The 255,495-nt window shown below is 32.3% G+C and overlaps 28 protein-coding genes, 2 long non-coding RNA genes, 1 other non-coding gene and 1 pseudogene across 54 annotated transcripts; 20 read left to right on the top strand and 12 right to left on the bottom strand.

Moving 5' to 3' along the window:
* Positions 1–12,230: 12,230 nt before the first annotated feature.
* On the top strand, positions 12,231–17,826 carry LOC100817199 (COP1-interacting protein 7). The gene is made up of 9 exons (XM_003543019.5): positions 12,231–12,547; positions 12,640–12,816; positions 13,394–13,521; positions 13,739–13,791; positions 13,874–13,923; positions 14,041–14,193; positions 14,757–14,992; positions 15,614–17,319; positions 17,423–17,826. The coding sequence occupies exons 1-9, from the start codon at positions 12,483–12,485 to the stop codon at positions 17,612–17,614; spliced, it is 2,760 nt and encodes a 919-aa protein (XP_003543067.1). The 5' UTR covers positions 12,231–12,482; the 3' UTR covers positions 17,615–17,826.
* A 1,617-nt stretch (positions 17,827–19,443) lies between these two features.
* Positions 19,444–23,424, top strand: LOC100790789 (uncharacterized protein At4g04980). The gene is made up of 9 exons (XM_006594543.4): positions 19,444–19,767; positions 20,193–20,372; positions 20,473–20,568; positions 20,660–20,786; positions 20,905–21,841; positions 21,947–22,112; positions 22,226–22,390; positions 22,491–22,643; positions 22,747–23,424. Exons 1-9 carry the CDS (start codon positions 19,702–19,704, stop codon positions 22,945–22,947), a joined length of 2,091 nt encoding a protein of 696 aa, XP_006594606.1. The 5' UTR covers positions 19,444–19,701; the 3' UTR covers positions 22,948–23,424.
* A 1,030-nt stretch (positions 23,425–24,454) lies between these two features.
* LOC106795514 (uncharacterized) lies at positions 24,455–25,497 on the top strand. Its single transcript, XR_001384202.3, has 3 exons — positions 24,455–24,661; positions 24,865–25,028; positions 25,223–25,497. It is a non-coding gene; the product is annotated as an uncharacterized lncRNA (long non-coding RNA).
* A 3,482-nt stretch (positions 25,498–28,979) lies between these two features.
* LOC100790269 (polyphenol oxidase A1, chloroplastic-like) lies at positions 28,980–30,999 on the bottom strand (annotated as a pseudogene).
* Positions 31,000–34,219: 3,220 nt separating this feature from the next.
* Positions 34,220–36,076, bottom strand: LOC100789730 (polyphenol oxidase A1, chloroplastic). The gene has a single exon (XM_003541692.3). It carries the CDS (start codon positions 36,048–36,050, stop codon positions 34,245–34,247), a length of 1,806 nt encoding a protein of 601 aa, XP_003541740.1. The 5' UTR covers positions 36,051–36,076; the 3' UTR covers positions 34,220–34,244.
* An 11,994-nt stretch (positions 36,077–48,070) lies between these two features.
* LOC100816141 (stem-specific protein TSJT1) lies at positions 48,071–49,499 on the top strand. The gene is made up of 4 exons (NM_001404452.1): positions 48,071–48,366; positions 48,503–48,743; positions 48,884–49,004; positions 49,273–49,499. Exons 1-4 carry the CDS (start codon positions 48,158–48,160, stop codon positions 49,455–49,457), a joined length of 756 nt encoding a protein of 251 aa, NP_001391381.1. The 5' UTR covers positions 48,071–48,157; the 3' UTR covers positions 49,458–49,499.
* Positions 49,500–50,721: 1,222 nt separating this feature from the next.
* Positions 50,722–51,894, bottom strand: LOC100500625 (uncharacterized). Its single transcript, NM_001250057.3, has one exon. It carries the CDS (start codon positions 51,787–51,789, stop codon positions 51,139–51,141), a length of 651 nt encoding a protein of 216 aa, NP_001236986.2. The 5' UTR covers positions 51,790–51,894; the 3' UTR covers positions 50,722–51,138.
* Positions 51,895–56,070: 4,176 nt separating this feature from the next.
* Positions 56,071–57,999, bottom strand: LOC778119 (Dof26). The gene has a single exon (NM_001249921.2). The coding sequence runs from the start codon at positions 57,767–57,769 to the stop codon at positions 56,894–56,896; it is 876 nt and encodes a 291-aa protein (NP_001236850.2). The 5' UTR covers positions 57,770–57,999; the 3' UTR covers positions 56,071–56,893.
* Positions 58,000–64,873: 6,874 nt separating this feature from the next.
* On the bottom strand, positions 64,874–71,664 carry LOC100815606 (splicing factor 3B subunit 2). The gene is made up of 18 exons (XM_003543017.5): positions 71,324–71,664; positions 70,663–70,782; positions 70,456–70,581; positions 70,284–70,346; positions 70,052–70,159; positions 69,459–69,536; positions 68,801–68,893; positions 68,603–68,689; positions 67,864–67,965; positions 67,665–67,784; positions 67,455–67,517; positions 66,614–66,759; positions 65,960–66,041; positions 65,818–65,876; positions 65,659–65,704; positions 65,474–65,565; positions 65,311–65,380; positions 64,874–65,224 (listed from the first exon to the last, which is right to left on the bottom strand). Exons 1-18 carry the CDS (start codon positions 71,522–71,524, stop codon positions 65,153–65,155), a joined length of 1,728 nt encoding a protein of 575 aa, XP_003543065.1. The 5' UTR covers positions 71,525–71,664; the 3' UTR covers positions 64,874–65,152.
* Positions 71,665–73,445: 1,781 nt separating this feature from the next.
* On the top strand, positions 73,446–76,541 carry LOC100815073 (probable polyol transporter 4). 2 transcript variants are annotated; one of them, XM_006594542.4, is made up of 2 exons: positions 73,446–74,026; positions 74,884–76,541. In XM_006594542.4, exons 1-2 carry the CDS (start codon positions 73,927–73,929, stop codon positions 76,245–76,247), a joined length of 1,464 nt encoding a protein of 487 aa, XP_006594605.1. In that variant the 5' UTR covers positions 73,446–73,926; the 3' UTR covers positions 76,248–76,541. The 2 variants fall into 2 exon arrangements, with proteins under 2 accessions (XP_006594605.1, XP_003543064.1); XM_003543016.5 differs by having other exon boundaries at positions 73,488–74,022.
* A 1,926-nt stretch (positions 76,542–78,467) lies between these two features.
* LOC100789203 (lactosylceramide 4-alpha-galactosyltransferase) lies at positions 78,468–80,143 on the bottom strand. Its single transcript, XM_003541691.5, has one exon. The coding sequence runs from the start codon at positions 79,999–80,001 to the stop codon at positions 78,724–78,726; it is 1,278 nt and encodes a 425-aa protein (XP_003541739.2). The 5' UTR covers positions 80,002–80,143; the 3' UTR covers positions 78,468–78,723.
* Positions 80,144–87,225: 7,082 nt separating this feature from the next.
* Positions 87,226–90,620, top strand: LOC100306645 (uncharacterized). Of its 2 annotated transcripts, none has more exon segments than NM_001251157.2 (9): positions 87,226–87,262; positions 87,548–87,610; positions 87,921–87,999; positions 88,539–88,592; positions 88,683–88,774; positions 88,858–88,971; positions 89,868–89,935; positions 90,012–90,123; positions 90,301–90,536. In NM_001251157.2, coding segments are annotated over 8 exon segments (669 nt in total). In that variant the 5' UTR covers positions 87,226–87,262; positions 87,548–87,556; the 3' UTR covers positions 90,397–90,536.
* Positions 90,621–93,569: 2,949 nt separating this feature from the next.
* Positions 93,570–102,636, top strand: LOC100814542 (RNA polymerase II C-terminal domain phosphatase-like 1). 6 transcript variants are annotated; one of them, XM_014765812.3, is made up of 18 exons: positions 93,570–94,398; positions 95,186–95,656; positions 96,018–96,228; positions 96,430–96,587; positions 96,683–96,753; positions 96,963–97,065; positions 97,211–97,294; positions 97,384–97,986; positions 98,106–98,169; positions 98,258–98,388; positions 98,506–98,559; positions 99,027–99,123; positions 99,202–99,297; positions 99,379–99,437; positions 99,546–99,635; positions 101,155–101,220; positions 101,345–101,418; positions 101,860–102,636. In XM_014765812.3, exons 1-18 carry the CDS (start codon positions 94,138–94,140, stop codon positions 101,966–101,968), a joined length of 2,802 nt encoding a protein of 933 aa, XP_014621298.1. In that variant the 5' UTR covers positions 93,570–94,137; the 3' UTR covers positions 101,969–102,636. The 6 variants fall into 6 exon arrangements, 5 of the variants coding, with proteins under 5 accessions (XP_014621298.1, XP_040864262.1, XP_014621299.1 ...); XM_014765813.3 differs by adding an exon at positions 101,707–101,762 and having other exon boundaries at positions 93,574–94,398; positions 99,202–99,437; XM_006594541.4 differs by having other exon boundaries at positions 93,575–93,947; positions 94,088–94,398; positions 99,202–99,437.
* Positions 102,637–105,452: 2,816 nt separating this feature from the next.
* Positions 105,453–108,927, top strand: LOC100813474 (uncharacterized). The gene is made up of 3 exons (NM_001254187.3): positions 105,453–105,916; positions 107,883–108,036; positions 108,128–108,927. Exons 1-3 carry the CDS (start codon positions 105,558–105,560, stop codon positions 108,554–108,556), a joined length of 942 nt encoding a protein of 313 aa, NP_001241116.1. The 5' UTR covers positions 105,453–105,557; the 3' UTR covers positions 108,557–108,927.
* On the bottom strand, positions 106,775–117,181 carry LOC100814014 (receptor ser thr protein kinase). 2 transcript variants are annotated; one of them, NM_001254352.1, is made up of 13 exons: positions 116,683–117,181; positions 116,438–116,630; positions 116,230–116,398; positions 114,737–115,014; positions 114,448–114,543; positions 114,221–114,290; positions 112,711–112,908; positions 111,907–112,117; positions 111,557–111,794; positions 111,200–111,353; positions 110,460–110,606; positions 108,304–108,328; positions 106,775–106,809 (listed from the first exon to the last, which is right to left on the bottom strand). In NM_001254352.1, the coding sequence occupies exons 1-13, from the start codon at positions 117,179–117,181 to the stop codon at positions 106,775–106,777; spliced, it is 2,313 nt and encodes a 770-aa protein (NP_001241281.1). The 2 variants fall into 2 exon arrangements, with proteins under 2 accessions (NP_001241281.1, XP_014620696.1); XM_014765210.2 differs by lacking the exons at positions 106,775–106,809; positions 108,304–108,328; positions 114,221–114,290; ... (3 more) ...; positions 116,438–116,630; positions 116,683–117,181 and adding an exon at positions 113,072–113,627 and having other exon boundaries at positions 110,129–110,606; positions 112,711–112,823.
* A 9,487-nt stretch (positions 117,182–126,668) lies between these two features.
* LOC100812938 (mediator of RNA polymerase II transcription subunit 16) lies at positions 126,669–140,556 on the top strand. Its single transcript, XM_003543012.5, has 16 exons — positions 126,669–127,007; positions 128,615–128,683; positions 129,466–129,554; positions 130,712–130,824; positions 131,222–131,323; positions 131,866–131,956; positions 132,828–133,421; positions 134,949–135,567; positions 135,707–135,786; positions 135,962–136,044; positions 136,654–136,890; positions 137,222–137,393; positions 137,956–138,473; positions 138,621–138,797; positions 139,146–139,520; positions 139,928–140,556. Exons 1-16 carry the CDS (start codon positions 126,793–126,795, stop codon positions 140,072–140,074), a joined length of 3,681 nt encoding a protein of 1,226 aa, XP_003543060.2. The 5' UTR covers positions 126,669–126,792; the 3' UTR covers positions 140,075–140,556.
* Positions 140,557–146,261: 5,705 nt separating this feature from the next.
* On the bottom strand, positions 146,262–148,484 carry AHAS3 (acetohydroxy acid synthetase). Its single transcript, NM_001354875.1, has one exon. It carries the CDS (start codon positions 148,418–148,420, stop codon positions 146,483–146,485), a length of 1,938 nt encoding a protein of 645 aa, NP_001341804.1. The 5' UTR covers positions 148,421–148,484; the 3' UTR covers positions 146,262–146,482.
* An 11,964-nt stretch (positions 148,485–160,448) lies between these two features.
* Positions 160,449–162,852, top strand: LOC100811855 (CBS domain-containing protein CBSX5-like). The gene is made up of 2 exons (NM_001317510.2): positions 160,449–160,944; positions 161,725–162,852. Exons 1-2 carry the CDS (start codon positions 160,574–160,576, stop codon positions 162,548–162,550), a joined length of 1,197 nt encoding a protein of 398 aa, NP_001304439.2. The 5' UTR covers positions 160,449–160,573; the 3' UTR covers positions 162,551–162,852.
* A 7,890-nt stretch (positions 162,853–170,742) lies between these two features.
* On the top strand, positions 170,743–174,626 carry LOC100811330 (E3 ubiquitin-protein ligase AIRP2). Of its 4 annotated transcripts, none has more exons than XM_014765811.3 (6): positions 170,984–171,227; positions 171,940–172,214; positions 172,287–172,437; positions 172,523–172,589; positions 172,688–172,922; positions 174,155–174,626. In XM_014765811.3, the coding sequence occupies exons 2-6, from the start codon at positions 172,198–172,200 to the stop codon at positions 174,363–174,365; spliced, it is 681 nt and encodes a 226-aa protein (XP_014621297.1). In that variant the 5' UTR covers positions 170,984–171,227; positions 171,940–172,197; the 3' UTR covers positions 174,366–174,626. The 4 variants fall into 4 exon arrangements, with proteins under 4 accessions (XP_006594602.1, XP_014621296.1, XP_014621297.1 ...); XM_041008346.1 differs by lacking the exon at positions 171,940–172,214 and adding an exon at positions 171,449–171,524 and having other exon boundaries at positions 170,988–171,227; XM_006594539.4 differs by lacking the exons at positions 170,984–171,227; positions 171,940–172,214 and adding an exon at positions 170,743–170,882.
* A 1,866-nt stretch (positions 174,627–176,492) lies between these two features.
* Positions 176,493–178,570, top strand: DES1.1 (sphingolipid delta(4)-desaturase DES1-like). The gene is made up of 2 exons (NM_001363937.1): positions 176,493–176,831; positions 177,568–178,570. Exons 1-2 carry the CDS (start codon positions 176,676–176,678, stop codon positions 178,384–178,386), a joined length of 975 nt encoding a protein of 324 aa, NP_001350866.1. The 5' UTR covers positions 176,493–176,675; the 3' UTR covers positions 178,387–178,570.
* A 221-nt stretch (positions 178,571–178,791) lies between these two features.
* On the bottom strand, positions 178,792–179,229 carry LOC106795513 (uncharacterized). Its single transcript, XR_001384199.3, has 2 exons — positions 179,066–179,229; positions 178,792–178,976 (listed from the first exon to the last, which is right to left on the bottom strand). It is a non-coding gene; the product is annotated as an uncharacterized lncRNA (long non-coding RNA).
* Positions 179,230–179,287: 58 nt separating this feature from the next.
* On the top strand, positions 179,288–179,360 carry TRNAV-UAC (transfer RNA valine (anticodon UAC)). The gene has a single exon. It is a non-coding gene; the product is annotated as a tRNA-Val (tRNA).
* A 5,742-nt stretch (positions 179,361–185,102) lies between these two features.
* Positions 185,103–191,804, top strand: LOC100810258 (allantoinase). Of its 5 annotated transcripts, none has more exons than XM_003543007.5 (17): positions 185,103–185,265; positions 185,579–185,756; positions 186,043–186,136; positions 186,588–186,708; positions 186,891–186,964; positions 187,255–187,331; positions 187,487–187,523; positions 187,596–187,681; positions 188,068–188,127; positions 188,383–188,531; positions 189,094–189,220; positions 189,311–189,466; positions 189,561–189,671; positions 190,351–190,461; positions 190,834–190,932; positions 191,372–191,515; positions 191,608–191,804. In XM_003543007.5, exons 2-16 carry the CDS (start codon positions 185,646–185,648, stop codon positions 191,498–191,500), a joined length of 1,542 nt encoding a protein of 513 aa, XP_003543055.1. In that variant the 5' UTR covers positions 185,103–185,265; positions 185,579–185,645; the 3' UTR covers positions 191,501–191,515; positions 191,608–191,804. The 5 variants fall into 5 exon arrangements, with proteins under 5 accessions (XP_003543055.1, XP_040864270.1, XP_040864269.1 ...); XM_041008336.1 differs by having other exon boundaries at positions 185,131–185,222; positions 191,612–191,804; XM_041008335.1 differs by having other exon boundaries at positions 185,136–185,265; positions 191,612–191,804.
* Positions 191,805–195,562: 3,758 nt separating this feature from the next.
* Positions 195,563–202,353, top strand: LOC100809727 (allantoinase). 3 transcript variants are annotated; one of them, XM_026125095.2, is made up of 16 exons: positions 195,563–195,814; positions 196,063–196,156; positions 196,914–197,034; positions 197,754–197,827; positions 198,154–198,230; positions 198,517–198,553; positions 198,625–198,710; positions 199,124–199,183; positions 199,445–199,590; positions 199,860–199,986; positions 200,077–200,232; positions 200,323–200,433; positions 200,901–201,011; positions 201,588–201,686; positions 201,961–202,104; positions 202,202–202,353. In XM_026125095.2, the coding sequence occupies exons 1-15, from the start codon at positions 195,704–195,706 to the stop codon at positions 202,087–202,089; spliced, it is 1,539 nt and encodes a 512-aa protein (XP_025980880.1). In that variant the 5' UTR covers positions 195,563–195,703; the 3' UTR covers positions 202,090–202,104; positions 202,202–202,353. The 3 variants fall into 3 exon arrangements, with proteins under 3 accessions (XP_025980880.1, XP_025980879.1, XP_003543054.1); XM_026125094.2 differs by having other exon boundaries at positions 202,198–202,353; XM_003543006.5 differs by having other exon boundaries at positions 195,567–195,814; positions 201,961–202,353.
* A 552-nt stretch (positions 202,354–202,905) lies between these two features.
* Positions 202,906–206,394, top strand: LOC100809189 (stem-specific protein TSJT1). The gene is given in 4 exon segments (XM_014765809.3): positions 202,906–204,004; positions 204,007–204,128; positions 205,910–206,150; positions 206,260–206,394. Coding segments are annotated over 4 exon segments (546 nt in total). The 5' UTR covers positions 202,906–203,929; the 3' UTR covers positions 206,368–206,394.
* Positions 206,395–211,595: 5,201 nt separating this feature from the next.
* Positions 211,596–216,948, top strand: LOC100808122 (putative nuclear RNA export factor SDE5). Of its 3 annotated transcripts, none has more exons than XM_006594536.4 (12): positions 211,596–211,693; positions 212,042–212,093; positions 212,234–212,811; positions 213,588–213,613; positions 213,917–213,994; positions 214,666–214,739; positions 214,930–215,171; positions 215,561–215,643; positions 215,776–215,832; positions 216,213–216,280; positions 216,410–216,513; positions 216,623–216,948. In XM_006594536.4, exons 3-12 carry the CDS (start codon positions 212,244–212,246, stop codon positions 216,811–216,813), a joined length of 1,491 nt encoding a protein of 496 aa, XP_006594599.1. In that variant the 5' UTR covers positions 211,596–211,693; positions 212,042–212,093; positions 212,234–212,243; the 3' UTR covers positions 216,814–216,948. The 3 variants fall into 3 exon arrangements, with proteins under 3 accessions (XP_006594599.1, XP_006594598.1, XP_003543051.1); XM_003543003.5 differs by lacking the exon at positions 211,596–211,693 and adding an exon at positions 211,737–211,958; XM_006594535.3 differs by lacking the exon at positions 212,042–212,093 and having other exon boundaries at positions 211,602–211,693.
* Positions 216,949–221,201: 4,253 nt separating this feature from the next.
* On the top strand, positions 221,202–222,600 carry LOC100808646 (metal response element-binding transcription factor PvMTF-1-like). Its single transcript, NM_001363754.1, has 2 exons — positions 221,202–221,557; positions 221,829–222,600. The coding sequence occupies exons 1-2, from the start codon at positions 221,528–221,530 to the stop codon at positions 222,399–222,401; spliced, it is 603 nt and encodes a 200-aa protein (NP_001350683.1). The 5' UTR covers positions 221,202–221,527; the 3' UTR covers positions 222,402–222,600.
* Positions 222,601–224,375: 1,775 nt separating this feature from the next.
* On the bottom strand, positions 224,376–233,249 carry LOC100807592 (putative tRNA (cytidine(32)/guanosine(34)-2'-O)-methyltransferase). 4 transcript variants are annotated; one of them, NM_001370347.1, is made up of 12 exons: positions 232,913–233,249; positions 229,399–229,510; positions 229,227–229,320; positions 229,015–229,064; positions 228,615–228,664; positions 227,645–227,753; positions 227,175–227,235; positions 226,857–226,909; positions 226,398–226,481; positions 225,630–225,693; positions 225,147–225,254; positions 224,376–224,942 (listed from the first exon to the last, which is right to left on the bottom strand). In NM_001370347.1, exons 2-12 carry the CDS (start codon positions 229,423–229,425, stop codon positions 224,701–224,703), a joined length of 942 nt encoding a protein of 313 aa, NP_001357276.1. In that variant the 5' UTR covers positions 229,426–229,510; positions 232,913–233,249; the 3' UTR covers positions 224,376–224,700. The 4 variants fall into 4 exon arrangements, with proteins under 4 accessions (NP_001357276.1, XP_006594595.1, XP_006594596.1 ...); XM_006594532.4 differs by having other exon boundaries at positions 224,503–224,942; positions 229,399–229,483; positions 232,913–233,228; XM_006594533.4 differs by having other exon boundaries at positions 224,503–224,942; positions 229,399–229,470; positions 232,913–233,228.
* Positions 233,250–237,713: 4,464 nt separating this feature from the next.
* Positions 237,714–238,471, top strand: LOC112998763 (uncharacterized). The gene has a single exon (XM_026124950.2). The coding sequence runs from the start codon at positions 237,833–237,835 to the stop codon at positions 238,190–238,192; it is 360 nt and encodes a 119-aa protein (XP_025980735.1). The 5' UTR covers positions 237,714–237,832; the 3' UTR covers positions 238,193–238,471.
* A 1,191-nt stretch (positions 238,472–239,662) lies between these two features.
* LOC100787610 (putative tRNA (cytidine(32)/guanosine(34)-2'-O)-methyltransferase) lies at positions 239,663–243,340 on the bottom strand. Its single transcript, XM_041007943.1, has 9 exons — positions 243,332–243,340; positions 243,121–243,155; positions 242,846–242,954; positions 242,375–242,435; positions 242,054–242,106; positions 241,575–241,676; positions 240,816–240,879; positions 240,335–240,442; positions 239,663–240,135 (listed from the first exon to the last, which is right to left on the bottom strand). Exons 1-9 carry the CDS (start codon positions 243,338–243,340, stop codon positions 239,894–239,896), a joined length of 783 nt encoding a protein of 260 aa, XP_040863877.1. The 3' UTR covers positions 239,663–239,893.
* Positions 243,341–243,439: 99 nt separating this feature from the next.
* On the top strand, positions 243,440–244,703 carry LOC100787070 (pentatricopeptide repeat-containing protein At1g08070, chloroplastic). The gene is made up of 2 exons (XM_003541689.4): positions 243,440–243,446; positions 243,621–244,703. The coding sequence occupies exons 1-2, from the start codon at positions 243,440–243,442 to the stop codon at positions 244,493–244,495; spliced, it is 882 nt and encodes a 293-aa protein (XP_003541737.1). The 3' UTR covers positions 244,496–244,703.
* Positions 244,704–250,405: 5,702 nt separating this feature from the next.
* LOC100807061 (E3 ubiquitin-protein ligase RMA1H1) lies at positions 250,406–252,668 on the bottom strand. Of its 2 annotated transcripts, none has more exons than XM_006594530.4 (2): positions 252,424–252,668; positions 250,406–251,343 (listed from the first exon to the last, which is right to left on the bottom strand). In XM_006594530.4, exon 2 carries the CDS (start codon positions 251,281–251,283, stop codon positions 250,585–250,587), a length of 699 nt encoding a protein of 232 aa, XP_006594593.1. In that variant the 5' UTR covers positions 251,284–251,343; positions 252,424–252,668; the 3' UTR covers positions 250,406–250,584. The 2 variants fall into 2 exon arrangements, with proteins under 2 accessions (XP_006594593.1, XP_003543049.1); XM_003543001.5 differs by having other exon boundaries at positions 252,502–252,668.
* Positions 252,669–255,495: the final 2,827 nt, after the last annotated feature.

The following is a 255,495-nucleotide window of genomic DNA, read 5'->3' as shown; positions in this document are numbered from 1 at the left end:
GCGTGTTGGATACCAAATAAGTAGATTTGGTACTAATATTTTAAGTAGACTATATTAAACTTTTATTGATGGCTGCTGTAATATTTATGAGAAAATTAATAACTTTTTTTAAAATTCCCTTAAACAATTAGAGAAAAAATAACTCTAAAATAAACCAATATAACCATGCACAATGTTAAGATGATTAAATATAACTAGATATAAATGCCGCCCAAAGATGCTGATAAAAGGGTTAAGAAATATAAAAAAAAAACCTATTTTCTCTTAAAAATATCAAAGAGTAATTAATTTCTTACAACTTTGGACGCCTTACTTGTTATTACACTGGCCTGATAATAACATAAATACTACTTTGCATAAATTAATGTTTTCTCTCTCCATGATACTGTAAAATATCGAAGAATTTGGAGAAAATATACATCATCATGAGAATTTTCCATCCTTGGCAAGTGTTGAATTAAGAATAGGTCTCAACTATAAATCTCAAAATGGTATACCTTGACAGAGCTATGTGTTAATTTCGTTTCATCTTTAATTTCTAACTGACACGAAATGGAATATTGAGTGGCAATTGAGCAGTACTACTGCGGTCAAGTATTCATTTGGAATTAAGAAACCACGGTATATATATGACTCGTCAATTGTTTACAAAAAATAAATAAATTGTTGCTTACATTTATTGAAGTTTGAAATTAATTAGAAATACCCTTGGTGTTTAGAGCCTAGTTGGTAGGTGGATTTATCTCACACACCCAACTGGTGTACACACTAAAGACACCTTAAAGTAATTTTATTATCAAGCACAAAAGTTAACGAGCTACAGGAAGAGTTATATTTTGGTAGTTTTAGGGAGCAATTGGGGTTAAGAACTTTGTGGGCTGGCTGAAATTTGTTCGTGCAGATGGATACACCTTGTATTCATTTCGCTGTTTTAATAAGAAATTAGTTTTACTAAGGGAAAAAAAATTTATCAAGCACAAATTGATCCTGGGAATGCATTATTTTTCTCGTCTTGTCTTTTCTTGATGGCTTTTAATTACAATACATGTGAACATACGTAGGGAAGGACCTATACAGGATGATATGGGGACATGCACATACCCCAATCAACATCATATTTTTGTCTTTTTAAGATGATATGGGGACTAATATAATATCAAGTTGTGATTTAAGTTTTATTGTCTTTAATTTATTATACATAAGTATAATCTTGTTCCCATTATACCTGAAATTTCTGGGTTGTTACCGAATATAAACATGATCGATTTCCCCTTTCGATTCATTGATCCTATTGAAAATTTAGTTTAAAGTTTTTAATTTCACTTTACAGAATAAGAGTGAAACAAGGTATGTATGTACATATGAGATTTTCAAAAAGTGCTAAAGAATTTCACAAAAAGTTCTATATATTAATACATAGCTAGGATAGTTGAACACGTGAAGTGCAACGATTTAAGATAAATAAATAAAAGACATCACATTCATACCTACGTAATTATGATATTGAAGTTATTTATTCTTTCGTGGATCGGGAAAGGGGATAAATGGGTTGATAGAGAATCATACTTTTAAAATTTGGTTTATTTATCGTCCTAAGATATAATAATTAAGTAACATTAACTACCTCCACAACTATATATTCCTTATAGTATTTATACTATTTCTATTGTTATATTTATTACACACATGCATTTTAACTGGTTTGACTAATAATTATTAGTCAAATCAATAACCTACTTCCATGATTGAGTCCAGAATTTAGTCAAGTTTAATAACATTACGAAATTATAACTGTTAATTAATTAAAATTTTAAAAATTAAGATTGACTGTGACAGAAGACAAACACACGAATAATAAATAATGAAGTTATAAAAAATCTGAACCATTAATTTGGGACCTTAATGAAAAAATTTAAAACAATCCATATTATATGTTGTCTTAGTTTCCTAAAAAAATGTTGTCTTAAAAAATGTTTTCTTGATATTAATATTACTTATATATAAAAAAATATTTTCAACTAAAATATATGAAATTGGATAGAAATTGAAGACTAATGTATCACACACTTGAATTCAGTTTTGAATTCCTTATAGTTTGAAGCCGGTACATTCACTTTCCCGACAAAGAACAAGGAAAAAGGCATTAGTCAATATAATTTATTTTGAAAGTTGAGTGTTCAAGTCTTGATTCAAGTCATGCACGTTGATTTCTGTTTACATCTTATACTGCATAAATTAAAGAATTTCAATTTGGTAAGTTGATGACATATCTTATACGTCTTTTAAAATTGCTACATTATTTTTCTTGATCTGCTACTCTTTTAATAATATAAACCATTTTGTCTTAATTTTATGTTTATAATTTGATATTCATAAATAAATGTAGATTAATTGCTGTTTGTGACTCTAATATCATTTTGAATTCAATTATACAGTTTTATGTGTTTTCTTTTTCAATTCAACATAGTGCATGTTTTAGAAATTGATTATGGATTTGACATTTAATATCAAAATGAATACGTACTAATTATAATTTTTTCGTTTTTCGCACTATGAACACCATTTTTTTTTTAAGTGCAGAGCATGTTTCCAAATACACTCAATATGTTTCAATTCGTCCTTGTGCTCGTTACGTCTCAGTGAAAATTGATATTTCACTGAGGTATATATTACGATTTTAATTTGGAGCAAACATTGGAAAACAGAAGAAGGGGAGTCTCTTTCAGGCATTGGTTTCAGCTTATAGCTTCTTCATGGACTCGTTCATTCACGCCCCTATTTTGGGTTCTTTTGTCTTTAAATTGGCTCAATGCATGTGACTGTTGAAATTACCTCAATAAGAAGCCACTGTTCAGACCATTTTTTGGTGCTAGCAGAGAAACTACCTACATTTTGAAAGGTTCAAATCAAAGGAACGAACGTTGGGAGCAAGCAAGTCAAAAGAACCATTCCAACCCGCTTTGTTTACTGTTTACGGAATTAAAATGAATAATCCTATGGACCATTTTATTTGCATCCCTTTAGTCCAACATGAAGGACTGCTAATTAAACCAAGTGATTTTATTTACAGCCATTTTGAGTTCATCTATCATATTATGGTTTAATTTGCGACTTTTCTTTTCATGGACTAAGTCATACCTATGACAGAACTTATGCCCAAAACATATTTCTTGCTGGCCTAAATAAAAGCTCTTCGACCCTCTTGGACAAAATAAATTAGAACCGAGCCATAACGGCTCAAATTACAAAATATTTTCTCATTTAAAGAAAAGTTATTTATTTTATTGATCTTTTAAGATAATTTTTAAAAATAAATAGATATTCTTTAAAATTTAAACTATTATCATAAAATTAATATATGAGAAGCTATTGTAGAATTCTTCATTAATTTAGTAAATAAATTAAAAAAAAATATTTTGGATCGATTTTGATCCATAAAATATTAATTAGATGCTCTATTGGATTTGGAAATAAAAAAAATGAATTTTTATTCATTCCTTAAATTATATGATCCATCCAATTTGATCTAATTAAACCATATTTTTAAAATAACTATACTTATGAATTTGTTTGGATTTTATATATTTTTTATGCATGCTTCAATTTTATATAGATAAACATCATAAACTAATTTTAGGGTAATTGGAATTTTTAACCACCTATAATCCCTACAAAATATTTAATTTATGATCCCAAAACATTGTGCTCGAGTAATTTTAGAGTTCACCTATATATCACGTCCAGCAATGAAAATAAATAAATTTCAATAGCTAAATGACTTCTTTTAATTAATAACAATTAACAAGTACATAATTTGGTTCGGATTTGAATTTTCGGTTAATATGCAATTTATAATAAATAAATGAGAATCGCCAATTATCTTGAGCCGTTATTTACAAAAAAGAATGTAATAGAATATTTCAATAAAGTTATTGGTGCTTCAAATTTAAGCTAATGACTTTTTCTATAATTAAATATTATATATATATATATATATATATATATATATATATTATTTTTTTAGTACGAGTTTAGTTTTGTTAATGCACTAATGCTAAAAAAATGTGTACACACATCTAATCTATTTAGTAATTCTTTTCAACTAAAAATTCAAGTTAAATAAAAAAATAAGTAAATATGCATATATGATGAATATCTTAGTAAAATATTGTAGATTTCCTTAAATAATTGATTTTTTTTTTACTGTAATTGAATATTTACAATGTTGATTAATTTAATTTTATTCATATATATTCATATATATTATAAGAAAAATGTTTAAATAATATTTAGTTAAATTAGTTTTTAATGTTTTAGCAGTAATAATTTTAATTTCATATGCCATTTTTAAATAAACATATGCATAAGTTAATATACTCAATTTTTAATTTAATTTTACTTTTCCTGGTGTTTTTAAGACCCTCAATTTTTAAAAATTGATTAATTTAAGAGTTTATTTTTCATATTATCAGTATAATTTTTGTTTACATATTGAAACTTTAAAGGTAAATAAATGTGATTTTAAAATATTTATTGTAAAAATCAATAATCTTACTTTGATGATAATAATGTATTATTATATATAACAGTGTTAATCAATGAACTGTAATTATTATTTTTTAAAATTTAAATAGAGTTGAATGAATCCATTTCACCAGTAAACCATATATGAACCCATGTTTTCTGAAATATGACAAATCCAATATAAATAGAGCATGTGTTTTACTACAGTTCAGATTACAAACATGTCGTTTTTTCTTCTTCCTTGAACCCCAAACAAAACCGAAGTCAGATACAGTATTTGGCACATGTCGAAACAAGCATATCAAAAGTGACACACAAGAAATTCACGATTTAGCTGTTTTGTTATTATTTGCTTTATCTTATTTTTTGTCATTGATACTCATGTTTTTTATGTAATCTGAAATCGAATCAAATTTCTCCTCCCTATGTCTCTGTCTGATTGAGAAATGTAGGGTGCGGCCAAGCTCTATAATTCAATTTGTTTTTAGAGAACCCAAACTGCCCAAATTATACCAAACCCTCTCTCCCTCATTTGCATTAATAAGATTGAGATCAGCCCGTCTCTTCTCCAAAACTGAGAGTTTATTTTTGGTTGAGGACGTAAATCACCTTTTGTGCTAACTGCAAAAATATGTAGACAACCCCAAATCAAATTATCATTGGTTAATTATAGTAAGTAATAATTATTAAAATCATAATTTAAATTATTTTTCAAATTAGTATAAATTAATCACATCTTCCTTATTTTATTTGTTTGTTATTTATTTATTTATCTATTTATTTCTTGTCTTCTTTTTAGATTTTTAGGGTTTTACACAATGTTTTTTCCCTCTCCAACCTTTTGCTAAACTATTATCATTAGATTATTGAAATTAACTTTTTAAAAATTTTAAACCATGTGTTGGGTTGTGTAATACTTAATTTTATTAGTTTATGTGAATGTATGTGTACGAAGGTTTTGATGATGTCAAGATAAAAATAACACAAGTTTTATTTCAAGTACAAATTAAGACCAAAAAAACAAAGATCAAGAAAGAAAACTAAGTGTTAGTCTATTTTTGTTAAAGAGAGTCACTTAGTGATTGCAATCGATTACCAGGTAATTGATTGCAAGCAAAATTATTTTAAAAAGTTTGAAATTTTGAAATTTAAAAATTGAAATTGAAATTTGAAATTTGAAATCTATAATCGATTATCAAAAATTGTTATTGATTACCAGTGAAAAAATTTCAGAAAAACTTTTTGAAAAGACATATTTCTTCCAACCATTTTGAAAAGGCACAATGGACCTATATATATATGTTTGACTTCAAAAATTAAAAGAGAGATTCTAAGAGAACTTAATTGTCAAATGCTCTCTAAAGAACTATTGACCAAACACTTGCAAATCTATTGATAATTCTTATAAGATCTTCAATTTGTATCATCTACTCTATAAGATATAAATCTGTACATCTTAAAAACTCAGTTGTAATCAAGAGACTGTTTGTCTCTTAGCTTGTGAGAATCTCAAACACAAGGATGAGGAATTCTAAATTGTGTTCAAAGTCTGTAAAGGAGATAGTGAAAAATCTCAAGTGGGTTGCTTAAGGTCTGGAAGTGGTCAAACCAGTGAAATCGAGTTTACAATTCTCTCTTCCCTTATCTCATTTATTTTATTGCAACTAATCTTGTCTTGCACGTTTAAAGGAATATTGGTTAATTTAATTACGGCTTATTCTTCTGCATTCTAAGCTTATCATATGTCATTTAAAAGAGGATTAAAATTTGTCAGTGAAAAATTTTTGAAACTTAATTCACCCCCTCTGAAGTTATTGAGACCACTTGTCCAACAATTTAGTTTAAATTTTTATTTAAATCTAGGCTTAAATATATTTTTTGTATCGTATAATTTAGTATTTTTTATTTTATTTTTATTCTTATAATTTTTTTTGTTTTAGTTTTTCTAAAATGTGTTTGTTTTGTTTTAGTCCTTATACTTTAATAAAAAAAACAAAATAAATACAGTTTTGTAAGGATTAAAATGATTTTTTTTACATAAATAAAAAAATACTAAATTATAAAAAAATGTATTTAAGCCTTAAATATATTTTATTTAATTAGTTATACTTAATTTTAATAACTGGGTATTGTTTTGTAGTAAGTTACAGCAGAGAGTACGTACAATAAGACAAAAACAAGGCAACCGATATTTATGTAGAGCAACATTGGAAGTTGGGAATGTCCCATTTAAAATTTTAAAATAACATATTTGTTGTATAAAAAAAAAAATTAAGTAAATTGATTTGATTCAACAGATCGAGTAAGAAATACACCACACAACAAAAGAAGAAGGCTTTGGAGATTTTGATGGCGCTCGAATAATCAAAATAGTGGAAGGAAGAAGACTTTGGAGTCTGATGGTGCTCAAATCATGACTAAATGGAGAAAGATGATCTTGAAGGGATCAAACAAAACTTAACACATACATAAGAAATTGGTTTAGAAGTTGAAAAGAAATCATGTTCTATTGCATTGAAGCTCGACCAGTGTTATATTCCTGACAAATATATCCCATTTCAAAGTAACACAGTGTTGGATACAAGACCGAACTAAAAGCCTGTAAGAAAAGGCACACCCACCCTCTCAGGAAATTAAACTGTTATTGGTTCATCGACGAGAAAAATAAATTTTATCGCATTTAATTCGCCACATAATTAAAAAAAAAATGTGGACTATATTGGGTTTGGAAAACATGGAAAGTTGGGAGACTATCTTAGCCAAAAAAGCAAGGTAAGAAAATGATAGGCTGGACCTAAGAAGACTCAAAAGAGATAAAAACTAAGTAGACTAAAGATTTTATATTGGACGATGTTAGGTTATTTTGATAAATGTATGATATTTTGTCACTTTTGTGTATTCATTTTATTTTATTCCTTCAATTAAATGATGACACTTGTTAATTACTGTAGAATGAATTCGATGTATGTATCATCAAAATTTCGAGTGCCAATGAGACTAGCTAATGGCATCAACATGCTGGCCTCACAGTTGCCTATTGTGGTTTTCCTCGTCCTCTACCTCAAGCAAGTTCATGATCACAGCATCCTAAATCCGTCTTTGCAGCTCCATCCAGTACCTGAACAAATCAAAATCGAACTTATGGCGTTAATCATATTATGTTAAACAATATAAATATATACCAGAAAATTAATTTATATATATCAGTCAAGCTAGTTCTGCGAAAAAGGAGCAAGAAGAATAAGAAATCACTGTACCCATTTAAAGAGTCAAAGGTGACTCCTACAGTGTATTTAGTTTCTTCCAGAGCAGACGTGAACGTTTGGAGCACTTGAGGTGGACAACGTGCGTTGCCCTCAACCTGAAGCTGTGAGGGCTTGATGTCATAAAAGATAGGGACAACCCTTTTCTTGGACTCATGAAGAAGGGCAAGTTCGTGAAGACAGAAGTAGGAATTACAATAACGATTTGTGGGGACAGCAACACCAACCTTGGAGCTATGAATGGCTTTGTTGATATGCTCAAATAGCTTATGGCCAGGTTTCATGTTGATGGTGTCTAAGAAGGGTTTGATTCCCTTGTTCCTAAGATGATCATAGAGCAAAGGAACGAATGCTCCCTGCTGTCAAACTTGTGATAGTTTATGAAAACATCGTACACAGGCTGAGCAATATTACGGCACTGCTTGCCTCTAGGCTGATTCATGATCATTTTTGGTACGTGCATGCGTGTGCGTTAATTTCCTACTCTAAAGTCCAAACTATTTGTGGTTTTTCCTTGTGTGTTGTTTTCAGTCTTAGTGCATGCATGTGTATATATATAAACAAGGGGCAGAACAGTACGTGCATTTTCCTTTGATTAATTAATTCATAAACATTTTTCTCTAGAAGCCATGCATTTTAACGAGGGGAAACACGGTTCCATTGAAACCTTCGCATTTGAATATTCTGCATGTATGCATGCATATCCTAAAAAGTGAAAAGACTTGGTTAGAAATTAGAACATATTTTAAAAACTGAAAATTTGTTAATTAATAGATTTATTTAAATTCAGGAAAAGTGAAAATATGTTTAGATTTATTGTTTAGAACATATTTTACATCTTAATATATGGTGCTTAGTTTAGACTTGTTTTAAGTGTTTTGAAACTTAAACTTATAATTATATGTTGTAGAGAACACTATGAAAAGCATCTACTATTGATGCATATTTCAAAACAAAAGCTATCGAAGCCCATCAATCTCAAACTAGTAATTCATCAACTCTTCTATCAACCACACTTAAGTATATATAATTATATATAAACATGTTATAATTATCCGTCAAATTTTATTAAAATTAAATTAAAAACAAAAGTTAGAAGACAACAAAACTTCACACCATTCTTTCCCTTCTCTCTTTTAGTGAGTGATTTTAGGAAACATAATTGTTTCACTTCTTCATTTTATGAGTGATTTTTGAAACAGACGTACCACATTATTTTCTTTTCTTAATAAAATACCCATAATGAAGAAGCTTAATTCTTGCGATAAACAATTAACTTCCTTGAAAGCTATTTTTATAATTTCCAGCTTTTAAATGGACTCCTTCACGCTCCCGGTTATAGGGGCCCATGCGACAACTTTTTTAGTCCATTATTAAAGTAACATATATAGATCCACAATAATTTAAGTGGATAATTTCGAAAGCCCATTGCAGTTGTTCAATGGGTTGAGTTGAAGTTCGTTGAAATAAATTGCCAGAACGTAATTACAAGTAATGCGATTGGTAAATTTATTCGAAAATAATTCCATGTTTAAATTTCTTTTCTTGTTTTGAAATTACTAAAATCTAACTAAATTATAAAATTATTTTAAGTATATTGTATTAATTATTTTCTCTTAAATATATTTAACATTATTAGTTATATTTTAGAAAAAAATATGAAATTATGAAGAGAAAACTCATTAAATAAAGCTAAAACCCCACACCATCTTACAAATTCTAATAAAAATTAGTTAATAATAAAAAATATGTTTAAAATAAAATCCAGCCGTTAATATATTTCCGTTTAGCTTACTTTTATCTCCAAACAAAACAAAAGGTAAACCAATTTCTTACACGTGCAGACTTATGTTATGTCGTCAAAGTTTTAATTATATATTTTTTAAATAAACTTAAAAAACTTATTTTAATAAGTTACACGAAGAAATTTATTAAAATATTTTAAAAATAATTTATATAGATCATAAATTATTTTCATGAATTTAAATAAATTTTCTATAAACTCTTCTAAATGCCCTTAAAAATCTTAAGCTCTGTTAATTCCTGAGTTAACCATATATGAGACATTTATAGTTTAACTAGAGAATTTTAATTGAAAATATTGATTTATATTCGTTTTTTTTTATAATGAAGAGAACCTCTCCTGACGGTAAGTTTTATTAAATTTTAAAAAGTTACATCTTACATGGGGGCTTTTTTTATTGCCATGGTTTTCTTTCATTTGTCAGTATAATATTCTGGAACCATGTACTTTTGTAATAAGGCAGGCATTTCTAGTTTTCCAATTAAGGGTGATCAATTATTGGAAATAAAGCAAAAATTGCATTTTGCACATGTTCTGATATGAGTATGCAAGTGCATGTTTTAATAACTGATATATCCATATGAAAAAGATTGTTATTAATTTTAAAACCTTATTTTTTTTCTGAAAGAAAATTTAGGAAGGAATAACACTCCATTCAAGAAAAAGAAAAATCTTTGGACTCAAAAAGTAGTTTTATACTTACGTTTATCTTCTCCTAAAATAAGATAAAGAGACAAGTGAATGTTTGAACTTGTGACCTATTAGTTGCGAGATTTTATCTTATTCTACTGGGTCACTTTTTGTGGATTAAATCGATAAGCATAAATAAATAATGTATTTTAAGTGATTTTAATTGTAGTTTTTACATTGAAATGAGTATAGCATGTAAAGATGGGATAATTAATTTTAGTGTTAGAAAAAGGGTAAGTCTTGAAGAAAATATCAACGACATTGTCAAGTTGCATAAGAAATCTTGTCGCCTTGTTTTAGAAGCTGTTGATTGTCAATCGCACAACTCATTGAAACCCCACACATGCATATTGCCTTTTTCCAGCTAAAGTGAGCGATACAGCTGTTCGATAGTTGGCTTCAGATCCAAAACTCTATTTTTATTCAACAAAATCATCTTCTATATTATTCGGGGCTTTACGCTTTTCCATCGAGTAGTACACCAAATAAGGATTTTTTTAAATCAAATAATTCAAAATGTTTAGCTACAAATTTTATACTATAATTTAAACTCGAAGTATTTTGTATTGGATTTGAATTATAATTCGACTTGTTTTTTATGTTATTTGATAATTTAAGACTTCATAATTTTTAAGTTAAATATGAAGTACAAGCTTCCTAAGTTATATATGGAGTATATTTTAGTGACATAATTTTTCTTGAAGAGTTATATATTGATGTAATTTGAGTAAAAATAATTTTGTAAAACATCACTTAAAATATAACTATGCTGTGTTTTTTCCTCCCCTTACATGATATATACTAATACTGTAATATTTTTTTATAGAAAATATTTAAGGTTAATTAGAGGAGACTATTTATATTTTATAATTAAATAAAATCAGCAAGTTATTATAAGAAAATTTTCAATTAATTCAAACTCAAGTTGTGTATTTATTCACAAATGTAAAGTTGTAAACAAGCCAATCATCCTTATTTGATATTGCAATATAATTACATTCATTGTACAGAAGGAGTATGAAATGATTAAGCAGTAATAACTAACACTTAGCACCACTTGTACTGAAAATATTTTAAAAAAAGAAATCTATTTGTTTTTTTCCTCAATAAAAACTTAAAAAAATGTAAAGATTAAATATATGACCAGTTGATCAATTACTACAAAAGACAAACAACTGCTGTCTTCTTGATGATGCATGATGATGTATATATTATCCCCCTCATCACCACCCCAAAAACAGTAATTGTATATTACCCCTCATCCTTTAGTAAGTGTTTAATCAAACATATACATAAACGAGTTTAATTTTTATGTGTTTTTAGTATACAAAATTTTATAATGTGAATGAATAAAAAACAATTACCATTAAGATAGTTTTTTTGAAAATTAACAAACTTACAATGTTATCATATAACAGTATATAACAGTTTGCGATTAAATTACAAAATAAAAATCATTTAAACAGTCAATTGCATGTACTATTTATCTAATTTTCAATGGAATCAGCTGTCCTCTTAAAATCCTAATGAACATAAGGGGAAAAATGCAGTTCAAATTTGAACAAGAACAACCCAATGCCATTATTATTAAATCACACAGTCCTCTAATGAAACATATTCTTTCTCCAACTCGATAATTAATGGGCCTCTTTTGCAAGACCAAACGTGACCCACCAAACAGCGGAGAAAGCTTCCAATAATGTCTTTTATCAAATGATAATCTTTTGGAAACTTACTCACCGATATGTGTCTCAGTTTTTAAAAGCCAAAACCAAAACAAACAAACAAACAAAGTCATGAGCATATAAAAGCAACCAATAATAATAACACTCTTTCAACTGCCGTCATTAACACAAGATCTTAATTACCACCGTCACCTATGTAACATTTTTATATTTTTATTTTTTCTGAGTCTATAGAAGGAGGTGTTAGATAGTAATAGATACGCAGACAAAGCAGAAGGAGTCGCTATTGCATGTGGCCACGGCGTTGAAATCCTATATTATTATTGCCCCACTTCACACTCCATGTGCCATGCTGCATTTCCCTGCTGGCTCGCTAAACCTTTCTCTCACATAACACAAGGAAAATAAAAAAGGAACATATTCACTTCATTTCAGTTACTTCACCACAACATAACACTAACGTTGTTGTTGTCCAAGCATTCTCTTATGCTCTGACAGACACACTGGTTGGTTGACATGGATTCCAATTCCAAGGCCATTTTGGATTATGCTTTGTTTCAACTCACTCCAACCAGAACCAGGTGAGTTACGATCAGAAAAATCAAATTTTTCACTTAGTGGGGTGCTTTTGTTTTGACTCTGTGTGGTTGGTTGATGATGGTTTTCTTTGTAGATGTGAGTTGTTAGTGTTTTGTGGAGGTGTTCATCAGAAAATAGCTTCTGGGTTGTTTGAGCCTTTCGTTTCTCATCTCAAATTCCTCAAAGATGAGATCTCCAAAGGTGGATACTCAATTAAGCTTCTGCCTCCCAACAACGGTGCCTTCTGGTTCACCAGAGCCACGTTTGAGAGGTCATTGCTACTTTTGCTCATTTTGACTTTACCTTTTTGGCCTCTTAATGATTAATTATTCTTCATCTCTTCTTTGATCTCAAGAACTTTCTTGTGTGTATTCTAATCAAATTTAGAGAGCCCGTGAATCAATAGCCTCCATAATTAAAGCCTCTAATGCGCACATATTGTAATGGGAATGGTATCTGAATAAATTTTGAATTTTTTTTTCACACAATTAGTATAAGAGGTACCATTTTCTACTCAAATTACTACCAAGGATATCTCTTCATGGACCTTTGAACCGTAAATGATAACAATTATTTACTACTTAGATTCGTTTGGAGGTTACTTTTTTTTGGTCCCTACTAATAATTATTTCACAGCCCATCAATTTCTTATTAAAGTACATGGCAGTGTCAAATCAGTGGATTGATCAAGAAATTCCATCTCTTGAATGATTATTCATGATTTAGATATGGATTTTCTTTATTTGTATCCCCTGCTGCTCCATCCAGTACCTGCATTCTTTCAATTTAAGATTTATGAAGCTGATTCTGCTCTCTTTTTTTCTTTTGTGGTGGGGGCTATTTTACAGATTTGTGCGCTTTGTCAGCACACCCGCTATTCTGGAGAGGTTTGCTAGCCTTGAAAATGAAATTCTTCAGATCGAAAGTTCTTTTCAAGCTAATGCTCTATCGATGTCCATTGCAACTCCAGATGAAGGTATGGTTAGGATCAAGCTGCAACTTAAACATGTTTTAGGGATATTGCTGTATGAATTGTTTAGTGTTATGTGGTAGAATTAAATTCCAACAACAATACTTATTAAGTCAAACAACCATGAATCAATGAAGTAATATTGTGCATAATATTCCTTCACCCTAATCATGAGTTGCTTGAGTGAAGCTAGTTATTTAACTAAAATTTTATTGTGTATTAGGATCCGTACCACAAGCCAATGGCATCACAAAGAGGTTAAGTGATTCTACAAAGGTATTTAATTTCTGAAAAGAAATGTTAGAATTTCTTAATAATTTCTCAATTTTTCATAATTTACATTTTGTGTTTGCTTCAGTTAAATGATGTACTTGAAGGTGTTGACAATAAAGAAGAGGAAAACTCAAAGTAATTTTCTCTTCCCTCTTCAATGGTTGCTGTTGTTTGTTGATGAAATGTAATCTATTATGTCTCGCTAGTTCATTAGAAACATTTCCTTACACTTTGAATTGCTATAATGTTTAGGGTTTCACTGCATCGTCTGTTAGAGTCTCGAATAGCACTACTCCGGAAGGAGCAAGCAATGGCTTATACACGTGGTCTTGTTGCTGGATTTGAAATTGACAGCATTGATGATCTCATATACTTCGCAAATGCATTTGGAGCAGTCCGTTTAAGGTATGAACCGGAAAGATATAACTAACTAGTTCTTACTTGTAAACTGTAAAATGGAAACTATCGTCAATACTTATGATGTCAATGCTATTTTTCCAGCCTGTTTTTGGAAAGTAAATTTATTATCCTCAAAAGAACTTTCCCTTGCTTTTCCTGACTTAAAATTATTTAACAATTGACCCTACTTTGTAGATCATGAAATTTCACTTGTCTAAGGGGATCCCTCTTTTTGCTATGGAGGTTCAACTACCTTTGGATGTCAGTTCTCTCATTCCTTGTTATTTAAGGATTATTGAGAAAATGAGAACATATTCTTGTGAATTTTTTAGTTTCCTTTAAACTCTGAATTCCATCCTTTATGTCAGACTTACTAATGGACTATGCCATACATCAGTGTATCAGATTAGGGGGAAATTTCTATAAAACAGACCAGCTTTGTTACAATGAGATCTGCTACATAATTTAAAACTAGTATCCTATAGTTGTGGACCGGTGGATCCTGCCTCATTGGCATAAAACATTTAGCTTTCAAATAAATTTTAAGTCTTGATATTTATTGTATGTAGGGAAGCCTGCATTAATTTTAAGGAATTATGGAAGAAAAAGCATGCAGATGATCTTTGGATAAAAGAAGTAGCTGCTATGCAGTCAAGCTTACCACCAGCACTCTCATTGTCTGGATCATCAGGAATTATACTGGCAAATGATATAACCACCCATAATAGCTCTAAGGACAGCATTGCTTCTGGTGACGAAAATGTATCTCTGGAAACATCGAATTCTACTTTAAACAGAAAAGAAGGTATTCTTTTACCCTTTCTTCCTTTTCCTTTACCTAAATTATATCATGTCTTAAGAAAATTATACAAAGCTTTGGCATCCAAATCCAATCTCTGAATTTTAAATTAGATTATCATCATACTCAAACCAAACCCAATAATCAATTATATGCTATTCTATGCTTCTTTTTCTTGCATGTCATCTTTTAGATTTAGTGGGTTCAGCAACTAACATTTTTAGTTTTTCTTTATTTTCATTCTGAAAACTGTGGCTTGACTCATTACCTACAATTTTAGGCTAAATCAACCTGTTAAATGGTTTAAAATTGCTTGAAAAACTCAAATATGTTAATGTCAGGGAAATAGAAATCTAGGAAGAAAAGAGAACAAAAATAAGAAATGATGATAATGGTTTTGTTGAAATCAGAAAGATCTTACAATATGTAAGACTTGCAAAGATTTCTATTTTGTGTTTAGTTAATTTCAAGGAACTAATTTCATTCTGAAGCTTAAACCAGGAATCTGCTCACATAATGATGTCTGTTGGATGTAATAAAGCCATATTAAAGAGAGCGTAGAGATATCAGTTTTTGCTTCTATAAGCCATACGATGTTTATTTAATATCAAGGAATGTCATGTGCAGATGTGAACCTGCCTACACCAGATCAGAAACCTTCACATATGGCAAATGTTCATATGCCAATGCCCTGGCCTTACAATGTACCTCCATATATGTATAATCTTCAAAATCCGCAAATGCCTTCATACCAAGGATATCCTATGACTAATATGCAGTCTGTTCCTCCTTACCTTGTACCAAATATGCAATGGTCTCCTGAACTGGGAGTGAATCAGAAATCATCAGCAACCAAAAGGGATAAATCTCACAAGAAAAGAGCTGAAGAATATGAAGACCAGCAGACTGAGTCAAGTGAACCTGATTCTGGGAGTGAATCTGATTCAGATAAACAGAATCACTCCAGTCATTCTTCGAAGGATGATCTGAAGAGGAAAAAGCACAGAAGAAAGTCATCCGGAACAGTTGTGATTCGTAACATCAACTACATCACTCCAAAAAGGAGAAATGGAAATGAGGATGGAGGCTCTGATGAATCTTTAGAAGATGATGATGTCATCGATGACGAAACCATCAAACAAAAGGTTGGTGTTGCACTTGAATCTTTGCAAAAGGTCCATAAAGGTGAAAAACGTGCTAATGGAAAAAAAGCAGCAGTGCGGCACAATGTAACTAAATCACGTGATGCGACTGCAGAGGATCTCACTGAAAACTTGAGTGATGCCTCTGAAGGAGGAAAGAAAAATGACAACTGGGATGCATTCCAGAACCTTTTGAAGATTGATGAGGGGACCGGAACTGATGGACCAGAAAGGATGCAGTCAATTGATGTCCAGGATGAACATTTTGTGTTGAGAAGCTCGGAAGAAAGAATGCCAAACGGTGCTAGTTCATCTCCTAAATTTGATTTCAAACAAGTTTTGAAGAATCCTAAAGTTCCAAATGACTCCTTTATTGTGACTCGGAGAGATGGAGGAAATGAAGGTGGCTCCAAGCTGGATGAGTATGTAGACAAGTGTGGTCCAGTTACAAAGAGCAGGGAAAATATTGGTGAAGAAATGCTGTTATCACATAGATCAAAAGAACACGGTAATGAACTCAGTGATCCATTATCTACTTTTGCTGCTGACTCATTACAAACAAAGGGCAGAACAGAAGATGATTGGTTTGTTGTTGATAATTTGGAAAAGATGAGGAGCGCTGACCCCTCAATTGTGCCTGCAGTGTTTGATGGTGATTACACTTCATCAGTGAACGGTCATTCCCAATATGAGAAAAGAAGTGAACGAATTCTCATTGACGATTCCTTCATGATACAGGGTCAATTAGTAGATAATGATCGTTCTGACTCACAATGGAAGACGGACTTAAGTATGGTTGCAGATCTATCTGCTGCCAAGAAGCTTGAAAGTGATGCAGCAGCTGCTTCAAATGAGAAGAACCAGGAGCCAAGTGACCTCTTTGTAGTTCTAAAACGGGATTCTGGATTGGACTCTGTTGAGGCCTCACGGACAATGGACTATGAAATCGACTTTTCCTTCTCGGAGACTAATAGAAGATCCTCCATTGATGATTCTCATGAAAAGGTGAATGACAGCCTTCCTGTTAGTCCTGCGAAAACCAAAGTTTCTGGAACAAGAAGTTCTGAAAAAGATGGCAAGTCAAAAGCGCTGCGATGTTCCTCTGGGAAGGGCAAGCCTGAAATCATGTCTAGGGCCAGAAAGCCAGCTCTCCCTAAAAAGCCTGTAGTTCAGAAGAGCAAAAGGGAACAGGTATAGTGATTTGTCAATTCTTCAGTAGCATTGTTATATTTCACATAGCATTTATTATTAATCCTAATTCCTAACTCTTAATGATGTGTATGATGGTAAACAGGAAGATGAGATTAGACAGAAGATGGAAGAATTGCGGAACGAACGTCAGAGGAGAATTGCTGAAAGAACTGCATCCTCTGGTGTTGGTCGTGCCGCGACAAAGAAAGACCAAATTGAAGGTAAAACAGCAAGGATTTCTGCCAAGAGTGACAAGAATAAGGGAATCAGTTCTGTCAAGGTCAGGGGAATTTAGCAAGCCACACAGTAAAGTGTGTTTAAATAACCGTTGATTAAAATGAAATGAATAGTTTTGTTTTCTATATAATCTCAAAATATTTTGTTTTGTTTCACGGTTGTATATCAATAGATTCTTTATCAATTGTAGGTGAAAACTTGTCATAGGTTTTGTTGGATTGTATATCCCGGCATTCTTTGTTCTATGTAATGTATGAAACCTTTTATAAATAGTTTTTGTTTTTCTTCATATAATTGTGAATTTTGTTTTTCAGTTGTGATTCCATTGTCAGTTATGCTACCGCTAGGAAAAATAAAGAGAAACAACAGAAAAATTCAGAACTTCTTTCTGCAATGTTCTGATTTTTTTTCTTGAGTTTAATTTAATATAGAATGTGAATGTAAAATACTTTGCAGACGTTTATTAAGATTTGACTATTTTATCATGTTATTCTAATTATTAATATGATATGCTAACAAGGTAAATTTCTATTGGATATCTATGTTATGCTGAGTGTTCATAAATTAAACTCCTTTTGGTCAAGCTGCAATGTTCAAATCTTTGTCAAGGCTTCGCATTCGCACAAGCCAATGGCCATTGAATAGCCTGCTCCGAATCCCCAAACCAAATACAGTACATGTATTCAAGTATGAAAAGTCGTATTTGTTTTTTTAAAAATAGAAGGTAAATGCTCTAGTATATAAAAGAAGTTTCTACTTTGTCATTTCAAGAATTTTGGTCAATAAAATTGTTAGACAAAAGACGAATTTGATTTTAATTAAAAAAAGATCGTTGCTATGTGGTGCTTACATGTTAAGAAAAATAATCTTGGTTCCTTTCATATGATAGACTCAAAAATAGATTCTCCTCATTCTAGAGTCGGGGCAAACAACCAACATCAATAAAAATTTATATATAATTGGATGGGCAAATTGCTAAGTAATGGAGATTTTTTTTTAATTCAAACCCAATTTCAATTCCTTTTTTTAGGCATTAATAGTGTGTTTGTTTTTTCGTTTTGGCCTCTCAAATGGACGTTGAAGGCAAAGCTAGAAATTCTTGCTTTTCACAAAATGGTGCTTTGGAATGTACTCCAACTGAATGAATGCAACGTGTACACAAACATGCTCTAAGAAACTGGCGTTATTACTTATTTCATAACAAGTTGGAGCAACATAAGAAGCGGGGGAATTTGGTTTGGGAGGAAATTCAGTGTTTGTACCTACCATTCAAAACCTATGTTAAGTAGTTTGTTAAAAGTGGGAACTGAACAAAATTATTGAGTTGATTAAATATAGAAAATCCGAAGAGACATCTCAAAGGGTCGAAGCTGTTTAAAATTGTCTTATTTTTAGCAATGAGCCTGCCCATAATATACTATACACTGTTACAGGAAATTAGTTACAACCCGCCTATATACTATACACTGGTATATTCTGTTTTACTGTTTTAGTTCTCAACACAACTAGTTATATATTTTACTTTCTTTTTTTCTTCCTTTTTCTAATTAATTATTACGCCTCCCTTTTGTGAAAAGTGAGTGGAAAACAAAAGTACTCATCTGGTCTTTGATCATAAAAAAGTAGTCATTTTCCACATAGTATTTCCTGGATTGATAGCTTTATGTATGGTGTTTTTGAATTTGTCACAATTCCTGAACTACCAGTTTCTGTGTTGCGCATTAGTTAGCTATTGCTAATTGTGATGAAGACACAAAGCAATGCATAAACGCCAACAAAAAGCTCTCCATCAAACCCACGACATAGAAGTAGAAAGGTGCCTTTATAAACATTAGAGCTCACATTATTTAATTGTTGCTCCACCATTAGGTCTAACCCCCTAATTGCATGCATGTCTCGCATTTTCTTTCATCATTTCAATTTGAATATTCATTTCTGATTTTTTTTTTATTTCTTACAAAGGTTTGAATTCTCTTGTAAATTATTCTATAGAATTATTTTGTCTTTTAATTATCTTCAATAGGTTTTCATTTTGAGCTGAACATGTCAGCTTGCTTATACGCGCTTTGTGAAGTTGTGGTTCGCACATCATAATGTTTATTTTATTTCAGATTTGCAAGTCAATATAAGCAAACCAATTAAGACATGGCTAATGTCAGATTATGTGGTTTGAAGCCTATGCTCTTTGGACGAAAGTCATGTGTTTCTGAGGTAAGATTCTGACCTTTTTCTTGTTTCAACACGGGGTTGCAATATGAGCAAATACATACAGACTAAATCTTATTAGAACAAACTCAAAATCTGGATATTAGGATTTTAATACTTCTGACAAAGCCATTCCCATATATTTTGTCATTGTATTTTCCATGACATGATATGTTCCTTGCTTCAATTTTGCTTAGCATCGGAATTGTTATGTTGGCATAATACCTTTCATTCATCAAATTTTCTTTTGAAAGGTGTAATAAGTGGAAACACTTAGAGAACCTTCATGAGATAGAATTATAGAAAATTTCATTATCTAACGTTAAAAGGGGTCATTTATTGTACAAAATGTAGGGATTTCAATTTTAGCTATCCGAAATATTATTCAGATTTTGTATATGGGAATCCTTCTCAAAGTTTAATATGTGCAGTCAATGAAAAGCTCTACCACACCCAAGAAGTCTTCTATGGCTCAGAATGAAGGTCCAATTGAGTGGTCATTTGTTGGTGCGGACCAATTGATTTCAATGATGAAGGTCCATAAAAAGATCTTTGTCTTCAGGGACATCATGGACCTTGCTCCTCTGAATAGTTCTGCTTCCTTACATGAGGTACTTTATCTTTATGAATTATGACTTATTTCTATTAAATTGAATAATAAATAAATAAAAGATGACTTTGCCTACCTTTGTTTTTCATGCCATATTGCAGATGGTTATTACAACCTTGGAAGACCTTCAAAGGCTTTACCCGGGTATCATACCAAACGAAAAAGTGTCAGATATCAAGGACAAGTCTATAGATCAGGTTTCAACATGTAGCACATAAAACTATCCTAATTATGATTACAACAGAAATTTGTCTCCTAGAATACTAAATGTAGAAAATTTTCCTCTAGGGTCTTGCCTACTTCTGCCAGGCTTTAAAGTCTCTTGGAGAGTCTGGGATGATGAACAATGATTATATGGAAAAAAACAATTACGAGTCACCATCTTGTAAAAATAACACCAATATGCGGCAACTGGGTATGCTATTATCTCATTTTTCTTATCAAATAGTTAATCAGAAATTCAGAATTTCTGTCAAATATCTCTGTTGAATTTGGTAGAATTTCAGTTAATTGTCATTTTATTTGTTTCGCAGGTGAAACTATGTCGGCCACACTTGATTGTTTGATTAATATTGCTAGCGAAAAGTTTGATATCAGAGAAGATGACCCAAAAATTGGAAAAGTTATGTCCAAGTCCAACTCCTTTTCTGATAGCAGCTATTCTCCTATCACACCAAAATCTGTCCTTCCAGAACCCATGACCCCAAGACATTCTAGTACCACACCACTTCGGTCTCTCAGAATTCAAGCTGTGGCAAAGCTGAACCCAATTGATTTAAAGCGGTTATCTTACCATACGTCACCACCACACATGGAAATCTATAAGTTAGAGAAGGAACCAAGTATAAGCATGGAAATAATAGATCACAAAGCTGAAAATCATGGAAAAAACATTTCACAAGATATAGTTCTTCACTTAGACACAACTAGTGATCATGGGGAAACATATGATAAGCTATCAGTATCTCCCAAACCATTAGAAACACCTACCCTGCAGAAAAAAGCACCAGGGTTGGTATTGTCGCCACCACCACCACCCCTTCCCACAACATACACTGTCCCATTACTACCTCCAATGCCAACACCACCAGTGCTGCAGCCAAATATGGCACTGCTGCCACCACCACCACTGTCTTTGGGCTCAAGTTCAGCACTAGCATCACTGCCTATACCACCAGTGCCTTTGAAAATTGGATTAGCTCCAGCACCTCCACCACCAATGCCACGAGGAAACGGAGCTGCTGCTCCACCACCTCCTCCACCTGGAGCAGGGAGATCCTTGCGGCCTAAGGCAACTACCAAACTGAAAAGGTCAACACAATTAGGCAACCTGTATCGAACCCTCAAGGGAAAATTGGAAGGATCTAGCCTCAAAGGCAAATCATCCGATGGGAGAACCGGTGCAATTGGAGCCGGAAGCACTGGAGGAAAACAAGGAATGGCTGATGCTCTAGCAGAGATGGCAAAAAGGTATACAGTTTAGACAATCCACGGATCCAGACAATACTTTTGGTTAGTTTCCAAGTCTTGGAAACCAAATGTCTCACCACTTTCTGTTGTTATTTTTACTACTAGATCATCTTATTTTCAACAAATAGAAGAAGATGTTCAGAGGTACACAAAACATATCATAGAACTGAGATCTTCTATTACCAATTTCAAGACTAAGGATATGACAGAACTTGTTAAGTTCCATAAAGATGTTGAATCCGTTCTTGAGAATCTAACTGATGAATCACAAGTGAGTTTAGAAACTCCATTTATCTCCAATTTTGAATTAATGCACTACTGTATATATTATATTGATTGCTAGTTCTTTCAAGACCATGATACTAAAGTTCTATTGCTATGTAGGTGCTATCTCGGTTTGAAGGTTTTCCCTCAAAGAAGTTAGACGCTATAAGAATGGCTGCCGCACTTTATCTTAGGTTGGATTCAATACTTTCTGAGCTTCAAAATTGGAATATAGTGACTCCCATGGGTCAGTTCCTTGACAAGGTTGAACGTTATTTCAATAAGGTGATTCAGGATCCTTAGATTTATTATCCCCTCAATGATGCCATTGTTTTTTTTTTTAGTGTGTGTACATTCATTTCTAACTCACAAGACCAACATACAGATAAAAACAGAATTAGATGGTTTGGAGCGAACCAAAGATGAAGAATCCAAGAAATTCAAAGGCCACAACATCGAATTCGACTTCCACATCCTTATAAAAATCAAAGAAGCAATGGTGGATGTTTCCTCCAATTGCATGGAGCTAGCACTAAAGGTTAGAAAACAGTCACAAACCTACCCAATTTACTTTTGATCAAACCACCTTAGGATCATTTTGAATGATTAACTTTATGTTCATTTGCATAAAATCAATGCAGGAAAGGCGCAATGATGCTGCTGCCAGAGGTTCAGGATCAAACATTAGTGATGGAAAAAGAAAAGAATATGCTAAGTTGCTTTGGAGGGCTTTCCAATTGGCATTTCGGGTCTATACATTTGCTGGTGGACATGATGATCGTGCTGACAAGCTGACAAGAGAATTGGCTAAGGAAATAGAGAGTGGCCCCAACCAGCCATGATCTTGCACAAGCTTAATTTCTTGATATGCTTGATACTACAAATCAGCACTTTGTTTTCTCTCTCTTTCTGTTAGGGAGCTCTAAATCATGGTTTGAGCAAAAGCAAAAAAAAAAAAAAAAAACTTTTGCAGAATCGTAGTTTGTGACTTTCTCGGCTACAATACAATTCAAACAATATAGATGACTAAAAATTTGTCATGGTGAGGTTCTTCATCTACATAGTTAAAAAAAATCAGGGTTTTGCTTTTTTCTTTTTTTAAACAAGTCCATATCCATTTGTATATTAAATTATTGTTGGAGAAATGGAGTTATAATAGTATTTTATTGGAGGTAGTCTTGCTTGAAGAGGTTCAAAATCAATTGCGGGAACTCTTGCTACTGGAAGTACGGGGCTAGACTTGGTGCTTCACAGCTCCCTTTAAATTGTTTTTTCCTCTATCTATTGGTGTTTTTAAGTAATGAATTTCTCGTTCTCAATTCGCACATAGTAAATTCTATTCTTTCGGAATTAATTACATTTCTGATTCCTCTAGTTTAGATTATGTGTTAATTTAATTTTTTAAGTTTTTGTTAACTAGCTACCTCTATCTTTAAACTTTACAAATATCCTTCCTTTAATTTTTTTTTCTTACTTAACACCGTCAAATCTTCTTTTTTTTATTAAAAATTATCCAAATTGAATTGATTATTGTATTTCTACTCAGAATTTATTAACCAAAATATAAAATTTACCCAAATTAAAAAATCCCAAAACATTATTTTTGAAGAGCATAAATAATTAAGCTTAAAAAAGAAAATAAATTTAATATAACAATGAAAGTTTTAAAAAATTATTAATTTATATTTAAAAAATAAAGAAAATTACTTATACAAAAAAGAGTATAATAAGATATTAAAGTTCTATTTTTTTTATACTGGGTAGAAGGATAGTGTTTCGAAACCACTAATAACCCAAGCCTGTTACAGTTTGGGCTAGACAATCTATTATGGTAACCAAGCTTCGTCCATTTAGCCCAATTGACTTACAAACTCATTTTTATTTACGATAACCACATAATTGTTTTTGACAGAATGATAATCACACTTAATTTTATATGATATTTATTATTTAAGTTGATGCCATTAGACTAATTTACAAGAGATTTAATATATATATATATATATATATATATATATATATATATATATATCATTGTCTTATAGTTTTAATTAATGTTGTTATTTAACATTAGGATTAAAATAAAAAAAATTAAATCTTTAATTAAGAGATTAAAATAAAATTAAGAACTAAAATAATTTTAAAAAACTCTAATTTATAAGGATCGAAATTTATTTAAACAATTAGCCTATTAAAAACTATTATTAGCTTTCCCACAGTCGACACCACCATTTTTGTACTCAAAAGAGAAAAAGATGGTCAGCTACTGAGGTGCAGTACCAATTAGATTTAATGATTTTGTACGATCGTAGTCTTTCTAACCAAGGCAGTAGTACATGTGTACTACCGAGCTGAATAATTTTCATAATAATTTCAGCTAAATGTTATAGACTATCTATATATGTTGAAGTAGCATCATTCCTTCACTACCAGTACCAACAAGCAACGAGCAGAAGCTAGCTCAATTTTGTTTTGTAGCAGTTCTTACATTTTCTCCTAACTTTGAGAGCATGGGTAACTTCTATTTTCTGGCGGGCTCCCCTTCTGATGCTAATAGTACGTGGGTCATACTCACACACGTTACTCCAACTTTGTACTAATTTTTTTATCAGTTAATTAATGTTAATTGTTAATTTTTCTTTTGTAAGAATGTTAGTAAAAGATTGGAAAATCAACCCTTCTTTTCTTTTCTTTTTTTCTTCTCCCTTAAATTCTTTCTAACTAAGTTATTAAGACAACCTTATAACTTTTACTCACAGCGTTAAATGGGTTTGTTGCCGATGCCAGAAGAATAGAGGCTCCCCATGTTCTCACCGTTAGCAGAAAACGGGGTGTCATATCACCCGTTCTTATCTGGATAAGACCACCAGGAACCATTATCAAGTTTGCCAGCACCCCCATCACTTATTCACTCTAGTATCCGGTATGGTGAGATTAATATATAGATGATAGATTTATATACCTTCTCGGGAATTATATATTTTATATTGCATATTAAGGTAAGGATAAGGATGTGTGTGTGTATATATATACTGTTTTCGTTAGGTGATGATAACGGATGCAGAACTTCTGTTTACAAAAGTTTTGTTTGAAACTGATTGCATTCGCCTTAAGCAGGCCTGGGATCGTTCTATTGGAGGGGATTATAGCTATTTTGGAGGATTAGTTTCTGACTACAGAACGAAATCTCGAAGTTTTGCAGCTTGTAGGCTCTGTCATGTTAAAAGAGGAAGCAATATGGAAGCTGATAGTCTTTTTAAGTTAGCTTATAATTTTGATGTGAGTAATACTGGTTGGAGGAACATCCTCACCAGATTTCTGCTCTCCTTATCTGATGTATTCTTTGTTTCCACGTGATTGGTAGTAATAAATATCAGATTCTCTTAAAAAAAGGATAAGAATGTATAAGTGTTATACGATTTTATTATTATTATTTATTACTAGAATTTACAGGTCATGAAAAAATAATTCTAATGTAGTGATATAAGATTATCTTATATTTACACATAAGAAAATTTTGTTTTCTTAGCATTTGGAAGTAAAAAAAGTGATTGCATTTTGAAATATAATTTTACATTTTGGATTTGACTATTCCAAACACCAAAAGGAGGTGTGAGAAATAACCGGAGATGAGGAAGCAACAACCTAACACGGTTTTTTTACCAATTAGGGATAAAAAAAATTCCAATTTTCTAATTGGGGTATATTTTAAAAAAATTACTTAAAACGGAATAAGATGTAATGTTACAACTTTTAACTCAGAAATCGTAACATCTGTTTCGACTTGTTATTTTTATTTTTTTTTTCTTAACTGAAGTCGTAAAATTTATAATTCAATTCAAATGTTTTTTTATGACTTTAAATTCAAAAATATTTTTATTTTTTATAAACTAAAATTGTAAAATTATTTATGACTTTTTTCGTAAAACCTTTTTTTTTATCTTTTTCTATTTTTTAACAGATTTTTTTTCTATTTGTACCCCTGTTTTTGTTTTGTTAACCTCTTTTTTCTCTTTGTAAATCTATTTTTTCTTTTAATTTATAATTATTTATGGTTGTATTTTTATTTTAAATAAAAAAATTTAAAAATATATTTAAATATATAATAAATAATATTAAGATGACCAAGATAATACTGTGATTCAAATTTACAAAGTTAAAAATAATAATGAATACTAATATCAAGAATGATTAAAATTGTAAAGTAGATTTACAACCTCAATAGATACTACTCCTTCACATGATATATTTTGTCTAGTTTGACTTATATACCATTGCATATTTACTATATACTTAAATATATTATTTAAATTTTTTGTTTAACATAAATATAAAATCGTAAATAATTGTAAATTAAAAGAAAAAATAGATTTACAAAAAGAAAAAAATGGTTAACAAAACAAAAACAGATGTACGAATAGAAAAAAAGAAGTTATTTAAAATAAAAAAGCATGTTTACGACTTCAAAGTCGTAAACCTTTTTAAATAAAAATTTACGACTTAAAACCAAGAAAAAAAATTCATAAATAATTTTAAGACTTCAGTTTAAAAAAGTAAAAATATTTACGACTTTAAAGTCATAAAAAAATAACATTTGAACTGAATTTTACGACTTCAGTCAAAAAAATAAAAAATAACAGTCAATCTGAGTTAGAAGTCGTAAGACCTGTTACGACTTATCAAATTTTGAATAATATTTTTAAAATATACCCCCGATTGAAAATTGAGAAATTTTTTACCCCTAATTGGTAAAAAAGCCACCTAACACCATACCATGGATAGTTGGGCTCTAGTACAAAATAGCAGCCAATCCTGGGTGTTGCTAGGTGCACAAGGTATATTACTTGCGCATCCAATATTAAAATAAAATTTAAAAAATGTTCTTAAGTATTTTCTGTTTCTACAGATTATGTAATTTGTATAACTCATACGGATTGGTTAATCCGTATGAATTATACGGATTATGTAATCCGTATGAATTAATTTATTAATAAATCAAAATTAATTATTATAAAATTTATTATTTAAATTTATATGCGCATTAAATATACATTAAAAAATTTAGTGTTATATATAACAATATTATTTATTTTATAACATAATTGATCTATTATTTTAGTTCGTGGTGCTAATAACGCGAAAGTCACAAGTTCGACTTCTGATTGGGTTATTAATTTGTAAAACATATTTTTGAATTTTTTTTAAAAAAAAACACTTATATGAGTCATACGAACTAATTAAAAAAAAGAATAAGCATTTTTTAATATTTTGCTTTTCAAACTAATTCATATTTTTCATGTTTTATCATTTTTTCCTAACTTTTTTTAATAGTCTCTGCACACTTAAAAACAAAGCAATAAAACACAGTCAATTTAACATTTAACTTAATGAAATAACATAAAGTAATAAAGAATAAAAAGAAATAACAATAAAATGGAATGATTTCAATCACTTTAGCTTCACGTTGTGCACAGATAGGGGACATTTCGTCGGAAACTCTGTACCTATATACAGTATACAAATAACAGAAACAACATCAGAGATTAACATGAAAATCAACACACGGGTAAAAATTTAAAAACGGAACCAAATATTAAACTAAATAACTGATTTGTCAATTTCCAATTGAGTTGTCAAAAGAAGAAATATAGAAGAGACAAACTTATAAACTCCTTGAAACCTCTTGAATAATGACAGCAGGGAATATTATTTTCCTGAGTTGTCAATTTCTAATTGGGGGACATAAAGGGAGGAGGGAATGGCGACAGCAGATATTGATCCGTGAATGGAGAAATTAATGCTAAGGTTTCTTATATCTGAGACTTTTCTAAGGGAAAAAAAGAAGTAATTAAGAGGGTACGTCTGTTTTTAATGCAGAGTTATGCATGAGAGAGCCTTATAGAGTGCAAAGAGTGCAAGTATTTTCTCTTCATACAGGGAACTGCTGCTCAAATTTTCCTTCCTTTTGTTTAAATTTTTTTCCCATTCTTTTAACGTTCAGAAAACGTATTTCCTTATTCAGCTTTTTTTGTAGCATTCTCTTCATTATAGTTGTTGTTAACGTGTTTGAGTATGATATAACATTGATCTCCATTATCTTTTGTTTTCATGCATGAACTTCGAGCATGCTGATTAACCGTTTTTATATTTTTCCTTTGATTGTTCTTTGAACCAAATTGCATAAAATTACTGTTCACCTGAAATGAATGGATCAAAACCTTTTCCGTTTATGGTCAATTGGTCACGTCAAACTAATTAAAAAATTAGTTGAAAGCTAAAAAATGAGCTGGTAACGAGAAATTAGTAGCTGAAAATTAAAAAAGTTAATTTATTAAATTAGAAATATTCAATAAAATTAATTTTTAAAATAGTTGAAAAATATAAAATGACAAGAAAAATAATAAAATAGTAATTTATTTTAAAAAAATTAATAATAAAAATAAATAAATATATTAAGAATAAAAATAAAAAAACATAAAAACTAAAAATTAATGTTTAAAAAAAGATTATTTCAAATAATATTTCAAAAAATACTGAAATTATTAAAAAAAACTTACTTACGAAACAATCAAATAAACCTTTTAGTAGGTAAATGTCTTGTCGAACATAATAAATTTTATATCTTATTTTTTCATTATTAGTTTTTTTTCCTATATATGTATATATATTTGTATTTTATTTTTCTTTATTTTTTAATTAATTATTTGTTTGTATTTATCATAATAAAATTAATTAAGTGTTTACAAACATTAACTAAAACAAGGGAAATATTAGTTTACACCAGCAACACAAATTTACTCAATATAATATTTAAAGTGTTTAAGTTACAGAATTAAAACTGGAAAACAATTTTTTACTCTTGACAAGAATCACAAGAAAAACAACATACTATTTTATTTATCAAGTATTCTCATATATATGATATCGCTGTAAATCAGCATAAGATAGGCTATTCCAATGCAGAAACCACGAATTTATTGTACAGGAACTATACTATCTCCTTCCGAATCACTCGCGTAATCGGAAATGCTTTTATAGGACCATGCATTACCACCATATTATATATCCGTATTACTACCATATATATATAAAAGAAGTTATATAAATAATTTTATTTTAATCTGCAATAAACTCTATCTTGATGTTTCTGATTTTGATGCGACCTTTCCCAAACCTTGGAACCAGCGTCACCATAACACTATCATCATTTTCTGCTCCCAAATCTTGCAACACATCCGTTAGTCCCAGCTTCAAAGAAGTAACGATGTTCTTGTTTTTATGCTTATGCGAGTGAGGCACACTCACAAAACTTCCTGCAAACTCTGAATTATCTGGTTTGATTAGCTTATAATCTTCACCATTAATAATCATATCAAATTTCACAGGTGTGTTCTTCTCAAACTCAATTCCTTCAACCACTAGAATCTCCTCCTTCTTGCTCCTAGACCTCTTTGGCCTCTTCACCATTGTCGTCACAACTGAATCCAACATCAATGGGAACTTCACATTCCTTGAAGTCTCAGCAACATGTGCTACAGTACCAACCTTTTGAACCCTAGACCTTTGCGGTGTGGGCCTAGAGTTTGACCATGGAATGTCTACATCTTGGTAAGCATACCCTAGCTTTCTCTCGTCTAGACAATCCTTAACCTTTACACGCACAAGATTTTTATTCTCATCGTAGAAGAGAAACCCAGATTCTAACCAATCTGAGTCAGTGAAATCTCGCCCACCAAGTGTCTTCTTCCATATGGACCATATCCTATCAAGATTAGAATGGTGAGAATAGAAAATGGGGTCTCTTGCAGCCGAATAGAAAGTACCCATGTCCTCAAAGTTTGGTTGGTTGCTATCACCAGTCCAAAGATGAACAGTGCCATGTGGAACGTTCTCTAAGGAGCCAGCACCAGCACCAAGGCTAAGCTCATCCCCAGCATGGTAAGCATCTCCAAGGAACGACGTGGGAGTCCTTCCATTAGACACAACTTGCCTATACATTATGGTGAGGTTGGTGGAGATATTTCCACCAGCACCAGGATTATCAATATTGAAGTCAAGATCTATGACTGTTGGGGGTTGATGATTGGCACTGCGGAGAGTGTCGTAAAGGGGTGATGTAGGGTTTGCATAAATGGAAGGAATTTGCATGCCTTGAGGAGAATCCCAGTTCCAAAATGGAATGGCAAAGGTTGGGTCATTGATCAAGCTTCCCAAGATCCTTTCATAGAAATAAAGATACCATCGGTGGAAAGGGAAGAAGATCCAAGAGCCGTGCACTTGAAGACCAACATTAGGGAATCCAACTAGCTTATATCCACATCACAATAAGCACAATGAGCGTTCGCTAGTTGGGTGAAATTACGTGGATCATCAGATGGGAGGTTTTTCATGAGGTTTAGGGCTCTTTCGAATTTGGCTACATAGTCATCATTGACCGAATGTGCGGCTGGTCTTACCCTCAAGGGTTGGTTAGAGGGAGGGAACTCAAAATCTATGATATTTGTAGAAGCAGATGGTGGGGGGCAACAATTGGTTGGTTCTGCACCCGCAGGTAGGTTTGGTGAATCGCATGTGGTTATGTCCGGGGATAGTGGTGCAGCAAATGCAAAAGGATTGTTGTTGTTAAGTGTAGAAGCACCACAAAATCCTCCTAAGCCAAATAGAACGCTTCTCCTATGTCCTACAATATGTGGAGGTTCTCCTTCGGAAGGGTTTGGTGTTGGATTGTTTTGGTTTCCACTGCATGTCACTCTTGGAATGTGATGGTGTTTTGGTTTTTTATATTTAGCGGATTGGAACTGTGAAAATGGATGCAAGGAAGAAGGGGGAGTGGTGGAGTAGGGAGAGAAATTGTTGACTGTGGACACGAAAGAGAGATGAGGGATAGATGCCATTTTTTATCTTAAAAATTTAGACCTTCTCAGCCCTTTTTATAATGAACTCGTGATGAAGAACTTTATCTCTTGAAATTGCGTGCGGTTGATAATCCACTAAAACAAATTTCTAACAAGAGCAGAAATAGTATGTCCACATTTAGCTAATCCAAATCCAAATTTGTAGCTGGTAATAGAGAAATTTGGGGCAAGAAATTGATTTTTTTTTTAATGTGAACTAGAAATAAAAAGAATGGAAAGTTTTTCACTACAAGAAATTACCTGTTTTGCGAAACTTGAATTGGAGAGTATGTTTTAATGTGAATTGCAACCGTGAGAAGACTTTTTGCATGCGCATGTAACTCCTTTCATTCTTTACATTGTGTAGATATTCCACCAAAAAAAAACATCTAGATATAATTTATAATAAAAAAATAAGTAAACAATTAATTAATACTAAAGAACTTGTATACATATAATTTTTTACTTTTGACAGTGAGTAAGATCACAATTATGATTTGATTTAAGAGTAGTAGGTAAGAGATTTCCAGTTTAAAAAGTGAAAGACATGCAATTTTTTTTATTTATAAAGGTAGCATATTAGCTAGGAGTTGAATTTATAATTTTTTCTACTTTAATTATTATTTATTACATCAGCTTCCTAACTATGGGAAGACGTACACCTCTCTATTTCCTAATTACAGCTTCCACACTACTGATTTCATGAACTAGCTTTTATGCAAAGAATTTCATGAACTAGCTAGTGTACGCGCGTTCTATCCTTTTTGTGACCAAGCATAGCCTAATCGAATAAAATAACGTATAGTTATAAACACTGACTTATTTAACGAAAGATATCAGGGAGAAAATCAAAGTGAACTTTAGCTAAATTAACCCAAGAAAAATGACAAACATATAGGATACTGAGCGAAGAATATTCAGTGGCAGTAAATAAAATCACTCCATATCTGACGTCCAAAACCAAAAGGGTAACTAACATCTAGCGAAATGTAAGACCCATAATTAATATCTATTGTTAATTTGTGACTGAAACTTAATCTTCAAAAAAATATTGGATGAAAGGTGAAACGTATAATAAGATGTATAGTGAATTCATACTATTTTAGGAAACACAAGGTAATACCCTACAAAGCATTTGGTAAATAAACAAAATATAGTATACGACTTCAAAGACTTTAGAAACGTACAAATGTCTTGATGATAGACAAGGGATAGAGATACTTCGATATATGTCACTTCGAAATCCAGTTTATTCTAACTCTAGTTACAGTTCTCTCTAACTTATCCTAACTTGGGTAGCAGCAGGATGTCGACTTTTCTTTTAAGAAAATAAAAATATATAAACAAGGAATCGCGCTCACCAATATGACTATTTTTTTAGGCTTGTACTCTAGAGACCTTAAAGGCCACATGTCTATTTCTTTAGTTTTTGATCCGGGTATTTTTTTTCCTACACTTCCCATATTATTTTGAAATTTGCACTTTTCATCTTGTTTTTGGAATTTCAAAAACAAGACGGGAAGTGCACGAAGCAATTGCCTTTCTATCTTTTGTCTAGACTTTTTTACTGCTGAATCTTTTATCTAGACTTGTGCTTCTTAAGTTTTTTTTAGGCCTATTTTTTCTTTTTTACAAAAAAAAGTAGAAAGGTGTTTTGACTCATTAAATTCTTGTTTCTTCTCTTATCTTAAGGTTAATGACACATTAAGACTAGTAGAACGTTAGAGTAACTAATTATGTTTGGTTCCGAAGGGTTTTCTTACAGTCAGTTTCTTGGAAAACGCATATTATATATCGGATTAAATAATATTATGTTAATTATTTCAGAATAAACTCAAAAAAATTGCAACTTAATTTTAATTAACATAGACTAATTATAAATAATTTCATAAAATTCTTGATTGTTTGCTCACTTTAATTGTGCCACCCTACGCTGTCAGTTTAATAAACACAATATAGGTTTTATGTTAAACTTTGCAACTAAATCATACAAATTAAAAATTCATAAAACCTCAAAACGTTACTTTACTTAATTATACTTTCACAGGAATTTAAATTTAAATTTCACTTTTAATTATTCTTAATCACTTACTCACATATTATGTGAAGACAAGTCTTAAAATTCTCTCCAACAAGAAAAACTCCGTACTAAAAATTTTGCTTATTTATGAAGAGACATGCATGAATATTATATCCTTCTTAATATAACCCTATATCTTTCTTGAAGTCCTGCCGTCATCTTGCCATTCCGTTGGTATTATTAAGATTGTCCAGCTTCGATGCTACACGGTCTCTATACTCTAATTTTTCTAAGGCAAAAAACCACTTTAGTAGACTTCCCTTAACCTGTATTGTACACTAAACTTTAAACTGTGAATAGAATTTTCAAAACAGATTGTTTCCATAGAGATGCTATTAATTTCCATATGGTATGCTATCTGATGGTGAAAGCCCTCCAGGCTCCAAAGTCCAATGGTTGTGATCATGCATGCATTAGATTACACCACGTAAGAATTTCTCCATAAAAATTCAAGGGGAGTAATTAGCTAACTTTTTTTTTAATCAGCCAATCAAATATTATAAAATTAATGGTACCAGAGGTACGGAAAGGTGAAACGTAAGTGTAACATTATAAGGGTAATTAGCTAACTTAAATCTACGTACCTACCATGCATGAGACGTATTGTAAGATATATATAAACTAAATTTTCTAATATTATATAGAAGTCAGGTTAATTTTTTTTATTTTAAACCAATATAAGTGTAACATTAACTAAAATAATTTATCAGGATTAGTGTGATCGATATTTATTTTATGCCAGCAACAAGCATATATATAGTGCGCATGCGCATTCACGAATTTACTCAATACATGTATTTAAAGTGTTTAAGAAACAAACTTAAAAGTGGTAAACCATTTTTACTCATGGGAAGAATCACAATTAAAAAAAACATTATTTCATTTATCAAGTATTATTGAATCAGCATAGGATAGGCTATAAATTTCAATACAAATTAAGTCACAAATTTATGGTATAGAAAATACATTATATCACCTTGTGAGTTACCCACGTCATTGGAAACTAGGAACCATATATCACCACACAATCACATACATACACACACACATATATATATATATATATATATATATATATATATATATATATATATATATATATATATATATATATATATATATATATATATATATATATATATATATATATATATATATATAATTTTCAATCCGCAAGAAGCTTTATTTTGATGCCTCTGATTTTGACACGCCCTTTACCATACCTTGGAACCAGCGTCACCCTAACACTGTCATCATCTTCGGCTTCCAATTCTTCCAACAAATCCGTAAGTCCCAGCCTCAAACAAGTAATGATGTCCTTGTTTTTGTGCTTATGTGAATGAGGCACACTCACGAAGCTTCCTGCAAATTCTGTATTATCTGGTCGAATTTGCTTATCATCTTCGTCATTAATAAACACATCAAACTTCACAGGTGTGTTTCTCTCAAACTCAATCCCTTCAATCACCAAAACCTCTTCCTCCTCTTCCTTCTCCTTCCTGCTCCTCGACTTGTTTGGCCTTTTAACCATTGTGCTCACAACTGAATCCAACACTAGTGGGAACTTCACATTCCTTGAAGTCTCAGCAGCACGTGCTGCACCAACACCAAAATTTTGTGCTAGTGCAACCTTTTGAACCCTAGACCTTCGCGGTGTGGGCCTAGAGTTTAACCATGGAATGTCTACATCTTGGTAAACATACCCTAGTTTTCTCTCGTCAAGACAATCTTTAACCTTTACTCGCACAAGGTTCTTATTCTCATCGTAGAAGAGAAACCCAGATTCTAACCAATCCGAGTCAGTAAAATCCTTTCTTTTCCCACCAAGCGTTTTCCATATGGACCACATCCTATCAATGTTAGAATGGTGAGAAAAAAAAATCGGGTCTCTAGCAGCCGAATAGAAAGTTCCCATGTCCTCAATGTTAGGTTGGTTGATATCACCGGTCCATAAATGAACAGAGCCATGTGGAACGTTCTCTACGGATCCAAAACCCGGGTCAGGCTCATCTCCAGCACGGTAAGGATTTCCAAGGAACAACGTAGGAGTCTTCCCATTAGACACAACTTGCCTATACATTATGGTGAGGTTGTTGGAAATTTTTCCATTGGAAATAGGATCCTCGAGATTGAAGTCGAGGTCTACAAGTGTTGGGGGTTGATGATTGGCATTGCGAAGAGTGTCATAAAGGGGTGATTTAGGGTCTGCGTAAATGGAAGGAAGTTGCATGCCATCAGGAGCATCCCAGTTCCAAAACGGAAGGGCAAAGGTTGGATCATTGATCAAGCTCCCCAAGATCTTTTCATAGAAATAGAGATACCATCGATGGAAAGGGAAGAAGAGCCAAGAGTTGTGGATTTGGAGATCAAGGTCAGGGAACCCAACTTGGTGATATGCACCATCACAATAAGCACAATGAACATTGGCTTGTTGGGTGAAATTACGTGGATCATCAGAGGGGAGTTTTTTCATGAGGTCAAGGGCTTTTTTGTATTTGGCTAGATATTCATCGTTGACCAAATGTGCCGCTGGTCTTACCCTCAAGGGTTGGTTAGAAGGAGGGAACTTGAAATCTATGATTTTGGAAGATGGGGGGCAACAATTGGTGGGATTTGCACCCGCGGGTGTGTCTGGTGGACCACATGTGTTTAGGTCTGGAGGAGATATTGGAGCTGCAAAGGCAAAAGGGTTGTTGTTAAGAGTAACTGCACCACAAAGCCCTCCTAGGCCAAGTAGAACATTCCTCCTATGTCCTACAATATGTGATAGTTCTCCTTCGGATGGGTTTGGTGTTGGATTGTTTTGGTTTTCACTGCATGTGGTTCTAGGAATGTGATGGCGTTTTGGCTTTCTATTTTTAGTGGATTGGAATTGTGAAATTGGATGCAAGGAAGAAGGGGGAGTGGTGGAGGAGTTGGAAGAGGCATTATTGACTACGGACACGAAGGAAAAAGGACATTTAGATGCCATTTTTTTATGATAAAAGTTTAGGCCTTTTCAGCCTTTCTTATAATGAAGTGGTCATGAACAACTTTCTTTGAGATGACGTGTGGTTTGTGATCCCTAAAGCAAACTTCCACGAGAGCAGAAACAATATGTTGACATTTTAGAATGGGGATTCAAATCGGAGCCTGCTAATTGTTGAATTTAATACCAACGTGTGCAATTTGACCTCTAACGGCTGGCTTGTTGTACTGATATAGTAATATCTGACGGTTATTGTTTACTTCATTGAGATTTCTTTGGCATCTATATATATAAAGTCCAAATATACATATTCAAATCATAATGGTTTACACGCAATTAATGTCGAAGCACGTAATCTTGAAAACTCTCACGAGACTTGGGAGAAAATTAAGTATGCATGCATGAATTTAAGTACTGCATCGGTGAAAAGAATTGAAGTCTTTTGCATGCTGAATGTAGTTTTCTCGAATATTTACAATCATTGTGTTTTAATATTCTACAATTGACCTTTAACATATACTATAACTGTTCTTTTTTTTATTGCTTTCTCTTTTTTGTTACACCGTCTATAATATTGTTTCCCTTAATTATCTCTTTTTTCTTACAACTATTGATTGCTACACTACTAATTAAGGAATGTTTAATGGATATAAAATATTATGATGTTAAGATTTAAAAAAACATCTTTTTTGACGTAATATTATCTCATATATATATATATATCATTGTTAACTCATCAAACTGAAAATTTATGAAATTTATTTATACTTAGATGGATATATTCTTAATTTTTAAATAATTAATAAATTAGATTAAAGATTTAAGAGATGAAAAATTAAAATTAAATTGATATAAAATTAAACTAATTATCCAAAACAAGAGTTAGAAAAACAAACACTTTGTGGATTGTGAAGGTAGATGAATATGTTGGGAATTAATTTTTTAAAATTATTCTTGATATAATGTTAATTATTTTTTTCTTGTTCAATATTATTCCAATTTTATCTATATCTACTCATATATTATAATTTAAGTGAAAGAGTTTAATTTATTCAATTTTTCCCCTAGTCCCATAAAAGAATAAACTAAATAAATTGCATTAAAAATAAAGATGTATAAACAGACTAAATAACATTATTTTATCTTTATATATACATGAATTATTTTGATATCATTTTTCAATTTTTAGAAGATAAGCATTTCACAATACCTAAATCCTAAAACAGATACATGAATATGGATGATCACATCATCATCAACAAAATTAAGCACAATAAAATTATAATTATTTATACAGAAATGAGTGATAAAAGAGGAAAAATTTAACAATTTTTATATGATTTAATCATAAAATATGTCTATGTAATGCCGTTATCAATTATATCTTTGATAATTACGATAATGAAATATATTTTTCTTAAAAAACGTTATCTCTTTAAACTATAATTTTTTTAATATCTCATTATTAATTACGAAATAATTAGATTTTAATTTTTTTAAACATGAATTATTTGAATTAAAAAAAACGAAATAATTATAAGAAAGACCTGAGGTAGTAACACTTTTCCTCCTTTTTTTTTTGGATCAGCGTAACATTTTTCCTTAGTTGCGCCTCTGATGTAAATACGTAGTGAAAATCCAAATTGGCGGATTCAACATCTCGTCACGAATCCAGACTGTCTTTTAGATCTAAAGATTTTTGGAAGAATTTTTTTTTTTTAAATTATTCATATGTGTGTTAACTAGTTAACAATTATATCAAATTTATCATAAATAATAAAAAAACTCAGAAGTTCGACCCCAAAAACTCTTATTTGTATTTAAATTCATGTAAACCTAATTTACAATCAATAGATAAAGAGTTTAAAATAAAAGATATAAAAAGATAAAAGATAGAATAATTTTTTTTAAAAAAAAAGATAAGAGATAAAGATAAAGCAGATAAAATATTTAAGTTAAAAAATGATAAAGATAAAAAGATAAGATAAAAAAAATAAAAAATAAGAGAAATAGAAGATGAAGATAAAAAAGATAAATTCAAAATGTAATAATGTTGAGACCTAGCTTGTTTTATTTGATTAAAATGTATTATTTTATATTTTTCTCTATCAGTTTGGTAAATTTTTTTCCTACTTACATCTGTTAAAATAAAATACTTGTCCCTAATACCTCAGGATGACAAGTCTATCTTTGCAAAGACTCAATAGATAAAATACATAAAATTTTAATTCTAGATGTTTGCTTTAATGCATGGGCATAATACAATCGCTCTATGTCTAGCAATGATTTTATTAAGATATCCCTTCCATTTAGTTCTATTAGAAATTGTCTTCTGTCGAGCGATTAATTCCCAAAATAGATGGATGCAAAACCTTCCTTATTTTTCTAGTAAGGATTATCCTGTATAATACATGAAAGAATGGATAATATGAAAGAAAACACCTATTTGCATTAATAGATATGAAGTGTACAATACTTTTTAGGTATGCCAAATCGTAACTAGGAATTTAACCTCTCATAACCACATGGGACCTTACACTTGAAAAGGGGTAGAGAAATTGATGGAGAAGAATGGATGAAAAAAGGACATAAAAAAAAAATTTCCTACTAGAAATACTTAGGCTATGTATTCATTAGAAAGTTACGAGCCTCCGGAGGTGGTGTGTCTTTTCTCCTTGGCTTAACTCTCTTCTTAGGTGGACTAGGGCTGATGTCAAAAAAATTTCTTATTCATATTTTTTATATTTTTAAGATTTTTTTTGCTTTTAATCTCTTTTTTTCATTTTTGTAAGACATAAATAAATAAATAAAATATAAATTTCTAACATTTAAGTAAAAAATAACTCTAAATCAATATTTTTAATATATTTTTATCATAAAAAATAATTCATATTTAACTCTTATAACTGTGAATGAAACAATATGTTATAGTTGTTAGATCTGTCTAATATTAATGCTAGCTGTCAAAGATGGTTCGGTCCCTGTCCTTCGAAATTCGATGGCTACATCCACTGATGAATTTTGGACTGGAGCAATATGTTACTACTATTTGTTATCTGCGTATTAAATATTAATACTGCCATAAGAGATAATATGGATTTTGGATTGGAGCAATACTGTCATAAGGTTCTTGCCCTTGCCAAATTCGATCGAGGGCCACTTCCACAAATGAATTTTGGATTGGAGCAATTAATCTGCTATTTGTTACTATCTGTGTACTAATATACTGTCATAGGTGGTTCGGTTCTCGGTTCTTTGAATTAATTTTGGATTGGAGCCTCGACGAGACACACATCATGTGAAGGTGGCAATATTATGTGTAGTTTGATGGTACCATCTAGCATCAAATAGCTACTGTGGATGCACAAGGGTCCTATGTTTACAATGCTTGATATCAAACGGAGTATTTTTGGAATATTCTCACGTGGAAAGAGTTTGGTCACTGGATTGACTTTTTTGTTATCTCATAAATGATCGGAATTTAATCGATCGATTTGACTTTGTAATTAAATAAATTATACTTTCAAATTTTTTAGTGAAATCGAAATAAAGACAAATTTGTCTAAATTCATCTCACAAATACTCTACTTAAAATGTATTCATCCTGTGTAAAATCATCATCCTAATTATATATATATATATATAGATATATATATACACACACACTAAAGAGGATTTCTTTCTCCTTTCATTTTTTATCATAGTGAATTTTATATCTTTAGATATTTTTTTATTATTATTTTACAATTGATGGATTTAATTAAATTTCATTGTTAGGCGTACGTTCAAAACTAAAGTTGATATAATTAAACTGTGACGTTCGATTGACGTTAATCCACTAACTTGCATGCATCAATAATTTGACAATCATATTATTTTATTTAGAATGAGAATTTCTGATATGCCTTGCTGCAGGCTCACAAGTTCTGGTTTTGACAGGGGACGTCCATATAAGTACTTGTACTTCTACTTTGTAACCTAAGCTACTGAGAGTTTTTCATTTATTTTATTGATGTTTATGGCTTCTGTTTTTTTGCAGGTTTATGTCTAGTAGTGTTGGCATCCATTAACGTTCCTCTTCACCCAATTTGGGCATGCCTCATACTGGAGTTGGTAGCTGATCTTCAACATATATTTTACTTATCAGAAAAGAAAAAAAAATACTAAAATGGACTCCTTAATTAAGTTAAATCTTTGCTTAGCATATACATGCACTTTAATAAGATCATTTTCTAGACAAATTGAAAGACTATCAATGCTAAGAAATTCCAAAACAATTAGCAGGATTAGGCATCTCTGGTGGTCTGATAATGACCCAATAGTAAACAATTTAAAAGACCCAACAACAGTTTATATTATAAGAGTTGTTTCTTCACTTATATATATATATATTTAATTAGTCATATCTATAGACAATGATCTCGACAATGTGCGATCTCCATCCAACAGTACCTTGTACTGAATTTCTTTGAATCACGTTATCGATCTTATCTTAAATCTCTTTATACATGTATAACCTACTAGTTAACGTATACTATTAGGTAACCTGTTCTGTAGTGGTTTAGGTGTGGCCGTGTGGGTGATCCTCCATCTTTCGTCCAAATCTAGTCGGGTTGAACCCTTAACTCACTGCCATGTCACTTTTTTTATTTTTAAAATCCACTTGCTTGTACTTTAGTTGCAAATCAAATATAAAAGATAATGGCTGTATTAGGCGCCGCTGACATAAAACTTTAGCAAACTGAATCTTTCTGACACGAATCAACTTAAGAAAATAAATTAATTCATTGTGACAGAGATGAGATGTTATATATGATGTTGGACGAAGTACACGTACTAGATAAGATAGGAATATATAAATTATTGCATTAGAGAAACTTAGGTCAATACCTCTTGTAGAGAAAGCTGATAAAATACCAATTATAGCCAGGGGCGGAGCGTGGACGTGACAGGAGGCCGTCATGGCCCCCAAACTTTTTTTGAAAGTGCATATATATGCATATGCTATATTATTTGATAGAATATAAAAAAATTTCAATAAAGAAAAAATATAAGGTTGTTGGGGGCATAGAAGTAGTTTATGGATGGTGGATTACTTTGTAATTGCATGTTTGATCTCATTCAGATAAAAGTATGCTCCGCATTATCTAATGTATATCTATTATATATAGGCCTCATCGTGCAACTGACCTTGAAGGTTATTGGCAGGTTCGTATTTTTCTCACAATACAAGTAGTGCAAAATTAAAGTAATTAATACATCTGTTAATAATTTGTTTATTATTATATAATCTTACGAGTTCTAAAAGTTATTAAAATTTTAGTATATAAAATAATATAATGATTAAGGGTGAATAACTCATTAAAAACATTAAATTATAAGAAAATAAAAAATAAAAATATCTTTTAAAATTATTAACTTGATCCCACGTACCATATATATTATATAAAAATATAAATCACTAAACTCTCTTTTTGTTCATGTATTTGACTATCTTTTAAATTAAATTATAGTCTTCACTCTTCTTAATGTTTCTTTGATTTCATCTGCCTGTCCGGGTCACTTGACAAGGAGGTTCTTTCCAATTTGACATGTTCGTATTATCTATATTTGTGGTTAGCAAATTAATATTGATATTTGGTTTCTATTTTTTTATGAGAAGGTGTGGGATTGAGTAGAATTAATTTACATTTGTTCATAAAGCTTCGCTCTCTATCTTGTTTTTATTTCGCCACATAAAAATAATGTCTGCACCGCATAAATACTATTTTTTGTTTAACCAAAATTACATTTTTGGTCCCCTAGTTTATTTTCAGTTTCGAATTTGGTTCTTCAGTAATTTAATTCACGAATTTGGTCCTTCTATTTTCTAAAACCGTGCAATGTTAGTCCCCCAAATCACAATTGGATGTTGACTAAGTGATATTGACTGCCACATGTCATGTTCTGATTGGTCAATGAGTATTTCATCTTTCATGGAGTTGACATTTAATCAGAACATGACACGTGACAGTTATCATCTAATAAGAACGTGACATGTGACAGTCAACATCACTTGTTAATGGTCAATGTCCAATTATAGCTTGGGGGACCAACATTGTACGATTTTTACAAAATAGGAGGACCAAATCAAATTCATAACAGGGGATCAAATCCAAAACTGAAGATAATCTGGGAAACTAAATTTACAATTTTACCTTTTGTTTACAAAGAATAGCATATTTGTATGTCATATTATTAACATTAATCCATAATGTGTAAATTGATAAAAATTTGAAACAAATAATTTGTTATGGAATATAGTATTTATTTTTATCATTTACTTTGATATTTTTTTTGTTAACTTTGATTTACACGGCAACTTAATTAAATTTTACGTATATAATATAATATTGTATATCTAACTTATTTATTAAATTTTATTTTGATCCCCAAAAATTTAGGTCAAGCTCCGTCACTGCTTGTAGCTTGGACATATGTAAAGAAGCCTTTGTGACTCAAATAAGGAGAATGGATTAGATTGTAAATTTGTAATGAAGTAACTTGATAACAAGTTAGAGGCAAAGGGAGACAGAGAAGAATTATTTATAAATGTGATTTATGAAATGTAATCTATTTTATCTAGTTGCATTCAATAGTATATAATGGTTGACATAACCATTTTTTTAATCATATGATCAAAAGTTTAATTTATATGTATGTCATATTTTTTTATCGATAGGAATAAAGATAGATATTAAAAAATTTAGAATAACTCATATATTTTATTTAACTAATTGAATTAAACTTTTTCAATTAAATATGTGTATAAAAGAACATATGTTAAAAAAAATAACTCATTAAATAAATTTTAGTATCTTAAAAATTAGTATTTGATTCTTGACTAAGAAATATCCTAGTTGACACAAAATTCTTAAAATTCTTGCCTAATAGGAAGAAAAAGAGAGGCTTGATTTGATATGTTTAACTTTTAAGTTATCATAAATGATTTAGGTAGACTTATCTTCCTAATCCATATTTAAAAAATATTTAAACTCATGCATCCTTTTTTTTTTGTTTTACCTATGGATTTTTTGCTGGTGAAAATAATTAATTTAATACTACTTACCATGCATATAGTATTTTTACGTTAAAAGATGGAATAAAAAAAAATTAAATCATAACTTTAGGCCATTCAAAAAACATTTAAGACTATAAATATTTAATAGAAGAACTAATTAATTACTTAACAATAGAACCCTATTTTCTTTTCTTTTTTTGGTGAAATACTTCATTGAAATTTTCCACACGAAAAGTCAAAATACATATCCAAAACACAACTAGATGCACGAAATAACCTTTTTTACGAGACCTGAGGCTGAGAGTAAGCATTAATGTGAAGTGCACCCCGTGAGAAAAGTCTTTTGCATAAACTGAATGTATCTAGTCTCAACATTATTATAACAAAAATTATTTCATACAAGAAATTTATCTCTTTAACGAGACTTAAAGAGTATGTTTCAATGTGAGCCGCACCCGTGAGAAAAGTCTTTTGCATTCATCGATCGAATGTAACTCATTTCAATATGTTTACATTGTGCATTCTACTTAAATTTAAATAAAACAGTAATAATGTACACAAAACATAATAATTAAAATTTCCTAAATGAAAACTCGTTACATATTTTTTGCCTTTAAATCTCAAATTGAAATTCGAATTTACAAAATGGCTATAAAATGTTTTCTTTGATCCATATAATGCCTATTTTTTTCTCAATAGAATCATTAACATCTTCAATAGATAAACTCTTTTAACTTTAGCCCAAAAAAATCTATATTCATTTATAGCCTGAGGAGACGTATAATTCATTTTATATTGTATTTTTCTCGTAATAAGGCCCACAGCATTAGAGAGTAGCACAAGTAAAATTCAAAACTAGGGAAAGACGTGCATAACCGAGGATCTAGAAAATCTAATTCCAAAGTTCTACTATATCTATATGTGTCGGATAATTGTAGGAATTTTTTTTAATAATCTCATCTACTTGGTTTTCTCTCCAATTGAATTTTAATCCTATATGCATTTTTAATATAAATTGTATTTATGATAAATAAAAATAAAATTAATTTGATAAAAATATAAATGAATTTCAAGAAATGTTTACACATTTCAAATATAAGATTAAAAAAAATAATACAATTAAGACAAAATTGAAGTTGGTGGTCCAGCAAACCAAAACTAGCAAGTCATGCCGTAGCGTTTGGTTTGGTATCCTACAGAAGCTTAGCTAACATGGAAATTAAGGTCGGTGGGAAATTTCTCGCATAGCAAATTATAAATGTATCTAAATATTAATAGTCAATTTTCTTAAAAAGTCAAATTTATTTATTTATTTATTTGAAACAAGTAAAATTATATTAAATATCTTAAAAAATATTTATGATTAAATTATAATTCTATCTATGCAAATAAGGAAGAAAATCCACTTCATTATTTTTCTATATAAAATATAAGTTTAGCAAATGTAGCCATTCAATTATATAATCTTATTTTAATTGTTAGGGTGGTTATAACATGTTTAATAATTTGAATATTAATTATTAAATAATATATAAATATGAAAAAAAGTGAATCTCCGCATTTCAAATAATAATTAGAGGTGTATATGGGGTTTGGATCAACTCAATAAGCAATCATCTGCAAGGGAAAAATCTAGGTTGATTTGGACCATCTATTTGGTTTGGATTTTAAAACTGCAAACTTTGTCATATCAAGTGTTGAATTAGGACGTGTGAAATTTGGAGCTACTTTGTATAATTACTAAAATCCAGAGCTGGCACGTATTAAGATGGACGTGGTTAAGGTGGATTCTCGGACTTCATACGTGGGTTTTGAAAGACACCTTTATTAAGAAACATGAGGGGAAACTTGTAAAACAAAGAAATTCAATGTTCCAGTAAATATATGAGTTAGGAGATAAAATAAGTATATGCTTAAATGTAGGCTCGAGTGAGCGATAAAGAGAGATGTGCACAAGCTTGTTACTCTGTGTTTGTGTGTTTGGAATTGTGTTGAGGGTTCGATGGAACCTGGTATTTATAGGAGTGAAGCATAGATAAAGTTAGAGATAAGATAAATTGTAGCTTATAGATAAAAGTTAGAAGATAGTTGTACCTTATAGATAATGTGTGACCTTGAAGATAATTAACTACATGCTAATAGATAAAGGTATTCAAATATATTCAAATATTAATAGGTTAGAGATAATCTGTTGGTTAGGGAGTCCAACTACTAAGGACCGAGTGTTCGTGCTTCTATTACAGGGTTGGCATGGAGGGCTAACACGTGTCTAAAAGTGTCATATAGAATGCCACGTGTATTTTATGGGTTCTGGACGGTACAACTAATATGCTATGTCCTTTTGTGATCAAGCATTGCCTAATGAAAAAGAATGAGAAAAAGATTAAAATAACATAAAGGATCATCGTTTGGACACACTGACTTATACAATGAAACATATCAAGGAGAATAGTGAAGTGACCTTTAGCTAAACACAAGAATAACACTAACAAAAAAAAGATATTGAGTAAAGAAACTCCAGAGTAAATATGAACTCACCATATTTGTGTTAATCACGTTCAAATTAACCAAAAGGGAAAGTGACGTAAAATGAAAGATCCATAATATCTAAAATTTAATTTTCAAACAAATTAAATATTGGATGAAAGATAAAACATATAGGAAGACGTATGTGATATATATAAGTAGATAATAAGTTTCACTTTTTGAATTACTTTTTGAAATTGAATCATGCTCAAACTTAAATTTTAAGCAGTCGCAGTGAATGGAGAAAATCACTAAATTCCAAATCCAATCTCCCAGTCATTTGATTCCATGCTAAACATCAGAATTTTCTAAAGGGTTTTTTCGAAAAGTTTCAAACATGGTTGACGAAATAGGTGGATTTGGCGACTTTTAGTGAATAATAAGGCGTTCACCCGAGCAAACATGTCAAAGTCAATGAGTGTAAGGTGTGAGTAATGAGATTAAGATGTATACCATTAGATATGATGATATTAGAGATGGTAATGGGGTGGGTCGGAAACAAGTTTGACCCTCTTCATCTTCATTCCCACAAAAGACGAGACATATATGTGTATAAAAGAAACGAGTTTAGAATTTCAATACTCATTCCCATACCGTCAGATTTTGTTGAGTTTAGATATACCTATGGGTAATCCATTATACTTTTTTATAATTTTAATTTACTTATATATATATATATATATATATATATATATATTAAATAATTATATATTAAAATTTTAATTATATTTTGATTCAAAACAATATATAAGTACAATAAATAACAAATAAATTAAAGTTAAAAAATTAAGAATTCAATTATGGTAATACAGAGTCCCACAAACGATAGCATTTATTCAAAACATTTCTAGGTGCTTTCCAAGGTTCACTTGCCAACAATTTTTTTAGAGAAACTTATACACTGCCTGAATTAAATTACCAAAATAAAGAAGACATTCTTGAATAGTAGTAAAAAGTAAAAAGAAAAAGAAAGACAGAAGATAGATTAACAAAAGCAACTGATGGATGAGAAGGCCAAAATTTCATCTTTCAGCAATCTTAAACAAAGGAGAAATTATACCCTGTATCTCTTGCAACGACTATCATAATAGCTCCTCCTGAATACACCAGTTAATATTTCAGATATGACTTGCTAGCGGGCCAACATATAGGTCCAAGAGAGATCTATCAGCCTTCTTGGTTCAAGGACTACTGTTAAGAGTGTGGGCCTAATTAGACTAATTGCTTGTTATTTCCGTAGCAGTTGCTTCCTACGCCTCCATTAAGTTGAGTTGCTACCACTAGCAACCGGTTTTCTTTCAAAAAAGTGGGTCAAAGATACAAAAAATAATATAAAAATTGAAAAAAGAAAACAATTAACCGTGTCTATTTTTGTAAGAATTTTCAAAATGTCCCTGCACAAAGTGTTTCCTTTTGTTTTAATGTTATACGGTATCCTACCAAAAACAAAAACAAAAAAATGTTACACAGTAGTACCTATTCGTAACATTAAGTCATTCATTTATTATTATTTTTTAAATCATTCATTTGTAACATTAAATTTTTGTTTTAACGATCATTTCTAAATTAACTATATTTTGTATAGGTTTGTAGTGTATAACTATGCATCTAGAAAGCATTTTTTCAAACATCAATTCTCTCAATTGCTCTTATATTTATTTATTTATTTTACAAAAAAGGTAGAAAAAGGAAAAAAAAAAAGTTATTCAAATCCGGCACGATGTACCAATGGAAGAACACATGCTTGCTTAGAAGTTAGAAGTTGAAAGTAGCATCATTTTCATATCAATATGATAAGAATACTCCCTATGTGTTTTTTTTCTCCCTCGTATTCAATTCCCAACAACCTTGTCTCGTTATGCCTTTCCAAACAATCACTGCCACGTCATCATAGACTGGATTCTGATGCTATCCTATCCTAATTAGTAATTATGTAACAAAACCATTTCTCGTAGTATTACTTTATAAAAATTCTTTTTTTCTTTTTTGGGAAATATTTCATGACTGCAGTGTGCTCTAACTATTCAGCCAAATCGAAGTTACACACAAAAGCGGAGATTATGTGGCCCAGAACATTACTAGATTTATAATATGATAATATACATTTCTGGTGACTCTTTACCACTTAGCACAATATTTTATTCTCCTTCCTAACAAATTAAAAATTAACATTAACTTTTTTTAAAAAATACTATACTTTATCCACGCCCATATAAAAGTTTAAACATTTCAAATCAGTTCCGACGTGCATATTATTATTAAAAACGGCTAGCACGTTAGTTGTTTTTTCATCTTTATCTACTTTTCTTGTTCGGATAGAACTCCCACGTTGATACACGGTTTCTCTCTTCGCATTGCAACTATATATATTAAACATGAACAACTCATTCATCCTATCATATCATTGCACTAAATCTCATTCTTCATCTGCAGCTATTTGGATTACTGATATTGGTGCATTTTTTTTAGAAAGTGTGTACTCTTTTTGGTGACATTGGAAGCTAACTCATAGACAGAGGCAAAGATGTTGGGAATTTTCAAGCAGAAGTTAGTTAATGCACCCAAGGAGCTGAACAGTCCAGCTTCTTTGAATTCATGCACTAAGCCTAAGCTAAGTCATGAAGTCCTGAAGGATTTCATGTCCTGCAATTCCTCCAATGCTTTCTCCATGTGCTTTGGGAGTGATGCTTTGCTAGCCTATTCCCCTTCAAACAAGCCCTCCATTCATCATAGGTATGCTTAATTTAACAAGTACATTCCCTTTTCAAATTCCATGGCAGATTGGTTAATGAATCTATTAATTGTTTGTGAAATGGATTTATGAATTATTGAGTTGTATTGCTAATACAAAAGAAAAAATGTGTCACAGGTTGTTTAGTGGTTTGGATAACATATACTGTGTCTTCCTGGGTGGCCTGCACAACCTTAGCATGCTCAACAAGCAGTATGGGCTATCAAAAGGAACAAATGAGGCCAGGTTTATCATTGAAGCGTATCGAACTCTTCGCGACAGGGGTCCATATCCAGTTGATCAAGTCCTCAAAGAACTTGAAGGCAGTTTCGGATTTGTGATATATGACAACAAGGATGGAACAGTTTTTGTTGCATCTGTAAGTCTCTTTTTTTTATCTCTACAATATTGGAACATGTGTATTGGGAATAGAAAAGGAATGTGTGACTTGACAATGTATAAATGGTGTTATTAATTTTTCTGGGACTGATTACCCATATGTTGTTTGTGTTTGAGCAGGGTTCTAATGGCCATATTGGGCTCTACTGGGGAATTGCAGCGGATGGTTCGGTTACAATTTCTGAAAATCTGGAGCTTATAAAAGCAAGCTGTGCTAAATCATTTGCACCATTTCCTACTGGTATGCAAATTTGATTTCTCTCTACCTTTGCAAAATCAGATTTTGTAATTTAAGTTTGGCAAAATTACAATTAATAAAGGATTCCATTGATAATGTCGCCATCAAATGTTGCAGCATTGATTCTAAACCACCGTTCAGATTACATTTTCTTCATTTCTTGTCATAGTAATACAATTATAAGACATGGACATTGAAAGGGTAACTACATTTCAAAGAGTGACTTGTGTCTAGATTCTAGAATTTAAAGCATAACCGGTTGAAATTGCAGGGTGTATGTTTCATAGTGAGCACGGTCTCATGAACTTTGAACATCCAACACAGAAGATGAAAGCAATGCCTCGGATTGACAGCGAGGGAGTTATGTGCGGGGCCAACTTCAATGTTGACTCTCAGTCAAAGATCCAGGTGATGCCACGTGTTGGAAGTGAAGCTAATTGGGCAACTTGGGGCTAACAAGCTTAGCTGATTTAATCTTAGTCCAACATTTTTTTTCTAAGTGGTTAAAAGAGGAACATAGTGTGATGAGTGTGACTCTTTGCTTTTCTCTTTTGGTTCCATTGTTGTGTACATATTCATGCTTCAAAGTTGAACATGACTATGGTAATTGTATAATATGAATAACAAGTGTTACACAACATTTATTTGTTATTAAATCTTTCCTCCCAAAAGGAAGCAGGGCAGGACAAAATCAAGCACACTTGTTCCATTGAGTGTACACAGCATGGCTCGGTGGTCGGTCAACTTAAATTGTGGCAAATAGATCCTTCTTGAGTATAATACTTCCATTAAAATATTTGCATACAAATAAAAATACGATATATGTGAAAAAGAAAATTCTGTTGGTAACTTTTTATATTTGGTTGTTGGATAGATTAAAAAAAAGCAGCCCATAGATCATATGGCTATATGATGAATTCCTCTTGTCCAACCCGCCAGCATAAAATTAAACATTCCCTCATAAGACCATCCATCCACCCAACCATTTGGAAATATACCACAATGCAAGGACCTATTGGTCCACATTCCATCACAAAATGTTCCAAATAACCCCCATTATGCTGTGATCAGCAAAGACCAAATACTTGTCTAAAACTGGAGATGCTTCACAACACCAGATGCTCCAGATAATCCTGTAAACAATGCTTGATTCAAATATCAGAATTTAAAAAATCAGTTTTGGCTACGCTTTAGTCTATACTCTGCCCACAACACCAGGTCTCATTGTGCCTGCTTTCCTAGCAATCTTTAACCAAAGGTAACATATGTAATTTGGATGTCAGAGTTGCAAGGAAAGTTAAAGTTTAGCAGGTTGCCTTGTAATCATCACTCATCGGTTCTGTTCCGCACTATCTGAAATTGGCTTCACAAATTTACTCAAACTTACTCTTGGGAAGAATCACAATGAAAACAACATTACTGTATTTATCAGGTAAGAATTCTAAAACATTGATGGGGATAGATATCGGGAACTTTCATCAAGAAACCTCAAGGACAACATGACTGAGTAATTGTCATCAGTTTTAAAATAGAACACATGTAACTAATATTATAAACTTAACAATAAAGAATGAAGTGTTATAGTATCACTTATTTTTTTCAGTTTCTTTTCATTAACTGATAACATTATCTTACTCATAATCGATATGAAACTCATGGTAAAAGTAACACAATTAGATATCAACACACAATAATAGAACTTGTGAACCAGCAATACTGATGTGAAATGAACCCTAAGCAGTAAAATTGAATCAAAATGAACCTACATATACTGAACCAACATTATGGAGACCACATGCATATGCTGAATCAACATTACTGAACTAGTAAGTAGTAACATAATCAAATAGCCAATACTGAACATGAACCAAAATCTGCCCTGAACCTAAACCAGAACTAATACAGTAATACTGAACCAATATTAACCAATACTTCAACATATGTTTCTCCAACACAAATAAGATTAGGTACTTGGTGAATTTTGGGACAACTGACCTCACAAGCTTTTAAATTTTTCTTAATATAAAATACAAGCACAATTATAAATTGTCTCCATAATTTAAAAAGCAGTAACAAAATTAACCTATAATACAAGTATTACACCCCACAAATTTATTTATATGCATAAGTATTTCCTTCACTCTGCAAGAAGCCGTGTCTTGATGGCTCTGATTTTGACACGTCCATCCCTGGGAACGAGCGTGACGACAACACTGTCATCATCGTCAGCGCCCAAATCTTCCAACAAATCCGTTAATCCCAGACTCATGGAAGTAACGATCTTTTTGTTATTTGAGTGAGGCAGACTCGCAAAGCTTCCTGCAAACTCGGTGTGATCGGGGCGGATTTCGTTATAATCATCGGCGTTAATGATGACATCGAACTTGGCATGTGTGTTTCCCTCAAACTCGATCCCTTCAATCACGAGAACCTCCTCCTCCTCTTCCTTCTGCTTCTTGCTCCTCGACTTGCTTGGCCTCTTCACCACCGTGCTCACAGCGGAATCCAACACCAGAGGGAACATGGGTGTGGGAGCAGCAGAGGCAAAAGGTATGTTCTTGTTGTTCAGAGACATAACAGCAGCGCCGCAAAATCCTCCTAGGCCAAGTAGAACGTTCCTCCGATGTGGGAGCTTTTCTCCTTCGAGTGTGTTTTCACTGCATGCAATTTTACTAATGTGGTGGCGTATTGGTTTTCTATATTTGGCAGATTGGAATTGTGAAAATGTGGGAGTGGTGGTGGTGATGAGGTTGTGAGAGACAAATGACAACGAAGAGATTAATGCCATTTTTTTATTTAATTTAAAAATTTAGATATTTTCAGACATTTTATTACGAATGAAGAACTCGTTAGGGCCGTCTCAACCTAGGTCTAGAGCCTTTTTTATTTGGGCCACTCCTTGGGTTTTAGTGGCCTGCCTGTCTTTTACGACTTTAGGTTAATTAAAAATCACGAGCTATCTATCTATTAGAGGCGGTCAAAATTCACATGAAAATTAAAAATAATCGTAAAATATTAACATACTTTTTATTTTAAATATATCTCTACTTTATCTCTTTTACATTGACAGCAATATAATTTGAACCAACAATTCCTTAAAAGCTATTCTAAAACCCTCACTATTAGGATAAATGTTAAAAATTAAGTGAAAAGTAATGGTATAATTAAAATAATAATAATAATTAATGTATCTTGAATTTTGAAAAAAAGAAACAAATAGATTTTTTCTCTTCAAAATGTCAATGGTAAATAACATTATAGGAATGAGCATTAGCCATTGCCAGTTGACATAATGAAAATTCAGTGGCCAGTGTTTGTCCAAATGAATCTGTTTGAACATGCCGCTATCGAATATTGATCCATTAACACTGAGCGCTCCTACCCGACTAAAGTAAAGTCTAGGCATTCATGTTTCCTTTAGTGCGTGTTTTGATTTATGTTAGATCATTTAGAATTGCATTGAAATATCATTTAAAGAGATTTTAGGTAAGTGTTAAGGATTCTATAAAATAAAAAAGGTAAATGTTCAAGAATTAATTACAAGTCCAAGATTGATTTTAAATTTAAAAAAGTTTTAAGTAATTTTTTTCATTAGATAAAAGTTTTGTACATAAATAACTTTCACATCAAAATCAGTTTTTAGAATAATTAATTTTACAAAAATTCATCCAAATGCAAACTATAATTAAAGAGCCCAAGATCTTAATCATAAATCCAACTCTAGAATCTCATACTTCCATTCCAATCTGAGACTCAACTCCAATGCCTTTCAATTGAATCTTAACATATTGTTGTTATATAAATATAAATAATGATATACAGTACCAACAATAATTCTATGAAAGTTAACAACCTGACGTGTTGGATTTATATTGGAAGATAACTTCATTCCATATCCTCTCTTGAATGATTGTGTTATCTACTGTTAGACTTGAATCTGCGTACTTTCGTGCTTATCACTTCAGTACTATAAAGCATTGTTATATAAATTTAGGTAGGAGAAAGATACTTGCAGTGTACATTCACTAGAGATAGTGCTGAAAATAATTAATAAAGGTTTATGGAATGTCATAGGACATACAAATAGGACAATACATACATCCAAAAGTTAGATACAGAAGTCCTCCCCTTCTGCGCAGTTTGATTCATCTCTGAATATGTTTTAAGGTTACATCAACATTTTCTAATACTGATTAACGCATAATTCATTGACACTACATATAATTCCTTTGTGTAACATTTTAGTCATCATATTTTACCATATTCCTGTATTATAAGACTCCTCCCTATGTAAAAGTATGAGAGAAAGTCATTTTATACGGTCTTATCTTTACATACACAAATAGATTATTTTTGGATTCAAACCCATGGATCATCAAGATACAACTTTATCATATACGGTCTTTTCTACGCCACTAAATCTATCTTAAAAAAATGATGATTTTGGATTCATTCATCATTGGATCGTCATGAAATTTGAACACCATGTTCTGAATTCATTTCCAAATATTTTCAACGTTGGAAATTACTAAAAAATGTCGAAGCGGAGAGAAATACCCTTTGCATAATAGTTTTTTCTTTTTCCACAGAAATCTAAAACTATCTCAGTAAAACTATGATCTCAGACTCGTTAATCGTTAGACTGTTGTGAAATTTTGATATGTGGTTCAGGATTCATTTACGCACATCTTCACCGTTGGGATTTACAAAATAACGTCTCTGGAGGGAGAAATACTCATTGCACGTAGACAGTGGAATGGAGACTTCAATCACTTCTCCTTCTCTCTAACGTTTGGGTACCCTATCAGAGCAGTCAGAGAAAAAACTTGAGGAATCCTAGGAAACCGCTAGAGATGTCGCTATTGCTGTCACAATACACACATGAGCCCGGTAAGAGATAAGGGATGAGTTTATCACAATTGGAGTTAGAATGAACATGTGTAGGGGTTCTTAAAAGATCAAATGGAGGTTTATTTTGGGATGTTTATTGTATTAAAATTCTTCTTGTATGATTATGTAAAATTGTTTGAAGGGTTTTACTCCCCGGGAATTGAGAAATATTTTTGTATAATTTATTTGTGTTTTGAATAAGATTAGCATAATAAATAGTTATATTGGAATTATGAAATTATGATTGAAATTGTATATAAGTGATAAATTGAATATATGATTAATTGTAAAATAATATATTACTTTGAGATTATAATATTGTTATGGAGATTGAGTATAAGTGCAAAGTTGAATGTGTTAAATTGTGAGATACACATAAATATAAGATGGTTGATTGTGACATAATGAGATGTGAAGTTGTGAACATGAGTTTTAGTTGTGAATAAGTGTGTAGTTAACACTTGATGTGACATTACTTTATTGTGAGCTGTGAATTATACAATAATCCGACCAGTGTTTATCTTGAGAAAAATGCTGATGCGCAGTGTTAAAGGGAAAATGCAGGTTTCCTAGTTAGGAACCAGTATTAAATTGTAGTGCAATGTGTTAAACGTGTTTGAAACACAAGTGTGAGATCGTGAGTATTGTATAATTCATGAGTAGTGTCTGCTTATAATATTATTGTTGAAATCGAGTATAAGTATAAAGTTGAACATATGTTAATTTGTGAGATACATGTAAACCTGTGATGGTGGATTGTGACATTATGAGATGTTAAATTGTGGACATGATATTTAGTTGTGAATAAGTGTGTGTGTTTAACACTTATGTGACAATAATTGTGTTGTGAGCTTTAAATTATACAATAACTCGATCAGTGTTTATATTGAGAAAAATGTTTATGCGCAGTGTTAAAGAGAAAGTGTAGGTTCCTAGTTACTAACCAATGTTAAATTGTAGCGTAATGTGTTAAACGTGTTTAAAACACGAGTGTGAGGTCATGAGTATTGTATAATTCACGAGCAGTGTCTGCTTGCAAAAAATTGTTTTAGGGGTTGGACCTGAATCAAGAAGGTGAGACCCTAACGGATTCTTCGGAGTTTAGGCCTTGGGGGTAAAGACACTCAATTTGAGTGCTCCTTTAAACCTATGTTGATTTCATATGGTTGGAGCATTCTCACAAAACGAAGTGACTCTGACTGGTCACCTTATGATTACACTTAATGAGAGTGACCTGACATACTCATTGTGTGATGTGTCTTGTTATGTACTCGTAGGTGTCCCAGGATGATTTTTCACTGACATGATATCACATTACATGTAAGTTTGAGTCTTAGTATAATTGTTGCATAACGCTTGCTAATTGTTTATTATGAAATTAATGAGTATTATTGCGTCTTGACTCGAGTATGTGATTCATGTGTAATGTGATTAGTGATTGAAAAACGAATTTTAAAAATAAAGTGGTGAAGTGACGTGGGTTGTATTAAGTTGAGTTATGTTATAAATATTTTCATAATTTATTTTGATTAGGTCTTGTTTATTTGTTTTGTTATTTTTTTTTATAACTCACTTCATGTGTACTATTTGTGTTTAGATCTTGTGATGATCTCGAACCTTGTGTTCGTGGGAGCAAATGATTAGGTGGATGACTTTAAAGAATTTCGTGTCAGAGGACGTTGGGACACAGTGTTCTGATAGAATGTGACATTGGAGATGAGTTTTTATTTTAATTGCATGATATTATTTTATTTTATTTTATCTTATTGATTTAACAAAATATTTTTTGTAAACTTTGACGGTCTTGTTTTGAGCCGAATATATTTTTAATAAGTGAGTAAATGTGAACCTTTTATCCACATAAATTTGTTGATCAATATTTTTATATATTTTATTTATTTATATGTATGTCAGGGTAGAAAATATCATAGAGAGCCTAGTGGGAGGCCTAAGGCAATGACCTAATTGCCCTTACCATTGCCACGGCACTGTATAGGTTATACATGATAAGGACACTAATATTATTCTACAAGTTAAATCTGAATTTGATACAGTTACATTTCAAAACCCTGAGGATATCTTCTATTATGTGCAAAAATTCATACCTGAAAGGGTTCTACTATTGGTCCATGGCTATGCAATCATAGAAGAAACGACAAGCATAAACAAACCCTGAAAATACGGTGGGCCAAAGATACACACACTGTTGTATTAAACAGGAACAAATATTAAAGCACCATGTGAAGTATAAGCCCACAGATAAACGATCCGTGAGGAATATAATAGTAACAGAATATCATAACATCAATAAACTACTCTGGAACCAGAATTCCTTATGGCCCAGAAGCAAAGAATGATTCTCAACAAGTGGTGGTGATGAATCTTGGCCAATCAAATCCATGCTATATCATTCCAATTTCCAACACATGCATATATATACATATCCACAAGAATCTTCCATCACATTCTGTCAGTTCAGCTGTGCTGGAGCAGACCCCATGTCTCAATAGTAATCCCCATCACAAGGCACTCAGAAACCATTAAAGAAATACTACAAAACAAACAAAAAAAAATTCCCTATACTTGTGAATAATGCTAAACTACTTGGATACAACATTAATGTAACATTTTATTACAGGAAATTATGATAGAGAGATGAACAGGAAAACTCATTGGGTTACAGTTAATTGGATTTGGACCCCCTTGCTTGAATCTGAAGCTGAAACTAAAATAAGACAGCTCCAAATACTTCTCTTTGCAAGACTTACAAGTGCAGAAAGACCAGTGGATAATATGATATGATCCATCTGCCACTTCCTCTCATGGCTTTGTGATTTGCAGATATCTCCTCAAACCATCAAAGTGTGGCATAATATAGAAATATGATCCATCTGAAAACAATAACACTTACTAATCCCTATGAAACACAAAAACGCCACAATTAATTAATAACTAATCTATAGACATGGGTTACTATTTTCATTTTTTTTCCTTTTCTTTTGTCAGGGTTTGATATCAGAATCATCCCAAGGAACATTTAGATCAGTTGAGACCAAGGAATCAATGTCCTCCCAAGTCCAATAGTTTGACATTTCCAAGCCAGAACTTGTTGCAGCTATCTCCCATGGCTGTGTGTTGGTGCCTCCGCTAGCGTTGGGCATTATGCTGTTGATGGTTGGCTCCTCCGTTATTTTGAACTCTTCACCATAGTTATACACACTGGAGGATCGCAAAGAGGACGATATTGCACATTGGTTTGTGTCAAAGGAGTTTGATGTTGTGAAGGGGAAGAGAAGGCTTTGACTTTGAGGAAAAGGCACAGTTGAACTGAGAAAGATGCCATTACCAATACCAAAGTCTTTGCCTTCTTCTGAGTCTTTGGTACTCATCATCAGATTCTGTTGTGGCAGGCACAAGGATTGGTAGAGAGAGGAAGGTGTGGTTTTGTGATCATCCACTGCAAAAAGAGGAATTGTGATGGGGGTATTCAACTCACCATCCATGTTGGTATTTGAGGTGGTGGTGGTGGTGCTAATAGAATTTGTGGCCGTGGCTGTGTTTGGAGTGGTTGATTTCTTGACTCGCTTATTCTTCCTGCCACCACCAACAGGAACATTGCGTAGAGTTCCACCTTTAGTCCAGTGCCTCTTGCAAGCTCTGCAGTAATGGCGAGGCTGAGACTTGTTGTAGTTGTTGTAGTAACAAAATTTGGTGTTAATAGAGTCACATCTTGGACACTTCAAAGGCTCTGATGGCTGAGTTTGTTGCTGTTGTTTCCTCATAGGAGGAGGCTTTGGGAGCTCCAAGTTTTGAGCCTCCAACAAGGTCTGGTTCCAATCAAGTCCTCTATTAGAAACCTGCTTAGAACTCAAACCCATATCTTAAAAGACACCCCCTTGAAAGTACTAGTAACCAGAAAACAATAGTTTTTTTTCCTTTTTCTATGCAATTTTGATGAGAAAAGGTGGCAATTTGGAAAAAAATTATCCGTTTGATCGAGATGTGAGAAGAGAAATCAATCTGAAGGATAGCAAGAGGATCAGATTGCTGCTTATAGCCCAAACCTTGTGAAGGTCTAAGGAAATTGATGAATGGAAGTGGTTTGATAGAAGGAAAGACCTAGGAAGATGAGAAGTGAGCATGTCTTTTCTCTAATCTGTCTATATCTTAATACCTATTATGGCCTTATCTATCTGTAAAGGATCAATAATTATAACAAGAAGACCATAAAAATTACTTGAAGTAGTGTGTGGTGAAAGAGAGAGAGAGGGTGTGTGTGATTGATTGCTACTTGTTGAGTGGAGGAAAATGAAATCCCATAAAACTTATGCAGACTATGGTAACAGCTTCTATTTTGGTTCTCTCCACACATAAGTATTTTAAAAGGGGAAATGTGGGGAGATGCTTAACCCCTAAGGTGAAGGTGGGTGGGTGGCACGTGGACGGTTTTAGGCCATTGATAGTGCTTTGTGTTATGGCTGTAAAAAGGAACGTAGAAGATGTGCATGATCCTGTGCTATAATAATTTAAGTAGCAAACTTGGCCACCAATACAAACACAAAGTTGGCAAAAAAGAAGGCAAGTACATTAGGGTCATGTTTTTTTCTTAATTTGATTGACATTATAGGAAAGGGAAGAGTGGTAATAGTGGGGCCTAAGATTCTTAGGAAGGTTAAAAACAGTTGGCAACACATGGTTTCTTGTGTGACACAAAGCTGAGAGTGGATGTATGTAGTGGTGGTGTTCTATGAAGTATGAACCTATATATGTCATTTGATTATATGTTGTGAGTTGGGTATATCTATATATTGCATGCACGTGTTGGTCTCGTATCTTTGGCCTATAGGTTTTGTTGATTGAACAATTCATGATATGTTAGCTCGACGCAAATTTTAAAAAATATATAAATAAAGTTTTAGCTTGTGGTTCTCGTATAATTTGTTTTTTTATATAAGAAAACATAGAATTGGTAATTGGTATTACGTTTAATTTTGTTTCAGTAGAGGAGAGTTTGATGCAGTACTTCAGGTGGTATATATACAGTATGCACTTGTTTGTTAGAGAGGATAACCCAAATTCTAGTGATTATTTATTTGGACGAGCAGGTGGCAAGTACTATACGATTTGTTGCTCAGAGTCATCACAACAACCCATGGTCAAATATCAGGTAAAAAAAAAAAACTGAGGCTAATAAGTTGAACCTTTGGAACGTTTAAAACAAGGGAAATGTTGTGGAAATCATTTCATATTAGTTTTTCTATATTAACAAGTTGTTAATAAAATTCATTCAACAAAAACAAGTTGTTAATAAAATTTAAACCTATAATCTTTATCTAAATTCTACAAACCTCAATTAAAGCAATTAATTAATAATATGTTTGACTGAGATTCAGATTGATTTCGCAGAAACTAACAAAAAGTTAATACCCTGTATTCGCCACTATAATTGAGAGGGCGAGCTCATGCTCCGTAGTTTTTACTAGAGACTACTATCACCATAAATTACATTTATTATATAAAAAAAACTAAACAAATAGTTCAAATTTTTGCTAAAATGTGTTCACAGAGAATAAACAGGAAGAAGAACAGAGATATATTTATTGAAATATGTCGTAAAATATTGTATAAACAATTGAATCGTTATAAAGTTTTTTAAATGACTAGTGGAAGGTGTCATATTAATTTGAATGTCTTGACACGAATTCATGTACAATGGGTTGATATCAGCCGACACTTGTGAGCAAAGAATGTGAATTTCAAGCCAATTACACCAAATTTTGAATTTTATCATAATCAACATTATCAAATTCGAAAGTTTAAGGAAAATTTTTATAAAATCGATTCATAAACTCAATTCATAGATTTATAAAAGTCTACTTCATATAAAAATAATAACAAAATATTTATAAATAACATATCAATTAAACATTTTAACAACATAATAAAGTAAGATAGTAAATTATAAATTTTATAATACTTAAATAATCAAGTCTAGTAATGCATCACTACTAGATGATAACTTGCAAATGTTATAGGAGTGATAGAGCATTCTCATTGAGGATTTGATGTTATTAGAGGTGAGAATTTTTTTATTCGTGAACAGCAATGAAGATATGTTGAATACTAAAAAGATAAAAAATAATTTAAAATAAATTATGTTTTCGTCTAATTTTTTTAACTTGCTGACTCTTTGATTCAATGGTAAACTTGACAGTCATGGAGTTTACTTAAAATTTATTGGATTTACTCAAAATCTACTAAAAAAAGAATTTACACATAAATTAATTCACAAAAGATAAGTACACTCATTAATTGAGTTAAGTCAAGTTCGATAATCATGATCACAATTACTAAAGAAAATACTAAAAACAAATGCTAAGAAATTTCGGAAAAAACATGACTAAACGGTTTGATTTTTCTTTCTTTACCCTGATACATAACCCTTTCTTCCGAAATCTCCTCGGTGCTTATTGATGTAAAAAAATGCATTTTTTTTCGACCTTTCATAATTCTGGATAGAATTTATATGAAGTAATAAATATATAAACTAACTAAAGGTACTATTTTGCACATATTTTTTTTTATTATCATTTTACACATGTTTATTTAGTTTGTTTTAATTTCTAATTATTCATATTTGATATCACCTATAAAAGAAACTCAATGCAAATGGATGAAATAAATTTCACGCATGAATAAATGAACAAATAATCACACGGTAATAATGTCTCCCACTTGGTGCTGGTTACAGTCACAAGATTAATTATTATTGTGAATAAGAAAGCAAAAGCCACATGCACATATATAATTAAGCCACGACTAGGGTAAGATATCACAATTAAGTGTGCTTGATTGCATTCACCATGTTCAAAGATGGGTTTTTCAAATCAGTGTCTTAAAGAATCAATAATAAAGAAATGTTAGAAACATATTAAAATTATAATGAAGCACACTAATGATAGTTTTTAGTACAAAATTTTCAAATTGTTACACTTAAGATATTGATTAGTAGTAGTATTTTTTTCTTTAATGGTTAATTTGCAAGGAAACCAATCTTTGTCGGTTGGTTAGGTAAAGGGTCTCGTGTGAAGGAATGCTACATGACAAATCAAAGAATGTTTGTTGGACAAATATGAAAACGACACAGTGAATTAAGTCTATGTTGAACTCACTTAACTCCGGGAAGAGTTAATAATGTCCAACTAAGATGCCACCTAAAGTCCTAAACTACTATTATGTCCGTTGAAATAAAAATAAAAATAAAAAATCGATTAAGGGTCAAAACAAGAGATTCTCATTCTCGTGTTCATGCTTTGGTGGCTCTTAGTGTAACAGGTGGACCCAGCAACCATGTAGTTTTAGTTTCGTAATCGTTTGACTTAATCGTTCAATTTTTCACCCTAACAAATTAACATTTACCTATTGCCTATAAAAAAAATTGTCATTGCTTATCTTAAGAAGACACGTGTTGTAACATCACGGGACAATTGGGCCATCTGATTGAACTATTTGAGCCTTTGATGCTCTTAGGAAAATCGATTGCAACGTTGCGATTGCGATGTTTCTTTATCTTATCGGTTAAGTGACCCAATTTGACATTTTCCATCACTATATATCTATTATTTGAAGAAAATGTAGCTTAATTCTTTGGTAATAATAGTTGTTGTGGAGGTTTTTTTTAGGGACGATGATGGCTTAACTATAAGGGATTTTTTTTAGTCAATTATAAAGGGAAGTGTTATTGTAAGTTTATAAGGATCTATTCCTAGCTTTCGAGTGGGGTTTTGCTACCATGTGACATTTTGCTATTGCGAAAGTTATAAAAGGTGTGTTTTTTTCTCTTTAAAATGATTAGAGAAGAAACAAATAATTGATTTGGAAGATTGCATATTATGGTGTAAATGTTTGTTGAAATAAGTGGAATGTGGACACGAAATTATCCTCTGTAGTATGTGGACAAACATATGCAATTTTTTTTTAGGTTTTTATTACAACACGAAAGTGATATACTGATTGAGTGATTGTCTGATTGATTAAGAGACAATACGTATAACTATGAGACTGCGAAATCTAACGATGGCATTTGAGAATCTGTTTAAATTAAGTATCCTTGTACGTGTAAGAACCAATCTAAATTGTCAAAAGTTGGGAAAATAGACCCCTTGTACTATGCTTTGTATCTGCTATCTGCTTTATTTCATGTTTAAAAAATTAGATCAGCCGATTCAGTTAAAATTCCAGTGAATACCAGTGGGAGTTAGGTTTAGTGAATAGTAATGGAAGTTAGGTTTAATGAATAGTAGTGAAAGCAGTTATAATCTTTCATAATACAGTGAAACAAGATTTGAATTTTTCTTAGAACTTATGTTCACATTTAATGTTTCTGTTGTGATGTATTATTGAAAATCAAATGTTAACCTAAAAAAAATGTCTCATTATACCTTGAATAAAATTGATTTCAAAAGAAGATACTTGTCTAACTAAAAAGAATGGTAAACCAATCAAATATTCAAAGGAAAAGATTATTTAACCTCCTAAACTTCATTTTTTGAAAATAAGGTGTTGCATGTCTCTCTTATCCATTTGCGCAATTACCTTTTTAATAAAATAAGTATAATATATTCATCGCATACTTATATCTAAGAAAATAATATTACTATATAAATATTAATCAACAAGAACACACCAATAAAACTTTATGAGCATATGTTTAACAAGCACACTAAAACAAAAGGGAACCCCAGTATTGGTATCCGCAGTTATTTTTCGTTATTGTAAAATTAATTAAATATTCTTACCTAAATATATAATTGATAATATTAGCTTTGTAATCTGTATTTTTAATTTGTTTTACTCATTATTAATTAAGAAGTGATTCTCGAGTTTTACTATTCCTTTTAATTAGTTTTCATGCATGAGTTGAATGATAGGAATAGCAAGCGACCTAAGTGTAATGATAAATTAAATTTATCATTTGTTTGATAAAGTCCATCTTATAAAAAAAAAAAAGAGAATATATGGTTACTATTTTAAGTATTTCGGTGAGTTACACTAATACTAGTAGAAAATCTCTCTCTCTCTCTTTCCTTCACCTTACTGGCGATGCCTCAACATCATTCCCCACACAACCCTTCACTCCCATGACTACTCAACCCCTTGAGTTAATTTTTAGTGATTTTAATCACTTTTGAGGATGACCTAATCATGACCTGACGCTTCCAATTTAATTTGGCAAACTTGATTTGATTTAGACTAGTCTCAACTCACTATATTAATACTACTACACAATCTTTAACTTTAAATTCTGAAAATGTAAAAAAAAAAATCTTTAAAAAAAAAAGTTCCACATTACAAATTTTAAGTAAACAATAAATAATAATATTGAATTAATAAGATATTGAGTAAAAGTATGGTTAAATAAAATCTAATAATATAAAATTCAATTGAGGAAAAATTTTAAAAAAAAAACAGAAATTAGGCATTTTTCATAAAAGCCGAAGGAATAATTATACTAAAATTCAAAGCACAAGCTGGGCTTGAACAACGTCGTACACACAGTGCTACAAAATCTTCCTACCAAGCATATGTCCTCAGTAAATCTTAGTATCATTTCCTAAACAAGCATAAATCCACAACGCCTTAGGAATTAGTGTTCTGGCACTGGGACTTGACTTCTCCATCAATGTAGCCAAAAATAAAATGCACCACATGAATAAAAAAATTTGACAATGCAGCTTGATATAAAAAAAAAAAAAAAGAGATAAATCAGCAAGATTTTTTTTTGGTTATGTTTAAGAATGGGACAAAAGTAATTTTTAACCGTGAAAATTGTATTAATTATTAATTACAAATTAACCTTGGACTTTGGAGTGTACGTAGAATTGATTGATATATTTAACTTTATTTTATAGTTGAATCTGTAAATTTTGGTGTGAAAGATTGAAAATGAAAAGGATTTATGATCTTATAGAAAATAATACATTGATTTGTTTTTTTTTATTGACAAATGTTAATTGTTAATTTTTATTAACACATGAGGATCAAATTCCTTATTTTTTTTATATTTTTTTTCTTAACCACTCAATTAATCTTATATTCTCTTATATTGACTTGCTTAAATTCAGTATATTGTGCAAAATATAAAATGTTTTTCCCATAACTTACATACTATCATACTTTTTAGAATGACTTTCAAAATTAGGGGCATTTGCTTTCATTTTTTCTCATTTAGAGTGAGTTCAAAATCTCTTCCTAAATCTTTTTTATTGACTAATCAGTTGAAATTGCTCCGAGCATGAATTCTATAAGTCAAAATCAAACCTAAATTGATAGTATTTTTTTGAATTATTTTTAAATTTATACTACCTTTATAATCAGACACATGTTTCCATAAAAATTACACATAATATCAAAAAGACTTACAACACTAACATACCTTACTCAACCAACTAAAATAAACTCCCTTAATAATCAACTGAACTAGATTTCTTTAGTATCGAAGACATTCTTATTATCATATGTGAATAACCAAGACCTATGCCACATCAACTCTATGTATTAAATTAAGTGTACATTGTATAAATATCTAAAACTAATTTCACGTATCATACCACACATTTTAATATAAAATTTGTAACGTTCGACCACTCATAATTATTAATATCAATTAATAAAACTATTAAACCCTACCCTATGACGTTTATGTTATTATGTTCCAACTTCCACCACTCCCCAAATAGACATTATTGTTTATTTACAAAGTTTTGCAAGGAAAAAAGTGTCAATTAAATTAAATGAAAAAGCAAAGCCAACAATTTGAATTTAAACAGATTTTTACATGTTACCAAGAAAGAAAAAAACAGATTTTACCACTCTTGATTCAAAAGTTTTTGTCTTCCAAAAGAAAACAGAAAATATTACCATAAAATGTCATTTAAAGAACAAAAGGAAATGAAAACTACAAATATAGTAGTAAGAATAACTTATTCCTCTAAGTAACATGCATTCATGTCGGCCAGAATCCGTAAAGCCTTGGTAGGATTCATCGTATTGAATTTTCAACTAAAGCTTGACTACCACGTTCTCTGCATGGAGTCTTCATTGTATTATATATAGTCGTATATAATTATATATTCTTATCAATTGAGACCCCTGCTAACAACAAATTCTCAACTCATGGCTCATGGAATGTTAGAACTTGCCCAGTAGAAAAGGGTAGCAGCCCCCCCATCTTCCAGCAAAAGAAACGAACTAGGCGCACCCTAAAACTTGAAGTCTCTCTTCTTTGACTTGCCCTCCTTTTCTTGCATCTTTCTTTTCCTCTTCTTCTCGTTCTGTATCAGATAACAACATTAATTATAAGTCGCATTGGCAAGTTAGCAACTATAATATATGATTTTGAATGGTGAATGTAACACACCTCTGCAACCATGTCACTGAAATCTTCACGCTGACTACGCAACTTCTCTTCTTCCCTTGCTTCTTCGTACCTGTACTCATCCAATAGAGGTAAGAAACCACTGCCTCATAAACCTTACACAACTAACCAACTCTAAAAAATTAGAAAATAAAAAAATTCATACTTCGCGGGCAAAACATTTTCCATGGCTTCCAACTCTTCAGGCTGTAAAGTGACATCTACTTTATCTGTCTTCTGACCTCTAAGCAGATCAACCTGAAAATGCCAAAGCCAGAATGCATGAAACATGCTACTCTTCAAAACAAAACAAATATCATCATCATAACCAACCGCATAAAAAACTCTTACCCTTTTAGCACCTGACTTGTCCTGTGTGCCAGTGCCAACCACATAACTGCAGAGAGGAGGAAAAGAAAACGTGGCAACTCAGCAAACAAACTAAGTGTGCATGGAAAAATAAATATGCTATTCAAATACTATAAAAAAGGAGGTACAAGTATTGCATACGTGTGAGTGGTTCCAAGCAAAGTTCCAGGAGCAATTTTTTCTTCCTTCTCTTCGAGTACCTACATAGAAAACAACAAACAGTAATTACATAACAAGTCAAATCAGAAGTCAAGGATGAAAAACAGCAATTAAAAAGACTCACTTGATAAAGAGGCCTCTCAGGCTCCTTCCTCTGTTGCTTCCGGAGGTCAATAACATCAGGTGTTTCCACTCCAGTGGGAGTGCTGAGGTGAAAATGCATAGGAAAAGGGTTAAGAGATGAGATGATAAGAAATTTACACTCAAAGATCTGTTAACTATTCTATCCATGAGATTAGTTCATTTTGAGTGCTAAATGTTCCTTACAGTTATACATATATTTACTCTCAAACAATCATTAATTGTAATAGTAGTAATAAACAAGCAGAAAAACAGAAATGCTAAATGTTCAAATGAAATTCTACGAAACCATTTTACTAATTCTGAACCATCAATTGATTGTTTTCCTTTTTCCTTTTGTTAAATGTTTAAAAGTAGAGCATGTTAGGTTGTGATCAAATGTTAGGGGCAAAAAAAATATTTTAAGTTTTCTTAATAAGATTTTTGATTATGTGCTTTAGTTAACAACAGTTAACACAATAAGCTAATCCAAAGACATCTAATCATGCCACATCATTAGTAAAGGATTCTCACAAGTTAATACCTAAATGAATAATAGCAATACTGATCACAAAAAATGTTAGTTACTCTTATCAACCTGAGCCACTTTAAAACACCTATGCTACCCATCATAATAGTAAACAAAAAATGTTAATACCTTGACAGACTATCAACAGACTGAATACCAGCTTCAAGTTCCTCCTCCTCCATTTCTTCTTCTTCTTCCTCCTCCTCCTCCTCCTCTTCCTCTTCCTCTTCCTCTTCCAAGTCTCCCCAATGCTTGGTCTTATCAACTGGCTCTTCCTGCATCATGAGAACATTAAGTAAAATGTCAAGATGGAATACCACAATGAATTTAATAACCATTTTTTAGTTGATATATTATCACAATCCTATGTACAACTTATTATTTTTATTTCTTGCCCAAAGAAAGATTGCACTCAATCAATGACAGGACTGTTTCTTATGAGTTAAAGTGAGAAATAATGTTTTTTCCCAATCACTAGGAAGGAACCATTAGTGTGTTTTCACCAAGCAGCTGAAGCCTTGTGAATTCTTGGTTCATGACATAGTAATATGCTTATCTGAACCTCTGACCATTTGATTCAGAGTTTAATCCTAGTTGTTTTAATTCTTATAAATAAAAGTCAAATTTCAGCAAAGAGTAGGGTGCGTTCATGCATTATTCAAGCTTCAAACCTAAAAGACTCTTAGGTGGGGCATGTTAGATGAAAACCACTCATGACCTTTAAAACAGCATAACTTTTGGGATTGTGAGTTCATGATAAAAGGAATGGTGATAAGCACTATATTGAGTTTTGGACATGCAAGATGACCATACATGCATTTATTTTTTCCCACTTCTCTCGTTTTCATCTATAAAATGTTTGTCCTATCAAAACACAGGATAAAAACACCAAAACAAAATTTCACATGCAAGGAAACAAGAAGGAATTCCATAAGCTTTAAGGCAATTCAACTCCGGCCTTAAACCAAACCTCATAGTTAGGCTGATCTTGTTGTTGAACACCAAAAACATCTCCATACAGTGGACGCCCATACTGTTCACATGAAGAATTGAAGACAAGTAAACAACATGTCAGTGAGATAAAAGAATGGGGGACTCTTCACTGAAAAAGAAGAATTAAGGAACCTATCAATTTAAAAAAAATGATAAAAAAACAGTGAATATGTAAAAAAATATATACTTCATCAACAGGAGGCTTGCCCCATCCACCAGGATGATAACCAAAGCTAGCTCCAGGGGGGATAGGAGCATTCAGTCCAGGGATTTTCAGATGAGGATATGATGGTGGAGGACCATATCTCTGAAAAAATCATATTTAATGGGGTCAAAAGGCCAGTAACAGAATATGAAAAATGCAACAGAAGACGCTATAATATTACCTGCATATTAATAAGCCAAGGAGGAGGAGAACCTTCAGGCATACCAAGAGCTTCTTTCAATTCATGTGATAACATGCCAGGTTTCATCTCCCTCAACTTCACCTGTGCACCAACCAATGACATCATATAAAAAAATAAGATCCTTTTCAGTCAAAAGATATGCTTAAATAAAATCTAATAACAAAATTAAAACTGGTGAGTAGGCAAGGAACTTTGACACTCGAAACAGAACAATGTACACCTCTATTAAAAGGACAAAGAAAGAAATTTAAACTCTTAGACTGGAACTTCAAATTGAATACCTATAGAAGTTCAAATTCAAACCCCAAAAAAATAATAACATCCTGACAAACAAAATATTGCAAATGAAAGGACGGAAATACATTTATAACATATTTCAAACAATACATACCACTTAATAACTTTATTTAGCTTCTTCCATCAATCATAAAATTTTCATTTTTTCCACGAGTGGAGATGGTACATAGAAATTCCTAACCTAAATATAATTACACACGCTATATTCCAGTCAACTCATTCATTTCATCAACTACCTATTGCTCCACATTAAAGAACCACTCCCTACTAAAATAACAAGAATGAGATTCTAATAGGGTCCGCGTCATAAACTAATACAAGAAAATTAAAATGAAAAATGTTGCAACAGAAAAATAAGCACAACAAAAACAAAAGTTATAGTAGTTCAAATCTCCCTACATTACTGTAGCGCGGGTAATACCTCAAACTCTTTTCCTTCATGATACAGGTCTCCAAGAGAGGTCAGTTTAGGCTTTGTTTGGTATTTAAAGAATGCATCATGAAGAACCTGGCAACCAATAAAAAGAACTAAGGATGAGAATAGTTCTGAAACTAGAGTAAACAAAAACCAAGCAAGCAATGCAAATGGTGCAAAACCAAAGGCAAACACAAATGAAACCTGATAATCTATATCCATTTTCCCCATTTTTGGTTGCATGCGCTCCCTTTGCTTTTGTTTCAGCTTCTTACTATCCTCTTTCTCAATATAAGCCTGCATGAGACAACATATGACAATTAAAAAACAGCGACTACAGCAATGATTTAGGTAAATTAATTAAAAGACACACACATGTAAAGAGCACAGAAAACTTCTAATATATATAAATATATTAAGTTGTTGGGAAGAGAAAATTAAACAGAGGATGTGAAACGAAAGCTGTATCTAGTACCAGCCACACTCACAAGGCTATCCCATTAACATCCTCAATATTATAGATCAATACCACACAATATGTTGATTTTAAGACAGACCACCAACACTTTAGAGTAATGCAAACTTCTTATTAAAATGAAAAACCATCCATCGATCAAAATATAAATAACAAAATTCTAAAACTTAAAAGCGCTTCTTCCAGAATCAGAAGCTCATAATCTAACATCAGGAAGAAAAAAAAAGTAACAGCTTATAATAGTGCATAGAAATGCAGCTTCAAGGTCACAAATAGCACATATCACAGAATATTTAATTTATTTTTGTAGGAAGTCACTCCAAATTAAAATCATAACGCATGCAAACAGATTATTTCTTGAAAAACATACGCAAAAGATCATATTACCTGTCTGATTTTCTCAATTCCAGTGGCAGCAATGAAATCAGGAAGCTGAAAGGGTGGTTTCTCTATACCTCGTTTACCCTGCCAAGAAAAGATAATAATTGATGAGATATAAGTACTTTATGTGGACATACACTATGTAATTGGGCTAAGTAATATCAATCATAAAAAATTGAAGATAAGACGAATTCAGCCCGAGCATTAAGCACAATGGAAAGGCATCTGAAAATTCAAAGCAGAACTATTAGCATCTTTGTCATAAATAAATGCCCATTAAAATTATGCAAATATGTCATATGATTATTCATTATAGATCCCCATTATTTAACATAATGCAAGCTCCATATTCCCATTCAATCTAACAGATAATAAAAGAGAAATGACTCAAGGTTGCCCATTGCCAAACACCTACAAGTCCAGGGTTGGTGATTGCCTCAGCAGCTCCCCTGCAAGCACCACATACATACAGATAAGAGAAACCTTATCAACGTTATCTTCCTCACCCTATCACTACATCCCTCATGCAGGCTACAACTATCAGACATACTTGCATCACATCTTGAACCCATAACTATCAATTTAGAATGCAGATTTACCTGTAAAAATTTTCTCTTCTGACACCAATGCCTAGGTACAGGTACAGTATTCCGATAAGACTTCAAGAACACCAGCAACTTTGGGTCTGATGCAGTAGCATCCCACACCTTAAAAATGAAAAAGAAACCATTATATAACATTTGCATATTAATGGCCATGAGACCAAACTAATAGTGGGAGGGGAATGCCCAACAATTGAAATCTAAGCATGCTACACAAAAAATATCCTACCTCAACAACATCTGGCCTCAAGCAAATTTGTTTCAGTTCAGCAATTTTCATCCTCCGTTGAAGCTGAACAAAAAAAAAATAAACTTTTTTTAGAATAATTATCAAAGGGAAGACAAGTAAAAAATGAATAAACAGAAGAAAATGTGTATAATCATGTTACAAATTACTACACCTTTTTCTTCTTGTTTGAGATGCCTTTCTCTTTTTGCTCATTATCGTTTTCTTCCTCTTCAGAATCAGAATTAGCCTTCTTATTAGTTGCTGCATTTTCTTCTGAACCATCCTTCTTATCAGTATCCTAGTTGTATAATAACAAACTTTCAGTCAAAATATACAAAGAAGATGTAATGATAAGAAGACAATTGAGACATAAGATTACCTCCAAAGCAGTGGCATCAGTGAAAGTAAATTTCTCAAAGATTTTTCTAAACTCTTCATCCATGCCTTCAACTAACTCTGCCTTCTCCGGTACGTACTCAATTTCAATTTGTTCAACAAGCTGCAATTGAAGAAAATTAACAACAAAATTTGTGCACTAATGACTATATTTCAAATATCATCCAGAAAAATTCAATCTATGATTAAAAGGAAACAATGATCTGCTGCAAGACATGATCTAATCACCTATAAACCTTCCAAAACACTCAACAATGAGACTCAATGCAATAATTACAGTAATTGGTCCAGTTTAAGAACTTCAACCGAAAAAAGTAAATTTGCAACGGAAGAATAACTAGTCCGAATACACAGATCATTCTCCAATCTTTTCCCTCCAATTCCCTTTCACCAAGCAAAGCCCTAGAGATTCTCTCACTCTCAACCAAAGGCCCTGAAACGCAACGAGCTCTATTCAAGTACGAAAACCCTAGTTTCACGTCAATATTGTTTGAACTAACATTCAGAATCAATTTCCTATGAATCTATCTTTCCCGGCGATTAAGCTATTATCGATTACAAACTTCCAATGGAGTAGGAACAATAACCAACGCAGCAAAGCCTATGAAAGTATCAAAGTAATTAAAAAATAGATGGAAGAGAACCTGTTTTGAATCGTTGTTCTCTTTCGCATCGTCACTCTCTTCGGAAGAGTTAGGAACCGGGGCCTCAGATGCCTTGTTGTTCTTCTTCTGCTTCCGGCGGCGGCGGCGGCGGTCGTTCTCCCGCGATTTCTTGCCCGTGGCGGTGGAATCGTTGGAGCTGGCAACGACGCCGTTCTGGTAGGGAATCGTTTCAGCGGCCATCGTTGAAGGTTTCTGCGGAATGAGAAATTCGATTAACTACAAGAGTGTTCAGTGTGAGAGATAAGAATCAAGAGTGAAGAAGATGATGAAGAAATGCAGAAGCTGAGGAAGATGGGTAAGTAAATAACTAGGCACCCAAACAGTCCTCCAACTTGCGCACGTGCAACGGTGTGAGATATTTTGGGCCCTTAGGCTTTTGGTTGGGCTATAACGCCGTCTAAGAAGATGAAGATGTGAAGGAGAACGCCTTGCTATTCTCACCCCGCTTTTCTTTCTTCCCATCCCATTCTTTGTTTGATAATTCTGCATTACGAAAATATCACAGACGGAAATGCTAACAGAATACAAACAAAAACACGTTTTACATTATTAAATTTTTGTATATAATTATTGTCTATTTTATCCAAAAAAATATTAGCATTCTATGACTAAATTAAGATACTTGATAGCATTAAATAAGATCATAAGAAAAAGAAAATTGAATGAAGAAAAAAAAAGATAAAAAGAGAAGAAAAATCTAAGTCCCAAAGTCAAAAATATTAATCCATAGTTAAAAAATATTAATTAACCAGGTCATCAAGTTGGTTCGGATTGAAAAAACATAAATCTAATAAATAAACCAAATATATACGGTTTAGTTTATATTCAAAAATAAAATAATCAAACAAATTCAAATAATTTTAATTTATTCTGTTTGAAATATCAAGTTCATGGAGTCAATTTTTTTTTACCGTGAGAATTAAACATCATCACAAATCTTATTTAATTAATTGAGTTAAACTCTATTAATGTTTATGGAGTCAATTTAATTTTACAAACACCCTTACTATATCAAAAGAAATAAAAGAATATTATTGAAATGATTAAATATTCATAATCTGTATTCTTTAAATTTAATTTAAATTTCATGTTTTATTAAACTTTGAATTTTCGTGAAGTTTTAATTATAATAATATATTCATTAAATTCTTGACAAATTATTCGTTATTTTTGTCAGTATATATTGAGATTATTAATTTCTGTTAAATAAACAATTTTCGATTTTCTAATTTTTTTTAAAACAAAACATGTATAGAAGTATTTAAATATTTTATATTTTTTAACTAATAATCAAATTGATTTAATTAATATTTTACATAATAGAATATTTGGAAATTAGTTTTGAAATCAAATTTTATTAACTTTAAAATATTTTTTATATTTTCTAAATTAAAATTTTAAAATATATTCATTACCTGAAATAAAAAAATATTACTGAGATGAGAAAATAATATAGGCAAATAAATTTGATATTTTAAAATACTTATATTTGTATTCTTTATATTTAATTTATAAACCAAAAATTGTAGTTAAGTTTTGAAATTTAATCACAAAAATATATTTATTAAATAAATTTTATATTATTTATGGAATTATTTTTAATATATATTAAAATTATTGAATTTTGTTTAAATATCTTTTAATCTTCTAAAAAAATATCATTGTTTAGATATTGCAAGTATATTTTACGAGATGTAAATTCCACTTGAATCTAAAAAATACTATTGAGTATTGATATATTTTTATAATTATTAAATATTTTATATCTTTTTAATTAATATGATTTTTTTATTAAAGCCGATTCAATAGTGCATTAAAAAATATTGTGTAAACTGTAGAAAAAAAATAGTGTAAAACAATTGATGCTTTGGTATAGCAAAAAGTGACTAAAGGGCCCATAGGCAAAGGGGGTTATAAAAGGGAAAACACTATGAATCTGTTATTCCAGAAATACCCTCGCCGACGGTGGAAGCCTCTTTTCCAAACCGGTGACACAGCTCAGCACCACGATGGTCTAAATTGGAGTTCAACACGCGCTAAAGGACGTGTTTCCACGCGCTACGGCAATCTCCCTCCGTACTGTACGATGACGTGTCGTCAATTGAGAGGCGAGGCTCCTGAGAAAAGCACGAACAGCAACGACAGAACCTGAGACATTTTTTTTTCCTCACCCTCAAAATACGTTTCTTTGAGTCCAAAGCGCGCACTGTGGAAATTCTTAACACATCGTTTGGCCAAAACCGAAATTAACAAAAACTCATTTTTCCAATGGAGTGCCAGTTTTTCCTTCCTCCTTAAAATTGTTCCTTCCCCCATTCAATCCCTTTCTGCATTTCAGATCTAAGACCATAATTGGGTTCCTCGCTCTCTAAAGAACAAGGGACTCCAATTTGGGTACTGTACTAGTTTATAAAGATTTCATTTTTATTATAAAATATTTAAGGGTGGGGGCTAGAGAAGGAGAGGAATGGGGTTAGTTGGGGTCCAAGAAAACGGGAACGGTAATGGAGATGGAATCTCTGAGATTCCGTTGGGGACTAAAACAAAATACATTAAGATGACCTCTGATCCAGTTGAGGAAGATGAAGAAGTTCTGCAGAGCAGAAAGTACGAGACCAAAAAATATATCTTTGCATGTGCCGTTTTTGCTTCTCTCAATTCCGTGCTTCTCGGCTATGGTAGGTAATTCTATTTCTTTTTTCTTCGTTTTTATGCAATTGGGTGGGTTCCTTTAAATATTTTATTAATTTTGGTTTTGGTTTTGGTTTTGGTTTTGGTTTTAATTTTGATCTGCTGGTAAATTCCCCAATATGTTTGTCAATAAAAAAATTAAAAATAAAGTAGATGAGGTGTTGTCTTTTGCGGGACTTGATACCTTGTTTTTAGGACTTTGGTAAGATAATTAAGTTTATAACGATCGTATATAGTGATGCATGTAAAATCCAGGGCCGTTTGTGTAATTTGCAACAGCGGTTTTGTGTTTTGGGGAGAATCTTTTCCCAGGGCCTAGATGCCAAGTCTTATATCAGATAGGTGCTTTGCTCGAGTATGTAGGCAATTTTACTGTCAGACACTCACTAGCAATTGAACATGCAAACCTTAAATCCTCTCCAATAGTCTAACTATTGAACGAGAACGTATTGTTTGTGTCTTGTTTGTGGTCATGTTCTATTAATTTATTTATAATATTGACTACATAAACACCACAGTGTGTATTTATTTAGAATTACAATTTAGTAGGAATACATCGAGCTTTTAAAGGATTTTTCACTATTATGTAATCATATGTTGTCATATAATAAAAATCATTAACTTTTCTAATAATTACTACTTTAAACAGAAATGCTAATAATAGTAAAATGTGTGTCAGAGAATGTGTTGGTAGCATTCATCTGACTTTAAAAGTCATGTCTAAGTTAATTTGTAAGTAGTCGACAGTGTAAAAGTTTTTTTCACTATATATCAAAATTAAACTCATTTTTTTATGCTATTAATAGGGATCAAAACTAAGACCCTAGTTGGTTGTCTTTGGTTTGCAGATGTGGGTGTTATGAGTGGAGCAATTATATTCATTCAGGAGGATCTGAAGATAACTGAGGTTCAGCAAGAAGTACTAGTTGGAATTTTGAGCATAATATCCCTGTTGGGTAGTTTAGCTGGTGGAAAGACATCTGACGCGATTGGCCGAAAATGGACAATTGGTTTGGCAGCAGTTATCTTCCAAACAGGTGGAGCTGTTATGGCTCTTGCTCCATCCTTCAAAGTGTTGATGATAGGCAGACTCATGGCTGGGGTGGGTATAGGTTTTGGTGTCATGATTGCACCCGTCTATATTGCCGAAATTTCTCCTGCCATTGCTAGGGGATCTCTTACCTCTTTCCCTGAGATATTTATAAATTTTGGAATCCTTCTCGGCTACATATCAAACTATGCATTTTCGAGGCTTCCAGCGCATATAAATTGGAGGATAATGCTTGGTGTGGGACTTATCCCTTCACTTGTTATTGCTATTGCACTGTTTGTCATACCTGAATCCCCAAGATGGCTAGTGGTGCAGAACAGGATTGAAGAAGCTAGAGCAGTGTTGTTAAAGATAAATGAGAGTGAGAAGGAGGCCGAAGAAAAGTTGCAAGAGATTCAGGCAGCTGCAGGGTCAGCTAATGCTGGCAAGTATGAACCGAAAGCTGTCTGGAAAGAAATATTGTGCCCTACTCCTCCAGTTAGAAGAATGCTTATAACCGGTTGTGGAATTCAGTGTTTCCAGCAGATTACAGGCATAGATACAACTGTATACTATAGTCCCACAATTTTCAAGAATGCTGGGATCACTGGCAACTCTGAGCTTCTTGCAGCAACAGTTGCTGTTGGGTTCACCAAAACTCTGTTCATCTTGATAGCCATATTTCTCATTGACAAATTGGGGAGAAAACCTTTGCTTTACGCGAGCACAATTGGGATGACAGTATGTTTATTTAGCCTGAGCTTGTCTCTAGCTATTCTGAGTCATGCAAAAGTTGGGATCGCATTAGCAATTCTTGCAGTGTGTGGAAATGTTGCTTCGTTCTCGGTGGGACTCGGCCCCATATGCTGGGTTTTGTCATCCGAGATATTTCCTTTGAGACTTAGAGCTCAAGCATCAGCTCTTGGAGCGGTGGGAAGTAGGGTGAGCAGTGGTGCAATCTCCATGTCGTTCCTCTCAGTCTCTCGCGCTATCACCGTGGCAGGAACATTCTTTGTTTTTGGCGTTGTTTCATGTTGTGCTGTTGCCTTTGTTCATTATTGTGTTCCAGAGACGAGAGGGAAGACTTTGGAGGAAATTGAAGTACTCTTTAAAGACGAGGATGATTTGCAAGAGAGTGAGGTGGAAATGGGAGATGTAGAGTGTCTGATGCAGAAGTCATGAGTTGGTGGCACACCAAATGTTTAAAACTAAATTCCCAGATATTTCCAATCTAGTATCATACTGGTTTGGTTCTTTGTAATAGCGGGCATTTCTGCTCTTACATCATAAAGGATTTGTTCTGCGTGGAGAGGGACATGGTTTATACTTTATAGTATTTCCTAACATCAAGCCACCAGCACCAATGTAAGGCTTTAGTATATCTTAATGTTTATATGTATTCCATTATTTTTTACAGTCTGTTGAAGATGAGTTGATATAGCATTGTTTAATGTAGCCATAATCGGAATTCTATTGTCTCTTTCGCGTCACGTGCTTTTTGTGTCTCCATTTACAATTTTATATTGTAGGAGTGAGTGATTGTTTGGGGCGTAGCCTCCCCCCCCCCCCCATTCCATTTAATTTATTTAATGCGATTCTTTCGTTTTTTTATTTCTATATTGAATGTCATATATTCAAAGAATTTTGTTACTGAAATTTGAATGTCATAGCCGTTTTTTAAGATTAGCAATAATGAATATCTTGTAAATTTGAATCCTATGTTGCTTGGCGAAACGCTTCTGCCTTCCATTGCATTTTCCTATATCAACAGGCTCCTCACATTAAAAAGAAAAAAAAAAAAAACAGAGAATCCTCCTGAGTGTGGACGAAATACAAGCCATTTTGTTTAGGACAGGAGACTCCTTCTTTGGTTTGACCCGTTAAGAAACTATTTTATCTTTTTTACTTAAGCTCAATTATTCATAGTTCACCTTTTATTTAATTAAGAATCAAAAACAAATATTATAAAATTTACAATAACTCAGACACATCAGAGTTATGAAATCTTTGAGTAACAAACATCAATAAGATCTGATCTGTCTTCAAGGCATTACTAATAAAATCCAAAACTGCATCATATATATGAAAATGATTAAAGCATACTCATGCCATGCTTGGCCATGAGATCCGCAACCTAATTAGACACCCGTAATACATGAACCCAACTTACATGACCTTCATACTTATGATTTATGAATGTCATGGATAGGCTTAACCACGAATTAGCCCAAGGATGTAAAGAGAGAGCGATACCCTTTGAAAGTGATGCCTTTAACTGAGAAGGATGACAAGAGAGGGGACACAAGATCAAAGAAAGTTGAGACGAGACCACCACGTTGATTGCTAAAGCGCTTCCGCAAATATCAATATAAAGGCAAAGCAACAACCCCTTGACATTAATAAATACCCACGTCGCATTTATGGGTTTGAAGTCTGAAGATGTTGTGTTGTAGAATATAAACTAAAAAATCACATCTCCACTTAAAATTGGAGAGATCGAGTTCAAATTTACGTAAATTAAGGCTTTGATTCTGTGGAATTTATCCTCACATTTTATATGATTCTGTAATATACATTCTTTTTTTATTATAGACTTTAAAGTGATAATGCAACTTAATAGCTGATAAGAGAGTTCAACAACAACAAAAAAAAAAACCTGACATAGTAATTTACAACACAATAAGTTGACAGGAAAAATTATTATTGTTAATATTATAATTTCGTTGAGACCTAAGAATTTCTCAAATTTCGTTACCAAATTTAAAGAAGTGAGTCGGCAAGAAAAATGTGTTTGAACTAACAGTGGATAAATCCTTGACACCCGAAAGTAGGTGGATCACCTATCTGCATGTGCCACGCTACTCTCTACATGAAAAACAACCTCCTCCCTCTTCCCTTGTCTCTTTTCTTGGGTGATCCATACACAATTAGTATCAACATGACTAAACACAAAATATAGAATAAAGTTGTATGCTTAATAAAAAAAAACTTGTATGATTAATTAGTCCTCAGAGGCCTAACGTCACTGGTTTTTGGCAGAAACAACTAGCTATTATGACTACATGACCTGTTCGGACGTGAGCCAAACTTTTCATTTATGCAAAAGATTATGTTAAAAGGTGCTATGCAGTAATTTCCCCAAACATATGCGAAACAAGAATATAAGCCAAAATCAAAACCAAGGGGAATGGGATAGAAAGCGAATGTCACGTGTAAGGAAAATTAAAGTAGGTGCCCTATTAAGATTGGAAGTTGGGAAATCACTTTCACAATTTAATTGTCCCAAGCAAGATGAATTTCATGAATATCGATCAATTTTTACTTTCCACTAGTGAACTGCAATTCCAATCCAAAGGCAAACATGTCGCGCTCTTCACCATTCAGTGTTACCGAGAAAGAAAATGACAGAAGCTTTTCACTTTATAGATCCTTCAAAGAGATACAACAAATATATTATACAAGGGTGAAGGTTCCAATTTTAACCTTCTAATATATCCTTTGTTTATATATAGTCGAGACACAATTGGTCCCCATAACAATATGCAACACAAACATTGCTTATGACTATTTTAACTTAAAACTTGTCATTCTAACAATCTAACTCACTAATTACAAACTCTGATTAATATAAAGTAAAAATTACAAACATAAAAACTAGCTAAATGTTGCAGAAGATGCAACAACTAGAAATGATACTATCCACAATGCTTCCCTTGACTACTTTAAGCTTCCTACTATGCCTGTTCCACAGGTGCACTGCAAAGCTTTCTTTGCGAATTTGCTCCATTTTATTGATCAACCATTTGGAACTAATCTCATCTCTAAACAAACTCCTAATCCCTCTCCAATCCACAGGATAGAACGCAGAAGGAGGAAGCACAGTGAAATTGAATCCTGGTCTCCCACTCACCCTAGACACCACCCTAGAGATCAAGTAAGGACCATTGTGCCCCCACTTGTTCCCATCAAAGGTGAGTGCAAACTCCTCAATGAACTTGAAAAGCAAAGGGTGCTTCTTGTCAAATATCAACACTGCATTGTTCAAGCGGCTCCACTTGCCGGTTTTGGTATCAAAGTTCTGTGCCCCAATGGTGTTCCTCAGCTTGGAGAAGCTCTTTAAAACCACAACATCTAAGTCTATGTAAGTGCCTCCAAACTTGTACAAGAGAGCAAGCCTAAGCAAATTGGAGAGGTTTTGCCCCAAAGAGACTTCACCAGGATCCACATTCCCTTCCTTCAAACGGTTGAACCATGTTTCAGCATGTGTGTCCTTGAATATGTAACCGAAATCTGGAGCAACAGCCATGACTTTGAAACCGTTGCTCACAAATGGTTTCAGAATCTGAGTTCCAGCGTTAGAGTCTAGGGACTTTGACACTATGACCAAACAAGCTTCAGGGTGAGACTTGAACAAGCTCTCCATAGAGAATAACTCCCTCTCACCAAATCCCTTCAAGGAAGAAATCCAAGTCATGAAGAACCTCTCCTTGCAAGAAGAATGAGAATTGTTGAAGAATGCTTTGAGTCTGGCATGGAAAAATGGAACTGGGAAGTGAGATTCTGAACGCACGCTTCTGAGGCCACGCTTGTGCTTCTTGACTCTTCTACTAGGCCTCTGAATAGTTGAAAAGGAAAAGCTTTCAGTGGAGTTTTGAAGAAGGGGCAAGTGGGGGTTCTTGAAGAGAGGTGAATTGAGGGAAGAAGAGAACTTGGAGTTGGAGAGGGTGGTGGTGGTTGGGGATTTAGGGACATGGACAGAGAAGACGGTGAAAGCGTTGTAAGATAAAAGGAGGAGAAGAAAGAGAGCGAAAAATGATGTGGGTAGGGAGAAGAGTAGAGAAAGCATGGATCTTTTGAGGTGGTGCAGTTGAAGAAACGAGAAGTGGAGCAGAGAGTACTGGGAGCGTTTGGCGCTTTGCTCCATTGGGTGAAACATGGAGAAGGAAGGAAGGAGAGGTTCAAAATGTTTCAAGTTTCTCCTTCTCGAGGCAGAGAAAGTGGAAGAACATTTGCATTAAAAATTGCGAAAATTTAGAAAAGAAACTGCTTTTAAAGTTTTTTTTTAAAAAAAGTTTCAACTTCCATGCTAGCCAAGCATGTTTTCGTTTGTTTGTTTCTTTTGTTTTGGCTCAGCTAGCGTTGCTGTCTAAGATAACACTACTTCATTGGGAAATATCTTAGGCTGGGTACAATACACAATTATAATTATTGCTATATTGATTATTAATTAATTCATTCACCAAGCAAGGAGTATTTTGATCAAATAAACATTCTTAAAATTAATAGTGTACTTGTAGTAATTAATGTTTAGCATTTTATGTAGTAGTGCAAAGACGATTTCATGTCTATCTCACTCTTAACTTTATTTACGTTTGGTTGGAGAGAAAATAAAATTATAAAAACATATCATGAAATATATTTTTATTTAGTTGAAGTGCATAAGGTTAAAGATCAAGCAAAATAAAATATTTTTATTTTTTTATCAAAAAATGACAAGTGACATATCGTAATTTTTTATCTAAATAATTATAAGTAAGAATAATAAAAACACTACATTTATTTATTTATATTTTAAACAAGTATACTTTATATTTAATTTTTTCTCATTTTGAACTTAATTTTCTTAAAACTATCTTTAAAATAAACCAATAACAAAAAAAAAACTTAAGAAGTAGTAATAGTTTTATCGGAAAAAAAGTAATAACTGTTTACCGATAATTCACATGTTCACATGCATTTACATTTATTTACTTTTCAAAATATTAATTTTTGGGTATATTGAAAAAATAAATAAGAGAGAGCTAACCTTTTATGGGAGTTGAATCTTGCACCTTCTTTTCTATATCTTACACCTCTCTCTTCAAGGTAAAATTACGATAATATCCTTAATGAAACCTCAATCCTAACTTTTCTCTCCCTCAAAATCCAATCAACTCCTTTCCCCTCTGAGCTCCCACGTTTCCTTACTTCATCGCCTTCCTCCTTTGACTTGATCGGTAAGTCCCTACTTCCTCCTCTTTCTTTCGTTTTTAGTGGATGTGGGTTTTGGTTTGACATTGTGAATGGGGGTGGGGGTGGGTTTTGGTTTGGATCAAGGGGGGGTAGGGTGGGTTCATACTAGGCTTTCGGAACAAGTATTCTCGAATAGCTTTCCGAAATTATTATTCCTGAAGGCTATTCCAAAATGTCAGTTTCGAAAGGCTATTTTGGAATGCTTTGTTCCGGAAGGCTATTCAAGGCTTTTTTTAAAATAAAAAAAATTAAAACTTTTCAGGTCCCTTTAATTTTCATTTAAAATTATTTGTCATAATTATTTTGTGGGTTTAACTTTTTTTTATTTACGTCTATAATCATCCATTGACTAATAAATATATTAATCCACTGTATATTTTGTTTTAGAATTTGTATGATCACTCTTTGTTCTTCATCGATATTATAATATTCAATCATGATTGACTAAGAAATATATTCATCCATTGTAAATTTTGTTTTAGAATTTGTATGATCATCCTTTGTTCTTCATAGATTATATATTTTTAAAGTTAACCTGGGAAGAGTAAGGTGGAAATTCATACTTCTTTATGTAATCAACTAGTATTTGGAATTGTAGATTGGATCAATTTCCACCACTAATACTCAATGAAACCTCACAGAAATAGTTATGGATAGTTGTTGTGATTACAAATTCAATCTCTTTGGTTTGACATTGCAAATGGGTTTCCTATCTAGTATGTGTAGTATATGTTATTGATATTTGATAACAATGATAGACACATTTTATGAGTACTTGGATAAATGCAATAATTTAATTTTCATTTGAATTCCTCTCAACCTATATGAATTTATATTCATATTTGCAACGCTTTTAACCTATCTGGTTGTAGAATCTTATGACTAAAATTTAATGTTCATATGGCGCGTACAAAAAGAGTTAGTTTTGATGGTGATGATGACAATGATAGATGCAATAGATCAACAATGTCTAAACGGAGGCAACGTGTAGAAGCTCAATAGGTGGACCCTTTTGGAGCAACCCGTGCAAGTGGAGTCTATCGAGCATGTTGACCAAGTCCAGGTTGTTTAGGAAGTGGAGCCTCTTGAGCATGTGCAACCTGTGGACTAGCAGGAGCCAGAACCAGATGTTGGATTTCTAGGTGGCCCTAAGGAGACATCACTACTAACCTTATATACTGATCATGTGGCCTGGGAAGTATAAGGTGGCATGGTAAACTACTATACTTGTTTGAATATTTAAAATTGATTCAATCATCGAAAGTTTTTTTTTTGTTTTGGGACTTATTTAGTAATTATATATGTTATTGTAGGAACATGGTGAGCTTAAATTAGTATCACATGGGAGAAATTTGCAATTAGAGATTGTGCTACATGAGCAAATACACGATATGGTCAAAAGGGTCTAGTTTATTCCCGTTGACTACATGTAGTTATCAGATAATAGACAAGGGATTCTTGTTTGCTTTTGCTGAAAGATGGCACACAAAGACAAACACCTTCCATCTGCTCGTGGAAAAGATGACAGTAACACTTGATGATGTGGCATCCTTACTTGACATTCCTATTACTGGTGCTTTTTACAATTATGAACATATGGATAAAGAAGAAGCAATTATCGTGCTTGTGGAGCTACTTGGAGTTGAATATAAAGATGCCTTTGATGAGACAAAGAAAATAAGAGGGGAACAATTCAGTTTAAGTTGGTTGCAGGGTGCATATGAGGAAATGTGTGAAGAAGAGAGATGGGATGAGGCAGCAAAAGCCTATTTGTTTCATCTAGTTGGTTGTACCTTATTTGCTAATAAAAATGCAACCTATGTGGAGGTAAAATTCTTAGATTTTTTGTGACTTCGAAGGATGTTCTAGGTATTCATGGGGGACAATTACCTTGCCATATATTTATGAGCATCTTACTAGTGTTAGTTTTGTTGGGAAAAAGTAGATTAGTGGCTATGCCACTCTTCTTCAGGTAATTAAGTGTCTATAAATTGTTTGTTATATTATTAACATCATCATTGATGAACTGAGTATATACTTTCTTGGTGACACATGGATGGATCTATTAGCATTTTGTAACCATTGGTGCCAAGGATGATGTCTTGGGATATGAAGAGACGTCTCCACGCGTCAACTGGTGGTCAAATAAGTCATTTTTGTTGAGAATAGGAAACTAATTGATGAGCTGACCATCAAGGGAGTTAAGCGGACTTCATATGATACGTATAGGACTCATCGTTCGTTTGAGAATATATCCTTATTCTCTAGATATATTTGTTTGGGCCTAAATTTGCACCTTTATTTGCTAGAGAGGGTGTTGCGCCAGTATGAATATCACCAAAATATTCCCTGACACCCTTTTGTGCTCACTGATGAGATTATCACCCCACAACAGGTTGACGATAGGTGGTTGCACTTGCAGAATCACTTAATCCAGCCCATAATGGGTGTAGTTCAGCCAAGAGATTGTGATGTTGGTTATTATGTGTGGTTATACACAATCTCACATCCTTTTGTCCAACCAAGATACTATGCTCCACCCCTTGATGCAACTAAGGATCTTACCCATCTACAATTCAGGCACATCCTGCAGTTGTACGTATAAATGAATTTACTTTCATAATGTGTATATTATTCTGACATTTACTTACTTCTTTGTTGTATGTATTGTAGGAAACATGTCATAGGACTGGTCAACTACTGCATCGTATGATTGATCATAGGTTGGTTACCCAAGGTACTAATGTATATTTTGTGATTAAAGAGACATTAGCATTAGCATGTGGAGTAATTGATGATGATCATCTAAACACTAGTAAGGCACGAGGTGGCACCAAAGGTGAGTGTGGTAGAGTAAAAAATTGACAGTTGTTGGATTGCATTAATTCCTAAATTGTTTGTTTATTTGTTCACTTTATGTCTATGTTAAGACTAACTGATCAATTGTGGTAATTGACTTATTATATTTATCATTAGTGAATGTATGAACTTATAGTCTTTATCTTTAGTGAATGTATGAATTGACAAATTATGCATATGTAATTTATTTTTATTTAGTGAATGTATGATCTGTCAAATGTACCTACATAAATGAGGGAAAAGACTTTTTTTAGTTGAACTGTTGGATACAACATCGAGCCAAAAGAGAAATAAACCTTCCATTATGAGACAAAGTGGGTTCCGACTATGTAGTGGGGTTCTATCATGCATAATACATTAGATAAAATACATATCATGTTTAACCATAATCATGACTACAAAAATTAAAAGATTCTTTCTAATATGAGATGGTAGAAACTACATAAACATAATTGACTACACCAAAAATGACAAAAAATATTACATAAATCAATCATCTCCAAGGTTGACATAATCATATCTAACAACTATTAATTATGAAAAATGTTGTATGCAACCAACATAAGGGGTGACTCATTCTTTTGCTAGTGGATGACAATGTGTGGACCACAACACATGAAGCCCCGGTATTGGACAATGATCTCTCAAATGTACCTACGTGACATAATTAAAAACATAGTCATATTGTGAAAGTCTACTTTATATTATGTTATGACTCTTAGCATAACAAATGGTTTACCTAAACAAAATGATTCTCATTAACATGACTTATGCATATGATATGATGCACGAAAGTATCTTTTTGAGGTTGAGTTCTAAGAGGGGGAAAACTAATGTTGCATACCTTGAAACAAATCTACGCAGTCTCTTATACAATTGTACATTAAAAGTATGACCAACAATGTGAATGTTATGTTCGAATGAGGCTTTAATTTCATTATGCAGCATAATGATCATAATGTTCATTGCATCCCAATATTTACACAAGTCTACCATGCTAGTCTGTAGCAACTACTTCAACACCCAATGGGTAGACTCAACCCTACAAAATAAGTTTGTGACAAACGTTGCACCGGAATGAACATTATATATAAATACTAGTTTAATATACCATGGGTTATAAGTTAACTATCTATTGGTTGTTGTGTTACCCAAGTGCATGACTTTATTTGTCCATGCCTTTACAAATCTTTCCTTGTGCGGGATCAACCAAGTTTCTTTAACATAGGCAACAAACTCATGCCAAGATGCACATACAACTTTAAACTTTGTCACATGATCTTCATAGGCACACTTTGTAGGACAATCCATAACAAAAATCCACACCTCCATCACTTGATCCCAGGCCTCTTTGAGAGTTACTTGTTGTTTGCACTTTACTTTGACATTTTTATCAATATAAAATTAGCACAACAAATTATGTGAATTAGGAAACATAATTTTTATTGCATTCATCAAAGTTAGATCTTTGTCTGTGACAATCACTTTTGGAAATTCATCATATCTACGAAAAGGGCCTCTGAACCTTTCAAGTGTCTGCACAAAGTTTTTTTCACGTTCAGCTTCCATATAAGCAAAAGCACCAGAAAATGTCAGCCTAATACAAGTAACACCAACAATCTCAAACAAAGGTAGCCTATATTTGTTGGTTTTGTACGTACTATTCATGAAGAACACTATGTTAAATGCATTCAACAACTTTATCGCATCAGGATGTGTCCAAAATATGCCACACACGACTTCTTCATCATTCGTTACATGCCAATGAGTATACCATGCTCTAACAAATACATTAAATGTTGCATTTCTATTTTGAAGCCTCTAAGAGAGATCTTCGATATGTAGTTCTGGTACTATACACTTGTCTAATGGTGGTGGCATTTTTGTCGTTGTGTTCTTTCAATAACAAAAGAATATTTTTAGGTTTCGCCATACTCTTTGTCATATTAGTAAGCATTGTCTTCTCATCATAAGTTAGTCGATCAACATATGAATGATTGACCAATGTCTTAGTAACATCATGATTATGAGACCCATACATGACCCTAAGTACCCATCCTTCACTAGTCTTTAGTGGTCTTCCTTTCAACCTAAAAGAACAAACACATTTTCTAGTCCCAGTGTTTGCCTTTGCATCTTTTTTGTATTGTCTATATTTGTCACCCTTCTCACAACCTAAGATGACAAATGTCTTCCTTCTAGGTTGTTTTCCTGTGTCTGAACTCAAAATGATAACAACAAAACTCAACTCAAATGCAACCTCCCAAATCCATTTCAATAATTTATCTCAAGTATAAAAAACCTACATAAGTAACATACAACATTTTTTTGAATAAACTACCTATTAATTATAATGATGATATTATTACATTCACAGTTGTAAATTTTTTGCTACAATCTTCATTTTTAACGGTATCATCCATATTCATGTCAACTTCATCAAACATCTTGTTGAAGTAATCATCATCCATACAAACTAAAACTGTAAAATAAAAAATTACTAAAATTGTAAAATAACAAAATCAAATTTGCTTTTGGAATGACCATTCTTTAACCAAAAAATACTTTTGGAATAGCGTTTCTATAAGCATGAAAAGATGTTCCAGAAATGCCTTTTCAGAAGCAAAAAGTACATTTTGGAACAAGCTTTCTAAAATGGATAAGCTTCCAGAAAAGGTGTTCTGGAACAATCTTTTTCGGGATGTTCATTTTGGAAGCAATACTGGGCCTACAGAAAGCCCGCTCCAGAAGAAGCACTTGCACTTCGGTACAGGGTCTTTGGAAAGGTTTTTTGGCTTTCGAAAAGGCTTATTAGGAAGAAAAATATTCCAGAAAGGTGTTACTTTTGGAATAGGTGTTCTGGAAACCTTTTTTTGGAAACCAAAAAACAAGGGAGGTGTAGTGCGCTGAAATGTACCTTGTATGGAGAGTTGGATGAGGAGAGCGCTAAAACCTTTGCCGTCGTTGGAAAAACACTTCAGTTGGAACCTTTGGCGTAGTTGGAACCTTTGGCGCTGAAAAGAAGATGTGTTATGGTAAGAAGAGAAGAAGGAATGGAAGGGTCCATGGGAGGAAGAAGGGGAAGAAAAAGAAGAAGATACAAGGGATAGGGGTAGGTTGGGGTTTTTAAAAAATGGGAGGTGCAGAATGCAATTAGGGAAGTGTAGAATATAAGTGCACCTCTTAAGGGCTGGACCAGCCCGTTCTAGTTGTGGGCTACCTATTGTGCCAATCTCAGCACTCACGAACATTTCATACTCTATTCTCGTACTTGGTTCGAAAGCTTCTCAGTCATTTCAATTGTTCCGAGATCAACCTTGGATCAGGTATTTCTCTTCGCTTTCTTTTTCCTTTCACAAACACTTGAATTGAACCATCAACGTTCAATGCTGAACCCAATCAAATCCTTCTATTCTTCTATTTCTTCAGTTTTCTCAATATTAACTTGTATTTGGTTCAACCACTACTTGTTTCCCCCCCCCTTTAATTCGATATTTCTTCACACTTTTTCGGTTCGAATCCTTGTAAATAATTGTTTCGCTTCAACTTAATCATTCAATTTGAAATAAATAGTAAAACTGCGTTTGATTCTCCAATGTTTTCATTTCCAGGTTTAGGGAATGGCTGCAATCTTAGCTCGAAAATCACTCCTTGCTCTTCGTGCGCGCCAATTGGTAACATTAATCTGATTCCGATTCTTCGTTATTTGTGGATATGAAAGAAACAAGAAAAAAAGAAACTTCTTAATTAGATGCTGATTGAGTTGAGAAAACCAAATGTTATCTGATCTGAATACCCTATATTTCTACCCTTTCCTTCCCTAATTTCTATTCTTAGGTTCCAAGCCGTGAACTGGATTTTTTTTTTTGTCTATTCTGATTTCTGACTTGTTATGTGAATTAAGTATGGATCATTTTAATTGTAGGATGCCAAAATGTTTAGGTTAATTCATAATACCATCCCTTGTTGTTTTTGCTTGTTTAGGCTGTAAGCGGTCAAGGGCTGCACAGCTCCCAATACTATGGCCTTCGGTTAAGTGCACACTCCTTCTCTACCAAAAGAGGTCTGTCCTTTCTCTTACCATCTTTGCCGACATATTTTCTGCACCCTTATAGAATGGTTAGAACTTAGAAAGCAAAATTATTAAGGACTGACTGACTATGAATGTTGATTGTTTTCTGCACCAAATTATCTATGGCATGTACAATGACAATCATGATCCAGTTACTGTTCAATAAATGAACTTCCTGAAAGGGGGCAATGAGCTACATTGAACTGTAGTATTAAAAATTGTATGCATTCCTTGAGGACATTTCAGTTGGTAGAGCTGTGTGACATGCAAGGAAAGTGCGCAGGTTGAAACACTGCAATGCACTCCCCGCTCCTCACTGTGGTGGCACTGGCCCCTGTGAGTTTTTACCCCAGTCCCCTCACTTTAACACCCCCATCCCCCCCTAAAAAAGCAGATAAATAAGTGGGTCAAGGGAATGACTTTCAGAATTGTTTATAGTGAACAAACATGACATTCTTTAACTTCACATAATACCTTCACTAGCATGCCATCTTCATATATATAATAATTTTGAGATGCACAAATTGCAGAGGATGAGGAAAGGGAGCAACTCGCAAAGGACATTTCAAAGGATTGGAGTTCTGGTATTTATTTGGAAGGCCTTTTGTTTTCAGTTTGATTGTTGTGTTTTTTCTCTAATGTGAGTAATTCATTGCTGATGCTCTGGATGACAGTCTTTGAACGTAGCATTAACACTCTCTTTCTCACTGAAATGGTTCGAGGACTAATGCTGACTCTGAAATACTTCTTTGAAACAAAAGTTACAGTAAGTGTCTTCTAAAACTGTTTGCTGGCCAATACTGTTGCAGCTTCTAATTAAATGCTTAATGCATGACTTCTTTGATGCAGATCAATTATCCATTTGAGAAAGGCCCTTTGAGCCCTCGTTTCCGTGGTGAACATGCACTCCGGCGATATCCAACAGGGGAGGAACGTTGTATTGCTTGCAAACTTTGTGAGGCTGTAAGGCTTTGACTGTTTATGCAATAATTTTGGTTTCACAATGATCCTTGAGCATACTACCGAATGGCATATAACTGCTGGACAGCATTTTCCTGTTTCTTTTGTAAACTGGACTACTAATAAGTTTGACAACTTTTAAGCCTATTTTATATATTCCAGTTGTGTCTAGATGTTACCAAGTGTAACATGTCATTGGTTAATGCAGAAACAAATGTGCAGCTGTTTTTGTATTCGAATAACACTACACAAAGTGTAAGGCTTAGACCCTTGGTAGGTTTATGAATCTGTGCCTGTCATTAGTTGAATCAGGTATAGAAAAAATACTTGCAATTACTAAGAGGTAGAAATCTGTCTAATTGGGTTGTCCCAAATAGATCTGTCAAAGACAAACCCCGCTCTCATCCTTGGAGGATGTAATAGGTATATTTTCCTATACATCAATAATAGCAGTTTTATTTACTTTGAAATATTTTCTTTTTAACTGAGACAGTGGTACTACTGCCGCATTGTCTCTCTATGGAGGATAAATAAATAGAGCTAATCGAGGACAGGGATAAAAGCACATTAATATATACAGGGGGGGTTAAGGAGAATATCTGGATAACAATTCAGTCTCAAACCATAGGTTTTGAGATCAAACATGTAGCAGTCTCTAAATAGTGAAATCCAGATAGTGCATAAACAGACTATTTGATAGGCTAGTGAATATAATTCTAAATTAAAACTATCATTTACCAGAAATCCTAAAGTATTTATAATCCATTACATATTTCCATTGTCCTAATATTCCTTTTCCATGTTTTATTTCTCCCTTTTTATACTTCCCCCATTTCTCTCCTTCCTGTCAGTAGTCAGCAGCTGTATGTTATTATTCTAAATAATATTTCTTTTATTAGATATGTCCTGCACAAGCAATCACAATTGAGGCTGAGGAGCGAGAAGATGGCAGCCGCAGGACAACTCGGTGAATTACCAGCCTTATCTGCTCCCTCTTTTTTTTCCCTCACTGCATTCTTGCTCTCTTATTTGTTAAATCTCAGGTATGATATTGACATGACCAAGTGCATCTATTGTGGATTTTGTCAAGAGGCATGCCCTGTTGATGCCATTGTCGAAGGACCAAACTTTGAATTTGCTACTGAGACTCATGAGGTTCGTTTCATTTCCTTTATGTTGAATTATATAAATACGATCTGTTAGTACTTGCTAACAATTGTTTCTATTGTTCTTTATTATTAATTATTATGTTTAATTACTATTTATTAGTACATGCCAGTAATTGTTTATTTACTTATTTCTTTATTTCTGGTTATTGTTTATCTGTTGCAGGAGCTTTTATATGACAAGGAGAAGCTGCTTGAAAATGGGGACCGATGGGAGACTGAAATTGCAGAGAACCTGAGATCTGAAAGCCTTTATCGCTGAAATTTTCCATGTGATCCTTGCCTGTTGCTTTTTCCGTCTAATTGGGCAATGATAAATAAAATGACCAGCGCATGATTTTAAAGAACTGTATGCATACACGATTGTTACATCAGTTTTTTTTTTCTTTTGTCAATGTTTGCGTTGCTGTTAAGTGTACAATATTGATGACTTTTATCTCCTTGAGATCTTGAACAAATGTGGAAATAATTGAATTTTTCAACAAATTGATGCCCTTGAAGCATACTAATTGATCCTTAGAAAATGGAAGCACTGATGCAGTGCAGCTTTCAGAATCTAAATTTATTAAGGATTCGGTGGTTGACAGCATGTATCAATTCTTATAATCATAAACTGCACCACATTCTTGGATGTCTTTTTACTTTATTCTTGGATCTCCTTGCTTAGCATATCGAAGAGCTTCCGCCAAGATTTATACATTTTGTAGGCGATATAATGTTGGTTAGAGTCAGAGAATAAAAAGAAAACAAACGACAAGTTATAAATGTAAAGACTAATTTTAAGAGTATCAATTTTGCTTAAATATAAATAACAAGGAATATTTGAATTATAAGTTTAGTAAGAGGCGCACAATTCTATCATAAAGGTAAATTTGGAGAACTTGTCTTAACACAATCCTAAATACTTAAATCTATATTTGAATTATAAGTTATTTTTACCTATTCTGCACGAGAAAGGGCACGGACAACGTCGTTTGAAGCATGTACTATGTTATTGGTCAAAGGATCCATTGAGATAAGAGTGTAATTTTGAAATAAGTTTAGAGTGCATTGTCTTCTAGTAAAACATTGGGGGACATCTAATTGTAATTTACTGTCGTCATAATGATTTAACAAACATGCAGGACTTATTTGATAATCTATATCTATATTATATACAAAGGAAAGCAACTTGCTAGAATAGACTTAGCAGGAGATCAATGATTTAAGTTTAGTTATCCCTGGATTTATGCAACAACTTAGCTTCTATTCTGTGCAGACTGTTTGATCTGCTGGCCTAGCAACAGATTACCATCCAGTGCAAGGATGAAGAATAATCTGTTTTAGATTGTCAGTATGGGCTGCTACTGTATGTCCACGATGGATAGTGTTCATTGGGGTGAAAAATGTTGCACTCGACATCCTCAGTCATTAAAAATAAGTCTATTTCGGACCTTATGCTACCAGTTGCTCCCACTTCCTTGTCTGCTCTGAGAAATTTTGCAATTTTAAGTCTCAGAACTTCAGTGCTATCAAGCAAATAATGTGAAAAAAATTTCAATTTGGTTGCTGTGACCAGGTAATATATCAGTAACTACAGAAGGTCACAGCCAAAATATGAATCATGAAGTTAGAAATGTGTATGAAGTGATACTTTCTGCACTTAAAAGAGTTTCCAACTTCCAATAAAGACCAGCCATTGTTTCCAACCACAAACACCACAATACAAAACATGAACTGTGAGAGAAACAACTGATCAAACTCCCTGTTCATAGCAACTTTAGGCTTCAAAATTCAAATCAAAATTGAATACAGTTCACAGCAGAACCTTACAGAATTCCAAGTTCGAACTACCTAATTGGACTTGGTAGAATTTACAACGCAGCAACAGTGGTACAAAAATTTCGCATTATATCGTGAGCTTAACGAGGCCTTACAATTGGATGGAGGTAAACCCAGATATCTGGTTTCATTGTGAAACCGCCTGGAGTGCATCCATCCAATTGTAAACACCTGTGATCGACGTAAGTTATAGGAAGGAACAATGTGATATAAGTTTGGTGATTAATCCACAGTAATAGGTATGTTGAGTATAAATAGAGATGGGTGTGGATGAGTCTTGTGTGGAGACTCGAGAAGAGAGAAATAAGTTGGGAAGGGCTTCTCTTCTAGTGTGGGGGTTACGTACTGTCACTTATGAAAAGGGATTGAAAGTGAATTTATGCTAGTGCATGCTAGAGTCATAAATAAGAGAAGATCAAAAGAGGGTTCGAGAGGAGGAACGAGAATCAAAGGGTGTTGTCCTGTGAGAGAGTGCTGTTGTGTGCTGCATAGTTTGTGTGGTCCTTTCAGAGAGTGAGTGAACGTTGCGATTTTCAGGTTAAATTTAATGACAGTCTGCAAGCAAGTTAAGTTTGCTGGAACTTAATTTATCCCTTGCATGAAAATGGGAAAAAGCTAGCCATGAAGTAAGAGAGAAAGAGTTGCGTAGCGTGAGAAAATGGATCACTATCCGTGCTATGGGGATGGTAGGAGTGGAGGCAAAAATCGAAAAGCATACTTTTTGTCGCAGACTAATGCATGAAGCAGGTTTGTTTACACCAAATAATATGGAATAGAAATTTGGATGACAAAATTTATGAATATTAAAAATTTGGGTTATAAAATTTATAAAATAATGATAATTGGGTAATAAAATGTGTAATTAAGTCTAAATTTTATTAACTTAATATTACTAATTTAATATATTATGTTGTGATATATTTTTAATTTGATTTTATATTAGAAATTAGGCAGCTAAAAGTCTATCGAGTCGCATCGAACTCAATTGGTCCAATGGTGCTAAACAAGTTGGGTGATATGGGTAAAAAATACTCATTTCTATTTAGGTCACTTTTTTTAGAATTAAACATGACCCATTTTGCCAAGCTAACAAAAGGTAGTCTACTATTACATTTAAATATTAGTAGTTTATTGTTTGAGCGAATGAAGTGTGTGATCTCATCTAGATAAGTTAAAGGGTAAACACATCCAACATATTACAGTTGCACTTGAGAGAAAAAGGAATTAAAAAATAATTAAGAGTGGAAGATGTCTATAAAAAAACTATCAAAAGAGACATTACTTTTATAGGATAAATAATTATTTTGATCCGTAAAATATAAACGTATAAATTGAAGATTTTTAGTCCATAAAAGAGTGAAAATCATGATTTATTTTTGAATGCGTAAAAAATATGATAATTAAATATTATTATATTAGTTAATATAAATTTGGTTATAAAAAAACTCAGTATTAAATTGGTTTTTTAATATTAAAACTTAATAGAAAATTATTTCACAAAACTTAACTGTAGGAATTAATTGCTGCGCTTCTTACAAATTTGGGAACTTAATTAAAATTTTCCTTATTTCAGGATTTAATTCTCATTAATCTTCTTTTGTATTAAGATGGTATGGGATATATAAATTATATAGATTTTTTTTGTGACCTTCCAATTGGTAGGAATAGTTTCTGTGGAAGGTGAACCAGGATTATTACTATAAAATAACAGAATGAGAAAAAAAAATCTTTATTTCGTTTAACGCTCGACATTATTGTTAATTTACAAGCTTATACATTTTTTTATATTTTATTTAATGGAATTACACATTGTTAGAGTATCGTAATCTTGATTTACGTTTTCTGGATCTAGGGTTTCTCTATACAGCTAGTTCTTCATAATCATCCCATCGTCCTCCTTTCTTAATTGGCATCGTCAAACCCATCGGAGTAGTAAACCCCACCAGATTGCTGGCAGAATCAATCACTTGAGACTCAGGCAGAGACATTGAGGTTGATGATTTGAATTTTTGGATTTTTCATCGTGAATCGCGGATCTAATGTTTCTTCAGAAAACAAAGTCTAATATTCTTTTATAACGAATCTAAAGCATTCTTGTTAAAAGAAACTTGAATTTTTTTTTTCTGTGAAAGTCCCAACAAAGCTTTTGCGATTGTAAAGAAGAAAAAAAAGGAGGAAACAAATGCCGACGTCTATGGTGTACCATGGAGAGATGGCAGTGGGAGAGGTAAAGATATACCCAGAAGAGAACAAGAACATGGATCTGAAAGAAATCAGAATAAGTCACTTCTCACAACCTAGTGAAAGGTGTCCACCGCTTGCAGTGCTTCACACAATTACTTCTTTTGGTATTTGCTTCAAAATGGAGTCATCGACCTCACAGAAACGACAACAGCAAGATGCACTCTTTCATTTGCACTCCTCATGTATCAGAGAGAACAAGGTATAATCAGCAAAACTTGTAAAAGTGAAACCCAGTATTCAACTTTTTAAAGAAAAAGAAGAAAAAAGAAACTCTATTCCAAAACAAGCATATTATGGACTCTGGACAGAATCTCGGATGATGATGACTTATTTTGAAGTTGCACTTGCACCCAAGTACTTGGCAATTCGGAATTTTCGTAATATTTGTCTCAACTAATTGAATCTATTGATTTAAAGTTTAGAACCCCAGATGTTGTGGGAACTGTCTAATTGGTTGCCCTGCATTAATTAATGACTTCCTTTACTCAGACTGAATCCGAACTGCGTTATGAAGATTGGCTTTTGTTTCTTGTGAATCTTGTAACATATTTTTGCCAAGGTTTGCTTGCTATGTTGGGTAGCATGTGATGATAGTCTAATGTAGCATCCATATTGGTCCAAATTACAACAGAATGATTAATTATCGATAGTTTCAAGGGCAGTCTAAAATAAACTAGAATGATTTCAAATTTAAAACAGAACAGCAAATATATTGATCGTGTATCCCTACATAACAAATGTGTGCTTTGCTTACATAATAAGAGAGATTAACCATGAGAGATACTTTTGATCTTTTCACAACAAATTTTAGAGAAATCCTGATTTTTTAGTTTGGCACTGTATCCATCTTTAACATTTTGCAATGCTTGCTAGATTAAAACCTTTTCAAATTTTGTTTCTTGTACATGGTCGTCAATTTTCCTTTTTTCTAATTTCTCTTGCTTGAGTTTAACCACAATTTCAATTTTCAATATTGGCTGGTGCAGACTGCTGTAATGCCAGTGCGTGGGGAAGAAATACACTTGGTTGCAATGTATTCACGGAATAATGATAGGCCTTGTTTCTGGGGATTTATTGTTGCCTCTGGACTTTACAATTCATGTCTTACAATGTTAAATCTGAGATGTTTGGGTATAGTGTTTGATCTGGACGAAACCCTTGTAGTGGCAAATACAATGCGTTCTTTTGAGGATAAAATTGAGGTGCTCCATAGAAAAATGAACTCTGAGGTCAATCCGCAACAAATTTCTGCTATGCAGGCAGAGATCAAGCGATATTTAGATGACAAGAATATATTGAAGGAATATGCTGAAAATGATCAAGTTGTTGATAATGGGAAAGTGATAAAAATTCAATCTGAGAGTGTTCCAGCATTGTCTGATAGTCATCAGCCTATAGTTCGACCACTGATCCGATTACAAGAAAAGAATATTATTCTGACACGCATCAATCCACAGGTATGTAATTTTTCTTTATCCATTTATTTGATTGTAAAATGCCGTGTCTTGGGATCAAGCATCTTCCTTTGGAGTTACTTTTCTACGTTGGTTCTGTATGATTTCATTCCATTAGTGTGAATTTTAGCTTTTTATCATTCAGATTGGAGATTATTAATTATATGGTTATTAATTACATAATGGTGTTCTAAAATGCCCTGTGCTCAAAGCATGTGTTTATGTTTCTCTAGCACAGTCTTTCATGTTTAATTGGATGATTTCAACATGAATGGATGGTACATGTTTTCTGTAGTTTCTTATAATTAAAACATGTAGACTTGTCAGAATCATTGGTCCAACAATAACTTGTGTCTTTGGAAAGATTCGTGATACTAGTGTTCTTGTGAGGTTGAGACCTGCATGGGAAGATCTCCGGAGCTACCTGACTGCAAGAGGGCGCAAGCGTTTTGAGGTTTTTGTTTGCACAATGGCTGAGAGGGACTATGCACTAGAAATGTGGAGGCTTCTTGATCCAGAATTGAATTTGATAAATTCGAAAGAACTGCTAGATCGTATTGTTTGTGTCAAGTCAGGTAAGTGGCATTTTTTTGAAACATTCAATTATCTTTGTTTTCAAATGAGAAGCTTTACATGTGTAATGGAGTAGATAAAGGAAGCAAATTAAAAGGATGACAATAGCTCGAATTTTAAATTTTCAAATTCATAGCAGTTTTTCTGCTGCAACTGTTCATTTATTTTTTGTGCTTCTTGTGTGTTTCAATATATTATAATAGGTTTAAAGAAATCATTGTTTAATGTATTCCAAAATGGCTTATGCCATCTGAAGATGGCATTGGTAATTGATGATCGCTTGAAAGTGTGGGATGAGAAAGACCAGCCTCGGGTGCATGTTGTCCCTGCATTTGCTCCATATTACACTCCTCAAGCTGAAGTAATTTCACTTACCTATATAATGTGATACTAATATACATAAAATTTCATTGTTTCTGTAGTGTTCTGAACTGATTAAACTTGTTTATCTTGTAGGCAAGCAATGCAGTCCCTTTCTTGTGTCTTGCAAGAAATGTTGCTTGCAATGTTAGGGGTGGCTTCTTCAAGTAAGAACTAAACCTAAGTTTTATTAAATAGACTTTTTTTTTACACCCGAACAAAAAGGAGGGGGATCTCGCCTATTTTCTCTAACAAAATGTACAAACCTTTATTATAATTATAACTTGATTTATGAGAACATTACTTCTCTCAAACAAATATAAAGGTAGACAAGCAGAATTCTTAGACCTGATTATGGCCTCTGATTTGGTGACAGGGATTTTGATGATGGTCTTTTACAGAAGATCCCTCTAATTGCTTACGAAGATGATATCAAAGATATACCTTCTCCCGATGTGAGCAATTATCTAGTTTCGGAGGTTAGTGTACTACTGTACATTTAACTTTAAGTATACATGTTATTAACCAATACTATAATCTGCTGGGTTTTAGTATGGTGAAATTTAAGCAGAATGCGAATCATTTAATTTGATCATATGTATGTGTCTGTTTTTTGTTTTTCAGGATGATGCATCTGCTTCCAATGGAAATAAAAATTTGCTTCTATTTGATGGCATGGCAGATGCTGAGGTAGAAAGAAGATTAAAGGTAACAACCTAGTCTGAATAAATGGGATATCTGATTTACATATCATTAAACATTGAGTTTGTTATCATTGTAACTCTACTTGCTTTCAGGATGCAATATCAGCTTCTTCAACTATCCTTGCATTGACTGCTAATATAGATCCTAGGCTTGCTTTCACTTCTTCTCTTCAATACACAATGGTGTCTTCTTCCGGAACAGTTCCACCCCCAACAGCACAAGCATCTGTAGTGCAATTTGGCAATGTTCAGTTTCCTCAACCTAATACTCTAGTTAAGCCTATGAGTCAAGTTACCCATCCAGGACTGAGCTTGCATAGTTCTCCTGCCAGAGAAGAGGGTGAATTACCTGAATCAGAATTAGACCTAGATACCAGGCGTAGGTTTCTCATATTGCAACATGGTCAAGATACAAGGGAGCGCATGGCAAGTGAACCCCCATTTCCTGTTAGACATCCTGCACAAGTTTCTGCTCCTGCTTCCAGTGTCCCATCACGTAGGGGATGGTTTTCTGTAGAAGAGGAAATGGGTCCACAACAACTAAATTTGCCAGTACCCAAAGAATTCCCTGTAGATTCTGAACCATTTCATATTGAGAAGCGCTGGCCCCGTCATCCATCCTTTTTCTCTAAGGTTGGCGATTCTATTTCCTCTGATAGAGTTTTCCATGAGAGCCATCAAAGATTGCCAAAGGAGGTAGTGCTTATAATGAATTTCAGTATATTATGCTCAAAGTTTTGCTGGAGGATCGTACTCTTAGATTATTTAGTAATTTAGATAGTTAGTTAGTTATACCTAAGATAATTGCATTGCAGGTGCATCATAGGGATGATCGCTCAAGATTAAGCCAATCACTCTCTAGTTATCATTCTTTACCAGGTAAATCAGCACTTGTATTCAAAGAATTAGTTGCTTCTATTGTTTTATGTTATCATTAGAATGACATTATACCATGGTTGTCATGAAGGTGATGACATTCCCTTGAGTGGTTCATCTTACAGCAACAGGGATTTTGACTCTGAATCTGGACGTTCTCTATTCCATGCTGATACTACAGCTGGAGTATTACAGGAAATTGCACTGAATTGTGGAACTAAAGTGAGTGGAAATATATGTGTCTGTAACATAATAGTTAGATGGCATTGTTGCATAATGCATGCATGGATTATGATCCCAATGTACCATTTAAAGTTTCTGTTGCTTTAATGCGAACAGGTGGAATTTTTGTCTTCGTTAGTGGCTAGCACAGAACTGCAATTCTCCATTGAGGTATGTTTCATTCTGGGTAGCAATATCTTCTGTGTCCTTGTTGATTATGTTTGCATGTAATTTATATATTATATTTCTTCTGGACATCAGTTTAGTTATGATATAGTTTGATTTCTATTAATTTAGAGTAAAATACTTATTTTAAAATCAATGAATCTGCCCTGTCGTAATTTTTCTATACTTAATTAAATGCAAGAAACTTATTGGTACAGTTTTTATTAATTATATGACTTCGATTTACTAAACACAGGGTTGGGTGTGCAGTGTGCTATATCTCAATGAGTAGATTTGAAATTGTTGGCTTTATTGTTTTATCTGGAATTAATTTCATAATTGCTTTAATCAAAGGCTCAAATTCTGTTCCATATTGCTACCTATACAGTGGTGTCACTTACAAAATATGTCCTCCATTATATTTTTTGAAAATTTGTTAATTTGCTTCAACTTGATGTCAATCTTACACGCAGGCATGGTTTGCTGGAAAAAAGATTGGTGAAGGATTTGGTAGAACTAGAAGGGAAGCTCAAAGTAAGGCTGCTGGGTGTTCAATCAAACAATTGGCTGGTAAGCTTTTCTAAATTTGTTAATTATAACTTGACGTGGCATTTTATTTTACCCCCTTTTTTTTTAATGATTTTGTAGATATATATATGTCTCATGCTAAGGATGATTCTGGTTCCACTTATGGTGATGTTAGTGGGTTTCATGGTTCAAACAACGATGGTTTTGTGAGTAGTGGTAATTCTCTTGGTAATCAGCTATTGCCTAAAGAAGAGTCAGGCTCATTTTCAACTGCATCTGAGTCATCTAGGGTTTCAGATTCTAGGTTGGAAGTCTCTAAAAGGTCAACAGATTCAATTTCTGCCCTCAAAGAATTGGTAAGCTTTTTAATTATTAGAGAAACCAATTGTGGCCCTTTTATTCATCTTATGCTATGTCAAATTTTGTTATTGATATACTATAAATTCTAAATTCTACTTTTTTAGTGCATGATGGAGGGTCTTGCTGCCAGTTTTCAATCTCCACCAGCTTCAGCATCAACACATTTAACTCAGAAAGATGAAGTGCATGCACAGGTTTGTAATTGATGTCAAGGTTATCAAATCAAGATTCAAATGGTGAATTGCCAAGCTAATTTTTTATCCGGAATCATAATATTTAGAGACTATGAAAAATAACTTAAAATATACCAAATAAATGATATATAGTGTTCAATGCAATAATTTTAAACTAGAAATAGATACAACAACTTAACCAAGTCTCATAAAACAAAATTATTAGTTATATCCGAGTTTGTGAAGCCTCTACTTTAGAAGGATGGAAACTATACAATGAAATAGTCAAATAGAGTTGAATAAGTAGTGAGTAACAAATAAAGTAGTGGAGTAATCAAATTTGATAAGTTCAGAAGTGGTCCTTCAATTCTTTTTCATTTGACAATTGAAGTTGTATGACTTTTCAATTTATTTCATGAGAATTGGTGAGAGAAAAGTAAAAAAAAAAATGAAAAAATAACGAATCGTTGAATCATGTAATTCGTATTGATGATTGAAATTGTACTAATTCATTCATGTATTGTAAGATTCAAAATTATTTGAGATTCATCTTATCATATGAATCAATAGGTAGCTGATTTGTATTGAATCATAAGATTCAATTTGTGAATAACTATGATTAACGCATGTGCTTCAGTAGGTTGCACAAATTGGGTTAAAAATATTTTCAAATTTTTCTAAACTAGCCATTGTTAATTAATGATTCTGGTTCTTTATTTTGTGTAGCTGCAGAACTTGCATTTCTTGTGCTGATGTCCTAGATTTTTCCCATGTTTGTCCCATTAGGCAGTTAGGTATTCCCATGTTGAAATTACACAATATACCAGTGTTGTGATAGGTACTGATTCAGAATTAGTGAAAGAATAAATGCAAGTGTTCATCGCAATATTTCAGATCCTGATATTGCTTCCAAAAACCGATCTTCCGCTAAACAAAATGCCCCTAGTGTTCTCCCCCTATCTCTTTATAGCCTATCTCTGCCAATCTGATGGGTTATAAATGACCATCACTAACTAACTCTAATTAACCACTCCATTGGGCTTATCGCTTACCTAACATGTTACTTTGATTTATGGTAGTTTATTCATTTTGTTTTGAGGCGGAGAATTGGATAGGTGCCTATGTATGAGCTTTGGGAACAAAATCCTTTTTAGCATTTTGAATCTGGTATAGTGTAGTAGCATTGCAACAGCATACTTGTAGGGATTATAATCTATAAAAGAAGCCTTCTCTGCCATAATACATTTTTATCTTCTCTTTTTTAATTTGATTTGTGCACTTTTAGTATAATGTTTTACATTGTCGGCCAATTAGAAATCATAGTGGGTATGACTTTTAAATGGTTTTTGTTAAAGTCAAAACACTAACCAAGTAACCGTACATGGAAACTGTGATTGGATGACAGTGTAAAAACACTTTACACTGTCAATGCATACACTATTTTCTCTTCCTTTTTTATCCTACGCTGTAAATACTGCTTAGTCCTGGCAATGTTTTAAAAAAGTTCTGAAAGTTCTTAAACAATTTTCTCATGTTTTAGGTTGAAATAGATGGTCAGATCTTTGGTAAAGGGTTTGGAGTAACATGGGAAGAGGCTAAAATGCAGGTATACTATTTTCTTTTTATGAAATGTTAGTATTGTTTACATATGTGTGTGTCTATGTAAAAATGAATTTGATTAACTTCTCTCATATGGTGTTGGGGTGCTAATATGCCTTTTTAATTTTCAGGCTGCCAAGAAGGCACTTGGAAGTCTAAGAACAATGTTTAATCAAGGTTCTCTAAAGAGGCATGGTTCGCCCAGGTCTGTTATTTTGACCAGCAGATCTGGTATATTTGATTTTCCTTTAGGTTTTACTACACAATGGGCAAACTTAGATCTTTAGGTAAAAAAAATGCTTTCCATGTTTTCTTCCTTGATTGAGAATTGAGTAGTTCAATTTTTACAATACAGTAGTGAGCGCAAAATACAAGCAATGTATGAGTATGAGCCATACTTTGTTACAGTTTCTATTGTTTCCTTTGACTTAAATTAGGTTTATCTTGTCTTTTATTGGGCAATATTGACAATTATAAGTCAACATGATGACAGAGAAAACTGATTGGACAAAGCGTCATACATACAATATCAGCTTCTGTAACAATGAAGTACTTATTTTTTAATTTTTAATCTTTATACCTCCCCTAAGGGTTTCAGTATTTTGTATTTGTCTTATTGTTTCTTCTTATTATGTTGCAAAATCAGGTCAATGCAAGGATTGGCAAATAAACGTCTAAAGCCAGAATATCCTCCAACTCTGCAGCGGGTTCCCTATTCTGCTAGATATCCCCGGAATGCTCCTCTTGTCCCTTGAAAAGCATAACTGGATTTTCATCTCACTTAATCATTGTGGCTTTTGCTGGGACATGTCTTTGTTACCGAGGCAATGATACAGGGAATGGCTGTTGGTCGGATGGCTTCCAGTTTAGTGGCTGTCTGGTCTGTCAGTCTTTTTGTTCAAATCCAATTCGAAGTAGAACACCCACTTTTTATATCAATTTAAGATACTCAGTCCTCTCAGAAGAGTGGGGTTAGATACTGGACAAATATTTGGGGATGTGTTGGTCCTCCCAGACAATGCAATGCCAACTGTGCGTGTCTGGAAAAGCTGACAACAGTCCAAAAGACAATGGATGAGGCAATCCCACATGCTGCAATTGTTCTTCTGTGACGGTTTATACTTGGTGCCAGAGAGTAGCTAATTGGAATTGAGCATTTGATTCATGTTTTTATTAACTGAAGTCGTGATACACCAGTACAGGTCTTTTGAGTCGGTTTTCACTAACCTTACCAATTCTTTTTAGCTATAGTCATCATACACCTTTCAATACAGCCGTACAGGTTCTTTTACACTTGAAGTTGGTTTTCATTAACATTACCTGTTAATAATACTATAATAGTGTTTCCTGCCACTGACAGTTCTATCACTACTTCAGAGACACTGTTATTTATGAATTTTTGAGGTAGTACAGTTTTCCCTTTGGGGTTTTTTTGGGCCCCCCCCCCCCCCCCCCCCCCCCCCCAAGTCTTTTGGTGAGGGAATTATTGCTTTGTGCAATAGAAATCCCTCACAAATCACAATCGCAGGTGCTTGTATCTGAATTTGATGTTAAGAAATTGGAGCTATGCACGATTTTGTATTTGAGGTGTACCTGTAATAACATGTTATTCTCTGGCTTTCTGCTAAATACTCGATTATACCCTTGAAGATTACTTGTGCTCACTGTTTTGAAATACTCGATTATACTGCTAATAACTTTGTTATAAAAAAGAAAGTAGATATAATACTCACAAAAAGGGATGGGGTGGTAGGAAATGATTTTACGAAAACACTAACTTTGCACAAGGATGCAAGGATGGAGTGTAGTCATTCATAGTGGAATCGTTTGGAATGGACTGGAGTGAAAAGGTAAAAGAATACCACTTTATTTTGACGGAGTTCTCTTCAATGGTAATTTATAGAATGGACTGAACTGCAAATTTGACTTCCAATACTGCCAGAAACTGGGGTTGGAAGGTAGTTTGTCAAATACTATCACAAAGGTGTGAATTTCCTAGAGGAGCACTTAGCTATGTATACCTACCGTTGAGGCTTCAAAACTTTGGTCTACTTGCAGAACGAGCCAGAGTTGCTAACAAAATTGGAAAGATTGGTGTCGTCAAAGTCAATTATGGCAAGGGTGATGAGAGTTATAAAGTTGGCTTGATGATTGAAGAGAGAAGTGGGAGTGAGAGGTTGTGGGTTCAAATTCTTTCACTAACCAAAATTAATCGGTGACATTGGATGATAAAAAAAAAAAAATGACCGGGGTGATAAGCCAAATTCTTGAAAGCTTTTGTTTGAAATGGCTAGTGAGAAAAACACTTGGATTCTCTAGTTTTCGAACAAGAAAATGGAATTAAATGTGATTAGATCAATGGTAGCAAAAGTGATTTGGAATTAAATTTATTTTGTAAAATTATGTTTGAAGCAATGCGTTTTATCTTTGAATATTTTTATTATATAAATAAATTAATGGTAAAATTTAGTAAAAAAAAATTATTTAACTTAAAAGTTACTTAAAATTATTTCAACTTAAAATTATTTCTAAAATCATAATCAATTTTTCAATGTAAATTCAAATATCTAAAATTTTACCAAATAATAATGTTCTTTGTTTAACTTGTTTAAATTAAGATGAAATATAATGAAACATGATAGAAGCATAAAAATGTGAAACTAATTTGTTTTCAACATTTTATACAAAAATATTATAATAAAATAATTTTATTTCATTTCTTTTTGTTCTGCTATATATTAAGCATTCAAATTCAAAGTAATTAAAAATAAGAGTTATATCAACACTAAAATATCAATTTGATTCATGAATAAAATATGATGAATAATTATAATTTATATAATTAAATTATTGTATATAAAAAATATTTACTTCATACTTTTTATAAATATTGGATGAATTTGTTTAAACTTAAAAATATTAAAATAAATTTTTATATAAGCATTTTTTGAAAATAAACAAAAAATTATTTTTTTAAACATAAACAATTTAGACAAATACACTAAGAAAACAAAAAAACTACTCATTTTATTAAAGTAAACATTTATTTTAACAAAAGATTGAAACAAAGTGAGGATTAAAATGTTAAAAAATAAAAAATTAGTAAAAAATTTACAAACTATGGATGTAAATTATAAGCAATATGTTTATCGATTAATTATGGATGTAAATAGTGAGTTGGAGTTGGTATGGAGTATACGATTGTTTGATCTTTTTCTAACTTAGTCAATGATGAATTTCTCAAGGACACCAAGCTCGATCAACCATATCAAACATATGTCAAGCGTCATTTATGGTTACCAAATACTAGTACTTTGGTGTTCTAAAATAATTATTGACATTTAAGGTTCCGTGTAAAGATTAAAAGAATAGGCACAAAAAATTTTAACATGAAAAATGCATTTTTAAAGCTCCTAAAATAATATTATTTATTTTGAAATATAATTACTTATAAAGTTTTTTACCTCTTGAAGATATTATTTTTTTGTAAAATAATAAAAGCATTATTGATAAAATAGTTCAATAAAAAATTTCTTCTTGTTTTGGTAAAAAATGAGTTATTTATATTTTTTTTGCTGAAATATTTATATAATTAATACTGTCTAAATAAAAAATGTTTTCTTGCACGATCCATTTCATATCAACATTTTAAAACTGTTGCCGTCAAATTTTCGGTTAGCAGCTATGTGTCTTTTCTGTTTTTAAAATTATTCTTCTAGTTTTTTTTCTAACGGAACATAATTCTTCCAGTTAATCATTCATTTAAATGCATTTGTTTTTACAAAATAGATATCGAAAGTATTTAATTAACTTAATTGTTTATGGTACAAGTCATTTTAAAAAACATTGTAATAATATTAGCTCCTTTTTTTTAAACGATATTAGCTCCTTTTTTTTAAACGATATTAGCTCCTATTTGACTTCTCAGAATATTTTGTTTCTTAAAAACCAATATTTTGAGATACAATCAAAATACAAAAATAATATTTAAGTAATAAATTTTCTTTATAAATAAATATTACTCCAAATATTTTTCATTATTTTAATATAAAAATAATCTATTAATGATGAATCAAACTTAAGTTATTTAATTTTTGTCGCATATATTATGTTATAATATTTATAATTTTTTTGGTGTTAGTATAATATTAATATTTATTTATAGATTATTGATGGATTTTCACTTTTTCTTTTGTATTATTCACCGTTAAGTATTTAAAAAGTACAAACAAGTTTAGTGGCACGCTCAACCTCCGTCAAAGCAAAGAAACAGTGTTTCATCATTTGGGTTTCGCAGAAGAGAGAGAAACCCATTTCTAGAGAGAGAAACTCGCAGTCGCAGACATGTCTTCCTTCGATGCCTTCGCCGACGACTTGAACGTCAACTCTTCTTCCACTCGCCAGCACGACGATGACGAGGACAACTTCTCTGGCTACGGCGGCTACTCCTCCTTCACCGGAGGATTCTCCGCCGACGGAGATGTCGCCGTCGATCACTCCGCCGCCGCGTCGCCGGAGATCTACGGCTTCACTGATTCGAATCCCGCTTACTCTCAGTCTCCCTTCGAATCGGCCACCGTAGAGAACGAAAACGGAAACGGATACGGCGACGGCGACGGTGTTTTTGTCTCCGACGGTCCGGTGCTTCCTCCGCCGACGGAGATGGAGCCGGAGGAAGGTTACGCTCTTCGCGAGTGGCGCCGGTGAGTGGTTGTTTGCAATTTCTCTTCCGATCGTGAATTCTTTGGATCTCGCTTGAATCTGCTTAGATCTGTGATGGTTTTGCTTTATTCCAGAAGTTTTCTAGCAAAGTTTCTCGCGCTTGCTTGTAATAAGTTAGGATTATGAATCGGGAGTGGGAAAGCTTGATGATCTTATTTGTAGAAAACAAATTGATGAACTTAGGTTAATACGATTTCACTTGAAGCAGTTGGTTGAGCTGTGGTAAGATATGTAGATGTGATGTTTTGTAGAGATTTAGTGTAACTGTGTTAGTATGCTAGGGAGTAGGGAGGAATTGATTTATATCCACCAATTGTAAGGCTATGCTTCGATGGATTAAGTTTGGAGAATAATAAGGGAGGGGGTGATTGATTTTTCACTCATGGATGTTGGATTTCTATAGTCTATAGTTATTGTGTGGTGAGCTATTTTTTAGGGTAAATTGCATGGCACGAAAAAACATTTAACTTAAGGTTGCGGTTCAAACTGAATTTCAATCCCTGTGCAAATTCGATGATTTTTAGGGTTTGTCTGTGTGCTCAGTTAATTTTATTAGATGTTGGCCAAACAATAATCATTGTTTGACCCCTTGTCCTTTGGAATTAGATAATCAATTGATCAAACTCAAATTGACCCTTGTTGGGCTTTTAGATCAGGCAAGCAGTTTTCAAAGAACTTGAACGATGATAAATCTTGAAGAGGATTGCATCAGATTCTCCTGATCTTGGATTGTTGTGATTGTGTGCTATGGAAGCTATGCTTTATACAATTTAATTTAGTGTGCTTCTTAAATAGATCCCGATGGTTGAATTTTTTATCTCCTTTTCTCTTTCATCCTTTCATGTGCTTTTGGGAGTAGTTGATATTGGACTATCTGGTTATGTTAATAAACTGATTTATGATGTGTAAAAAAGCTAAAAAGGAAATTAACTCTTGGAAATATATGATAATGATAGCAGCATATGTTAGCAGATGCTACTATCAGGCCCCAATACCCCTGAAACATATTTCCACCGAGTTAATGTTTTTGCTTGCCCTGAATAACCTGTTTGTTCTACATTATTTGAATAGAAAAGTGAATTTTCCCTCCTTGATTTATAAGGTTTTACAATGTTCTCTTCTCTCATTCCATGGTGGTTCTCATAGTAGTCAATGGTGTGCTATAGCAGAGTAGTGGAGTAGCCCTAGGTTGGTATGGGATTCAAATAGCAGAGCAGTTTTCAATAGCGGTCATTGTGGGTGTAATAGTGACCAAAATAGCAGCTTTTCTCATATTATGGCAGCGCTACCATAAAAACTCAATTTTATCCCTGGTTCAATGTTATTTATTTATTTTTGTAAAATTGTGATTTCTCCCCCATTTTCTAATGCATTTTTTGCTTCAAAAACATAATAGGATTTGAAACCCTTCTTCCTTGACCATTCCACAAAATGCCTTACCCTTCTCCCCCATTGTTTATCCATGTTCCTTCACTTTACATTCTGCTCATTTTTATTTAATTTGTTTTTTTCTATTAATTTCACAATCATCTTTCATTTTTTGTCTTCATTACTGTATTGTTATTATAAGCTTCTAGATTGATGGTGATTGTGTGCATAAACTTTGACTTTTTATTTATCATGAATTTCCTTAATTTTTTTTGTTTTTTGTTTTTGAGATTTATGTGTAGGATAGATTATTTAGTTGGAATTAATAATGGCTTAGGATAATATGTTTATTTCACACTAATAAAGTTAATACCATTAATAAATTGAATCCAAAAATTATTGTGATTAATCTAAACCTCCTGTTTATATAGTTATAAGAGGCAAAATTAGTTGTGAACTTGATGAAAGAACAATTATTTTCTTAATTTTTCATCTTGGGCCAATAAAGATTAAGATCTATTGCAAGTTTGCTGAATTCGGTTGTTATAAAAAAAAATGTCTTTTGCTTTCCTTGTGCAGTCAAAATGCCATTCAGCTAGAGGAGAAGGAGAAAAGGGAAAAAGAAATGAGATTGAAGATTATTGAAGAAGCTGAGGAGTATAAGGTGGCTTTCTATGAGAAGAGGAAGCTTAATGTTGAGACTAACAAGGTTCAGAATAGAGAAAGGGAGAAGGTAAGTTGCATCATGACATCATCTTTGGCCAGATATATATATATTTTCCTGTTCCCTTAATTGTAGAAAATGAAGTTTGTTTGTGGAGCAGTTATTCGTGGCCAATCAAGAGAAGTTTCACAAAGAGGCAGACAAAGCTTATTGGAAAACCATTGCAGAGCTCATTCCTCGTGAGGTTCCCAACATTGAAAAGAAAAGAGGCAAAAAGGATCAGGACAAGAAGCCATCAATTACGGTCATCCAAGGCCCAAAGCCTGGCAAACCCACGGATCTGTCTAGGTTGCGGCAAATACTGTTAAAGCTGAAGCATACACCACCACCTCACATGATTCCTCCACCACCGGCTCCTGCTAAAGACGCCAAAGATAATAAGGATGGAAAAGAGAAAGCAGCATCAAAAGCAACTGGATCTGCAGCAGAAGGTGCACCTGATTCACAGCCAAAGGATGCCACCTCTAATGGCCTCACAGAAGAACCCCAGAAAGAAGCTCCTGCCACTGAGGAGCAGCCTGCTGCATGATTTTGTCTATGATACTTTGGTTCCCCCTCAATCTTTCTTCTGCCACCCCTTTCTCCACCCTGCAGTCTTTAATGAATCTTTTTGCCCTGCTATTAGTTTCTAATGCTTATCGGTTGCATTTTATTATTATTAACTTTAAGGTTTTGTATGAATTAAATCCATTATTAACAATTATGACGTGGAGATTCAATGATCATGGGTTTAAATAGTACATCCTTTTAGACAGAGTATATGTTGGAATAATTGCTGTCTGGTGGTGTCAAATAGACAAATACAATGTTTAATATTTTTCAGTTGTTTAAATTTCCATTGTATGTACCTGATTCTGGTTTCGTTATTTGTAGGGTAAAATTTAATTTTAGCCATGACTTAATTTAGTTTTAGTTCTTTAAAAAAGGTTAGCCTTTATAAATTTTAATTTGTTTAAAAATATTTTGTATCATATTTATTCATGATATGCAATAGATTGATACATGCATTACAAGTTATTTTGAAATGTTTAACGATATTGTATGGTTAGAGACATATGTTACATTAAAATTAAATTTAACTATATTTATATGGATTAAAATATATTTAATCTTACTTTAGTAAGTAATTAATGGGCATGGGTATATGTTGTATCTTTTATTGGCAGGCATGCCGATCTGTGAGTTGCCTGCCACTTTTCAAATTTCCATTCTGACTGTTTTTGTCAGATGCGAGAGTTTGCACAAGTTGTCAGATGATCGAGACAATGCATGAAGTATTCAAAGCGAAAAATGATCTAGTTACGGTGTTGAAATAATTGAGCTAAAATATTTTAAAGCTAATCAAACTAAAAGTTTAATAAATCTTTTATAGTAGTGTTTGCATTTTTTTTAGTTACGGATGTACACATAGTTTATAATTATATGGATCATAGCACTCATAAAGATGTTTATTTTTTAGTTTTTTTTAGGTACTTCTTTTTGCAGTAAAAAAAAGTCTATATCTTTTTGTTTCGTTGATCTCCTGTTGTTTTGAGTTTCTATTGTATTGGCACTTATCGTTGTTTTTTATTGCTGTTACGGATTTAAGTCATGTACGAACTACAAAACTTATGCTCAGTTATTTGTGTCCTGTGATAGTTTAATAATTAAATAAATTATTGAGGGATTTAAAAAATAATGAATAAGATTAAGATCTACTAATAAAATACTTCGATGCATTAAATGAGGTTTCAAACTATGTCTAGTTGTTTGACTTTACTGAGTGTTAAAGTTTTAGGATTTGACTTATGAAAATGAAAGAATGTAAAAAGTGAAAGTTGAGAATGTATCTTATCTACCATTGATTTAAATAAAAATACCTTATAAGTTTAAATGTTTAATTCATTTTAAATTAATAATAAATGCATTTTTCTTTTTATTTTACATATTTCCTCACTTAAAAAAGACAAAGGCAAAGTCGTGTTACTATTGCATTTATTACCAAGGCACGTGAGAAATAGAAAGCGGCCAGCAACTCAAGTCAACTCAACTAATCTCTCTCTCTCCCTCCGTGATTCAAGCAGCGCTGCTCCCCAATTTCCTACCATAACCAACAAAACTAATTTAAGATAAATGTAAAACAGACATGCTTTGGTTTCAACATGCACTAGCACCAAATTGCTTTCATGCCATGTTATATTATATTCTTTGGAAAAAAATTGAAACAAAATAATAGAAGACTATCACATAATCTTTTAAGAAACAAACATTACTTTTTTACTCCATTTGCAACCCTGCAATTCACATTACCGTGGGGTCACTTGAGTAATAGTAATAATAGAAGAGATAGGGTTTGAGTTATTTCTAGAGGATTCTCCTTCGTTTGTGAAGAATCCTGGCGCTGTAAGTTCTTTCTCATTGAGTTGGATTGCCTTGGATAGCATATCAACAACTTGTATCATCAATGGCCTTCTATTTGCTGCTGACTGTGTGCAGAAAAGAGCAACCTTCATGTACCTGATTACCTCTTCCTCAGGAAATTCTTCCATGTCTTGATCTACAAACTCCAACAATTTCCTCTCTTCATAAAGTTGCCAGGCCTGTTAGACTAAATAATGATCATTAAGTCCAATCCGAAGTTCCACACTTAGAATAACAAACGACATATGTTACAGGGTTACTGATATTTTTAGTCCTTCAAAAAAAATGGGCCGTCTTTGGTTTTAGTTCCACTATTAAAATTATAACGTTTTCATCCTTATATTTTTGAAGTATCCAAACTTTAGTTCTTAAAAGCATAAGCTTTTGCTGTTAGATTTAGGAACTAAAATTTGAGTATTTCAAAAATACACTGACGAAAACTTATGATATTCTAAATTTTGGAGACTAAAACTAGAGATGACTTATTTTTCAAGGACTAAAAACACTGATAACCCTATCTTGCAAATATTTGGTTCAAGAAAAACATTGGAATTAATGTATTATGGTACATGGAACAAGGTAGCTAATGGAAAGAGCAGTTCAGAAACAAGTGGAGTGGAGAGATAATCAATAAACAAGTGGTAGTGAATAATAAGGATATGCTAGGATTTCATAGGCTCAATAATATTAACTTGGATACTTCACAAAACATAAAATGTATAATGTTGCAAAGTAACTCATAAATATAGGAAAGGAAACAATGACTAAGTACCCATTCCAAGAGGAATTTGTGTGATCCTCCCCCGTTTGTCCTTCTGGCACTGCTTCTGCCACTAATTATTTCAAGTATAAGAACCCCAAAGCTGTATATATCAGCCTTCTTGGTTAACTGGCCACCTAATGCATATTCCGGTGCTAAGTAACCTCTTTAGATTAAAACCAAAGCAGGATATAGTATTAGTAAGTTTCATAATCCATAATCTAAGTATAAATTGACCAAATTTTGAAATGCAAATAATTATAAACAAGTGGATAACTTCAAACATCACTATTTTCCAAACAATAAATTGGAGCATACCTAATCCAGTAACTATAAATATAACACAAGTTGTTCCCAAAAAAAACATACGTTGTTCCAGCAATTCTTGTGCTAATGTGAGTGACGTCATCTGGAAATAATTTAGCCAGCCCAAAATCACCTATTTTGGGATTGAAATCTCTGTCAAGTAGTACATTACTAGCTTTGATGTCTCTGTGTACAATAGGTGGTGAAAGTTCTTCATGAAGAAATGCAAGACCCTTAGCAATACCTAGACAAATAGCAGACCTTTTTCTCCATTCTAGTTTCATGTTTTTATTCCTTGTGCCTACAAAAGGATGGAAAATGGAAAGGAAGGTTACATGCATGTTTCAATCTCTCATCTGTATATGATTTAATTTGTGATTTGATAATTTGCACCAAGCATTTGACATATTTACCAAGTAGGGCACTATTAAGGCTTCCATTTTCCACATGCTCGTAGACTAATGTACGACTAGGTCCTTGAATGCAGAATCCAATCAATTCAACAAGGTTTGAATGTTTAACATTTGACAAAGTTTTAATTTCAGTCAAAAATTCGCGAACTCCCTGCTTTGACCAAACTGAGAGAGTCTTCACTGCTATACGCCTTCCATCTCTTAAGGTTCCCTAACAAAATTGTAACATGGGTATTTAGAATGGCTTAACATCAATAAGAGTATAAAATGGTAATATGTGATGCAATGTCTTGGCACCTTATACTCTTCCTCAGCTTAAATAATTTAGCATAGATACAGTGTCCTCAAATTGAATTATTTATTTTTATGGTGTGTATGCATAAGAGAATTAAATTTTAGTTTATTCTGTTTTATTTTGGGAAAGAAATAACCTATTGATATATAAGTACTAGAATGTAGTATGCATATAGTTTTGGACATTCCCCCAGGATCCTAATGTTGAAAACCAAGAGGAAAAAAAAAGAGTACAAGTGTAATGATATTCTTAATATCCCAAAAACAATGTATTGATGTTTTTTCCATTGCAAAGTGTGGAATACTAGCCGATCTAAAATTGGCTTGTACTTCCCATTTTGACTCTCAAAAGTGATATTCAGCAGCATGAGAAATAGGGAGGGGGAGAGATAGACTGCAAATAGCAATAACGAGCAACATAAACCCCTCTGAAGAATTTTAAGTTCAAGTTGCTAACATTCATATCAAGTCCATGGATGAAACTTATATTGGCATAAGTAACCTGAATACCTGGTAAACGGTTCCAAAACCTCCTCGTCCTATCTTATTCTTTGGATTATAATTATCAGTTGCTAATCTCAGTTCTTTATCAGAAAATTGCCTTACATTATCTAGCGGATAGCCTGCACAGCAAAAGAATAAAAACATGAGGCAATATACGTATAGAAATGGAAAGAAATTTTTAAAAAAAATGGTAAGTAAGGAATTCTAGGAAAAGACATTTCCAGTTAAAAACCGTTGACCACAAAACCATTAAAATGATACACACACGTGTGAGTGCTGCTAACCATTAAAACCAATATATATACAATCTTTACCACGCATAAATGATAATGAAATTGTAAAATATAAGTAACCACCAAATCCTCACCATCAATTTCACCAGGAACATAAGAAGGGCGTTTTGCCTTTATAGATTTGGCTCCAAAGCAGCCACAAGTCATAATGATCCTACTATATTGCCGCTATACTCTGCAATTGGCATAATCTTACATTCTAACATAAGCAAAATACAAGTTTTGTACATTTATATCTCATACTATTAAGAGACACAGCCATGTGCTGGCATGGGCACCCCAATAGGAAATTAGACCATGTTTTTAATTTTTTAAGATGGAAAACGGCATGCATGGTGTATTCAAATCAAAGAATCAAACACAAAACTGTAGGATAAAATTCAGTTTGTCTCTTTCTCTCTAATTCTATCAGGAACAGATAACTGACACACACGCACAAAAGTTCAGAGAATAAAACCCATTGCCTTAATATTTGATTTTGATTTTGGTTGAACTTGAACCCAAAAAGATTAAAACTTAAAAAAAACCAAATACAGAAACCTTCTGAGTTTCTAAACAAGTTAAGACATGGGAATTTTTTTTTTCAAAAAAAAAAAAACAAACAGGTGTTAGTTTTGAGATTGAGAAAATGACTACCTGGTCTGGTTGATAAGAGAATTAAGGTGGAAACACAGGTGTAATAATATTAATAGGCCTTAAAGTTGAATGCAGAATGCAGAATCAGAAACCAAAAACTGAAAGGTGATGTAATGTGAAAATAGAGTTAGTTAGTCGTCACATGATTGAAATAATGTTGGATTTAGCCGGCAGCTGTTCATTTATTATTTAAATGAAAATTATGAAAGTGCTGTTTGGTGTAGTTTGTGTCCCAATAAATAAGTCACATATCTCACATGCTGTGACTTTGCCTCTTGCACCGTTCCCACTTGCTCACACTGTTACTGACAGTGACTCTTCCTATTTTTAGTTGCAGCTCCACCTTTTTTTGTTGGGTCAATGCCATCTCCAACCACGCGTATATATGCTTTCTATTTTATGAAATGATTTATGTCATCACCATGCGTATGTTTTACTATGTTTTAGTCTTTTGTTTTTTAGTTTTGTTTAGATTTAGTTTAGTCTTTTATTTTTTGATTAATTCATTTGTAGCTAGTTATTCTTATTAGATTTGGGTGGTTGGTTATGAATGGTCCTATCAAGTATTGCAGGTTATTTAGGCATACTTGGCCCCTCAAGCAAAAGTAAATAAGAGTTAAACAATTAAAAGCTTTTAGCTGCAAGATGTGATGGCAACTATATATTGTAATCAATTATCATCTTCAAATGAAGAAAGTAGTTGTTACTTTTGTAACTATAATACCCCGAAATTCAAAAACACTATTATAAAATAAGCATAACTCAAGGGAGAAGAATGCATACTCTTTTATTGGATGATCATTTGTTTAAATACAGATCTGTTGTAACAGGAAGCAATAATAACGGACTTCCTAAATAATAATCAACCACTAACATAGCTACTAAGTAACAGAAAATAAAACAACTAATCCTAGAAACTTGGTCAAATAATTAGTAGAAAATAACAAACTAACAGGCAACTGTTGATACACGTTCAACACTCCTCCATGTATCAAGTCCAAGTTTCTCTCTTAGTAGCTCAAATCTGCTTCTTGGAAGAGCTTTGGTGAATATATCTGACAGCTGATCTTCAGTCTTGCGATACTTCAAGCACACTGCACCACCTCTGTACATCTCTAAGGAAGAATAATTTGATGTTGAAATACTTCGTTTTTCCATGAAACACTGGATTTTTAGAGATGATTATGGTTGCTTGATTGTCCACCATTACTTCAATAGTTGTATCTTGCTCCAAGTGCAAATCAGTTAGTATTTTCCTTAACCATAAGGCTTGATTAACAGCTGTTGTGGCTGCTATAAATTCTACTTCAGCGGTTGATTGTGCAACAGTTTCTTGTTTTTTGGAACACCAAGAGAACATCCTTGATCCAAAGCTAAAAGCCTGAGGTGTTTTTCATGTCATCTAAAGACCCTGCTCAATCACTATCATAATAACCTTGCAACTTGAAATTTTTGTGAATATAAGTATACAGGTTTTGATGATGCCAAAGTATTCACTTAATAAGCTCTGATTGATTCAAGGTCAAACAAACAAGATCAAGAAAAGATAAGGTCTTAATCCATTTGTTAAAAGAATCTCATATTGATTGATATAGGTTTTGGCCTCAAAGTTTATTTTTGAAGTGTTTTTAAAAAGATTGATCAGTTCAAAATAAGTATTTTTGAACTAGTAATCGATTACCAGGAGTTGTAATCAATTACCAGAGACACATTGCACATGGCTTTTCAAAAGTTTTTGAAATTTGAATTTTTAAATTCTTGTAATTGATTACCAAGTTTTAGCAATTGATTACCAACAACGAGACTTTAGAAAATCCTTTGAAAAGTCACGACTCTTCAAAATTTAAATTTAACTGTGTAATCAATTACCAGAATGCTGTAATCGATTACCCATGAAAGAATTTCAGAAAATATTTTGAAAAGACACATCTCTTCAAAATTGTTTTTGAACAGCCACCAAAGGGCCTATATATATATGTCTTGACTTCAAAAATATTAAGAGATTTAAAAAAAAAAAAGAACCTGATTATCAAATTCTCTAAAAAACTACTATTTGGTCAAACACTTACAAATCAATTGAGAATTCTTCTAAGATTTTTAATTTGTATCATCTGCTCAAAAGGAGAGAAATCTTTCTATACATCTTATAAACACAGTTGTAATTAAGAGATTGTTCGTCTCTTGACTTGTGAGAACCCTGAACACAACGGTGAGGGATCCCAAGGTGTGTTTAAAGGTTGTAAAGAGTTTACAAAGATAGTGAAAAATCTCAAATGAATTACTTGAGGACTGAACGTAGGCACGAAAAGTGGTCGAACTAGGATTAAACAAGTTTTCAATTCTCTCTATCCTTATCTCGGTTATTTTTATTGCACTTATTTTGTCTTGCATAATTGAAGAGCATTATCGAATTAATTGCATCTTCATCTTTTATATTCTGAACCTATCACATATTTTAAAAAGGGAATTAAAACTTGTTAATCGAAAAAATTCTTTAAAACTTAATTCACCTCCTCTTAAGTTATTGAGGCCACTTGTTCAACAATTTTGTGATTGACTAAATTTCATGCCATAATTTAAGGTCTCCTGGACATACCTTAGCACCCTTTTTGCTGCTTTCAAATGGGATTGTTTTGCATAATTCATCAATTTTGAAAGTACATTTACAACATACAAGATATTTGGTCTTGTTGTTGTGAGATACATTAAGCAACCAATTAAACTTCTGTAGAGTGCTTCTTCTACTTGTGTTCTGAACCATCATCCTTGCATAAATTCTCCTTTTGACACATAGGAGTGTTCACCCTTTACAATTCTCCATGTTGAATTTCTTCAGGATCTTCTTTGCATACTTCCTCTGACAGATGAAAATATCACCTTTGTTCTGCTTAACCTTCATACCAAGGAAATAGGACATTTCTCCTAGGTTTGTCATCTCAAATACTTGCATCATATCATCCTTGAACTGTTGAATAAGTTCAACATTACTGCCAGTGACTAAAAGATCATCAACATACAAAAGAGATCACAATGAAGTTAGCTTGATCACCTTTGATGTATAAATTAGATTCATTAAGACTTTTAACTAAGCCTAGTTTTGATAAGTACTCATCAATCCTGTTGTACTGGGCTATTGGGGCTTGTTTCAAACCATACAAAGCCTTTTTTAATAGATAGAATTTGTCCCCATGTCCTTTCATAAGGAAACCTTCATGTTGCTCAACATAGATTTCTTCCTCCAAAAATCCATTTAAGAAAGCTGACTTGACATCAAGTTGGCAGATTTTCCATCCATTTTGTGTTGCGATAACTAGCAATATCCTAATGGTATCCTGCCTTGCAACCGGAGCAAAAGTATCAAAGAAATATACTCCAAAAATTTGAGCATACCCCTTTAATACTAACCATGCTTTGTGTTTGTTGATTGAGCCATCTGCATTCAGCTTTGTTCTAAACATCCACTTCACACCTATGACTTTTCTGTGTTCAGGTCTTTCAACGAGTTCCCAAGTTTGATTTTTATCAATTATGGCAAGCTTATCTTGCATTGTATCCCTTCATTTTGGATCCTCCTTTGCATCCCAATATCATGTAGGTTCTAGAACTGCTGCATTGCATCTTTCATAAATATTTTAGGGCAATCTAGTGCCTTTCATGGGTACATCATCAATTAGCTCATCTTGATCTTGCAAAGGGCCATCTATTGACATTTTCTCAGTATCATTCTAGCTCCATTTCTCATTCTCCATGAATTACAGACCTCTACTTATAAGAATTTTCCTTGTGTGAGGTTGGAAAACTCTACAAGCTTTAGATACTGAACTGTAACCCACAAAGATATCGGGTTCAACTTTCTTGTCTAGCTTGTCTCTCTTAATTTGAGGCACATAAGTAAAGCGCAAACATCCAAATACTTTAAAAAATTTCAAGAAGGGTTTATAACCATACCAAGCCTCAAAAGGAGTCTTCTCATCTACTGCTTTGGTGGGAAGTCTATTTAGCAAAAATACTGCAGTGTTTGTAGCTTTCGCCCAATATGCCTTAGGTAACTCTTTCTCATGAAACATACATCTGACCATTTCCAAGATTGTTTGATTCTTTCTTTCACTAACCCCATTTTGTTTAGAGGTGTAAGAAGCTGTTAATTGATGTTCAATGTCTGCTTCCTCACAAAACATGATGAGTTATGCTGAAGTGTACTCCTTACCATTATCAGACCTCAAAGCTTGAATCATGCAGCCACTTTGCTTTTTAATCCACTGCTTAAATATCCAAAATAAACTTGCAACCTTTGACTTAGACTTGAGAAAGTAAATCCAACACATTCTGGTGAAATCATCTACAAAGATAATGTAATATTTACTCTCTTTAAGTGAAGTGGTCCTTTGAGGTCCGCCAAATTTGTGTGAATTAACTGCAGCTTCTCTATTGCTCTCCAAGTTGATTGTTTGAAGAGTAATCTTGGTTGCTTGCCATATTAACATGTTTCACAGTTTGGTAATTCAGAATCTAAATGAGGTAATCCATGAACCAACTCCTTTCATTGCATGTTCAACATAACTGCATGATGAAAATGGCCTAATCTTTTGTGCCAGACTTCTATATTATTTATAGTAACTGGATAGGCTGCTTGCTCTTCCTCCAATGGATCAAATGAGAAACTTTTGCCTCTCCTTCTGATATTGAAAATTTCCTTGTCATTGACATCTTTAATCAAACAGTGCTTATTTTGAAAGATGACTTTAAACCCCTTCTCAATCAATTATCCCACACTTAGTAAGTTTTGATGAATATCAGGTACATACAAAACATCGTAAAGTAATTTTGTACCTGCACAACTTTCAATGGCTACAGTTCCCTTTTTTTCAACAGTGATAAGATCACCATTGCCAATTCTAACTTTTGATACCTGTGATTTGTTCAACTCTCTAAAAAGCTCTTGATCGTGGGTCATGTGGTTGGTACAACCATTATCCATTAGCCAACATTCACTTGAGTTGTTGCTTGTAAAACATGTTGCTACAAATAATTGCTCTTCTTCTTGTTGATTTGCAACTTAAGCCACATTCTTTTGTTGAAAATTGCTTTTGCAAATTCTCACATGATGCCCTAACTTGTTGCACTTTTCACACTTAACATTAGGTCTTCTCCAGCATTTGAAAGGAGGATGACCCATTATGCCACAGTGCTTGTAAGGAGGAAATCCTTTGTTGTTTCCATTATTGTTGCTAATGTTAACTACTGCTTCTTGGGTGTTGAAATTTTTCTTCTTGTATTTCTTCCACTTGTTTTTCTCTCCTTGGTTAGTTTGCAATTTAGCTTGTAATGCTCCTTCCACAGAACCCTCAACCTTCATTTTTCTTCTTTGTTCCTGGGCTGGTAAAGCATTTACAAGTTCTACCAAGGTATGTTTTGACAGATCTTTAGTATTCTCCAAGGATGTAATAGTAGTCTCAAATCTTTCAGGGATAGTCACCAGTATTTTCTCAACTATTCTTGAGTCGGAAAAATTAGAACTAAGCAATCTTACTTTGTTAGCAATGCTAAGAAGCTTGTTAGCATACTTTTTAATTGTTTTGGACTCCTTCATTTTTTGCATCTCAAATTCTCTAACCAGATTTAGGGCTTGCATTCCTTTAATCCTTTCATCTCCTTCGTATTCATTCTAGAGGAAACTTCAAATTTCATATAGTGATTTAATGGTCATGATTCTAGTGAAAATTTCTTATGAGACAACAACAAACAAAGTAACTCTTGCCTTTAACTTTCTTGCTTTCCTTTCTTTTTGATTTTTTATCAGAGCTATTGTTGGATTAGTTGGTAAGGGAAGAACTTTGTAGTCTTCCTCAATAGCTTCCCAGAGATCATTTGCCTCTAGATGTGTCTTCATTCTCGCTGCCCAGATTTGATAATTGTCACCATCAAACATAGGTGGTGCTAGTGCTGTATATGATGTTTTGGAATCCATTTATCAGATGAATTGAAGCAAGATATTTAGGTTTTTTTGTGATAGGTTTCACTCAGTTCACTCACAAGTCATTCTTAAGAAGAAGGTTGTAGATACCAATTTGTTGTAAAATAAGCGTAACGCACAAACTTAAGGGAGATGAATACATACTCTTTTATTAAATGATCATCTGTTTAAATACAAATTATTGTAATAGAAAGAAACAATAATAACGGACTTTCTAAATAAACACTAACATAACAACTACTAAGTAATAGAAAATAAAGCAGCTAATGCTAAAAACTAAACAATTAGTAAAAAAATAACAAATTAATAGGCTGATACACGTTCAACAAACACATAGATGCTATATTTGATGGTCTTCCAAAGGATTACTATGGTTTTGTAACCTCTATTCTCGTTGGTTTAAGTCATACTCATCAATACCTCAAATGTGGCCTTATACATGGCATAAGAAGATTAAAGAAAATTAGAGGAACATGATGTTTTGACGACATCGTTACTGATATTGGTACATATGCAATAGATATCAATGTCAGGTATGTGGCAAGATTGGTCACCTAGCTTGCTTTCTATTGCTATCACAAATGTGATTAACAATTCCTTAATCCTAACTCGGTTTATAACTTTGTTACTCAAGAACACGGTGGTAATGTGAGCAATGATAGGAGATATTAAGTTAATTAATTCTGATAATTATTACTTTTAATCAAAATAATTACTGTACTTAAAAGTTACAAATAAAAACACAAAAATAGTTACAATTAAATTTCACGGGTCATTGAGTTTCACATAACTGAACTGATATACTTCAAATTAAAAATGAACAAGTTTTATTATGTTAATTTAAGTTCATTTTTTTGCACATAAACGAACTCAAATCAATTTAATTAATCTGATTTGTTTCTATATATTTCGTTTGTTCTTTCGTATTGCTTCAAAACAGTTCAACCCTTTCATTGAAGTTTCAACTTTTTGTGCACCTTAAGATGTCCACCTAATTGGATATAGTCGAATAACATAACATCATATAAATTTCAAACGAAAAGAAGGAACATGTGACTTTTTGTGTGGACATATTTTCTATACAAGGAACTGACGAAATATACATTTTCATTATAAAGTCCAATTAACCTATATCTTTGACTAATAAGATTATATGGAATTCCCGTGAATGCTGAAAATAACATGCAGATTATCATCAACTCTTTGTTATAGGAAGAGAGAATTAGAAGAAAGAGATAAGGCGTTTTCTATTTTAAAACATGTCTTCTGGTGTTTTGGAATGGTGGAGCAATGGGGGAAAATGACGTTGCGTCCAGTTTCAAATTAATCTCTTCAACTTGACAAAGATAAAAAAAAAAAAAAAAAAACAAAAACAAAAAAAGAACTAGAAAATAGAGAATTTTTTGTGTAGTGATTAAAGTACGTAAGTTGTTACTTTAATTTTATTTTTATTAAATTGTAAGGATAATAACATAATCATTTAACATAATTATTTTTTATCCAATTAAATAGATGAAGAAAGAATTTAACTTATTTTAATGTATTTTATTTCTTAATTATCTTATTTTCAATAGTTTAAAATATACTTATTTATTATTATTATTATTATTATTATTATTATTATTATTATTATCTTTTTTTTCCTTGATAATTAACCATGCTATTTTTACCCTATTTCTTTCTTCGTAATTCTTGTTACTACATAAGTCACTTGATTAATACATAATCATTATTCAGACAATTTTTAGCTATAAATTCTTAAGTTATTACATAAAGCGCGTAGAATAAAATCAACTAAGTTTACCTATAAGAAGAATATCTGAATGGAAATAAAAGCATAAAGGCTGCTAAAGAACGCACAGGGCAAATGAAAAGGTATATAAATGAAAAGTTACAAAAGAAAGACAACAAATAAAATTATAAAGGTTTTTTCAGCCAAGGAATGCTAACCACACTAAAGCTGTTGAGATTTCAACCAGGTTGACACCCCAACTACTAAAGGACTAATGCAGCAAACCAAGAAATTCATTAACAAAAGAAAAGGAACAAGAGCAACATAACCAAAATCATGGGGGACATAAAAACCAAACTCATGAGCAAAACTAAGAAAACCTGTAATTAGGTAAACCTATCTTGTTCCTATTGAGCTCTGCTGCCAAAGAAAAAGGGGTTAGAATCCCACCAGTAGAACCCAAGCATATCTGCACAAGTATTGTCTTTCCTATAAATATATCCAACTACAAAAATTGAAATATTTAGTTAAAACTATTCAATTCAGCCATCTATTCCTAAGAGAATAAGGAATCAAAGAAACATCAGCAAAAGCTTGGACCTCTAAAGTTGAATCATATTCCAACCAGAGATTAGACCAAATAAGTCTGTTAGCCAACTCAAAATGGTCTGACCACTCCCATGACTTCAGCAAAAGAAGGGCTCTAAGTGTCCAGAAATTCAGCAAAAAAACCTTGAAAAGAGCCTATGTGATCCCTAAAAATGTCATCACAACCTGTCATATCAGAGCAATCATAAGTTGAGTCATCCACTCAGATAAAAGATAAAATGTTGAATGATATAAGATATATAAAAGGAAAAGATATTTATAAAACAAAGGTTTGTGTTAATTTGATAGATGTTGTGATGATTTTTTTACTACAGTTTAAAATTGTACACTTAGTACTATTTATAACGTACTCTAAATTAAATGTTAAATTTCAACAATTAAAAAAATAATACTAAATGAAATATAAATGGTTCCAGACTACATTAGCTAGAGGACTATCCTAAAAACATTAATTAAGAAAATAATAAATGAAATATAAATTTTATTAAAATTTACAATAAAAAATGAAAGTACATTAATGTTAGAAAAAAATTCATTGTTGATAAAAAAAAATGTGTATGAAATACTAGTATTTGTTAAAAAATATTTATCACCAAATGGATGAATTGACATGAGATTGTTATATTTAATTCAAATTTTGGAATTCAGATTTTAGATTTTACATATACAATACATTAAAATACTTTAAAAAATAATTTTACTATTTATAATTATTTATTCACTTTAGGTTATATTTGATACTATTAGTTGAAAAATTAATTTTTTTTCTTAACATTTTGGTTCATGGTTCAGTAGGAAAAAAAGAATTTTAATTAATTTAAAATTCAATTAAAAGATAAGTAAAATATGATTAAAAATTATTTTTATTAAAATTGAACTTGAATAATAGTCAAATGATCTAATCTTAATTTCAATAAATTAATTATTTGTGATCAATTAGTTCCTTGGTTGAAAAAACTAGTTAAGTATGCGCTTGAATTAGATAAGGTAATTACCATTTAATGTTATCCTTAAAATATTTATATCGTTCAAAGTACATTTATCCCATAGCCCCCATTGCTGTTTTTATATATAATCAATTCATGGGATACATCTACGATGCGGAGATCATATATGTGCGTGGTCAAAACTATTTGGTCAAGTGAATTGATGTCCCTCAAAATCAGCTTTGAATTGACACATTGTAAGTCCAAGAAAATAAAACGAATTTGCAATACATTCCTATTAATTACGCTATCCATCACATTATTAAGAATGAAATAAAATGAGGGGCCTCAAATAGAAAGAACCCGATAGAGAAAATGCAAACTCGATGGATGCAGAATAGAACTGCAAAAGTCTACGACCAGTAGAAAAAATCTACGTACGTATCATTTGTAATTAATACCAACCTTTTTGCATCATTGAGTTAGCACGTACTTTGCTTTGAGTCGATGGAGAAGTTGTAAAAAAATGCCAACATAAAATTAAATAACAAAAACAAAACCGAAAAAAAAAAGGGTACTGATGCTAAGAATTAGAGAATGATTATGGAAGCAAAGGTCGGAAAAATATCATGGAAGACAACATTTTCACAGTTAATCGAGATAAAACGTGGGAGGGGTGTTTAGTCTAACACCGATCAAATTGTGTGTAATATGCACTGTAAATTATATATATTGACATCTCTCAAAATTTGATTAAATTCTTTCTGGCACTCCTTATTTTTCTATTCCTAAATTAACTCTTTTGAATTGTTTAAAACATATTATTATTATTTTTTACAGAATTTCAAAACATTAACTATACCGTGTAGGTTGTTATAAATATTGAAAAACACGAGATTATGTGTAATATGAACAAACTTTGAGTATAAATATTTTTTTAAGGTGCAGTATAATTTACTTTTAAAAACGATATATACTAATAATAATAATAACATTCTGAAGACAATATAATTTATTAAATTCTAAAATAATAGCATACTCATAATTACAATGACTATATAATTTAATTTAAATTTAAAAATAATAATAATTGTGATAATTTAACTAACAAGTGGTTAGTTCAAGTTGTAATAAGTTCAAATCTTTTAAACAAATAATTAAGATTCAAATATTTATGAGTAAATGACATCAATCTTCCTTAGGATAGTCCAATGTAATATTTTTCAAATTACATAAATCTCCCTTTTATTTAAGAGCTACACTAACCTCCTTTATGATAGTCCAATGTAATGTTTTTCAACCAACGGGGTGTCAATGTATATCACAATTTTGAAAAGCAAATGGAACTTCCCGGTTCAATCGGGAACTAGCCTGATAATGGATCCATACATTCTAAAAATCAGAACATTTTCAGAACCAATGAGAATAGGTAAATATTATATCCTATTTTTTAGATCCTTTTTTTTATACTAATTTATAATTTATAATTTTTTTAAAAAAAATTTATATTATTTTATTGCTTCAAAATATTATATAGCTAAATTATTAGTTTGGTCCTCTAATTTATTTTCACTCTTCTATTTGGTCCTCTAATTATTAAATGGTTCAATTAGATTTTCTAATATTTTAAAATGGTTCAATTAGGCTCTCTTCCGTACAAAGTGGAGTTAACAGTGTCAATTTTATCTTTTATGATAGTTAAAAACCGCTAATAACTAATTTTCATGTATTAACAATTTCAAAACCACCACTAATTGTTTTTAAATGAAAAAACACAAATTAGTTCTTTAAAATAATGAATATATCATATAAAACCTTAACCAAATCCCAAATCAAATCTCATATCATGACATGTGTGCCTAAGGTTGGACAGAAGAATTTAACTAAACTGTTTTAAAAAAATTAGAGGACTCAATTAAATCATTTAATAATTAAAGGATCAAATCGAACATTAAAAATAAATTAGAAGATCAAAATAATAATTTGACTATTATATAATATTAAAAATATAAAATCAATTCAATTGCGATTATATCATTAAACCTTGAATAAGTTTTTTCATTGGTTTAATGACTGATTAAGTTTTTTAAATATTATGGTATATATTTAAATAACTAAGGAGATATTAACGTAATATAGAAAAATATGTCGATGTATATTTTTAAATAATTATGAGGGGTTAATGTAAGAGTAGATAAAAGTATATGTGTTTGCATAATTTACTCAATGTTTATGTATGAAGAAAACTTGATTGAAAAGTGCTAGTATCAAGAGAGAAAACTAAGTTACTCAATGTTTATGTAGGAAGAAAACTTGATTGAAAAGTGCCAAGAACAAAACTAGGTTATTTTAATTGAGGTGGCTAAAATACATCATTAAAGAAGAATTATTTTCTATTATTATAAAATATTATATATGATAAACAACAATCACTTTATTAATTCAAAAGTTTAATAATCCTTTAATATGTAGGATAACATGAAAAGTAATTTTGATCGTAGAGTGTTGATTAAAAAAATAACTTAAACTTTGGAATTTTATAAACACTTGTGTACACAAAAGTTTCACAAATTGAAACAAACTTCCTTAATTTGAAAACTTGTTTTTTTTAATTAAAGTGAATGAATTTTTTTTTTCTTATTATTATATTAGGGAGCAAATATCTTAGAATTTTGCATTGATATCTATTTATCATATTTTGATGATGTATGATGGGTGATAGAGACAAAACAAGGGCAGTTATAAGTTGTGGGAGCGGATACCGTTGGTTCCCACTACACTACTGACAGAAAGGGAAAGGGGAAAAAAGCTAAGGACAAAAACTGCTCATGAAATCAAAATCAAGTATTGTAAACTGTGGTACAGTGAGAGAGACACATGTCTCTGCCGACGATTCCTGTACTGTGAGTGTGTCCTCTTTTCCTTCCAAAATAAATAAATTATTAGTGTCAGACAATGCACAAATTCCACACTCCCATGTCCACCTACACCCTCTTTCTTCTTCATCTCAATCTCAAAAGTAAAATACACTGAATCCAACTACCAACTTCACCTTGGGTTTTGTAATTCACTCTGCTTTGTCTACCATCACAAGAAATTACCAGCTAGCTAGTAGTTCTATAACACTAAATGTGTATGATTTTCATCATTTTTTTTTAATACTCCATGTATTTAATTTTTTTATTTATAAAAATATTTTATAATGAAAATTAATTAAAATTATTAGACCACTCAAACAATTTCTCAAACCTCACATGCATCACCCTTTTAATAAAATAAACAATAAAAATATAAAGAGAAATATGATCTATATATCTTCTAACATATTCTATTAAATATATTCTTTATTATTATTATCAAAATTTATTAAAAATTATATTTTTTTTTGTGAAATTCACTCATAATAAATTTCTGTCATAATTTTAAACAAAATTAAACTAATAGTAAATAAATGTCTTTTAAAAATGTGTGTTAGATAATATTTTATAAAAAAATCTTAGATTATCATATATATATATACATATAATGTATAATAATTTTTTTTACAGTAATAATTATTTCAAAACTCTTACAAATTGGGTTTTCATAAAAAAAATTATTTGTACGTCACTATTAAAATTAAAACTCATGTAAATTTATATATAAGAAAAAAGGATCATTTAATGATAAGTTTTATACCATCCTCAAATCATAAAATAATAAATTTATTAATTTTTAAAATAATTTATATCAAATTTAAATAACAGAAATTAACTTTATATGTAAACCCGAAACTACACTAAACCCACTAACAATCCCTTGTTTTCTTCTTTCTCTTGCATCTGTCGCCTTCAGTTGCGACTTTCCGCCACTTGCACCCTCTCTTTCTCTTGTTTCGTGTATAAATAAACATTATATCATAGCCTCTTCTTTTGGGTTATGAATCAAATTGCTGCTATAAAGGACCCAGAGGAGGGTTCCGAGAAGAAGAAGAAGAGCAATGAAGCAATAAGTGGCGAAGAAAAAAAAGAGGATCCAATGGAGCAGGAAATGGAATCACTCACCCCTGCCACCGTCTTTTGCATTAGGCTCAAGCAACCCAAGTCCAATTTGCTCTACAAAATGAGTGTCCCTGAAATTTGTCGCAATTTCAGGTATCTCTACACTTGCATGACTTGAATTTTGCGCTATCAGCCTTGAACTTTGTGTTTGAGCAGTAATAAGTAAACTACTAATTCTTGTTATATCGGAAATAGCTTCCTTTAATCTTTTGTGTCACTGAACTTGGGATTACCATGTCTATAGTAGTAAGATTTTTCAGTGTTTTTATCATAATTTAGTTTATCTGTTGACTTCAAGAGTTGGCTATGTAAGTTTGTATCCACTAACAAAGCAGGGGAGCTAGATCAAACTAAAGATGATCGTGAATCGTGATGCTGTTTCAATAAGGATAGACACCATAGTCAAGAAATATGTACCTATTGTTAAACCAACCTCAGACCTAACTCATTAACATTTGGTGGTATAGAATAAAAAAACATTGATTTGTGGTCTGCAAATCTGTAGTGTCTTATTAGTATTAATTCTGTTAAGTAGTGTTCCAGTCCAAACAGAGAATGTGACCTACAAAAAGCCTTTGACTACCAGATAGGTTTGTCAAGAAGGAGATGCTCCTGATTAGAACAAGAAAAACTGTAAATTGGATTTACACAATGCATACTAGAAGTGTTAGTACTTAGTAGTTCAAAATATTGCATTTAGATAGGATGACTGGCAAATAGAATCAAGTGCAGAAGAGGTTCTTAATAATGCTTCATGTCCGAAGGATTTCCATTTCATTTGACCACTTTGGTGAAAATATCCTTTTATGCCTTCTGGATTTTGTATAACCTTTTTAGTTTAGGATACTTATTTTGGAGGATACTGGCTCAGTGCATTGCTTTCCTTTGAATAAAATCATATTTTAGAAAATAAAGAGAGGATATCAATGCCTTGGGCAGAGAATCATGGAAAAATATAAAATTTGCAATATAGTTTTCCTTGAAAATGTGGATTGAGAAAAATTCCGGTCTGTCATCTGCTAAATTTTTTCAAACAAATATTATTCCTGCATATTTGTTTGATTGTTCCAAATTGTGAGAGGAAGATTTGTGGAAATTGTACAATCAGTCAAGTCATTACCTTTCTGTGTTGCTTGAAAATCAACATAGTAAACAACTTGTCTTTAGTACCCGCATTGTTTTCATTTCAGTGGTACTAGTGCCATTATTCTTACATGAGGGAACCACATTAGTTCATGCTTATGCTTTTGCTATCATTTTAACAGGAGTTTTGTTTTAACATCTTTTATTGTCTGAATTATAATTAAACTGTTTTATTTTTCTCCATATCAATATAAGCTTGAACAAACTTCATCTCTCACTTAAATATTTATATAAGCATCTTTGGGAAATGGGAAGTTGATTAATATGTAGATCAGTAGATGATCAACTTCCTTGGATGTACTTCATAATGCTGTGGAGTGTGGACGCTGGTTTAGCCAGTGCTCCGTACTTCGATGGGCACACACATATTATCTCACAAGTCACAACAATTCCTAAGACAATGTAGGCTGGTTTTTCATGGTTGATAGTTTATGAATCTGTTGGTGTAAAATTGGGATTATGTATTTGATCTTCTGAGCATATTATTTTATGTCCTTTATGGTATTCTAATTCTGGCGCTGTCCCTTTTTAAAAGAATTTATTGATTTTTTTCCTAGTGCTGTTTCCTGGTGTGGAAAACTGAATGCTATAGCTTGTGCTTCTGAAACGTGTGCAAGGATTCCAAGGTTAGTTTTATCCAGTAGTCATGTTTCCTGGGTGAAAATATTTGATTATGTGCTAAAATGTTTGTTTAAAATATGACTATTGGTTTGGATAACTGAAAGTTGATGGAAAAATTTAAGAGCCAAAAAACAGATTAGATTATTTTGAGGGTCCATTGAATTTTAGCATTTATGGATGAATTCAAGAACATTTGATTAATGTTTCAAAATTCAAACTTTCCCAATTGCTTTTATTCTATTGTGATACCCAGGCCAGAAGAAGCACTAGGAAAAGATATTATGGGATATATCTTTTTGTATATTTATCTAGGTGACTGTCTCTTGGATCTTCTTTTTCTGACTGGTTTACATAATAATTTTCTTGCTCTTAACCAGTTTCCTCATTTGTTGGCAAATGAATTTGTCAATCGACTTTAAGTTTTTGTCCTGCTTGGTTTCTACTTTCTAGTAATATTGTAAAAGGTTTATATTATATGCATTTTATAGGCATATTCATTTGTTAGACAGACCCACAAGCAAATTTGAATGAATAGGGTTTATGGCAAAAAGACTTGTTCACATGCTAAATAGGCTTTGCATAATGATGTCCAATGCTTATATCATTTATGTAATATGCTTCCAATATTTGTTCAAGTATTAAATTTATATAGACAAACAGTCACATATGATGTCTAACCCTGCTCAGTTGTGTGTACCCAGTAGTTACTTTAGCTTGCTGACACCCCTGTATGTCTGCTTTTACTGGCAATTTTTGTAACGGTTATTAATGTTTCTTTTTTCTAAAGCTCAACCGGAAATCCACCATTTTGGATCCCTATACATATTGTGATCCCAGAGAGGCCGACTGAATGTGCAGTATTCAATGTCATTGCAGGTATTTTGATGTCACTGCTTCCTTCTATAATCATGGATGTTGCAGTTTTACTGTTCTGTTGGTGTTGTTTGATCTTATTTTTCACTCTGGCAGGAATGCCAAAATTGGCTTAACAATGGTAAAATTAGGTGTTTGTCTTTTTCAATTTCATTATGATAGTAATGCAGTCAAACACTGATTTTAATAAACCCTTGGTATTATTCTTCTGCGGATACTGATATCAGTGTACTATAAACACCTGTGGGTGGATTTACAATGAAAGGTAAATACTGAAACAAAAACAGAAACAGATGAAGTGGGGTATACGAGAAACCCTACCCTCTCCTTTGATTGCCTTCTAGCAGTCTGTTTACTGATATCCCAACCCCTTCTTTGATTGCCTTATTGGCAATCTGTTACACCAATTTTTCCTTCCTGAGATTTCAATACCCCCTGATTGTCTTTTTTGCATCTGATATATTCCAAGGTCCAGATCCTCTGTGCCCCTTCCTAATATAACCCTTAGTAATTGGTGATTTCCTAGCACATTACCAGCATAAAGGTTCTGCCAAATCCATGAGGCTGTTCGACATTGTTTTCTTGCATAAACTAATTATGGATTTGGGAATATAAAATTCAGGTGTAAGGCCACAAGTTGAAAACACAGAAGAAATCTTTTAATTTTCAGAACTTTTGGTCTTGGCACTTGTATATGTTGAATTAAGCCAACTCTTGGAGGATCTTGATCTGGATAGCCTTTAAGCATCATTTCAGATGTTATTGACACAAGTGTTCACACTTTTTGAAGTTAAATGATTTAATGTTTGGGGTATCAAGTATCAACGGAAAGGTCTGAAGAATTTCCTTGATGACAATATTCAAAAAATTGCCACCATTATCGTTATTATCATTGTAACCAATTTACATGGAATATTTTTCATAAATTACATCTCATTTGTAATATTGGTAAAACGAAAAAGTAGTCAAATTGAATCTGAACAATTAACAATTAGCTCATCTATTCTTTTCTTCTTGCCCTCAAATTGGTGCTATTTCTTGTCTTTTTTTTTTTTTTTTTTTCTGGGCTTTTAGTTTCTGAACTGAACTGCTTCACTATCTATGTATGTGTGTCTATATAAATTTTGAAATTTGATCAGTTGAACTGTATGCCTTCACAGATTCTCCTCGTGATTCTGTCCAGTTCATCGAATGGTCCCCCACCTGCTGTCCTCGTGCATTATTGGTAGCAAATTTCCATGGGAGAGTAACTATTTGGACTCAACCGTCTCAAGTAAGTCAGAGTTACTTAAGTAGATACTTCTACAATCACAATTTCCTGCATAACATGGTTGTGTAGTATAATTGCAAGTGCTCTGTCATTGACTTTTATGTGGCCATGGATTTAATTATTAAGTTTGTTGTTCGTCTGTAAAATAATACATGTTACTATTGCTAAAACTTACCCCAAACTCTATAGATGTCTATTATTGAGATGGTTTTTCTAAATCACAGAATGGAATCTTTAGCTATGTATTATACCCTAGCTCTACAAGGAGGTTAATGAAATTGACTTAGCGCTTGTGTGTGCCTTTGAATCGATCTTTTGTCCAACTTTAACCTTCTCTTGCTTCTCCATTATTCATATATGCTTTTCTTGTTTATTTGTTACTGATTTCTTGTCCATTCAGGGGCAAGCTAATCTTGCACTTGATGCTAGCTGCTGGTTGCGAGAGCATGAGTGGCGGCAAGATATTGCAGTTGTTACGAAGTGGCTATCAGGGGTCTCCCTGGTATGCAAACAATGTCTCTTCTATGTGATGTTTAAATTTTCTGCATATCATTTTTGAGGAATTGTTATAATATTTTTTATTTATCCAATTTTGCCCTTAAACAATTGTTCCTAAAAAACATACTCTTTTTAAACAATTGTCTCTTAAAAAATTCTATCTCTAAACATTATTCTCTAAAAACTGTTTATGAGAGAGCTTTTTTAGAGATAAATTCTTAGAGGGGGTGAATTTTTATTTTTTTTAGATAAGGAAAACTTTGTTTAGAGAGACAATTTTTTTAAGCTAAATGGGTAATTCATATTTTCCCTAGAAAATCCCACAATTTGGAGGAACTTTTAATTGTTAACAAAACGTGAAGAGAAAGATTTTGTAGGATTAGTGAAAAATCCCTAATTCCCCTTTAGTCACAATGTCATTGCATTGTGCTGACTTACAACTTATACTGTAGCAAGCTTGCACACACACACATGGATCCTGTGTAATTCAATATGGTGATTCTGATATTTTTTAATCCAATTTAATTGTGTATTTGAAAAAATCAGTATAGGTGGCTTTCATCTAAACCAAGTGGTCCTGCCAATTCAAGGTCAACATTTGAAGAAAAGTTTCTTTCACAACAATGTCAAACTTCAGGTATTTTTTTCCATTTGCCATTATGATTGCCTTTTTTTCCAGTAATTTTTTTCACTGTAGCAGTTATGAGATATCAAAAGAAATACTACTTTTGACATTGTATTTTGTCATTTTTGGTAATATTTGTTTTTTTTCCTTTTCCAATGAACCATCTGAAAAAGCTTAAGCTAAAATTATATCTTCCACGGTGCAATCCAACAAGGATTTTTCATGCACAGATTAGATGTTGGAAGAAGAGGGACTTGTGTGTGTGTTGGGATTAGGGTTTGAGGGTCATATGGTCCATATGTATACTCTTTGTAATTTAGTTGATCATAGCGTATGATTCTGTTTCACCAGAGGACACAAGTCTATCGATTTCTCTTATTATTTTCCACTTTACATCGGGTTATAGCAATTTTCCATTTTGCTTTTCTGATTTTGACAATAGAAGTATCTTCGGGAAGACAAGTAATTTGAAGTGAAGTACTATACTTAATCTTCCTTCCACTTTTGATTGAGTTTGGCTTTTAATTATGATACTGAACCATCTTAGTGTCTGGCTGATGCTTATCAAGCCCTGATTCTTCTAGCGAGATGTGCTATATCGGACACTCATGTCATGATGACACTTGTAATGTGTCTATGTCTATGTCATGTTCTGTTTCCGTGCTTGTTAGTCTTAATATTAACACAATTACACAATTTGTATGTTGACGGTGTAGTGTTGACAACCATGGAAATGCCTGAAATTAGAACTTTTTTCCTCTCTTTATTTGATTGCTTATTTCAGTTATTTTTTTAATAATTCGTTTTACATGTTCATTTTAATATGTATATTAAAATTGCTGTATGCTAGTGTGTCTGACACATGGGTTTGTTTTGATTTCAGCTAGATGGCCCAATTTTCTTTGTGTCTGTTCTGTGCTTTCGTCAGGCTCTGTTCAACTTCATTGGTCTCAGTGGCCTCCTCAGAATGCAACACCACCCAAATGGTTTTGCACTAGTAAAGGACCATTGGGTTGTGGCCCCAGTGGCATTATGGCTGGTGATGCTATCATTACAGACAGTGGTGCCATGCATGTGGCAGGTGTGCCAATTGTTAATCCATCCACCATTGTTGTTTGGGAGGTTATGCCTGGGCCTGGTAATGGTTTCCAAGTAATTCCTAGAACAAGTACCAATAATGGTGTTCCACCTCCTCTTAGCTCACCCAACTGGACTGGTTTTGCACCTTTAGCTGCATATTTATTTAGTTGGCAAGATCATCTATTATCTGAAGAAAAACAAGGGAAAAACCAGACAAACCAAAACCTTGGTGATTCTATACCACTTAACTGTTCACCGGTTTCAAATTTTTCAGCATATGTGAGTCCTGAAACTGCAGCTCAAACTGCTGCAACCACTACATGGGGTTCTGGTGTAACAGCAGTAGCTTTTGATCCAACTTGTGGTGGTTCCGTGATAGCTGTTGTGATAGCTGAGGGTATGGACCTGATTCTTGATCTTTTTTCACACAATTTATATTTGTTCTGTGCTATGGCATACCTTCATTAATAATGATTTTGTTCCTTCAGTTTCAATATATTCTTCTGACATATAATTTACATCATGGTTATTGAACTCGAGTTAACTCATTAACTCTTACGAGTTTACGAGTCCACTTACCCTCTGAGTTAACTCGTGTGTAAACTTTTTTTTTAGTAGACTCTGAGTCTTCTATAAACTCTAAGTAAACTTGGTAGACTTTCGAGTTTACCATTGAGTCAACAAGTTAAAAAAATTAGATCAAAATATAAGTCATTTTGGATTGTTTTCTGTTTGTCTAATGTTCAACATACCTTCATTTAGTGTGTTGTTCCCGAATAATAAAATTCTCACCTTTAATAACACCAAACTTTTGTTCTCTAATAACATCAAATCCTCGATGGGAGTGATCTACCACTACTATAACATCTGCAAGTTATTATCTAGTAGTGATGCATTACTAGACTTGATTATTTAAATATTGTGAAATTTATGATTTACTATTTTGCTTTATTATATTGTTAATTGGTATGTTATTTATAGATATTTTGTTATTATTTTTATATGAAGTGGACTCTTACGAGTCTACGAGTTAAATCCACGAGTCGAGTCTAGGGAACTCTCACTAGTCTACGTAAACTCTTGAGTTTGATAACCTTGATTTACATTATCATTATTTTACCCATTTTTATGATTGAGTCCTAGTGAATATCACTTAGATCTGAAAACTTTATTGTGTTTAATTGTTTATCTGTTCAAGTTATTAATCCATCGTATTTGTGAACATTTCACTTAGATATGAATAACAAGTTAGGGAGTAATTATACAATGTTGAAGACACACTAGGGATCAGATTTCACTTGGTTTTCTAACCATTAATTAGAATTCTGACCTAAATCTAAACAATCAATTGATGGGAAACCATTAAAGTCATGGAGAAGAGTTAAAATACTAAAGCTCCAAATAAAGTCATTCTGAATCAAATTAAATCACGTATAAATCTTAATAATTAAAGCCCAAGACCTGTTTAATTTTGGAATACATGGGTTTGTAATTGAAACCAATAAATTGATTAAATAACCTTTCATTGTGGTCAAACTACTTGTCTTTTTAATAACAGCTATGCGTTATGAAACAAAAGGAATTTAAATATCCACAATTGAGAAGAAAAAATTGAATGTCAAATGATAGTATGATACAAATGGAGCATATGAAGGTTATGCATGTTCCCTGCAAATAATCGTGTTTCCAGTCTTGGACTACTCATCCTTGAACAAGTTGGACATTTTAGCCATGACCAACTAAAGTAACATACTGGAAGGACCCATGTGTTTTATCTAGCCATCTCTACATCTTTAGATTTCGTGACAATGCTATCTGTGATTTATGTTTGGCAGAATTTATGCCATAGTTTCTTGTGCATTGATCATTGAGCTAGGAAATTGATATTATATTTATAAGTATATAATTTATCTTACCTTTGTAGGACAGTACATGTCCCCATATGATCCAGATGAGGGCCCATCAATCACAGGGTGGAGAGTGCAACTCTGGGAATCATCTTTACAGCATGTTGTCCTTCATCCAATATTTGGGAATCCCACTTCCAGTATGGGTGGACAGCCTCCTATGCAAACTGTTTGGCAGACCAAAGTGGACCTGAGCATTCCACCAACAAATGATTTCAAGAATCATCAAGCTCCAGCAGTTGGAATGAACACTGACATTCAAAAGGTATCCGAGTTTGGTTTTGATAAGTCAAAAAGGGTCAATTTTGATCCTTTTGATCTTCCAAGTGATGTTAGGGCACTTGCACGAATTGTATACTCTCCTCATGGTGGTGAAATTGCCATTGCTTTTCTTCGGGGTGGAGTGCACATCTTTTCTGGTCCAAATTTTGCACCTGTAGACAACTATCAGATTAGTGTTGGATCTGCAATTGCTGCTCCTGCTTTTTCTTCAACAAGCTGCTGTTCAGCTTCTGTTTGGCATGACCCAAGCAAAGATCAGACAATTTTGAAAATAATCCGGGTTCTTCCTCCTGCTATTCCAACTAGTCAAGTAAAGACCAACTCATCAAACTGGGAGCGTGCAATTGCTGAAAGGTGATTTCTTAAAACCCTTCTCAGTATATGACATGTTAATGCTTTCTTATTTCTTTTACATAACTCAGTGGAGGTTGTGATTTATTTCCCTTTTCAATTGTTTATTTTGTTGCGAACTGACATCTGTTAGGAAAAGCAGGTTTTGGTGGAGCCTTTTGGTTGGAGTTAATTGGTGGGATGCTGTGGGCTGTACACAGAGTGCTGCTGAGGATGGTATTGGTAAGGAGGTGCAAATTATTTAGTCATGTCGAAGTTAGTGCCAGGGGAATTAGAGAAAAGGGATAAAGCAATTTGCTTTGTTTCATATATGCATTCTACTATGAAGCAACTGCACAATGTGCCATTGATGCTCTGTATTGATGAGTTTCTTTGTTTTTTCCTTTTTCTGTTTCAGTTTCACTCAACAGTGTTATCGCAGTCTTGGATGCAGACTTCCATTCTCTTCCTTCTGCTCAGCACAGACAACAGTATTGTCCTGTATACTTCTCTGAACTTTCACCATTAGCTTTCGTAGTTATCTTCTTCATTGTTAGGTCCTGGGGTGTCTTATTATTTTTCTGTTGTTTCATAGTGTTTCTGGGATATAATATTACCTGGATAATGGACCTTGCAGTAGATACTTGTTATTAGCAATTTTATCTCTATCTCATAGTTTTAACTATTGGCTTCCTTATAGGACTTTATGCTGACACAACTTGATGTTCATTTCCACCTGATGATCCTGTCATCCTGCTTTGTTTCCCTTCTTGTTTTACTATGTTTCCTGTTGGCACAGATCTCCCCCCTTCCTCAAAGTTCTAATATTGGCTTTGACATTCTTAATTATTTTTTTAGCCATTTCATTGGATTGTTTCAATTTATGTTAGTCTAGTATGAATCTCATTTTAAATCTTTTCAGTACCTTCTGAGATCCACTTGAACTAAACTTTCAGTATCCCTGTCCTGTGTCTTTCAATTATTGTTATAAAGTTAAACAATATTTTACTTTCAGTTTCTCCTGTTTATTGGTGTTTTTATGAAGACGTGTGGAAATGGGCGTGTTGATGCTTTTTGGGCTAAAAATAGCTTGGTTTTGTATGATTGCAGAGTCTAGACAGGATAAAGTGTAGGCTGCTTGAAGGGGCAAATGCTCAAGAGGTCAGGGCAATGGTTCTGGATATGCAAGCTAGGTTGTTGTTGGATATGCTTGGGAAGGGAATTGAGTCTGCTTTGATAAATCCTTCAGCTTTAGTGCCCGATCCATGGCAAGTATCTAGTGAGACATTAACCAGCATTGACCCTGAAGCAGTGGCTGTTGAACCTGCACTAGTTCCATGTGTTCAGGTTTGCTTTGGTCTCTGTTGTAATCATGTGCTCCTTATTTTGTTTAATGAGAAGATCTACACTCAGCTTTCTGGTGTAGCAATGGTTAACTGCATGGTTCAGTCCGCATACTTTGTTTTGTATGCACTTGGCATACATTTTATTTATATTCATTTGTTAAGAAAACTGATTTTTTTTTTACATATAGTAAACAATACCCGCCAACCTATTGAACATGTAATATTATTAAAACCTTTGATTCTCTCTCTTTGTTCAATAAGCTGACATTTTTTTTTAATTTGTTTAACATTTGACTGTATATACATCTCAGAATTGTTTCAATATTACTCAGGCTTATGTTGATTCAGTTCTTGATCTAGCTTCACACTTTATCACCCGGTTGCGGCGTTATGCAAGTTTCTGCCGTACATTGGCAAGTCATGCTGTAACTGCAGGGACGGGAAATAACCGAAATGTGGTAGCTAGTCCTGCCCAATGTTCTGCAACTCCTGCAACAAGTCAGGGTAAATGTGCAATGATATGATATTGTATTGTTTTTTTTAATAGTTTGTTTTATTCTATTAAAATTTGTTTCATTTTATTTATAACAAATCAGATAGATCCTTACTTCTAAAGTCTTGTCATTATGGATCTACTATAGAAGCAAGGATTTGGTGCTCTGTTTTTTATTCTCACAAAAAACTCAGTTGTCCAACCTTGAATACCTTTATTTGTCTTTCTATCATCATTACCTTTATTCTTTATATTACATTTTGATATGGTTATAATTTTTCCCTTCATGTTTGAATAGTTTTCTAGAAGGTTGGATAGGATAAAATCAGATCTCATTTGATCTTTGATTTTCTTCTATAATCAAATTTGATCTTGTTTTTATTTTGATTTATCCTTGATTTTCTCCTATCTTTAATTTAATTTACTTTGCAATCAGATTGGCTGGAGAATCTCTCTAACCAATTTTACCTATTCTTATCCTCATTGTAACTCTCTCTTAATCAATGAATAAGAAAATCATTCTCTTCTATACTACTTTACATACCAAATTAAAGCAAAAACAACGTTGTCCAGGAGGTCAAAATGGGACAACCAGTTCTAGTGGAAGCACACAGATGCAAGCTTGGGTACAAGGGGCCATTGCCAAGATTAGTAGCACTACTGACGGAGTGTCCAACCCGGTTCCTAACCCCCCCATCAGTGGTCCTTCGTCCTTTATGCCCATAAGCATTAATACAGGAACTTTCCCTGGAACACCTGCAGTTCGACTTATTGGGGACTGTCATTTCCTCCATAGATTATGCCAACTGTTGCTCTTCTGTTTTTTCTTTCGACGAGCACAACAACCCCGCTATGCGGGAGGTGTACAGAGAACTGCTGACACAAATCTACAAAAACCTCAACCTAATGCTTCTGTCCCTGGCAAGGTGGAGGAAATTGCAAAACCAGTGTCAACTGTGGTTAGGCCAGATGATGGTCAGGCTGGTCGAGTTAGTCAACTTGTGCCTGCATCAAAAGGAGGTGAAGAACCATCTCCAGGGCGTTCAAGAATTGGTACTGGAAATGCTGGCCTAGGATATACATATGAAGAGGTATAACTATATTATGACTTGTCTGAAAGCGCTCCTATTTCAGTGATTTATGACTGACATAAATGTGTTTCAAAAGTCAACATAATCCTCTCTTGTACTTACGTAGGTTAACTGTTAACTTATGGTCTTACTACACTGGTAATGCAGGTCAAGGTTCTTTTTCTAGTACTTATGGATCTATGTCGCCGAACTGCTGGCTTGCAACACCCGTTGCCAGTTTCTCAGGTGGGGAGTAATAACATACAGGTTCGGCTGCATTATATTGATGGGAACTACACTGTACTGCCTGAGGTTGTGGAAGCAGCCCTTGGCCCCCATATGCAGGTTACTTTCTGTTTTCCCATTTCAAAGTCAGTATTTTTGGCAGACAAACAAATTCATGATTTTGAAAACAAGATGTAATAGCGATACCTGCTAGTCAAGTAGGACTAGAAAGGGCTCTATTGTCTTTCTTCAGTAACGATGCTTTTTTGACGAAGTTTCTGATTTAGTGATGGAGCACACTGTTAGATTATGTAGGAGCATTTGATGATTGAATGTTGTGCTTTTTAAAAAATATATGTTTTTGTTCTTTTTGGGTGCATTAAAATGTGTTTGTTTCCTTGGAATAAGTGACTATCTTTCCTGTGAATTAATCCTGCCCTCAAAACTAAATAAAAACTGGCTATGCAGAACATGCCCCGTCCTAGAGGTGCTGATGCTGCTGGTCTTCTACTACGTGAGCTAGAACTCCATCCTCCAGCTGAAGAGTGGCATAGACGGAATATGTTTGGTGGACCTTGGTCTGATCCAGATGATTTGGATTCTGCAAATGATGCACCAAAACTTATTAGTTTAAATCCACTTGATTCCAGCTCATTGGAAAATTGTGATGTCTACTATGGAGCCAATGGCTTATGGCCAAGGAAGCGCAGGATGTCTGAACGAGATGCAGCTTTTGGGTTGAACACTTCTGTGGGCCTGGGAGCATACCTTGGTATAATGGGATCTCGAAGAGATGTTGTTACTGCATTGTGGAAAACTGGCCTTGAAGGGATCTGGTACAAGGTATGGAAAGAAACTTTGTTTGGTTTTTTGTGTTGTTTTATATCCTCCATATGTGCATGTAAGGTTTTATAACCTATTAAATGTTTGGTATTTAGTACGGTCCAAGAGTTATTCTTTTTAATCTTTGATAAAGTCATGGCGGTTTTCTCTTGATAGATGCAAGACAAATTGCTAATTGACAACCGATGTAAATGAAATGTTGAATGATTGAAAATTTTAGCAGTGTCAGACTTGTTAATCTGGCTAACATGGACCAAATTTGTAAACAAAGCCATTCCTTCAATGATGCCTAGAAATTAGTAATAGACACTTCTCTTTCTTCTTCCTGACCTTTTAATTTCATTATCTGCTTGCATGTAAATATTATTTTACTTTCTCATTCTCCATTTTACTTCTGTTTGATACAGTGTATAAGATGTCTGCGGCAGACTTGTGCTTTTGCCTCACCAGCTTCCACCAATCTTCCCAGTCAAAATGACCGGGAGATTTGGTGGATCAGCCGCTGGGCTTATGGATGTCCAATGTGTGGTGGAACATGGGTTCGAGTTGTATAGCTGGCTTCAATACAAAATTGTCATTTGAGTTTCTCTTTTGGTGAGGGAAGAATTGCTTGTATTTTACCTGCAGAAACTGAAGGTGGATGGAATTGTACAGGAGAGGAGACATGTAGATTACCTGACAGGTTCTTTATCAGTATGTTGTCATTAAAAGTGACCAAACGAACTTGGATTTGAGTATTATTCTACTGATCACTATGTAAAGTTCCAAGAGTTATCAACTAATTCACCTAGATCTCAAATTTCTTTGGAATTATGATCATGTGATTCGTGTTACACCGCCAAAATTAGGTATTATCCTTGTGATGTTTGTAGTTGCTCCTTCAACATCTATGGTTTAGGATTTTTAACCCTTAAAATTGACTTGAGTGCACCATATCAAGCACAACATATGGTGATATCATGCAAGGCATATTAATTTTCCTTTTACTCATCACAAGTTAGTTGGATGATCATTTGGTCATAATTTTTTTCTTTCACCGTGCGTCTTTTCTGTCAAATGCTTTATGTTTATTTTTGGAATTAGTAATCTAGAAGATTGAATAATTAGGAATTTGGATCAGATTATTCTAATTTAAATCAGAATCAGATTACTTTGATTTGATTTGATCCTTTTTTATTTACTTTCCATTTTATATTTATTATGTAATCAGGCAGCCTTGCCTATATATGTATCCTTATTATTTATGAAATAATATAGTGAAAGTATTTCTTCCTCTCCTATAATTTTTCTCTAGCAGTCCCTAAAACCACTTGGTATTATAGCTTCTACTTTGATCATGTAGTAGCCCACCATGGAAAAAACCACTACAACCAAAGAAAATTCCTCCACCATGTCTTCCATGAATTCTGGAGGTACTAAAACTACATCCCTGGTTGCATCTGATTCTCTATCCATGGGTATCAATTTACAACTTTTAATCCAAAAGTTGAATGGTAAAAACTACATTAAATGGGCTCGTTCCGTGAAACTAGCCCTTGAGGGCAAGGAAAAGTTGGACTACCTACCAGGAGACATCCCTCAACTAGGACACTCTAATCATTCTCTCCCAAAATGAAAGTTAGAAAATTGGTGCCAATCAACTCAATGGACTCTCGTCCGTTGGGAAGCCATTCTTATTCCTCCCAACCGCGAAAGATGTATAGGAGGTTGTCCACTATTGTTATTCTGATTTGGAGAACTCTTCCTAGATTTATGAACTCAAGAGTTTTACAATTTTAATTATATGGTTTCTTGTCCTATTCATGCAATTATATGCATTATCTAATTAAATAGCATTAGAATAGGAAAAAAGTAGCGAAGGCTTATTAAAATTGTTATTTTATCATTTGTTTATGTACCAAAAATCCAATGCAACTCATAACCACATTACTTAAATTGAATTTCGTTGTTCATGTCCTTTTAGTATTAAAAAATTAAATTAAACTAAATATTTTAATGTTTTAACTTCAAAAAGCATGCATGTATATATAAGAGAAACTATAAGAGAAGATAATTAGGTATAGCAAAAGTGGCAACAAAAATACAATTTTCTAAAACAGATTTTAAATTAAATTTACAAAACATATTATTTATTTTAATTATCCTCTAAAATATAGTTCTTAAAAATTACAAAGCAAAACTAAATCTCACATAATTAATAATGTATCATAGTTTTAGAGAGCATAATACATCTTTGCTTTGGGATCATATGTTTACCATGCTCCCTTGCATAACAAAGTTACCAAGCACTAACGTTACCGATTGCCAAATTAACAATTGAACCATCCTTATTAGTAAAAGAGGCTAAAGAAAATTCTTCGAGCTATATCTCATTTGGTTTTTTCATCCACCTCACACCTATCAACGCTTGGTCCTTCACATTCATAGTGAACATAAGTGAAGTTATTCATACCAAAATTGTTTAAAAAATAAGAAAAAATGAAAAAGATGTTTCAAAAAATGACGAATATTACTTTCGATCCTTGAGGAGGTACCACACGGGAAAAAAATTTCCTTGAATGAAATATGACTTTGAAATAAGGACGACATGCCCTTCCTAAATTCACTTTCTTATCCCCAAAAGGGAACCTCATTTAAATACAAAACAGTTTGAACCATATTTTGATTTTGTCCTTGAGATCAAACAATTTTGCAAGTGAACAAAAGGATGTAAAAACAAATGTTTTACTTTTTCTTGTTTAAAATGATTTTTCTTAAAAATATATATTCATGTAATTGCCCCATAAAGAGATTGTTCATCACCAATGATAACATTCACTTCATCTTCATTGTAGCAATCTTTGAAGTAGTGGCTTCCCCTTGCATCATCAAATAAGGTGTCCTAGTAACCAATGAAATTACACTTGAAGAAGAATGTTTTATGTGCTTATATCTTGCTTACAAGAGCTGCTGCAATGTTAATTATATCATTTCTTGTCTTATCCATGCTATTATATGCGTTTTCTAGTTAAATAACATTAGATTAGAAAAAAATAGCAAAGGTTTACTAAAATTGTTATTTTATCATTTGTTTATATACCAAGAAATATATGCAACTCACAATCACATTATTTAAATTAAATTTCGTTGTTCATGTCCTTTCAGTATTAAATAATTAAATTAAATCAAATATTTTATTGTTTTAACTTTAAACAACATGCATGTATGACTCATAAACATTGCGTGTTATGACATATTTGTAAGTACACATAAAAGTACACAAACATGTACACCTCAACAAACATATATATATAAACATAACGCACATACACATGCATGCATGCATGTATATATAAGAGAAACTATAAGAGAAGATAATTAATTGTAACAAAAATGACAAAAAAATATAATTTTCTAAAACTGATTTTAAATTAAGTTTACAAAACATATTATTTATTTTAATTATCTTCTAAAATATAGTTCTTAAAAATTAAAAAGCAAAACTAAATCTCATATCATTAATCATGTATTATAGTTTTGGAAAGGATAATTCTATCTTTGCTTTGGGATGATATGCTTAGCATGCTCCCTTGCATAACAAAGCGACCAAGCACTAATGTTAAATATTGGCAAATTAACACTTGAACCATCCTTATTTATGTAATTGTCTCATAAAGAGATTGTTTATCACCAATGATAAAATTCACTTCACCTTCAATGCAGTAATCTTTGAAGCAATGGCTTCCCATTGCATCCTCAAATAAGGTGTCTTGGTAATCAATGAAATTACGCTTAAATAAGAATGTTTTATGTCCTTATATCTTCCTGTCATTGTTGGTGCAATTTTAATTATATCGTTTCTTGTCCTATCCATCTATTATATGCATTCTCTAATTAAATAATATTAGATTAAGAAAAAATAGTGAAGGTTTATTAAAATTGTTATTTTATCATTTGTTTATGTACCAAGCACATTGCATAAATTGAATTTTGTTGTTCATGTCCTTTTAGTATTAAAAAATTAAATTAAACCAAATATTTTTTTTGTTTTAACTTTAAAAAGCATGCACATATGACACATAAACATTTCATGTTATGCCATATTTGTGTGTAGACATACATAAATGTACACAAACATATACACCTGAACAAACATGTGTATATAAACATAACACACAGATATGCACGCACATACACATGCATGGATGTATATATGGGAGAAACTATAAGAGAAGATAATTAAGTGTAGCAAAAGTGGCAACAAAAATAAAATTTTCTAAAATAGATTTTAAATTAAATTTACAAAACATATGATTTATTTTAATTATCTTTTAAAATATAATTCTTAAAAATTAAAAAGCAAAACTAAATGTCACATAATTAATCATGTATAATAGTTTTAGAGAGGATAATGCTATCTTTGTTTTGGGATGATATATGCTTAGATGTTCCCTTGCATAACAAAGCGACTAAGCCCTTACTAAGCACTAACATTACATTGGAAGATTAACAATTGAATCATCCTTATTAGTAAAAGAGGCTAAAGAAAATTTTCCGAGCTATAACTCATCTTTTTCATCCACCTCACACACCCTGTAGTATTAACCCTTGTCCTTCACAATCATATTCAACATAAGTAAAGTTATGGATACAGAGATTGTTTAAAAAATAAGAGAAAATGAAAAAAGATGGTTCAAAAAACTATGAATATTACTTTCTATCATTGAGGAGTTACCACATGAGAAAAAATTTGTTTCATGCATGAAATATGACTCTAAAGTAAGGACATCATGTCTTTCCTATCCCAAAAGGGAACCTCCTTAAAATACAGAAGAGCTTGAACCATAGGCTGATTCTTGTCCTTGAGCTCTAATAAATTCTAGTCCAGTAATATTAGTCCGCACAACTTTGATCACACAATTTTACAAGTGAACAAAAAGATGTAAAAATAAATGTTTTAATTTTTCTTGTTCAAAATGATTACTCTTAAAAATATATATTTATGTAATTGTCCCATAAAGAGATTATTCACTTGATAACAAAGCGACCATGAAATTTTTTGAATATTCCTCTTCTATTAGAAGCATCCAAATCACACACATTTTTTACAAAATCAACACAAATCCTCACTGTTCGTCCCTCCCTCTATTATACCAACCTCACGCTAAATGTAGCGTTGTCCTTTATGAAAGTTGTCTGGTTGATATTAAAGTAGCATACTCTGCGTGTTTGGATATCATACGAAATCGGTTTTGGGTACTAAAATTACGGTGTTACCATCAATTTCGAAAAATAACAATATGTTATTTTAGTTCCATCGTGAGATTGGCCACAATTTTATTTTACAGTGCCACCCTTCCAAACACACTCTGTTTAACATATATTTTTAAAGCCAAAACGAGGCTATTCTAGGACAAAAAAATGGGTGAAACTATATTGTATTTGACATAACCAACACGTTCAAAGAAAATAAATAAGTCTACATATGTTTAAATTGAACAAATTCATAAAATACTTCTAAAAGAAATTCACTTGTATTAGTTATTTATTTTTTATCCGTAAAAAATAAAAACAATATAATTTTTTTTTATAATACTCATATACTTTACATAAACAACTAAATTAGATCCATGTATACAAACTATCCATGTTTATGAAAAAATATTACATAACTCTCTTAGTTTACAAATAAAACAATTATCCTTAAACGTCACTCTCAAGCATTCTAAGGGGCAATTAACCTCTACCACTCCAAGTTCGTGGCACTTACAATGAAAGTTCACATACCCTCTTAGAAGATAAAACTCCTACTATCAAGTGCAAGGCCATCGGTTTAAAAATCAATGCTTTTTTTATATTAAAAATTACAATAAAATGACATTATCTATATTAAAATATTACATTTTTTCTATAAAAACTTGAGATTAAGACATTAACAAGCTGAAAGGCAAAGCTGAATTTCAGGATGTCTTAATTCCACTTTCAACGTACGTTGAGTTAAATTGCAAATTGTTCATTGATCTTTAATATATCATTTTGTTCTTTCAAGGAATTTCCTTCTCAAAGAATTAGTAACTTGATTATAACCCATAAAAATAAGTGAAAAAGGCTATGCCTAATTTGCAAAAAAACTACAAGAAAAAGTGGGATGAAGAACACAATTTTAATTTGTTTGCCATTGATTCTAAACATGCAACTGCATAAAATGACCTCTGTTGAAAAAAACTTTCTAGCTTCTTCCTCTGTTACGAACTCAATCAAAAGACCTGCTACAGACAATTTCCATTTGCACTAAAATTGGATGGCATTACACAATTTGATTGATTGTGTCGACAAAAAATAAAGTTCTGTCAGGGTTAGTACCTAAAAGAGACAGCGAACTCAATACGATAAGAGTACAGAGTCATAACGCTTCTAGAGCAACCATATGATCACGAGTACCAATTCAAGCCAAACCAAAAAATGGAATGGGTTTTTCCATCTTTAAGAATTCCATAAAATGTTTAGATTTCTAAATTGAATATTCCAGTAGTTAATTTAGCATTTTAAAAAAATAAGTGATGCAAGAGAAAGTAAAAAAAGATGAGAGATCCTTTACAAGAATGATTGATTTGTTAGAATTTAGAAAGGAGGATGTGATAATACTATGCAAATTGGTGTATTTTCCATAGCTCACTATTTGTTCTGTGCTGGTACAAAGAAATTAGCTTCTTCTGAATTCTGATTTGCAGTATTTTGATCACTAAGTAACCATTAAAGACATTTTAATAATGTTTCAGTAACAATTAACCAAATAACGAGAGATATAATTAACAAAAAATAATATTAGTCCCACTTAGGGAATATTTAGTACTAAAAGAAACCAACATCGTATGGAAAAACAAGCAGCCTATATTAGTAGCCAACGTGAAGACAAAATTTAAGAAGCTATATTAGCTTACTATTTTTACAAAACCACCATGAAGATAAATATGCTCAGGAAATCAGTAACTTGTCCTGCCATCACCCTCAGTTATCACGTCCTGGAAGGTTCCATTGCTAGGAATCATGGGCAAGACATGCTCTTGATGGGGTACAATGACATCAAGAAGATAGGGGCCAGGGGTCTCCAGCATTTTCTGAATTGCCGCTCTAAGGTCTTCTTTCTTGGTCACACGAGCTGCCGGTATCCCACAAGCATCAGCAAACTTCAACATATTGGGGTATATGGCATTCTCATTAGAGGGGTCTCCCAGATATGTGTGAGCCCTGTTAGACTTATAGAACCGATCCTCCCACTGAACAACCATACCCAAGTGTTGATTATTCAACAACAATATCTTAACAGGGAGCTTCTCCACCTTGATGGTGGCCAGCTCCTGAACATTCATCATAAAACTCCCATCACCATCAATGTCAACCACAACCGCACCGGGATTAGCCACAGCCGCACCAATGGCAGCCGGCAATCCAAACCCCATAGCACCAAGACCACCGGATGTTAACCACTGCCTAGGCCTCTTGTACTTGTAAAACTGAGCAGCCCACATCTGGTGCTGTCCAACTCCGGTACTCACAATAGCTTCCCCATTGGTTAACTCGTCAAGAACCTGTATAGCATACTGAGGAGAAATCTCTTTCTCAAAAGTCTTATAACTCAAAGGAAACCTTCGCTTCTGCTCATTCAGTTCTTCCCTCCAACCTCTAAAATCAAGCTTCCCTGCAACCCCTCTGCTCTCTAACACGCGATTAATCCCCTTCAATGCCAACTTCAAATCCGCACAAACCGACACATGCGGCTGCTTGTTCTTCCCAATCTCAGCTGAATCAATATCAATGTGAACAATCTTAGCCCGGCTCGCAAAAGCCTCAAGCTTCCCGGTGACACGGTCATCAAACCTCACCCCAAACGCAAGCAAAAGATCAGCCCTATCCACAGCATAATTAGCATAAACAGTCCCATGCATCCCAAGCATCTGAAGAGAATTATCATCAGCAATGGGATAAGCACCAAGACCCATCAAAGTGCTAGCAACAGGAACACCGGTGAGCTCGACAAAACGCCGCAATTCCTCACTAGAATTCAAACAACCACCACCAACATACAAAACCGGTTTCTTAGATTCCATAACCAACCTCACAATAAGCTCCAAATGTTTCTCATTAGGAGACTTAGGCAACCTAGACGTGTAACCAGGTAACCTAATTGGTTGATCCCAATTAGGAATCGCAAGCTGTTGCTGAATATCTTTAGGTATATCAATTAACACAGGGCCAGGTCTACCCGAAGTGGCTAAGAAAAACGCTTCATTAACGATTCTAGGAATGTCATCAACATCGAGAACGAGATAGTTATGCTTAGTGATGGAACGTGTTACCTCGACGATGGGGGTTTCTTGGAAGGCGTCTGTGCCGATCATGCGGCGGGGGACCTGGCCGGTGATGGCGACGAGGGGGACGCTGTCAAGCAAGGCGTCGGCGAGGCCGGAGACGAGGTTGGTGGCGCCGGGGCCGGAGGTGGCGATGCAGACGCCGGGGAGGCCGGAAGAGCGGGCGTAGCCCTCGGCGGCGAAGACGCCGCCCTGTTCGTGGCGAGGGAGGACGTTGCGGATGGAGGATGAGCGAGTGAGCGCCTGGTGGATCTCCATGGAGGCGCCTCCGGGGTAGGCGAAGACGTCCGTCACGCCCTGCCGCTCCAGCGCCTCCACGAGGATGTCGGCGCCCTTGCGGGGCTCATCGAGGCCGAATCGGGAGGCGAAAGCTTCAGCGGCGGCGGTGGAGGATTTCGTGGTTGCATCGGATAGGGCGCTGGAGATTCTGAGAGAACGGCGCTGGGAGTGATGGGGGCTGTATGGGATTGCGAAACGCACAAAGGGATTCGGGGAATGGGATGATGAAGGGAGGACGCTGAACGCAGCTTTTGGGGCAGTTATAGCCGCCATCTTCCAATACCACAATAATCTAAAGCCAGGCCCTAATAATCTATATAAAAACTGAATTCTCCCTGCTGCTCCCACATTTTAACTGTGTTTATGCTTTTCACTTTTCATTCATTAACCTATTTTAATTTATTATTATTTTTATTCAAATTCAAACATTTCATGAATTAACTTAGGTTTAATTACTGTTTTATTTTAGTTCTTGAATTTTGGTTATATTTTTTTTTTTTAGTTTCTGAAATTTAAAAATAATTTTTAGTCTTTATATTTTGAAAATGATATTTTTTAATTTTTAACATAATAATAAATTGATCCTTTATGGTGATGTGTAATTACTTTGTAAGATTTATTGTTTTATTATATGAAGTAGTGTTTAAATTTATTGTTTTATTATATGAAGTAGTGTTTAAATTTATTGTTTTTTACATAATTTTTTTATTTGTTGTCTTGTTTTATTTACTATTGTTTATTTTAATGAAATTCCTATTTTAATATAATGTTCATTGTTTTAATTATAACATTATTTGTTTTAAATTTTTAACAAAGTATTTGATCTTCAAACAAAAAAAAATGGGGCAATACAATATTAATTAAAAACTTAAAATTGTAATTACATAATAATACACTTTGGCATATAATATATATAAAAAAAAACACATATAAATAATACTATAATGACATTTTAAACAGGCACAAAACAGTTGAGTATGATATAATTATAAGTGGTCAAATTTTAGTTTGCATGGACCGAAAAGAAAAGCAAAAGCGTGGTAGGAAATGTGTAGGGCATGCAGCAAAATTGTAATTCACACATGCCCAGCACGAAGAAAGAGAGAAAGAAGTATAATCTAAGTTGAGAATCAACAAAAATAAATATTGTTGGTTTAATTATAAACACATACGTTTAAATGTCTTGACAACCTTCGAGAGGGAGAGTTAAGATCGTACTGGTACAGATGGGGAAATATGCCCTTAAAATGTATCAATGCTATACGGATCCTCTAAAAAAAAGTCTGTTATACGGATTGTTGGACCCAGGCTTTCATCCATTTAGCAATAATAGAGTTTAATAACAGGGTATTACTATTGGCCCTTATCATTCCTCTTATCCTTGCAAAACTTAAACTTTTTTAAAAAATCATTTTATCTTTATTGTCAAACATTTCACCCTCCTTCTTCCCCTTCTTCTTATCTATATCCTCCTTCTCTTCATCCCCTATTAAATACAAGCTTGAAATACAATTTTATTGTGATTTTTGTTAAGTACATGATGGAAGTATATTTTTATTTTGTATTTTCAAAACAAAAATTAAATACATAACTAAAATATGATTCTACTGTGATCTTTGTTGAAACATAATCATATTTTGGTTATAATTAAAAAGAGTAATAAAAAAGATAATGTGTGTCGTTATTAATATAATTTATATCAAAATTAATTTAACTAGAAAAAATAATTTAATTCTACAGCTAATTTTTTGTGAAAAAATATCTAACGGGAAGACGTTTTCATGGTATAAAAAAAGTGCAAAAAAACTACACAATGAAAATTTGTTTCCATTTTGGATTTTATACACAGAAACATGTTTTTGCAAAAATATATTTCCCTCATGTATTTTTTTGGACCTCCTTCTTATACAACGGAAACATGTATTCATTGTTATGTTTAAGACTGAAAAAATATACAATAAAATTATGATTACGTTGTATATATATATATAATAAAATCACAATTCTATTATAATAAAAAAGGTGCAAAAATCATATAACAGTATAATCATGATTTTGTTGTGTATTTCATTTAATAAAATTATAATTTCATGGGGAGGATAATTCTAAAATAAAAAATTTCAGATCCTAGGGACCAAGAGCAATTTGAATAAGATCAATGATAACTCCCACCGAATAAAAGCAATAATAAAAATGAGATAGACTAACTAGTGAGGCATCTAGGTTTGGGTTTGTTCATCCTTTTTTTCACCCAACAAAGTGGGCTCTAGAGGGAAATGCTTGAGCTCCACTAACGACCTCTTCCCATAGGGAGTTCTGTTCATTCTCCTTCTAGAGTCATGAACATCTCCAGTGGATCGAGCAATTGTTCACAAGAAATTAGAATTACATTCAATTTATTTCAGATAAAGAAAAAGAAAAGAAAGTTCAGTCAATTAATAGAATCGATCAGGAACTTTGTTCTAACACTAAGACAATGTATGCCTTAGTCTCAAAATATTTGAATTAATGGCAAGCAGCACAATATTTGCAGAACTACATCTTCATGTTCCAGCTTTACTTCAAATGAGATTGGAGAAAACAAATATGCACGCACGGGAAAGAAACTCAACCAATTACTATGGTTTGATATAAGGAAGGTATAAGTGTGGTTGTTCTACTATAAACAAGTGTAGCACAATATCTATTTTGCGCCTGCTTTGTTTTGCTGCATAAGGTAAATAAGTTTGGACAATAATTATTTCAATAAAAGATTAAATTCAAATAAGATTTAGCCTTCTTTAATATATTGATTTATGTTCAATATAATCACTTGATTTGATTAATCAAACATCTTATCTTATTGTCTATAAAAAAAACATCTTGTCTTATTCTTCAGGCGCTTGATTTTCTCCTCAGATATTGTACAGTGAAAATAAAATAAAATAATAATAATAATAATAATAATAATAAATTTCACAGCCAACTTAAAGCGTTTATCCCATCTCTCTTCTCTTAAGGTTATGTTTGAAAATTTTAACTAAAAAATTAGTGGGGGCCGAAAAGCTAATTAATAGTTGGTAGTTAGAAATTGAAAAATTAACTTATTAAATTAAAAATATTTGTTAAAATCAATTATTGAAGTAACTGAAAAGTATAAAATAAAAAAATATCATGAATTTATTTTTAAAAAATAACAAGAAAAATAAATAAATATATCAAATATATATATATATATATATATATATATGAAAAACTAAAAATTAAAAAATAATGTTTTAAATGAGTAACTTTTCAAAAATTGTCAGAAATTATTAAAAAAACTATTAAAAAAATAAAAAATAACTAAAATATTTTACCTAAATAATCTAATCCACATGTCATTCGTAGGTTTGCTAAAAGGCAGATTTCCATTTCCCTAACAAATGGAGAGGATCTGGACTTTCTTTTTAGTTTTTGGCTTCTTGTTATGTTTCTCAATTTGCAGTGTTTAAACTTAAATTGGTATCCACAAATTTGTGCCCCCAATAAATATTTGGAAAAAGAAGCACGGGGATATTGGAGCCACACAAATAAGTGTTCGTGTGCAGCCATATTCCCTGGACGTAGCTCCTATGCTAATTCCTAATCGTGCGCCCTTCATAAGAACACGTGACGCGACTTTGCATGCTGTACTGATCACCCTCTAGAGAAACCCAGAAAACCAACCTACCACGCAACCCTAGACCACAACCACATAGGCCCACTATGATTAATAGATATTTTTATTTCATAAGGTCCGGTAATTTAAGGTATAAGTTGCAAGACCCACTAACATTCTCAGCTTTAAATTCCTAACATACCAAACTCTCTATTATCTATTGTTTGGTGAAGAATAAACAAAGTAAAGAGAAAAAAAAATAGGTGAAAATTAGAAATTGAGTGTGTTTAAGAGAGGAAATAAAAGCTGAGTTAATCACATCAATGACATGGGGGTATAAAACTTTCTTCCTTTAGTTATTGCAGTTAAACTCTGCGATCAATGGATTTAAGTGTTTGGTTGAGTTATTCTCTTAATTTTAGTTAAACCACACTTTTCAAGTCCAAGAGATGCGTCTCAACTCTCAACACTCAACAGTGTTGATAACAGTCATCACACCAACTCCACCATTTTGGCTGTAGGATGGGATTGGGGTTCGGGATTGCACACTTTCAAAAAATTAATATTGTGTTGACTGTGGCCTGTGGGATGGGGGTTTGTACTTTTGTGATCACAACAATCTGGTGCTGTCAAGTGGGTTGGTGTTCTTTTTTTACCATTGGTTAAATTTACGTTGTATTTACATTGTATGGCTTATACCAAGTGAGCATTTCTTGTGGTATCACTTAGTTTTAATAAAAAAAATTACCTTACTAAGAAAACCACTTTTCAAGAAACTCTTTTTTTCTAAATATTCTTAGATGTTATCTTGGTAAATTAACATAGGTTTTCTGATTAAAACATTATTTTTCTCATCCTTCAAAGTTCAAATGTCGTTAACTTCTATAGGATGGCGAACCAAAGGAAAATTAATTAAAAATAATTATATTTTAAAAAAGATGGCAATTAAAAATTATGGTAAGTGTATGGTTAATATTTATTTAGAAATGTTGTATTTTTAATCAATATCTTAATTAATTATTGTTCTAATGACAAGTGTTAAGATTTATTAAACACTCTTTAATGCTAGTTGTGTTTAAACACTTATTTTTATGTTTTTTTTGCCGGTATTTAAACTCTTATTAATATGTTTTAAATTTATTTTAGGAGGTGCCAATTGGTTGGAATACATCTTGAGGAAATTGATTAGAAAGAAAGTGGATGAATTTTATCAGATGAAACAAGCAAGGTGCCAAAAGGAAAAAAGTCGGTTTCTGACACGGAATACACAAATGATGTGATTGGTCAGGTCATGTGACATTTTTTGGTAACAAATACTAATAGAATTGTTCTTTAATTTTAGTGAAACGGAAAAGGTTTTAGTAGCTAAATTAATACATAAAGAAGAACAAGGATGTCAATCATCGAGTAACATTGAGCCATGACATGAAGTATAGAGAACAAACGCGCTGCTGATTGATTCGTATGTTATTTTTGGCTTTAATTAGAAAGAACAACTCATAACGAAATTTAGGCTCTATAAATATACTATAACTAGTAATCTAGTATTAGTAACAACTAAACCACGTGGGAGGAAGCATAAAAAGCAACTATTAAATAGACTCAAGAGAATAATGATTAGAGATATTCAATCATTTCTCACGGCACATCATAAAATATACAAGTATAGTTGATTCATTAGGGTTCTTTCATGATAGAGATTACGAAAGGTAAACAAGTTTGGCACGGTGTGAAAGTTTTTATAAGCAATTTTCACCGTTGGATACCTTAGATTTTTAATTAATGGCTAAAATTCATTTATTTTTCTCTTTTTTATATTCCTTTTTTTCTTCACTTTCCCAATTTGACCCTCAACCTCTCCTCCTCCGTCACGTGACCAAACCTTCACTTCCCCTCTCAGCCTCCCACGTTGTTGTCGCCACCATCACCTATTGCACTGGTCTCCGTCCTAGTGCGACCAAACGTTCACTCTCTTAACGCGCCGGCACGGTCGGGAAACGATAGTGAAAACTGAAATTGATCAACAAGAAGCATTTCGGCAACGCTTCTCTTTCTCTCTCTTCGTGCTTTGACCCGTTTCTCGTTCATTTGACTCCGAATCAGAATTTGGGTCTAGGGTTGGGTCTGGTTACTTTCTCTTCTTCCTCATTCGTTGACCCTTTCTGATGTTACGACCATTACTGTTTCTGATTCTGCTTCATTGTTTTCTTGTTCTGAAACTGTGTTGGGTGGAAGAAATTTTTTAGCTTTCGTTGTTTTCTATTTCTTCTTCTCTAGCCTCTTGTAGATTAACCTCTTATTCTTTGGTTTTAAGGCTCTTTGGATGTGAATGAGATTCAGGGTGTGTTAAAGTTTCTCATTTGTTAATTCTGCATGCCAGGAACATGTTGGCACCACTCTCATGGTTTGAGCGTTCATGTCCATCTTCTTTGCTGTGTAATTGTGTGAGAGCCAATTATAATTAAACCCCATCCATTCTTACCAAGGTTTTATTTAGCCGTCGGTGGTGGAAATGAATGTGGCGTTGATGGAGACAGTGGAGGTACCGAGGAAGACAAAAGGCGAGGGTAATATAGTAGTATGAGGCAAAAAGGAGAAAAGATAAAAAGGAAAAAACATCATCTATTTGATTAAAAATAAAAATATCTAACGACACACATTAACTCTCGCACCATGCGAGATTTGTTTGTCTTTTGCAAACAATTTATTATACTATATGTCTGAAAATAGGATTTTGTTACTTATTTAGATAGCCATTAGACTCAATCAGTTATTTATTGTTTTGGCGTTTAATTTGGAATTTGGTAATGTGTTTGGTTTTAAGTCAGGATGCTATAGTATGCGCAAGACACTAAATCATTAAAGGTTTTTTTATATATAATTGTTTTTTTATATTATATATTATTATTCGATTTACCTTTATAATTTATGAAACTTTGATTTATTTTATGCATGAATATATTCTGAAAAATTTTATTATATGCATATATATATATATATATATATATATATATATATATATATATATATGAAATCAAATACATAATATTATGTTTTAATTATGAAATTATATGTGAGAATCTTATTCATAATTATATTATATATTGATTTTGAAATGCATAATATAATTTATTCTCATATGATTAAGTTTTATATTTAAGTGATCTTAATAATTTTGATTGATTATGAATTAGCCACAACATCTATATTTTGATTAAAATTATATATTAAGTTGTTTAAAGATCATATAAGGAATTAGACATAATATTGTGATTAATTGTACTTTATATAATGAATTTTATCCCACAAGAATTTTTATTATATTTGTATAATTAGTTGGGATAAAATGACATATTATTTTTCATGGTTTACCCACAAGCATCATGAGTTATGCATAATTTGTCAATTTTATCATAAAGTAAATATTTGTGATAGAAATTAAATTATTTTCATGTTGTACCCGTAAAACATGAATTTAAGTATGTAATTTGATTATTCTATCATAAGCTTTAATTTTTTCTTGTTAAATTAAAAATTTTGCCCACAGACAATTTTTATGTCACAAGATTCAATTTTTTTTGTATGTTTACATTGGTAAAAGATACAATTAAGATTAATATGCCTCAAAATTTGACATAAATCTTTGAATTTTACAGCTTCTTAAATTGTTAGTTTGTCTCTGATATTCAATGTGATGCTCCCGGACTCAAAGGAGATAACTATAAGATATGGAAAAAGAGAATTCTTCTGCAATTGGGGTGGATGGACATAGATTATGCTATAAGGAAAGACAAATCATCTGCAATCATTGATGAAAGTAGTCCAGCTAATGTTGCGCTATATGAGCAGTGGGAATGATCCAACCAGTTCAGGGTGATGTTCATTAAGACCAAAGTCTCGACTGGAATACATGATTCTGTTGACCAGCATGAAAAGGTCCGAGACTTGCTTAAGGCCATTGATGACCAATTTGTCACTTCAGATAAGACTTTAGCAAACATCCTGATCATGAAGTTCTCCTCTCTTCGGCTCACCAATGTAAAAGGTGTGTGTGAGTACATAATAAAAATGTGAGATATTTCATCTCAACTTAAGTGTATGCTTAAGTGTGCACAAGGCCTGACAATGCTTTTACAGTTGGAATGTTAGAAAGAGATTAGAGTAATCAAGACATTGACCATTGGAGAGCTGCTAAGAAAGTGATGAGGTACCTTCAAGGTACCAAAGAATACATGTTTATGTATAGACAGACAAACAATCTAGATGTGATTGGTTATTCAGACTCAGACTTTGTTAGTTGTGTTAACTCTCGCAAATTAACATCTGGGTACATTTTTATGATGGTTGGTGGAGCTATTTCATGGAGGAGTGTTAAGCAAACTTTGAGTGTTACTTCTACCATGGAAGTTGAGTTTGTCTCTTGTTTTGAGGCTACATCACATGATGTATGACATAAGAGTTTTATTTTTGGGTTGAAGATAGTTGATACTATTTCAAGGCCTTTGAGAATTTTCTGTGATAACTCAGTTGTTGTCTTAATGACTAAGAATAACAAAAGTGGAAGTCGAAGTAAGCACATCGACATTAAGTACTTGGCCATTAGAGAAAGAGTAAAAGACAAAAAAGTGATCATTGAGCATATAAGCATTAAGTTGATGATCGCTGATCCTTTAATTAAGGGCTTCCCACCGTTTAAATTTTAGGATCATGTAGAAAGAATGAGACTTGGTTCCACTTTATGATTGTATACAGACATGTTAAAATTGAAACTTTTTATATTGTAATATTTTCTCATATTTAGGTGTACATTTATTTATTTGAGAAAAATTATGTTTTGGACCAAGAATAAACATTGAGTTTATTCATTAAGTTTTATTATCACCTTGAGTATACTACTAGAAAATTGAGCATATTGTAATACATGGATGATATTACTCGTTATAAGAGAAACTATCACTATGATTCATATATTTATTTCTTGAGAAGATTGAACATTGACTTAATCATTCAGTCAAAACATTTGGATCATGTGAGAGAATGTAATAATTTTGGTCTAAACATTTTTGGAAAATGAAAAGTTTCATCAGTTTTGGAATTGAGAAGTCAAATTGAATTATTACTAATGGGTGGTAATGACCACTAATAAATGGTAATGACTACTAAATGTATTATTGATGGTAAAATGCCTATATATAACACATGCATCGGGTCACCAAGTTCACCTCTTCCAATTCATCGGATACATCGTCTAGAGAGAGTGAGAGCTTGAAAGAACCAAAATAAGATAATTTTTTCATGACAATGACTGGATGTATAATTTGATTTTTATTTTTCGCAATTTTCTTAATAACTTATGTTTCCTTTTGTAGTTTGTAACAAATGATTCGTGTTTTGTAACAAAACTACGGCCAAATTTAAAAAATGACATAGAATCTAGCATTTCTATCTTTAAAGTAAAAAATTGTGCATTTGTTGCTTTGAAAGTAAAAATACTTTTGCAGCACGTTAAGTGAGTTGGTTCACCCAACCAAACGCATGAAATTGATTATAAGAAAATGAATATAATTCAAACACACTAACAATACTTTTGCCTCTTTTTTAAGGAGCAAACACGTGGCATAGTTTGTGTAATAAAGTTTCAAATAATAGGAAGACACACTTCAATGCATTGTTTGAATTGGCCAAGGGAGCAATTGTAAGGAGAAAAAAATTACTACCATTTCTTTAAACGAAAAGTGTAAAAAAAATTATTCATTTTTTCGTGTTTCATAGTGTTCAATGCTTGTGTTATGCCAATGTTTTTTAATACCAAACCCAATTTTTGCAGTGAAAAAGATACCAAATCTAATTTTAGTGCGTAGTTATGAATAGATTATAAAGCTTTCAAATATTTTTTATAATATAAATCTGAATTACCATTGAAGAGTTATTTTCGAATTAATGAAGCATTTTTAAAAGTTCTTAAAAATGTTGTCATTTAAGATAATCATTTTAAATTATTTACAAAGGGGATAATATATATATATATATAAATCCCAACTTATATAAATGTGAGAAATAGAATGGATTTATATATGCATGAATGAATTTAATTTAGATTATATTTGATCAATTTTTAAAATAAATTTTAAATTCAAATTACTTTAAAAAATATAATTTAATATTTTTAATAAAAAAATTGCTTTTATATTAACTATTGTGAATTGCACTGAAATAAATTAATTTATAAATACCCGCGTGTTTGAATCAGCATTACGAAACTGTGGACATTTTACTACATTTAAAAAAAAAATGAACGCTGTTTTAACGTGAAACGTGAAGATCGGACGTTGATCCAGACATACACGCTATACATGGTGCGAATGTGGGGTTCTTGAGCATTAGGAGACAATTTTTTAAAAAACTTTATCAAATAGATGCAGTTTTTAATTATTTTTCAATTTGGGGTAAGTGGAGGATGGTTACCACTTAAGATACAAAAATAATAAGAATTTTGGAACTTCTGTTTTTTTTTTTAATGAAGTCATAAACTATTTTATAATTTTTGTTATTTTATTAATTCTTATTTTTATTTTAAAATTAAATAAACTAAACTATACAACTTTAAAGCTGCTAATTATAGTGTGACTTTAAAGTATTATTAATTATTTTTTACAATTAATCATACAAAAATAGTAAAAATATATGTTAAAATAATTTATTAATGTACTTTCAAATTTAGAGTTTACAAATGTCAAAGGTAGACATAGTGTATATGGAGAGTGAAAAATGTAAAATAGAACCTGATATTTATGACATGAGATAGCTTTGGATCCTTTGTGAGAGCTGACATAACAACTCTTATAAATAATGTTTAGCTTGTAAGATAATAGCTAATAGATAAATTATAGCTTAAAGATAAATTCATCATTCCGAGATAAATAAGTCCCTGCAACATGATAAAGAATCATAATATTATCATTAAAATTCAAATATATAGATATTTGTTAATATCTTGTTAGCCCGCCCGCCCACTAGGGATGTTGTGTTCGTGCTCGGGTGACAAGGAAGGACTGACGTGCATATTATAACGCTATGTCACTTGTCTAAATTTTTTATATTTCGAACAATACAATCAATAAAAAAAATTCTTAAAATAAAGAAAACATAATACATTAAAATAAATGGAACAATAACAATTTTCCACAAACATAAAATTAGAAAGTACACACAATATTAAGGATTGATTTGTTTATATGAATAATTATTATGATTATATCATTTAGTTTTACACGTTGAGTATTTATTAGCTTTATTTGAAATTGATTTGTTTATCTCGTTATGCATGTGACTAATGACTGATCTTTTCGATGTGTCTTGTTGTTTTGAAGGATTAGATATATAGTATGGACCAAAATGTTGAGACCATTTATCTTCCTTTTCAAGGAAATGAAAATAATGTTGATAAACTTTGTATATATTTTTTTTAAGAGTCATCATAAAGTCTAATATCGCTTAAGAGTCGAGGGTGTGAAACATTTATAAATACTCTCTTCTCTCAACCCACCAAGATGTTTTTTTTAATTCTCTTGCAAATAATGATTAATAATATTAGAAACATAAATATAGAAACTAAATAATTTACAAATAATAATTTATAACATTAGAAAGAAAAAAGTTACAAAAAAGATAAACAAGTGCACCACTTTAAAGTCGTAACCTTCTTATTTTCATTTAATAAATAATTAAAAAACTATCCCATTAATAAAGTAAGTAGAAAAAAAATACCCCTTAATGATCAAAACCCCGCGAATGTGTGATGGATTATGGATGGTGGGGCACCAAAGTAGTTATGGTAAACCCAAAATCAGGAAAATAATAATAATGGAGAAAAATAAAAGAAGTGTTGTAATTGATGGCGTGAAAACGAGACAGCGACGACAATGACCAAAAACGACACAGCATTCGTTTGGTCATTCTCTTAAGTAAGTAATAAATATCCTTCTGGATTTCCATATTTTTGTTACATTATTTTGAAAATACCGAAAATATACTCAATTGCCAATTGGCACCGGGTAGTGATTATTTATAGAGGAGTACTGATAAAAGAAGATAGTTTTTTTTTAAAAAAAAATAGATTAAAAATGTTTTTAATTTTATAATATATCATTTTTTTAGTTTTAGTCTATATAAAAATATTTTTTAAGAAAATAATTCTTGTAAATTTTTTTTGATACTTGTTATGTTTGTTTTAATCCTTGCAATATACTCATTTTTTCGTTTTTGTCCTTCTAACATGTACATAATTTACTTTTAGTTTCTACCATTTTTTTTTAAAGAGACTAACTCAAAATAAACAAATATTATATGGTAGGAATTAAAATGAAAAAATAATACAGTACAAGAAGTAAAAATACTATTAAAAATAGATAAAAGTTTGTATTTATTATTTTACATTTTGGGATAAATAAGATGAGAAAAAAATGATAGACAAATGCTAACAAAAAAGAAAATGTAAAAAAAAAGTAGAAATATATTTGTGATATCAGAATGTGGTACCAATTCCGGACGCCAGCCAAAATAACGTTGGGAAGGCCCCATCTGGAACCCTACAACCGTAAGCAGTAGCATCGATAAGGGTTTTACTGGCTATTCCGGTAACGAGCTCCCTATAAGTATGCCAACGTCTTCCACCTCTTTCTCAGCCAAATTCCTCGCTCATTTTCACAAACTTGGTTTTTGTTCTTCCAACAACCCAAATCTCAAACCTCTCCCTCTCTCTCTCTTGTGATTCTCTTTCTTTCTCTCTCTTCAAACTTGGACAGTTTATGGCAGCAGCTAGATTGTCGGGGCATGAATTGTCCGATCTGTGTCTTGGGAAACCGCCGCTCAGGTCCCTCTCCGTCCGCGACACCGTAGCCGACGCCCTCGCCGCCTTGAAGAGGATCGACGACACCTACGTCAGCGTCTGGAACTGTAACCACTCTTTCATTCGAAAACAACAACCTCAAATTAAATCCCAGGAACAGCTCCAATGCTGCTGCACCTGCATCGGTAAGGTTTGCATGGTCGACATCATCTGCTTCCTCTCCAAACCCCAAAACCTCTCTTCACCTTCCGCCGCCTTTCTTTCCCCAATCTCCGCTCTCCTCCACGACAACTCCGCCGTCCTCGTCCGCCACCTCCCACCCACCGCCAGGTACCATTTCCATTCATCTAAATCTATGCGCTGGCACCGCGTACGTGTTTATGTGGCTATCTTAATTCTGCCTTTTATTTTCTTTGACTTATTAAAATATAAAACTGAAGAAAAAAACAGAATGCCGGCCCTATTTTTCTTATATAGAATTAAATTCAAATTAATGTGATTTTCTTTTTTACCTTTGACTTCTCGTTCTATATTGTAACAATCACCTTTTACAAAATCGGAGGAGAAAGTAGTAATCATGCAATACAACATATAAAATTTGTGGTCAAATTAAAAAATAAATACTCCAATTATGATAAAGTATTAGTTGAATAAAACTTAATTGCAAATTTTTTGAGGTGCTTTTATTGTTCTTTTTCAATCAGAATTGGGTGGTCAAATGAAGATTTGCTTGAGTAAAAACTCCAATTATTCTGATTAACAATAAGAAGAAAAATATCAATTAGCCAACTACATTCTCGTACATATTAGTATTGTATAGAAAACGATAAAGTAATAGCATTTTTTGCACATCTAGTGTTGTATGCTGAATAGAGCATAGGACAGGGGAAAATTGTTGCGTATTTCGGAATTATGATGGTCTCTCTACATGGCATATGAACATATGATTGTTATTAATTATTTTTTATGAATTGAAAAATTCAAATGTGTTAGTTGGTAGAGATTGATTGAGACTATAAAAACATGGTGATATATGGAACTATCAAATAATTTTTCACCTATGTAGTGTGATGATTTTTGGGTTGTAATGTATCTGGTAATTGTTTGCAGTTTACTGGAGGCTATAGATGTTATGCACGAAGGGGTGCAGAACCTGGTGATACCAATACAAATCCAGTTTGAATCTTTGAACTCCAACAACGTGCACCACAATGACAACACCACCTACTGTTGGCTAACTCAAGAGGACGTGTTCCGCTACCTCCTTAACTCAATTGGTGTGTTTTCCCCAACACCGGGGAACCCCATCAACACCTTAGGCGTCATTGACACACAAAACCTTTTTGCAGTGTGCTATGACGACCCTGCCTCCTCTATCTTGGACCTCTTGGCCTTGTCCCTCTTATACCAAAGTTCCATCGCCATCGTCGACCCAAATGGCAAGTTTGGTGGCGAAATCTCCCCTGTCATGCTCAACTCCTGCGACGAATCCGTTGTGCCGGCTATAGCCACCCTCTCTGCCGGTGACCTCACTGCCTACATCGACTGTGGTGGGCCACCGGAGGACTTAGTGCAGTTAGTGAAAGAGAGGGTGAAAGAGAAGGTGGAGGAGCAGAACCTGTTGGAATTGCTTGGCGATGAAACAACAGGAACAGGACTTACTTCATGGTCTTCTTTTTCTTCTAGTTGTTCTTCTGATGAAGAGTTTTGCTCTGGGAAGAATTGGAAGCTTGGAGGGTACTCTGCAAGGGTTGGGAGAAGGTCTGAAGCCATTGTTTGCTACCGTTGGAGCTCTTTAGTTGCTGTGATGATTCAAGCATTGGCACATCGTGTGAGTTACGTGTGGGTTGTGGAAGAGGATGGAACCTTGACGGGGATTGTTACTTTCCAAGGAATGTTGAAGGTTTTCAGAGACCACCTCAAATCCATGTGCTAACAGTTACTTTAAAACTACTACATTACATGATGATGATGATGATGCAGATAACGACTACTATATGCTACCACTTCAGCTAATTTGTTGTAATAAAAATCCGCTTGCAAATGATCTCTTTTGGCTTTGTCGAAGAATCGAGATATGAAGTAGATAGCACGGATTTGTGCCTAGGCACAAATCAATTTTGCTTTTTGTTTACCTACCCGTGATTTTCTTTTGCTTAAATTTGGCCTCCCAAGATGTTCCATCATGTAATTTAGTTTTCAAAGGAAAAAATCTTAAAGAGTTTAATTTCCATATAATCATACAGTTTAATTTTTTTACTGCTGTTTACTTACATTATTAATTAATTAGAAATCATTATTCTTGATTCAATCAAATAATGGCATCTAGAAAAGATGAAAGTAGTAGCATTCTACAGTTTCATCAAATAATGGAGCAAACAATTTTTAATATAAGAATCTCAAAAGTTTCGACAGTTCATGAAAAACAAGCATTCTAATGAGATTTTAGTCTCAAATAAAAAACAGGGGATGCGGCAAAATTGGTAGACACAATATACTTAATTGGATTTAGTCTATGGAAACTTATTAAGTGGAAATTTTCAAATTTAGTTAAATCCTGGAATTCACAATGGACAATCCTAAACTAAATTCAGATTTTTAAAAACAAAGAAAACTTCATAAATTTACAATATAATATGTCCTTGAATTTTTATTTGTTTTTTTTATTGGACCTTTCATCTATCCTTATTAAAAATTAATTACAGCTAATTAATTACAATTATTCTCGCCTTTGCTAGTTTTAAACCTAGTATTTTTAATAGAGTTCTTCAACTAGTATTTTTTTCACAAACCTGTCCAAGTTTCACTTCTCCCTATAATAACTTTATACAATTGACTTGAACAACTAGTATTTTGTTGTTGCTCCAACTAACTGATAATGTGGTTTGCTAACCTTTTTTCAATATGTTATTTACTTTCTTTACAAATCTCTCAAAACAAAGTGTTAAGAAAATTTGTAGTTACAAATTTCTTGATAAGCAGATGAAATTATTACTTAATAGACTAAAGCGCTGTATTAGTAAAGTCTCAGTTTATACTTTATAGCAAATTTCATATCTTACAAGATATCATAAAAGAGCTTGACCCCCATGCTGTTATTTTTCTATTAAGCATGTATCGTAAATTTGAAGTTCGTATGTGTTATAAGCAGCTAAGATTTAACTGAATCAAATGACAAGATGATTTTAACCATAAATTTAATCCTAGATTAAGTGAAGGACTTATTAGGACAGTATTTATAATTTAAGGTACAATTAAAACAAATTAACATTTAAAAATATCTACATGTAAAATAAATGTATGATCGACTGATCGTGCCATTTTCTATGGATGGCATTAACATATACTGTATAAAAGATACAGACCCCTTTGAAATGTCAAATTCATTTTCTGGGAAAAGCTAAGCACGAAAGCTACGTGGTACGTGCAAGTTGCAACGCAACGTAATTTGTTGCAGAAACTGCATTATTGCATATATTTCTTTGATAGAAGTTTTATTTATTTCTCTCTTAAGCTTGTTGCCACAAAATATGAAAAAAGTAAATACAATTTAATATTTGAATTATTTTATTTTATAAACAGAACAATGACGTGATTGATTTTTATGTTGTATTTTTTGACAATGGTATCGATTGTTAGAAAAAGACTGTTGAGGTCTTGAGGATACTAAATTGTTCCCACAAATGATCTTTTTCTTACTGGTTACTAAAAAGCAAGTATTGTCAACATTCAATGCGACCTTTGATAAATACTACTAGTCTACTAAAATTAAAAAGGAAGGGAGCGAGTACTTTATTTGCTAGTAATGTTTGATAATTGATCTTTTTTGACTAAAGAGAATGATCCTAACAACTAACAAAAATTAACAACTTAACAACTAACATTAGTCTCTAAAAAAACTAAAGAGAATGATCTTTGATAAGTATTGGGTGATTGTAAACCTAAGAGACAGTTGAGGATACCAAAATTGTTCCAATAAATGATATTTTTCTTACACGTTTTCTATTCCTACGGAGTAGTTGCTTTTAGGTGAGTGTACTCAAATTGGCTTTCTCAAGGAGTTGAGTAGCCATTGATAACTTTATAATTACTGTACTAAACTACTAATTAGTGCCACAGTTACTTGATTGAGGATTGCAGTAGCACACAGAGGCACTATCTTCACTTCGCCTTGTCGCTAGCTGTTGTAATTTGTAATAGTATTGTGTTGAAAGAATCTTGAATGAAAACGAACATTACATAAAATTTGATGTTGAGGTGGTTCTACCGCAAGAAATATTAAAGTTATACAACCAATTTGGTATTCAAGAATTAAATTATCAGGGAACCAAATGCAAAATTGGACCTAAAGTGGGGACCAAAAGTGTAATTTTGCTTAAAAATAATAATAAAATCAAGGGAGGGAAATAACAAAAAAGATTTTGTAAATAGCAAAGGCCACAACATAACCATTATAAGGACGATTTTTGGTCCAAAACAAAATTTAAGTTTAGTCATGGATAATTACTTCATATACATCTCAAATTGATTTCTGCACCTGATCCCGAATATAAAATCACGTTCCGGAAAGATCTTTCTGAAATGTAAAAAATTATATTCTATAAAATCCTTTCTAGGATGTAATTTTACATTCCAAAATAGATGTTCCGAAAGCTTAAAAGGGTGCAGGAAGTAACTGTCTCATATGTACCCGTCTTTACATATCTACGAGAAGCCCAGCCCATTAATTTACCTGGCCATTTTTATTCGCATTTGCTTTTGCATCGCCACATGTACATTTGCCTGTTATCTAAATTCCAATTTACTTCTTCTCTTTTTTATTTTTGAGAATACAATTTACTTCTTCTCAAGACTTCAAAAACGAACAAAATGAGATTTATTTATTTTTAGACTAAGAAGAAAATTAAAGCCAGTGAAAAAAAAAAGCACCGTCAAATCTTAAGAAAGTTGCTTAAATCCGAACTAGAAAAATTAGTTTGGAATGTGTGCATCACACGTCACACACAAGTTTTTCATTCAATAATACGCATACTTGATATAATAATATATGGACTACATTTTTAGTTTTAGATTTAGAGAAATAACAAAGTTTATTACCTAATTCAACAATTGACTAGAGAATTCATTTACCTGTTGCATCAATAAGTCCATCCTACGTCCTCTCACAAATATCACTAATCTAACATGTGTAGATAATTTGTGTTTAAGGCAAATGATATATTAAAGTGTGTATATCTTCGTAAAAGAAAAGTTTATAGATTAATTTATAGTATGACGAGTGATAACACTTGTTTATGATGGGGTGAGTTGGACACCACCCAATCTATTTTCAATGGACCTAATCCTTGCATCAACCTACCCCTCCTTCATTAACTCACCCAACCAAGAAGATATTTTTCTGCCATCTCCTTCGTTCCCCAAGCGACATTCTCTCCCAACATAAACCCACCCTTGTTTAATTTTGACTTAAATATTCCTTCTCTTCCACCTATTAAATCACTACTAGATTTTGTCAAGGAATAAAGATAAATAGTGTAATTTGCTTCTTTTTTTATTGATAAAGAAACTTGTGTTTTTCTAATGTTATTAATTTCAAAGTATCGGACTTCGTAAGCTCCAGAAAAAAGAATAAAAACATGACGACAAATGTGATCGACAAAATTGTGGCATGTTAGCGATTAATACTAGCATGGGTATGGATTGATGGCATTCCGCAAAAATTACTAGCATAGGAGAGAAAAAAGGTGGATCGATGGCACCTAATCCTATAGTTTATGATTGAACTCATTTCATTAGATGGGTTGCGTATTACACTGCGTTACCTTGAAAAACACTCTATTTGAAGAGAATGAATGACAGTGTTGGATATTGCGTGCTTCTTATAAATACCCTTGAAGAGTATAAAACTTTAATCAATGTTCACCATTACTAATAATTTTTTTTCGTAAACCTTTGATAGTGCCACTGTTTTACCTTCTTTTTTTTTTTTAATCAGCAAACAAGATATTTCATTAAGAAAAAGGATAAGGGTACAAGGGGTACCCACCCCACCCCTTACTAAGATTCCTATCCTCTAACCCAAGAAAAAGAGTTCCCATCTAGGCTATTATTTCTGTAAAACAATATTAAAAAAATATTAATTGATCAATTTAGTTTCTATTCTCAAAGTAATGGATATTAAAACTATTTTCAAATTATTTTTGTTGCATTCGACCCGAACTAGCTAGGCAATACATGTTTCTCACTGGTTTTCGAATGGGACCCTAATGGCTTATGGATCCTAGTATAAAAAACAGGGAGATGCTAATTAAGAAATTATTCTGTTGTTAAGAATTGGAACAAAAAGAATACATGCTTTTACGATTTAAACCATATCTTCGTTAATTATTGGATCATCTCATCGACAATTGAAAAATAATAGTAAACTTATAAGTAATTTAATGGATGCTAGGTAAGTGGTTGATTGTTGGCTGTTGTGGCAACAAAATCATGGGAGCTATTTTCTTTATTTCTGGTACGCAATCATTAACATATACCATTAGAATATGTTAATGATTGCATAAGGTTCGGGCACCCACTATGCCTCTTACACATATAATATATATATATATATATATATATATATATATATATATATATATATATATATATATATATATATATATATTTTGCTGATTAAAAAAAAACTATTAGAATATGTTATTCTCAGTCTTAGTTTATTTTAGACTTTTAGATTTTGAGTAGTTACATATTAACATTCTAAATAGTGCAAATACTATATTGAAAATTCATTATTTTTCTTTATTGAGTTTCTTTTGACATATTATAATTACATTACTTAGATAGACTACTTATATTTCTTTCTGTATATATGATAAGGTGTATTACTAACCCCACTAGAGCTACAACTACAACTAAAGAAATAATATAAAACTATGAATATCAATCTTCTGTGTTTTCATTTAATTATATTCGGTTATAAAACAATAACAGCTCATAAAACAATAATTATTGAAATTTAAAATCCCTTTGCCAAGTGGGCTTCCTAGTTTCTGGTATGGGACGACCCATTTCCTTTGCGATGTGGCTTTGAGGATCTAAAATGGACCCAGTGACTTTGGTTAAAGGGGATATCTTTGCGATGTTTATTATAAAGCCTGGGAATGAAGGAGATTTTTCTTGAGTAGTCCGTGACGGATATTACTCACTCACATCATTCACTTAATACTAACATATGTGAAAAGAAAACCTGATATGAGTTTTTTTTTTTAGAGAAGTAATATGAGTTTAATTTCTATTGCAGTACATTTTCTACTTTATTAGTTAATTAAAAATAATTTTAAAATAATTATCAAAAAAGACTATAAAATTATTATATATAATTTATGATTACATAACAATTTAAGTTTTTTATATTATGAGAATATTTTAATTACCTCGATTAGTATTGCAATAGTTAGAATATAATGAGTTTATTCATATTAATTGAATAAAAAAATCGGCAATTAATTGATAAGAATGATTGACGTGTATTTAATTAACTATTATAATATAAATCAAGGGCTCTAGTTAAATGAATTTAGCAGAGTGTGCATGAATGGATAAAATAATATATAAGAAATTATTGTGTTTAATTTTATGGATAATTGAATATGATGTGAATGTTGTAAATTTCTTAATATTGTGTTTAATTTTATGGATAAAAAAATATACAAAATCCTTTTATTGTTATAAATTAAAAAATTATGTAATTTATATCATAATTCAATTATATATATATATATATATATATATATATATAATATTTATTATTTTTTAAAATAATTAGAACGAAACGAATGCATGGTGTACACTCTACATTAAACTCAAATTAAAATACTTGTTATACTATTCTTTTTTTGTGTGTGTGGTGCTAGTTATAATATTCATTACAGAATAGCTTCAAATTGGTATTATAATAGCAATCATTAAACAATAATTCATAGAGTCTATAAAAAAATTAATTCACGGAGGAAATATTTGTATGATAAATTAATTTATACAATTATAAATTTAAAAATAAAGAGAGAGAGAGAAGTAAGTGTGATATAAGGTAATAAATTGGATGAATGAAGATAAAAGTATTAGTATTGTAGAAAATATTCTAAAAGTTATATAAATAATATATCTCATTATGGATCTGTTGTTCGGAACGAAAAAAACCATTGCTAAAAAAAAAAGAAGTACTTACAAAACAACGAACATAATCGAAATATCCAAAACTATAATGTTTTTTTTTTGTTGCTTTTTTATACTTTTTTAAAAAGGACAATTGAAATATTGAATACTTTCAATCCTTCAAAATGAAAAGCAACCAGATCTTTTCAAACTTCCCTAAGGAAAGTTGAAAAATAATAAGCTTTTACTTTAACGGTTTTAAGTTTTAACTTATTAAAAATTTGTTTTTTTTTATACTATTTTTTTATTTTATGTTTTTAGTCTTTCAGTGAAACATATTCCATTACATTTGATAAAAAAACATGTTAAAATTAAGAAACTGGTTTTCTAACACACTTTTTTTATTATTGGTTAAAATTTATAAATTTATCTCTAACACATTATTTTTTAAACTTTTATCACATTTTTTATTATTAGTTAAAATCTATTAAAAAAATATTATTTTATGATCTTCTTTCTTATTTAATGAGTTTACACATAATTTTATCTTTTTTGATAAAATTTATTTATTAATAAAATGTTTGTTAAAAAAAATTCTAAAAACTAGAAAGTTTATTGCTACTACTGATCTTTATTATTATTTTTTTGTTTTCCTATAGTCAAGTTGAATACTTTTTCTTTAGGATAAAATATATTTGTTACTCTTCTAAATTTTCAAAAGTTATTTTTGTTCCTTTAAATTTAATTTTTTATTCATCTTTATTTAATTTTGAAATATATGCTTCCCATTCTCTAAATTTTAAATAAACAATTTGTGTCCTCAAGGTACTCTATAAAAAATGAAAAAAACGCATAATTCATTAAAAAACAATTATGTATTCATAGAGTGTAAATTAATCTTATATAAAATTAACTTTCAAAGTGACATTAATAATTATTTATGATTAACTAATAATATAAAATTATTTTATAAACATTAAACTGTAATTAATTCTCCAACTATGATTAAAGGTTCTTAGTCCAACGATGTAACTAGTCCCTCTCAGAAATGGAGCTTGAGTTCCTAAACTCCATTCTTATTTATGAATTGCAAAGGGGGATGAAGCAGACAAAGTTCTCTTTTGTGAGGGGATCCATGTTTTATGACTATTTTTTCATCCTACTCATGCTGTCACAAAAAGGACAATATGGATGGCTGAAAAAAGCTACTAACTCCTATCTCCAGGGATCCAAAGCTAGATATACAATCTACTCAAAATATATTGTCAGTGTTCATATCGGAAGGGTCGCTTAGAGACCTCTTGTTGAGGGTGACTTACTAGAAATACAATTGTTATACATTCTGTGACTTTAATAATAATTTCAAACAATCATAATTCATAAAATATAAATGTGTCACTTTTAATATAATTTTTTTACATTTAATTACTAATTTAATTTTTATATTTTTTAAATTTATTTTTTAATCCTTATAATTAATAAAATAAACCTTTTAATCCGTGCTATTTATATTTTATTTTTTTAAAAAAAAATTATCATTAAAATTTTTTAATCACTAAAAAATTTTAATGATAAAGATTTTTATAAAATTAAAATAGAAACTTCAAAAATTAAAAAATTCACTTATTAAATCTCATCAACAAAAAATAAATATTCACTTAGAGATGCTACAAGAATAAATTTCAAAAATGACATTTAGTGATTCATTAACTGTATAAAAAAATAAAATTATTAGTGTATACCGATTAAACCCTTACATAAAAGAAATGTATGTTGTAACAAGCTCGTAACAGTGGAAATGAATCCTCTCTGATTCTTTTTCCACCATTTCTTTCACTTTATAAGTTCTTAGGAAAAAAACAATGAAGATAATTGATACTGTATGGAAAGTAACATTTATTTTGTCCAAAACTTAATAATAAAAGAAGTGAAGAGAAGAAGAAATGGAGAAGATTCAAACAGCCCAAAAGCATAATTATAAACATGAAAAGCAATTAACGGGAAACAACAAAAGGCAGGGATGACAAAAATGTAATTAGTAGGGAGGGGATGCGTAGGACGCGTAGCCATCGGTGGTGCGTAGAGGGAAAGCTATAAAGCCTAAAAATAAGGTAAAGTGGATAAGAATTGGTTAATATTTATTTAATTGTTTAATTAATTAATCAATAGTATAGTATGTGCGGTAGCTACGCCACGTGTCCTACCGAAAGCTTTTGGTGATGGCTTTGAAGAAGTGTGTGAGTGTCAGTCATGCCTATAGGCTATAGTTCAGTTGAGAGAGAGAAAGCATGAAAATTTGTAGTGGGTTTTGGTTTTGGTTTTGGAGTTGGGTTTATAATCTTCAATCTTGTTTGGGAGAGAGAGAGAGAGAGAGAGATGTACATAGCTTCCATGGGAAGGTCTTTCAAGGACTCCTTGAAACTGCTTGAAGCTGATATTCACCATGCCAATACCCTGTTAGTTTCTCTCTTCTTTCTTTCTTTCATCACTCCTTTCATTTCAGTTTTTTTTTCATACCCCTTGTAGAAAAGTCAGTTTTTGTGATCAAAGTTTTTATTTTTGTTTTTAAGTGTTAGACTCAGACACCCTTTGTTTATTTCTTCTGAAAAAAAAAAGGGTTTTGTTTTTATATTTTGTAACTGGATCATCATCGTGATTGAAGTTTATTTTGGTCTAGGAAATGATTCTCCGGGGTTTAGCCTCTGATCTTTGCTTTCCTTCTCAGTCAACCGCCAATTTTCTTCATAAATATGGTGCATTTAATTTTGCTGCAAATTCATGGTTTGAAGTAATTCTATTTTTTTTATCCTCTCAACTTGTGGAAAATTACTGCTTCAGAAACCCGGACACCAACAAATGGTGGACTTCTTCATCTGGCTTCCCGCCTCATGTTTTGTTTGCTTACTACTAGTGACATAGTATATATATATATATATATATCTAACTTTTGGTTTTTAATTTTGTAAATGACTGTATTTTTCTGTTTCATCCTGTATCTTATGCCCAAAACTTTTAGAATTTGGACTTTCATTAACGCTGGATTCATGCGGTTATGATGAGAAGATTTGTTATTGTTTTCATGAATTTATTTATTTTGGATTGTTTTGTGTTTATAGTGACAATTTTTTCTCCTCTCATGATGTGTGTGACATTGTCACTTGTTGGCAGGGGTTGAGTGGTCCCCCGAGTGATTTGGCTGGCTAGCAAATAGTGCATGATGATTTTACCAATTCGTTTCTTCCTGATCTCTGATATACAGTGCATTAGCTTTCTGAGCTACATTGTCATTCTGTGCCTTGTTGTTTGTGCGCGTGTCTTTATTCTTTTTTAGTTTAGTATTTTGAAGTAATGAAGTTTGTTGTGTGTATGATGAGCCTTTAGTGAAATTTGTCTAGAGATGCTACAGATAACAGACTTGAGTTCTGAATGGTGTCCTTTGGAAGGTTGCCTTTTCTTCCTCTCATGCTAACCTTCTGGCTTATATTTACCGCTTCATATTGCAAATGGATGTGTAGGGCGTCAGATTTTCCAAGGGAATATGATGGGACCTGCCTTCAGATGAGAATGTCATACAGTCCAGCAGCACACCTGTTTCTCTTTTTTGTGCAATGGACAGACTGCAATCTTGCTGGAGCCCTTGGACTGTTAAGAATCCTAATATACAAAGTAAGGTTTAAGGTGTTTTGGTTTTTGGATGTTAACTGGGAAATTTGGTCAAAGTCACAACTGACAAATTTTCCTCATGCTGCAGGTGTATGTGGATGGGACAACTACCATGTCTACCCTTGAAAGAAAAGCAAGTATTAGGGAATTCTATGGTATAACATCCTTTATTATTTTAATGTAATAATTAACACATTTGTTTGCATTTTAGTGTATATGAATTGCTGATGTATTGAATTTCTGCATTGATCAGCAATCATATATCCCTCTTTAGTGCAACTGCAAGAAAGTGTGGCAGATACAGAGGATAAAAAACAGAAGGCTGTATGCATGGAGAGGTATCGCAAAAGAGATGATGAGGAGCACAGACAGCCTTCAGACATAGACATTGAAAGAGAAGAAGAATGTGGAATATGCATGGAGATGAATAGTAAGATTGTGTTGCCTGACTGCAACCATGTCATGTGCCTGACATGTTACCATGAATGGTACTTCCTCTCACTGATGCTCTCACATTTCCTTATTTATGGCCATGAACTGTTCATGTTTATTTGGGAAAGTGCTTTATGGATGTGTTTTATTTGGTTCTTTTAATTTCATGACTTATAGTTAGAACTGAATAGCATAAACTTTTCCCCTTTCCCTACACCAGTCTATTTATTTATCTTACTCCCTTTAACAAACTAACTACCTACTATTCTAATTGTCTTAACTAACTCCCCCTTCCCTCTCTTCTAACTCCTAACATAAAAACTCTTCTTAACTTAGCGAAATGAAATAGCATTTTATCATGTATTATTATAATATTGCAGTGATTAGAAAGGAAAAGTGTGTTGCTATTTTGTTGTGGAACTATTTTTGGATATCCAACCTGATTATATTCATTAGAGATCTCAGTTGAAGAGAGTTGAAAGAAACAATTTATAATTTAATTATTACTTCTTAGAATTAGGCACAAAGTAATCTTGGATAAGCTAACACTCTTGTGAGCTTGCCAAGCATACACATTTCCCTTGGGGGTCAATTGTAGGTTAATGGTTTAATTGGAATTGAATGAGAAGTATACTATGGATTTGATTATGAAGCCAACTATTGTCCTTTGGACTTTGATTATTAGATTACATAATTATTGAAGTGGTCTGAAGTGAACTGTCTGGTTAGGATGGCTAGGCATGCACTTCAATCTTCTATTTGGTGTTGTTTGTTTTGATCAAATGCGTTTCACTTGTAAGTTGTATTACATCTTTTGACTGGATGGAATCATTAAAGAGTTGTCTCTCCAGGCTCTTGATGCATTGTCTGCCCGTGTGTTGATGGTCAATCTGCCAATCTGCCATTATGATGTTAACTGGTTATGTTATGCTAAGCAACTCAATATCAGCTATTCTTTTCAATAGAAGGCCATAACAACTTAAATCTAGCCATGCACTGGAACTGCTTTTAGATCTTGTATGGTTTGTCCAAACCTGTTTCAATTTGCTTGGTGTGACATATGACTTTCTCTCATTAGTTCTCTAACCAAATCTCCATGCTTGAGATCAGATTCTCATTTAAATTTATGCATCATCATATGAGATGTATTTTTTTGGTGTTCTCTTTTATTCCTCCCCATATCTCAGTATATGAAATTTTAGTTGTTGTCATCATTCCTACCAGTGCATGCTTGAGTGTTCTCTGCTTGTTTGATGGAAAGCTTCACGTAATTTGCTATGTATTGCAGGAGGACAAGATCACAGTCATGCCCATTTTGCCGTAACAGTCTTAAGAGAGTAAACTCAGGTGATCTCTGGGTGTTCACTGATAATAGGGATGTAGTAGACATGGCAACAGCGACAAGGGAGAATCTTAGAAGGCTTTTCATGTACATAGATAAGTTGCCTTTGGTCATTCCAGACTTTCTCTTTGACACATATGACTCTCACCTAAGATGAGTGTTTGCAACAGCCAGATTTTACTGTCTCTGGTGTGTGGTCTTGGAGGGTTAGTTCCTTTCAATTTAGCAATGTAAACTCAAAAATGTAATTTGATAAATTTAGTTTATATAAAGTTGCAGTGTTGCTTCCTACGTCTTTCAGAAGTATCCAGCCCTGTGTTTACTGTGGGTTGGTGGTGAAGTTGAGATGGTAAATTGTATGTAGGTCATTTGTATATCCTGTACAGATTGAATTACTTGTTACGAAGAGGTTTGCTTATTCTGTGCCTCTAATTATTGTTAAAAATGTGAATCTCTTGAGTTTAGAAATACCTCCTCCCTCCCTAAACTAATAGTATTATATTATTGAATGCATTTGATGGGATATCAATTGCCAACTTCATCGTAACAACTTGGCTAATGCTCTTTCCTTTGTTGTAGTGGGATTTGGCATCCACTTCCGTACCAAAATGGAAAAAGATCATATGCAGTTGGAATAATAGCTGTATCTGAACTGTGGTGTAATTATTCATTTACCCAAGGGTCCACATTTGTTTTGCAACTTTTGTTTTACAAGAAAATGAAATATATTTTTATCTATGGGACTGTAGATGATCCGAATTCGGACTAACGTTGACACTTGACATGGAACTGCCTAATGTGACTAATGTTACATAAAGTGGTTGCGTGTCTTTTATTTTAGAGAGAAGCATTTTTATATGACTACAAGTCTAAATTCAGTGCTTGTTGCTTTAGGCGTTGGTAAAGGTGTTGCAGGGTATAGCAATTGGAACTAAAAAAAAGTTCAGATTTAATTTGGGTTCTAAAATGAAGGATGATCCTTGTAAATGCCTACTTATTTAGGGCTTTTAGCTGATTTTTGCTGATTAAACTTCCATTGGACCATGATTGGATCTCGTTAAGAAGGTCTGCATTTAATTTTTGCTTAAAATTTAAAGCTCAAGTCCATCCCATTTTGTCATATCTAGGTGCATGTGAAGTGAAAGAGCTGATATAAATCCCTTCTCACGAAATGGCGCTAGAATGTTATAAAATGTGAATCTCTTCAATCGGATGCAAGTGTTTGCAAATTTCTTCAACCAGCACATGACAGATATTCACGTAATTGATTTTTTTACTTTATTCAACGGAGAACCTGAATTTACCCTACCGAAAAACTTACTTTTATAGTAGTTTCTTTGAGTAGATAGTGTTTTTCTTTATTACTCCTAGTCTCGGGTAAGATTTTTTTTTTTCTTAAGAAGGACGTTAAAATTAGAAGTCTTTTAATCATTGTCTTAAGAAAAATAATTATTGAAAATTACATTGAACATGTATTAAAATTAAAAATCATGGTAAGTTGTATTAAAAATATTTAAACAGAAAAGAACAATTTCAGTAAACATATATATCATAAAATTATATTTGAAGAAAGCAAATTTGTGTATTTTATTTTGAATGTCTTGTTGATATATGGCTTAATTACCTTTTTGGTCTATATAGTTGTAATATTTTTTTTTTCTTTTAAACTTATATATTGTTTCATATAGTTGTAATTTTTTTTACTCATCAGGTCCTTGCTGATAAGTGTTGACTAACGTCGTTTGAAACGGACACCACTGGTTATCATCATCAAAACTTCCACAGATATAAACTACCACCACCACCTAGAAGTCTGTCGCGAATTAAAGACCTACACCTCCAGCAATGGTTATGGCGAATTGAATAGAAGACTCACACCTCCAATGGTGCTTGCAGGTTGTTGAGAAAGATCTACTCTAAGGGTTATATATATATATATATATAGTACAAGGTTTTTTCAAATTGAAAATGACATCTTCAAAACAATAGATGAAGATAACTAAAAACATAAAAAAATGACAATTATGATATCAAAGTGAGATATTTTAAATTACAGGAACCAAGAGAAATATGTTGTAACCACATTGACCAAACAAGATATTTATGAAAATTGTAGCCGTTGTGGAAGGGTGGAAGCCATGAAGAGCGGCTTAGAAAAGATATATCTGGCATAAATAAACTACTAAAAAACACATTTGGAAGCAGACAAGACTAAGTGGTTAAAATAAAAGTAAAATAAAAATGAAAGCATCTAATAGTAGTAGCCCACAAGATTACCAAAGGTTAATAACAAAAGTGGATTTGTTTAGGCCGCTACATCCATCCAGGGCGAGTGAGGGTCATGTAATTATGTCCTCTCTCTATTCTTAGGCACTTTCCTATTTCTTTCTCATTCCTCTGTATAAATAAAAACACATTGTTCATTCATCAAGTTTGTGCCGTGAGAGAAGAAGGGAGAGAAAAGAAAATGGGTAGAGGAGAAGATCGAGAAGGGGTCGCAGCAGCCGGGGGCTTTTTCTGGTCCTACACCGACGAACCCCATGCCACACGACGTCGTCTGATCCTCTCCAAATACCCTCAAATCAAACAACTCTTTGGCCCCGACCACTCCGCTTTTTTCAAGGTTTCCCCTTTTCCATTCAAATATCGATTTTTTCTTTTCTGGGTTCCTTCCCATTTCTTCAATTTTTATGGTTGCCTGTGGTTTTGGGTTCTGGGTTCTTGTCATTCTTATTCTTCAACCAATGTTCACATTATCAAGTATTTGCTTTATTTTCCCAATTTCATGTTTTTCTTATCTGTGTGTCTGCCAATTTGCACACCTCCTTGTTATTATTTCACTCTTTTCTAATGGATGCCAACTTTCCTTCAATTGGTTTGACAATGTGTGTATTTGAAACTGAGCCACTACTGAAGAGGAATCTACATTGATGTAGTAATCATATGTATGTATACCACTTAGATCTCTTGAGAAAATTCAAGTTGTACAAATCTTTCAAGTTTCAAAAATAAAGTGATGAAGTTGATATCTTTGCAGTGTAAATTTAGACTGTCAACTAATCTGAAATCATGATAGGTATCCCTTAGTGTAAAAGTTAACAAACTTATCATATACAATACAACCATTTATGATTGGATCACAATGTAAAAACCTTTTAAACTGTTAGTACATAAACTATTTATTAAAAAAAATGGCCGTGTACTTTATTGTTTTATTATTAAGTGGTAATTTATTTGAAGATATGTACATTACATTAGATTATGATATGGATTTGAAATGTATTTTAGGTGGATGGATAAGTTTCTACTAATCTGGGTAGGGTGTGTTAATATAGTGTTTGAAATTTGTGTTGTTGCAGATTAGTGGAGTTGTTTTGCTTCAGCTTGGTACTGGTGCTTTACTCCATGATGCTGGCTGGCTGAAGATTTTTTTAGTAGCATACTTTTTTGGTTCATTTCTCAACCAAAACCTCTTTTTGGCTATCCATGAGTTGAGTCACAACCTGGCCTTCTCAACTCCAGTCTACAACCGTTGGTTAGGGATTTTTGCCAACCTCCCTGTAGGTGTGCCCATGTCTGTTACCTTCCAAAAGTATCACTTGGAGCACCACCGCTTCCAAGGTGTAGATGGCATTGATATGGATGTCCCTAGCCTCACTGAAGTCCGTCTTGTGAAAAATATGATTGCAAAAACCATTTGGGTCTTTTTACAGCTCTTCTTTTATGCATTTAGACCTCTCTTTCTTAAGCCAAAACCTCCTGGCATTTGGGAATTCATCAACTTCTCTGTTCAGATAGCACTTGATGTGTCGATGGTTTACTTTTTTGGCTGGAAAGCCCTTGCCTATTTGATACTTTCCTCATTTCTTGGTGGTGGGATGCATCCAATGGCTGCTCACTTCATTTCAGAGCATTATGTGTTCAATCCTGACCAGGAGACTTATTCTTACTATGGACCTCTGAATTATCTAGCTTGGCATGTGGGATACCATAATGAACACCATGATTTCCCAAGAATTCCTGGAAACAAGCTTTACAAGGTGAAGGAGATTGCTCCGGAGTTTTATGATAGTTTAGCATCCTACAGATCTTGGAGCCAGATCATTTACATGTACATTATGGATCGAACAGTTGGACCTTTTAGCCGAATGAAGAGAAAATCCAGTAAAGCCGAATAGATGTTCTAATACACATCATTCATCCCCCCTCCCCCTTTTGATGTCTCCTATTTTGGACAATTTTTATGTGCAACAGAAGAATGTAATGTAGTTTTTGACCCAAATAGCAAGTCATTTGTTCATTAGCCAACATTTTGTGCAAAATATTTTTGGTTTTGGGGATTCCTCCTTCAATTCAAATGCACACATGTTCTCCTTCTCCCCCCTCTCTCTCTTGCGCACACACATGCTAGAAAATGTTCATGATGAATAAAAATATAAAATACCCACAAAATGCAAAGTCTTGTTGAGTGGCTGAGCATTTTACTTAAGGAATGGGAGACTAAATGGAAAATAATCATCATTATTTTAGTCTATATACTTGAGCGGTTGTGCCTATGAACTAGTCACATTAGGACAACGTTATAGCAATTATTTAAGTGATTCTTTCCGGTTTTTTGGGTCAACAGAGCTAAGTTGCAAAAAATAAACTCATTGCTATACCTATCCTGTTACAGATATTGAAGTTTGACTTAATAAAGTCATTCTTGCAAATAATTTTCATGTTGGATTCTTAGGCAAGTCCAGAAAGGCCAGTATGATTGGCAACCCTAGATAATATCAAAAACCAGATTATAAACTCGTGATATGAACAAAAGAAATAAACTATCAACTAGATTTGAAAACATAAGACATAGACCTGTTTTCCGTTATTCTGTCAAAAAAACAACCAAAGATTTTGAGCAACGACCTTGGTCAAGCTGTTGTAGTTGCCATTGCCACCATCATAGACACCAAAGCGCAGAGGAATGAATTATTGTTCAATAATGTTTGGCTTCCGAAAACGATGATGGATGCAGTAGGTAAGATACTATTATACACAAATATTTTAAATTATCTTACCCGGTTTGTTAATAAACCAGTTTCTGTGGTGTAGTGGTTATCACGTTAGTCTTACACACTAAGGGTCCCCAGTTCGATCCTGGGCAGCAACATTATTGTCATTATTTTTTTTACAATTAAAAAAAAGAATTTTCAAGGTGAATACTCTGACTGTGAAAACCTACATTTTGGATGGCCTTTCAAAAAGTTTAAATCTCTTTTCAAATTATGTAAAGTGTAAACATTGTTTATTTTTTCTTATGAAATTGTGTAAACATCATTGTTTAGTTTCTCTCCGAATTGTGTAATATAAATAAAATTAACGTTATCTAACAAGAAACAAGGACTAGTTCAATCTCAATTACTAAATGCTAGATAAATAAACTAAAGAAAAAATAATATAGGTATTGATAACATAAAATAAATTTACATTATCATTTAATTATAAATTAATAAATCATCCTATATAAAATTCTTATTTAATTTTATAATAATTATCAAGTCATATCAACAATGAATTTTGATTAATTGTCTGTATAAATTTTTTACACTAACAAATGACAATGTATGACAGCAAATTAAACTATAAATAAATAAAATTAATAATAGTGAGGATTTTTTCTTAAGATAAGATGGAAGGATGACTAATGTGATAAGGTTGGGACAATCCTAACTAGGTTGACATCCACAACCATGAAACAAACGCAGTCACCTCTGAAATATCATTAATAAAAGGAAAAAGAAACTAACAAGCACCTTGGGGGACATAGACCAAACCCAAGCAAGAGATAACAACCACTTAGACTTGTAGTTAGATAAAGATCGTCTATGATTTACATAAAAAGGAAGCTATGATGAAGTGAGGGATAAAATCCCACCAGCAAAAAGAAATTTTAGAAGTATAGTGATTAGTGCGTTGTCAATCTATCTGGACAGGTGTTTTTTTGTGAGAGATTTCCATTGGCATTGCAGCTGGCATGATCTGACATCCCACGTGGGCAGCAAAACAACCAATAAAATAAGGCCAGGCCCATCTGTGTTGCACTTCATCCAAGAACGAATAACCAGAGGCTTCTTAGGATGACCCACCACATTCAAAGCTTTCAGATTAGCAAATTCATCTATGCTAAGGAGCATAAAATTGGGTGTTGCTAGGTGCACCCAGCATTATTGTTGGTGCACCCAGCATTTAAGATGAAATAATGAAAATATCTTTGATCCGTAAGCTATTTAAGTTGATCCGTAAAAGTCTTACGGATCAACTTGATCCGTAAGCTTTTTACGGATCAAGTTGATCCGTATTGTTCCGTAAAAGGCTTACGGATCAAGTTGATCTGTATCAACCTTACGGATCAACATGATTCGTATGATTTATGGATCATCCTCACACATCCATCACAAATGCCAAAAAAGCGTAAGGGCAATTTTGGTATTTTAATAAAATGCTGGGTGCACCAACAATAATGCTGGTGCACCTAGCAACACCCCATAAAATTAAAGGAGTCACCGCCCAGCTTGACACTAGTCCAGATAGACACAAAAATTTGCTGAAATGGGATAAGCTTGTTCTGGAATTAATAATAGCCAGGATGGAAACAAACATCTAATGTACTAACATTTTTTTTTATTACCGAGTATTAAATTTCAACTTCAACTTAAAAAAAAAAGTTTCAACTTCCAACGAATTATCATAGTAAGATGATGATGGGAAGCAAATTTCGTAATTCAAATTGCTTTAGTCAAGAATGCATTCATTACGTAGCAACTACTATGAAGATTAATTATCACCACAGATCTATTTTATGCCATTAAATTAAAATAACAATATTTTTTGCCACTCATCTAATCTAATTAAATGAAGAGAAATTTCTCCATTCCTTTCCTTATTTCTATTAATCTAAACAACACATTTTTTCAATCTATTTTTCTTTTTTCTTTTTTTTATCTTGTCTGTCTGGTTGTATTTTATATAATATAATGTGTTATATTTTTATCTTCATGTTCTAAAAAAAAATAAAATTTTATCATAATAATTTAGATACTAATGACAATGTTAATCTCCATGAATTAAGCAAAAAAAAAAAAAATACTTACTTTAAGAATAAAAAACATTCAAATAAAAAAATTCATCCACGTAAGAATTTTCAACATTGATTGAACAAAATCTTAAGTTAAAAAGTTTATACCTGAAAGTTCAGTGAAAATTTTCCTGCCTATTTTTATAAAAATAAAATAAAATTATCCATGTATGTTATATTTTATGTGATAAGTTAAATTTAAAATTTTCTTCATAAATTCATGAAAAATATTGATCCCTATTTGCTATAATTTTTTTTCATAATTTCTAAGATGATAAATAAAATATTTAATAAATTATTTAAATAAGGAAAGAGATAGTAATATAAAAATACATTCAAATTAACATTATTATAATAAAAAATATATAATTTCACGATAATAGTATAGATTATTTTGACTGCAGGTAAGTTGTTTTTTTATGTGAATTAGGTGAAAATTTCTACTTGTGTTTTATAAGAAGAAAAAAATTAATCCCTAAGTGTTATAATTTACATATAATTTTCATTCTAATATAAATATACTTTTAAATGCATAAAAAAAATTCCAGATTAAAGAAAATCATAAATAATTTATTTAAGTTAGAATATAATAAATAAATAACTATGTTTAAAAATTACTTTCAGATACTAATTTTGCTTGGAAAAAATAATAGTCGTTATGTTGATTTAATTTGATTTTTTATGTATTCAAATATATATTATTTTTGCAAAAGAAGTTTTAACTTTGATTGAAAAAGATATTTCGTAAAAAGTTTATTTTGTGAGTTCAGTGTAATTTTTCATAAGAAATTGTTCACCCATGTGTAAGTAAGTCTAATTTCACTGCATATTTTAATAAAAATATGTTTAATTGTACATTATTTTATAAATTTTACCATTTAAGTTTTTAATTTTTATATTTACCACCTCTAAAGAACTTTTTTTTTTTACAAAACTAGGTGATTTTGGAAAACTATACTAAATTAGGTGGTTTCAAAAACTATTTAACAAAGAGAAATAATTTTAACTTTTAACATTAATTTGTAACCCACATGATCATAAAATTTATAAAAATAAAAATTTAGATAATAAAATTTGTGAAAAAAACTTCAATGGTAAAATCTGAGAAATTATGAAAGTAGGGTGATGAAATTTTCGAAAATCAAACTTGAGTTTGCAAAATAATAAAATTTTGACGGTAAAATTTGTAATTATCGGTAAAAAAATATTCATCTCATTTTGTTCAATACATATAATTTTTTAATATTAATAAATAAAATTATTTTTATATCCCATAAAGGATTCTTTAACATAACAACACATTTTATTTTTTAAAAATGTTTAATGCTATTTAATAAAATTACGATTAACATGTTAAATTTTAAACGTTGATAAAACTTTTAAGGATTTTTTGAAACATTAAACATTAAAGGGTGAATTTTCGAATGTCTTGTTTATTTGATTGATTCAAATTCTTTTAACATATCATTTTGATTGATTCAAATATTAATATAAGTATAAATTCTCACTGATTGGAAAAATTGTCAAATGTGCTTATTGGATTTGATTGACACATTAAATGCTATTTAATAAAAAAATATAACTCTAAAAATTGCATACTGCAATAATAATATATTTCCAAAAATATTCCCACCTACTTTATTTTATATATATATATATATATATATATATATATATATATATATATAATATTACTTTTTTTAACAGAAAATTATATTCTCAACCTAACATCCTCAACATATTTAATTCAATTTTTCACCATACCTTACGGGGTTTAATTTTTCAGATTTATTTATTAATAATAATTTGACTGTTAGGATTTTCTTTTTATAACTTATGAGTTTAATTTAAAAATAAATATATTTATTATAATATTTTTAATCAACAAATAAGAGGATATATTACTGTATAAGAACACAAAGGGGTGCCCAAAACCCGTTACAAAAAGAGAAGCTAAGGCTCCTGTACAAATGATACAAAACCTTGGTCCCTTTCACGATCTCGATCCTTTTTCCCACTCCCTCCTCGATCTCGCAACATGGATGGTTCTTGCAGCTCCTGAGAATCAAGGAAGAGGAGGGAAAACAAGGATAGGGTGCGTATTCAGATCTGGGAAATTATTGAAAACCTAATGAGTCTCTAAGACTGTTAGTCCTGTGTCTTCCTCTGCGGCCATTGTGCTTCTTCTGGCTTCTCTAATGCTCTCCATTCCACATCCAAATTCTCTCTTTCCCGGAATCATCTACACCCTATCATCAACAACCATAATCATGAGGGATATAAAACAAAAGTTAAGCATAATTATACATCTAGTTAACTTTACTATAATTAAATGCATAATCTAAATTATCATGTGCATGAAAAATATATTTTTCTAATAATAAAGTGTCGATAATAATATAAAAAACAAAATTAAAAATTTACTATTAATAGATTAATTAATAACCAGTTAAATATTTCTTTTAGAATATGATGAATATATAGATCCCATGAGTACACCTGCAATTTGATTGTGTCCACAAAAGATCCTCTTTAGCTGCTAGCACAATTATTAGAACACCCAATCAGACTCGTGGCAGTGAACAGTGAAGATTCTTTTGTAACATTCCTTTTCCTTTGTAATCAAATTTAAACTTGTGAACCACGTTTAACGGATTGAATATAATTGAGAATTAAATTTGTAAATAAATTTAAAGAAGATTCTAATCAAAATTTGTAATTTTATCTTTTTTTTTATAATTCATGAATTTAATTTGTGAATAAATATATTTATTATAAATTTAATTAGAGCAAAATTAACTGTATAAGTTTAATTTTCAGATTTAGTTGTTAATGATGATTTGACTGTTACCATTGTTTTTAACAATTTACAAATTTATTTTGTGTAGGTTGAAAAAAACCATAAGTTAGTGATTATAATAATATACTTCCAATACAAAATCTTCAATAATTTTTTTTTATGGATTAATGACTAATCTAATGAATGGCACTGATTAGTAGGACCATCAAAATCAAATACAAGCTTAAGTTTTTTTTACTTTCAATGCAGGACCTGCCGACTTCAGGAATTCTGGTCTCTATCAACAGTATATGGGCCAAGGTCAAGTCCAAGTATTAAGGTAGATAGATATTCCTTCGGTCCCAAAATAATGTTTTGTTTTACACTATTTATTTTACACAGATAAAATAATAATAAATAAATAATAAAATAATAATAAATAAATAATAAAATAATAATTTTAAAAATTAATCTTATCTTATCATTAATTTTATCGTCCATCATTAATATTATAAGAAATATAAATAGAAAAAGTTTAATATTACATTAAAAAATTATAATTATAATTATTTTGATTTTTTTTCTTTTATACAATAATCATAATGGACTAAAGGAAGTATTAGCTAACTAGATATTATTCTTTCATCAATACTTATTTTTTTGGTAAAATTTATTAGCCGTTGTTTTATTTTATTAATTAATCCAAAAACTGAAATAAAATTTTCTTGGACCACCAATTTAATCATTGGCTGTCTCCAAATGGTAGCGTTGAATGTGAAAAACTGAAAATTAAATTGCATCATTTGCATGGAGAAAGAAAAAATAAAAGAATGCTAATTAAGACAGTCATTTTCCTAAAAAAAATCAATACAGTGATTAAGGAATAAAAACAGAAAACAATAGTAGCATTTAACAATTTCAATATATTTTTATTATAATTTTGAATAAGTTCTTTATTTATTAATTCATGAAATAACATTTTTGAAATACTAGTTAGTACTTATAGCATTATTCAAATACGAAAATGAAACAGAAACCGACAACCCTGCAAGAGTGCAAGGTTTCCATGTGCGCCAGGTCGTACTGTTGCTGACAATGGAGAACGTGGAATCCATCCAGTCAGTGATTATTTATTACTGATTAGAATTTAGCAATAGTTTGGTATGTCTATGTCGTTTAAATTAATTATACACATGATTTTAAATTAAATCAAATTACTAGTACTTTCTTGATTCTTCACCCAAACAAAAAACTATTAAAACTTAATTATTTTCTATTAAAGTATTGATTTAATTCAGATAATTCATTATCTGCTATCTAAGCTAGCAAATCTGAAGTTGATATGATATACAGTACCTTTTTCTTGAGGAAGATATGATATACCATAAAAGTTAAAATCATGTGACCCCTTAGTTTTTGTTGTCATCTAACAGAGAAGATAGTGTCTTAAGCTGACATCTGTACTCTTCTGCAGTAACCATACCATAGGCATAAATAATCGAACTATCAAAGAAAAGAGAGCAGAATAGTGAGAGTGAGAGATGGATCAGTTTTTGTGGAGGGTGTTGCCTTTGCTTACAATCCTTGTTTCCTTTGGAGTGTTCTTCTACTTGCAGGATTCTTACACAGCACAGTTATTTCCTCTCATAAAGGTTCACTATCTATTCACTTGGTTCTTTTTTCATGCTTTTTGATTCATGATTATGTCTGCATCACCGGTAAAAGTTAAAAAATCAGTAACCTTTTAGCTCAACTATGACTTCAAAATTGTGCTCAAGACTATCTTGTTTTTGCCACTATAGTCCCTGAATTTTTTACTTAAAAGTTTGAAATTTTTGTTATGACAATTTCAACTGCCATGGTCTGAGAATTGAAGAGGATGTGGGTTTGGGGAGTTATGTAATGAGGGTTGAATATCGTTGACTTTTCGTGCTACAGTTACCGCGGGATAAGTGCAGCCTTCTTCCCCATCGCCACTTCTGGATATCCAGCAAACGTATTGTGACCCCACAAGGGATCATTTCTGGTTCAGGTTTTGCTTTTTTAAACCTTGATTATTATTATTATTATTATTATTGAGTAGTGCTATCTAGTAGGAATGTTGCTAACACGAATTGTTACGAATTCAAAAACAGACAATCAAATTAATTGTATTAACATCCAGGTAGAGAGCGGATAATAACTATCTGCAATAAATTTTAGAATCCTTACATTTTGTGCAGCTTGGTATGATAACTGTTCGTACTAAACTACTAATTATCATCATCCTTTTGTTTTACTCTTTTCATTTTGTTCCGTGAGGTTGTAAAGGTTTTGGTGTAAAGTAAGGTCTTGGAAGTTAGGAGTTAGGACTCACTTGAGTGGCACTAGCATCAATTCATTAGTGAAGAACATATTTTCTTTTGACCATTTGTTGTTTCAATTGTACATGTAAAACTTTCACCAGGCTATCACTATGTACACATGTTAATTGTTTTTAACAGTGGAGATAAATGATGGGAAAATAATATCTGTCGTTGAGGGACATGCTATTCAGGGGAAGCCTAAGCAAGAAGAAGTAATTGATTATGGAGATGCTGTTATCATGCCTGGCTTGATTGATGTGTAAGATATGGAAATCATCTTCTCGTTGTTTATTTTTGACATTAGGCAAGAATTTATTAGAGAGTAGGAATTGTGGACTAGAAGAAGACTTGATTATCAGCTCCAGTTGTTTCAATTTATGTCTAAACATGATTTTCGTGTGTCATCCTCCCTCTAATTATTTGAATTACTTACTTTGGCAGGCACGTACATCTTAATGAGCCTGGAAGAACTGAGTGGGAAGGATTTGATACTGGTACCAGAGCTGCTGCTGCTGGTATGCGGATGTTCTTCTTCTATTGATCTACACATTTTCTTCATTAGTAGTATACCTTGGAACTTGATTGGATATTTCAAGGGACATCTTGATAACTATTTCTTGTGCTTCTTAAGTGCATCTAGATTTCAAGCTTAGGACAAAGAAAACAATAACTTGTTATGACTTATCATTTTTCTCTCTCTTCTAATGATAGTTTTCCTGTCTATGTTAACTGTTTTCAATATGCATAACTTATTTAGTTTGGTTTATATGCACATTAAATAGATCTGTTCCAACACTTTCAACAGGTGGTGTAACCACAGTGGTTGACATGCCTCTAAACTGTTACCCTACAACTGTGTCTAAGGAAAAACTGAAACTTAAGGTATTAGTGATTGATCCTATATGTGTGTTTAAATAATATCCATCCTCTTTTGATGAATCTTTTCATTTCAAAGAGATATTAGGAGTTCATTCTGACATACATCATTAATTTTTTCCTTGCAATTAAAGTTCTGACAATTTTCCACTTGTTTCCAGCTTGATGCTGCAGAGGATAAAATCTATGTTGATGTTGGTATGACCAACAATCTCTGCCTTAGCATACAATTAACTGAGTTACTGAGGTATTTTTTATAATCTTATACAGGATTTTGGGGAGGCCTAATCCCTGAAAATGCACTTAATACAAGTATTCTTGATGGTCTCTTAAGTGCTGGTGTTCTTGGTGTGAAGGTATACATTTGAAAACTTATGCATTGTTATTGCTACTTTGGTTAGAGGTCAATGACATATTAAGTGGGGTCAACTTAAAGAAGTTAATTATTACATTAGATACTTCATCTAGCATTTTTATTTATTTACTCTAGTGTTGAAAATATATATGGATACTGGACATTTCCGGGCTCTGTCTCTTGTTAGTATATATCTTTGAAGTGGTTTGGCACTATCTTCCTGAATTTTTGTGTTCATTTATCATCTCATCATCTTGGAATTAAACATGATTTCTTCAAAATATGTCTTGACATGAGTTGTCTCTTCACAATGCAAGCCATCATATATCTGTAGGATAATATCTGTTGCCTTTTGGTCTGACTCTTTTTCTCCCTTTGCATTTGTAGTCTTTTATGTGTCCTTCAGGAATAGATGACTTCCCCATGGCTACTATTGACCATATCAAGGTACTTTCCTTCCAAAGTATGAGTTGTAAAATTATAGCTGAGATTTTTTTCTAATCAGTTCATTGCACTTCTTTATATTTCTTTGCATACCCAATTCTGCTTACGTTACAACATGGCATGGGATTGTTCCTTTGCTTGATATACTGTGGTTTGCTAGCATTACTTTTCACTCATAAAAGATCTTCTAGGGTAATGTTTTATATTAAGGAGCCTCTTTCCTTTCTGGCCTTGTTCAATTGTTTTACAATTTGTCAGGCAGGATTGTCTGTGTTGGCAAAATATAGAAGGCCTATAGTTGTGCATGCTGAGATTCAACAAGATTTTGAAAATCATTTGGAGCTTAATGAGGATAACCTTGATCCACGTGCTTACTTGACCTATCTCAATACCAGGCCACCTTCATGGTAAGGCATTTTAAGTCTTTGATTTCTGAATAAATAAACATGCCATTAAGCCATAAATTTATTCCAGATAAATAATTTGTTATGCTTGTTCCTTCTGTCATGTCGAGACATAAAATTGGTTAGACTATTGCTTAAACACATCCTAAGGTTTTACAGCTGAATTAGCTCACCAAAGGCTTTGGTTCGAATTGGTAATTAGCTCTCTTCTTTGAGGGAAAGGTGTGGGCTTCCTAATTGAGTTGAAATATGAGCCTCAATGAGGTGAAGGCTGTGACTGAGGGTGTTGAGAACATAAAAGCACCCCTGTTCTAGAGCATTGTACTTATTTTTAATGCAAAAGAGCCTTGTACTTTTTATAACATGAAGTGGTTAGGAAGACATGACTCTCAAGATGTTTTGGAATATTTTAAGAGAACCTAGCCGTATGAAAAATCAGTCCAGTATGTTTATCTATGATGCATTCTATTTGAAATCTTGGATGAGCACAATATCATGTATCTTTAATTGGCAGAATGCTCATTAAGTTTCCAGAAAAAAATATTTTAGCTCTTTACTTTTCCAGGGAGGAGGCAGCCATTAAACAACTTGTAAGTGTTACGAAGGACACAAGAAAAGGTGGCCCTTTAGAAGGAGCACATGTTCACATCGTCCACTTGTCTGATTCAAGTGCTTCCTTAGATCTGATTAAGGTTTTGTGTGCATTGAGTTGCCTGATTAAAATTAAAAATGGAATTTACCAATTGATATGAGTGCTGATGCTATAAATTTATCTTGTACAGGAAGCAAAAAGTCATGGTGACAGCATAAGTGTTGAGACTTGTCCTCATTACTTAGCTTTCACGTCTGAAGAGATACCAAATGGGGATACTCGTTTTAAGTGTTCCCCACCCATTCGTGATGCATACAACAAAGACAAATTATGGGAGGCTGTATTAGTACGCTTCCTCTCCAAAAATACAAACTATTCTCTTTCTTTTATGATCATTTATGATCTCATCTGTTTTTTACATGTTTTATTATTCATTTCAGGAGGGACACATTGACCTATTAAGTACTGATCATTCACCAACTGTGCCTGAACTCAAGCTTATGGAGGAGGGTGACTTCTTAAAAGCTTGGGGGGGCATATCATCTTTGCAGGTTAGTGATTTTTCATGCAGTGAAGTTAAACACTTTTCTTACTGCAATAATATAAACCTATTTGAAATCAATTGTAAATCTACAAGTTTATCATTGAATGAATACTTAGTCACAGTCATATGGAGAATACAAATATCTGGTGAGTATATCCATTGTAGTTTTATTATTTGTAATTATCCATTGTTTTAGTATTCGTTCTAGTGATATAAAATATTCTTGAGATTCCACTGAATGACGATAATGGGCATTTGGAAGAGCTTATGAATACTTCCTTTTGGAAGACTTCCTTAAGTTCTTCTAGCTCATTTCAATACACTTCTGGTGTAGCTTATCAAAATAAGCTCTTCTAAACTTATTTGATTGAGTTTCATGATCAAATTTATAAATAAACCTTCACGTGATAAGAGCTTAATTTGCTTACACAAATGCAACCTAAAACTGTGGCTTTCAAAGACAATTTTATATAAAAATGTTTTGAAGTTGTAACTAGAGGATGAGAATAAAGCATGCAGTCATCCTAAGGACCATGGTGATTGATTTATGCCATATTTTAATCAGAAAGCCATGAGATAGTTTCCTTTTTTCAGATTTTCAGTTGAATTTGATATGTTTTATATTGCAACTATGGATGTTATAATTGGTCTAAGGACTAACTAATGTTCTATTGGGAGACATGTAGTTTAATCTTCCAGTGACGTGGTCATATGGGAAGAAATATGGACTTACTCTGGAACAATTGTCTTTATTGTGGAGCAAGAAACCTGCAACACTGGCGGGGTTAGAATCAAAGGTGTTTCCTTCTTTGCCTCTGACTTAGTATAGTATAATTAATAATTATAGTTTTATTCCCTTGATTCTGAATATATACACTATAAAAAAATATTGCAATCTGATTAACTAAAATAAACTGCATTTTAATTTTATTATTTTCATTTCTACTTGGAACAATGTTAGTTAGCATTATTCTTTTGAAGCAAGTAACTGAAAATATAAATAAAAGAAATATTATCTCTATGATTTGGTTGCGTAATTTTTATTTTCCTTAAGAAGGCTGTGTGACAAGACACTTGAATATTTACTCGTGAGATTGTCAAGTCAATGTGTATGCTTCTATGAAAATAATTCCAATTCAAGTCTAACTAAATTTTCATTTATGCTTTAGGGGACCATTGCAGTTGGAAACCATGCAGATATTGTAGTTTGGCAACCAGAGCTGGAGTTTGACCTGGATGATGATTATCCTGTTTTCATCAAACATTCTGTATGTTTACCCTGTTATTAAACTCATTCTGTCTATGACTTTCTTTGTTCTTAATTGTAAGTTAAACTTAAAACCATTTCAAACTGTTTATATGGTGGCTTCTTGCTAATGTTTTCTTGTTTGTCAAATTGCAGTTGATCAGAAAAATAGATGCTAGAGGAACCAAATTGTTCCTCCCACTACTTCTATAAAAAAAAAAAGAAAAAAAGTTCCTCTCATTCTAAACCATATCATTTATTTATTGATTTATTTTGCTGATTCCTTTGCTCTTAGGAGGAACCATTAAAAAAAAGATTTTTCACCGTTTCATAAAGATCCAGTGCTTCTCACTTTATTAATAAATCCTGTTTGTATTATATGATTTTTCATGTTATGAAGAAAATATATTTGGCTGTTTTTGTGAATCCCATATGTAAAACAATGACCTTTTGGTATTTAGGAGCTCTCTGCTTACATGGGAAGAAGGTTATCCGGAAAAGTTTTGGAGACTTTTGTCAGAGGAAACCTTGTGTTTAAGGATGGGAAGCATGCTCCTGCACCCTGTGGTGTTCAAATTTTAGCCAAATGAGTTAGTTAAATATTGGTGATCCCCATTACTTTCCAAACTCATCTCAATTTCATTTGGTTCTCTAAGAGTTCATGATATGCTAATCATGATCCTTATTCATGTTGTAGACAGGTTTCTTTCAGATGCTAGTTTCGTTGGGACCTAAATAAGAGATGGAAGTAGCTGCTGGCGTCGACCATTGACCTAGCATTCTCCTTCTCATAGACTAGTGCATTACCATATGTATTATTGTCGTTTGAATGTTAGGACAATGACATAATAATGTTCTTTTCTTGAATGTGTATGTAGGTTACAATTGTACAAATTCTAAAGTTCCTCTCTTCGCATATCATTTCATGAAAAGAATATGCATGTTTCCTAACTAAGAAGCATCATGTTAACATAGTCCTGATCAATTTGTAAGGGAATATAACAGAGAAGAAAAAAAAAGAATCCTCTCGTCCATTTGAAATCTTGCAGTTAGATTCTTCTTCTTTTAGTACATGGGAGGCAGAAAAACAGAAATAAAAACTAGCCACCAGACTAGATAAAAGATGACAAGCAACATCAAACAATCTTATCATGCTGTGTAGCTTTAGCATTTTTTTTGGGCTGATATGAAATCAATTTTATTTTGAACCTTTTTGTTTCGAAATGGTGTTTCCTCTTACGATTATTGATCATTTTTTCCTACTGAAGCATATATACTGAAAATTATTCATTTTGAAAACAAAATATATCTCACCAAAAAAATTATTATAAATTAAATTTATAGATTATTTTTTAACATGTAAAATAGATTATGTGATAGATTATTGATTTTTTAAATGAATTTTACTTTTCATACTTGACCTCTCCTTTCATGTGATCTGATGACTCTGTCCCTGCACATGAAAGGATAGTGTAGAAGAGTAAATAGCAAAATTCAATTTATGGTGATAGATATGTTTACATGTTACTGTTAGTTAACCGTATAACACGAAAAAGAATTATTAGTTTATCAAATTATTTAGCAAATTATGGAAAAGATTCAACAAAAGACAAGCAAACCTACTATGTATCTTACGTCAAACAACATGTGAACTGTGAAGTAACTCTCAACGTAGCAAAAAAACAAGACACATAGCGGATTTACTCGTCAAGTTTCAATTGAAATATCTTTTTTGGTACAAGTTCCTGTTGAATTGAAATATGCTACACACAAAGAAAAACACTTGCAATTAATTGGTTGTCAAGGGTATCTCGAAAAGTTAAAAGATCAATAATTCTTTTAACAATTCAAAATTAGAAAAAAAACTTGATCATATACTGTGAAAAAATAGTAAAAAATAGAATGATTAATCCTTTTTCTTTTACTTTTGGAAGGGTGCTATTACACCAACAGCCCGCCATGCATGTGGTCCACGGGCACCACATCGTACTGTTGCTGACATTGAAGAGCGTGGAATTCACTGATTAGGAATGGGATGCATATGGATTTATTTTCTCTTTTATTATTCTTCGCAAGGCTTTGTTCTTTGGTTTAGACCCATAGGATAAAGTGAGACTTAAAAAAAATTAAATTAAATTAGTTATACATTTTATTTTTTTAACTAAAATAAATTAAGAAAATTTGATTTTTTTTATTCAAGTATATATTGATTCAACTTAGATAAAACATACTACCTTCCTATTATTACTTATTTCTTATATATATATATATATATATATATATATATATATATATATATATATATATATATATATATATATACACACACTAGAGGTAGTATCAAAAAATGAGTAATTTCATCTATCATCAGAATATTTTTTTTTATAGATTATATAATTATAACAATTTTGATTTTTATATTTAATTTAATACCATTTTTTTATTTCAATTCAAAATAAATGTAAACTAAGTTTTCTATAACGTTTTAAATGACGGATAAAAGTTCTCAAATAATTTACAGTAATATTTATGTATGTACATATTTTCAAAATTGCATAATCTTACTAAAAAGTTAACTATAAATAATATGATAAAAAATAATTTCTTTGGTACCCTCATAAATTTTGAGGATTTTGGTATGCAAATTTTTAACCAACAGTTATTAAGTTACATTATCATGTCATTATTTTGATATTTAGTAATAAATTTATTATATATTTCAATCTGTTAAATGACATATCAGTTTTGTTAGACGACCCTTTTAACATCACAACTCTCATCTGAATGCTCCTTTGTGCCATTTCATTTGAAGCCTTTTACTAAGACTGGAATTTTTACACCAAATATACCAAATCGTGTTTTTTTTTTTTCTCTTTCTCTCCAAACCCCAAAACGCTATTGTGATTGTGCAAACACCTTCATGACTGTGTTGTGTCAAAACTGAAAACTCCAATATGAGTGTGTCGTAATTCTTCCCTCCACATGTGTTATCGTTGCCTACATATATAGGAAGTGCAAAAAAGAGAGAAATAGTAAATCAAATGCTGCCTTTTGGTACCAACCATAGGTGGCGGGGAAACTATAGTAACGAGCAATCAATAGACAGTCCCAGGTATTTAACTGTGATGATGAGTTTCGTCAAAGAATTAGGTAAAAAAGTAATAATTGACAGTTCCATGTATTTAACTCTGATGAGTTTCGTCAAAGAAATTAAGTGAAAAGTAATTATAAGTTTTAATTAACAACCAGATAGAACGTAAGAGATTAATTGATTAAGTGGAATACGAAGAAGGAAACATAGCTTCGATACCAATCAATTGTAGTCTGTCATTTTTTGGTTTAGTGGTGAGCTATAATTTCGGTTAGACTGGATTACATTGATTAAGCACTGTTTTTATATTTTTCCGTACGATAATTAATTTGAAAATTCCTTTGAATTCCAGTAAATATTTCTAATAATTAAATATCAAAATTAAAATGAATAAAAAAATTTAACTTAAAAACTATTGGTTAAAAATCAACAGTATTAGAACCCCCAAAATTTGTGGGATACCAAAAACATTCTCACAATAAAATTTATCACATAATAATTTAAAGTTTTTTTTAAATATGTAAAAAGAATTAAAAACTTGAATGAGAGTCTAAGGTGGCTGCCTTTTGGCCTTGTGTAGCCATGACCTTGACTTAGTTAAAAATTAATTCTTTTGATTCTTATTAAAAAAAAGTTAACTCTTTAAGTTTTGATTGTTTTGTATACATATCAAATCAAAATATTTTCTTTTATTCATAGCTTATTTTAATAAATTTTAAAATGTGTGAAATTACTTTAAATTTTTTATTTGAATCTAGCAGTTATTTTTTTTAATAGAGAAATATGAATTAAAAAATATTTTATTAATCTTGAAATAATTGAAGTTTTTAGAAAGTTAACTAATGCAGTTAGTAACATTAAATTTATTTCTTGTCAATTTTTTTAAAATTTATTAAAAATTTATATTAGTATTTTCTAAAATCATCCTCAAGATTAATGAGACTCATAATCTCATCTTTTCCACTTAATTAATTATCTGTGTTATTTATCTGCTTCCATCTTTAAGAGGGAGAAAGCTTTTTTCCTATTAATTTATAGTATTTATGGTTAATTTATTGACTTCAAAAACTATAAAATAATTAAAAATATTTTGATAAAAAATAATTAATATAAAAATAATTTGAAGAGAATATTTTGTAAAAAGGGAGAAACAAATTTCTCAAAAGAATGGTCTATATAAGAGCAAAGATAGTACCATAAGCATTAATAATACTTGTAATTATTATCCTTGCTATGAAAAAATTAAAAAAATTAATTCAATTTGAAATCAACTATATTTTTAAAACAATATGAAATGAATTACTATAAGACATTGAAATTATTTAATTACTAGACTTTAATTGACAAATTTATAGTTTAAAATGTTAGAATAATAAAATAAAAATTAATGAGTTACGATCAGAATAAAATTCAAATAGAAGATAGAAGGTGAGGTGGATGGTTAAATGAGAAGTAAAAGAGAGAAATGAAGCATACTCAAGTTTCTCCTGCTAACAAAACTGACATTCTTAACAAATAACATTTTTTCATAAAAAAATAGGATTCAAATAATTTGTTGCCTTAACATTCCAACATAAATTCTTAGACACGCGTCTGGTCTTAAGCTAATCTGACATTTGTAATATGCTGTGTCTGTTGTAATAGTCGTACCATAATGAAACTATAAAAGGAGAGAGAGCACAAATGGTGGAGATAGTGAGAAATGGAGCAGTTTGTATGGAGGGTGTTGCCTTTACTCACAATCCTCATGTCTTTAGTAGTATTCTTCTACTTGCAGGATTCTTACAGGGCCCATTTACATCCTCTCGTAAAGGTCCACCATCTATTCATATTCATATTCATTCTTTCTCATGCTTTTTGATTCATGATTATGTTAACAAAAGTTATAAACCAGTTTTGAAATTTTAAAAAAACATTAAGCTCAACTTTGACTTAAAAGTTGTGCTCATGGCTTTCTCCTTTTTTGCCACTATATATAATCACTGTAACTAGCTTGAAACTTTTGTTGTATGATAATCTCAACTGCTATATATGGTCTGAGAACTGAATTTTGTGCCACAGTTACCGCGGAGTAAGTGCAGTCTTCTTCCCCATCGTCATTTCTGGATAACCAGCAAACGCATTGTGACCCCACAAGGGATCATTTCTGGTTCAGGTTTTGCTTCTTTAATTAACCCTTTATTCATTATATTTTGTTTGAGTAACTCTTTTCATTTTGTCCTGTGAGGATGTAAAGCTTTTCGCATAATGTAAAGTTGTTGGATTTTTTTTTCTTTCTTTCTAAACGTGTTTAGAAAAGGATTGCTTTTGATGGAAGATACTTGTAATAAAATAAAAAGAAAAGTGAGGTTCTGAGAAAAGATCCAAGACAAATATTTCTATTCTCTAAAGATCATCCTAAAATAAAGGATAGATAAAAAAAAATACTACCTCCTTAAATATTTTTCTTAATTACTTTATAACAGATGATATAAATTAATAAGATAAACTCGTTTTTTTTTCCTTATAAAGACCGGAAAAAAAAGACGGGCACACATTTACTAAGTAACTAAATGGGAAGAATGAGATGATAAGTCCTACTAATTTTAAGTATAAAAATAATATAAATTACTAACAAATTTAATGTTATTAATTAAATTAATCAACTTTTTTAAATATCATGAATTAGTTAAAAAAACATTTATATTCAGGGACGAATGTAATAAAAAGGACACACTTGCGGTGAAGGTCTTAGGAGTTAGGACTCACTTTGTGGCTCTAGCACCAATTCATTTGGGAACTGAAGACCATGTTATCTCTTGATCATTTGTTGTTTCCAAGTTCATTAACGGCACCAATTGTACAAGTTAATCTCTTTCACCAGACTTTGTACTTATGTTAATTAATTATTTTTATTTGTGGACCATTAACAGTGGAGATAAATGAAGGGAAAATAATATCTGTCATCAAGGGATATAGTAAGCAGGGGAAGTCTAAGCAAGAAAAAATAATTGATTATGGAGGTGCTGTTGTCATGCCTGGCTTGATTGATGTGTAAGACGTGAAAATAATCTTCTTATTGTTTATTGCTGCCATTGTTCTGTAGATGCATGTTCTAAATACATCAATATTGAAAACTGTAATAATAATTTTGGGTATGCAAGAATTTATAAGAGAGCAAGAAGGAATGGCACTTAATGAAGAAAATATAGTAAAAAATTTCCTAAGGTTTGGTCATGTGAGAAGAAGACCAATAGAAGAAGTGGTAAAGAGTTAATCCGATGGAAGATAGCCTGATAATTATAGGTAGATGGAGAGTGGAAAACCAAGAAAAACTCCAAGTTAGAGACTATTAAGAAGGAACACATTGGCATTGTTTGATCCACATAGATGTCCTCACTTATTGTGATATAAAATATTAAAGTTACAGTGGAAATGTGGTTCTAATTCCTTCTTCTTATTGAGTTTGTTTCATTAATCTTGGTAGCAGTTGTTACAAGTAAAATTCATTTCGAACAATTAGATTCTTGCATACCATATGCATTATTATAAAAGAAGCAGGCTCGCAAAGAAAACAGTTTCGTATCCTTTTTGTTTCTGTTAATTTTTAGAAGAAAAACAAATTGTATTATGAGTAGGAATGGTAGACTAGAAGAGTTGATTATCAATACCTTAATAATCTGTGGAATTCCATATGGTTCAATTTTTATATCTTTAACACAATTTCCGTCTGTCGTCCTCCCTCTAATTATTTAAATTACTTACATTGGCAGGCACGTACATCTTGATGAGCCAGGAAGAACTGCGTGGGAAGGATTTGATACTGGTACCAGAGCTGCTGCTGCTGGTATGCAGATTTTCTTCCTCTATCGATCAACACATTTCGTTTATTAGTAGTATACCTTAGAGACATGATAGGATATTTCAGGGAAAATCTTAATATATTTTTCCTATGTTTCTTATGTACATGTACATTTCAAGCTTAGAACAAAGAAAACAGTAACTTGTTTTGACTTATCAGTCCTCATCTGATGTTACTTAGTGGATAACTTCAATAATTTTTCACCCTCTTCCTAATGATAGTTGCCTGTCTATGGCAACTGTTGTTGATATGCATAACTTATTTATTTTTGGTTTATATACATTAAATAGATCTGTTTCAACTTTCAACAGGTGGTGTAACAACAGTGGTTGACATGCCTCTGAACAATCACCCTACAACTGTGTCTAGGGAAACACTGAAACTTAAGGTATCAGTGATTGATCTTGCTTGTACTTTTAAATTTTTATGAAGTAATAAGTTTATCTATATAACAAGTTATAATATTCATCCTCTTTTGATGAATCTCTTCATTTCAAAGAGATAGAAGGAGGAGTTCCTTCTGATATATATCATTTAAAATTTTCCATGCAATTAAATGCTGATCGTGTATGGATAATCTGTCTTTGATGGTGTTGAATTTGCTAGGTTACTTATGGTTAAATGTTAAATTGAATAATGTCTTCTTCCTGACACAATTTTCCACCTGTTTTCAGCTTGAAGCTGCAGAGAATAAAATCTATGTCGATGTTGGTATGACCAACAAACTCTGCCTTAACATACAATTAATTGAGTTTCTGAGTTTTTTTTATAATCTTATACAGGATTTTGGGGAGGCCTAATCCCTGAAAATGCACATAATACAAGTATTCTTGAAGGTCTCCTAAGTGCTGGTGTTCTTGGTTTGAAGGTAACCATTTGAAAGCTTATGCATTACTATTGCAACTTTCCTTAGAGGTCAAGGACATATTCAGTGGGGTCAATTTCATGATTCAACCTTTTTAAAGAAGTTAATTACATTAGATAATTTACCTAGCATTAATTTGATTTAGGTACCATAGTGCCGAGAATATATGAATTCTAGACATTTCCAGGCGCTGGCTCTCTCCTTAGTATACATCTTTGAAGTAGTTTGGCATTATCTTGCTGGGGATTTCTGAATTTGTGTTCCTATATCAACTTGAAATTATACATGATTTCTACAAAATATATGTTATAGCATGATGAGTTGTCTCTCCTCAATGCAGGCCATCATATATCTGTATGATAATATCTATTGCCTTTTGATCTGACTCCTTTTTTATTTCCTTTTTGTGTTTGTAGTCTTTTATGTGTCCTTCAGGAATTAGTGACTTTCCTTTGACTACTATTCACCATATCAAGGTACTTTCCTTTGACTACTATTCACCATATCAAGTTATAGCTGGGAATCTTTTTTAATCAGTTCATGTCACTTCTTTATATTTCTTTGCATACCTAATTCCGCTTGCATATAAACATGGCATGGGATTGTTGCTTTGATTGATATACTGTTATCTGCTCGCATTACTTTCCACTCATAAAAGATCTGCTGGGGTAATGTTTTACACTAAGGAGTAGCTTTCTTTTTGGCCTTGTTCAGTTGTTTACAAATGTATTTGTCAGGAGGGATTGTCTGTGTTAGCAAAATATAGAAGGCCTTTACTTGTGCATTCTGAGATTCAACAACATTCTAAAAAACATTTGGAGCTTAATGATAAAGGTGGTCCACGTGCTTACTTGACCTATCTCCACACTAGGCCACCTTCATGGTAAGTTATTTTAAGGCTTTGTTTTCTTGATAAAAAGACATGCCATTAAGCCATAATTTGTATAACAGGAAATAAACTTGACTCAATCTCAAGATGTTTTTGAATATTTTAAAAGACTCTAACAGCATGAAATATCCGTCCAGATTATTTTTCTATTATGCAATCCATTTGGAATCTTGGATGAGCACAATATCATGTATCTTCAATTGACATAATGCTAACATGAAATTCCCAGAACAAATTATTAAAGTTCTTCTTTACTTTTCCAGGGAGGAAGCAGCCATTAAAGAACTTGTAGGTGTTACGAAGGACACAAGAAAAGGTGGTCCTTTAGAAGGAGCACATGTTCACGTGGTTCACTTGTCTGATTCAAGTGCTTCCTTAGATCTGATTAAGGTATTGCGTGCATTGAGTTGCCTGGTTAAAATCAAATATGGAATTTACCAATTGATATGAGTGCTAATGTTATACATTTATATTGTACAGGAAGCAAAACGTCGTGGTGACAGCATAAGTGTTGAGACTTGTCCCCATTACTTAGCTTTCTCGTCTGAAGAGATACCAAATGGAGATACTCGTTTTAAGTGTTCCCCGCCCATTCGTGATGCATACAACAGAGAAAAATTATGGGAGGCTGTATTAGTATGCTTCCTCTCCCAAATACAAAGTATTGTCTTACTCTAATCATTTATGACCTCATCAGCTTTTTACATGTTTTATTCTTCATTTCAGGAGGGACACATTGACCTATTAAGTTCTGATCATTCACCAACTGTGCCTCAACTCAAGCTTCTAGAGGAGGGTGACTTCTTGAAGGCTTGGGGAGGAGTAACATCTTTGCAGGTTAATGAATTTTCTTACAGTGAAGTTAGACCATCTTTCTTATGGGAAGTTTTTCCGAGCTTATTAAAATAGCTCATGACTTTCATAAGTTGTTTACAGCCCATGGTAACGAGTTTCTTGATGTAACTTATCAAAATAAGCTCTTTTTAACTTATTCCAATAAAACTCCACGATCAAAATTAATGACGTAAACCTTCATGTGATAAGTTTACGTAAATGCACCCTAAAACTGTTGCTTCTAAATTATATATAAAAAGATTTGAAGTTATAATTCGAGGGTGAGCATAGAGCATAAAGCATGCAGTCATCCTTAAGGACCATGATGATGAATTTAAGCAAGATTTTAATAAGGCATGTGCTAGTTTGCTTGTTTCAGACTTTCAGTTGAATTTGATTTGTTTATAGTGCAATTGTGAATGCTATAATTGGTCTAATGACTAACTGAAGTTCTATTGGGAGACTTGTAGTTTGATCTTCCAGTGACGTGGTCTTATGGGAAGAAACATGGACTAACTCTGGAACAGTTGTCGTTATTGTGGAGCAAGAAACCTGCAACATTTGCGGGGTTAGAATCAAAGGTGTTTATAATTACAGTTTTAATCCCTTGATTTTGTATATGCTCTAAAAATATTATTGCAATCTGTTTAACTAAACTAAATTGAAGTCTAATTTTATTGTTTTCATTTCTACTTGGAACAATGTTAGCATTATTCTTTTGAAGCAAGTAACTGAAAAATATAAACAAGAAAAGTAAGATTTTGGTCTGGACCTGCCAACTAAGGAGCAAGGATTGAACCCAACGCCTTTTAGTCATGCTATTTCAATCCTAATATAGTCAACCCTCATTGCCTCGAGATTGTCTAAAAGAAATGATCCTTATGCTTTTTGCCTCGAGATTGCTACAAGATTGTCTAACATAGCAACCTAAGAGATGGTTCTTTTGACGTGCTACTAAAATACTATCATTTACTGAAAGAATTAACTTTAAATTAAAACAGATAGCTCTTATCTCTATGATTTGGTTGTGTATTTTTTTTTAAAAAAGCCACATGGTAAGGCCTTTAAATATTTACTCGTGAGATTGCCAAGTCAATTTCTATTCTCAGAAAATAATTTCAGTTGAAATCTGACTAAATTTACATCTGCTGTTTTAGGGGGCCATTGCAGTTGGAAACCATGCAGATATTGTAGTTTGGAAACCAGAGGTGGAGTTTGACCTGAATGAAGATTATCCTGTTTTCCTTAAACATCCTGTACGTGTCATAAATTTTCTTTAATCTGTTATTAAACTCATTCTGTCTATGACTTTCTTTGTTCTTAATAAGAAGTTAATTCATTTTCTCTTAGGAAACACCATTAACAAAAATAAAATAAGATTTTTCACCCTTTCATTAAGATCTAGTGTTTCCCACTTTACAGTACATGCTGTTAATATGATATGATTTTCAACATATTAAGAAAATAAATTTGTCTGTTTTTGTGAACCCCATATATATAAAATAAAACAATGACCTTTTTGGTATATAGAGCCTCTCTGCTTATATGGGAAGAAGGCTATCCGGAAAAGTTTTGGAGACTTTTGTCAGAGGAAACCTTGTGTTTAAGAAAGGAAAGCATGCTCCTTCAGCCTGTGGTGTTCCAATTCTAGCCAAATGAATTAGTTAAATATTGGTGATCCCCATAACTTTCCAAACTCATCTCAATTTCATTTGGTTCTCTCACGAGTTCATGATATGCTTGTCATGATCCTTATTCATGTTGTAGGCAGGTTTCTTTCAGATACTAGTTTCTTTGGGGCATAATAAGAGATAGAAGTAGCTGCCGGCAGCATTCTCCTTCTCATCGACTAGTTCATACCATGTATTATTGCAGTTTGGAGTGACTTACTTGAATGTTTATGTAGATTTATAATTTTACAAATTCTAAAGTTTCTGTCTTCACATATCATTGCATGAAATGAATATGCATGTTTCCTAGCTAAGAAACATCATGTTAACATAAACCCGGTCTAATTGTGAGGCAATAAATAGAGAAATAAAAGAAACAGAAACCTTTCATCTATTTATAATCTTGCAAGTAGATTTTTCTTCTTTTAGTGCATTGGAGAGAGAAAAACAGAAGCAGAAACAAAAACTAAAAGTGAAGTTGGCTTACTGGAAGATATATATTCAATTTGAAAATTCTAAGTTCTAAGGTAAATTATCTGTAGGCCCTCCTAAGACAAACCAATTTGTGCTTGAAAACTTAGGTTTGTCATAAATATAGAAGCTGAGTTTGAAGTTGTTTCTACTGGTAAACTAGATAACATGTTTACAATGAGAAAGAATTTTCATAATACACCTCTGATAGAGATATTAGTCAAGGATCATAAATATAGAGACATTCTTTTAAGCCTTCCTTCAGTAAATCATTTGGTTGACAATCCACTTGAGGTAGGTGCTTTAAGTGCTTCTCAAATGTAATACATTATTTCAAAATTATGCTTGAAGTCACTCTAATCATAACACCAAATCTATTTCATTGATACATAAATGTACTCACCAATTCAAATATTTCATTAAATTCAATTTGTAACCGACTAATAAAACACCTTGATTTATAAGTGGTGGACCGTAGTTTCTTGATGCCTCTCGAGAATTGAATTTTGTTTTGGTGAAGTAGAGTCAATAGTTGGAACTAGAAGGTCCGTCAATGATGTCGAATCACGTCTATCCAATATATAGATTTTAGCAATTGAATGTGGACTAGTACAACTGAGTCATTTTTACATGTTGCTCTGTACAGAATTTGAATACATTTACATAGATGGGCCCCACTTTTGCCCTTGCAGGTATGAGAAGAGACACCTAGATCACTCTGTCTTTCAGTCACGTAAATACTCTTTTCTATATAGTCCAAAGTTGCAAATGGATAAGCGTGGTTGGATTGGTGCGATATATATCAGTCACATAAAATATTGTTTTTCCAATAGTCCAAAGCTAAGTTACTTATGGATAGACGTAATTGGTTTGGTCCATGCTTACGGATAAACACAAATGACAATAGAGATTTCGGGAGGGGTTATTATTGGAGAAAATATATCTCAAATCTATATGCTTGAAAATAATTAAAAATAAAAAACAATACTAATTTATATAATGGTCTTAGTAAAAATTTAATAATACAAAAAAAAAAATTTGTTCGGAGAGTAATTGGACTGTTTTCTAAGACTGGCATTGAAATAGACAGACCAATATGAATTTTGGTACATGTAACTTGTATCTTGGTTACGTATTATTACACGTATATCCCCACGGAATCTGAAACCATCCTGTGAGGTTGCCACGTGCATAATCTCCAATGTCACTATTTGTAAGTTTGTGAATTTTTTAATGGTTCCATCACAAAATAGTTGAACCTAAGTCCTATGGAAGTCTATAATTAAACCAGCTTTGAGGATACTATAGCACAAGCTGAAGAGCCATTGAATTTGAACTAACCAAACTAATAAGCAAAAATGTTGGCGGTGTTTGCAAAAGCCATTGGAAAACCACCGGAGGAACTGAGGCTTCCGGCAATGGGGTCCAATAATTCAAGACCCCAGAAGAAATTGTACAGAAATTTCAATCTTTGTGGCCGGATTCTGCGGTTTACAACCTTCCACATGGGAATTTTATGGCACTGTCCCATGAAGATGAAAGTCCAATACACCCCAGGTAGTTATAAAGTTTATTAGATTTATTTATCTGTTTGCATTTCTCATGGCTATGAAATGGCTTTCTATAAAGAAACATGAGTACGATTAGTTCAATGTAGTTCTTAACTTTGAATTCTCGTCATGCGTTTCAACCAAAACTACACTGGAAAACCGTGGTATTCAACTAAAACTTGGCTACTATGTGAACTTGTAAAATCACGTTTAGATATCAGCTAACGTGATTTTAACTAAATATTCACATGTTTAGTCCAACTTTGAAGTATTGATTCTAGTCCAAAATCAATTTTTAGTTGAAGTTATTTAAGTAGCATTTAAATAGGATAAAATAATTTACACTATCTTGATTAGAAATCTATAGAATCAATCAATGTATTATAAGATTTTGTTATGTTCTCGTATTGAGAAAGGATTTATCTAGAAGAAAATTTTATGTTTGATTTTTTTTATGTAAATTTTTCTTAGACTAACAACAATCATGAAGGTATCTAAGACAAAAAAAACTATTTAAACATAAATCATTTTATTTCAAAATTAATTTTAGGAAGGTGTATTTAATAAGGATTTCAAAAGATTTTAAAAGATTTTTTCTTTGGATAAAAAAGTCTTCATATTCAATCAATATTTTTAAATAATTAAAATAAATCTTGTGGCATTCAATCAAGATTATTAGAATTTTTTAAGAAGTTCAATAAAATATTTGATATTTAATTAAGATTTTTTACAACTTAAAGAAAATCTTGTGATATTTAAAAGTATATAAATTTTGATGGATTCTTTCCTAAGACGAATTTTAATGGATTTCATGAGACTTTAGTAGAAAATTCTTAGAATGAATTTTAATAAATTTCATGAGACTTTAATAGAAAATACACATTAAACAATCTTATCCAAACTATTGAGATTTCATGAGACTTTTTTTTTTCTTTTTCTTTCTTTTCCTGTCATTTGATATATTTTTCTTTTCTCATCACACATAACTCTTTCTCTCTTTGTTGAAAGTGATAAACATTCATATTTTTTTTACTCTTTTAACTAATGGTCAACATATCTTGAAAAGTGTGATATGAAAGATTTGCCTAATTCTTTAAATCAATAATAAATGTAAATATATATGAACATTAACAATATATAATTTTAATGAGCGTGAGAAGTTGAGTCATGTTTAAGTTGATAAATATATAAATGAAGTTTGAGATAATTGTTGGACATGTTTTTTGTTTGATAGAATTGTTATTGTGAGAAAGATTACAAGCATTTATTTTACTAGTAAACATTGGGGTATATAATTTTTATACAATTAAAATAATTGATGATTGAAGGAGAATGAATCTATTGTACTTCTAAATATGCTAGAAGAGATTGATTTGGCACGCTGATGATTCTTTGTATAAGAAAATTTTACTTAAAGTATTAGGTGAACAATACTCATGGATCTTTATCAATAATTTTAAATATTTTTTAAAAATTTATAGAGTTCTTTAAAATCTTAAAATACATAATGTCCTTTCAAATTTTGTGAATCCATATTTTATAAATTCATTAAAATCTGAACTATAAAATCCTAATCATAAAATCTCTTAAAAAAAATCTTAAAAATCATTACATTCTGACAAAGTCTTTTAAAATTTACAGGATTTTTTTATGTCAAAATAACCTTTTAAAATTTTAATCCAATATACCCCTTTAACTAAAATTAATTTAATCAATGTCATTTAAAATCAATTTTGTAAACATTCACCAAAACACACTAATTCCTCATTGTTGTGAATGTATATGCAGGTCTATTGTTGTTTTGGATGATATCTTTTGCATTTTTATGGGATCTCTAGCAAACATAGCTGAGCTTAGACATCATTATGGGCTCGCAAGACAAGCAACAGAAGCCATGATTGTGATTGAAGCCTATAAGGCCCTAAGAGATCGCGCTCCCTACCCACCTGACCAAGTTGTTAAACATCTTGATGGAAAATTCGCATTCATCATCTTTGATGCCAAGACATATACTCTTTTTAAAGCCAGGGTGAGTTTTGATGATCACAAATGGGTCACTTTTTTGTTTTCTCTTACTCTACTTAGATAGGTATATAGTTAGTGTTGGTTTTGACATAGTTGCTTGCTGCATATGTTAGGATCGTGAAGGAAGTGTGAAATTTCAATGGGGAATGGCAAGAGATGGATCCTTAGTCTGTTCTGATGACCCTACAATCATCAGAGAGGGATGTGGAAACATCATATAGTTAAAATAAAAATTCATGTCCCAATGTTACATCTTATCTGAGTATTGTGTCCTGACATCTTCCAACACAACGTTTCTTAAAGCAATTCATCTAGTTATCTGCTCTCACAAACATAAGGTTGAGATCATCACAATATTTAAACACAAACAACACATAGGGGAGTGAGTTATCACATTCCTAAACATGTAAAGATAAACGAAAACACACACATACATATAATATAAGTATAACAAGCTCAACTTACCACAATTCACATCATTTTACCACTCATTGCATAACGTCACTGATAACTGTAAAATTTAAGTTTAATTGATAATTAATTTTAACTAAGAATGATTAGAATTCCTTTACTTTAGTGTTGTTTTTAATGAAATAATAATGAATTTAATATCATGTGAATTTTTAACTAGCAGGATTCAGAAGTAAATTACAAGTGCTTTGGAAGAAAATCGATGCAAAAACTTAAAGAAAAAGCCTTAAAGAAAAAAGTAAAAAAGGGACAGCTTGCTTAGCGCACAAGTTAGGCTCAGCGCACCTCCTCGGTTTGCTGGCAAGCTCAAGCTTAGCGCAAAAAAAAACCCACGAAGAAACTTAAAGGCACACTTAGTGCGAAATCCCACGCTAAACGCGTGATCGCCTCGCTAATCTCAGACATTGTCATGCCCAACGCGTGATCACCCCGCTAAGCCCAGAAAGGGTGCACTTAGGGTGATGTCACATGAATTTTAAGCTACCTTGGATCTATAAAAAGATTAGGATGCAAAGGAGAAAGATACACTGAGACTTAGAGTTTTCTATTAAATACACCTAAAACCTGAGCATCTCTCATAGGAAAAACCCTTTCTCTTTAGCCATTCTTCCCTTTTTCTTTATCAACCTGTTTTCTTCTTTCATCCATATTAACCCCTAAAGTGTAAATCCTCTCATGGTCATGAGAGACTAAGCCCCCTCTGTTGGGAGCCTAACATGCAACACCTTTGTAATGTAACTTCTTTTACTATCTATTAAATGTGATTTCTGTTTCTATGGTCTTTTTTCTACTTTTCATTGTATTGTATAGTCTGATCATCCTTGCATTTGTTTAGGAATTATACATTGGGAAATGATAATTTTTAAAGAACTAGGAAATGACATCTAAACAACTCATTCCTAGGGATAGAGTGATCTTGTTTTGCCTATGCATACATCTTCATCCTTCATGGAATTTATTGTTTTATCTCTTCAAAGAGATTTGGGAGAAAAAATAGAAAAATTAGGCTCGTGAGGGATCTGGGTCGTGTCTCAGTAGATGTGGGTGGAAATTGGAATATCATTAAATAGAGAAACACATTAATATTGCATCAAGGAAAGTTAGACATGGTATCTTCTATCTTTATTTGTATCTTCTATCTTTATCATTTTTTAATTTAAATATTTATCTTATCTTTTACATCTCTTTATCTTTTATTTTAAATTCCTTATCTCTTGCTTGTAAATTGGCTCTGCATCAATCTAAGTACAAACAAAATTCTTGTGGACTCGACACTTAGACTTCCGTTTTACTTTACTATTCGTGACAAATTAGTACACTTGCTAACGAGTTAACAATCACTTGCCCCCAAGGATTTAATCACAAATCACATTCACACAATTCATTATCCACCATCACGCAACAAGTCACAATGATCATTACACAGACGTATGCAATAGATACACTAAGACTTAATGTTATATGCAATGTGGTGTCATGTTAGTGAAAAATAATACCAGGGCGCCTAGGAGTACATATCAAGATACACCACACAATGAGTATGTTAGGTCACTCTCACTAAGTGAAATCATAAGGTGACCAGTCATGATCACTATGTTTTGCGAGAATATTTCAATCATATGGGATCAACATAGGCTTAAAGAAGCATTCAAACCGATTGTATTTACCCTGAAGGCCTAAACTCTGAAGAATCTGTTAGGACCTCACCTTCTTGATTCAGGTCCAACCCCTAAAATAACTTTTGCATACAAACACTGCTCATGAATTATACAATACCTATAATCTCACACTTATTTTCAAAACATGTTTAACACAATGCCCTACAATTTAACACCTCGGGTTCTTAACTTGGAGTCCTACACTTTCCTTTTAACACCTCACGTATTGTGCTACAATTTAACACTCTAGGTTCCTAACTTGGAATCCTACACTTTCCTTTTAACACCCTGCACATTGTATTACAATTTAACACCTCAGGTTCCTAACTTGGAACCCTACACTTTCTTTTTAACACCCCGTACATAAACATTTTTCTCAAGGTAAACATTAGTTAAATTATTGTATAATTCACAACTCAAAACATTAGTAATATCACATTAAGTATTAACCATAGACTTATTCATAACCATTTTCCATGTCCACAATTTAACACCTCCCAACATCACAATCCACCATGACATGTTCACGTGTACCACACAAATTAACACATGCTCAACTTGTCATTTATACTCAATCTCAATCACAATTCATAATATACAAATAGTATTACATATATAAACACACACAATATATAAATAACTAAACACACAAATATTCTAATCATGAATTTACAAAGTGAAATATAATCAAACAAAACCGCAGCAAGGATTCACTAGTACTTTAGAAGAATCTTATAGTTAAGTAGACTTTGACCAATTTTAAGGAATAACAATATAAAACAATATATAAACTCATACTAAATATTAAAACTAAAAGAATAATCGAGAATGTCATTCTATTAGCGTATTCTAATTCCAAATTATAATATTAATTTCAAACTATATATAAAAAACCCCTTAAAAGCACGAAAAGGAAAAAAAATACAAAATTAATATCGCAATCCCTCTTACAATAATCTCTCCTTACTTAATTTCGTTAATTCACGCTAATTAGAAAAAAAAAATTCAATTTCTAGAATTCACACTTAACACAAGAACACATTAATTTTACAATAATTTCTAAAAACACATTTATTTTATTTACCTTAAAACCATTATTTTAATTAATAAAACTATTTCTCTTTATTTATTTAATTATAAAAATCTCATTATTTTTCTAAAACTCTATTTATTTTTAAATAAAACACTTTTTAATTTATTTTAAAAAAACCAATTATTACAAATAGTCTTTTCTTTAATATTATTTCTTCTAATTAGTGCGTGCTTGATTTCACGTCCAAAAATTGTTTTGAGTCCGAAATTAATTTTAGATGCATTTTCATATGTTTGATTTTATGTTAAATAAGAATTAAAAAATTATTCTTAGTTGAAACAACTTTGAATAACTTTTATGTTGGATTAAATTCAAAATTTTATGGTGAATTTTATTCTTGATTTTATAATAAAAATATTTAAACATAAATCTGATAATTTCAAAATCAATTTTAATAAAAATTAATTTCATGTTGATCCAAACAAACAATGTTTTCTTTCCATAAACCTAAGTGCGAAACTATTTTTCAAGAAACCTGATAAACATACAACTATTTCAACAACACTTTGTTGCTGTACATTATTCAGCAATTATTGGCGGTGTGTTCTAATGTATACGTTGTTATTACATATGATCTTGTCCAGAAACGTTTCAGCCTGGGCAGCATTGACTTGGACTTGGCTATCATGCTAAGAACATAAATCTTGATGTGGCCATTTTGAGGTACCCCATGCTTGTGAGTGTCAAGTGTTTAAATAGCAAAGGCTTGCGATTAATTGCATGGTTTGAGGACTACAAAGTGGGGTATGAAGTTCAAGTTTGTGGGATTTAAATACCGGATTTTGTGCATTTAACTTGCTGTCATGGTTCTTGTGTGAATAAAGAGAAAAACATAAATATGTTCCTATTGTCTACTGCTAAAAAAATTGTGTTAATATATTATTTGCTTTTTTTTAGTATAGTTTACATATATTTGTCTTAAAAATGAAAGCATGCTAGTTTTAGTCTTATATTTTTTTATCATCTAAAATTTGAAATCCAATATTATTTGTTTTTTCTAAAACACGTCTTTGATTTTTTTTATCTCTGAAATAAAAAATATATTTTTGATCCTTAAAATTCCTTTTAAGCTAGATATATAATGTTTAAGGGCTTTAGAAAAAAAAATGAGGCATTACATGTTGACATAGTATCAAAAACACTAGTTTTTGTCATTTGAAATAGTCATTTGACTTTCTATTAAACACATAAATAATTAATGACTGTCACGTAATAATAAGGATTAATAAATTAGCTTATTTGAAGATATGAAAAGCATATTTAAAATTACGAAAATTAGGGAAAATAAATTATGAAATTGTGAGGAAAAAATAAGAAGGAGCATTAATAAGGGGAAATAAATAAGAAAATTAGAGCATTGTGTTTAATTTTACACATCAAATTAATAATAAATAGTTTTATGAAATTCATTATTTATTAAAATTTTGATATTTAAATAGTTATGTTAAAAAAATTGACTCCTCTTTTTTGAGGTAAAATTTTTTACTTCCCTTTTAATACATTTATGGATCTTTCTTGTTCATTTTGATAGTTTTTCTCCCAACTCTTGTATAATCATGTATTAAGTTAATGTTATTATGAAAATTTCATTAATATTGTCTATGTTCTATATTAAACATTATTGGTGAAGTAAAATAAGTGTTTAACAGTAAATAGCAAAAGAAATTAAACTAGTATACTAATAAAATATTATTAAATTTGCTACTGTTAAATACTCATCATATGTCGCATCAAAATTCCAGTGTAATATTTCTATGATACTTTGAAATGTGAACTTGTGGAGAGAGATAAACAACTTCTCGAGGAAGTTGTCTTTTATTTTTTACAGAAACGTGCCAAGGAAGTTTTCAATGGGGATGCACGTTTAAAAAAGAAAGCAAACATTAGCGTGTCATTACTAAGTAACATATTCTTTTCACAATAATTTTTTTATTAGTTAAAATTTATTTAAAAATAAAATTATAAATGATATCTTTTTGACATAAAATTTTATAAGTAATATTTAATAAATAAGAAGTCAGACTTCTACGATTTTATTATTTTTTAATAAATTTTAACCAATAATAAAAAATAAAATATTGTAAAACATGTAATGAGTGGAGTAATAATAAGTAGTTAAGTAGTGTTTCTGAAAATTTAAAACATTAAATAAGCGTTAAAACATGTAATAATTTATTGATAAAAATATTTTTATTTTTGGCATTTTGAGTTGCATCTATAAATACTACTAAACTATATTTAGAATAAAATGTATTGGGCTTCTCCTAAATTCCCTCTTCTGAGTTCTCTTCTTACAGTCACACCAGCCCAGCACCGCCCCCCCAGGTATGCTTTCGTGTTCGTGACTCACTCACTCCAAATTCTTATTCTTTTCTTTGCTTCGCCATTGATTTTCGCAATTTGCGTGACAAAACCTCACAAAAACTTCGTTCTTTTCCCTCATATTTTATCTATTTTTTTTTTTTGCTTGCCTCCATTTCGATTCCTATTTTTAATTTTTCAATTGTTCCCGAGAAATGAATAACTGTATGAATGGGATTACGATGATTCCGATATCATGTTTTCTTTGCCGAGAAGAAATCTCACTAAGGTTTTCTTTGCTACTTTAGAATGCGTGCTCCACTCATTCCCCAAGCCAAACCCTCTTTGACATTTTCTTTTCTTTCTTTACAGTTCTTATTAATCGATTTACGGACACATAGGGGTTTCACTTTTCTCTACGCAGGTGCATTCTCTACCACGCAAGTTTTGATTTTATGCTTAGGGATGTGAATGTGATCATTTTTATAATTCCCCTGTTGCATTGAATTTTGGAAAGAGTGGCCAATTCTGTGTTCATTGTGTGTCTTTTATTTTCTGTGTCAGATTAATTGAGATGGAAGTCTCTGGGCAGAATATTGTGAAATGTGATGAAGAGAAAGCATTGAAGTGCTTGCTTGATGCCTTTGGCTCAGTTTTTTCTCTTGAAGAGATTGCTTCTGCCTATTGCAAGGCGAGCCGCAATGCGGACTTGGCTGGGGAAATGTTGTATGAAATGAAGGGAAGTTCCTCAGGATCATCTACAACCCTTGATTCATCTAATGCAGATGTTATGACTGAAGGGTCTTCTGAGTCATCAGATGCATATTCCCTTGAGAATTCTTTCCAAGAAAGGAAAACTTCAAGGCCCAAAGGTCGCCCGATTTCAATGGGTACTGTTTCTAGCGTTATTGGGAAGGATTATGGTAGACCTGCCCGATCAGCAAATGGGTCTTTTGCTTCAGTAAAACCAACTAAGTTGGATGCAAAATCACTACCCATGACTGGAATCTGGCGTGAGAAGGGCAAGGCAGATGTTTCCATTTCGAAGCATGATCAGCTTCACCAGGACATGGAAGATTTCTTATTTAAAATGCTTGGAGAGGGCTTTCAGCTTGACAGAAATATGATACGCCAAGTTCTTGGTATGAAATTTTCACTTTTTTTTTTGGCTGTTTTGAAATGATATTGAAGCTATTTTCTTGTCTCTTGTCTGTTGAGATTTAATATATTTTTTATTTACAGCCTGTGGTCGCTTTGCCGCCATAGCAGTGCTATAACACTCTATTTGTAACCCTGGTTTGAATCATTATTGATTGTTTAACTGATATTTCATTTTTTTCTTTGTATAATTTCTTACAGTATTAGCTATCCATTTCTAAGAAGATTTCCTCATATATTACTCAACTGAAAGTACTTATTTTGAAAGAAGCAAATTATTTTAATACCACATTTCATTATATTATTATTTAGTTATTTGATCATGATTATGATGGGCTTGCATATGTGTGTTGTTTTAATAGTTTAATGTTGTCCAGTATTAACTACGAGATGTCTACAAAATGTAATAGTTTATTGGTTTGATCTGATGCAAGTCTTGGATGCTCTCTATCTGGACTTGACTTGGCCAATTTAACATTCAAATTTCTATCTTGGGTGCCATTATGTTCTTATGTGAACAAACCTGATTTTACTTTGTTTTATCAATTCTTACTTTTAGTATCAAGTATAGAAGTATATTGACTTGACTATTTACTAAATGCTTCATTCTACTAAGTACTGACAACTAGTGTGTATATCTTATTTATTAATTATAAATTTCATGGCTGGGTCAAGTAACACATAGGCTGAACTATATTATTGTTGCCATTATCTCTTTAGTTTGTATTAACAGCTGACTAATTTTATTGGAAGCATGCAGATACTTGTGGGTATGATATACAGAAGGTACAAAAAGACTTCTTATGCGGGGTTCATATCAGTATCTACATATTTATATATTTTTTTGCATTCATAATTTCATGTAGGATCGAAACAATGTAAATTTGACAAGGATACTTTTCATTTGTTTATTTTTCCTGGTTTATCAAGTAAAATGACATGGAGATTATTAATGATCATGGAGATTATTAAGCATGCAGATACTTGTGTTTCCTAGTGTCATTTCTAATTTCCATGGCATCATTTTTGTGCATTTAGAATTAGCACTTGTTACCTAAGCCTAATAAAATATTTATTGCAATCATCCAGAGCTTGAGGAAACTACTAGATCGATCAAATATGGCTTCAGGCAAAAGGACAGCTGTTGTTGGTGATTCGGCTGGTAGAGTAAGTATGAATACCAAGATTATTTATTTAAGTTTGAAGCTCAGCCCAGATTAATTATGCTACTTTCTTTCAATTATGCTTGGTTGAAGATATTATAATTTGCAAATTTTGAAATTCCTTTTCAATGGGTGCAAGGATTTGGAAATCCACCTCAGGACAGATTTTATGGAAAGGAGAGGGTTACCTCCTGTAATCCTGTTGTGAAAGTTGTTTGCCACATGCCACCAGCCTTCCTCTTGAATGATGTCTAATGATGATATACATGAATTGTTTCTGTAACCAAATCATTTGAAAGGAGTTATAAGGTTGGTTTGGTAGTAAGAGGAGAAGCGAGGGTGGGAAAGGTCGTGGGTTCGATTTTCCCTGCTAACAAAAAAACTATTAACAACTGACATTTGCTGATCAAAAAGAAAAAAAATTTCCTGACAATTCTTTCATTGTTGGCTATGTCTATTATAGGTTGTTTTATTCTTGCTCTTGATTATTATCGAAGAATAAAAGTACAAAAGTAGCTTTTGGCTTCTTGTTCTGCTTTGTTGGTGATGGTTTTGTTTCTATTAGTTTATTACTTTCAACTTTTGTTCAGAAAATTATATCTTGATGTTTACATTAAAATTCTGATGGTCATCTAGATTCTTAGATTGCTGTTCAAGCTAACTGTACTTTAACAGTTTACAGATATGAAACCAAAATCTGAAGCACCTTCGACTCAAAGAAAGTCTCAGGATTTAAATTATACCAGAGGGTATATTTTACTTTTTGTTTCTACTTCATTTTTTTTTCTTTTAATATCTACTACTTTTTGCATCATCCTATTTACCTTTAAAGATCAGGGAGTTCTACTTTATCATTTGTTTCAATTGAAGTTATGCTCTTACGGCATAATCAACTCATTTTATGATGTTTTGGGTTATAATTTATTTTCTTTATAATAGTGATGGAAACATAGCTTCCACTAAAGAAGCGGAATTTCAACAGAAACAAAAACACAACCTTCAGAAAGCAGTATTGTCTACTTTGTTTAATTATCAAGGGCATTCTGAGGAGGCTCCTAAAAGAACTGTGAAGGATTTTAATAAGAAATCACGATATGGGCATGTGGTTTTTGAACCTCCCAAAGACTTCCCAGAAGAATTCGATTTTGACATGGACTTCTCACGACAAGAAAATATAGATGGTACTTCATTTTACTCTGGACTAATGGATTCCTATTTCTTTTTATGGTTATATAAGTTCGTTTGTTTAGCTACATGACTTTTGTAGAAGCAGATTTGTGTTATATTTTATTGATCACAAGCTCTATCTAGTACGAGAGGATAGATTTTTTCATTTTCTGAAAATCTATTTTATGATGCTGTGGCCTGTGGCTATGACTTGTATGTACTTCCTAAGCTGGAGGATTATTGCCTTGCAAATAGTTGATTCATATGCTGCTCTGCTGTTGGCCAAGTATTGGAATTTAGGAAGAATTGGTGATGCATTCCTAGTAGCAAAATGCAAAAGCAATTAATCTTGTTTTGAAATTGAGTTTTACGTTACATGAAGATTGAGTTCTGTGTATGGCAGATCCAGAGGACGAGGAAGAATACAAGAATGTGCGTAGAGCTGTGAAGGAGTACCGAGGGACAATGAATGAATATTATAAAGCAGTATGTTGCATTCTTTGTTTTAGTTATATTTAGTTCCACATTTAATCATTAGATAGTTACTTGGTAGAATAACTTGGTGCGGGGTCTTTGCGATGGACACTATAAGGACTAATGGGTCACTTGTTACTTCAGGCAGTTGATTCATTTGCAAAGGGGGATCAAATGAAAGCAGAAAAACTGTTAGAACAGGTAAGGTTTTGATAGAATTGTGCCTAGCAATAAGTTGCTTTGTAGTATGATTAATGTAGACTTTTTTCATGACTTCTATGTATTCGTTTCATTGGTATATTTTATTCTTGTGCACAGTGCTTCATCTTGCTTTCAGTTTTTTTTAACTACTGTTGTTTAATAAAGGAGGCTCCTTGGAGTGTCTAGGATTAGTTGCCATTATTTCAGAAATTACGATTTTTAAACGAGAAAAGTTATTATATTTTGTTTGTGTTGAAGATATCATGAGTTCCAACAATCTTATTTGTCAATGATAATGGAAAGCCTTAACCAGACACATTTTAGTTATAACAAGTTTCTCAAATTTTATCATTCACTGGTGCATCCTATGGTGATGACAGGGGCAATTTTTTCTAAGAAAGGCTCACGATGCTGATGAAGAATCTAACAAAATGATTCTTGAAACCAGGTAAATCTCCTCTGCTCTTAAAGTTGCATTGCTTCGTTTCTATTCTGCTAAGGACATTGTCTCCGTATTGAAAATTTGTATGGTAATTGGTAAGTAATACAATATTTCTTTTATTATATCTGTTGGCAGAAATACTGAAGCACAAGAAATGGTGCTTGACTTGCGTGACCATGGTTCAAAAGAGGCTATACGTCTACTAAAGTGTCATCTTTCTTCGCTTTCTGGCATTCCATGTAAGTTATGGCATTGTTCTACTGATGACTACTACTATAATTTATCGATTCTTTTAAATTTTCCTCCCTGTTCTCTATGGTAATTTCAATATTTCCTTATCTCCATCAGCATTCGAGTACCTCAAGGTTATCGTTGATGCAAATGATAAAGATAACACTAAAGGGTCTCGCAGACGACTACGGGTATTCAAACTGTTAGAGCAGGAATCTATAACATGGGTTGAAGGAGAAACTGCTGATACAATATTGATCCGCTTGGCTAGCATAGAGCGTAAACGCTTGAGTTTTGTCAAAACATAGAATGCCCTTTGTAATTGATTATGGTAAAACTTGGCATTAGGGTTGTGATTTGTGGAACTATTGGTTGTTCGGCCATAGTTTCATCAATTTTTTGTAACATTTTATGAAAGACTTAAATATGTTTTTGACCCCTGATATATATACTCGAATTTTGCATTTAGTTCCTAATAATTTTTTTCTTTACAATAGGTCCCTTATATTTGAAAAGTTTTATGAGGTTTTTACCGTTATAAGAGATCCGTTAGTTGTTGATGTAGTCATTAACTCTAGACGTCAACAAGTTATTTGTGATGTCACGTCGGATTAAATGTGACGTGTAAGTTTATCAATTGTCGTCTGACATGACATCATATTTTAATTAACACAAAAAAATAAAAAATTAGGATTCTTATAATGAAAACGTTGTCGTTTGAGTATAGAATGAGGTTGTGTTTTCTTTCCTTAGCACTAGTTATAGCGATGGAGAAGAGGAGTCTGATGGTCTAAGATTTGCAATGGTGCACCTTTATATAGTGATGGGTTGGATGTCCTCTAGTCTAGAAAAGAGAATAACATCCATGAGAGTTTCTTCTTCGTGATTTGGGTACTATGCATTTGTTGTTGGTGCAACAAACCGACAATTCAACTAACATCTCAAATCAAGAAACATCCAAACAAGATATTTTGACAACGGGATGAGTGAAATGTAAGAAATTTTACTTTTGACATAGTTGGTTCCATGTAGTTGTACAATGTGTAGGAAGATAAGAAGTGTAAATTTTGGGTGTGGGATGATGATTTACCAAAATATTTAAATCATGATTTTGGAAATGTAGAGGTTAATCTTTATCTTTCACAAGTGGAGGAGTTGAAGCATAAGATTATAGCAACGAAAAGAAACTTGCATCACATGATGAAAGAATTCATTTGTATGATGAACAAGTTCAAGGATTGAAGAAGATGCTTACAAAAGAAGAGGCTCAATCTCGACGATATGCCAATGATGTTGAAGAATTATGGAAAAAATAGCAAAATAACAGATGAAGACAAGCATTGGAAGGAAAAGGGTGAATGTTCTAGGATGCATTGTGGTCTTCCTTTGGTGTTTGATGTGTGTTGTCACCATTGCATAGATGATACAAACTATTATTGTTTCTTGAGATGTACTTATTCAAATTGTGTTGTGATCAAATTTAAGGTGGTGGGTTTGGTATTTAGTTATTGTAAGCACAAGTTTGTATGAACACGTTCAGTCATGACACTTCTTGGGTCAGGTCCCTACTAAATTGCAAATTTTGTATCAAGTCCCTATATGAAATCTCTATTTTTATTCATTTTAATTTAATTCAAATATGATGTCATGTCAGATGATATGTTATTGGCTTATGTGTCACATCTAACCTGACGTGGCATCATAGGTAACTTACTTCCGTATAGAGTTAACCGCCATATTAGCAAATAACGGATTCCTGACAAGGACCTCGAATAAAGCTTTTCAAATATCAGGGACATATCACAAATAACGGGTATATATCAAGGATCAAAAACATATTTAATCCTTTTTAAAATATGGGACACCCAAATCAATAAATAAATTAGTTCGCACTTGATGCATGCTATTTTTCAAAACATTGATTGTGTTTGCATGGCAATAAAATTCAAATTTTGCTTGAGCAATTTTAACTTGTGGTAACTGATATTGTCACATTATTCTTGAGATCTTAGTTACATTTTTGTAGACCTTGCATTGTCACATTATTTTTGAAATTTCCTCCATTTTTTACTTTAATAATAAGTCCCATTTTACGATTTTAAACCATTTTTTGTAGGCCCCACAAGGGACTCACCTTCTAATATTTATTATAATTTATTTTAAATATTAAAAAATAATTTTTAAATATGAAAAAATAATTCAAAAATTTAAAAATTTATTAATAATTAAAATATTTATTCATCAAGATATTTGTCCTCTTCTTATGACATTGAGATAGTCGTTACAAATATGATCCAATGGGTTTTCATTAATGATAAATTACATTGGAGAAACTCGACCTTATAAACAATTCAACTACCGAAACACCTAATCAATGTTAAACACCTATTATTGACAAATAATATTCACTTAAATGAATAATTGTCAATTTTTTTAATTTTCTATTTCCTATGTGCACCCTCCCTCTCCTCCCTTAGCATATCTTTTTCCCCCTTCCTTCTTAGCTCCCCACCCTCTCCTTCCTCTTTCTCCTTCTTCTCTACCCCACCCTCTCCTCTCTTTCCCTTCTCCTTTTCTCCCTTCTTCTCTAATGCCACCCCCTCCCCCTCTCCTCCCTCCTTTTTTTTGTTTTCCTTTCTTCTCCCCCCCCCCTCTCACCCCCACCCTCTCCTTCCTTTGAATGACCTTGCATAAAGGCAAGTTTGGTGGTCCTTCATCCAGATTTGTTTTCAAATTGGCGTTGATCAAACTTTATCGTAACTTGAACGAATGGGTTCAAAGACAAGCGTCTCTAGATTTGTTTTTTTTTTGTTTTTAATTAATGATTTTTGTTCAATGCAAGGTTGAGATCTATGTTGGTGTTGTTGTGTATCTGGTTGTTCTTCTCCTTAGAGCTTCCTTTTTTGTATGTTGTTAGTTGTTGCTTCTCACGGGATGTTGAGAGAGAGAGAGAATAAAAAATCAATTTTTTTTAAATGATTGTAAATCTTGATAATTCTTCTATAAGAATTGGATCTCCATGTGGAGATCCAACATTCTCCTCCAATAATGGATCTTAACAAGATTAAATCAAGGTTAAAATTTTCTTGCAATACTCTTTATTGGAAATGTTCTTACAACACTATCTTATTGCAAACTTTCACCTAAAAAATGAAATGAAAGTGCAATAAACTTTGGTATTCAATTATACCTTTTACCATAATTGATTATGCACCTTTTTTTTTCTATAACACACCACTTTCAAATTCATTTTCTTGCAAGGACATATTCAATTATGCATTTTGACATAATCGATTACTCATCTTCCTTTTTTTTATAACCATAGACCAACATATAATCATAAAAGTAAAAAAAAAAAAAGTTTTGTTCTTAAAAAATGACAAATACATGGATAGAATTGATATTATAAAAATGCTTCATTTTAATTACTTACTAAATCACTTTAATTTAAATTTCATTCCTTTCCATTTCTTCTCTTTTATTCTTTTCATTAACATAAGCTAGAAAGAATACTTCAGAGCCTTTCGAAGGTTGGCAAATTTACAGCAGTTGATAATTGAAGACAGCAGTTAACCTGCAAAATACTCATAACGTGTAATTTAGTGGAAAATCCATGATAAAAGTAACTGTAGTGCCTACCACTATTCCCGTTATCATTATCGGGCTGTTAAGTATTCAGATGTTTTAATGCCTACCACGTTCGTTTCAACAAGTTACTCTTTTTAACATTCATCATGAAAATACCAATATTCTCTCTACATATTCAGAAAATGGCCAAGAAGAAACTAACGGCTAAAAACAATATATTCTCCTTCGTTAGTTCATAGATTGACACACCTCTTTCATTACTTTAAGGAGCAAAAGCGTCAAAATCACAAGAAATGCAATTAGGCCGTTGTCACAGCAAATTCTTCCACCATGGACGCCGAACAACAACCCCAACTAATGGTGTGCTCCTCCATTTTATTTTGGTCAAGTCCCTTCTTTCTATTTTAAATCTTACTTTCTATACAAATAAATTGTAAGTATTAGTTAGTCACTACTCACTAGACAACTTTTATGTAACAGTTATTATCCTCAGAACATTTTTTATCCTTACTATGGTATTATTCTATAACTATTTTACATGCATTGTTTATTTTTTGAGGGTTGAATTTATCAGGAAGAGCAAGAGCTCCAGTACGTAGCTGCAATTGGCGAGCATCCAAGCCCTAGTGCAATGCGCCGTCCTCTACTCATACGTGAAGGAACGCACGTGGTTCCAGTGTACGAGAGGTTACGTGGATAATAATATAACAAAAATTTACAGCATTATTTATTTAAATTAAATTCAAAATTAAAAGTAACATCTTGATATAATTCTCAATATATTTTTTTTGTTATAATTGTCGATATATTTATTAACGTAATTTTGAAAAAATCATTATTCTTTTTATATAAAAAAAATTCATTATTCATTCCTTAACTTGCCTTAAGAGCATTTCATATAGTATTTAAAAATTAATTATCATTTTTTTTCAATAAAAAAACATTTTTTTGTCAAAATAAATTAAAAGAATACATATTTGATCGTTGTGATTTTATAAGATCAATGTTTTTATTCTGGTACGGAAGTATTGTAGATTTAAATAGATGCATAAATAATATCTAAAGAAGTATTCTAGATACTTCCCGATTTAAAACAAAACTTGGGTTGCGGCGTTGAAACTTAACGTGGAAGAAAGTAGTTAGCGTCAACCGTCCCTCTCGGGCCTTCGTTCAGCACAGTTAGGAAATACATAAAGAAGAAACGCGTTTTGTCGTCCCTTTCTGAGCGTAACTCTTTGTTTCGGACTTGACCCCTAAATTCGCGCCCATTCCCACCACATCACATCCCTCTTTTCTATAAATTCCCAATCCCTTTCCCAGTTTCCACCAAAACCTAAACCTAAACCTAAACCTAAACCTAAACATAAACTGAATTTCCCAAATCCCCTTCCCAATTTTCACCAAAACCTAATACTCCCAAACCAATCTTCGATCATGGCCGCCGAATCACAACCTCAACTAATCGTACGTTCTATCCATTTTATTTGCTTTCCATCCTTATTATTCTATTTTCCATGTGTTGGTTTGAATTTTCAGAATGAGACTATTCTATTTCCGACATGTTTGTTGTTATCTACGGTTTTGCTTTGATTGGTTTTTTTTGGAATGAGAGTATTCTATTGTTCAGGTTTTGTTTATTTATCTAGGGTTTGAATTTGATTGAAATTCCAGGATGAGATTCTATTTGCCATGTTTTGTTTATTTATCTAGGTTTTGAATTTGATTGAATTTTCAGGAAGAGAGAAGAGAGGAGCAAGAACTTAAGTACCTGGAATTTGTGCAATTCGCGACCATCCAGGCCCTGATGCGCTGCGCCATCCTCTACTCCTACGCCAAGGAGCGCGCGGGTCCTCTGAAGCCCGGCGTCAACACCGTCGAGGAGGCCGTGAAGACCGTCGTGGCTCCGGTCTACGACAGGTTCCACCTCGTCCCCGGCGAGGTCCTCAAATACGCCGATCGCAAGGTCGCCGAATTGGACCGCCACGTTCCCTCCAACGTGAAGAAGGTCTCCTCCCAGGCCCGCTCCGTCGTCTCCGAAGTCCGCCGTGATGGTGTCTCCGCCTACGCCAAAATCGTTTACTCGAAGTATGAGCCCACGGCGGAGCAGTGTGCCGTCTCCGCATGGAGGAAGCTCAACCAGCTTCCGCTCTTCCCTCAGGTTGCCAATGTCGTGTTGCCCAAGGCTGCCTACTGCACTGAGAAGTACAATGAGGCGGTTGTTTCCTCTGCTGAGAAAGGTTATAGGGTTTCTGCTTATCTTCCTTTGGTGCCTACTGAGAAGATCGCCAAAGTCTTCGGTGGAAACTGATCTCGTTCTATTGCGTTTTTTAATTTCTATTTTTCTTACTTTCTTTACATACAAAGGTGGTGTTGCTAGTTACTACTACTGTGTTAGTGTGAGTTGGATTCGATATTTGATAATGTGAATGTTCTGTTTTGTTAATTTACAATATCATAATATAAAATAATTTCTCTCAATACCAAGAAAACCAGATTAAACTCCCTGAAAATACTAAAGCATTGCCACTGACAAATTTTGAATATGGTAAGCACTGTCATTTTAGTTCTTGAATTTGATTAAACTAAACTAGTCTCTGACTATTTGGATTGCCTCTGATTTTGTTTTTTTCCTTCCGTTAAGTGGTATATCTTGAACTTAACGGTTATGAACACATGGCGTATTAGTTAGGCTTATGATAGTGTCACATTATAAATCCTTAAAAACAATATGAAAAATGCCTCTAAATTTGTGGAAAAAGGAGACTTGCAGAAGTTAGCATTTGGAGCCAATATTATTAGTAAGTTCTACAAAAAGATTGTTTAGTACAAAAACATTTACAAAGAATGGACATTGTAAATGGATGACTTCTTTAGCTTCATTTAGAAAATAAGGTTTGCATATATTCCTACCCTGTGAATAAGATAAATTAAACCGCATTTGCATAAAATGGCTTGAAGTGAATCACATCACCCTGAATACTTCCAGAGGTATGGTAAAGTCATTATGATTTGCAGACTTCAATTATAACTGTCTCATTAATTCCAAAAAAAACAGATAAAACCAAAACACAAGTGTGATTTCGTATGTATTTACATTCCATCATGTCAAATACTATTTTAGAGTTTAAGATCATTCATGAACAAGGAATGATATCCCAAAGGAAGGACCATTTCTTCTTTCTTCTAAAATGTGGCATTGCATTAATAAGGGTTTTGAAAGTTTTGCTAAATATCTCTCCCTAAATTAGCCGAAGACTCTAAGCAGATATTTCTATGCCAAACTTTAAATTTTAATTGAGAGCTTTAAAATGCTTTTACTTACAAAACAATTTTTTTTTCATTTTTTTATATCTTAGAATTCAGAAATGTGCATTAAAAATTTTAAAAGTATTTCTTCAACTTTTATCCAAACACAACTTTAACAAATTCATAAAAGTTTACTCTAGTATATCTATTAAGCTTTTTCCGAGACACCAATTCACGACAAAAACGAATAGGAAATATTTATTCACTACATTAGTATATCTCTATCAAGCTGAGACACCAATTCACGACAAAAATATCTATTCATTACATTTGTTTCAACTCATCACAATATCATTTTCAATTCATATATAAAAAAATATTACTTTCAATTCTTGTTTTAATACAGGATTTTTTTATTTCAATTATTCAGGGACAAACCCAAATCTAAAAGACAAAGAATAGAACTAACTTTCATATTATTAACATGACACTCTAACCAACTCAATTAATAAGTTAATTATATTAAAAAATAATTAATATCATTATATATAACACTAAAAATTTTGAAATATATTTAATGCTCATAAATTTAGATAATAAATTTTATGACAATTAATTTTGTATAATAATTAATATGTTTACATATATGAATCCATCCAATTATTATGCGCTGTTTTATCCCATGCTTGAAAAGCAACTGTCAACCATACGCAGAAAATCTGTGAACATCCCAATCTATCAACTTTCAACAATCCTTTGACTAGAGCACTTAGAAATTCACCACAAACTGTTCAAGGAATCCATCCAATTACTATGCATTGCAAGTCATAGTAATCATTGTACCTAATATGAACTTAGATAACCAATTTGGCAATTACTACTAGCGGCAACAAGTTAAATATCAACCCATAAATTTAAAATGTAATACGTACATCAAGAGCATGCATAGTTCGATTGCTCCCTTCCACAGGCATGGGCCAATAGCAATGGTTCCGAACCACCCGTGAAAAAAACCACAAAAGAATTGACACATCAATTGTTTCCGACTGACACCTTTATTTAACTGTCTCTTTGCCATGTTTTTGTTGAAATATACTAGTTTAAAGTATGTGTCTAACAACACCATCAACATCATCCGGCGGAAAATTTACATGTATCGACGGTTACCTATAAAATAGTTTGTATTCATTTCAAAAAAATTGTGACAACAAAAGACTCGCTAGGCATGCAATGATGGTACAAGAGAAAAGTAAGTGTTAAAAGTTCACACGAACGCTAATAATTATCAAAACACAAATCGTATCATTGTAAGAAAAACTAAAGTTCCAAATGACATGATGAATGAACAGTGCATAGCACGATCAAGAATCCAATGAGAGCTTTTCAAGTTCACGGAATCCTTGACTGGAAGCTTTTTTTAACTCCAAAGCTCTCTTGTAAGGTGGGGCAATAGGGGGCTGCACAGGATCCAAGCTCTGATATGTTCCCCCAGCAACTTTAGGTAGTGGATATGAGCGATCAGAATCATACCCACTGAGGTCACCACAAGCTAGAAATGGGATATACACCTTATTAGGGCCTTCCAACCAACCACTACAACAATCTGCAACCCATATGCATTAATTACTTGAGACCAAAGCCATTAAAGTCAAGTACACATGATGATACAATGAAATCAGCAAAATGATATTTCTCAGGGTTATGATAACTAAACATACAGTATTGAGAAATAACTTTATGAAGCTGAATATTCTAGTCCATAATTGCTTGCATAGATTTACTATAACGATGTATAATGTATATGTACCTGTATCATCTACCCCCGAGGGACTTCCAACCTTCTCAAGAAGGCGATGAAGATCTTTCGGATTGAACCCTTCAGGAGGGGAATAGTTTTCACAAACCGCAAATGCCTCTGCAAGGGTGAAACGCCTAGAATTAGCACAAATAGCATTAACCGCCTAACAAACTATATCCTTGGCATAGTTAGGGAGATCAAAACTATCTTAGACACCTGTAATTGCAAGGTGTTCGGAGGCAAAGGAGTTGCAGCTATATTTCACACGTGGTATATTCAAAGTTCATAACTTAATATATATTTGCTAGATAATAGATAAGCTTCTGTCAAATCTAACTAATGTCATGACTGCCAATTCCTATGTAATGTCGTGATTGCAAATTCCTAAGCAATGGTAAATCATCCTGCATAATCATAAAGAAAATATAAAGAGACAAAAAAGTATGCATATCAAAAAACAGCAAGAAAGTTGTGGAAAATTAAAATCCTTACCTATGCTTGAATTACGGCTGCTTTTTGGTTTTGCGAACGTCACTACAGGGAAAAATAATTTTAGCTGCAAACAAAAAGGTGACTGTGTAATGATGATTCTAGTATTACAGGAAAAAAAAATTCAAGAAAACTAAGTAATAAAAGAAGACCGGGGAACTTTCAGGGACAGTGATTTTCCTTTACTACTTTCCAATTATTACGTTGAGTATTTGGCAGAAAGGATAACTGCTTAACAATTTCACAACTACAACTAAAATTTTAGATTCAGTCATGAGTAGGTTCAAAATCACAACCAGACAAAAGGCATACCCACAGTGATGTAATTGGTTCACAAAAATTATCTTTACTTATGCGAGTGTACTTTTATTTATCAAGAAAGTAACTTAATGGTGCTCCTTTTCTTTCAAAGTACAATTATTTTGTAGCAGTTTAGAATCCAATTGGTTCATCATTTCCCTTTAGAATGTTGGTGTAACTCACTGTGGTAAGTTTTTTCATAACTTTTCCATAAAAAAAACTACACATTTTATGATGATCTAACTGCCAAAGTCAGAAATCTTTGTGGTATTTGGATTACTTTCATTGCTTTCTAAGGTTTGCAACGTTCATTCATTCTTAACCATTTCCAGAGAGGCAGAGACAATCATTTATTGACACCGTTTTGGAAAAGCTAACTGAAAAGTGGTCAAGACGTGAATGCAAAACATACTTACACTAATGTTAAACTATGCACATGAGCAAGTCTTCACTTTCTAAAACTTCAAATACCTGACAATATAGAAGGCTTGTGTCCTTTCCTCTGAATATCAACTTCCCTCCTTCCTTAAGTACATGAGTAACAATTGTCAACCCCTGCAAGGAAACTAGTTAGCATCAATCTGCAACAAAAATCCAACAAGATAGCCAAAGAAACTCATGAACCTCTTTGTAAATCAAGAAGTAACCCATTCAATATAGATCATATACTGTGCACTAGTATCAGTATGTGCTTAATAGAAATGAGAGTAGAATTGATTCAAAATAAGAAGCAAAAATCAATAAATCCTTGTTTCACAAGAGGGTAAAGAGGAACAGATAATAAAGCAGTGATCACTGATTTTATAACTTTCAAATTTTTTACATCCCTAATTTGCAATAATGATAATGTGAACATGTACTATCCAGATGGAAAAAAGATTAAAAAAAAAAGTGCAAACAACAAGAAAAGGATAGAAACTAAATACTTACTGGAAGTATGAGTTGGGATTGTACAAACTCATCCATGTCATGAAGGCCAGTAACTGCAAAAAAGGAAACTTGCTTTCTTGACTACAAACAAAATAGTAAGAGTTTTTCTAGGAATGTTTTACAATTGACATGTAATAATAACAAGACAAATTCTGGTGTGGCCCTTGATTGAGAGTAATTGTTGCGAGTACCATAGAAGTTGAGGCACCAAAATGTCACTTCTTATGCAGCTTTTCATAAAAATAATTTTCGTGTGAAATTGCACTTCTCTAATATGGTGTATGAAGAGATTATCAAGTTAAATTGAGCATTCTTTACCATCAGGAGCACCATCACACACAACCAGGTCAGCCTTGCAACCATCAAAATGTCTAATGACCTGAACAAATCAAGCCAAAGAGGGGGGTTCACAAAATAAATAAAAAGTAGCTTACCAAAACAAAGCAAGCAGCGCATGTAGTTGAAATTCAAATAAAGAAACAAATATACTGTAAATGAAATTCATAAGACATACACATGCTTCAATGGGGAACCAAAACTAAATCACTAATTAACATTATCTTTCCAATACCTTGCCTTCATTTACATAAAATATTTAAAAAGGTAGAAGGAAAAAGTTGAAAAGGAAAACATGCAATTTCTTGATGAAATTTGAGGAGCCAAGTTTAGATGAGAAAAAGAGTCATATATTTTCTATTTCTACCTAGACATGCAGCTTGTTCAACACATCTTCCAAATAAAATAATCTATGAAAAAACTAAGGTGATTATGCTATATATAATATATACCACTTCAGCTGTCCGAGCATTAGTTATATCACCCTGCACCTGGATGACACCTTCAATTGGAGCCATTGGTTGCAAATCAATAGCTACAATAAGAGGAAGATTTTCATCCCTGCATACATGATGCAGCAAGAAATTGATGATATTGATAGAGACAGAGAGATAATACAAGTGATTCAATAAGACACATTTTTTTTAATAAAAGAAAGAAAGAATTTATTAAGACAAAGAGTTTGGAGGATAGAGGATCCTCCTATATGTAAAAGGGCAACACAAACAGAGAATTAATAAGAAGAAATCAATGAAGGAGGCCTACAAAATCCATCAACATATCTGTAAGGGAAACTCCCTTGAAAAGACCATATATTTTAGACCAAATACGAAGCAAAATGCCTAATCTTATCCCATATCAGCTGCTGCAATAAAACCTCCTTAAAGATATGAGTTATACTCCAACCAAGTGCCCCAAACCCCTAAGTGTAGCATATAAAAATTTATTTCTTTACTTCAACTAAAACAATTTAAGATAATCATATAAAAATGATCTAAAAACCTAGGGTGCACACTACATTCACCAAAAATGGCAAGCAATGAATTCAGATAGAAATAGCATTTAAGCAATGTAAGAACAGATGATAGACTATAATTCTGAGTTTGCACTCACATAACACACACACATCAGGGCAGCAACTTTGCTTCATTGATGTTTTTCTTCTTTTTTTCTTTGTTGTTTGTTTTCGTTTTAACAAAGAGGATCCATAATCCTTCAAACTCTTTGTAATTTTCTTCTCTTCGTCTTGGTGCACTTCTTATTTTATAATAACAATAGTTATCAATTGTACACATTGACTAACAAAAATTTTTTTTGATGGAGCTTAATCTTAATCCTAAGTCATGGCACGAATGTACAGGATGGGAACATCAACATCAAGGAAATCTAAGAGTATAGAACTTTCAAAGAAAGCCAACTTACTTTGCATCAGGTGCAAGCTTGGCTGGTAGATACAATTTACGACTCAAAACCTATAAATAAGAACAAGTATTATGGACTTAGCATTGATGGCTATAAAACAAGACCAGGGAATGCATGGTCTTGATTTTTTACCCTTCCTGTGAATGCATGGTAATAACTTATACCATATATTTTGTGTCATTATTCTAGCATCAATAACTTATGTCCATGTGCCCGATGGACCTTGGTTCCCATTCTTCACAGTGCTAATTTTTTTAAGCAAAACAGTAAATCATGAATTGTTTTTTAAGTTTGAGAAGCTAAAGCATAAGAACAGTAGAGTAAAAATGAAATACTATGCTAAAAGTCTGCTTGCTTAATAGTTCATACGTCATGACAGTGATAATTTCATCACTTGTACCTGACTCCAGCTACCTGGGGCAGCACATAAATCTACAACACGCTTCACTCCTGCAAAAAGTAAATAAATAAAAAGTTAATCTCAAAGCTGAGAGCAAGGGTTATTTGCTGGCACTTTTTCTATATAAATATTCAGGACAGAGGCTCTGCTATAAAATTACAGCAAACCCAAACAGTTAAAGACAGGCTTTCATGGGGAAGGCAGGCACCCACCTTCAAAAAGGTTGAATTCCTCGTCTATCTGAAGGAGTTTAAAGGCACTTCGAGCACGCCAACCTTCTTCTTTTGCTTTCCGGTAATAGATATCCTGAAAACCAATTTAGCTAAGCATGAATGCAACCCTACAAAAAGAAGAAGAACACTCTGTAATACAAATCAATCATACCCTCTTATCCCTTGAAGCTTTCCCCATGGTTTATCGCTCACTTGCCCTGCCACAAATTTCAGAAACAAACCCCTGATGCCAACAACTGACAAAACCAAATAAGAACAAACACCTGAAATAAAAACAAGAAGAAATTTAAAAAAATAAAAGACGTTGTATTTTTTCATATATTTTTTTTAGCCATTCCCTCAAACACCTGGTGCGCACATACACAAACCCTCCTTTCACACTTACTTAGCTTAAAAGCCCCTAAGTTTGTTAACCCCAGATTAAATTACAACTTCCATAACCTATCAAAACTGCACCAAGCCACAGAATTTCACAATCCTAACATTGAAAAGAAAACCATGCACCTTTCTGACTTGAACAGTCCAACGATCACCGCTGCTACAATACAACACACTCACTAGCTACCTATGTTATGTTATAGTATATACTATAAATACTATATATTACACACACGTAACCAAATTGGAAGATTTTGTGGCAGTAACTGGGTCAACCCGTTTTCACAACCTATGAAGGCTCAGAATCTGAATCAAATAGCAATTCGTGCTCAGCAACAACTCCTCACAAAAGCCATAGTGGGGCTTGGATTTTATTTTTGATCTCGTGTTGCGTCCAGAATGATCATCAGAAGTAATATGGAAAGTGCAAGAATAAATTCCAGAAGTGTAGAAAAAAATGCTATAGTGGGGCTTGGATTTTATTTTTGAGCTTGAATTAAACATGAACATTTTTAATCCCATGCAATCAAGACTTAATGTAGGCTTATCATGCAAAAACCTACTAAAAGCCCCAAAAACCAAGCTTTTACAAGGATTGAGCTTCATTTTAGAGGCTCAAATAAAATTCATATTTTTTTTTAGCCTGCTATAACTGCCACTTGCATTAGGACGGGGCAGATAACCCATTTTGCCACCTTTAACAAAAATAGAAAAAAAAGGTTTGATGAAAATAATATTTCTTGTTTTTAAAATAAGAGCAAATTATATTTGTCTCTGCTAAGAGATGTTTATATTATACTCTTCTCTCATTATTTTAAAAAAAATATTTTTTTCTCAAACTCAGCTGACTTCTCAACTCCGGTATATCATCAGGACTTTCAATACCACTGTGACAGATATTTCATCCTTTCTAACCTATCACTAGCATTGCAGGCATGAGGCATCCATTCATATCCTAACAGAATTTGATGAGATGACAATAGTCTGGTTAGTTCATGTGCAATCAAGTGTCATAGAACAAAAATTTGCACTCCCTGTACCTGGTTTTTGTAATAGAAAGCTGCAACACTCATATCAAAATATATACTATACATTAACAAGATGCAAAGCGTATAAAAATTTAAAATGCAGACAATAATAATGTACATTGCACTAGTTCCAGTCTTCCAGAAAGTACAAAGAAGGACAAGACTCACTGAATATCGTTGTTATACTTGTGAAATTTGAAGTCTATACATTGAATATACATTACACTTTCGTCACTGGATTGCCCTGACTTAATACGGCAGCACAAGAATGGAATAAATCACATTGATTCTACATATCAACATACAAACGCTGAGACTAGTCAATTTCAATCTTACGAAGTCATATACATCATTGCTTGGAACCATTCTACACGTCAAAACTTAATTGACCCTCTCTTATCCCCACTAGGCAGTACACAAATTTGAACCCAATCTGTTGTTGGACATCTCTAGCTCAACCCAGCTACATCCTGCCACTTTCTTCAATCCAGTCCCTCTCATACTCTTCCGAACCTTTTTAGCATCATCCCACCGTTCAGAACTCGCATACATATTAGACAGCAAAGCAAGGGTACCAACACCAACACTTTTCCCCTTGAGGTGTCCCCTAATCCATTCAGACATCTTCTCATTCCTATGAATTTTGCAAGCCTGAAGAAGAGCCCCCCAAATGGGCCCTTCAGCTTCAACAGGCATACTTCTAAGGAAAGCCTCAGCCTCCTCAAACAAACCAGCACGTCCATACATGTCCACCATGCAACCATAATGCCTCATCTGCGGCACAATGCCATAAAAATCCCTCATTGCTTTGAAAAACATAACCCCTTCATTCAGCAACCCTGCATGGCTGCATGCAGACAACACCCCAATAAACGTAACATTGTCAGGTTCAACCCCTTCAACCAACATGCGTGAAAACAACTCCAATGTGTTTCTCTCGTAACCGTTCATGGCTAGTCCACAAATAAAGGTGCCCCACGAGATAACATCCTTGTGCACTATCATATCAAAAACCCTAAACCCCATTTGCATGTCTCCACACTTCACATACATGTTAAGCAAAGCATTCCCAATATTTCCATCAACCACAAGGTCGTGTCTTGAGTCAATATACGAATGCACCCACTGCCCCAAACTCAAGGTTCCAATAGAGGCACAAGCTGATAAAACAGTTACTATAGTTGCATCATTAGGCTGAGCTTCCTCACTAAGCACCATTCGTTTAAACACAGCAAAAGCCTCTTCACAATAGCCACCACGCGCGTAACCCATCAACAACGTGGTCCAAGAAACCACGTCTCTCACAAACATTTTATCGAACACGTTCTGTGCATTCTTCAACGCTCCACACTTGGCGTACAAATCCAACACAGCATTGCCAAAGATAACATTCCCGTCGAAGATTAACAACCGCAGTCCATAAGCATGAACAGACTTGGCGAGTCTCAGAGACCCGAGAGAGGAACAGGCGCACAACGCGGCAACGAGGGTGGCGGCATTGGGCCTGACGATTTTGGGCTTCGCGTACATGTTGATAAAATGGTGAAGGGCTTGGGCCTCGAAGCCGGACTTGGCGAGGCCCGAGATGAGTGAGGTCCATGAAACGACGTCGGGGGAGGGAATGGATCGGAAGAGGTTTGAGGCGGAGACGACGTCGTTGTGGGCGAGGTAGAAGTGGAGGAGCGAGTTCTGGAGGAAGAGGTCGAGGTAGCGCCCCGATTTGACGAGGTGCGCGTGGATTTCGAGGGCTTTGGAGCGCGCGTTGTGGAAGGAGCAGGCTTTGAGGGCGTGGGTGAAGGTGTAGTGGTTGTGGGAGAAAGGCTGTGAGAGCATCTGGTTATAAAGATCAAAGAAAGCATTTCGAGAATTCGTGAGTTGTGACAGTAAGGGGTTCAAGAATTGGGGGTTAGGGTTTGTGAGGAGTTGTTGTTGAGCACGAATTACTATTTGATTCAGATTCGGAGCCTTCATATGTTGTGAAAACGGGTTGACCCGGTTACTGTCACAAAATCATCCAATTCAGTTACGGGTATGTAACATATAGTATTTATAGTATATACTATAACATAACATAGGTAGCTAGTGAATGTGTTGTATTGTAGCAGCGGTGATGGTTGCACCGTTCAAGTCAGAGACTAGTTTAGGTTAATCAAATTCAAGAACTAAAATGACAGTGCTTACCATATTCAAACTTTGTGGCATTTAATTAATTTAACGATAATTAAAAGTGACTGGCCTGGAGGGGTTGGGAGAACCTACCGCGTTTGCGAAGGTCACGAATGATGCGTTGAAGTTCTGCGAGACGAAGCTAATTCCCCTTGAACACCCAATCGTCGAGCACAGGTACCACACTAGTGTTGGGATTTCCAAGGGGGCTGATTTTCGAATGCAGGTTAGGTTTCTTCGGCCTGCTCGCAACTGCAATGATTCTGCGAAGAAGAATATCTCTTCTCTGCGCTAGGGTTTGTTTGCTTCTCTATCTCTTCTTCTAACACTGACAAGGCTGGACACGACGCTCTGCCTCGCTCCGCCATGGGTTACGGGCCTTAAGCTTTATTAATGGGTTTCTACTTTGGACCAACCATCTGAATTAAGTACTTTTTAATTTTTTTTGTTCTAAACAAAAATAGCTTAATTTGAGTTAGCTTTATATATAGTAGGAGACTTATATTTTTTCAATTAAAAAAATGCACTAAAAGTATAAAATACTATCTAATCATAACTTGTAATTGGATGGAAAATGTAGAATGGTTCTATATTGTTAGTATATAATTTTTTTTCATTTTTTTTTAGGTGTTGAAATTATTGAAATTTTTATAGATGAAAACTTTCAAGAATAAGAATTTTAAATTAATTCTTATCTTTGGACTGTGACCAATTAATTTCGAATATCTTTATGATTAGTTGGGATATTTTCTTACTATATGGTAACAAATTTATTCTTAGAGCACACTTAAGAAGGAAACTATGGAAGTAAAGGCAGTGGAAATCTGTTATATAAGCTCATCACACACACCAAATGTAAGTCGAAACAATAATAAAAACCTAAATAAGGTCCACAAGTTAGTTAACTACAACAATAGTACTGGAACTGACAAAGAGAAGGCAAGTATTTTAGTAAAACTTGCTGTATTCTTGAAGTGGTCGATCGTGCTTAATTAATTACTCTTCTTCTATATATAGTACTTGACTAGAACGTACGTTTTCTTTTTTACTTTTCCATTTCTAATTTTCACGTTTCCTATGTTTTGCTTGAAGAAAGGAAAGCATAACAACTATGCGGAAGAATATGTGTGTATGTACATTGTACAGTGTAAAAGCATAATGTTTAAATAAAGACGCTTGGAATGGAGTCCAATCAAGTTATTACAAGGTGGCAACAATATTATGTAAAACAAATAGTAGTAGTACTAATTAAATATCGCGCATTCAGTGTGCATTTATAAATAAATATATGTGAAATATTAAAATTAAAAATTGTATTAAACTGTTTTGATTATTATGGGCTTAATATCTACACGGACTAAAAATTTAGTAGGAGTACTTGATCAATACTTATACGACATTGCCAACCCAAGCTAAACTAAATTTCAACCTTAATGTGTTTGTGTTTTTTTATATTGAAGCAAGATATGAAATGCAAAAAACATTATACCCATGTTCGGATAAGTTTCTTCATAAAACACATTAAAAAAATTAAGAATAAAAAAATAAAATAAACTTCTCTTACAAATTAAAAATAGCTTATGGATCATTTTAAACCATAGTATTATACTTAAGCAGACCAAGACAGACAGTGATTAATTTTTTGGTTGCACTCATGACTATTATTGTAATTAAGATTCTCAAAATTCATAGTTATCCGAAAATATTAAAAATATATGTAAAATATAAGGAAAAGGAGTTTGGGATGTTTGAAATTGAAAAACACATAAATAAGAACTAATTAAAGTAAAGTAATTATTTGCCAGCAAATATTATAAAAATTAGTTTGGAATATTTTGAACAGCTTACCCACTTTTTCATAATTAGCTTTTGGAAAGTCCCTTTTTCAGGATAAGACCTTAATTATATATTTTATGAATTTCTTACATATATACAAATGCATGTAAATTATTATAAAACAATAAGTAAAAAACTAGCTGTTAGGAGACAAAAAAAGTACAAAAAATGGTTCCTCTTTAGTATTATATGCTAAAACTAATATTTGGCAAAAGCAGATATGTTATTCAAAATATATAATGATAGAGTGCAAAGAAAAAATTAAAACAATAGTAACTTATTTGCTGAATTAGTAAAAAAATGCAATAATAAATTTTTTCTTTAATTTTTAATAACTAATCTCACTTTAAAAAAATATTATGTATAATGACAACAATAAGATTTAAATCTACAAGTTGGTACATATTATCCAAATTAATCTCTCTTGGAAGTTAATATACATATTCTTATCTAAAAAAATGAGCTATACTCCCCTAGAAAAGCACAATCTCTCTCTTCTATAAAAGAAACACACAACCCAATCTCTTAATATAGATGAATTTATAATAATTTTACTTATTTTTTTCCTTCATTTTATTTTTCATGTAACACAACACAACAAAACATCAAGCTCTAATAGAATGAACCCATGTCCAGAAGGTCATATTGGAGCCACATTTTTCTCCCTACACAACAAGTTGCGTAGAAAAGTCACAGGAAAAAGATGATGGTGATAACCAATTCCTTAATTTCTACGCCAAATCCATATTCAAATATATTCCGTAATCACATAACAAATGGGGGCAGCGGACTCGACAGAGATATAATTTCAGATGTCATAACAAACAACAAAAGTATGTGTAGGGCCTGCACTACCACCTCAAAAGCAACGCTGATTAGAAGAGTATCCAAAAGTTACCTCGTTATGTTAAGCTTCAATTCAACATCAGCAAAAACAAACATTGTTCCAAAACATGAAATGTTAAAATGAAAGAGTAATTTAACATCTATTTTGCATACATATATTGTCATTTAAAATCAAGGAATAAATTAAATTATCCATTATCCATCCATATTTGATTTTATCAAACTTAAATTTCAACGTATGAAGCAACTGATTATTCTCTAGAGAACAGAACAAAATCACATGAACCACTACAGGCAATAATTGAACCCTGCCTACTTCCTAATGCAAATTTGATTAGCCCAAGCCAGATAGTAACAAAAATTGTTCACGGTCTATCATTTGTGCTTGACGCGTGAGAAGTAACGGAGAAAGTATCAAAAAATTTAATTGAGTCCATAAAGTTCACTTGTACCACTAACTTTAATTGAGTTTTTTTTTCTCACCTTGACAACATGGTTTGAAATATGCGTGAGTATTATTAATTTATTATTAGCCATTGGCATTTCAATTTGCAGTTTCATATGGTAAAATTGAACATGTGGACATTATCACATTATGTCTCAAAAGGTTAAAAATCTAATACTGCTTGCTTCTTAACATTAAAAGACGCAAACCTTAAAATACCTATAAACCACACCTAAGCTGCTCAATATTGCAAATCTGGCTCTAAGTTGTTTAACACTAAAGAATTTGAATACAATAATAATACAAATTTATTTGTGTCAGGTTTGCTTTAAAACACTTGGCAGATGTGATCCAGAATGGAACTGAAAGGGCAAGGACAAATAGAAATCTCTGGAGGAAGCTTTTTGATAAGGACAAGTAATGTCTGAGAAGTGAGAAATATATAACATTTGAAAACTGAGCACCAACAGTGGCTACATAATCCAATAATCTGCTTCAATGTATAAAGAAACAAAGAATGCTATATGTTAAGGAAGAAATGAGAAAACTAGGAAAGAATTGTATATCACTAACCATACCTATCAATGCCATAAAGAACAATGACTCTCAATGGTGTCTTACATGAATCTTCAAAATCTGTAGAAAATATTAGCAGCATTGGGATTTACATGATACTGCAAGCCACCCGGGGAAATACAATATTAAGGTCACTGCATCTTTGTGATTGCTAATGAACAAAACATAAAAAAAATGTTATAAAAGTTTAAAGCATATGTTTAGCTCAGACAAGTAATCTCCGACCTGTCCTTACAAAATTCATTTCTTATAGTTAAATTTATAATAATTACTCAAAATTTCTAGTTAGTTCATTTTGTTTCATTTGTATGGCATGTATGCAAGACACTAAGACAGTACAACCAAAAATTGAGCTCTGAGCCTCAGACAGAATGAGTGCATCCAACAAAGTCATAAAGTATGAGTTATGACCTAGGAAATAAAAGTGCAGTGAGGCCATAATGGAGGAACATTTTTCTCACTAAGAATTCCCTGCTTAACAGTAGTAGCATGAAAAGGCCACAAAAAAAAAAGAAAGAAGATTAAGCAATTCCCCAATTTTCACGCAAACCCCATATTCAAACTTATTCCCTCCTCCTCTCTCTTTCTCCCATTGCACAACATATGGGGGCTTTGGTATCATAACTTCAGATTTTAGAAACATAACCGAAGACAAAGAGGCAGCAAAAAGCAGGTGTAGACCCTTCAACACCAGCTCAAAAGCAACACTGATTAGAAGAGTATCCACTATCCATCATTTTCCTCCCCTTTCTCTCTCTTTGTTACTACCTCTTACATTAACCTTAACATTTTCATTCTTGTCTCCCTCTTGAGTCTTCATGGCTCCACCACTTTGTCTTTTTTACCTAAACCCCTTTTCTCTTAGAAATTATATCCCAATATTGCTGCTGTTCACACTTCAGACTATGCCTCACAATTAGCTTCATAATGGTAGGCCTTCTACTCCCACATTAGTGATGGTAAGTTAGGATTCCACAACATGTCCATGTGTGCATGTCTCACGCACGTATATGAGCCTTGTTTGTTCTCTTGCACCTATATGCCTTTAAATGTCCTTGAAACGAAACATTCACCCTCTTAAGGATTTAACTTCAACCTTACTAATTACCACACCTTCTTTCCATTTTTCTAGCTAGCTAGCATGTTTCCTTAAAATAATTTGGTCTATATATACTCCTTTGCCAACCTTTCCAACTGTCCCCTCTAACAGCTACTCCCTCTCTGCCTCTCTTTCTCTCTGTCAGACATAAAAGAAAAATTGAAATAATTTGCTTTTTGTGCAATTGGAAGTCTCATATATTGCTCTTCAAATGTTGAGAAAAAGTAAGAGAGTAAGCTTCAGTCCTGATGTCAATGAAAAAACAACCATGTTTCTCAAAAATGGTGTGTTAGGAAACAGGAAGAGGGTCATTGGAAGTTGGAGTTTCTCAAGATTACCCAAAGACCCTTTGTTGTCACCTGTAAGATTCATACTACGGCTTGGAGCAAAGGTAGCAAGTTCCATTAGAGTTATTTCTATGGGAAGGAGATCCTCCAGGAAGGTTTCTTCATCCACTTTGGTAAGGTCACATTCATTGTCAGACCCTAATGACTCATCGTATCGTGCTAAGGCTGTAGAAGATTGCATTGAGTTCTTGCATTCATCATCCTCTAGGGAGAGACCCAGTTGAGTCTCTCTATACAAATCTTGGTTGGAAAAGTCTTTTCAAGGTTGCTGCATGCAACATACGTATCATGTATGTATATTAAAAAAGGATATGATATGCTTTCTTGATTTCAATTGTCATGTTCATTAGTACAAAAATAGAGATCAATCCTTTTGTTGTCACTTCGGCAATGGAGTTTGAGTAGAGACATTAGCATAAAACATTGGCTCAAATCATAGTTTGAATTGAAGACTGTAGTCTTTTCCGTTTATTGGAATATATTAATGTGGTTATCAGTTTTCATTTGTTTCTTGACCATTATTATGCGAATCTGAATACTGTCCAATTGTCTCTTCTTTTTCTTTTTTTGTCCTTACACAAATAAATTATAGTTTTCTTCCCAAAAAAACAGGATGGTTTTCTCGATTTTAACTTGATTTGTCTCTGAACATTCAAATTCGAAGTATGCAACAATCAAATTCTTTTATGGCACCGCGGATCACCTTCATTGTGTAATTTTATAGCTGTAATGAATAAAAAATGGACAATTATTTTATGCAAATAGACAAAGGACAAATTCAAGACCGAGGTAATATAATTGACTGTTAAACTATCGGTAATAAAATATGTTTCGAAACATTTCTATTTCTATTTATTTATTTGATAAAATATAAAAACAAACAATTCAAACACGCATCTAAATGAAATGATTGTTGATGACGAATTACGATCTTAATTATACCACTGAACCGACTATTTAGAATGGGTTGTGAGCTTTGCATGAATTTAAACCACTCAAGATATGTATCCTATTGATTGTTGAGATGTTATATTCATACAATAAAATTATACAATCTATATGATACTTATTTTTTTCCTTTATTTCTTCCCTGGAGATTACTTCCCTTACCTTACATTTCTTTTTTTCTCTCTTAAAAGTTGTATAAATAAAACTTCCCTTTAATAATTAATTACACTAGACCCACCCCACAGCACCAAGACAGGACTCAGGATCATCCACTTCCTAGGCTTCTGTTTTATCCCACACTTGAAAAGCAACTGTCAACCATAAGCTGAAAATCTGTGAACATCCCAATCTATCAACTTTCAACAATCCTTTGACTAGAGCACTAGAAATTCACCACAAACTGTCCAAGGAATCCATCCAATTACCATGCATTGCAAGTCATAGTAATCATTATACCTAATATGAACTTAGATAACCAATTTGGCAATTACTACTAGCGGCAACAAGTTAAATATAAACCCATAAATTAAAAATGTAATACGTACATCAAGAGCATGCAATGTTCGATTGCTCCCTTCCACAGGCATGGGTCAATCGCAATGGTTCCGAACCACCCCTGTGAAAAAGACCACAAAAGAATTGACACATCAATTGTTTCCGACTGACACCTTTATTTAACTTGTCTCTTTGCCTTGTTTTTGTTGAAATATACTAGTTTAAAGTATGTGTCTAACAACACCATCAACATCATCCAGCGGAACAGTTACATGTATGGACGGTTACCTATAAAATAGTTTGTATTCATTTCAAAAAAATTGTGACAACAAAAGACTCGCTAGGCATGTAATGATGGTACAAGAGAAAAGTAAGCGTTAAAAGTTCACACGAACGCTAATAATTATCAAAACACAAATCATATCATTGAAAGAATAACTAAAGTTCCGAATGACATGATGAATGAACAGTGCATAGCACGATCAAGAATCCAATGAGAGCTTTTCAAGTTCACGGAATCCTTGACTGGAAGCTTTTTTTAACTCCAAAGCTCTCTTGTAAGGTGGGGCAATAGGGGGCTGCACAGGATCCAAGCTCTGATATGTTCCCCCAGCAACTTTAGGTAGTGGATATGAGCGATCAGAATCATACCCACTGAGGTCACCACAACCTAGAAATGGGATATACACCTTATTAGGGCCTTCCAACCAACCACTACAACAATCTGCAACCCATATGCATTAATTACTTGAGACCAAAGCCATTAAAGTCAAGTACACATGATGATACAATGGAATCAGCAAAATGATATTTCTCAGGGTTATGATAACTAAACATACAGTATTGAGAAATAACTTTATGAAGCTGAATATTCTAGTCCATAATTGCTTGCATAGATTTACTATAAGGGAATGTATATATACCTGTATCATCTACCCCCGAGGGACTTCCAACCTTCTCAAGAAGGCGATGAAGATCTTTCGGATTGAACCCTTCAGGAGGGGAATAGTTTTCACAAACCGCAAATGCCTCTGCAAGGGTGAAACGCCTAGAATTAGCACAAATAACATTACCCACCTAACAAACTATATCCTTGGCATAGTTAGGGAGATCAAAACTATCTTAGACACCTGTAATTGCAAGGTGTTCGGAGGCAAAGGAGTTGCAGCTATATTTAACACGTGGTATATTCAAAGTTCATAACTTAATATATATTTGCAAGATAATAGATAAGCTTCTGTCAAATCTAACTAATGTCATGACTGCCAATTCCTATGTAATTTCGTGATTGCAAATTCCTAAGCAATGGTAAATCATCCTACATAATCATAAAGAAAATATAGAGACAAAAAAGTATGCATATCAAAAAACAGCAAGAAAGTTGTGGGAAATTAAAATCCTTACCTATGCTGGAATTACGGCTGCTTTTTTGTTTTGCGAACGTCACTATAGGGAAAAATAATTTTAGCTGCAAACAAAAAGGTGACAGTGTGTAATGATGATTCTAGTATTACAGGAAAAAAAATCAAGAAAACTAAGTAATAAAAGAAGACCGGGGAACTTTCAGAGACAGTGATTTTCCTTTACTGCTTTCCAATTATTACGTTGAGTATTTGGCAGAAAGGATAACTGCTTAACAATTTCACAACTACAACTAAAATTTTAGATTCAGTCATGAGTAGGTTCAAAATCACAACCAGACAAAAGGCATACACACAGTGATGTAATTGGTTCACAAAAATTATCTTTACTTATGTGAGTGTACTTTTATTTATCAAGAAAGTAACTTAATGGTGCTCCTTTTCTTTCAAAATACAATTATTTTGTAGCAGTTTAGAATCCAATTGGTTCATCAGTTCCCTTTAGAATGTTGATGTAACTCACTGTGGTAAGTTTTTTCATAACTTTTCCACAAAAAAAACTACACATTTTATGATGATCTAACTGCCAAAGCCAGAAATCTTTGTGGTATTTGGATTACTTTCATTGCTTTCTAAGGTTTGCAACGTTCATTCATTCTTAACCATTTCCAGAGAGGCAGAGACAATCATTTATTGGCACCATTTTGCAAAAGCTAACTGAAAAGTGGTCAAGACGTGAATGCAAAACATACTTACACTAATGTTAAACTATGCACATGAGCAAGTCTTCACTTTCTAAAACTTCAAATATCTGACAATATAGAAGGCTTGTGTCCTTTCCTCTGAATATCTTTGCAATAAACTTCCCTCCTTCCTTAAGTACATGAGTAACAATTGTCAACCCCTGCAAGGAAACTAGTTAGCATCAATCTGCAACAAAAATCCAACAAGATACACAAAGAAACTCATGAAACTCCTTGTAAATCAAGAAGTAACACATTAAATATAGATCATATACTGTGCACTAGTATCAGAATGTGCTTAATAGAAATGAGAGTAGAATTGATTCAAAATAAGAAGCAAAAACCAATAAATCCTTGTTTCACAAGAGGGTAAAGAGGAACAGATAATAAAGGAGTGATCACTGATTTTATAACTTTCAAATTTTTTACATCCCTAATTTGCAATAATGATAATGTGAACATGTACTATCCAGATGGGAAAAAGATAAGAAAAAAAAAAGTGCAAACAACAAGAAAAGGATAGAAACTAAATACTTACTGCAAGTATGAGTTGGGATTGTACAAACTCATCCATGTCATGAAGGCCAGTAACTGCAAAAAAGGAAACTTGCTTTCTTGACTACAAACAAAATAGTAAGAGTTTTTCTAGGAATGTTTTACAATTGACATGTAATAATAACAAGACAAATTCTGGTGTGGCCCTTGATTGAGAGTAATTGTTGTGAGTACCATAGAAGTTGAGACTTAACCAAAATGTCACTTCTTATGTAGCTTTTCATAAAAATAATTTTCGTGTGAAATTGCACTTCTCTAATATTGTGTGTGAAGACATTATCAAGTTAAATTGAGCATTATTTACCATCAGGAGCACCATCACACACAACCAGGTCAGCCTTGCAACCATCAAAATGTCTAATGACCTGAACAAATCAAGCCAAAGAAGAGGGGGGTTCACAAAATAAATAAAAAGTAGCTTACCAAAACAAAGCAAGCAACGCATGTAGTTGAAATTCAAATAAAGAAACAAATATACTGTAAATGAAATTCATAAGACATACACATGCTTCAATGGGGAACCAAAACTAAATCACTAATTAACATTATCTTTCCAATACCTTGCCTTCATTTACATAAAATATTTAAAAAGGTAGAAGGAAAAAGTAGAAAAGGAAAACATGCAATTTCTTGATGAAATTTGAGGAGCCAAGTTTAGATGAGAAAAAGAGTCATATTTTCTATTTCTACCTAGACATGCAGCTTGTTCAACACATTTTCCAAATAAAATAATCTATGAAAAAACTAAGGTAATTATGCTATATATAATATATACCACTTCAGCTGTCCGAGCATTAGTTATATCACCCTGCACCTGGATGACACCTTCAATTGGAGCCATTGGTTGCAAATCAATAGCTACAATAAGAGGAAGATTTTCATCCCTGCATGCATGATGCAGCAAGAAATTGATGATATTGATAGAGACAGAGAGATAATACAAGTGATTCAATAAGACGCATTTTTTTTAATAAAAGAAAGAAAGAATTTATTAAGACAAAGAGTTTGGAGGATAGAGGATCCTCCTATATGTAAAAGGGCAACACAAACCAGAGAATTAATAAGAAGAAATCAATGAAGGAGGCCTACAAAATCCATCAACATATCTGTAAGGGAAACTCCCTTGAAAAGACCATATATTTTAGACCAAATACGAAGCAAAATGCCTTATCTTATCCCATATCAGCTGCTGCAATAAAACCTCCTTAAAGATATGAGTTATACTCCAACCAAGTGCCCCAAACCCCTAAGTGTAGCATACATTTCCCATTTCTACCAAAACTTTATTTCTTTACTTCAACTAAAACAATTTAAGATAATCATATAAAAATGATCTAAAAACCTAGGGTGCACACTACATTCACCAAAAATGGCAAGCAATGAATTCAGATAGAAATAGCATTAAAGCAATGTAAGAACAGATGATAGACTATAATTCTGAGTTTGCACTCACATAACACACACACACACACACATCTGGGCAGCAGCTTTGCTTCATTGATGTTTTTCTTCTTTTTTTCTTTGTTGTTTGTTTTCGTTTTAACAAATAGGATCCATAATCCTTCAAACTCTTGGTGGCTATTGCGAAGAGGCTTTTGCTGTGTTTAAACGAATGGTGCTTAGTGAGGAAGCTGAGCCTAATGAAGCAACTATAGTAACTGTTTTATCAGCGTGTGCCTCTATTGGAACCTTGAGTTTGGGGCAGTGGGTGCATTCGTATATTGACTCAAGACACGACCTTGTGGTTGATGAAAATATTGGGAATGCTTTGCTTAACATGTATGTGAAGTGTGGAGACATGCAAATGGGGTTTAGGGTTTTTGATATGATAGTGCACAAGGATGTTATCTCGTGGGGCACCTTTATTTGTGGACTAGCCATGAACGGTTACGAGAGAAACACATTGGAGTTGTTTTCACGCATGTTGGTTGAAGGGGTTGAACCTGACAATGTTACGTTTATTGGGGTGTTGTCTGCATGCAGCCATGCAGGGTTGCTGAATGAAGGGGTTATGTTTTTCAAAGCAATGAGGGATTTTTACGGCATTGTGCCGCAGATGAGGCATTATGGTTGCATGGTGGACATGTATGGACGTGCTGGTTTGTTTGAGGAGGCTGAGGCTCTCCTTAGAAGAATGCCTGTTGAAGCTGAAGGGCCCATTTGGGGGGCTCTTCTTCAGGCTTGCAAAATTCATAGGAATGAGAAGATGTCTGAATGGATTAGGGGACACCTCAAGGGGAAAAGTGTTGGTGTTGGTACTCTTGCTTTGCTGTCTAATATGTATGCGAGTTCTGAACGGTGGGATGATGCTAAAAAGGTTCGGAAGAGTATGAGAGGGACTGGATTGAAGAAAGTGGCAGGATGTAGCTGGGTTGAGCTAGAGATGTCCAACAACAGATTGGGTTCAAATTTGTGTGCTGCCTAGTGGGGATAAGAGAGGGTCAATTAAGTTTTGACGTATAGAATGGTTCCAAGCAATGATGTATATGACTTCGTAAGATTGAAATTGACTAGTCTCAGCGTTTGTATGTTGATACGTAGAATCAATGTGATTTATTCCATTCTTGTGCTGCCGTATTAAGTCAGGGCAATCCAGTGACGAAAGTGTAATGTATATTCAATATATAGACTTCAAATTTCACAAGTATAACAACGATATTCAGTGAGTCTTGTCCTTCTTTGTACTTTCTGGAAGACTGGAACTAGTGCAATGTACATGATTATTGTCTGCATTTTAAATTTTTATACGCTTTGCATCTTGTTAATGTATAGTATATATTTTGATATGTGTCTTGCAGCTCTCTCTATTACAAAAACCAGGTACAGGGAGTGAAAATTTTTGTTCTATGACACTTGATTGCACATGAACTAACCAGACTATTGTCATCTCATCAAATTCTGTTAGGATATGAATGGATGCCTCATGCCTGCAATGCTAGTGATAGGTTAGAGAGGATGAAATATCTGTCACAGAGGTAATGAAAGTCCTGATGAAAAACTGGAGTTCGGAAAGTCAGCTGAGTTTGAGAAAAAAATATTTTTTTTAAAATAATGAGAGAAGAGTATAATATAAACATGTCTTAGCAGAGACAAATATAATCTGCTCTTATTTTAAAAACAAGAAATATTATTTTCATCAAACCTTTTTTTTTCTATTTTTGTTAAAGGTGGCAAAATGGGTTATCTGCCCCGTCCTAATGCAAGTGGCAGTTATAGCAGGCTAAGAAAAAAAATATGAATTTTATTTGAGCCTCTAAAATGAAGCTCAATCCTTGTAAAAGCTTGGTTTTTTGGGGCTTTTAGTAGGTTTTTGCAGGATAAGCCTACATTAAGTCTTAATTGCATCGGATTAAAAATGTTCATGTTTAATTCAAGCTCAAAATTAAAATCCAAGCCCCACTATGGCATTTTTTTCTACACTTCCGGAATTTATTGCTGCACTTTCCATATTACTTCTGATGATCATTCTGGACGCAACACGAGAAATACAGGAAGCAATTACCCATATTTTATGGGACAGGTTCAAGCCAACCCTACTTATTTGACTCATGGGCTTTCTTACTGCACCCAATATAATTGTTAGTACATCCAATAAATCAGTATGATTCTCGTTTTATCCGTTTGTAAAACTGATATGAATTGCTCATTGCGTAAGTCGTTCAAATGATTTTTTTTAAAAAATATGTTTTAGGAATTAATTTAAAAGGAATGATCCAAATAAGAATGATTTTCGCATTATTAACACAACGTTCTAAGCAACTGAACTAATAAATTAATTATATTATAAAATAATTAATATTGTTATATGTAACACTAAAATTTTTAATGTATATTTAATATACATGTAAAATTAGATAATAAATTTTGTGACAATTAATTTTGATTAATAATTAATTTTTTTTTACATATATAAATTTTAAATAAAAATCATATATTTATTAACATAAATCTACTAATGCATTTTTTGATCTTATTATAATTGATTTTGATCTAATAATGTATTTTTTTCATATATAAATTTTAAATAAAAATCATAAGTTTCATAAAATTTCATATATGTAAACATATTAATTATTATATCAAAATTAATTGTCACAAAATTTATTATCTAAATTTACATGTACATTAAATATATATTAAAAAATTTTGTATTATATATATCGACATTAATTATTTTATAATATAATTGACTTATTAATTAAATTGGTTAGAGTGTTGTGCTAATAAGGCGAAAATCACCTTTATTTTTTGCCTTTTAGATTTGGGCTTGTCCCTAATAATTGAAATAAAAAATCTTGTATTAAAACAAGAATTGAAAGTAATATTTTTTTATATATGAATTGAAAATGATATTGTGATTAGTTCAAACAAATGTAGTGAATAGATATTTCCTATTTGTTTTTGTCGTGAATTGGAGTCAGAAAAGGCTTGATAGATATACTTGAGTAAACTTTTATGAATTTGTTAAAGTTGTGTTTGGATAAAAGTTGAAAAAATACTTTTAAAATTTTTAATGCACATTCCTGAATTCTAAGATATAAAATAAAAAATGAAAAAAAATGTTGTTTTGTAAGTAAAAGCATTTTAAAGCTCTCAATTAAAATTTAAGTTTGGCATAGAAGAAGAAAGAAGAAATGGTCCTTCCTTGGGGATATCATTCCTTGTTCATGAATGATCTTAAACTCTAAATTTTTTTTTTTTTGGGAAAAATGTAAATTATATTAAACCTAAAATGATACAAAAATAAACGGGGCATCCCGCAGCTAGAGAAAATCAAAAGTCTCCCTAATACAAGAAGGCCTATATCAAGATGTTAAAACAAATGCAATAGGTGCGTTTGTCTATACATAAGAAACTTAATCTTGCTAATAACCTCTATTACAGAAATTTGATAATCTTCAAAAATCAGCTTGTTCCTAGATAGCCAGATGCAGTAATTGTAATTGCTATAGCCAGACAACGTAATTCTCCTTGAATACCTGATGTGGATCTGCCCCTAATTAAAGAGTCAGTAATGCGCTGTAAAGAAGTGAAATGCTCGCGGAAAGGAGCCAAATCACGAATGTGAGCCCAAACTTGGAGAGATTTCCTGCAAGAAATGAACAAATGAGCATTTGACTTAGTCTCATTTGAACATAAAGGGTAAATGAAACCCTTGTTCAAAAAAGCAACTTTGTCAAGAGTAACCGGCCGATTCCTTTTAGCAAGCCACAGACCACAGAATGAAAGACATCTTAGGGGACATTGCTGAGTTTCATATAATAGAACACCAACTAATAGTAGGCTTGACACCTCTAATGTATTTATAGACTTTGCCAACAAGCAATTATTCATTGGTGTTCCAAGATTGAATCTTTTTTTTGGTCTCTTCCGTACCTAACTTTTGGAGATAATAAAATCTCTTATTTAAATGATTTTCTTTATCAAAGCTGAATCTGATGAAGAAGTATTTAATTTCACACGTATTTGACACGATGGAATGTTACAAATTCTTAATTACATCAAAATTTAATATCATGAATGATACTTTGTAGTAACTTAGACCACAGTAGTGGGACCGCTCCTGCACGATGGCACATGGCATTCAATTTCCTGTCGTTTTGTTTTAGTTCATTTGCAATACGTTTTTTTGCGTCTTCTCATTTCTGACTCATCATGAGGATAAGATTGGGACCCAATACATGCCAAGTACATTTTTGTTATTTAACACAGCTATACGTACATTTATTCCACATCCTTTAAGGTTCTAATATTATTAACGTATACTTCAATTTCTTTTCCATCTCACTTTTACTTTAATAATTTCCATAATTTTCTCTTTATTTCTTAACTTATGATTTATCACATCTATTAGTTTCTCTTCCTTTTCTTTTTCTTTCTATCCATCCCTCACTTCTTTCCATACGCTTAAAAAATTGTGTGTAGATTCTAGATTGATATTTTTCCTTGACATTTACAGCCAGGACCAAGGTTTGTCAAATTATCCAGTCGGTTGGTTAAAGAGCATCCGATGAAAGAGAGGGTAACCAAGTTACAATAGTGTTTTTCAAAATATATATATAATATTAATTATCATATCTTACATTTTTCTTTCTTCTCTTTTTTTTATCTTTCATCTTATTGTAAGAAATACCGTAAAAAAGCAAAAATAACGTTACTCAATGTGAAGACAGGGGAATTCTCTGTAAACAGGGATCAATCATTTTATATATTGAGTATTCTACGAATACGAATGTCTCTGGATGTAAAATAAATCTGTGGAGCATATGGGACTTTAAATCAAATACTGTTTTAAACATAAAATGATGATTTTTTTAAAGAAGACATAAAAATTATGTAGATTAATAATAATCTGCATGTTTCACATATTTATATTAGCTTAAGGTCAATTATGATAGATAGGATATTAAAAAATATATATGATAGATAGGATTTTAAATTTTATCATCACAATACTTATTAGAATTTTTTTGTTTTAATCTTTTTATTTTCTTATTTATTTCTATGTCGCTCTTCCTTATACCTCCTACATCCAAAAATGCAATACAGAACGACAATTATCCTTTATTTTCTTGGTTATATTCAGTTTTCTACATGTACATTATAAACTTTATCAGCAGAGTAGAGATGATAGCATAGAATAATAAAATAAAATAAACAAACGGTGTGTAAGTTTCCATGCTAAAAGCACAACTAATAAGACACAGCCTAACTTTAATAATAATTAATTGTCAATTGTAGGATTTTAAATAATAATTTAAATTAAAGTCATTGAATCATAGTTTATCTTGTACAGTGTCAATGTTCCAGTTCGGCAGACAAATTTGATAAGGTACTCTCCGCTGCGGTTTTTTTTTTCTTTTTAATTCCTGTTATTGTGTAAATAAATTAGAAATAACATGTGCCGAAGGAAAAATTGACACTAAAAAGACAAAGATTCTATTTAATTTATACGTTCATAAAGTTTTTCTAAAAAATAATAAAAGAATTCATTTGTTTCAAAATAATTTTAAATTAAAGATAAAATATTTTTTTGGAATCTATTTTATTTTCCCAAAAAAAAACTAATTTTTTACTCGAGAGCCTTAGTTTATTACAAGCAAAAGCAAAATCAAAATTCAAAAATAAGGTGAAAAGAAACTTACAATATATTATTAATCATTACTTAATTGTATAGTAAAGAATAATTGGCACATGGGTATTCATAAATATTTTTTTATAATACTAATATACTTTTTGGGGTCAATGCTTGCTGGCAGATGTTTAAGTGAATCGACAAAAAAAATTATTTGTGGACATCGTATATCGGTTTGATTGGACAATTTTTTATAATTACTTATAGTAAAAAAATTAAGAAATAAAAAATCTATAAGCTAAAATTAATTTATAATTTAAAAATCAATTCTAAAGAAGATAATATAGGAGAATTTTTACAAATTAACTTGTGAATGTTTTTAAAATTTATTTGTCTTCTTATAAGTACTTCTAGATTAATAGACCCTTAATAAAATATTAATATATCATTTCTCACATGAAATTCATCTTAAAATTGATCACTATGAGTGTTACATGGTGTCCTAATTAACAACTCAGAGAAACTTATGATAGGTCATTATCACGCTTTCTGCAAACACCTGTCGCTCACAAACGTCAAATGAAACAATTCAACATGCACTAGCACTACCATGGTTTGTGAGAGTGAACAGTACAGTGGTTGAAGAAGCAAATCAGATCTTATCCATTCCATTCATAAAAGATGAATTATATATACGCATAGCTTTCCCCCTCCCCCTAAACTAATGGAATTCTCAAACTTTATTGGTTGAAACAAAAGACATTATCTTGGAAGAAAAATATTTCATGGACACTCATTCATTGTACAATAAGACACCTAGAGAAAGAAAAATAAAATAAAAAAATATAAATATTTATAATCTTGATAGGAAAAAAGAGATAAAGATAAATTAGAAGTGGTGGTAAGATGTTTGTGTATGATTATTCATCTTAAAATACATGACCCTCGTACAATACAATGCATGTAAATGATAATAAAGAAACACATAACAATTTGCTAATTTGCTACTCAAGTGTGAGTGCAAAGCTGTGAACATGCAATGCATGTGTATTAGTTCTGAGGCTTATAGATAACGAAGGAATAAGTCATTATCACGAACTTGCAGGAAATATGCAGAGAATTTTTTACTACTTGCCAATAGATCAAGTGTAAACACATTAGGATCAGCCTAATAGTGACAAAATTTAATAGTTTATAGATTCAAAGTTTAAATCTTATTATTGTCTTATTCTTATATATACACACACACCAAAAAAGAGGTTTAATAAAACGAATAGAAGTGTAGATGCAGTTTTGTGCAATATAGACTCACAAGCTCTTTAGCCTGTGATAATTCACTATTTCACTCAATGATCTATCAAGTTTTTAAAGCTTGCATCTCTTGCCTTCTTTACAAAGTATACAATAGATAATGAGAGAAAATAATGTCAAGTGCTCACTTAGAAGACAATAAGACAAAGAAGGAAGCAGCAAAAGAGAAAAATAGAAATTCTGTTCAAAGATTTATGTGCCTGCATCTCTTGCCTTCTCAGTCTAGGGGTAGCACTTCCCATCAGCTGATAAGAATTTGGGTATGCATACAAGTTTTCTGGGTTGCCAAACACCCTGGCATAAACCATCTCCCCAAACATCCCAGTCACAGGGTGGTGATGGGATCCAAGATTGAGCATTTGTGAAGTGGCATCATCCTCTTCTTGGTATGGATGAGAGGTGAAGTAGTGACCCTGATAAGGATTACGATATGGAAGGTGCTGACCCCTTTGAGATGTTGCCAAAAGGGCTTGAGCACATGAAGCAGATGGTCTTGGTGGTATAAAAACATCACAAGAAGCTGTTTTGCCTTCAGCTGTGGTAGCGGCATGGCCACGGCCATAGAGTGGAACCATTGTGCTGTTGGATATATCAGCCTTGCAAACGGGGCATTGTGGATGCTCATCAGGTGGAAGAGAATCACTTTGGACATGGAGCCACTTGTAGATGCATGGCCAGCAGTAGAGGTGACCACAAAGTGTCACCACTGGCTCATGTGCAAAGTCTAAGCAGATGTTACAATCAAAACAACCATTGGGGTTTTCTGCCTCAGTCACAGCATTTGGGATGGTTTTCAAATCCCGGGAAATGTAGTGCTGAAATGCCATGAATTGGTGAAAATCAAGGAACCCCTTTTCACAATTTTGGTCACCAGTGGTTCTTTAGACCTGGAAATACCAAGAAAAAACAACTTATTACACAGAAAATGTGGGGAGTTAACTTGATAGATGGTTAAGAAGAAATGAAACCAACAATGGGGTATGAAAGCATAAACAACCAAGTTGATATCTAGCAAAAGAAAATGTCAATAGAGTAGAAGACTATCCATATTGGAAACAACAATTAATGAGATACATGTAATTCAATTTAGCCATTAAGAAGTAGGAAATCCATCACCCAAGCAAGGACATGTCATCAGACCAAATACAACTCTCGTTCACAAGCAAACTGTGCTTATTAAGTACTACCATTAATGTAAGCAAACTGCTTACGTTTCCAATTTCAAAGTCTTTTCTCAACATAAAAATTCTAAAGCAACAAGTCCACCAACTCAAATGCATCACTGAGATCAGACAGACATCACCCATCTTTTTCTAGCAAATGTGTAAACAAAGATGCCCAAATTTCAAGTGACAGAGCCTTTACGGTTCCTATGGTCCACAGCAAGCAAACATCATATCAAATCTATCCAATCATGCTTATAAGCATACAAGCTATATAGCAAAGACAACCAATCACAACACCTATGCAGGTGCCAGAGAAGTTAGTAAGTTACCCTTTTAGGAGGTCAATCAAAGTATGCGGTGAAAATCCAAAGGCTAAATTGCATCATATGAATATGCAAATAGTAGTTTCCAGATTGAAATCTAGAAAACCAGGATTCACTAAACACACAAATGCAGAGTGCTGGATGTCTCATGTCTATAACCCAGAATCAAGAAGCATCCACTTGCCCAGAATGCTTTGATAACAAAAAGGCTTCATAAGTGTAAAAAAACAAAAAAATTGCCACCAATTATCTCTCTGGAAAGATGTCCCAGACACTTCCATGGAATAAGTCAACATATCTCAACAATCATCGAGAGTTTAAGATCAATGTTAAAAAGTCAGCAAAAACACAAGATCTACCCAATACAAATTAAATCAAACGACAACACCCAGAGAACTTCATTAATTTACAAGGAAGAAATTACAAAGCTAAAAAACAAAACAAGAACTCGATTATGCTGATGATGGTAAAGAAAAACCTTGGATGTGGAAGTTTTCCTAACACAGATTATGGAATCCAGGAGACCAAAGAGGATAACAAGAAGGAAATTGCATACCCAGATGAAAAAAGAGAACAGCTTTGGCTCTGAGGAGTTTCAAAGAGGATGAAGACAAAGTATGAGTGTGTGCCGGTTGGGATGTAGTATATATAGAGAAACATTAAAATGCGTAAATTACTCTAATCAAAAGGTGTAGAAGTTGAAGATGTTTGTTTTCTTCAAAAAGTACGTTTAGTGGGAAGCAACACAGATATTATTATAAAGTTCTGTAGTCACGTTAATGAAAACTTATGATAAAATAAAATTATCAACGCATATCAACGTACACCTGGAAACGCGGTGAATTGGGTTAAATAGAGAAGTTAAAGAGAGAAAATAATAAATGTTGTAATCAAAACAGGAAATAAAATAACGAAAATGAGGTGGAAATGACATGACAAACCGTCTCAGAGGCATATAAACTTACATCTTAAAAAAACGAGAACCAGTAAAAAAAAAAAACGAGAAAAGTTAACAGAGAAAGAAATAATACAGAAAAGTATTTTATCTGTAGTTTTACATATAAATTTAATAATTATTATTTTTAAGATTTTTTATTTATTAAATGATCGTTTATTTGAAGTTAAATAATTAAATAATTGTGTAAAAAATCTTCTCTTTTAATACATTCCTGAATCTGAATCTGTTCGAAATCTTAATTTTATTCTAAATTTTTTTGTCAACAATTTTTTTTATCTTTTATTATTATGTAATTTTATTTCATTTTTTTTTGCATTGTTTATTTTTTGAATAAAATATTTTGAATTATATTTTTTTTCTCCAATGAAAATTAAAGAAATAATAGATTTTCAATAAAATTAAGGAAAAATTTGACAATATTATAATTATATACAAATTTAATGCTAATAATTAAATTAAATAACTTTTTATTAACGTAAATTAGTGAATTATATCTTATAAAAATCAATAAATTATTTTCAAAATTATATTTGATAATCAGAGGCAAATAGAGTATTTGATATCTAACGCTGAATCAAATATATTAAGAAATTTGTAGGTTTGGAAGGAATTACTAGTCTTTGACTGAGGAGTAAGAGATACTCTTCGGGACCAGGAAAAAAAACTTGTGGTTGAAGATGATCTCAATCCTACTTTCTTTGCCAAGTAATTTTTAGGAATAATACCTTGTATTAGTTTTCAAAATTATAAGTATTAGTTTTCAAAATTATAAGTATTAGTTAATTTAATATTTAATATCATAAAAAGTTTTTTTTAAAATGTTTAAACTACATATATTTTTCACTATTTCTTAGAGACAATCCTATTCAGTAGTGTAAAACACTACGATAAAATTCTCTGTCCATCAATTTATGTTTTTAAAATTAATATTAGTAATTAATTTAATTCCTCCCATCACAAAATTGATCAATTTAATTCTTCAATTTGAAAACTATTGTTAACTTACCTCTAAATTTGACAACTGTCAGTTAGAGTCAATCATGCTAGAGACCTTTGGTGCATAATAAAATTAGGCATTATGATGATTGAAAATTATTAAAGTCATGAATGAAATTGACCCACTTTTTTTTATTAAGGAATAAAATGACTGGTGCTTACTAATTTTGTGGACAGAAAATTCTTTTATATAATTTCAGAGAAGAAAAGCTGCTAATTATAATTTCATACACAGTACTAATTTGATGATTTACTTAATAATTAATTTAATTGATAATAATAAATTGATTTTAAAATTATAATTTTTTTCTAAGGTTATATTTATCATTATTATTTTTTCTTTTTTAATTGATTTTCAATACATATTTTAATTAGAGATATTTTATTTTAAAAATAATTAATGTAAATAACATTACAAATTAATAAATCTTATAAAAAATATAATTTTAAATTTAGATCTTATAAATAAAAATTGACATGAATACGACATGTGAAAGTTTGCATATTTAACATTGATGCCTAAAAGGTTGCATATATTGTAGGTCTGTAGTAATAAGATTATAATTATATTAGGTAAAATTAATTGAAAAACTAGTTTATTAAATTGTAAGTGATTAATAAAACTAACTGTTGGAGTAGTGTAGTTGAGAAGTATAAAATGATTAAAAAATAATAAAATCATGATTTATCTAAAAATGTAAGCAGAAAATTTGATAAATATATTAAATATAAAAGGAAATAAAATATAAAATTAGAAACTATAATTTTTAAAAAAATGCTAGAAGGTATTGAGAAACTATTAAAAAAATTGTTTACTAAATAATCAAATGAATTTTTCAGCTAGTTAAAAAAAAACTAAAAATTAACTGAAATATCTTGTCGAAATATATGTTTATGTTCAATAAAACTAGCTGAAAGTTACAAAATTAATTTATTGAGTTATAAGTATTCGTTAAAACTAGCTGTTGAAATAGTTAAAAAAAATGTAAAATGACTTAAAAATAATAATTATTTTAAAAGGATAAATAAGAAATTTGATAAATATATTAAGGATAACAAAAAATATATATATAAAACTAGAAGTTAAAAAATTAGTGTTTTAAAAATGTTATTTCAATTAACGTTTTTAAAAAAATACTAGAAGCTATTAAAAAGTTTGTTTATCAAGCTGTCAAGTGAACTTTTCAACTAATAAAAAAAAGTTAAAAATTAACTAAAATGTCTTATCAAATATAGATTATGTTTGAAAAGTCAAGTGGTACTTAAAAGTTAATAACCGGAAGCTAAAAAGCTAGCTTATAAAATTAAAAGTGTTTAATTAAACTAGCGGTTAAAGTAGTTGAAAAACGTAAAATAATAAAATTATGATTTATTTAAAAAAAGTAATAAGAAAAATGAATAAATACATAAAAGATAAAAGTGAAAAAAATATAAAGAGCTAATAAAAAAATGTTAGTTGAATTAACATTTTAAAAAATATTAAAAATTATTAAAAAAAAATTATTTATTAAACAATTAAATAAAATTTTCAACTAATAAAAAAATTAAAATTTAACTGAAATACCCCACATAATCTATCTATCACGAATATGCTCT

Source organism: Glycine max, chromosome 13, assembly GCF_000004515.6.
Source record: "Glycine max cultivar Williams 82 chromosome 13, Glycine_max_v4.0, whole genome shotgun sequence".
NCBI lineage: Eukaryota > Viridiplantae > Streptophyta > Magnoliopsida > Fabales > Fabaceae > Glycine > Glycine max.
Note: the sequence above shows the minus strand (reverse complement) of the source record. Positions and strands in the feature narration are given on the sequence as shown.

Coding starts and splice junctions, on each gene's coding strand:
- LOC100817199 (XM_003543019.5), top strand. CDS start 12,483: ATGGATTCCAATTCCAAGGCCATTTTGGATTATGCTTTGTTTCAACTC. Junction 13,522..13,738: donor CATTGCAACTCCAGATGAAG/GTATGGTTAGGA, acceptor ATTGTGTATTAG/GATCCGTACCACAAGCCAAT. Junction 14,194..14,756: donor TTTGGAGCAGTCCGTTTAAG/GTATGAACCGGA, acceptor TATTGTATGTAG/GGAAGCCTGCATTAATTTTA.
- LOC100790789 (XM_006594543.4), top strand. CDS start 19,702: ATGGCTAATGTCAGATTATGTGGTTTGAAGCCTATGCTCTTTGGACGA. Junction 20,373..20,472: donor GTTCTGCTTCCTTACATGAG/GTACTTTATCTT, acceptor GCCATATTGCAG/ATGGTTATTACAACCTTGGA. Junction 22,113..22,225: donor ATCTAACTGATGAATCACAA/GTGAGTTTAGAA, acceptor ATTGCTATGTAG/GTGCTATCTCGGTTTGAAGG.
- LOC100789730 (XM_003541692.3), bottom strand. CDS start 36,050: ATGGCATCTAAATGTCCTTTTTCCTTCGTGTCCGTAGTCAATAATGCC.
- LOC100816141 (NM_001404452.1), top strand. CDS start 48,158: ATGTTGGGAATTTTCAAGCAGAAGTTAGTTAATGCACCCAAGGAGCTG. Junction 48,367..48,502: donor AAGCCCTCCATTCATCATAG/GTATGCTTAATT, acceptor AATGTGTCACAG/GTTGTTTAGTGGTTTGGATA. Junction 48,744..48,883: donor GAACAGTTTTTGTTGCATCT/GTAAGTCTCTTT, acceptor GTGTTTGAGCAG/GGTTCTAATGGCCATATTGG.
- LOC100500625 (NM_001250057.3), bottom strand. CDS start 51,789: ATGGCATTAATCTCTTCGTTGTCATTTGTCTCTCACAACCTCATCACC.
- LOC778119 (NM_001249921.2), bottom strand. CDS start 57,769: ATGGGTTTGAGTTCTAAGCAGGTTTCTAATAGAGGACTTGATTGGAAC.
- LOC100815606 (XM_003543017.5), bottom strand. CDS start 71,524: ATGGCCGCTGAAACGATTCCCTACCAGAACGGCGTCGTTGCCAGCTCC. Junction 66,760..67,454: donor AAGATCAGCCTAACTATGAG/GTTTGGTTTAAG, acceptor CTCATGATGCAG/GAAGAGCCAGTTGATAAGAC. Junction 66,042..66,613: donor TCTGTTGATAGTCTGTCAAG/GTATTAACATTT, acceptor TTTTCACCTCAG/CACTCCCACTGGAGTGGAAA.
- LOC100815073 (XM_003543016.5), top strand. CDS start 73,812: ATGGGGTTAGTTGGGGTCCAAGAAAACGGGAACGGTAATGGAGATGGA. Junction 74,023..74,883: donor TTCCGTGCTTCTCGGCTATG/GTAGGTAATTCT, acceptor TTTGGTTTGCAG/ATGTGGGTGTTATGAGTGGA.
- LOC100789203 (XM_003541691.5), bottom strand. CDS start 80,001: ATGTTTCACCCAATGGAGCAAAGCGCCAAACGCTCCCAGTACTCTCTG.
- LOC100306645 (XM_014765154.3), top strand. CDS start 87,557: ATGGCTGCAATCTTAGCTCGAAAATCACTCCTTGCTCTTCGTGCGCGC. Junction 88,593..88,682: donor TTCAAAGGATTGGAGTTCTG/GTATTTATTTGG, acceptor TCTGGATGACAG/TCTTTGAACGTAGCATTAAC. Junction 88,972..89,867: donor CTTGCAAACTTTGTGAGGCT/GTAAGGCTTTGA, acceptor TTCTTTTATTAG/ATATGTCCTGCACAAGCAAT.
- LOC100814542 (XM_006594541.4), top strand. CDS start 94,138: ATGCCGACGTCTATGGTGTACCATGGAGAGATGGCAGTGGGAGAGGTA. Junction 96,754..96,962: donor GTTAGGGGTGGCTTCTTCAA/GTAAGAACTAAA, acceptor ATTTGGTGACAG/GGATTTTGATGATGGTCTTT. Junction 98,170..98,257: donor TAGTTATCATTCTTTACCAG/GTAAATCAGCAC, acceptor GTTGTCATGAAG/GTGATGACATTCCCTTGAGT.
- LOC100813474 (NM_001254187.3), top strand. CDS start 105,558: ATGTCTTCCTTCGATGCCTTCGCCGACGACTTGAACGTCAACTCTTCT. Junction 105,917..107,882: donor GCTCTTCGCGAGTGGCGCCG/GTGAGTGGTTGT, acceptor TTCCTTGTGCAG/TCAAAATGCCATTCAGCTAG. Junction 108,037..108,127: donor AGAATAGAGAAAGGGAGAAG/GTAAGTTGCATC, acceptor TTTGTGGAGCAG/TTATTCGTGGCCAATCAAGA.
- LOC100814014 (NM_001254352.1), bottom strand. CDS start 117,181: ATGCAAGATAAGCTTGCCATAATTGATAAAAATCAAACTTGGGAACTC. Junction 114,544..114,736: donor TTCCTTAGAGATGTACAGAG/GTGGTGCAGTGT, acceptor CCAAGTTTCTAG/GATTAGTTGTTTTATTTTCT. Junction 112,118..112,710: donor GTTTTGGAACCGTTTACCAG/GTATTCAGGTTA, acceptor CAATTTTGTTAG/GGAACCTTAAGAGATGGAAG.
- LOC100812938 (XM_003543012.5), top strand. CDS start 126,793: ATGAATCAAATTGCTGCTATAAAGGACCCAGAGGAGGGTTCCGAGAAG. Junction 128,684..129,465: donor ACGTGTGCAAGGATTCCAAG/GTTAGTTTTATC, acceptor TTTTTTCTAAAG/CTCAACCGGAAATCCACCAT. Junction 137,394..137,955: donor AACTCCTGCAACAAGTCAGG/GTAAATGTGCAA, acceptor AACGTTGTCCAG/GAGGTCAAAATGGGACAACC.
- AHAS3 (NM_001354875.1), bottom strand. CDS start 148,420: ATGGCGGCTATAACTGCCCCAAAAGCTGCGTTCAGCGTCCTCCCTTCA.
- LOC100811855 (NM_001317510.2), top strand. CDS start 160,574: ATGGCAGCAGCTAGATTGTCGGGGCATGAATTGTCCGATCTGTGTCTT. Junction 160,945..161,724: donor CACCTCCCACCCACCGCCAG/GTACCATTTCCA, acceptor AATTGTTTGCAG/TTTACTGGAGGCTATAGATG.
- LOC100811330 (XM_014765810.3), top strand. CDS start 171,148: ATGTACATAGCTTCCATGGGAAGGTCTTTCAAGGACTCCTTGAAACTG. Junction 172,438..172,522: donor TAAGAATCCTAATATACAAA/GTAAGGTTTAAG, acceptor CTCATGCTGCAG/GTGTATGTGGATGGGACAAC. Junction 172,590..172,687: donor AAGTATTAGGGAATTCTATG/GTATAACATCCT, acceptor TGCATTGATCAG/CAATCATATATCCCTCTTTA.
- DES1.1 (NM_001363937.1), top strand. CDS start 176,676: ATGGGTAGAGGAGAAGATCGAGAAGGGGTCGCAGCAGCCGGGGGCTTT. Junction 176,832..177,567: donor ACCACTCCGCTTTTTTCAAG/GTTTCCCCTTTT, acceptor GTGTTGTTGCAG/ATTAGTGGAGTTGTTTTGCT.
- LOC100810258 (XM_003543007.5), top strand. CDS start 185,646: ATGGATCAGTTTTTGTGGAGGGTGTTGCCTTTGCTTACAATCCTTGTT. Junction 186,709..186,890: donor ATGCCTGGCTTGATTGATGT/GTAAGATATGGA, acceptor TTACTTTGGCAG/GCACGTACATCTTAATGAGC. Junction 187,524..187,595: donor TAAAATCTATGTTGATGTTG/GTATGACCAACA, acceptor AATCTTATACAG/GATTTTGGGGAGGCCTAATC.
- LOC100809727 (XM_026125095.2), top strand. CDS start 195,704: ATGGAGCAGTTTGTATGGAGGGTGTTGCCTTTACTCACAATCCTCATG. Junction 195,815..196,062: donor ATTTACATCCTCTCGTAAAG/GTCCACCATCTA, acceptor TTTGTGCCACAG/TTACCGCGGAGTAAGTGCAG. Junction 199,987..200,076: donor CTTCCTTAGATCTGATTAAG/GTATTGCGTGCA, acceptor TATATTGTACAG/GAAGCAAAACGTCGTGGTGA.
- LOC100808122 (XM_006594535.3), top strand. CDS start 211,617: ATGTATTGGGCTTCTCCTAAATTCCCTCTTCTGAGTTCTCTTCTTACA. Junction 214,740..214,929: donor GATTTAAATTATACCAGAGG/GTATATTTTACT, acceptor TCTTTATAATAG/TGATGGAAACATAGCTTCCA. Junction 216,281..216,409: donor AAAATGATTCTTGAAACCAG/GTAAATCTCCTC, acceptor ATCTGTTGGCAG/AAATACTGAAGCACAAGAAA.
- LOC100808646 (NM_001363754.1), top strand. CDS start 221,528: ATGGCCGCCGAATCACAACCTCAACTAATC. Junction 221,558..221,828: donor AATCACAACCTCAACTAATC/GTACGTTCTATC, acceptor TTGAATTTTCAG/GAAGAGAGAAGAGAGGAGCA.
- LOC100807592 (XM_014765807.3), bottom strand. CDS start 232,624: ATGAAGGCTCCGAATCTGAATCAAATAGTAATTCGTGCTCAACAACAA.
- LOC112998763 (XM_026124950.2), top strand. CDS start 237,833: ATGTTGAGAAAAAGTAAGAGAGTAAGCTTCAGTCCTGATGTCAATGAA.
- LOC100787610 (XM_041007943.1), bottom strand. Junction 242,436..242,845: donor ATGCTCGGACAGCTGAAGTG/GTATATATTATA, acceptor TGATTTGTTCAG/GTCATTAGACATTTTGATGG. Junction 241,677..242,053: donor AATCCCAACTCATACTTGCA/GTAAGTATTTAG, acceptor GTTTCCTTGCAG/GGGTTGACAATTGTTACTCA.
- LOC100807061 (XM_006594530.4), bottom strand. CDS start 251,283: ATGGCATTTCAGCACTACATTTCCCGGGATTTGAAAACCATCCCAAAT.